Source organism: Zonotrichia leucophrys, chromosome 2, assembly GCF_028769735.1.
Source record: "Zonotrichia leucophrys gambelii isolate GWCS_2022_RI chromosome 2, RI_Zleu_2.0, whole genome shotgun sequence".
In the NCBI taxonomy this organism is placed as follows: Eukaryota; Metazoa; Chordata; class Aves; order Passeriformes; family Passerellidae; genus Zonotrichia; species Zonotrichia leucophrys.
In genome coordinates, this window is record NC_088171.1 from 6,998,486 (window position 1) to 7,257,397 (window position 258,912).

The window sequence follows — 258,912 nt, forward strand, 5'->3', positions numbered from 1 at the left end:
CCCATCCCTTCCTATCCATGTCTCTATCCCTGTCCTGGTGCCTATCCCCGTCCCTATCCCCATCCCAGTTCCGTCGCCGGCCCTGGCCCCGTCCCAATCCCGTCTGCATCCCCATCCCTGTCTCCATCCTTGTTTCCGTCTCCTTCCCCATCCCAGTCCCCATCTCCGTGCCCATCCTCGTTCCTCTTCCCATCCCTATCCCTGTCCCTGTCTCCTTCCCCATCCCCGTGCCCGTTCCTATCCCTGTCTCTATCCCTGTCCTGGTGTCTATCCCCATCTCCTTCCCCATCGCAGTCCCCATCCCCGGGCCCATCCCCGTTCCCATCCCGGGGTCCCCGGGCAGGGGGATTTATCGCTGCCCCTCCCCTGTCCCGCAGGCTCCCGGTGCCGGGAGGGGCCGTTCGGCTGGGCTGCTGAGTTTGAATAAATAAATAAACAAACAAACAAATAAATAGAATTTATCTCAGCGCGTTCCCCGTGCGCGCTGATTGATGGAGAAACGTCGGGTCCCGGCGTCGATAAAGTGCTGGGGATTGCATGGAAGGGAAGGCGGAGTTTGGGAGCCTGGGAATGGTTAACAGCGAGATCCAAGCGCTGGAGAGTTCTCCGCTGTGGAAAGAGAGCTGCGGGTTCTGGTGGTCACTGCAGCACTGGATGGATGCAGAATTTAAGGGAGAAAGACACCAAGACAGGAAAGTCGTATTTCCCCCCTCTACTACAGATTTTGAACACTTTGGGTTAATATCTACCCTTTACACATTTGCTTGAAAAATGAATGTTAGTTAGAATTAATTTTTTAGAATTAATTTTAGAACTAATTCTTTTAGATTTAATTTTTTTGGTGCATCTTGTCTTTTTGGGGAACACTGATACCTAACATGCAATTATGCCAAGGTACAACAACCAATCTAATAAAGGGACATGGATTGGCTTCTCCCTGATCTCACCCATCCACTCCCACATATTCATCCAACCTGGGGAGAGAGCTGGGAACTAAAGCAAAAGAAAGCCATTTGTACACAAAAGTGATTCACTCCTGGAGGAGCAGACAGGCTTTTAGGAGATACCTGCATTTTTGGGGATAGTCTAATTATACCCTTCATCTTCTGGATTATGGAGTTTTACAGGATAAGTGCTGGTAACCTGCTAAACAGCAGGAGTAACAGCTTTCAGTGAATAGGTACATGATGGAAGGATAGTTATTTCCTGAGGAAACACGGGGGTTTTGTACTTTCTCAGTGATGGTTGTGATGATACAACTCTGCAGGCTCATTCTCTGTGTCCAGCCTGTATTTCCCACTCCCTACAGCAGATTCCCACCTCATCACAGCCCTCGAGGGTGGATTGGTGGGATCTGGGGAGCCTGCAAAAAAGCAGCAGCCTGGAAATCCAGTGTTTGTGAGCAGGGATCCTGCTCAAAGCTCCCCAGGAGGTGCAGCCCTGCCTGATGTGCAGCACCAGACTCCTCCTTGTCTCGTGTCTTGTGACAGACACAATTGTTCATGAAGGACATGAGGATTGCAGCAGCCATGATCCTGCAGGGCCAACCCTTGGAGCTGTGCCATCATTGCATTCATTCCCTCTGGAACCATGCCATGGTCCAAAATTTGGGCTTTTTACTGAGCCAGAAGACTGAGAGGACTGAGATAAGAAATACCTTCCAATGCCATACGTGGATTTGGAAAAATAGCTGAAGTTTGTAGTAGTGATGCTTTCCATTTCTATCTCCTTACAGTTCTTATTACTTGCCTGTCATATTTTGGCACTGGGCTTTTTACTCTGTTAAAACCTAAATTGTATTTTCAGGATATATATCCATACTCCTCCACATGGTCAGAGTGGGGAGCATCAGCATTTTTTTCATTTGTGGGAGTTTGTGGTTTTGTTCCCTCCATTTTTTTTATTAGGTCTTTTCCCTTACTCTCTTTTTCTTATCCCATTCTCCTTTTGGAGCAGTGTCTATTTGTTTATCTGCTTTCTGTTCCCTTGCCCCTGGCTCACTCTGTGCTTGTTTAGGAGAGTTCACTACTGCAGGGTTTCTGTTCTTCCCTCTTTATTTGCTTTATTGGCCCAAATTGCAATGGAGTTGTCTCACCTTAGGATGCTTGTCAGCAGCAACACAGAACTCATCCATCCTGGGCGTGGTTTATTTTGAAGAAAAACCTTTAACTTCCTTTTCTTCCACTGTTCCTTTGGAGGGAGTTGCCTAATAATCCTGACCCTAGAAGTGCTTCATTTTGTCTTGGCTGGGGCACTGGGAATACAGGGAATTACAGAGCTTTTATGCAAGTTTGTTGAATTTCCATGCTCTAGGGCAGGGTGCCACTGCTGATGGCCTTTGGCAGCGCTCTGGGGTGCTGCCACTCAAGAGGCAGCAGCTTAAGCATAAGTGAGAGGATCTGGACTGTGGTAAGGTGTTACTGCATTTCTCCTGCCCAGGTGAAATCTCAACACTTGGAGTGCTGTGAGCAGGGGGACAGCACACCTGTGGCTGTGAATGTCCAATCCAGGCACTGTGCATTATCTGAACTCCTGCTGTTTATACATTTAGGGCTAAACAGCCCCACACACCAAGGAGCCCTTTGCTGAAATCCTCTCTCCCTGTAGCAACCCAGGTGTGATGCTCAGGTTGTGTTTTCCCAGGGCAGCATTCCACAGCATCATTGCATGAGGAACTGGGGCTGTGCCTGTGCATTCCCTGCTCCTGCTGCAGCCTCCTCACTGCTGCAGTGTCTGCAAACTGAGCTCCCAAGGAGTTCAGAGGGCTGTGGGACAAGTGACATCCCCTGTGTGCCTCTGCCCTGGCTATGCTCCAGGTCTGACTCCTGCCTCCCTCTGCCAGGCTCTCCCTCAAATCAAACACAGCCTTGGGATCAGCTCAGATGATAAATGACATTAATGACAAATGAGATAACTTATGTCACAGACACATTTTATGAAAAATCCTTTTTTTGGGATTTTTTTCTCCTGAGAATTTGAGAGGCCTCAGGAACAAAATGTAAACAATGGTTATCTGCTGCTGTGGAATGCAACAGGTGCATCTGTGATTGGTCTCATGTGGTTGTTTCTAATTAATGGCCAATCACAGTCAGCTGGCTCGGACTGTCTGTCTGAGCCACAAGCCTTTGTTATTCATTCTTTCTTTTTCTATTCTTAGCTAGCCTTCTGATTAAATCCTTTCTTCTATTCTGTTAGTATAGTTTTAATATAATATATATCATAAAATAATAAATCAAGCCTTCTGAAACATGGAGTCAGATCCTCATCTCTTCCCTCTTCCTTGGACCCCTGTGAACACCATCACAAACACGCTCAAAGAATGCAACACATCAGATGTGGCTCTGAAAGACAAGATACCAAGGGGGAAAAGATCAAAGCAGGGCTGGGTGAGTGTCTGTGGGGAGATCAGGCTGGACAAACAGTGCCTGCCTCTCTTTTGCTGCCTGTACCTACTTTTTCTGATGGAGAAAGAACTACAATAGATTTCATGTAAAGGTAACTCAAGAGCCAAGTATTTTTACAGTGATCCAGCCCATGCAAACCCACAGCCACCCCCTCCCAAATGCAGAACAGCTCTGACTTGTACCTTCAATTCCTGCAGCAGCAATTAGCAGCACAATTACCTGCCCTGTCCTTCAGCAAAGCAGGACCTTCCCAAGGAGTGTTTTGAAGTGTGTCCAGTGTTTGCTCTGGGCGTGCTTCCACAGGCACAGCACAGCCCTTGCTGCTGCAGAGGTTACAAAGTACATCCAGCTCAGCCTTGCACTTGTTTCTGCTCCCTCCTGCCTTCTCACTGGGATTGCAGCTTGAAATATTCACATAGAAACGCTGGAAGAATGTTGGTAGAAGCCAATTAAGGGATTAATCCAGTTCAGAGGGGTGCTGACACCAGGGGTGGGTGCCCTGCAGGTGCTGGTGTGCAGCTGGAAGGGACACAAAGTCCCACAGGGCTGTTCCTGAAGAAATCAGTTTGATGTGTGAGTACAGGTCACCTCCTGCCCATTCACTTCAGCAGGAACAGGTCTGACTGCAACCACCAGAAAACAAATGAGTACCAAGAAAGTGACTTTCAAAACCACATTTAAATGAAGTCCTGAAGAGTAAAGAGCAGTGTCTGCACAACATTCCTTTTGCATAAATGCATTATGTGGCTACAAGGGCAGCATTAAATTATCCGGAATGGCATTTTCCTCTGGAAATTACCCTTAATAAGTGTTCAATGTGGGTGAAAGTTCACAGAAACTTTAGAAGTAAACTGGTTACTCCTAAAGCTGCCTGGAGAGCTCAGTGGGAGCAGCTACAGGGCCTGCTGTGAGACAGGATTAAGCACGTGTGGTTTCACTTCTAGCTGGACCCAAACTGAAAAGCTGCAACTTACCTTGTGCTCCCTCCAAAAATGGCCAGAAGTGTTCTCCATGTCTTGGAACTGCTTCAGTCAGATTCCTCCTGTATGCCATGAGGACAAGAGCTCAGGCCTTGGAAATCAAGGCCTGTTCTTTCTGTTTTACTCCAACATTCATTCCCAGCACAACAGTGTCCCTTAATAAAAGGCCTCAGATACACAAAAACTGATTTCACTTTCTAGCAAACAGCAAATACCAGCTGATCCCAGACCCTCTACCTAAAGGATTCCAGAAGTAAAACAGAAAAATGTTTTTCATCAATGTCAGCAAAGGGGGATTTTTCCTCAGTTCAGAGCATCTGTGAAAAATACCGAGGGCTGAAGTCTACTAAGAAACACTTTCTGACACCTAAGCAGTTAAAAATATCCAGAGTAGGTAAAAGCCCTTCAGAATAATTATCTTCCACAGACATCTCTTGCTGTGCAAGGAAATGCACAGGAAACCAGAGGCATCAATCAGATGTTATTACAGCCCTGCTGGTTAAAATAGAACCCATTTCTTCCCCTGCACTGCTGAACAAGCTTTCAGGAGTCACAGGGGACATTTACTGACCCCTCCATCTGCAGCATGGTCCTGGCTGTGAAAGTAAAGGAGCTTCTGGAGCTGTTGCTGTGGTCTCAGATCTGTAAGTACTGCTTGCTGCCTGTCCAGAGGGGAGAATGCACAAGAACTGGAGTCTAATGACATTTTATTAATTCTTTTTCATGGCTGAGACCTCTAATGAGGCACATGAAGAGCCCCAGAGTGCAGCTTTAGTTACACTATCCCTTTAATCTGGAACATGCTGCAGTGCTGCTGAGTCACCCCTCCTCTCTCCACCCTCATTTACTTACTCCTGTCCCTCCCTTACGCTGGAACAAGCGTTTTTCTAGCTCTGTAGAAAACTGATCTGTACTAAAAACGACAAGATTTCTTTAGCTTTGTTTACTTGGCACTTGTGCCAGCACAAGCAGTGTGTGTTTTGATGGCACCGCTGTTTACTTGTGCTGGTGGGGCAGAACATCTCAGTTCTGCCACTCACAAATGCACACTTCAGGGCTGAATTCCAGAAAGAAAGGGTGGAAATCCTCTAAACACAGTTTTGTGCCACTGGGGAGGCTTTTCTCCCTATTTTTGCTAGTCCTGTGTCCACAGCATGTCAACAGCAGTTGTAATAATGTGAAAATGGGAAGCTTGCATGTGGTTATCTGAAAACTGCAAATTCATTCTGGCTTTCTGCACACTGCAGCACACAGGCAGGCTACAGCATCTGCATGAACAGGGACAGAATTTGTGCTATAAAACAGATATTAAAAAACTGCGAGTGCTTGAACCCTTATCTCTAAAACTACCTTGGCCAGAGGGCTGCAGGATGTGCCCACGCACACGAGTGATAGGGAGATTCCAGGATGCTTTTGGGCACCTCCCTGCCACTCCATCTCCCAGAGGAGGCTGCAGTGCCTGGGCTGGAGCAAACTTTGCTTTCCAAAGCTGTGTCCATGTGGTTTCTGGGGCATTTGCAGGCAGCACTACTGCCCACTGATCAGTTTCCTACCACAGATTCTCACCTCCACACACCCTATGAGGAATGAGAGCCACTGTTTTTAGTTTCAATCACTCTCCCACATGAGGATAATCAGAGCTGGGCTGGTGGCTCTGGTGGCAGCAACCAGCACCAGGCTGTTGCTCTTAGGACAAAGCAGCTGCTCCAGCTCAATATCACCTGGAACTGCAGGGAACAGAGTCAATATTTACCCAGTCAGAAAAGGTGCTGACAGTGTTTTTCACAAGGTAAGAAAGTGGAAGAAAGTCAAAGGGAACAGTTTCCATCATGTACTACAGGAATATTTTTAGTCATGAAAGATACCTGTAAGAAGGAAGTTTTTACACATTTAGTTCAGAATTTACATTCTTGTAGAAAGAAGTTCTGAAGAAAGTTTTTCATTATTATTATATTTTTATTAGGAAACTGTTCACCTTTTACCTCCATATTTATAAATGAAAAAATATTGTATCCCTTTCCTGCATTACTCCAGTGAAGTATTCAGACTGGAAACATAATACAGGATGAAGTCCTACCTCCAGTATTCCATCAGCATGAGCCACCTTTAAATTCAGAGGAAAATAAGAATGCTCCTTGTTTGCACTAATCCCAATGCATGTACATTCATACCTGTGAAAGAACTTGGCACGAATGCTAAAACCAAACTGATGTTGTAGGGTTTAATTTCTTCCATCTACAAGATCTACAATTATAAAAGTCTCATCTTCAAACTTTACAGTACATTTACATTAGCAAATACCCCACAGCTTCCCTCACTCCTCCGCTTCTGTACAAATCATATACAATAAAAAGTTTTGGGTTTTTGTCGTACAAACATCATTTTACACTTTAATACAGGTGAAAATATTGTCCTCTGGCACCTCATCTCCTCCATGGTGCCTGTGTATGACAGGACAGAGCACTTTCAATCCATGCTTCCGAAATCTTCAGCTCAAGTAACAGACTGGTGAACAGGGCACAGCTTCTGCAAGTCCAGAGTTGTAAATAATGAGAAAAATCTCCCACTTGTTTGTATAACAATCAACAGTTTATTAATGGATATGGTGAAATTTTAGCTATCCACCAAAGATGTGTAAAAAATTGTCATGAAAGTAAAAATAAATAAAGCTGTTTTTAAATCAGTCTTGTTTTACATTTCAGTTCAGAATGCAACATTGAACACAAAACTGTCATTGAAGTTTTAAAGAAGTCTACCGATACCCAAATTACAGCTTTTATGACAAATCTAATGAGAACTGAAACTGATTTGGTTTTAGGTTTAAAGACTTTCACATTCAAATACAGTGTCTCGTTTAGCACAACACTTCCTTTGACAGTGATGGGCAACAGTGATGACATATTGCTGTATTTTGACATAAGGCACTATGATATGAATATGCCATACACTTGCCTTATGCCACATATATCCATTGCTGACCAGTGACTTCTGTCAAATACAAAATGAAAAAGTTTCAGAATACAGTGCATTTTAATGAAGGACATCATGTGAAGTCTTCCAGCAAATGTTTTGAAGACATTTTGAAATACGAGCCTACATTTTAACATAAGCTTTTGTCATGCTGCTTTTTTTGCGACATCACTGGGGGGAAGAGACTCATCATCCATCACTAAGTCCCAAAACACATTCTCAACCATCCTGCTCTGTTCCACTGCAGTCACTGCTCTTGAGACAAACGACCCAGAAACTCTGTTCAAGTTCTCCTACAAATGTTTACATTCACAGCAGTCATTCGCTCTCGTTCTCCTTTTGTTTGGCACCTGGAACAGAAGAGGAAAGCAGCTGTCACTTCCTTGGCCACACAACTGGGGCAGCTCATTCCAACTGCTGCAGCTTCCCCTGATCACATTACCAAAATCACACTCCTAAACACAACATTTTCAGAGAATAAACTGCAGGACTGCTCAATGCCAAGAGGCTCGAGACCATCACTGCTTTAATTTCACTGCTAAGTTGAAGAAACCCTTCTGGGAAGTTACTCCAAATGCCTTTGAAGATTCTCCCCAGCACATAAAAAAAATTTGTTTAAAAACTCCCAGCTAAAAACCCACAGCCCAAACCTGTCCCTCAGCTTAGAGCCAAGCCTAATCATCCTAAGAGCCCCCAGAAAACGAGTCCTGCTCGAGCACAAATGATGGAAGAATTTGGTTTAACTACACTTTGTTGATGGAGCCATTTTTCCTGGCTCAGAGGCAGATTTTGCTTACAGCAGGGATCTGGGAGACCTGTCCAGCAGGACTGTGCAGCACCTCACCTCTTCTCCAGATACTCAAACATGCTGGGCAATGACTGAAGCCTGTGGTGAGCTTGGATTCAGCATCCAACTCTACAGAATAAGAATCTCTTGCCAGAAACCTGGAGTTGCTACTTGTAATGTATTATCAAACACTGAAAGATTCATTGAATGTTTTCACATCACAACTGTTAATTTTTTCCTAAACACAGGCTTTCCTGCCAGTCAATAAATTTTCCTTTCCATCTGTGAAGGGAACTGGACAAGTGATTTATCTGGTGTTGTCAGGAGCAAAGTCACACTTCATACTCTACAAATCAGATTTACATGGCAGACATCCTCCCTGCATGAGATGAATTCTAGTCCAAAATTGGGCAGCTGCTTGTGGAAATGCAATCTGATGCTTAACTGCTCCCCAAAAAACCTTCCCTCACTTCCTCTCTTGCAATGGCATAATCCTGCCCTCTCTGTTGCTCTAACCCCTGTACCAGACTGCTCTGTGGGCAGGCTCAGAGTGCCAGGCTGACTGAAATGCAGCTTTTCTGCTGGCTCAGTGAGTTACAGCAGCTCAGGGACCCCAGAGCATGCTGCTGCCCACAGTGGGAGCAGGAACTGCCCTCTGCAATAATTCCAGAGCACTTTTAGCTCAGCTCAGAGTTCCAGGTATCCATGAGACTCCAGTACAACAAAGCTCTTGGCTTGTCAGCACCCAAATTCATCTTTTCTGTCTGAACTTTGCACCATTAGCACTAAAATCTGCTCTGGATCCATCTGCCCTCCAGGCATGGATGAAACTCCCTCCTCTGCCAACACTGCCTGCCTGTCTTTACACCTCCCTCTTCTTTCCCCAGGCAAGGATTCCATTTGCCCCAGACCTCTGGGTGGTTTCTCATCCCTGCTTTCACAGAGAGTTGGGTTCCTTGCTCTGCTCTTGCTCTTCCAGGTCATTAAAAGGAACCAGATGTACTGACACAACACCTCCAGCAGTGAGGCTGATTGCTTCTCTTCAGAACAGAAACATTTTTATTTAAACAAGGTACATTACCTTTTTTTTTTAAAGTCTACAGAGGAAAAAACACTTTTATATAATTATGTTATCTATCAGGGCAGGTAAGAGATTTCAGTTAAGCTCACATATTGACTTTTTTGGATTTATTTGAAGTATGTATCTGCTCTATTTGTCTGATTTTTTTTTTTTTGAGGCAAAATGGTAATAATCCTCAAGACATTTTGCCTTCCTCACAGAGCCAAAACTGGGCTTTGCTTTAGTTCTCGTGACACTGAAGTAATTTATGAGGTCAAAGTGAAGTTACAATTAAAAACATAAAGCAGGCTAAGAAATTGGGCAAAACTTAAAACCAAAACCAAACTAAATCCAGCCAAACCAAACCCTCACAACCAAGATAAAAGTAGCAGAAATAAACCTACTGCTGGATACTTTTGTTAAAAGGAACTTGGTCATGTTCAGATTGATCACTAGAGATCTAACCTGATCACAAGAGAGTTTTATACTGGAAGAGTTCTGGTGGGCTGAGGTTCTATCTCTGACTTAAGCTGTGCCAGCCAAGCACAGCTGGACAACAGCAAGGCTCCAGTGGAAATCACAGCTGTGACCACACTTGGCCAGAGTACAGAAACTCAGAAGGTGCCCTGTTGTAATGCTGTCTATACATTCAGCTTCATCCACTTAAAATATTAATCAAGACTTTTTTTTCCCCCTAGAAATAATACATGGACATTTATGAAGCTTCTGCATGCTCTCCTCATGGAACAGGAGACTGGCAATTAATACTGTTGGCTTTTTGCCTGAAATTACTTGTGCATTTAAGAACTATCATCAGAAAATCAGACATTTACCACTGTGAATAACTGAAACCCAGCAGGGTGTGCCCACCCCCATGGCAAGGGCAGACCCATACCTGCAGGTGTGAGTACCAGAGCTTGCAGGATGTCAGAGAGGGAGATGATCCCCACAATGCTATCAGCTTCATTCACCACCACCAAACGATGAACCTGCCAGCAGGAGAAGAGTCTCAGATATACTGACCTGATTTAAAATAGGCAAAGCAAAGAAAAACAAACAAAGGAACAAACAAAACCCCTAAAGTAAAGTGAAGCATGAAGACAAGAAGGAAAAAACAACCCAAAATGGTTCAAAATGTCAGGAATAGCAATTGTCTCACAGCAACACAGCCATGCTTGCCCTACATAAATGAAAATAGTGCATGGTTAAAAGGAACACAGCTGGCTGACTGAACAGCATCTGATGTGAAGTGACAGGTAAGTCTAGATCTAGGTCTTGAAAATGCTTCTGTTCTCAAAATGTGGCATTCACATCAAAGACTTTTCCCCAAGTTACAGCCTCTGCCCAGCTCAGCCTGTGGTTCCAAAAAATTAGATACAGTAATAAAATGAGGATTCCTTCTGAAAAATACTCCCTAACTTCTTCAGCGGAGAGACACAACACTAAAACTTGTTGTATTTTGACACCTCTGTGTTGTTTTTTACTTAATTTTTCTCACAGGGATACACAATGGAAAGTGAGTGCCAGATTAGTTTTATAACAATTTGTTTTGAACAGACTGTTTAAGACAGAAAAAGGATTCAATTTATCTATGCAAATAAACACAAGGACACAACTGGGAAGAAAGATTTATCAACAGTAAGACCATATTTTCAAACAATGATCTTATCCTTACAAACCTCTCCTATGGAACATTTTACACCACAAAACTTTTGTGCTAAATGCAGGGAAATTAGGTGGATAATCCTCTATCCTCAGGCTTATTGAAAAGCCACTGCAGAACCAGGGAAGTGTCTGTCCTAAATTCAGAGCCTACCACATGTTTACTTTTACCCAGGTGAATTATCTCTCTTCACTATTAAGTTGAGAGAAAATATTTTATTTTTGATAAAACTATGCTGGTGATATTTTAAACAGGTTTATTTGTTTCTGCATATGCACATATTTAATAATTTTATTCCTCTCTCAGTGTAATGAAAATGGACAATGTTTCATTTGTTTAATTGCTTGTAAGATCAAGCAGTTGTCTGGCAGCTAAAAATAGCTGTGTAGTAGTTTTGACTGACTCATTTTTACATGTAAGCTCACTGTGTTTAGACTGAAAGAGAGGGTAGGAGTTGTTCTTAAAACACAAATGTCTAAAGCTTCTGAAGATAGTAATAAAATAATCCAAGTTTGAAATCTGTGTATCAGGAATGCTAAAATTATTCAGTTCAGGAGGAGGCTCAAGCAAATGCTGAAAGTTGCAAGTGGAAATTGCCAAATGAGGTTCTAAGGGCTTCTTAACAAAGTGGAACTTTTCCTCATATCAAGCATATGCCTGGTTACAACCCTAAAAAAATAAATAAATCTTGTAATTGACCAAGTTAAAGCATCTAAATGGAGCTGATCACACTCAGAGAAGACTGAAATTGGGAATATTGATTTTCTCCTGCAGAGAAGCCTTACAAGGGAGGAAGACCTACAAACCCATTCACCTCTGCATGCAAGGAAGTTCCCAGTAGTAACAAACAGGATAAACAGTGACAAAAGAATGGACAGCACAGAGATAAATATTTACAGGAGCAGTCAGTGATGGCTTCTTCACAAGAATTTACTTTATGGCCCTGTTTGACTGCATTTCTATGAGAGCAGTGCAGGATTCCATCATACGTCAAAACAATTTGCACCCAGTAAATTTCCTGAGCCAAGCTATAAACTGGGAGTTTAACAAATGATTTGTTTGCAAAACTTATGACAGGCTTGGAAGAAACGTAGGTATTAATATAATATAATATAATATAATATAATATAATATAATATAATATAATAATATAATAATATAATAATACTATAATATATTATAATATCATAATATATTATTATAATATTAATATTATTAGTATTTATTAACTAAACTGAAAGCTTTGCATTCAGTTTCGTTACTAAAACAGAAATGCAAATAACTGAATATCATTACAGGTGTACTGTGAAATATTTTGCACATCCCTATAAGCATCTAAAACCTGAGTCTGTAGAGCAGACGGAGTTAAATATTAATTATTATAATTATTAATAGGTAATTAGATAATTTAAAAATATTTAACATAATATATATCATATTATTAAAACATAATTGTTAAAAATACTTTCACCAAGCAATCAAAACAACTTAAAGAGCATAAATTTGTACTGTTTATCAGTTTGATAACACAAATTGCAACTTATTATGCAGGGACTCACCTCAGCCTTCACTATTCTATCCACAATGGTCTCCAGTGTTTCCAGCATACTGCACTTTACAACACCTTCAAAATACTGAGAGCGGTGCTGCAGGGCTTGTGTCACTGTGATATCTAAGTTATTATATGTTTTTTCAGCAGCAAGATTCTGCAAAAAAACAAACCCAGGCCCCATCAGACAGCTCAGTACTCAGTAACAAAGCACTCCATAAAGTAAATATTTTGGTATTGAGCAGATAGGCATTTATGGTCTAAGCTGAGTTCATTCCAAGTAACACATTAAACAAAGCAGATGCTCTTCAGATTCTGGGAGCTGTTGAGCACACAGATGATGCTGGACACCATCTGACACCCTGGGTTCATTGATAAAGCTGGGGAAATGCATCAGGCCAGTGAAAACCTTACTCTGTAGCTCATCTTTGGCTTGGTGTCACCCTGTTTTTGCCACGAGCAGCAAATGTAAAGGTGAAGCTCTTCAGCTTTCACACCACACAGAACATACAATTCTTTGTTGTTTGTTTTCCATAGGGCTGGGGAAGGCACCAACTGTTCTGAACACCACCCACAGAGTAATGGCAGTGGCTGAGTGCTAAGTGGAGAGCAAATTCATTCTTCACCTTCCTAATTTGTGGGCTCAAACTCCCTCTCCTGGACTCAGCTGGTGCTGTCATTCAGTGACACTTTGTGTGTCTGGGTGTATTTCAATAAGTACTGTAAGAATAATAACAATGAAAACCCATCCCCAGCACTAAAAGGCAGAGATGAAAAGAATTTGAAAGCTGACATTTTTCACTTTCATTCTAAGAACAGGATCATGCCTGCAGTGAGAGGGCTCTGTCCAGACCTGCAGAAGCTTTCTGTAGGTGAGACCATTGTGGTATTTTACAAGTGCACACCCTGGCCTACTGATTTTGCTGCTGAGGCACTGAAGGGAGAACAAAGGGAGAGCTTTTAAATGAAGGCACTGGACCAAGCAATAAAATTAAATTAAATTTTGGCTAGAAGATACTCGGGTCAAGTGTTTTGATTGAATTACACCAAACGTGACAAGACAGGTTCAAGGTGATCATGAAGATAAAAACAATTTCAGTTAATTAATTTAACCAGGGCCTAATGAAGGATATTGAGAGGACATAAAAAGCCTCTGCAAACTGAAGTCACCCTACACACAATAACTGATGCAATATGATGCTATTCCTACACATAATTCCATTCCCAGGCTTTCCCAATCAAGAACCTAAAAACTAATTCAGAACTCTTAAAATGAAAGAACTCTATGAACTTAGCCAGCTGCACACACAGGCATAGCTTCAACCACCAAGTAGGGACATTAGCCACATGGTTAAAAGTTAAAAAAGTTAAAAATCACTATCCTGGAAATTTTATGTTTATTGGAAGATCAGATCCATACACTTCAGAATACAATTTTTTCCTTCTTTTAAAGCTGAAGATCAGGTTGAAGCAGCCTGATGAAATCTGGAATCTCAGAGGTGATTATCTTTTAAGAATAGAATCTTTTAGATTCTTATCTAGAATTTAGATTTATTTAGAAACCTAATAAGCAAACTAGGACATGTGAGGAAAACTCCAATAATAACCCCAATCAATAGATGCCCTAACTCTTTCCCATGTTACTAGCTGTGTGCAAACAATTATATCCTACAAATTATATCTTTGTGGTGTGGAGTGTTTACCTAATTCCCAATATATATTTTTTCCCAGATAAATGATCCAACATCTCTAAAAATCCAATTTGCTGCCTCATCACTTAAAATGAGAAAAGAAGTGAAAAACATAAGGAACTGTCTTCCTTTTGGTATCTTTTTCCTGCCTCAAAATCTAACATAGTTACAAAATAAACTGAAACACTGAATCCACTAGCTGGGAAATTTCATTGTCTTTGATACATCAGTTCATCCTCTCTACAGCTACTGCCCATTCCCTGATGAGCTTTTGTGCAGAACAGGATCTTACACAGTTGAGAATCCTAAATAATAAAGACAAATGCCTTGAAATGGCAGGCAAGAGCAGTGACTTCAAGAATTTTCAGTATTAAGAACAATGTTTGCAGCCACAGATATTTATAAGCCTGAAGTATTTCCACTTGGGACTGTTCTCCATTTTACTGAATGCCTTCTAGGCAGCGTTGCAAACATCTGGATTCCTCATTAGTGCAGCTGGTTGGTGGCAACCTGGGCAGTGAAACCTCTAGCAAATAATGTAGTTGTCAGATGCTGACATTAGAAAGCAGGTGCACACAGCTTGGAGGGGACAGGGTAAAAAAAAATATATATATTTCAAGTTTCTGAAAGCCATGAGAATGGAAAAGCCCTTTTGTGACGGCGTTCGCAGGGGTCCAAGGATGAGGGAAGAGATGAAGATCTGACTCCATGTTTCAGAAGGCTTGATTTATTATTTTATGATATGTATTATATTAAAACTATACTAAAAGAATAGAAGAAAGGATTTCATCAGAAGGCTGGCTAAGAATAGAAAAAGCAAGAATGAAAAACAAAAGCTTGTGTCTCGGACAGAGAGTTCGGACAGCTGTGATTGGCCATTAATTAGAAACAACCACATGAGACCAATCACAGATGCACCTGTTGCATTCCACAGCAGCAGATAATCATTGTTTACATTTTGTTCCTGAGGCCTCTCAGCTTCTCAGGAGGAAAAATCCTAAGGAAAGGATTTTTCAGAAAATATCATGGCTACACCCTTGCTCTTAGAGGCTGGTAAATCATGGCATGAATCTGAGTATGCAACTGGAATCCTGAGGAAAATCCTGGATTAGATCTAAAGCAGAAGGAACACAGATGCAAGACTCTGGAGTCAGAGACACAAAAGAATGGGCCAAGTAGTTTTTATATCATTGAGGAGGTCAAGCTGTACAAAGTACTCAGACTGCACAGAGATATCTGCATTCTCTCTGAGAGCAGACTGGAGTGGCAGCAGCTGGAAAAAAAAAAGGAAATCCTCACTGAGAAACAGAAACCAACAAGAACAGAAGAGTTCAGCTGTGAGGGACCTGCAGTGATCACCTGGTCCAAGTGCCTGACGCTGCAGGGAAGAAGAAAAGCTGAAAAAACATTTTCTTCAGGGCCCTGCCCAAGCGTCCCTTGAGCACTGACAGCCCTGGGGCATTGCCCACCTCCTCTCTGGGAAGGCTGCTCAGTGTTCAGCCACCTCCTGGCAAAGAAATGCTCCTAAAGCCCCATCTGCACCCTGCAGGGTGGCTCTGGTCCATTCCCACATGTCCTGACACTGGATCCCAGGGAGGAGAGCTCAGCACCTCATTCTCCATTTCTGCTCCTCAGGAAGCCCCAGGAACCCAACACCCCCAGAGCCTCCTTTTCTCCTCCCCAGACAAACCCAGAGTCCTCAGATATTTCTCACAGAACATTCCTTCCCCTCCTCTGGATTATGCCCAGCCACATCTTATTCTGGGTAACATCCAGAACAATAAAACCCTGTGTGCAAACAGCACTACTAAGGATAACTTAAATAAAAATAGTAATAAAAAAAATTATGTGCAGGTTGAATTGGATCTCTTTCATTCAGTTTGTTAATTATAGCCAAAGGAACAAAATAAAACTGTCATATTAACAAATTAATTTGCAAACTTGCTTACTACATGTATTACAAACTTACTACATATATTACATATACTACAAACTTGCAAATATGCTTACTACATATAAAATATTTAAGAGAATTTAAGAGATATACTTACTATTACATCAAATTTGGAATAAATATCTACAACTTTTCCTAAAAAGAAAAGAAAAACAAAAGTTAACAAAAAGAAAAACAAAAGTTCACAAAGTGCTTAAAATACAGTATCAGTTTTCTTGCTTCCTGCTTTCAGCTGTTATAAATACCAGAAAGAAATGATAGGTAAAGAAGACTGAAAAACCCCCCAAACCAAACAACTTATCAAAAAATAAAATTCTTCCAAGCCCATCAACCTTCATTGTGCATAAGTATTTTTTTATATTTATTTTCTTCACCTTTGAAATTATTTTTAAAATTTATTTTAAATATTTAATTAATTCATTATTAAATTATATTTAATTATTTAAATTGCCTTTTAATTTTTATTTTTTTTTACTTTTTCTTGTGTTTTCCCCTCCTTCCCAGCACCAGTCCAGGGCCCAGCAGCATTTCCCTCCCCACTTTTGCACCCACCTGACTCATCCACCACAGGCAAGGCCGATATCCTTCGCTCTACAAATATATTCAAGGCTTTAATGATAGGAGTGTCTGGATGTATGAAGGCAATGTTGTGATAAGTTCCTATTCCAAGTTCATCCAGATTCTTCTTCATAAAGGCAGGCTTTGGCATCTCTGACATCTAGGGGAGTCAGAAGGAATGGATTTACACTGACATTCACCCATCCACCTGCAGACTCCAAGTGATGGTCACAGGTCACTGCAGTTTCCTGATACCACATTAATACAAAACCCAAACAACCCAAGGGGTTTCTGTTCAAAGCAGAAATTAAGAAATTAAATAACTCTGTTCAAAGCTCTAAATTAAGACAATAGAACTAGGATTTTCACTCCATTTTTTCTATAATAACATATCACTAAAAGCTGTAGATCCTAAGCTATGTCATTCCCACTAAAACTGGAGAGAGAAGATAGAAAACATTAATGTGAATATTTATTCTGAACTCCTGTTGCTTTGTTTGGCCCCCTGTTCATTGCTGTGACTAGCATTACTACAGAGCATGAACAATCTGGGAGACAATTCATTTTTCTTTTCATGTAAACAAACTCCTGAACCCGAGGAGATGTTCCAGAAACAACAGCAAATTACACCAATAGACAAGTCCTTGGTGTTTAGGTTTCCTTAAAGGAGTAAAACAAAATAAAGGCAAAATATAGGCCTTATATCAAGCTTTAATTTCCCTGTTACCAATAAAAGATGCACAAAGACACAATGAATTTGGAAATTCATTATGAAACTTCTGCACTAAGACTTTAATTACTTAATTATATCAGATGTCTACTGTGGGGAAAAATCAGTTAATACAGCATAGCTTTAAATACTTACAAAAAGCTGGAGGAACTTGAGGATTCTTTTATGGGTAAGTATATAAAGTGCATTTCCACTGACTGGATCTATAACTGGCAATCTGTGGATTTTGTTTTTGATCAACGAATATACAGCATCAAAAAGGCTGAGGAGAAAAACATTTTGTTTTTTTTAATGAATTCTAGCTAACAGCAAGTAAAGCCAAGTGATACATATGCACACATTTATAAACCCACATGAAGTCTATGTGGTAATTATTTGCATTATCTTTAATGCTATAAAAAACAGAAGTTGAGGGATTTCAAATTAACTTTTGCAGCTTTTTGCTTTGCAACACATGAAAAGCTATATGCTCATGGAAATCTAAATCCATTAAGAAAATGTGATGGAAAGTTCATTTTGTGGTATAAAGTATAGAAAAAAAACTCTTCACAAGTGTAAATTGTTTTTCCAGCAAGTGCTGCGCTTTTATTATCCTTGCACTCAGAATGGGTCTTTCTGTTAATAGACAGAAAAGAAAAATGGAGTTCCTGCACTTAATAAATCCCAATCCCAAATTTCTGTACCATTTTTTACAAAGGGCATTTTTATGGCTACATGCATATATGTAATAACCCCAAACAATTACCTAATAATTTCACTGAATTACCACTGGGGATTAGCAAAAAATTATCCTTAGGAGATCTAAAACATTCCCATGCACTGCAAACTAGCATTTGGCAACACTCAACCTGTGCAAGTCTGCTCTTCTTGCAAGTGACACTTTTATTTTTTCCCTTGGTGCATTAAGACCATGATAAAGCAGCTGACCAACAACTGCAATAAATTAGCAAGTAAAAAAGTTGGTAAAACTCTGCAAAGTTGGTAAAACACCTACTTGCTGAAGCAGGCTCCATCCCATAGATAAGCTGTGAGTTCTGAGTCCATCACAGGGATGGAACAACAATTCCCAGGTGCTGCAGTCTGACTGCCCCACAACCCAAGCCCATCTCTGCATCAGCTCTGAAGCTGACTTGCTGTAACCTTTTATAAAAGTTTTATTGTATCTTCTTTATGGCAAAGTGCTGCACTCTGACTGAAAACAATTATGGCTATTTTATTGCCTTAACAATATTATTTGCAACCTGCCACCATTCAAAATACATCCCCCATGACTGAATTGAATAATTTATTCATGACTAAATGGCAATTCCACTGAGGTACTGCATATCATTATTTCAATGTAATCACTGGAGCTCCCTTCACCAGGGCACAAACAATCCTGGTCCACAAACTGAAAGCAAAAACCAGAATTTCACCCTCCAGTTCAGCAATTCAGTAGTGCTCAGTATTTAACAGATCAACTAAATCTCCCTCTCAAGTTGTTTACTAAATAAGGCATAATGACAGTATAAAAACTATTTCTTTCAACTTCCATCAAGAAGGAAAGGACAGTCATTTATATTTGAAGAGACAGAGCCTTACAGTAGAGCAAAACAAACCACAGAGATATTGTCTTTCCTTTAGTTAAGGAAAGCTATTTCCCTTAAAAAGGGCTTTAAGTTTCTCTGACTGCTGAGAACAAGATAGCTGAAAGGCTCTAAATGTTTTGATTTTCATGAAATAAAGATGACCTGCAGGCTAGTTTGAAGGGTCAAGCTATTGGCTGTTTTGCATTCTAATTTTCACCCATGTCTAGCTCATTTACCAGAACAGTTATACTGATAAACCACAAAAGTTCAATTTAAAATTCCCATCTTAGGATAATCAAAGAAGTCTTCACTCACAATAAAAAAGAAAAAACTCTCACCCCTTCTTGATTAGATTATATTAAAAGATAATCTTTCTTTATTGTACTGTAGTTTACAAAACAAATTGTTTCTTCGTACATATAGAGGCCTTAAATTGAGAGTTGAGACAGAGTTAGTGTATTTCAAGTTAAGCAGAGTGAACAGTGAAATCCTACCTTGCATCTGGGGAGATGTTCACTAAAGGTTTAAAAGTCTCTTGTAAATAAAGCTCTGTGGTTAGAAAATTAATAGACTGTTACCACTTCAAACGAAAACATCAGCTTTTTTATGAAAGCATTTCATGAATTCATTCATACAAAATTAAGTGGCAGACAGCAATTTACAGTTAGTTATTCTACCATTTACGCACAGTGCTCTATATTGACATTAAAAAGACATCAAATTTAAAAGCAGGACTAAGCTTGATACCAGCAGAGGTCACTGCAATTACAACAAACAAACAATCCCTCACTCCTGCTGGCTCTGAGAGTGTGTGCTGCACACAGACACCTCCATGGGTCACTCCATGGGACACACACTGCTCTGCACATGGAGCTGCCTCCCTGCATTCAGCACCTCTGGGCACACCCAGCATTTTGCATGAATTTCTGGCTGCAGGGTGCAGCTCATTCAGGCACAGCTCTGCTCATTCCCACTGCACATGTGCCTCACTCCACTGGCTTCTTTCCTTTCTTAAAGAGCCATGAACGAGGGGCAAAGTGTTGCACAGCCCAGATCACCAGTCCATGGCTGTTTCAGATAGAAAAATAAGGAATAGGAGCCAAAAAAGCTTTTACTATTTCTGTTTTCATTAAAAAATATGTGGAGAGAAGTCTATGATGAATTCAAAATCCATTCTACTGAAAAACATCAGAATCTACAAATTATCAATCAAGTAAATTATCAACCAAGTAGTAAATATTCTTACCCCTCCAGGTTTCTATCTTGTGCTCCTCCAATTCATAAATCTGAACCTACAATGAGTAGATGGAAGTTCAACTTAAAGTAATTTCATTTTAAATCCATCATAAACACTGTAAACATCTGAAAAATTTTATTTCACTGCTGAAAAATCTAACAGAGCAAGAACAGTCCAACACAGCATTTCTTGTAACAAGGAAAAAGGGTGCAATCCTGCCCCTACTGCAGAGTACAATTCTGGATTTTTTATTTCAGGGGACAGGAAAGCCTTTTACTGGTCCAGGTTTGCAGTCCAGGTATTTTCTGGACTCAGAGACATCACCTCAATCATTTTTACCACCCAGGGTAAACCCTTGGGGGATTCCTCACACACCCACACCAGCAAAAAGCTTACCCTGATCACTGGACTTCTTAATGCCAACAGAATAAACTTACCTGATCATTAACAGGCAAGAGCATTTCTTTTAGGGAGAAACTACCTGGATGTTCCTCATCACTCAGTGGTGGATATTATCTAGTACATGAGTAGCAATGTCTTCATACTGAATGTCCTGATGACACTGAAATACTTTAAGAATTATATTTTCTGCATAATTTTCCCTATTAAAACTAGAGCATTCCCTGATGGAACATTCATTTATTTATTTTTCTTACAGAAAACTGCATTGGTCACTTAAGTCAGATATTGTCCCTCCTCAGCTTCTCCTATTTCCTGCTGCCAGTTTAAGCAGAAGCTATGAACAGGACCTTAGACAATGTAAATGAGTGAGAACTCATCAGGGAAAGTCTCATGGAAAATCAGTAATATTGATGCAGAGACACAGAAACAATTTTAAAGAAAGCACTTTTTATTTGTTCCTTCCCCCACTCCTTGTCAATCCCCAAGGAGAAAAAAAGAATTCTTGAACATGAAGGAAGGACAGTGCACCACACTACTGGCATCTGATGAGAATTTCACTATCAATTTTAAAAAGTAACTGAGCTTTGACAAGGCAAATACATCAGCTGTCTGCTCCATCCAACTGTTCTCGATTTTTCAGCTAGTAAAACACAGTACATATGTTTTAATTGGTAGGGGGGGAATTGTGATTTGACAGGAGCAAGAAAGGGATGGAAATGTTTGTATGAACATGCAAGCTAGAGAATTTCATCAACTGACTGCCAATGGGAATTTCAAATTATAGTTAATTGAAGTCAACAGATCTCCAACTGATTGTGCAATTCAGCCATGTAACTAAAATATTTGCATATATTTAACTAGTTTAACTTGTTTATATCATACCATCACTCCAAGAACAGTAATTTTTTACAGCATCCAAGCCTCTGTAAGTTACCATGCAAAGAATTAAATAATAATGACAATCATCATAAACCTTTCAATCTGGTATATCAGTCTCTGATATTGTATGGCAAATGATCAAATTATAGCTTAACATCATACTTACCATAGGAGACTTATAGTATCTATGCAGTATGTTAATGAAATCTGTAATTGTTAACATTCCTGTAACAAGTGATACATAAAAAAAAGGTCTTTAGAAACATACTTAACATAGAGAACTTTCAGCTATTTCCTCTATTTATGTTCACAATATATAACATAATAAAAGTTAAGCCCATGTAAAATACTACTGGTATTGGACTATTTAACAGTGGGATTTCAAAACCATGTCTATTCACTTTCACACTGACACAGGGCTTCAGAATAAAAACACACCTGAAGTAATATTCAATATTATAACCCATGTTCTCCTCACTTTCAATCTGACTCAAAAATCCCCTTGAATTCAGACCACATCCACCCCCAAAGGCATGGAAGGAAAAGAGGGGGTTTAGAACATCTTTCCAAGTTGGAGAACTATTCTTGTCTTTCATTTTCTTTTTGAATAAGACACATTCTCATTATGTACTTGCCAAGTCAGGCAGACTCCTAGACTCAAATGAAGGAACAGTATAATACATTTTTCTTGACTATTACTTATTACAGAACTTCATTCAATCATTTCCATGGTAATCTTCAATGCCTGTATGAAATGTGACTTTTCAAAAGAAAAAAATAGCACATCCATTGTACATATATAAATAAATATATATTTTAAGCACCAACACCAAGCTATGTAATATAATATTGATGATTAGTTTAGTTACCTGAAAATATTAATCTTTTTTGAGCTTTCAAGTTCTAGATTTGAGAAGATGCAATTGCTCCACTGTTTACTACTCCTACATCTAAACTGAAGAAACTAAGAAATGGGGAAGGGAAAAATTAATCTGGAGGTCAGCTTTAAATCAGTAGAGCTTAGTTACAGACAGAACATGAAATTAAATAAAATGAAAATGAAAAAACACAGCACTCCTATGGTGTATTGCAAGACTGCTCCTCCCCACTTGGATTTAAAGTATTTTAACAAATGCTTTATTAAGTATCTACCATTCATTTCCACGAATCCTCAACATTCCAGGTCACAGCAAATACATGTAATTCTATTTGTCACTGCCACTGTGACCCATTTTCTAACTGAAGCAGATCTAGTTTTGGAAGATTATTGTTGTGGTAATTAATGACATGATTTTTTAAAAAGCAGTACACAGATCTAATGTTTTTCACCCAACATGGGACATCTCTGTATCTCCAGGTCTGGTTTTAGAGATCCTCACTGCACTCACTGAGCACAGGCAGAGACACCCTCCTACTGCACTTGTATCAGGATATTGGAATATTAAATTATTCTCTTTATAGCTCCTGTTTTCAAATTTTCCTTTCTGTGACCATTGCCTTTATTTTTAAATACACAGTGAAGTGCAAATATTAGAGACTGAGTTTCAGAAGGTTAGGACCTAAAAGAAGCCTCATGATTCTCAAGGCACAGCAAAGCTGTGAAAGCTGGCACCACTGCACTCCTCACAAGGAGGGAAAAGAAACTCTTTGCCACTATTTCTCTAGGATGTTATGTGATGGCCAGGCTCAGATCACCTTCTGGAACAATAAAGCACCTTGGAAATTCAAGTAATCCTGAAAAATGTCAGAACTACTTACCTACAAAACTCTGTTTTTTACTCTCCCACAGTGGAGCTGCTCTCACACCATTTGCCACCAAGGCAAAAAAGGCTTTCTTTACCTGAAAACAAAAACCAAACCAAAATAAATGTCAAAATTTTGCCTTGATTTAGCATACCAGACACCATCAGAAGGTTTCCCCTTTCACCAGGAAAAAACCCAAAAAGCTGTGTCACAGGTAGCTGGCATTCAAAACAGAACAGAAACCACAATGCCAAACGAAAACCCTTCAACCTTTACCTTTTAAAATGGTTAAAAAGCTGGAAAAAGCTTAGCAAAACCAGATCTGTTTTTCTTTTATTTTGTGAATATTCTAAATTAAAGCTTCTGATATAACCATAAACTAGAGAGGGCCTTACATTTAACACATGAAGACTGTGCTATGTTCTAGTCAATGTTTACTACAGCAAGTTGTTATAAATATGAGATTGAAACAACAGCAGTTCCATGTCCCCTACAGCTTTTAGACACCTGATTTATACAAATTAAAAAGAGTTTGATTATTCTAAATATGACTGAAAGTTAAAAGAATTACCTGCCCTGCTTTGCTGCTAAAGAAATCAACCAATTATTTCAATTTTTTAATGAATGAATCCTCCCCAGAACCAGAGGTTACAGGGTCATGGTGTCATTCTGGAAAGAAACACTTTCTGAACTCTGGCTCTCTGAAAATGACTCAGGCACTGGTGCACCCCAAAATCCTGAGCTGGTGATGTGCTGGAGTGTGACATCCTCCCTGTCCTGCCCACACCCCCAAACAGTCTTCCTATGGAAAACACAACACAGAAGGGATGGTTCTGGCCCAAATCTTGACCTGGCACAAAACCAGGACAACCAATTCTTATTTCTGTATCCATGAAATTTTTCCTTGGTCCAAACAACACAGAATTGCAATTGCTGGATGAATGCAATCTGAACAGATCATGTTTTCACATCAGTATCTGAAAGGTCTACTTTAAATTATGTGCAAGGGGATCCTCTCCACAACAGACTAACAGGAATAAAAGGGCTTCACAGTCATGGAATCAGCAGCCAATAAAGCAGTGGCAAGGAAGGATGTAGAGAACAAGAAGAACTAGAATAAGAATCTGTATTTCTTGCTACATCTATGCAGCCTGACTGCTTCCTCCCTGACCATGAGAAGCAAATCCACCCTCCAGACATCAGCAGATGGCAGATCTCAGAGCTGCCTCCTGACTTTGGGGATCCCATCTCACCAATGAACAGGAATAACCACCAGCCATCATCCCTTAACTGCACTGAAACTGAAGAAGCCACATGAGGAAAAACAACAACAAAACCCCAGGGCCACAGTAAGACTAAATCCACAGGATTTATCTAGAAAATAATTAAAAAGAAAGGTGCCAGAGGTGTTCAGCCACCCTGCTGAGACAAGGAAGAGTCAGCCTAAACAAACATTACCAAATCCACCACAGGAGCATCCTAACTCATGAGGAAGACTGAAACCACAAAGAAACCCTCCTGGCAAGATAAATGAAGTGTTCCCACACAACAGCATCACACTTTGAGTTAGTGCAGCAAAAGCAGGGAGCTGTTTGGGGAACAGACACAGAGTGCACACAGACCAGCTCCAGCTTGGGGCAAAATAAGCTCTAAACATTCTTCATCATAAAAATGGGAAAGGACCTCACACTGCCTGAAACCCTGAGCCATCACACAAGGTCAGGCACTGTCAGCTCATGTCCCCAGTCTCCACAAGAGAGAAAGATGTTCAAGGCTGGATCAGAGCCAGAAGGGAACAGCTAACCTGTTGAGGCCAGGGGGAAATAGCTTTCTCCCAGATAGCAATCATGCAACACAACTCCTCCAGCAAGTGTACAAACCCTGTAATTGATAACCTGGAAGAGAAGCATGCCTCTGGCAGAGAGTGTGTGGAAAGCCAACTACAGCACTTCAGGCAGTCTCCAAATTCCTGCTACTACTTCTTTCCCAGACACAGCAGCAGCAAAGAACACCAGCCAGCACCATGCTCAGATGGGTGAGACAGCAAGGCTGATATTTCAGATTCAGAAAAGACACTTCAAGAGAGAGAGAGTTCCAAAGATATATTACTCAAGATGCTGAGCTTGTAGACAATCCAGAAGGAAAAGAAAGGATTCTTCAAAGGATAAGTTCTTGCCCTGATCCTGCTGTTTGATTTACTTGCAAGTTATTTGCCTCCAAGAATCACAAGAATCTTCAGTTAGGTGCCATCTTGTCTAGCTTTAAAAGACACATTTTGGAAATTCTGAACAGATAAAATCTGCTGAACAGATACAGGTCAGAATTAAATCCTTCATAAAAGACAAGGATTTTAGCTTAAGTACAAGAATATTGAACATTTTATGTAATAAATCACTGAAATTTAGTAAAGAAATACTTAAACTCAACCCCCTGGGCTGTTGTCCTAGACCACAGCTCAAGTGACACTGCTATTGTTGCCTTCAGCTGTACTGTAGAAAGTGTTACATGGTCACGTTTTAAATAAAGTAATAATGCCATCAGTTCTGAATGTTAAAACTTGTCTCTTATTTAAATGAGGTAATTACAAAGTAAAAACCATCTTCATTCTTATTTGCTAAAACTGCTTGCTAGTGCAAACAGATACTCATCCTGCAGTTTCTGTGGCTGACCAATTTCAGTTGCCCAAAGGACAGCTTGGTGGGCAGCCAAGCCCAGGGCTGTGGAGCTGGGCTTCTGTCCAGCACTTTGAGATGTCTCAGTGATGTTCATGCAGACAGTACCCACAAGGACCTTGCTTTCTGATGATATATAGTTAGCAGCCTTTGAAGATCTCCACCATGTCCCATCTCTGGACCTCCAACAGCGTTGTTAATTCTCCAGCCCACAGTGCTGGACTGGCCTGACCTCCACAAACCCATTGTTCAGCAGCCAGAGCCCATGGATTGTTGCTGTTCAACACCATGTACAAACACTCTTTAAACAAAGCACTTTTGTTCTCATTAACCATGTCCTAACACACACACAATGAGCCACTAAAAATGGGATTTATCCTCCCAAACTGAGTGGTTGTTCTGACATTTACCCTGACCTTGCACATCCACCCTGACTTCACAGCCTTCCACAGGGATTAAGCTGCATCCCACAGATGCCATCTCCCCCCCACTAGGATGTCTAGACATTTACAATTAGAAGAGCAATCCTACTTTGTGTGACTGTCTTCTCCAAGATTCTGCCCTTTAAGTGGAAGAGTCACATTTCAGCAAAAACACAGCAATTAAATCCTGGATATATCACAGATCACCTCAACAATAGCTGCTATTCCACTACACTGAGCACAACAGGAACAAGCTTTTCTTACTACAGGAACTCATTACACTGTGAATATGCTGAATAAAAGAACAGACTAATTTAGGTTAGACACAGCCTCTAGAGGTCACTGTTCCTGCACACCATTCAAGCATTTCCACTGCAAGCCTGAAGGAGGACAAAGCCTCTTCCAATACAACAGTCACTACCAAGAAAGCAAGAGACCCAGACATAAGAGTCCTGTTTACCAGGTAGAATGTTTGGAAAACCTTGTCCCTTACAGTCAGTGAGCTCCTAAAATAGCTGGATTACTGGGCAGTGAAACCAGAACAGTGGTAGAAGATTGCACCAGAATGCTGAATATATTTTTCCTCACTGCTGGGAAACACTGCAAGGGACACTCCTCCTTACCAGACACCAGGGATTTTACAAACCCTTGCAGAAATGCTCTCCCCAGTAAACATCTGTGAATGAGGGAACCACCTGAAAGGAAAACTGGGGATGAGCTCGTTTCCAAAAATTCAGGTTTGTTTTACCTAACACTGTGTTGTGGAAACTGTAACTATGTCCATAAGCAATCAGTGGCCTCAGACTTGTCTTCCAGGACTGCCCCATAAGGCAAGGGGGGTGACTGCTGCTGTGGAAATATCTGACTTCATTTGCCTTGCAAAACGATTCCTGTCCTTGACAAATGCTTGTGAGTAAAGAGCTGTCACAGTTCCTGGTGCTAAAGGGTCAGAGCTGAGCAGAGAATCCTACTGAGCTGAAAAACACAACTCAGCACCACTGCCTTGTGACAACATTCACTGAAAAGGCTCAAAGGTGAGAGAAGTAAGAAACAAAGCTATGGAACACCTTCAGAAATGCCAGCACCAAGCCAGAGGATGATGCAGATCATTGTTCAGCAGCACAGACAGCATTCAAAGACCTGCCAGGACTTCTGTGGTGTGGCTGCCATCAAAAGGCAGGATGATAAAAGTTCCTCTGTTTCACTGGGTAAGCCAGGTTCAGCCACTTGCCTGAAAGCCCCTAAGTAACCCCAGGAAATGTCTATTTTATCAGATCACAACAGAAAGGAAGAAGCTCCTTCTTACAATCTTTAGCACAGAGCTCCCATAAAAGCAGCACCAGACTCAGCTGATCCCTGACATTTTTATAATCTTTGATTCCTGATGGATGGATGCTCTTTTCACTGGGTAAATTGACAAATTCCCAGCTTATTTTTATTCCAAACTATTTTTAAGGAGTACAAAACTAGAGAGGACAAATACCTCCAAAAATACACATGCAGACCACAGTATCAAACCCCAATCTTCCAGGCAGTCCCTGAAAAACAGCCACCCCTCCTAACATAACAAGTACAAAGTTTGATATATAGCTGAAAGGAATTTACAAGAAGAAGGCATCCAGTCTTAGCAGGCTTGGTAAGAGTAGCTGAAGAACTAAAGGAGAAGGTTGGATTTCTACACCAATGCACTCACATGGTTTTAAATACCATGGAGGGGCTTCTCAATGGTTTCTCCTTGCAAAGGGGGGAAAAGTTTTATAATTTCAAAGGAAAACAGCATAATGTCTATCTCCACAACATGAGCAATGTGGCAAAGTCACTCCAGACACAGACTTTGTCCTCACTGTTAAGAACACAAAGGTGGAAGAAAAAGTTACTCTGAGAATTCCTTCATAGGAAGCCCAACACTCTCATTTCAATAATTCTTACCAAGCAGGAAGACACACAGGTCTCTGTTGTAACAGGAAAATCATCCGGGCTCTGCTGCAACCTTTGTACAGCATAAAACCTGGGCAACCCACACTTTATTCCCTTGGTTCAAGAGTGTTTATGAGCCAAGACTCCTGAATGAGGCAACAGTTTCCAGCCAAACATAAACAGGCCTGTGCTTCCTTAAGCAGCATGGCAAGTTCTCTGGCTGCCCAAATCTGAGCAAGTCTCCAAGAGAGGAAAAAGAAAAACCTTCTGCAGGTAAAGCTGATGGTCCTGCTCCATCAGACAGGTGTGTAACATCTGCCCTGCTGCTCCCTCACACCACCAGGATTTCAGGCTCTGCACGAGGCTGCCATCTGAACAAAGCCCATGAAATATTCTTTGGGAACATGTTGTTAACATTTTACTAAGTTGAAAATATAACTTTGCCACAGAGCTCTTTGGACAGCCTTCCTCTCCCTTGCTGTTGGCATCACCTTCAAAGAATTTTTTCCTATGAGCTAAGTTGGAACACTCTTGCATTCATCCCTAGATCCCACAATTACCATCCTGATAACACAAAAGCAGTACAAGCTAAATATTCTCCAATTCCATAGGGCAATTTCACTTTGAAGCAATTCTTATTGGGAAGCATATTTAACTTGCAATTCCTTTTTTTTCCCCCCCTTCAAATAAAGTTGTGATGCCCAATCCAGACATCTTACCAAGTCACAGAGAACAACAGTCCTGTAAAGGAGCTACTTTGAAAAGTCAAAAATCTCTCTTCTGGTGCATTTATATAATTCAGTGTTTGTACAAACTGATTTGTCTGGAGAGACTAAACCTGTATGAAGAACACAACCAAGCATCTCAGCATTGTGACTACTGCATTCAAATTCATTTTCCAATGATTTCTTCTTTGGTCTATGAATTTGTTAGGAGCATTTCCTCCTCAAAGGACTATGCTGTGAAACCAAGAGGCTATTTAAGGACAATAAAGACTTTCATCAAGGGACAAGCACTCCTGGACCATATCAAGTAGAATTTCCTCCTTTACCTTACCAAGTAGATTGGAGAAACACTGGACAAACCTGTTATTAACTGGGCAGCTACACTTGCTTCAACATCTGAAAAACCCCCACCAATAAACACTCACAATCAGGTCTTCTAGCTCAAATTCAAATTCCAGGTTGAATTTTGGAAAACTTGTATGAAACCAGATCAAAAATTCATTTATCTTTTGCAGGTGATGGAAAGGAAGCACTCCTGGGTAGATCATGCATTTCTTATCACCACAGCTGAGTAAAATTTAAGATATGATGGTTTAATACCCTTCAGGGCCAAGCCAAACCCCAGAAGTAACAGGTAGGGTCTCATCCTCAAGTTAAAACCATGCACATATTCTGGATTTCTCCCCTGGGAGCAGGTGCCATGCCCACATGCAGAATTCCTCCCAACACCACATGCCCATGGAAAGGTCCCAGTCCAGCCAAAGGCACCAAACCAAATCCTGCACTGATGCTCTGTGTCCAAACTGGAGCTTTCTGCTGCCAGATTTCACACCACAATGGGCCAAAGAGGGAACATCAAACCAAGTCCTGCACTGATGCTCTGTGTCAGTGTGCCCAAACTGGAGATTTCTACTTTCAGATTTCACACCACAATGGGCCAAGAGGGAACATCAGGTAATTGTGACAGGCAGAGCCAGTGGGATCAGCTGCATGGGGAAGGGCACAGAAATTCCTTCACAAATTAAGATCTTATCCAAAAAGTGGTGATGGGGCAGAGAAGGCAGGAAGAATGAATGATATGTAACTTTCACTCAGCCAAGCACAAACACCTCACCTACACCCTGTATAGAGATTTCTGTTTAAGTGACACTATTATTCCCACAAAGAAGCACTTCCTATTGATTTTGAGAGCTGCAGGAATTAAACACCTATGCTTGTATACCAGCAATAGGAGAAGCTCTGAAAAAACACAACAGTCTTCCCATATTATGTTACTGATTCCAGCCTGATCTCAATGAAGGGAGCTTTTATGTGGCTGCTCCAGTGCCTCAGCCCACATGCTGGTTAGCAGCTAAATTAGCTGATTCTCTTACAGTTCTGTGGGCAGGGGAAGCAAGGAGGGGTATTCACACTGCTCAGAAATGCAGACAGCAGCAGCTTCATCAGGGAGAAACCTCAGTGGCAGCAAAGGAACAGACAGGCAGCCCCTTTGTAGAGCTGTGTGACAGCAGAGCCAGAGTCTGCCCTGTGGCTCTGGGAGAAACCATCCTGGAGCATTATTCCTGGAAGCCTGATTTATCTCATTACCCTGGAGAGAGGCAACACCCCAGTCAAGAATGACCTGGAGAGAATCAGAATAATAAATCCATTTACTGAATAGTCAGCCCAAGGAAGAGAAATATCAATCCTCTTCCATTCTTCTAATGTTGAATCCATTGCATGCTCTGTAGAAGTTACAAGGTATTCTTACTGCCAGCTGGTCAAATCACTAAAGAAGTTTCCAGAACATTGTTTAAAATAATTTTTTTTAGTTATGTGGTAGAAAATTATCTGAGCTCTTTACTGGAGTGACAGGTTCTGACAAAAGCCTGCACTGGTGATAACAACATCTGGTCCATTAACAACTTAGGTAATTTCATTAAACAGACAGGTTAAATAATTTAACTGAGTCACGCAAAGATTTCTTCTGCATACAGAAGGAAATAAAAGGAAAGAGTCTTTAGGATTCTGAAAGCTTATACTGATGATTGTTTCCACATAAACATGATTTTTATTAGTTTATGAAGAAGTGGTGGACAAATGCTTTAAAAACAGTTTCAAGGTCATGGCGAGCAAAAGCTAAGTATGTTTTATAACTAAAACCCAAATTTACTTGTAACAGGTAAGAACATGATTTAGTCAAAGATTAGATTGAGCTTTTGACCCAAAGAGAGCATGTACAAACGCCACAACACACAGCCACTGCATTTGCTAGCAGATCATTCCTGGGACTGCAGATTCCTGCTTGATACAAAGCAGGGAATCCCCATCTAACACTCACCTTCCACACTGCTCTGCAAGGGTTAATTGCTCTGTGCTAGAAAACAAGCTAATCCTTCTCATCTTTGTGTAGTCTGGGCAAAGCCACAACAAATTAATGCATTTCTTTCAAGGTCAGACAAAAATCTGGCCTTAAGAAAGCTTTTGGAGTTAAGCTTCAGAGATTGCTATAAGCTAGGTAAGAGGCATTTCCTTAAAAAATGCTAATACAGTTCAGGATGGGGTGGGGAGGGAATGTATTGGCCTCTAAAAAACCAGATGCATGCAGCAACAAGGAAAAACTGAAATCCCATTAGATGATGTTAGACAAAGTAACCTGGCAGACAGAATGTCAACAAAGTGTTGTATTTCATTCATCTTTTAGTTAATACAGGAATTGTTTTGTTTGCCACCAAAGGAAAAGATCAGATTGCTGTGTCACTGTATGTACCTGACACAGGTCAAAACCAACAAAGAGAAAGGAAAGGCAGCCCTGGGTGTCCCCTCCTTCCCCCAGATCATCTACACCCCAAATGACAGTGCTCACATGCTGGGCTGAAGACACAAGCTGCTGACCAATAAATGTGAATTCAGCTCAGTGATTTCCTGAAGTCTATCATAAAGACAAACCAGAGCCATTTACATTAAGCAGAATTAGAATGAAAAACAGTCTTAGAGCAGCCCTTCAAGGGCAACCTCCCTTGAACAACCCCTCCTAGGGGCTGTGAAGGGTTTATCCTCCTGTTTACATCTTGGGAGATGTGTAAAAGATGAGAAAGTTTATCCACTCTGAGCTGTGCACTGTTGCAACTTGCCCAATTTCCCCATCATCCACAGAGTCAAATTTCCAGACTTCACAGGAAAGCTCATAACATCTAATTGTCTCCTGACTCCCTTCCTGGTCAGATCAGACTTTATGAAGTTGCTTTCATGTGTGCCAAGCAAAGACAGTATCTCCCCTGGGAAAAGCCAAAGGCAGAGCTTGTCACAAACAAGGAGCACTCGTGGGTCAGAGGCAGGGAAAGGCACAGCCACGAAGCTCAACATTATTCCATAAATATTTATGAGGAGCAAATAAGTATTAATAAACTGAAAAGGTGAAAGAACAGTCCACTGTCAGCCTAAATCAAGAAAACTGTGCCAGCAAGCATTTTCCCATCTGCCTCTTCCAGGGCTCAGATGGGCCAGGCACCTCCCCAGGCAGGCAGGGCAGAGGCAGATCCTGGTTTGGGGAGGCTCCAGGTGAAACCTCACTGAGGCAGACTGAGCAGGGCTCAGCACACTGCATTTATTCAGTGATGGCCAGCAGAGGTGTGCAGCCACATTTCTCTTCACAGATAAAAGCAAAGCACAATTCTTCCCAAGAATATTTCTGGGTTTCACATTCTCTGAACATCAGAGAAAGAAAACACAATTCTTTTTTGGAATGGAAAGAAAACACAATTTCTTTCAGAAATGAAAACACAGTATCATTTGCTGTGCCTGTGTTTGTGCAAAGGTAGAATGCAATATGGAGATAGTTTACCCAAAGTCATGGTGTTTTGTTTCCTTGGCCTATCAGGGCCAAGAGAGTGTGTGTGTGTGTGAGAACTGTCAGGTGACAGTCACAAAATTCAGTACAGTATATACAGTTGTGTATAGAGTTAAGAACTTAACAGATTCAATTTTAGATGTATAGAATAATATAGTATAATAAAGTAATTAATTAGCCTTTAATACAGTACAATAAAGTAATTAGCCTTTAATATAGTACAATAAAGTAATTAATTAGCCCTCTGATATCAGTGGAGTGCTCCTCATCACTCCTCCTTTGTCAGGCCCTTGCAGCACTGCCATGGAGGTGCAGGAGCCCCAGCCCAGCTGTGACAGCCCCGAGCAGTGACAGAGGACACAGAGGACACAGGGCAGCCTGTGCTCTGCACACTGCAGCACACAAGAGCTGCTGGAACCAAGCCCCCCACACCTTCTGACTGACACACAACAGGGCTGAAGAGGCTCTCAGCCCCTTCCTGCTCTTCATTAGCTGCTATTTCTGCTGTTAAAGCTTTCCTTCTATTTCCAGGGTAAGGGCACCTCACCATCCCCTCTCTAAGGGCTAAAACAAGATTCCCTTTGAAACTTCATCCTAATTCCCTCACAGACACTGAGACTAAATATTTACTTTTATGAATCAGTGTTGCCTCAGTGGTATGACTGGTGCCCTGTTATATAAGGGTAACATCTCCAGTTTTCCCCCAACTAGCAACAGGTTTAGAATACTTTCCAAAATATCTCAGGAATCATTTTCCAGGGTAGGAACATGTGATGTGTGCTGTGATCGCTGACCAGCAGAGGGAGATGGGACACTGCTCCCAAACAAAAATCCAAAAATCTGGAATCTTTCAAAGGATGCCATGAGGACACCACCCAGCTCCATTTTTTTTCTTCCTTCACTGATGATTACTAACTTATATGAAGGGAGGCAAGAACTGAGCTCCTAAATTGTGTGTTTTAGTTCTAATATTAATAAAAACCTGAATTCAAATCACTGGAGAACTTTTTCAAGGCATCAGGTTTTTGGGTTTTTTTGGTGGGTGTTTTGTGTTTGTTTGTTTTTATATTAGGTGAAACACTGATGTGGGTAGGAAAGAAACAGATCCAGGAAAGACAAATATTCATTTGAGAGGATTCATGGACACTGAACGTTTCAGAGCTGTGTTTTCTAAGTATGAACTGATACAAAGTCCTGAACTACTGGACAGTAAGTAACTTATACATTAAAAATTAAAATGCAAGGAACAGTTCAGAAATTTTATTTGACCACCCTTATTGGGTTAATTCTCCACCATGTACTTATTCTGCTATTTTAGACAAATAAAAAATGCTGTTCTATTTCCATATTCCATACATGTTTGTGCACCACTCACACCAATCAAACTGAATGATTGGTGAACATGAACACAGGGTGCCAGGTAAAGAACTAAACAGAAATACTGAACAGAAATATAACAGTGTAGGCTTGGGAAGCATTCAGATCTCCCTTTTTAATGTTTTCTTAAATAGTTCTGCAAAATCTGCTAATAAGCTGGAAGATAGTGCCCATGCTGGAAGAGGACTCCTACTTTACAGTATTACAACTTACTTTACAGTATTGCAACTTTATAAATTAAAAGTAATGCAAGTGTATTGAATGTAATAATGCAAAGTCCAAAAAAAAGCAGTTCAGAGGGGAAAAAAAAACCTCCTCACCAGCAAATACAAACTCGAGATTTAGTCCATATTTATTGTATACTAGAGTCTGAATGAACAACTCCAGACTTCCCTTCTACCACCACTGCTTTCAAATACCTGCAGAAGCAGACTGAGAATATGACTCCATAATCACAGACTTTGTTCTCCTCTTGCTGCAATCCATGACATTTATCAGGGATGCCAAATAAGCCAGGGATTTTGGTGAAGTGCTGGTGGGAGGTTTTCCATCACCATTAAATAACCTGTTCTCCTTTATGGTGAAAACTCCCAAGGCTCACTCACTCAGTTTCCCCAGGTGTTACCTCACACTGGCTCAGCCCCTGGAGAGGAAACTCTCACTTCCTGACATAACCAGCATTTTCTCAGCACAGCTCCAGCAATGGGAACTGGTACCTGGCATGATGTCTTTCACCAAGAGATCTGGAGACTCCAAAAGGAATCAGTGGCCTGCCCCAATGGCCTCAAGATTAACTGGTAAATGGAATAAAGAACATTCATCTCTCCAGCTGCAGCAGTGGCCCAGGGAGCACTGACAGTGCAGGCTGTGGGTCATGCCCACTGCAGACACCAACTCCCAGCATAGTGTGGGGAAAAAAAAATCTTCTGATCTTCTGGAATGAACAGGAGGCCAACAGTCCTTGAGAAGAACTGAAAGAGTGACAGTGAACCCCATAATCCTAAATCTAATTTTTCAGGTTAAAGAGATCTAAATTTTTTACTCAAGAGCTGACAGTCATCCTCTCTTCCAGGCAGAAGCAAGGAAACACTGCAGAACTTTCCCCTCTCTAAGATGGTGAAAAAGTCAATACAGATTTTCCACCTTTCAGATCACAGCCCTCAATCCAGCACTATATACAATTATCTGATACACAAGATGGTTCTGTGAATGTTTTGGGACTAAGTATCTGTTACATGGCTGCCTCTGACTGTAGAAAGCTGAGGTCTGAGTAGCACATTCCAGACCAAAATTACTACATGGGCTTAGTTAAGTCAGAATTTGAGCATCTTTACAAGGAAAAATACACTGAAACAGCAAGAAACCAAAGCAAGCAAAAAAATACCAATTGCAAAATTCAGGAAACAAAGAAAGCCACAGCTTTCTGCCACACTGCAGAACAGATTAGTCTGTTTCTATAGCAGGCAGCTAATGCCTTCTTTTGGCAAACAAACTCTTCAGACAGAGCCAAGAGTCTAGCAGATGATTTACTGATTAAATGCAAAATGAGAAGCCGAAAACAAAAATTTTCTGGAGAATGTAATAATTTGCATAATTAAGCCATCCATTTGAGCCCTAAACTGTCTTATCAGTATAGCAGGAACAGCCTCACAGCACCTGGGTACTCCTCAGCTGTTACATGTCTTTATGAAGAGTCAGGTAACCATGAAGAAGCCAATATAAATTTGGGTTCATCTGAAATTTTTGTTTTTAGATAAAGATTTCAACTGCAAACCAGGTTACATCCCCTCTTTCTGTTCTGCTAGGATGCCTTCCCCCAACTCCTCCTCTGGCACAACATGAAAGACACAGCAGAAACAATATAATTTTGTACAGTCAAAGCACAGCACGATGGCAGTGCTTCTCTTCAAGAGATCAAATTTCATTTAACAATCAGGAAACACTCATTAAAAAAAATAAAAAATGAACTGCAAGCAAAGGCAGACTGAAAGGAGAATACTCACTTGTAGCGTAGTGTCGAAAACAACAAGCTTAGAGCTTGTTGGAACAATGTCGTAACACTTGTGTGACCTCATGAATCGCACATAAATGTCACTTTCCGATTCTTCAAGTGCTGCAAGTAAAAACATTGTGTTGTTTTATTTAAGTAACCTCAAAAAAAAAAAGCAAAAAACCATGCCAAATCAACTGAACGCCATTGTGCAGAAGGACAGCCCTAAAGCGAAAGTCAAATTCACACTTTGAGATCTGGACAGACAGTCACAGGTTTGCACTCTGCATTTCAGACTCATCTTTCCTTTCAGATTAAATACAACAAAATGCATTGTTCTTCTTTGATGAGAAAGGACCTCCACGCTGAGGAGTTACACTCTCAAAAAATCTCTTTTTTTCCCCCCTAACAGCAACCTACAGGAACATGCATCTCAACACTGTTATATACGGAGGAAGACAGTCTGAAATTTGGGCTTCACTAACTCAAGCTCCTTAAATTAATATTTCTTGAATCTTTACCACTACCTGTTTCACTTTTCACATAGCAATTTTCTATTTTCTAAAAAGGCAGCAGGCAAGTTCTGTAATCAGCTCCATTCTCCTCAGGCTACACAGAGCATCACAACTCCAACACTTTGTTTACAAAACCAGGCTCCATGTGGCTGCAATGGCTTTAGTGCTGCATGTCTGTAGCAAGGACAGGCAATCCCATCCATATGACCTTAAATTTCCTTTGCACTTGTTCAGATGCATGTGCATACAAGCCCCATATCTGCCAAGGTACATTAACCTTTTTCTTTTTTAGGCAGTTTGGTTCTCTGTTCTTTCCATCAGGTACCTAAAACTTGGTCAAGAATAATCTCCCCAAGAGATTGTACCCTTTACACCCTGTAATAATTCCACAGTAACCTGGACATATATGACACTTTTGAAGAGCACAATTAAAAAGACAAAAAATAAAAAAAAAAAACCAAAAACCTTTAAATACCTGCTGACCATTAAAGAACTTCATAGTAGGGAGTTAAAAGCCTCAAAATCCTCATTTGCTAGATTTGCTCAAAATCAGTGATCTTGCTCTGGATAAATTATTTGTCATTTCCACCAAATGGCTAGCACAGCCTTTTTAGCCCAAATTTACAGAATCAAAGCTGGATCTCCTCTGCAAGTGGTTGCTCCAGGATCCAGCATCTTCTACACACTGAGCAAGTCATTAATTTCCTACTCCCATGACTCTTAAAATAAATAATTAAATAACTAATCAATAAGCCTGATCTTTAGAAAGTTATGGTTGCTTCTACAATCTTAAGTGCAGTCCCAAGAGCCCTTAAATAACTAAATAAACAATCAGTAAGCCTGGTCTTTAGAAAGTCATGGTTGCTTCTACAATCCCAAGTGCAGTCCCAAGGGCCCTTAAAATAAATAACTAAATAAATAATCAGTAAGTCTGGTCTTTAGAAAGTCATGGTTGATTCTACAATTTTAAGTGCAGTCCCAAGAGCTCTTATTTACTTCAATCTCAAGTTTGTAAACAATTAAGATACTACAGGTAGAAACAAGCATAGGAACACCTCAAATTTCACCAGAATAGTGGAATCACCATCCCTGGACACGTTCAAAATTTGTGTGGATGTGGCACTTGGGGACATGGGATGGTGGACACGGTGTTAACAGTGGGACTTGATGATCTTAAGAGGTTTTTTTCCAACCTAAATGATTCAATGATTCTATAAACCACAAAACAATCAGCTGAAAAAGTGAACCCTCTCAGAGCACATCATGGCTCCACAGAGTCTTGCCAACTCACTAACAATTTTTAAATGCATCAGGATAAGCACAGTAACTGTGAGCCAGAACAATTCCATCAGGGGAGGCTGCTCATGGCAGCCACAGCCAGGAACTCTCACCAGCACAGTGAAGGGGTGCCCATAAACTCTCCTCTCACCTTCCACACATTCCCACCCTCCAAACACAACCTCAGCTGGACCTCAGCAATCCCCACCCAGATGCAAAGGAATGGTAAAATGTTATCTCACCTTGTGCTGCCTTCCAGCTCAGGGGAGACACCACAAAGGGACTGCTTCCCTTTAATTTTAACTGCAAAGTTACAATTAAAAATATTCAGAAGCATGAGATAGCCATCTGTGAGCACTGTTAACACCCCTGTAAATAGCTAGGAAACTCTAGCAGGATCTGGACAAGGATCAAATTGTCCAGCTGGAACTCAGGTTTATTTCTACAGAAGATCCTTATACCATAAGTAAGTACAATGCACCATTTATTTGTTACTAACTGAACATGCAAACATCAGCAGCTCTGATTTAACTCTCATGTCCTACACAACTCCATCAGGTGCCTGTTGGAAAGGGCATTTAAGACCTTCTAACACCTTCAGCTACCTGGGAATGCTCAGCAGCTGCCACAGCCCAATTCTTTGTACAGGTATTGTAGATTATGTGTATATTATGTACATACACAGCTGTTTAATAGAGAAAAAAGTCTCCCAAATCTAAGGCTCAGCACATCTCAGGGATGCACTCACACCCATCTTTTCTGCACAGGGCATAATCCTCTTTAAAGTTTCTCTCACCTTCCAGTGCTTTGGGTTGTATCCAAGCACCACTGTGATGCAAATATAACTAATCAAATTAGAACACCCTCATCTCCATGAGGATATTTCTACTTTATTATCTGCTTAGTCTCTTGTTCCAGTCTTATTTGGAGGGTTGGGGAACCCTGGCAGGGTTTGGTAGCTGCCAGGGGGGTTTGGTGGCCTTCAGGAGGGATTGGTGGTCCCAATGAGGAATTGGTGGCCCCAAGGAGGGTTTGTTGGCCCCCAGGAGGTTTTGCTGACTGCCAAACCCTGCCAGGGCCAACAAACCCTCCTGGCGGCTACCAAACTTCTCCAGGGTCACCAAACCCTCTTAGGGGCCACCAAACTCTTCCAGGGCCACAAAAAATGCCAGGAGGCTACCAAATATATTTTCCCTGCCCATTCATTCTGCAGCCTCTGCAGCACCTGCAAAGCAGTATTTCCTTTGAAGGACATGGACAGATCCCTCCTGGCCTGACTCACAACCTCCTCATCTCTGATCCTCTGCCCAGCATGCAGGAGATGTGGGCACAGAGCTGCCTCCAGCCAAAGCTCAGCTCTCCACTCTCATCTCTGCAGAGCAGATTCCCAGCAGGAGGCATCTGAATCTGGAGCAGATCAGGGAGGAGAAGAACCCACTAATAAGCAGCTGAATGTGTTTCTGTGGGGGTGCACACTCATGCAAGCTGATCTCCTGAAGATTCATCTGCAAGTTATTCTGCAAGTGGACAGTGCCCATTTTTGCCCAGAAGGCAAAAATATCCAAACTCCCAGTGCTGTTTTTTGTGATTTTTAATAGAAAACAACCTGGAGCCAGAACAATTCCATCAGGGGAGGCTGCTCATGGCAGCCACAGCCAGGAACTCTCACCAGCACAGTGAAGGGGTGCCCATAAACTCTCCTCTCACTTTCCACACATTCCCATCCTCCAAACACAACCTCAGCTGGACCTCAGCAATCCCCACCCAGATGTAAAGGAATGGTAGTTGAGCACCTTGTCACACAGGCTTTTACAGAAAATTCTCTGCATTGGCATTTCATTTGCTTCTACTGTTAGAGATCCTTTAAAGAGTAGAAAATCAATCTATTTGTATTTTTACCACTCTGCTCCTCAATCTTATTCACCAAAATGATTTTTACTTTCTCCCCTTCTCCCACCCTTCACTACAAAATGAGACATGCTTTTGTTTTTTATTTCAGCCAGTAGATGTTATTTACAAAAGCATCATAGCTCCTTTTTTTTTTTTTTTGGACAGATTAATTATTCATCAATACTGACTCAGATTGCAGTGGGACTCAGTACAAAGCATAATTCTCTATTCAGAGAGCTCTAAGGTAGCTCTGAACACTCATGAATGACACAGAAACTTCTGCAGCATTGCTGAAGCCATTTCCTCAGATCCACTGAACAGATCCTTCAGCTCCACTCATGCCTTTGCCTGGCTGATTTCCTCTCAGAAATGCAGGATCATTTCCTGCAGGGTGATTTCCTCTCAGAATTTCAAGATCTTTAAAAGCAGGAAAAAAGAAGAGGAAAAAACAAAAAAAAAGAAGTGCCTGCAGATGGAGAACAGGAATTTAACATCAACACTCATGGAAAAGCTTCCAAATACTGCAACATAAAAACCTAAAGTTCCTCACAAGTGTCTATTGCAAGCCACAGGCTGCATTTCTGGGCTGTGTTCCTACTGGGGTGGCCCAATGAGATCCTGGACCAAAAGTGCTTCCTGATCTCAACAATACAACGTCAGGACCTCTCCTACTGCATTTAATGTTTCAGCTGTGTTATGCTCCTGGTATCCAGACATATTTCAAGTTCATTCATTGGTTCCAGGAGTATCTGGCAGAAAGACAAAGGTTCCACAGAGGCTGGGTTTTCTCACCTTCTTCAAAGTGTTAATTCCACCACAGCAGCTCCCCATAGCACCCCTTTCCTTATGGTAAGATTGAGGGCTGGGACCTCTGGCAACTCAATCATTTGAAGAACTCAAACTTAAGAACCTAAACCTTGTTACTAACCTAAACAACTGCTAGTATAACTGACTTCTCAAAGTTTCATATGAAATTAATGGCCAAATTTTAAAGGCCCTTTAAAAAGGAAAACCAGCAGAGAGCAGTATGCAAAATTACACTCAGCTAACTGCCTAGCCTGGTGAACAGCTTGCAGGAAGACAGAAACCACAAATATACACAGTAATTGCACCATTCTGCCTGATTTTTTAATAAGAATTAGTATGGAAACCATACAATTTAAAAAGCTTAAGAATTCTCTTGGAGCAGCAGGAGCTGTGCTGAGCACTCCCAGCTCTACTTTTCACCTTGACTATTGGCATAATCATCTCTCCTCAGCCAGGTCCAACAGATAAAAGGAAATGGGGAAGTAGAAATGTAGTTTTGTGATGTTCTCACTTGTACTAAACAACCTAGTTAGGGGAAAACACATTTTATTTTCTGTTACTGTACACATACGTATCTGCACTTCATGGCACTCAAGCCATACTTCTATTTTACAAGTTGCCTGATATGCTGAATATCAAATTTCAGATGCCAGAGAATGAAAATATTAAAGACCAAAGATTTTTTCATCACAATGTTTACTATGGAACTGATCCAACAGCAATACATTAAGTCAAATTTATCAGTGTAATTATAGTGATAAACTTCATTGAAAGGTGTTATGCCAAAGTACTCTATACTATTCTTATATGTATATATAAATACACACACATATTTATATATCTCCTGCCCTTTCCTCACACTAGAAGCTACCCAGGACAATGACAGCACCCACAGCAAAGATCAGCTTAGCTGTGCCAAGAGCTGCCAGAAGACACCAGGGTGAGCAATCACTTCAATAAGCCAGGACAAGTTACCCTCTCTCCCTCCTGTTACAGATAAACCTTGGCAGAGAATGCAACAGGTAAAAGACATCATTAACCTTGTAAATTGTTCTTCTCACTGTGGTTTTATCTGAAAGCTGTCACCAAAACTGGCTTTAAAGTTTCTGATAACTCCTGGTCTGAATTTACTGAAGGAGTTCCTTAATATCCCTGAAAACCTCCCACACAGTTTTCACAGTGCTGGAGATTGTAGGAGTTCCAGCACAAGTCACTAACACAACACAGATCTGGAAAGGAACATCCCCAGTGGATACAGTGCATCCACTCCAAGAGCAACAGTGACACCACTCAGAAGGAACCATAAACTATTCCTGACCAGCAGGCCCTGGAACACAGCTTTTAAGGGAAATAGGGGCTCCTGAATGATGCAGGGTCTCAAGAATAATGATCTGGTTATCAAATGTCCAGGTAGGATTTGATCAGCATTCCTCAGCAAAGGGACAGACAAAAACAGATTCATCCAGTAATTGCTGTGTACAGGATGCTGCTGTGATCATGAGCAAGAGCTTCACTTCAGCCTACCTCTGCAGGACAAATATTTAGCAGGGTTTCAGCTAGGTTTGAATGCTTCACAAATTAAAATGTACATGGTATATCCAGTGAAAAGCTTGGGAACAGAGGGGCTGGCAGAGTAGTGCAAGAAACTGCAATTTTGTACAGAATAACACAGTAAGGGAGCATGACTGCTCAGTCTGCTGAAGAGCCAAGAACACTGGAAACAGTGGACAAGAAACCAGACACCAGAAGCTGAATCAATGTCAGACTTAGTAGGAAGAGAATACTAACATAATTTAAGAAGGGCAAGCAGGGGAGAAAAGAAGGACTGTTGTGCTGTATCATTTTCTGTATCTGATTTCTGTTTATTCATGAGGAAACTTATCCCAGAAAAAGAAAAAAACATCACCAAACTAACCATCCATGTAGTCAGCCACAGGGTAAGACTGAATGGTAAAAAAAGAGAGAAAGAGCAGGAAGAGATGGTCACAGGAATACCTATTCTATGTGGCAGGAGTTAAATCACAGAACCAGAGAATATCCTTGGAAAGGACCCACAAAGATCAGAGCCCAGCTCTTGGCTCTACACAGGACAACCCCTAAATTTTTAGAACATGCTTAACAAAACTTTGTTGCTGAGATGGCAGCCAAGACTAGCAATGTACTATTTCCAATTATACAGGGGAAAAAACAAACAGGTTTACAGTTCAATATAAAGGAAATAATATGATGATAGTGATAGAAGTTGACAACTCTATCACAAGCTGAAAGGCTTTTGAATGCAAGGAACAGGAAGAAAGGATGTAGAGACAGAAACAAGACTTTATTTGAAAGCTCTCTGCAGTTCTCAGAAAGAAAAATATTCTGGAAGACCACACATTGAAGTTACACAGTAGCATTATTCATGCAGCCACGGGCTATAGGGCACGGATGTTGCAGATTGAACATTTCCCACCCTCATCTAAAGGAATCCCTGAGCTGGCAGATAAAGATTACAGCAAATTTACAGATGGAAGAAACTCTGATACAAAGAAGTGATAGGAAATGTATCTGGAGATCAGTATGAAGAGCTTCTTCAGTGCTCCAACATTAATTCAGTTGTATATTACAGCATGGATATATGATGTGACAGAGGAAAAGGACTTCAAAAAGAAGTGTGAGCACACAGGAACTACAACAGAGTAAGTGAGCTCTCCCCTGCTAACTGCACCTCATCCTGCAAACAGGGAGAGGGTCTAGAGGCACAGAAAATAAGAGAGGAGAACAGGTACAAGAGCAGATAAATAACAGTGAAGAGAGAAGTAAATGTGCTGTGCTGTTGCTCAGGTCTTCAGACAAAGGATAATCCTTCTAGTAACAGTAACAAGCTAAAAGAAACCAGAACACATCTTTAAGAACTATATGCAGAATTGCTTAAGACACTTTAAAACATAACCTTCACTATTGTGTGCACCTACCTTTATTATTTTTTTGCACACATTTTAGTGTTTGCTGAATTCCAGAATCAGTGCAACTGTTCAGTCACTTTGGATCAGCAAGGTAATTGAGATGTTTTCTCCCCTTGTCACAAGGAGTTGCTTCATGCAGAGACAGCAGGTTATTATGTGTGTAAACAGGAGTCAGCCCAGCTAAAAACAACCATTCTTCAACTGCAGCTTAATGAAGGAGAAGATATACTACCAGTCTGCAGGAAAGCCAAACAAATTCAAACCCAGTCAGAATTCTTAGGAGTATTGAAGCAAGTTACTAAAACCAGTGTATTTGTAAGCACATACAAAGGCAGCTCAACAAAAGCAAAGAAAAAAGTCAACACAGCTGTATCAGGAACAGTTCAGACTAAACAGCTTTTACCCAGAATAAAATTATCAACTGGATGAAAAAGAAGGAAGACATAAAATAGAAATAACAGTAAAAAAAATCACAGTATGCTTGAGACACTAATTTTAAAGCAAGCATGGATATCACTGCATGAGGAGAAGACAGAGTAGAATCACCCCATGGCAGCTGCCTAACAAGCAATCCCAGCTGCAGCAAAACTGGAAATATGCTTTTAGTTCAGTGGGTTTGCAAGACTGGATGACAACTGTGTGTGCTCTTGACAAGCCATGGACTCCAGTTCAAACCCTTCCCCAAGCTGGAACATTTGCAAGGCCCACCTCATGCAAATCAGGGAGTGCAGAATGGCAATGCAAGCTCACACTGCAGGACCTGACATTTCTACAACTCACCCTGGAAGTGTTTTTATCAGTAGTTTGATACTTCCCATTACAACAGAGTATCAGGGGATCTAGACTTGATTTTATTCAACATTCTCTTTAGTGATCTTCAAAACAGGAACAGACCACACTTTAAAGAGCTTGCAGTAGAGTTTGAAATGGATGCAAAACTTAAGACTTCACAGTATCTTCAAACTGAATTTAGAAGTAGATTAGAGATAATACGATTTTTCAGGAAATACCAAAAGCTGCAAGAAACACTCAATTGGAAGAGTGCAAATTATGGAGTAACTCAACACCACCACTGCTGAGAGAGAAGTAACTTGTTATTAACTTAATTTGCTACAGAAGTAAAGAAGAAAAGGCAGTTTGCTTAAACAAAACAATAGGCAAACAAAAAAAACACCACAGGTGCTGCAGAGCCATTAATGCATTCCACAAGCTGGTTAGACAGAACAAAGCAACCTTAGGACACTGCACAACCTCCTTCCTTAAACAGGGAATGAGACAAGTGTCTCCACATCCTGCTCAGAACAAAACACTTATTAGTTCTTGACAATACTTCAAAAGATCCACTTTGCTGGTTTTGAGGTTTAGATACCTACATGTCTTCAAATTCCAGCAGTACCTAAGACTTGGAAGAGAAAAGTGATACAAACAATTGTTTGAAGCAATGAGAGATTTGGATTGTGTTGCAGTCTTACATTCACAGCACGCTTCAAAATCCTGCCCTGAATTTTGTTCCTCTTTATTGGTGTTGGTTAAGTCCTGGTAACTGGGCTAAGTTAACACTTCTGCTTTACTGTAGCTCCCCACTGGCAGTGTGGATAAGCAAACCATTATTGTGAGATCTGAGACAGAAAAAAAAAAGTGATGGGCAGCTTAAGAAACTCCACATTCCTGAGCTAATCATAGTAACTCTGAAGTTCCTTGTCCAGGCAGGCAGAGAAACTTATTTGTGTACAAGCAAGAGCTGCCTTGTTTAGGACCTAACTGGTAAACAGCACCATAACCCCAACTGAATCCTTTTGAAAATACTTTTGAAACAGCTCTGTATCTCTTAAATCAACTGTTGGTCAAAGGTCTGTACTTTGAGAAAAGCATCAAAGTGGTTTTGTGAATAATAAAGGTAGCAACTTCAGCCTGCAACCTTAATGCTTCTAGGATTTTCACCACAACAAAGAATAAACTGACCTGAAGAATTTTCTAAACCATGTTCAAGATTTTCCCTTGACAACAGGCACTACCATTTTTCCCTCAGCATCCCAAACAAAGATCTAAATTAAGATGTCGCCTGTCTGGAATGTGGGCCTGCTCCTCGAGATTGCGAGACACGAAAGGCAAGAAACTAAAAATGGCATTAAACTTCTGAATATTAATGTCAGCAGCCACTCTGGGCAGAGCTGGATTCAAGGGAACTTTAAGGTATGTGATTAATGAGAGAATAAAGCAGCCTTATCTCTGCTGCAAGATTAGTCAACAAGTTGAATTTTTGCTGTATCTTTAAAACAAGCCCAAGTCCTACTAGATACACAGTTTGCACAAACTTTTAGAAAAGAAATAGTCATTTAAGTCTTCTAGGAATTAGTTAAAGATCAAACCTAAACATGCAGCTTAATCAAAGCATTAATCACACAACAAGCATTTTCAAGATGAGCACACAGCATCTTCACAACTGCAGCCATATCCCCACTGAACAGGGCAAATATTTAATCTGGAGGCAATCTTCCACTGAAGACTAAACCCAAAGGATCAATGCTTTAAGGGAGAAATACTTCTTTTAAGACTTCAGCCATAAGGACTTTGGACTGTGCTTGCTGGAGAAATAGTTTTGTGAAGTCTAATCAATTGCTGGTCTCAAATCCTAATTACTTACAACATCTAAAGTTGAAGCTTTTAATAATTAGGTATTTACATTTTCATTTCTCTCTAATTTGCCCTGGCAGATTTCTTCTCCTTCCCTCCCTATGCATGCCAACACCTTCTAAACAGCCATTACTGGCATTTCTTATAAAAATGTATGAATCTGTATGCACACTTTAATAGGCTATTGAGTGCTCTGTTCCAATATACCACTTAGGAGATTTACCTACAGCAGGCATAGCTTGAAGCTACACAGAGAAAGAACCAAGAGCTCTGTAACTCAGCCAGGTGACATCCAACACACATTCAATGTGCTCAGAAACAGTTTTCTGGAACCCATTTTACAGGAATTACTGATTTTTTTCTCTATACCTCAGATAAACTGCATCTCTTCCCAAAGCTGAGCTGATGTCTATACAGAGCAGCACTGCAGTTTTGGAGGGTTCTTTTTGCCTGATTTTTTTCCAGGAACTGACTCAAAATTATACTAGAGAAGTTCAAGCAAGGCTGTGGCAGGAGAGATGCATGGAACTGCTTGTGCAGAGCAGAGCATTCACCTTCTGCACTCTGGCATTCAGAGACTTCCATCAAAGGCAGCCACACAAATCCTTGTGTGAGTGATCATCCTCCACCCTGAACTGAGCCAAAGCATTAAATCTATCCCACAACCCACCCACAGTACCTATGCTGGAAGTCAGAATACTGTTTTAAAGCTCTTATAGGAAGAGTTTATATCCATTTATTCTTGTGCCAATGTTGTTCTTAATTTGATTTCCCTCCCCAGTGTTTATCCCCTTCCCATCCCTTCATACACACAGTGTTTTCCCTTCTTGGTTTTCCTTTTACTGAGTTAAATGAGCAAAGCCTGATGCTTTCCTAATAAATGGCCTTTTTCTATGCCCATCTCAGTTTGCTCCCTTCTCCAGCAGCTCAGACAACTTTTTTCTCTGTCTTTACATCAGTAGAAATTCAAAATAAACAGCAGAAAAGAATGTCATAGTGTAAAGGACTGGTAGGAAAAAAAATCCCTTTTTGATTCTGTTTCTTAATGTGCCCAATGTCAGAATGAAATACCCTGTCACAATATAAAGAGAAAAGCAAAATAATACAATAATATTGCAAAAAACCCCAACCAACCAAAAATACCAATACAACTTAAAAGCACCCTAAAATAGGCAAAAAGAAAATCACATCACAAGTAAAACCAGTGGTCTATAACACAGGAAAATTGCTTTTAGACAAAATGTAGGAGTACCATTAACCTCTGCCGCAGTCAAAATTGGTAAAATCACCCAACTGGTTCACTGAAAAAGTAAAATCCATAAAAAATTCAGCAGAGGAGGAAAAGAACCTAAAACCAAGTTAGTTGTATTCCAACAGTATTCAGAAGCTACCCTGAAGACATCCACAACATACTCAAAAACCTTTGAGATGTGGTCCACTCTCAGAAGGACAAGGTAATTTAAGCTTCACAAAGTTCCATCTGGGTGCCAAGCTGGATGTCTAAAAGACAAATCAGGCTTTGCTCTAACATAGTCAGGCTTGTATTAAACTGCTTTGGCTTTATGTTAGTCCCAGCCATTAGTGCAACCCTTCCACAGAAGGATTTTCACCTGAACTGTCAGATTTTCCATTTGTCAGTCTTCTGTACTCATAGAGGAGCTACAGGAAAACCCACCATAACAGGCACCCAAGGCAAACAGTCTCAGCATGGAGAGGAATATTTTGTTTCAAGATACAAGAACTGCTCTGAAAAACAATGCCATCATCCTGTACTTACTCTGGAGATGCATTTCTTCATGTTTCAGACTCAACTAGTTCTCCAAACCCATGCAATGCTAATAGAGTTGTACATTCTGGAAACTAAAAATATTCAAATCAACAAAATACCTGCAGACAGGTCATTGCTACCCAAAGAGCAAGCTCCTAAACAAACAGCAGAACTGGTGTCAGTGTCATGAGCTGAGGCTCCAAACACTGTGATCATGCACCTCCACATTATCAAAACCACAGTGCACTTCACAAAAAGCCCTGTCTTACAGAACACCCACATCTGCTGCAGATGATTAATAAGCAGAAATATTTAGGATTGTTTAGCAACAGTTAGATTGAGCCAACTGATGCAAATATTCTGCTGTCATTCCTGTCACCACTGGCATCACTTCAGCTCAAACCAAGTCACCTCCATGCAGAACTCAGCCATGCCCCAAGGCAGGAGGTTTTCCAAGAGCACTGACTTGAGCAGCCAAATTTAACAGCAGAAAGTGTCAAACCACCAGGACAATTATCCTGTTCCATCTGTACTGTCCTGCCTATGAGTGTGCAAGGCATTAAAAAAATCTGTTGGATAGAATATTGGAGACCATCCCCTAGGAAGTTTCTTGAGAGAAGGATTCTGTACAGACACCTTCCTCCATCAGCAAAGCAGTCACAGACAAAACAGCATTTTGGAGTCACCTACAAGGCCACACTGACACTGTCACATCTTCCAGGCCTATCCTTGCACAAGCACAAGACACTGAACCCAGTAACTCTAAACCAGGAAATTGAGATGATATTGGCCAAAGTCTTCAACCTGCTATCAAGCAGTTGTTTACCAGCCCCACTATCAAACCAAGCAGCTTCTGGACAAGGGAGGTTCTGCAGGGAAGCTCTTCAGAGCTGATGTTGTCCCTCTGGAGCACACAAAAGGGGCAGCACCAGCAGGAGTGGCTGGTAAAGGTGATTAAATCAGTCCTTGTCCATCAGACACTCACACACATGCAATGCCATTCAGGTGTAAGAGAAAACCTCATTGTCCCAATATTTCTCAGGGACAGATGCTGGCCAAGAGTGGCTTTCACTTGGAAGATAAATGTCAGCAAATCATGCAGGTGCACAGCTGGGCAGGACACAATGGGCCCCAACACTTCCTCCCCGCAGCTTTGCCAAAGCAATCACATGGAATTGCTGCCATGGAAAGCAGCATTTTCCAGGAAGTTCCAGCCACTTGTTTCCATAAACAAGTTAGGGAAAAATCATGTTTTCACCACATTAAAATTTTATGAAAGCTTTCTCATCAAGAAGCTCTTGCAACCCTCTAGACCCAAAGCAGAGTTTTGAAGCATGTCCTGTGTATTTTTTGCTATATTAAAACATCACTTCCCAGATGGGTAAAGCTTAAAAATTTTTGCTTCCTGAGAAAGACTGCAAACTTTAGCTGCTAAATGGGTGATTTCCTAGTCAAGACAGAGTAGGGCTTTGCTCACTCTAAGGCTAAATACCATGTTAGGAATAAGACAGTTGTATCCTCTGTAGGAATAAGAAAACAGGACTGTGTGGACACAGTGGGCACTGGGCTGGCATGAACCCCCTGCAATACTTGCACAAGATAAAGACTCAATCACAGGAACAGCCCTCAATGAAGACAACAAAGCTTCCAGCATCTTCTCTTGCACTGCTCAAGGAAGTTTTGTACTTTTAGTTATGTATCACTTTATACTTCATTTTCATCTTTAAAATATGAGAATGGAAGTTTCCTGGGGCAAAAAAAATCATATATGGTGTTTCTATACAACCAACTGGAAGGCAAAGGACAAGGGTGCCCAGGGCAGTGCAGCACTCAATCATGATTTCTTGTATAAACTAATAAAGCTGAACATCCAAATACTCCAGATATGTTGTTCTTTAACAGCTTTGTAAAGTACATCATAGGAAAGATTGTATGAAATCCATTAGTAACAATTAGCATCTCTGCTTAACAACTTCTTACTGTGTACACTCAGGATTCTAAACTATGTAAAATTTAATACAAAACATCCCCTTATCACTGTCACCATGTCCCTTGGTATCTCAAAGCACATCTTGTGGGCAAAATACAGTTTCTATGTGCCAGAGAACATCAGCTTAAACAATCACATAATTAATGTTTATTAGAAATTAATTACAGTTGCAAAACAATGGCTTAACTTTACCACCTCCTAACCCAAGCACTTGATCCTTCAGCCTTAACAAGGAAACAAAACCCAACCTGCCTATTAACATGCATTTTATTACAAGCTTCTTTTAATTATTTCTGGCCCCAGAGTGACATCTGTTTTCATACCTTGATTCAGATATTCACTTGACAGTGGGAGGCTGGCAGGCAGGAAGAGCTCAAGAAATTATTTTTAATAAGGCACAGTAAGGAAACCTGCAGAGCAGGGAAGGAATGACCCCAGACACAAGAGCAGTGAAGATGCAATTACTGGTGGAAGTTATTTCAGGAGACAGCCAGCAAGGGGCAGGTCACAGAAGAGAGTGAGATGAAGGCCAGAGCACTGCTAGGAGAGATTCCTCTCTAGTGCAAACTGTTTCTCCAGTGTCTGAAAGCTGCTTTGTGCAACAACCCAGAGAAGGAGAGAGCCCAGGAGGGAGCACATCGCTCCTATGACGCTGATGCTGCAACTGCTGCACACACTCTGCAGAATTCCCTTTTTCCACACCAGGAACTGAGCACAGACACAGCACAACCCTGCAATTAAATGAACTCGGCAGAAAACACCTCCAAAAGGGGTTTGCAGATGCTACAGAGAAATAGTTAATTCTGCTTTCAGCAGCTACTACTTCATTACTCAAGGTGAGCAGAAGAAGAGAGTAACATGGGTGAGAGGCAGCATTGCAACAAAACTGGTTTCTAAAATAACATTCCAAAGCTATACCCACTGAATCCATACACCTGACAGGCATCCATTTGCTACCCTAACCCAGTTTCTCCTCTCAGAGCACAGGTAGATGTTAGAACACAACCATTTATGGAATTCCAGCTTAACAAAATAAAGCTTGGAAGTGTAAATCATTAACTAGAGTCCTTTTTTATATTAGATCTTCAGAATAATTTCTCCATGTCCTTTTCCAAGCTCAGCATATCATCCATAAAAAAAACCCAGAACCACTCCTGACACTGATCAGAAGTAGAAATAATCTTACTACAGCAACATTGCTGCACATATACTAGAGCTGAAAAAGAGAATCCATAATGTGTGTGAAGATAACCAGTTTTTGATCATTTATTACATCCATGAGAGGCCTCTCAGCACTGTATTTCAGGCTACAATGAAAAACTGCACACCCAACAACAGGTAGCTCACAATTTTTGAGGAAATGCAGGTAGGTCATTCCCATCCAAAGGAATACTGAGCAGGATGAGGTCATTATTCAAAATTTTCTGTTTATTTTTCAGCTGAGCATTCTTCAGTTGAAAAGAGACTCTGGGCTTCTTACATGGGAGTTTTTCCTTTCCTGCTCTCCCTGCTGCTTGGAGGAAGGGAGCCCTAAACAAAATAAATATCCCTGGCCTGTGCAGTCCTTCTCCTCTGTGCACACAGTGAGCATACAGCTGTTCCAGCTGTGGAGCCCTGGTGCTGTTTAACATCACCTCACTGACATTTACACTTACACATCACCACAGCAACATTGTGGAGCCAGTTCCAGACAGAATCAGTGACCCCCAGTAGGAAGTTACACTGATCTTAGAGAGTTCAACCAGATATATGAAGATGTTTTTGGCTAAAAACATGACCAGCACTTGTCTCTGCAACAATAGCATCCTATCTAACACTGTCCATGCTAATTAGGTACAAAATAGCTCATATACATTCTTTTTACATAATGAAAATTAAAATTGCTCTTCACTTGACACCACTGTTTTATTTAGAAGTCACACCATCAGGCCAGACACTGCATATTTCATTACAGTACTACATAAATCATAAATCTTTCCAGCACCATTTTTTTTCAATTCACCCTCCTAATTAAAATCCAAATTAAATGAATGCCTTCTGTGCTTTCACATTCTCATTTGTGTAACCTTTGAGGAGAGGGACTAACAGATCCACTTCACATACTGGATGGCATTCAGCACACACATTGAGCCTCATTTTTCAGCTCTTTTCATTAAGCTCCCTGTTTGAACAGAACTGCTGCATAATTTGATACACAAGATAGTTAGCAACTGTTGATGGATACAGAACTGGAAAGCTCACAAGAGCAAGTACTCCCAAGTAGAGGCAGTCAGGAAAGCAGCTCTAAAACAAGTTTCAGATTTCTCATTCAACCCACAATTTTAAGCCTCAGCAGAGAAACTTCAAGTTTGACAAAAGATCATCAGTTACAGTTTGGCTACAGCCACTTAATGAAACCTTATCAAGACTTCAGAGGTGTTTCTCAATTTCTGAGCACTCACCACCTGCTATCCAACAACAAAGTGAACATTTCAGATGTCTTTTACTCTCCCACCCCCAATATTAGCACAAATACAACAACAAGTGCAAAAATTTAGGTCATAAAACAGGTACTGCCACTGAGCTGCTGCATTTCCAGCTGCATCTCAGCCTTCTGTGATTCTCTTTCCCTGGGGCCTCTCACACAGGGCAGCAGCCTTGGGTCTGACTCTCACACACTCACTTTTACTCACACCCCAGGTTCTGAATACAGCACTCTACCCCCTTTATGCTTGCTTTAAAATTAGGCCTAAAGCCAGGTTCTCATTTAGTTTGAGAGGATAATAAGGTGACTGCTTCGTTTCAAAACCCACACCCCACTTTAAACTTGCTATTAGCCCTGATCTTCTGACAGGCCCCTGAACTCCTCTCACCCTCCCAGCCCGAGCATCCACAAATCCTGAACCTTAGAGCCAAACAAATTAGGAGACAAAGCATAACAGAAGCTTGAAAAACATTTAAAAAATGGTCAAAATACTAAAGTTTCTAAAGAATTTTATTTTTTTTATTGCAGGGTTTTAGAAGACACACATATCTTCACCCTTATCAAGTGTCTCCCCATAACTCCACATTACACCTTTAAAAGTGCAAAGGTATTTCTAAACTGAAAGTTTGTAGTTTCAATTTATTTTTTTAACCTAGAGATCTTTTTCATACACCTACATTTGTAAGATAGTTAAAACAGACTTTTAAATGGCTTAACTATAAATGATTCAGCAGGTATGAGGAACCAGTATCTCACAGCAGCAAGCTTTATGTAAAAATAAACAGGTAAATTGGTAACTTTCTAGCTCTCCATAAGCATAACATGAATGTCTAACTAAAACTAAAAACAGCTAAACAGTGTGAGGAAAAAAAGCCCCTACAAGTCAGCAACAGATCCCCTGCACCAAACACTCATACTTCAGCATGTTCAAGATGCACAAAGGCACAAGCATTTCATTGCAATTCAAACTCTGGACTCAAAAAAAAAAAAAAAAAAAAGGCAGCTCAAAGAATGCAATTGTTAAGAGCTTCCTTTTCTCACACACAGAAAGATTAAAATAAAAGGTGTTACTTTTCCAGACCAGTCCCACAACTGCAGGCAGCATGCTAGTAACCAAGAGGCTGCCTTATTAGCATACCAGCTTAGATATATCTTCTCCCAGAATGACTCAGCCTGCTATTTTCAAAGTTTTCCTTAAATATTTGTCCTACATTTTACAATAGGAGTTACCAACTACAGAAAAACACATCCCATGAAGTCTTAGCCACTTCTCAACGCTGAGCATAGAGATTAAGCCATGCGTCCACATTTGCATCCACTAAGCTAATCCTTTCTGAAAATGAAAGCTCGAGATACTCAGCACGGATCTTTCAGAGGTGAACTGGCTGCTTGGTGCAAGCTGGAGGAAAAAAAAATCCATCCATGCTTTCCCACAGCACGGTTTAGCGCCTGAGAGAGGGAAAAACTTGCCAGGAGTTGCCCTGTGAAAGCAGAGCACACTCAGTGAGAACTGCAGCCCTTCAGAGCACGGCAAAGAACAACCACAGAGCGCAGCCACATAAGGAAAATTCAGTGTACAGCTGCTTTGAGCAGATGTATGCGCTGCCATAAGGAGGGGAAGCTTCACTTGAAAGAGCTTCCCATCGCTGCTCTCAAAGTCTATATTTGGTATCGCAGACGTATTCGAGGAGAACGGGTTTTTTACGGGGAGGAGGAGGGGGTGCCGTGCAGGCTGCGCTCCCTCAGAGCGGGACCCGGCCGGCGGCAGCGGCGGATCGGGCACGGCCCGGCGGCGGCACCGGCACAAGGGCGCCGCAGCGGGATCGGCACCGGCACAAAAGCTCCGCAGCGGCATCGGCACCGGGCTGGCTCCGCGGCCGGCGAGGCACGACCCGCCCCGCAAGGACACGGCCCGGGCACGGCGCATCCCGCGCTCCCCGCCGGGGATCCCCCGCGCCCCCGCCCGGAGCCCGCCGGCCGCGTGGGTGTCCCCGGCCCGCCCCCGGCCCCCGCTGCCGTCGCGGATTTTTACCTTCATCTTCGAGCTCTAGTTTCTCCAGCATCCCTTCGGAGGCGGCCGGGAGCTGCAAGGGAGCCGGAGCCGCTGCCGCCGCCTGCGGGAGGGAAGAGAGGAGAAGGAGATGAGCATCCAGGCGCGGACTCACCGGCCCCGCGGCGGCATCGGCTCGGGAGTGGCGGCACGGAGCGGGCGGAGGGGCGGGAAGGCGGGACGGCGGCAGCTGCCCCTCGGCCTCCGCACACGCTGCTGCTCGCACACACCGCGGGGGGAGGAACAGGGAGGAGGAACCGAGGCTCGCCCTCCCCCAGCCCACGAACCGCCGGGCTCCCCCCGGGCTCGCTCCGGCTCCCCGGCCGTGCCTCCTGCGGGCGCCGCCTCTTCCCCGCTCGGCGGGAGCGGCTCCCCGGGCGCCCGTTCACAGGACGGCGCTTCCCGCCACGCCTCGCCGCTCCCCCCTCTCCCCGGCGGAGCGGTTGGTACGTTCCGTTTTGCTGCAGTCGAGCCCGTTGGCCAGCGGCGGGAGGGGGAGGGAGCTACCACTTCCGCGCGGAAAAGGGAGAGGGAGGAGAGGGAGGTTAGTGCCCTGAGAGCTCTGCTGGGGCAGCCGCCTCTCGCAGCCCGTTCGGCAGCCTCGGTTGTTCTCCGGGCTGCCCTGGATTAGAGCGGTGCGACTGAAGGTGGATTGGGGGAAACCCTTCGCTCCCCCTGCCAGTGGGGCTTAGTACGCTCCCGCGCGTTCACCTGCGAGGCAGCGGCGGGGAAGCGGACGGTTCCACTGCGCCCCGGGGGGTGTCAGGGTGTCGAGGGGGTTTCCCCTGTGTGTGACGGGAGCTCCCGCAGTGCGCCGTGCCGCTATCCCGGCCCCGGGGTGCCCTTTATCTCGGGATACCCGCTCTGTCCTGGGTACCGCCATTCCGCAGTGCCCTCCATCCCGGGATACCCGCTTTATCCGGGGATGTCCTCTGTCGGGATACCCGCTCTGTCTCGGGATGTCTTCTATATCGGGATTCCCCCTCTATTCCCGGGTATCCGCCATGCCGGGGTACCCGCTATCCCGGGGTGTTCCCTATTTCGGGATTCTCTCTCTGTCCTCTCCGCCGGGGTACCCGCTCCATGCCGGGTACCCCTGTGGGCACGGGCGCGCTGGTTTCCATGTCAAACAATCCCAGGTTAAGTTACAATTCAGGATCAGCCCGAATGCCGGCGTCTCCCGGGTGAGCGGCGCGGCTCTGCCCGCCCGGAGCAGCGGCTCAAGGACGGGCTCGCACCGCGGGACGCTGCAGTTTACAGGCAATGGGATTTACTGCATCACAACCCCGAGCCAGGCTACAGCAGAAGCGAGGAAATGAGGAAATATTCGAAATAGATTCGTCATTTACATTTATTTTGGCGGTGAGGTGTGGTAAAGCTTTAGCTGAAATGCGCAGGTCCCCGCTGGCTGCTTAGGAAGCTCAGCGGGAGCGGTTCGGACACGGATGCTGGAGAAGGGGATAAAGGGATTATTGCTTTGGCAATGGCAGCTGACACACATGGATGGAGCTCCAAAGGAGTCACAGGAGTCGTCAAGGAATATTTTAAACCTGCTGGTCCCAAGGGGAAGCTCAGGCTTCAAAAGTTCAGCAAGCCCTTCAAGGAGGGAGGTTGGATAGACCCAGCACAGCACAGCAATGTGCATAGAACGTAGGGAAAGATTAAAGATAATGAGAATAAAACTGTGATGGGGAAGAGAGCCAAAATTTATGGGAAAACAGAAAACCATCTCGTAATTTCTCAAGTCCAGCGAAGCTTCAAGCAAGGAAACAAACTGCTGGTGACAGCTTTTTTCTTTTCCCAAGCTTTTTCCACCTCTTTCTAAGGACACTTTTAAGGATATAGGAGGAAGTGAACAATAGCCAGTTCTTCTTTACTGTAAAGATCCCTTGAAAAGAAAATTCTAAAATATTTCATTCACAGGTGTATTTTTAAGATGCTTCTAGGATTTCAGTAAATGTTCTAACTGACCAGTCACACAAGATAGCAAAGCAGTTCATATTAATTTATAATATTTTCAGCCTACTAATCAAAATGCTTTGGAAGCTTTTAATTACTTCTGGGAGGTAGCTGTAAAAGCTCTAAATTATTTATCTTGCTTATCGTGTACCTTGGTACTGATAAGAGTTTATAACATCTTTTCTTAATCAAAGGCAGAGAAGGAGATGACTTATCTGATTGGAAATAACTGCCATGATTTTGTTTCTTTTCATTTTAATTTACTCCCCATAATTATCTAGTAAGCACCAGCCATGAGGAAATACAACTCCAAGGTTTTTGTAGCTGGAAGTGACACTGAGACTTGAAAGGTGTGCATTGAATTTCAGTGCCACAGAACACGAGATGTTTATAAGAAGTCAGTTAAGCTTATTTCATGCTACAAACCCCAGATCTCACTGCAAGCTCAGGGTTTTACAGTGGCAGAACCTACATCCACACCAAGAGTACGATGAGAAACTCAGGATAATAAAAAGGCAGTAATTTAATATACAACAGAGATTTGTAAAGGAAACATGTACCATCCACACTGCTCAAAAAAGAAACCCAAAGGAAATGGAGAACTAAAGGCTGAAACCCCATCCTTCAATGTGCCTGCAGCCTCAGGATTTGTTTAAACCAATTTTGGAACAAGCTGCTGATCATGGCGTTCCCTTTGCTCCTCGCTTTGCATTCTGGCTCCTCTTGGCTTGTGGGCAACACAGTGAGTCAGAACAGGAAACTGATGCAGCTGAAAACCAAAGGGACTAAAAGAAAAGATTGGGCTTTATCCAGATCAGCTCCTCATCCAAGTCACTGTTTAGTTGTATCAGCACTGGCACAGGAATTGTTGCGGGCAGGAGGGACAGTGGGACCACACCTTCTGGGAACAACCCACTCTTAAGTCAGCCGAAGTCATGGTCAAAACACCATCCTGTTCATTGTGGACAGGATTACACAAATTAAAAGACATTTTTAGCAGTATTGTCTCTCTAAAAACTTCTGTCATTTTACAGCAGGATTACTGGCTAAAGAAAAAAAATTATTGAAGAGGAGCTGTCATTTCCAATAGGGTGATATTAAATTTTGCAACTTTTCCTACCTGTTTTTTGTGACTGTTTGTTTGTTTGTTCTACTGCCACAGAAGGTTTCCCTGAACTATAACCAAGGGATTTATCCAAATTATGCTTCAAAAGTTGCTCTCAGAGTGTGTCAGGTAACCCAATTTAACTGTTTGAGACACCACTGTGACAGAACAGGGCACACTTGTACCCTAAATATTGCCAGGTGACACAAATGCTAGAGAGAAAAGTTTAGAAGAGAAATATGCCCAAACCCAAAGCTGCCTGAGTACATTTCTTTGCCACATTTTTACAGGAATGTTATTTATGCCAAAAATATGGACCTACAACATGACCTTAGTACAGCAGCGGCGTCAATCTTTGTAGACAGAAAGAAAAAATTCAACAGCAAAAGTCACAAAAAGTAGATGTAAACAAAAGAGATTTTAGGATTTCTGGGAAGGCTGGAATGTAAATTTTAATAGGTAACTGCTTACTTTGTCTCTGGCTGTTTTCTTTAGCTTCCTAGGGTAAAGGGAGTGAGGAGTGACTAATACTCTGTGGAAGTAAAATCAGTCCTGTAAATTATAGATGCACTGAGAATGAATACATTAAAGCTTATCTGATAATCTACAATTCTTTTTTTCTGATAATCTGGGAGTCCTTTCAGTCCTGTGTCCTATTGAAGGAATCCCATCCTTTTTGTAAGCACATGCAAAGTATTTAAGTCACAGGGATGGTTCAGGGATGTGAAAAACAATTCACATCAGCAGAAGATAATTTTTTATATACTTTCCTGCCATCTTGCCTTGCACTCTTTGGTGTAAGTTTGGTTTCTGAGATGTGTAAGAGATATTTTAAGCAGATACAGGAAAGCAGGATCAGCAACAATCAAGGTGTGCAACCAAAGCCAAAGCACTCCCAGCCTCTCTAATGATTCACCCAGATTGTCTGGGGGAAACAACTGCTAAAGGTCACCAGAATATTCTCAAGAAGGCACTAAGATTTCTTTATCTCACTGGAAAGGTTTCAGAGAGGTTCCACAGAGGTCTGTGTTCTGTCTGTCATCACTCTGTGTTTCCACTGATGACTCAAGGAAGAAATAATGAATAACCTGACCACATTTTCAAATGACTCAAAGTGACTCAATGGTAAAAGAAGCTGCTGTTTTAGGGACAGCCCTAGAACTTGAAATAATCTTGAGAATTGCTGCAGTGCTTTGAAAAACAGGATGCACTTTGATATGGGTAAGTAGAGTGTGTTATACAATAGTCAAATGCAAAAATAAAATGAGAAAGGATGGACTTCCAGCAGTCAGGCAAGCAAAAACTTGGGAGTGAAGCTAAATGTGAGACTACAATGTCAGTTTCTTGGAAAATAAGAAAAAAAAATCACACTATTTACAAATGTGTTATAGGTAAGACATGGAGCATCTGTGCTACACATTCCCTGGTTAGATGCCAGCTGGGATATTGCATTCAGTTTTAGGGATAAAACTCAAGAATGAACTAAAAGAGTCTAAAAAAAAGTAACAGCAATGATCTACATGTTCAGAAAACATGACCTGTAAAGAAGAACTTGAAAACTTCCCAGTTTCCTCATCTACAAAGGGGAAAAAAACTCAAATAAGAACCCCACAAAAACAACAAATAAACTCTCCCCCTCCCCAAATAAACCAAACTAAAACAAAAAAACCCCACCAAAACCCAAAGAAACAAACAACCCACCCCTAAAAAACCCCAAAAACCCCACAACACCATAAAAAGAAGACTGAAGGAAAATACCTCAACAGTCTCCAGACATGGTGTGTTTTTGCAAGAAGAAAAGTGATTAACTCTTCTGGGTCCACTGGTTATGGGATGAGAAGTTATCTACTTAGCCTTTAAAGAATTCTTAGGTTGGACTTTGGGAGAAGTTTCTGAGTGTAACAGAAGTGAAGCACCAGCACGTTTTGCTAAAAAAACCTCTAAAATCTCCATCACGGGAGGTTTTTAGCAATGGATTTAAAACCTCCCCATTTGTTTATTATTATTTCCATATAGTTGATTGTGTTGGTGGGGGGAAATGAATTTTTAATGTTCCTTCCTTCCAGGCTTGTTTTTTTTTTAGTTTCTATTTTTGTCCAATCTTTAGAAAAATATATACAGTCTTAGTATGGTAATTCAGTGAGAATTCTATGTATGCATGTTATGTACAAAACCCAGTTTACAAACCATCTATACAGATGTAAATTTTCTTTTCCCCCTCCCTTCAAACAAGTAGCCTTATTTATGAAATAGAAATATTCTGAAACAAATATTGTCTGAGTAATGTATAGTATGTGATAAAGATTACATATTAGTTTTTGGTGACTGCGTAGGAATAAAAAGAAATTGTGCTGCAAATCACAAGTCTGCGTGGACCAGACTTACTCAGGCATTGCAACAAAAAATGTTACCTGTGCTTTATTTAAAAATAGGCATTTCCAGGTAAATTCAAGGCTGCCCTTCCTCTTTCCTGATGGCTTTAATGTGGATATGCTGGGGTGGCACCTGCACAGCTCAGCAGTAAAACTGAGTGCCCTTCCCAGCACTTCAGAAAAAAAAAAAGGCCACTTACCTTATAAAACCTAATGGATTGAAGAGCAACAGAAGGAATTCCCATCTAAATGCAAATCAAGGCAAAGCCATTTTGAATGCAAGAGTAAACTAGGAATGGTAATTTTCCCACCATTTGCTACTGCTCCCTACTACAATTACAGTTCTGCACAACTGAAGTAGTTAACAACTCTTCTCCTGATGAGCTGTCAAAGAACAACTTACAGTTTTTCCCAAATGTATGTCATAAATATGTTTATTCTCTTACAATCTGTGTGAAATTAATTTAGAACACTTCCTGCTTATTTTTGCTTTAATTTAGCCTGGTTTGTAAAGTGGAAAAGGACAAGTTACCAGGAAAAAGAAAAAAAAAACAGGTTTTTAATCTGCTGGTTAAACTGTAAATCAAACTGCTACTTGTTTTTTGCTAGAGTGTGGTAACTGATATGGTGGGTTTGGGATGCTGGGATCACTGAGGCTGAGGTCAGGATCCCAGCTTGGATCCCTTGTGGATCTGAAGGTGCCCCCTGTGTGCTGCCAAGGCTGCAGGGTGGCAGGCCCTGAGGGTGTCTGAGGACACGGCTCTGGTCTCACCTCAAACACCTCAAAAACCTCGGGGTGACCAGAGCAGCTGGGCAGCAACTGTAATTTCCACCATTTATTCCCAGGAAACTGCTCCAAGCACCAAACAAACCAGTAAGGAAGGGGATACCCCATGCAAAATACTGGATTAGAGCTTTTATTTCCCACATCCAGAAGGAAAGTGATACAAATTGCTTTAGTCTGAAAAGGCTTTTGAAATACCAAATGCTATGATCACGTCTGTGCCATGTGTTAATGAGGGTGGTGGCAGCTCAGATTTTACCATTTGTTTAGAACAGAATAACCAAGCCCCATAAACCAGCCTGGCACTGACAATGTCCCCCAGTGAGTCCTTACTGGGTTCAGCTGGGTGCTCTGTCCCTAAACTGATAAACTGGGGACACAACTGTCCCACAGCAGGTATGAAAGTGAGGGAGCACTTAATAAATATAAATATAAATATAAATATAAATATAAATATAAATATAAATATAAATATAAATATAAATATAAATATAAATATAAATATAAATATAAATATAAATATAAATATATTTCCTGTATGAAGAAATTCTAATGATTTCATTTCAAAACAGCTCAGACAGAGCTTGCCACTGGATAAGGACTCTACCCTGGAAGGATTTTTTTATTTCATCCCAATCTCATCAGAATACAACTCACCCTGTGGTCCTAAGCAGGAGTCTTGTGGCATGAAATACAGAACAAGTGTATATTGCATTTACATTTTATAACTAGCAACCAGCTTCCTGCAAACCAAACCCAACCAAAACCCCCAAAACCAAACCAAAGGGAAAAAAAGGAAAAAAAAAGAAAAAGAAAAATGGAGTGCATGCTGAACGAGGAAAGATGACAAAATGGACAATCTTCATTTCTACTAAATCCTCACTGCAATACTGAGTGTTGGAATCTGCTTACCCTGGAGATACATGAACCAAAGGTGCAGAGAGATTTCACATTTTTACTGGTGAGCCCTTCCTAAGTATTTCTGTATGGAAATGAACTTGAAGTTTAATCCCAGTGAGTTTTGTTCCTGACTTAATTGCGAAACTGAATAGATTTGCAGCACTTCCTTTGATCTAACAGCAGAAACAAAGAACCTGTGTTGCACACAGTGTCCTCCAGCTCCTCAGTTCAAGGCAAAGAAAAATGGTCCCAGTGAGAGAAGAGTTAAGCACTTCTGAAATATAAACTTCAAAGGAGGTAAAATATGAAGGAATAGACAAGATCCCAAGCTAAACTCGTAGAGAGAAATCAAGGCAGGAGTAGGAAAGAGGCAGGATTTGTTTACATAACCTCTAATCTGTGGCTGTGTCTGATCCTGTATCACTCTGCTACTCAGATAAGGTGGAGTTTAGTCAAGAATATCAGAGGCATTCTCTAGACAAGCCCTTGTGGCCAGCATTCCTTCCTCAGATTACTCATGTTGGGTATAGGTGGAGTCCAAATCACAATTATCAGTGTGACACGTTATTAATCAAACAGCCACACAATTTAAATTCTGTCCTTTTGAAGAACTTTCAAAGAAGTCAAGTACTTGTGAGGAGCTAACCTGAGTTTGTTATGAATACAGATGTTACAAGTGTTCTACCTGACTGCAAACACAGGGATGCCACTTAGTTTTAATCTCTTCCAGAGTTTTTAAGTGTTCTTGTCTTAAATATTTATTATTGTATATGATCAAAAAGACACACTTCAGCTGTTTTTACACATAGGCTGGAGTGCTCCTTGGGTTCTTTGAAATAGAACCAACCTCTCATCACACTCAGGGGCTCAGTTGAGAGCAAGAGGGAATTATTGCTGGAGAGAGCTGCAGCAATCAGGTACTAATCATGATTACAGTAGATATTTTCCTGTGAAAAATATACATTAAAAAAAAAAGCAAACAGAACATTAAGATACTACTAATGGTAGAACACAGGTAAACATTCACTAATTTAAAGTGAATGGGAAAGAAGAAAGTGAGCCCACATGGATGTGTGTCTCCATTTGCTGGCATTGAATACAGGATTATTCATGTTAGTTAAAGTTATGCACTTACTTAAGTACTTTAGCTGGATTGAGGCCAGAGTACTGATGAGTAATCTGCAGAACCGAGGCCATTGAGAATAACAAATGAAAAAAAAAAAACTCAGAGCCAAATCTGATTTAAATAAACACATTTACTATCTACCATTTTGCTTTCTTCAGCTCAGTGTTATATTTCTAAGCTCAGGCATGAGTAGTGACTTCACTGAGTGAACACTTATTACACCAGCTTTCAGTGATACTTTTTAAACTTAAAATTAAACATGTTTTCCCTAAAAAAGCCTGAAATTAGCTGATACTACACTTTAGGCTTGAGTAAACATCACAAAATTCTATAACAGAATTGTAGTCTATTGTAGCCATGATATTTTATGAAAAATCCTTTCCTTAGGATTTCTTTCTCCTGAGAAGCCTCAAGAACAACATGTAAACAATGGTTATCTGTTGCTGTGGAATGCAACAGGTGCATCTGTGATTGGTTTCATGTTTTCTAATTAATGGCCAATCACAGTCAGCTGGCTCAGACTCTCTGTCTGACACACAAGCCTTTGTTATAATTCCTTCTTTTTCTATTCTTAGCCAGCCTTCTGATGAAATCCTTTATTCTATTCTTTTAGTATAGTTTCAATACAATATATATCATAAAATAAATCAGCCTTCTGAAACATGGAGTCAGATCCTTGTCTCTTCCCCCATCCTCAGACCCCTGTGAACACCCTCACAGTCTATCATCAGAATGTAATTTTAGAATCACAGAATGGTTTGGGTCAAAAGGGACCTTAAAGATCATTTAATTCCAACTCCTGCCCTGGTCAGGGACACTTTCCACTAGACCAGCTTGGCTCAGAGCTCCATCCTTTAACACTTCCAGAGATGGGGAATCCACAGCTTCAAGCCCAGTGCCTCACCACTCTTACAGTAAAATATTACTCCTAAAATTTATTCCAAACGTTCCCTCCTTCAGCTCAAGACCATTTCCCCCTGTTCAATCACTACATGCCATTGTGAAGAGTCTCTCTCCAGCTTTCTGTAGCCCCTTAAGGCACTTGAAGGTGCTCTCAGGTCCCTCTGAAGCTCTCTCCTGTCCATCCTGAGCAGCCCCAGCTCTCCCAGCCTGCCATTCCCGCAACCATCAGCACTTCTGAAAGGCTGAAATCAGATCTGTCAAACCAGGGCATCAGATGTAGGGCAGAGTTACAAAGGTGCTTTTCTGAGAAACTCAGACAACCTTCAGCTCAGAGCTGAGTCACCCACAACCTCAATAAACCTTCAGGAAATTGGCAGAGACCTGGGCTGAACAAACACCTCCTGTGTGCCACGAGGTGCAGCAAGTGCAGCTGAACAGAAAAGGAGCAGCTGCTGCAGGTGGCCCCTTTCTGCTGGGCTCAGCACATGAGGATCCCAGGAGGGCTCCACAAGGAGCTTTTGGGAGCTCTGTCAAAGAGGCAGGCAAAGATAACAATGTCTTTTTTTCCCTGCAGCTCTAGGAGGACTTTGAACACTGAGGAGAACTTCCTGGTAGCACCTGGAGTTTGTGTGTTTGCATTAGATTTCAAGCCCACCCCAGAGGTGACAAACTGGAGGCATGGGTGCTACCAGGGGCCCCACTCAGGCTTGTGAGCCTCTTATCTCACAGGAGCTGCTATTAGGCACAAACAAACCAATATATTCATAAACCTCCTTCAGCACAGACACTACAGTTGGCCTGTAATCTCCAAGTAAATTAATTTTTGACTAAAAGCTGTTTTTCAGATGGCACTGAATGTGCATAGCTTGAGGAACCTGACCCTCTTCCTGAATTCATTCCAGATGTACTGTTGATCACTCCAGGCCTTGTTTTTGTGTGCTACTTCTTTTTATTTTATTGTTATACACAAAAAGAAACCTGCAATGACAGCTCACACAATGGATTCCTTCCTTCTGCCATGCTTGTTTTCCCTTTTCACAGCCTCTGAACTGCATCCTTGTCTCACTCCAGGTGCAGTGAAACCAGACTGCACTCAGTGGTTTGACATCCCCTGGAAGCACTGAAACAAGGGCTGTGCTGAGCAAGAAGCCCATCAAGCACATGAGCTCAATGTTTCATGGCTACAAACAGGATAATAAAGGGACATGCAAATAGTGCTGAGGCTTTTCCCTGTATTCCAGGAAGTGGAATTGAAAAAAATAATTGGAATTATTTCCACACTAAGGGATACACCTCCAGCTAGCCAGCCCCATGCTCATCTCCCTGCAGAGCTGCTGGAAATGCAGAGACAAAGGTTCATTCATGGGCACTGGGTGCTTTCAGTGTGGAAATGGCAAATGCTGGGGTCACTGCACCTAACCTGAGATGCAGATTGAGTCTGTAGTGAAATGTCTGAGAAGAGCTGAAATTATTTCTTGACATAATTCTTGACATGCCTCCCTGGGGCTCAGAAGAGCAGCTGACTTCACAGTGATCTTTTGTGTAAATCTTGATGTGCTCTGAACACATGAGAGCTTCCTGGCCACAGTACAGCCTGCAGCATGAAAGCCTGTTGCTACAAACTTTAAACACAACAGATTCTATCTATGCTTAGTTTATCTTAAGCCACTTGCAGCTCCTGTTCAAAAAATATCTGAGTTATGTAGAACTTTTTAATGCATTTATCACTGTAACATTTCTGACTTAGAGCAGTGTAGCCCCATTTTTTATAAATAGGAAACTGAGGCACTGGGAGACCAAGTTACTTAGGGCTGCACAAGTGATCTCTGATGGGGCAGATGGTTGCAGTCAGGGGTCTCTGATCAGCTACTGGCACTATTTTTCTCCTCTTCAAACTCTTGCTTTCCTTAATGACTCTTCAACTAAAACATTCATTCAATTCCATTATTTTTTCCCCTGAAATAGCAACAGCCAAATCCTGGAGGGCATGAGGAAAAAAACCCCATCTATATCTTCAGAGTGTAACCTCTGTACCCATAAAATCTTTGATGATGGATGCAACTGCTTAATGACCAGTTCATATTGTACCACAGCCATGCCCTCATGGGAAAAGGAAAGCAAGTTGGGCACTTTCTGACTTTCTGTGGCAATGATTTTGTACCAAGAATTGTGTGGCAGCAATGAGAGAAATGATTGTCCCTCTGTAGTCAGCCCAGGTGAGGTCACACCTCAGGTGCTGTGTCCAGTTCTGAGCCCCTCACAACAAGAAAGGCATTGAGGGGCTGGAGCACGTCCAGAGAAGGGCAATGGAGCTGGGGAAAGGTCTGGGGAGTGAATTCTGTTTGCAGGAGCTGAGGGAGCTCAGGAGGGCTCAGCCTGGAGAAAAGGAGCTCAGTGAGACCTTCTCACTCCCCACAGCTCCTGCCAGCTGGGGCCAGGCTCTGCTCCTGGGAAACAGTGGCAGGACAAGAGGCCACAGCCTCAAGGGGCATGGGGGGAGGTTCAGTTTAGACATCAGGAGGAATTTCTTCATGGTAATGGTTGTTAAACATTGGAATGGAGGCCCAAGGAGGTGGCAGAGCCACCATTCCTGAACGTGTTCAAGAACTGACTGGATGTGGCACCAGTGATCAGTGAAAGATCAAAGATCTCAGAGGTCTTTTCCAGCCTGAATGATTCCGTGATTCTGTGTTCCTCACAATGAATACAGCTAAGAGGTCAGCTTTGGCAGTGTCCTGTTCCTGTGTGCAGGATGTCTGCTGGGATTTGCTTTTGTTTCTGGCAGGCTCCAGGGAAAGGGTGGGACAGGGCTCAGGTGTCCTCTCTCATAAACCCTGTCTGCATCAGGAGCTGTTCCCATGTGCACAAGGAGCTCCATCCCAAGGTAGGACACACCAATGTTCCCAAGTAAATACAATCCTGACACCCACAGAAATGCCAGACACACAACAGCAGGCAGAGAGCAACCTTCCAGCTGCTGCTCTCCCTGCCACTCACTCAGCAACAATTTCCCATTGTCACTAAGAGCCTCTCCTCTCCTCAACTCCTTTTTTATCCTCTGTCCTTCCGCTTCCTTTTTCATATTCAGTACCTGCTGTTGTCATTTAAAAATATTGTAATAGACCATAAAAATTGCACAAAGACCCTGATCCAGCAAAGTGCCTTGACACACACAGAGAGCTTTAAGTGCTCCAGTACTGTTGACTCCAACAGAGCTACCATTGTGCTTAAATCCAACCACACATTGAAGTGTTTTCCTGGATCAAGGCCATCCCCACACTGACATCAGCCAGAACAAAGCAGCACCTGAAATTCAGCAACATAAAAACACAGCAAGCCCAGCCAAACCCAGTGCTGTAACCTTCAGGTTACCTTTCCTCAGTGCCTTCTGTCACTGCCACCTCTGTTGTGGCTACACATGCACTGCAAGTCGTGTTTGGGAACAACCCTGCTTAAGCCAAGGCTTTCTTACAGTTTTAGAATTTGCCAGGCCTGTTTTGCCAGAGCAGGCTCTTGGACAATAAGGTCCCCAGGGCAAAAAGCATGTTTATTTTTCTGCTTGAATCATATGTGCTCATATACCACAAAATAGCAATTGGTAACTTTCTGTTCAGAGGTACAAGGAAGAAGATTCTCTACATACCACAGGTGACCTGATTTGTGCAGTTGTCAGTGAAAAAGTGTGATAGATCAAAATTTCAAAAGTCCAAGGTATTAACCTTAGCACTGGCATTTTACTGTAACCCTAAACATGCAAAAAGACTAAAGTAATCCCTCCCTTCCTGAATTCTGCTCCCTCCCTTTCTTTTGCTAACCTTCTGCCTCCATTACTTTTTCATTCTCTGTTGATTACTTCACTGGTTTACACTTCAGCTTATGAGTTCCATATGGCTGGAGCCTTGTCCTTTGTTAATCATAAAATAAGATTATGTACACCTTGGGCCCTGTACAAATCATTATTGTCTTCCTATAAATGCCTTCCACATGGCCCCACCCTCGGTTCCAGCTGAGAACTGAGCTGCTGTTGTGAACCAGCTCAAAGAATAAATATTTTGCATTCATTTCACCAGCACAATGGAAACATTTTTCCAGGCTGCTGCCAAGATGGTATCTAGTTCTCCTCTGACTCAGCAGCCCATGCAGCTGACTTTCAAATGGCCAAACTTGCTTGATTGTAATCTTAAAAGAAAAAAAAAAACAAAACCAAACCACAACAACCAGCTGCATTTTTAAAGAGCTGCATTGCTCTCCTCTTGCTCACGCAGGTAGTGACACTATAAAATGTGAAAGATGGGAGAAAGAAGTGGTGAGCCCTTTTTGGGATGTTCCCTTTTATTTCTTCCAACTTCACCAGTTTATTTCATCCAGTCAGAGAAAGGGATTGGGGAATGTTGTGAGGAAGTGAGAAAGGAATTTGATTGCTTTACACAGAAAATTTCCTCCTGGTATCAACCAGCCTTTTACATTCTTTAAAGCTCTGTTGGCCATTAAACACAGTGTATCTAAAAATTTAATTCAGACAAAACTGGGTTAAGAGAGATGAAGATGGCTGGGAATTCTAAGAGTTCCCTTCCATATGTTTTTTTCCTTATTCTTATGTCACTTTCCCTCTAGTCCAGTCCAGAAGCAGGAAAGGTGCAACCAAACAGGTTCAAAGCTGTTTCTCTCTCCTCCATTCTCATGGGAAAGCTTTGCTCTATAATCCCTACTGCTTTGTGAATAAACAGCCCTGATGGTGAATAATTTTAGTGTTCCAAAACTGTCCAGATACAGCTGGGAAGAAACTGTCAGTGATGACCCTGCATGGAACTGCAGCTTTATATTAAATCACAGAGCAGGCATCTGGCTTCTAATCACTGATGGAGGCTACTCCTACCAGAAGTTCTGATATACTAAGCAGAATAACAGGATGCTTATTAAATTAACAAGTCTAAAATTCCAGATAAACCATGCCATGAGAAATCAGTTCAATGGGTAAAATGAGGCTGTCCCTCCAGCACCCTCTTACATCATGGTACTTAACCAAAAGATATCTATTTATACAGACATGGCACTTAACCAAAAGATATCTATTTATACAGACACACCAGGCCAGATCCTTAGGTTTAGCCTTTTTATACCATGCATAGTGCAGGATTTAGGGTGATAAAAGTAATTTAGGGTTAAGCTACTAACTCTGTCTCTTCAGGGTGCTGGGGTCATCATTTCAGTACCAATGAGTATCTTAAAAAAGCCCCCGAGATGCTCTAGTTTTAATTGCCTTAGCTACTTATAGCCTTATGAGAGCTGTCAAAGCAGCTGGGAATTGATTGGACTCAGCATTCTGGCTATTCATCCTTTCCACCTCGCCTTCCTCCTTTTGATCTAGGCCTAGGAGGAACAGGAATTGTAGGATTTCATGTCATTAAAATAAATCCTCCACTGAGTGAACCCATAGATAGATGATTAAATTATTTCTGTAGCTGCAGAAAAAGCCACGAGTTGACATAGACACACGTTTCCTTAGGGCAGAAAAAAATCATCTTTATGCAAAAAATTTTCTCTGCATTGTAAGATTGATTGCACAAATCTGGACACTGCAACCAGAACAGAAATATGTGAGGACATCAGTGTTTCAGAGGGTTGTGGTTGAACATTTTTTCTTTTAAAACCAGTAAATGGCTTTAAAAAAAAAAAAAACCGAAAAATTAACCAATATAAAAAGGATAGCAAGATGCTTTTTGCATATTCTAAATACTAAAATGGGAGAAAAACACCAAATGGGATGCAAAAGATATGACTAATGGGGAGAAAGTGAAGTGAGGAAACAGAATATTAATAAAGGGGAGCTGTGATTAAAAAGTAGTGTGATATAGCTGAAGCTTTCTGTTTTTGTAAAGTTCAGGTTCATTTATTCTGTATGTCCCACTAATCCTCACTATGGACTTTCCAATCATATTAAATAATTCTCCTGTGAACTTATATTTCATTTGATTCAGTGGAGGCACCATCATGCTCTGTCAAAGGAGACTGAAATCAAATCAAGTGGGCTCCAAACATTTTCCCAGCAGTATTTTTGGAATTGTTGTAGGGTTGATCACAGAGTGATTACTTTACTAGGTTTGCAACCAATTAGTTATGTGCCCAATGTTGGAGAAATATTTTAAATTTAAACACATTTTCACATGGATAGCAACAGCTCCCACAGGGAAGAAGGATTAAATAAGGATAGCTGGTTACAGCTCCTGGGATCTCTTATGGAACACAATCACCTCCCAGGAGAGCTGCTATTAATGCATTTAAGAGGAGCCTGGACACACCAGCACTGCCAGAGCTTTGTCCGTGCTAAATGACAGCCTTTGGGGCTCTAATTTTGGTGATCAGTTTACTGTGAGGTGAATCACAGTAATGTCCTGGCACTCTCATACACTGCCTTCAACCACACAAATACTGAAATAAGGAGTTCTGGTACATTGGAAAACTGGATTCCTTTTTTTCCCCAGTCTGTACTTTTTTTTTTTTTTGGTCTTTTTTTTTTTTTTTGTTTGTTTTTAATTTGGTTTTTTGTTGTTGTTGTTATTTTGATCTCCTCAGAACCAAAGAACACTTTTCTGTTCTCATGAGATTTCAATCTCTTGACTCACCCAGCAGATTATGGAGCTCTGCTGGGTGGAATGGCTTCTTTTTGGAGAGAGGCAAACCCAAGGAGCTGCTGCACACACACATCCTGGTTCCCAGGCTCCTTGCCAGCACAGGGAGTGATGTAACAGCCTCTCTCTCTCACTCTGAACAAGTTAACAGCCCTGTTTTGGAGTTTACTACATTTTGGCTAAGAAACAGCATGAATAGCTTTGCAGGGAAGTGCTGCTGTTTAACAAGTGAGTAGCTGCAGGAACAATCTGCTTTCTCCCTTTTATCCAGGGCTGGAAGAGAGTCCCAGCTGTACATTACATCTCTCCTCTCCAAATGCTGGAGCAGCAAGGACTGTGCAAAATGAATAGAGCCCAGACTCCCTTCTGTGTGCTCTGACTGCAGTTTTACCAGGATTCACTCACACAAGTCTCTGACTACCTCCTGGCTGACTTTTCCTCTTGTTAAGAACATTCAGGGAAATTTCTTGGCTTGGAAGTTCTTTGGGGGACAGTGGCTCACTGCACAATCATATGGACAGGACCATTTGTAGGCATGTTCTGCCTTTGTCACTTCTTGTGAGCAGAGGAAGCCCCAGCCTTGTTTTCCACCCAAAGGGACCTCTCCAGTCTGGAGCCAGCACCTCCTGCCCTGGGCTCCTCTCATGCAGGGAAAGGGAAACCAGGAGATGAGGTAGCACAGAAATGCTTGTGTTTGCAGAGTAGTGCTATTTTCACAGTGTCTCGTGCATCAGAGGAAGAAGAAAGGATGAAAGAAAAGGATACAGCCACATAATGCCCAATGTACCACATTCCACTTCAAAATACAGACAAGATGGAAACAGGGCAAACAGGTTTGGTGCTGAATTTACAACCTCTCTGCACTTCTATCATGGTTCCTAATGTCACACTAGAGAAGAGTTATCAAAAATTTACCACTCACTGCTTGAAGGTTACACCATCCAAACAAACACAAGGCCAAAGTACAGAACAGTGAACTGCATTGTGAGAAATCAAATTGCTCCTTTGCCGTTTCGGGCAGCACACAGTAATCTTCAGGCACAGCTTTGATCTCTTATCAGCTGCATCTCTCATTATAACCTTCAAACTCAGGAACACCTCCCCATGCAGGGGAGAGGCTGGCAGAGCTGCTCTGTGGTGTGTGACAGCCCAGCAGCTCCAGCTTTGGGCACCTGATGGTGTCTGGATCAGAAATGCAGCACCTGGAGCCAAATCCTTCCTTCCCAGTGAGGCTCAGAGGCTCCTCAGCCCCCTGGATCTGCACCATCCCCTGCAAACTCCTCTCAATTTCTCAACTCCTCTCCAATTCCTCAAATTCACCCCCTCAAACTCCTCAGACACAAGTGGAGCTACTGCACTCCCAGCTTAAGCAGCTCAGGAAGGTTTCTAAAGTTAGGTGGGATAAATCCAGGCCTTGGTGATTACCACAGACACCCATTTAGCATGAGGTTAATTGCTCAGCTTTGTGTACTGGGTTGAGATGATTTGCTGAAGAAGGATCTCCCTCTCTCAGGAGCTGTCTCCCACTATTTATTCCCCTCCCAGAACTGAAGGTTTAAAAATCACATTAAAATGCCCACTGTTGGGAGTGCTACCAAAACATGAAAGGTTTTGGCTACATCTGCTGGGAAATAAATATTTTTATTCTTCCCTCCATATCTTCTCTCTTACTGAACAGATTTAACCATTCTGCACCCAAGTCTCAGACAGGTCAAAAAAAATTTCAGAACCAGCTTCAAATGCCATTTATTATAAAAATGGGATAAGATTATTTCCAAGTCCTGATGCTACATATCTTCCTAGAGTCATCGGTTCTTCTGGTTTGATTTTTTTAAATTTATTTTAATAATATTTCTAGATCTGGGTCCAGGGGTTCCTCTTTCCTACTGCAATCATGATTCATTTATAATAGTTCTGGGGTCTCACACATTATCATTATCAGTTAAGCAGTGTAATAAGTAAATGAGATTTCAGTTGACAGAAGCCTGTAGATAAGAGTCAGCTTCTCATTTCAGATGTCAGCATAGAAGATTGCATATCATTGAACTGATCACCTAACAGCATGGCCACTATGAAACCATTTATCATAAAATTTATAGTATGTTTCAAAAATAACTGAAATTGTTCTGCCACCAAGTACTGATGTAAGTAAAGAAGAAATTGAGTTTTCCTCTTACAGATTCGTTTATGGCACATGATTGTGAAATGATGTATTTGTTAACACACAGCTGAGAATAAATGAAATGTTTGAAATACAGTACTCAAGAATGTTTGTATAGTGCTGTTGTATTTGCAGAGGAATGTTGGGTCAATAATTTGCAGGGATCAAAATACATGACAGTGCTGAGAGAACACTCATCAGATTCATGTCCTTCTGCAGGAACTGAGCTTTCCTCTCTAACAGTTTCTCCTAGAAGAGAATGGCAAATCTAATCTCTCTTTTCAGTCTCAGTTGAAAATGAAACATGCAGAGCTTTGCTCCTCACTGCTCTGTGGCTGCTGACATTTATTGCCAAATAAACCAAACCCCCAATGATTCACTGGCAGCCCGGCACACTCACTGCTCTCAGACACAAATGAGTACAGAGGGTACCAGACAATCAGGTGCTACACATCCCACACATTTCTGTGTCTTCTGAGCAGGAGGGAACTGAGTCCAGCACTCTGAGTTACTCCCCAGACTCTCTCTTGTACATATATATAACCACAACTGTTCATAAAAACCTGCTGAGAATTCTGTTTCTTTATTCTGGCATCTTCTGCTCAGCTTCATGTTGTCTGAATCAGCAAATAATCAAAAACAAAACAAACTTTTCAGTCTTTCAGTCAGTGGAATGTGCTAAGATTATGCTGTTTCCTCACTTCTATTCTAACAGGTACAAAAGACTCTTCTGTAGCTGCATAGCACAGATGAACACATTCATATGCAAATAACATGACTGATTGACTAAAACCTACCCAAAATATTGTTGTATCCTACAAACCTTTGGGTTTAATAATTTCTGCATCCCAAGAATATACTGACATGGAAAGGCAGTGAGCTGGCTGCAGAAAAGTTACTGCTGGAGTTCCCTAACTATAAATGTAGGACTTATTTTATTTAATACTTTAATTATTTACTTTTGCATAGCAGAAAAAGTCTGTAATTTGTAAGGAGAGTTTGGCTTGCCTGATCTGAAAAAACAAAGGTTGGCTACTGGTACAACAGGATGTAGCAAACAATGAATGAAAAAGGCCATTAATTATAAAAGCAAATATTTATAACCTGTCCATGAAAAAATGATGTTGAAAATCAGAGATTTCCTGGCCTTTACAGAAGGGGCCCCCAAAATAGGGCAGGTGTTTTGTGGGATGTGTGTGAATGACTTGAAAGCAGCAGATGAACTCTGATGCAGAACACAAATGCTTTCAGCACCACAACAGCTGCTGCTGCTGCTGGAGGTACCTCACAAAGCAAAAAGGCTTTGGGGTTGCTGTGTTCAGATCCTGGAGCAGCTTCCCATGGGTGAGTGGGAGGAAACTTCCTGCTTTTAAATAAATTACTGAGAGCTGGAATGAAACAGGACTCATAGCTGTTCAACAGAGCAACCTCATGAACCTGTATGCCCTTTACAGTTCTAGGTTTCTAGATACAAAAAATGTTGAAGATTTTCTATTTTGGAGGGGGAAAAAAGGGAAGAAAAGCTGGGCAAGGCAGATGCAGGGTGGTTTACTCTGGTGACAGATCACAGTCTGCTGGTTCCATGAGTCAGAGGAATGGAAAGATACAGGCAATGCAAAGGACTTAACACAAAAGGAGAAGAGCAAAAAGGCAGAGGAGAAAGAAAAGAGAGTGAAGCCCCTGAGGCTCAGGCTGGCCAAGGGAGAGGGAGGAGGCACAGAGCTGTGCAGTACTGGGGCATCTCAGAGGCTGCAGTTCATGTGCTCCCAGGAACTGCAGAAACCACTCTAATGAAGACACCTTTGCCAGGTGGGAGGCTGGATGAGTGCCCTGGTAGTGCTGCCCTTCCTTTTCTACTCTCTGGGCTGGGGCAGGAGGTGTGATAGCAATGACTGCTATTAGTCACCAGCTGTCCCAGTGATCTCAGACTCCAGAGGCAGCAGGGACTCAGAGCCCCTGCAGCTCAGACTGTGAATTTCTTTTTTATATGCTCTCTTTGGCTGCTAACTCTCTCATCAGCTCTTCTTAAGGGAGATGAAAGGAAATCCTAAATAAAATTTTATCCACCTCTAGGGTGGTGTCTCAGCAGCGTATCCTGGGATCTGAAGCCATTTCAAAACCCCCTTTGAAGGCAGTGCAAAGATTAGTTACTATTTGGGTAAATCAGGAGGAAGCCACCTCCTCTGGATTCCCAGTGCCCTCTCAGCCAAACCCTGAATTAAACTGATGTAAAAATCCTTGTTCTCATTCTGTCCCACAGAATGGACAGCCACACTGCAGCCCAGCAGCTGTAACACAAGACACAGTGCACACATATTTCCCACTGGAAAACTGGACACAAGCTTTACTTACAGGTTTTGAGGTAGCACTGGGAGCTGGTGTCATGATGGGAGGCTTGGCTGCACTTTGTGATGGAGGCAGAGAAAACCTCTGCCCTGTGTCTGGAGGTGAGGAACAGTGAATTCTTGTTTCTGGTCTCTCAGGCTCATGCTTGTAGGATTCCAGAGGGAACGTGGGCTGCTTGGTCACTTGTGTTGGGGTAGATGGAGAAGAGGAGAGGCCAGAGGCTGTGAACAACAAAAATGCCCAAAGATCAGCTCAGGTGAGAAGCAGATGGAGATCTCAGCTTTACAGAAATCCTGTATTTTCCAGCACATTTCCCCAAACTAAAAGTAGGGATCTCACCTCCTTGCTTGTGAAAGGGAATCTGTGCCTTGCCATTAAAAAAACCCTTTTAGGCTGGTTGAACTGTCTGATCCACTCCAGGGAGGCCCAGTGGCAAGATGGGAGTGCTGGAGGTTTGTCTTGTATCACCCTCCTGTCTGGTTGCTTATTTCTAAAATGACACTCAGCATGGGTATTACTTTATTGTTGTCATTTTAATACTCCTGTGAGTCTCAGGATTACCTTTATCTCATGGCACATGGCTCAAAACCTTTAATGGCTGCTTTTTCTACTTCTTCATTATTTTAACAGTATATCTCAGCCAGCAGCAGAAATACAATTAGGAGCAGAGACAAAAAGGAAATGGAGCATATTTCTCCTGAGCCACAGTTTGCTTTCTGTAAAGCTCTTGTACAGCCTTTGTATAAACTAAAATTGTTTTCAGCTGCCTTTGAAGAGAAAGATTGATCATATCTTTTGCCAGAAATCAGTGTCAGCAGCAGATAATAGCCCTTGTGAGCACCCTGTTTTTATTTGACACGTGTATGTACCCCAGCTGTATTTTTGGTTACGTTCCTAGGGCAGCTCTGAATTGTGAACAAACAGATTTAAACTGTGTTTATCACCCATTTAAGAACCAGCAGACATCCACCACCAGTCAGAAAATTCAGGTTCCAACATCTGTGTTTCTTGTTCTATGTACATCAGCAAACCAAGGGTGGTGGTTCCAGCATAAATCAGGACAGAATTAGATACATAAAAACCATGAGGCTGAACTGGGATGTGTATTTTTAAGTGGGCTGTAAGACCTCTGAATTTGGCTCATTTCTTGTGTCCCCATAGATCTGTGTAGATGATCAGTTAATCCAAAGGGGACTCAAGCCCATCAAAATAGAGCAGATTAATGAGTATAAAAGCCCAGGCTACTCAAAGGGAGTGTTTGGGAACACAATGCTGCATTTTCATGGTAAATCTGGCTCCTTGGTGGGAGCTTTCAGGGCTCCACCAGAGATTATTGCACCAGAGGTTTTTTCCTAAATTCCCAGACTTGGAACACTGGACATCCAACAACTCAGGGAGGGATCTATCACTTGAAGAAATTATTACTCCTGACATATCTGGGGAAGAGTTGGCATATTCTGTGTTTAAAGGAATTAACATGCAATATGTGTAACTGTTCTTTACCTATCATTCTTCTTTGAAAACAACTTTTCTTGATGGCTTTTACATAATAAGAGACTTAACTCTACAATAATAGAGTCACTCAGCAGGAAACCTGCAAAATAATTAGGCTCTAATATATTTTACTAATAGTGGGTTTAGTGGTACAGAGTGCTGTATTTATTTCTTTCAAAGAAAACCTTAATTCTCACTGATAAAATTTAGCTTTGCTGGAATGAGAAAGGACCCCCTGCTCAGGCCTATCTTTGGTCCTTTTCCAAGCTTGCAGCTGGACTTCCAGTTAATTTGATTTTTAAGGAGCCCTGCAGCTCTGCCAGCCAAGCAGCAATGCCTCAGAGGGGACTGGGGTTGGGGGCAGGCACAGATGTTGGCAGATATGACATGGCACAGAGTGAGGCAGGAGTCACAACCCTGGCATTCTGAATGTCCTCAAGCCTTGCTCATTTCAGGGGACTCGAGAGTGTGCTCCACTTCCCTAAGGACTCAAAGGACACCTAACGTGCCTGTTCAGGTTTTGCTTGCCGACAAATTTAAATAAGCAGTTCTGGGGAAGATGCTCCTCTGTGCTTTTATGGAACAAATGTTCCCTGAGTGCTCAGACTGGGAGCTGAGATAGCTGCAATCGATGCAAATGGAAAACCACTAAAAGGGAGAAAAACACCATTAGATCTTAAAGTCTTGCTGCTGGGATGGGTTCATTGTGTGCTAATCTATTCTGCAAGTCCACAAGAACCATTTCCAGCTCCGACAGGCTCTGCCAGAAGAGCTTTCACCAGACATACAGAAACCACACACTCAGCAGCCCAGCAAGGCTGCCAAGAGCAGAGGACATCTGTAGGACACAGGGACACGTGGATCAGAGGGGACCATGGAAGCAGCACCTCCTACATCCTGTGAAAACTCCTGTCACCTCATCACAGACGTGTCACAGCCCCAGCAGGACAGACAGCCTGGTTTCCATCTTACAAGAACATTCACTGGTGGTGAATCTCCTCTTGGATGCCAGCCTTGGATGCTTGGCATGAGCTTTTATGGATGAGGAGCATCTGTGACTCCAGCACTCTGAGCCTTAGAACTGTTTGTTTCAACCAGGCACTTCAAACATGAAGTACTTGCTGTGAGGCACACCCTAATACATCTGAGATTCAATTTGTCTGTGACTCAGTTTCTGCACAGGGTTGGAGGGAAAAATATAATTATTTTGCAGGGTACTTGATAAAATTAATGTAATTAAGCTTTTCAATCTTTTATAAGCCTACCTCAGAGTATTATTGGGGTATCTATGTTATTTACATTTGTACAATACTGATATTGAAGTCATAACCACATAGGAAATGCTAAATTTTTTACAAATATTGGAAGAAAATATTTTGGCTGCTGTGATACAGCCTAACACCCTAAACCTTATGAAAACAGCTTTATAAAAGCCTTCCACATCAAAGAATGAAAATCTGTAATATATCTCCAGAGCAAATCAGTTCAGGAGTAACAGAACTTTGTATTGACTTTAGTCCTATTGGCCTGACAACTAAACAGCAGCACTGGTGTAAATATATTATCTGTACCTGCAGTGGGTGCCTGCTCTACTACAGCAGAAAGAATCCAGTGAAGAGACAAGATACAACTCCATCCCATGGCCAAAACCAGTTTATTTGGGAGAATGTACTTAAAACAACTAAGCAGGGAAAACCAGACAACAATTTGGGATTCTTCTATAATGAAGCTGAAACAATTCCATGTGTATGTAGGATTTGGGGGAAGAAACAAACTTTGACATTGGTTACAAACCCTACTACTTCTGGTAACAATATGAACAAAATGTGGTGTTTTCATGTAATGAAAATAAATAGCTGTCCCTTTTTAATAGCAGAAAAGAATTCTAGAAAAAAATTAAAAAGAGAGAAAAGGGTCTAGCAGACTGGTTGTTGTGTCTCTGGCTACAAAAAAGGCCTGTCCTTTGGGGTTGGAACTGGATAATCTTTAAGGTCTCTTCCAACCCAAAACATCTGATGATTCAATGATTCTACATTTCCTATTGATTAACCCTATCCAGTTCTGAAACAGCCTGAGAGTTTTGCTGTGTTCTGACTCATTCTCACATTACCTTTCTCAGGATGAAACAAGAGCAAATAAAGAGGGTAACTCTGTGGTCTCCAAATTGATGAATCATAAGTACTAACATTTGCATAACTGATTATGCATATGAATAAGAATATTCATGAGATTCACAGGAATACGTGGTTCAAAACAACTTTCATATTACAACTTCACATGGGATGTGGATGTGAGATCCCTGCAGAACTAGATGGCAGACTTGGAGCAGAATGGGGCTGTCTCCAGCTGCCCTCCCCCTGTGGCAGGGACAGCACACAGGGATGGCCCAGCACTCAGTTCTGTGCCCCTATTTGAGCAGCTTCAGCTGGGATCAAGCCACACATCATGGGTTGGGTGCAAAAGCCCTAAGGAAGTGCTGCTGGAGTGGCAGTGCCCACACTTTGGCTCAAGTCACACCCAGGGCTGGCTGGTATCGAGCTGGGCACATACAAAACCAATGCTGCTCCTTGCACTTGTTTCTCTAGGTATTTACAACAATTTCTCTTAAATAAAGCCCTTATTTTGCACAGCATTTTATTTTTCAGACACATACTTAGGCACTCTGATCCAAGCCAGCCCTCCAGTGCTACAGAACAGGAAAGGATGAAGTGCTGCCTTGTCATCCGTGTAATCCCAAGGGAAGAAGGGTGGATGCCTCCTACACTTCCTACATTCCCAGGGTGACACCCCAATGAGTTCTGTCACCTGCATTTCATGCCTGACCAGGCAGGATGCATCTGGTGGTTTCTGGGAGGCAGAATGCTCACAGCCCAGTGATTCCTGCCAAAACCTCCCTTTTCATCAGCCCTTTTCCAGAAAGAAAAACAGCTGCTGCCCCCAGGAACCCTTAGAGCCACCTGCCCCCATAGGATGCTGGAAGGGATTTCAGGGATGTGCTAACACTCCTTTACAGAGGTTTGGCTTCAGGGGACAGTGACAGAGCCACACTCCTCATTGAGGGCCCTAAGGATGGAGCCAGCAGCCTGCCCTCAAACTTGTACTTTTACATTTGTGTACTGAAACTGGAGTTCCTGGCCATGAAAATGAAATCACTCTTTTCTCTTTCCCTACAAATCACACTTCAGTATTCTCTCATCCTGTACCTGATCAAAGAAATCATAACACTGCTGATACTCAAAGCTGTGGCTAAAACAGTTTTCCAAGTTTATATATAGGGACATATTCATTTGCCATTTAGAGTGAAACTTCTCAGGAAAAAACAAACAAACGAACAAAAATTCCCAAAAAGCCACAAAAAATCCCCACCAAAAACAAAACAAAAAGCCCCTCCAAAAAAAAAAAAAAACAACAAAACAACCAAAAAACCACAAACCAAAAAAAAAAAAACCCAAACAAAAAAACCCCAAGAAGAAACCCAAAAGGAATTTCCATTTGCAGTGTCTCCATGTGACACTTTTTGTCTTGACTCTTTCCCAGGACAGCACTGTCCTTTCATTTGCATTCTCAGCTGGCAGTGAAACAGAGAAGGCTGCAGGCTGTGGCTGCTGAATTTTAAGTACCCTGCAGCACAAGTGAATCTGAGCTGAGCTGCCGGTTCATTAAGCTGATTCACTCCTCAGACACAATACTATGCTAATTCTGACACATAAGCAAATCAATGCAAATGATGTGAAATGAGGTTTAATGCCACTTAATGGCAGTAAAGCCCTGAACCCATCAGCAGGTAAATGGTTACTGCCTGTTTCCATCCAAACAGTACTGATGACATTGGCACTAAATGTTGTAAAATATCCGTTAGTTTAAAAAAAATAAAAAAAAAAAGTCTGAAGAGTAAATCTGAAGAGCTATTGTACCAAAAAATAGCATGGATGCTGCCCAGGAAATTTCCTATTTTATCTAACATTGTCACTCACACACCAGTTCAAGTGCTTCCCACCATATAATAATTTTCAGGTCCTATTCTGGAACCCTATAGCCTTTATCTGTGATTGACACTGCATCACTCCTACAATGACCAGGCCTTCCAGCCCTTCCAAGCTCCCTGGTTCCAGCTGAGCAGCATCAATCCCAGCTGCATTAGCAAAGGGTTTTGTTTCAATCTTACTGAAACAGCTCCGGGGCCTTCCATGTAGCAGGTACACCACTCAATGGGAAGCTTACTTGTTTCCAAAAAACACATTTCTGATGCTTTCATGAATCAGAGGAAGAGAAAAATACACTTCTTAAGTAATTAAAATATCATATGCTGTCTGAAAGTGTCACAGGAAAATGTATAATTTTATAACTTAAAAAAAAAAATCAAAATTTATAGTAGTTTGAACATAGTAAAGGAAACCATCTCTTAAGTGTTCTCAGCCATAGAAATACATGACCCTGAAAGCCCCAGCTTTTGCTTCAGGTGCTATTTCACTTTATAAAACCAAAGGCAAAACCCCATTGGTATCCAGAATCCAGCCTGTTCTACTCCACTTGTGGTCTATTTATGCGCCAAACCCACACTTGTATCTGTGGAATCTGCAATGTAACCTTTTCCTCATAAAACTGAGAAAAATCAGGAGCCAAAGAGTTTAATTAGCAAAGTTTTGAGAATTGTTCTTCTTTCTGAAGATCACAAGGCCCCTTTATGAGGAAAGGCTGACCAGGAGAAGCTCTTGGCTGTATCCTTTAAAACAGATGATGCTGTACCCTTAAAGGAGTTCCCTGATGATCTCCTGCAATGATGATTAGATAGAGGATCTTCCACCTTGCCCAGAACCACACCTTGGTTATCTTACATTTGTTAAATGTACTTGTCAAATCTGGAGAGACTTGACACATTATGTTGGCTCATAAAGCAATAAACACATGAGATCCAAGATCAGAAATTCTGGTGGGGATCATCCCTCCCAATGGGCTTTTTCTAGTTCTCATTGGCAGCAAGATTCCAGCCTGGCTTCTAACTACAAATTTTCTGCCAATGCTTCTCCTTTGTCTTGCAAATTCTGGAGAAAAGACCATGGCCAAATAATTCAGAGCAAAAAAAGGGAGATCACTCACAAGCTCCATGACAAAGAATGGCTTTTTTTTGAGACGGCCAAATGCACATTCCACTGCTGCTCACAGCCTGACAGGTGATGAATGAAGAGGTCCTGGTAATGGCTGAGGTAGTCACTGAATAAGTGCCTGGGCTGGCACAAATAATTAACTCAGCATGGTAATTACACGGAGAGACTCAGCAGCACCAAGACTTCGCCAGACACCAGATGGCTGTGGCCAAGCCAGAGTCAGAAACACAGACAATGTGTACCTCACCAGCACAAGTGCCAGTGAGAGGAGAAAAGTACTAACAGAGATCCTCAGCAGCTAACAGCCTGATGGGGGAACATCCTCTAGAACCAGGATGTGGAAACCTCCCTCGTGGATCACCCAGATGGGGAGACCTCTAAAAAGTTCTGTGCCAGGAATGAGAGATGGATGGGACTTCTGGTTTTTTTCAGTCTTCAGGTTGTTATTTTTCTCTTATCAGAAGTTCAGCATCCTGTCTACATCTCAGACTCAGCACAGACAGATTCAAGATCTTTTAAAGCTATTTTGTTCAATTAACTCTTAGAAGGTACTTTAGTTCTACCTTTCTACTAATAACTAATTATTTGTCTCTCCATGCAACATCCACATTTCAGCTCTTTCTAACCAATCACTCTGTACCACCAACACTGTAGAAAATGGAGCAGATGAAGAACAAGATCAGACTATACCTGTTGTCATTGTAGTGCAAAAGTTCTATTATCATTATATTGTAAGGGTTCCATATTGCTAGAGTTTGGTACCCCCTTGATGTTTCTTGCAGTCAGCTCCTCTAGGCACTGCCTCTTCCTTATCCTTAGAGTAATCAACCAATCCACTCTTTTATAACACTCTTCTTTATTGGCCACAGCTGTGGCCTGTTAAAATCAGGCCTGTTCCCAATCTCTAATAATTGGCTCAGCTGCAACTCTTTAGGGGGTAAGATTACTTTCTATACTACCTTCATTTACTTATGTTCTATCCCCCTACATACACCAAACATCCTCCATCTTGTCTCCTCTTTACCTCCATACTAAAATCCCAAAACTCTAAGTTTTTCAGCCTGTGATAAACCATACTGCTATCTATTTCACACACTCATAGATTCCAATTCATCCCAAAGTCTTGGAAACTTTCTCCATGGACTAAGCTTAAAAGCAGTGTTCCCCTGGGGATCAGGACTTCCCAGGACAGGCAGAGAAATATTCCCTGTGCCCTGGGTTCCAACACCAGGACAAGGAGGTTTGGGCAGGAATCTCCACAAGGAACACACGCAGGAGCAAAGAATGCTTCACCCTCCTGTGCATCCATCACCCACGGAGCATGGGGTCAAGAAGTTTGCAGATATCAGCTGTCAAAAATAGGTTAGAAACTGTTGTAAAATAGCTGATAATTGTTAAGCATGTACTGTTAAAAAGTTTGGTAATTATGTTATAAAAGGAGTTAAAAGGGTAGTTGTGACAGTGTTAGTAGGGGTGTCAGGATGAGGGAAGAGAGGAGGATCTGACTCCATGTTTCAGAAGGTTTGATTTATTATTTTATTATATATATTATATTAAAACTATACTAAAAGAGTATAAGAAAAGATTTAATCAGAAGGCTAGCTAAGAATAGAAAAGGAATGACTAACAAGGCTTATGTCATGGACAGAGAGTCCGAGCCAGCTGACTGTGATTTGCCATTAATTACAAATAACTACATGAGACCAATCACAGATCTACTTGTTGCATTCCACAGCAGCAGATAATCAAGGTTTACATTTTGTTCTTGAGGCTTCTCAGCTTCTCAGGAGAAAAAATCTTAAGGAAAAGATGTTTCAAAAAATGCGTCTGTGACACATTAGGTAGTTATAAGAAACACGGTACCCCATGTACCGTATTACACCCAAGGAAAGTGCATCCCTCCCCACAAAGAGCCTTAAACCTTCATGCAAATGAAGGATCTCAACAGAAACCAATCCAAAGGAACAAAAAGCAATATAAAAAGGGAGCATCTGACCCAGTGAATCTGTGCCGCTGCACCTGGAACATCGGGAGCATTGCTGCTCAGGATGGGAAGGAGATCCAGTGCCAATTTGAATCTTGCTGCCAATAAGAACTAGAAAAAGCCCATTGGGAGAGATGATCCCCACCAGAATTTCTGATCTTGGATCTCATGTGTTTATTGCTTTATGAGCTAACATAATGTGCCAAGTCTCTCCGGATCCAGCGCTGGCACTGCAGCATCCTCGATTGGAACCCTCCCGCTCAACCCGCAGGCTGCCTGAGCTTTAGGTCTTGTAATAAATGCTGAAATCACTTTAGGACCAGGAAGGTGTTCCCATTTTTAACATCAGCTTTTTACTTTGGTTGGCAGCTCCCCTCGAGGAGCTGAACTCCCCGAAGGGCTCCTGCTGCACACAGAGCTGGGAGTGCTGGTAATGGGATGTGACATCCCGCAGCTGCTGCTGGACTGGAACAAAAGCAGCGCTGTGACACCCATCTGAAAAGTCTCTGAAATGAAAACGAATCGCTCCTCTTCTGTGGGAACCCAGGAAATTCCTCTGGCTGCCCTGGGGGACTTGAGACCCTGCCCAGGGGGCTCAGAGACCTTAGCACAGAGCCCAAGACCTCCGTGCCTTTGATTTGGCCCTTGGAAAAAACAATTACCAACCTTTATATGAAGAATTACAAGCCACAAAAGTTTAAGAAGAATGAGAGTGAATTTATCACGGGGTGAAAAATTGATTTTTGGGCTTTTTGGTATGGGGGTTCAGGAGGCAAGATGGAGGAATTGGGGCATGTCCAGCCTTTCTCCTTCTTCTTCTTCTTGACCTCCATCTTCTGCTATGATGTCGGCACTTTTAGATTGTTTTAGAGTAGAAGCTCACTGTCTAACGTAGGTGATAGGTTTTGGAAAGTGATTGTAAACATTGTACAGGTAGTTTTTAGTATAAAGACATAACACCGCCCCGTGGGCAGGCATAGTGCCTGGAACTGTCCTGCTGGATGGACCTCAGCAGAGCAGGAGAAAGAATTTTATAGATAAGATACAATAAACAACCTTGAGACTGAGAAATTAAGAGCTCTGGCTCCTTCAATCACCAGGCTGGGAAAAGAGACTTTCTAATGTTTCTTGGGGTCACAATGACCAGCTAGGGACTGTTATGAGTAGAATAGCTGCTTATTTTTTTAAAAGGTTGCAGAGTTCACAGGTTGGGCCAGTTGCTGCCAGGGTGGAGTTCTAACTGTTTGTTATTGTAATGGTCGTTTTCATTAACTACCTGTCATTGGTGGTTAAGAATTCCCCCTTTTGTCAGTGACACCCTGCTGCTCCCTGGAGGATGGCACCCAGACGGTGAAGAGGAGGAGACCTCGGAGTTAGCATGCAAATAACCTCAGAACCAGCATGCAATGGGAGCAGCCCCTAACCAAACCTAGCCAAAAACCCCTAAAAACAATGAGCCAACACAAAATGGACAAATCAAAGTGATGTCTAGACATGAGGAACAGAATCTAGTACCTGCTAAGACCCTCTTTACTCTTCACCCTAACCTTAAGGTCGGCTAGAAAGAGGCCCTCAAATAGTAAACCAGAAAAACAGGGCTTCTCCTGATGCTCTTGTGAGGATGGAACTCCCGCTCTCCCCACACACCAGCAGAAACAGCTACACTCTTTGTCGTCCTGCGAGTCACTCCTGGGAGCAGCGGCAGCGTGAGCGCGGACCCACCGGTTCTCCCCGCCTGTAAGAACTCCGTGAATCTCGGGCTGTTGTATGAGTCCGACCCAGCCAGCTCTGGACTCTGGCCCACACAGTCTTACATGAACAAAGTAAAAGATGAGAAGCGCTCTTCTCCTCGTGGGGACCAGTGTCCTGTTTATTGGCTTGGGAGGAGACACTTCCAGGTGAAATCTTCCAGGTGAAAAAGAGAGTGTGACATTCCTGCAGTGGACTTTTATACCTGAGGGGATGGGGGTGGGAAAGAGGACCGCAGCCAGTGGGATACCACTGAAGAGGGGTGAGGGGAGGGGTAACCAGGGAATATAGCAGAGGGGTGCATGAGGGAAAGACCGTGTGATGGGAGAGGGGAAATAACAATCTACATGACATACCATACTCAGCACTAATTTCCAATCACCCAGTTCAAAACAGCAACTAAATGAACTATTTAGTGTAATACAACACCCACCCGAGCTGATCACTTTTAATAAAGGCATTAAAAAGGAGAAAGGTCTGCTGCCCGTGTTTATTTCAGAGACCACGAGACTCTTCATTCAAACCACGCAGCAGACACACGGCATCCGTGCAAGCCCCGCGTTCTGATCCGGATGAGCAATGAGCAAAAGGCGAGCGAGCCACGTGTCGCTGCTGGCCCTTATCGATGTGCTGGGAGCTGCTGAAGCCAAATCCGCGCTGTCCCCAGCACATGGCAGGGCTTCACATGGCCCCGGTGGCGCTGCTGGTTACAGCCGGCTGCTGGGAGGAACAATGCCTACAGCGGGACGCCTTTATTTACTTAATACACCACCTGGCATTTAAACTTTCACTGGGAACTTGGTGTTCAGAGCCCTTAATGAAATAACTTTTGTTTTCTACTCTAGCAAAGAGGCTGGCTGCTCAGGCGGGCATTTAACAGCGCTTTCCACATTAACCTCTATTGTCCTGCCCAGGCTTTCTTCTGTTTTGAGCCAAGCTGAGCTAAATGCTCCCCTGCCATTACGGAAAGCTGCAAGTTGCTCGTCTTTGGAGACTGTGAAAAATGCGTATTTTATGATTAGCTTTTCGCAAATATTAAAATGAATATTATATGTGTTATGTTAGAAACTAATGCTGTATTAATTTTCTTAAGTAGTGTGTTAAATATAGGTTATAAAAATGTTAAAATAGAAACTATGCTATGGAGAATATTTTTTTTAAAGAAAGGACTCACAGCGAGATAGCAGCCACAGGACACCTGAATCTTTCAGAGAAAGAGAATTTATTGCCTTCTTATCAGAAGAAATTAACTTTTTCCTGCCTCGAAGGTGCTGTTAGGATTCAGAGGAAGAGGCTGACACTGACCAGACAGAATCCTGTGTTTGAATGGAATTTATGCATCATGTATGAGGTGTTTGAATATGCAACAGGTTATTGTTTTTAAGGGTTAATCCTTTGTTAACGTGGGTCCTTTTTCGGGCTTGTGCTGCCCAGAAAAGGTACCCGGACGTCCGTAACTCTTTATTTCTATTGTCTCATATTGTCCTAATTCAAATTGTCCCAATTATTATTACTCTAATTGCATTACTATTTTTACAACCATTTTATTACTATTAAACTTTTAAAATTTAAAAACAAGTGATTGGCGTTTTTCACAGGGACACTTTGGTGGCCAGCACTGTCTGTCCCTCCACCACCCTGCCCTCTGCCAGAGGCTGCTAGAACTGCTCTCTGCCTCTCTCCCTGGCCACCATCACCACTGCTCCTGCTCTGCTTCTTCTTTGCTGCGTGCAAAGTTCTTCACGGACAGACTGGGAAACAGAATCCTGCCCTGAAGGGTTTGCATTTTGACAAGCAAAGGAAAAGAGGAGGAAAATTAGGGGGAAAAGGTGGGAGGAGGAATGCTGCATGCACAGTCTATAAAGACAAGTTTGGAAGCAATTACTTGCTGTGATGCTTAATTTCACATTTAGGGATTTCATATTTAATCACTGCAATAACCATCAGCTTTTTGAAGCAGCTGCTTGAGGGGTTGCAGAATGAGGTAGGCTGTTGCTTCACCTATGATTTATGATATGTTCATCCAGTGTAAATTAAAAAAAAAATGAGGTAATTGAGGCAAAGATTTGCTTGCAATAAAACAGCGCCTTAACCACATACCTTATTTCTGTAACACACTAAAGCAGAGCAACACCCCATGGAATTGGAAAAAAGCTCCAAACACTTTACAAATATGTCATTAGAGGGGCAAGCAGACGGAAAGAACAGTCTAAATCAGAGTCTGCAGAGCCCCACTGAAATCCCTGTGGGGGATTTCATCTGCACAGTACATCCACTCACTGTGTAACAGCCAGAGACAGAATATTAATGCACATAAAGACCAGCAGGGCATCTATTTGCAGGGTAGGCATGACAGCTTCAGGGCTGGTGCCAGGGGAATGTGCACTGTACTATGCATGCAGCTAAAGGCTGTGATCACTCTGTGGTGCTTCCCAAGGCTGGGAATAGCAGGATATAAGGCTATCAGGGCAGAGACTTCAGGACTCAGGCCCTGGGACGTGTTCTCTGTTTAATTCATTGGTTTATGTTAGCCTCAGGTTCCCACTCTTGCAATGAATAGGATGGCTCCAGAGGTGCCAGTAATAGCACCAGAGGTACAGCTGGAATGCCAGTCTCGCAGCACAGTTTAATTTTGTTTATTTTCTGCAACGTTTACAAGGGCACCGAGCTGCGAGTAATTAAATATTTGCAAAGTACTCCAAATCCTCAGGAAAGCTGTAGCTAAAGAAAGAAGCCATAATTTGACATTTCTTTGCTTCTGATACTAATTTTTTAAAGCCTTCTTTTCTTCTTTTATTAAAAGGAAAGAAAAATCTCTCCTTCTAGCTCTTTTCAAAATTCAGCAAGAGTCCAAGCACTGCTTCAGCCGGTGGCATTTTCCTCTTCCCACTGTGTCTGAGTCAGACCTGTGCCTCATCATAATTCCTCTCTTGCTAACCTGGGAATTAATCTTTTTGTGCACATATGGCATGGCAGAGACAACTCAGTGATCTCTAGCACACCTACCAAAGCCTTCTGAAGAAATAACTAATGACTCCATGGCTCTTGTTTGATTGAAAATAAATTGCTGTGGGACTGCTCCTGCTCCTTATGCCACTTGCCTGTATAATTTCCATTGCCTTAGCTGGTATGGGATGGTGCTTTTAGCAGAACATCAGTGCAGTAAATGGCTGCTTTCTCTAGACACCAGCTGGCACAGAACTTTCCCTCCCCTTCCCTTGAAATGATCCATGCAGCACCGACTTTCTTCTGCCTTTCACAATCAGATCTCAAGGTGATGTGGATGACAAAGAACCTCAGGCCTCACTCCTTCTGGTTAGCTCTAAACCAGACTGGTTTCCAGTGCAGAACAAACACTCCTCTTGGCACGGGTAGGCAGCAGTGGGAAAGGGGCCAAAGCAAGGCAGAATCACTTTGTACAGTGGCGCTGCTGGTTTTCACCCCTGGAAGTGTACAGTAAATCGTTGCCCAGGTTCTGCTGTGGGACAGAGTCCATCTAGGATCTGCTTGAGGCACAAGGGAGGAAAAAGGAGAGAAGACAGCTGTATATATATTTGCATGCAGCAAACCCACAACTATATCAAAGCCCTGGACTGGGATGTATTTATCAACCACTGGCAAGTCCACGCTGCCCATACATGAAGAATCAGTCACCATCTTATTTTCTTTTCCCATCACAGAAACTGGGTAAGATTAAAAGCAAATTAAGCCCTGTCCTCTGGTGTGACTCTCCACACTCTTACCAACAAAGTGCTGTTATGGTACCCAGCCATGAACTGAGGCTGAGGAGCAGCAATATCACATCTGTACATTTAAACTTCAGGATGGAGCCAGGAAGTACTCCAAGAAGCTACCCAAGGGTTACCAGAAGATATGTCTACAGAATTTTAGAAGCTGGTATTGCCACAGCTGTGAAGCCAAACAGGCTTAGCAAGCATTTGCTACCTGCCCAAGAGAGCCATGAACACTTGGGCCTGTCCTGCTTGAGGAGTTCAGCCAGAAATTAATCCCTACTTTGTTAACATAAGCCTAAAGGGAATTTCAAACTCATACCTGGATAAATATCAGTTACATGGAATGAACAACAGCTCAGCTTGGGATGTTCAATGATCCTATCAAATTAAACTCCATCATCTTATTCTTCTTACCTGCCCATGAATAAAATTTAAACTCAACATTTCAGTGATGTCCATTGCATTGGATCAACCAACAAATGGTATGATTTCATGTCTCTGTTGCCAAATGTTTCTATTGTCCTCAATATTTCTGATATTTCTGCACCAACTACAGGGCACAGGTTGGCCTGTGCCTCCCCAGCCATGTAGGCTTTTTTCATTCCTGATCTGCTTCCTTCTTCTTCAGACCAACCATCTCCTCTCCCCACCATGTTTTGGGCTAAAATGTCATATCTGATCCTCCATTTCAGTACCAGTACAGACTGATGTTAGAGAATAAGTTAGAGGAATTCCTCACACATTTATTTTTTTCTTGCAATTCCACCTTCAACATGCAGGCTGATTCAGACCTATCTCCTCCACTTGCCAAGTCAACAGAGTGCCTGCAAGACCAGCCCCCAGGAGCATGCACAGGGTGGCTTTCTTTGCTTGGCTGCCCAACAGGAGCTGATTCCTCCTCTCAGCACCCAGCCTTGGTGCTGCAAGCCTCTGGCAGGACAGAGCCTGAGAGCCCTTTCGCAGGGCAAGTTTTTCCAAGGGCTGGTCAGGCAGTTTGCATCTCCAGGAAATCCTTCCCTTCCCTGTCATCCAACCCCAGCTTTCCCCCACAGCCCATCCCAGGTCACTACTCCAGCCTCCAGCACATGATAAAGTCACTGTCCTGGCTTCTTCTACTCCCCAGAGCTGTCATGCTGCTAAAAAGCAAATGAAAACACAGGAGCCAAAAGGACTCGGCATGCTGAGAATGGATCCCTCAGCAGCAGGCTTGTTGGAGCACAGGACACCTCCATGCCAGAGATTCCCCTGGCTCAGTGGGAAATGTGATTTATTTCAGCAGATCCAGCCCTGCCCTTTCATTCTGCTCCTCTCCATCACTCCAGTTCTCATCTTTGGAGGTGTCTTCAGAGACTTTGATTCCATTCCTGCACATCAGCATCAGCTCTGGACAGGCAGTTCACACTGGCACACCAACCCAGCCCCATTTCCCACTCAAGTTAGTACTACAAGGTGGGGTGGGGATTTACAGCATCACTTCAGTCTCAGGACTCAGGAAGGCTGAGCCATGCCTGCTCACAGACCCAAAGGACTGGCACACTGGAAGCTGCAGAAGCCAGGCAAAGCCAGCAGCCATAAAAATCACAAAAGGTGATCAGACTGTTCGGTGTTTCCTTTGCATCAGGAGAAAACTTGGCACATCTCCAAGCAGGTACATTTGCAGAGGCTCTTCCTTGAAGTTTGCTGCCTCTCTGACTAGGGACAACACAGTACCCAAAATCTTGGGCAGGAGAGACCCAGACAAAGTCTACAATATAAATGTTAATATACTAAAAGGGGAGCAATTGCAGGAGTAGTTCTGACCTGCCAGAGAAAGGAAGCACGGACAGACAGCTCTTAAGTATCTGCTCCCAGTGTTTTCCACCCAAGATGGATCACTAAGAAGGCCACTCTGATGACCACAAAGCTCTGCATTAGAGGGCAGCCTGTGGGCAGAGCTCTGCCTGCCTGCCCTGCTGTCTCCTGTAACTCTGCAGTGGTCAAGGAGAGGAAATGCACACAAGACTTGTGAGCTCTTCTAGCTAAGGTTTTAATCCTGTGAGAATCCGTGCACACAGCAGAGGGGCTTCAGAGGAGGCTGTGAGGAAGGGACCTGAGGGCAGGGCCAGATCTCCTGGGGAGGGGGTGACTCCTCCAGCCAGGAGCAGATGGAGCACTTGGTGAGGCTGCTGCGACAGCCCTGGCAGAGCCCTCAAATGCTACCCTTCAGCTTGGAGCAGATGATTCCTACCAGCACCACCCTGCCCTCTGAGACAGCTGGAAACAGGCAGGGGTCAGGGCTTCAAAACTGGAGGAAAGTCCATTCAGCCTGAACCCTTGTGAGGAGCAGAAGGTCTCTTCACAGGACGCGAGTGATCCCGGATGCCTCCCTGCCAGCCTGCCCCAGCCTGAGCAGGGGGCTGGTTATGCAAGCTCTGACTCAGATGTCAGGGAGCAGAGCCAACACTGCAAAGGCCACAGGGAACAACTGTCAGATGAGGAAAGATTTCAGTCACTGCTGACTGAAGCTGGATTTAACCTAGCAGGGAAAGGCTTTTTAGCTTTTTGTCTTGTCACCAGCCTGCTGCACTCGTCACCTCCCTCCCGAGCTGCACTGTTTTACCTTCATTCCTGAAAATAAATTATGAGTCGTTTTCTCTTTGGAACAAGTAACTACTGCAGTGGAAAACTGGTTGCTTTCAGTTGTTAACACATGGAAGTGCTGCAACCTGTTCCTCGAAGGCCTGGCAGCTCTGGGAAAAGTGCATTGCTATCTCAGCGCCTGCACACCCCTGAGACACCCAGGGCTCCTGCTCAGGGAGCCAGTTAGATTGAATCTGCCTCCACAAACACGGTGTGAAGTTCTCAGGCACTTCTGCAAGCAGTAAGCATCTATATATCACCCCAGTTTCTAGAACACTGGTGACAATGTATGTGAGGCTGGGAGTTTGCTGCTGCTGCTCAACACAAATGAATCAATCAGGTGGTAAAAGACCAGCTGGTTTTAAAGAGCCACTCAAATGAGAGTTGGTGGCTGACAGCAGAGCAGGTCTTGCAAAAGCTGGTTAGAAACTAGCTGGTTTCTTGTTTCTGGGACTGGTTTCTAGTCCTCCCAGGCCAGACTCAGAGGACATAAGATTAGGAGACTGCACTTGCTAAGGAAAACACATCCTTTGCTCTCCCAAGCCTGCTTTTTCTGAGGTATGTTCTCAATACCTCCAGAAAAATAGATGTACTGCAGAGACAGCATGAAATCCTTAACTCCTGTCAAGTATGAGCTTCCAAATTGACTGCAAAGAGCATCAGGAATTTTTGCAATGTTCTCCTTGTAAGAGAGGGCAGGATAGTGCAGAATAGTGGTCAGGGCTCTCCATAAGTTTCCCTAAGATTTGTCCTTATGGGCTCTTGGAAGAACAAGGGGCTTCAGCAGTTCATTTGCACCACTTGATCCATTACTCTGTAAAGCTGTGGCCAAAAGAAGCCCTTTTATCTCTTAAAAAAAAAAATCTATCGATTGCATTGATTAAACAGGTAGTCTGCTGAAGTTTCACCATTTTAAAAGCAATTCAGTCACTGTTTTGGAGAAGGCAGCTGGTAGTGACACTTTTTCTTGATACAGGATTGAGTATGAAGCATCCCAGAAGTTCTGTAGAACTTGAACAGAATCCAGCTTGGAACAGCTCAGCTGTGTCAGTGGTTGGTACAAGCTGAACACCAGCCCAGGCCAGCTGAGATCTCTGCACTATCACATGGCTGGCCCCTGGCCTTGCAGAGCTTCTGTCCAAGGTATTCACACTATGTGGAGCCAAGTGTGGGATTTGTGAGAGCATTTGACTCAGCCCTGTCCACCTCAGTGATGCCAAGAGTGCTCAGCCCTGCTCCAAACACAGATTGTGTCAACTTCTGCCACCCCACAAAGTCCTGGAGTTTGTATGAGAGTAACTTCCCAGCACAAACCTGAAACTTTGCAACCAGCAAGCAGTTTTTGGAGAAGGCACTGACTTCCATTCATGTGCAGTAGAAGCAGCAGGAGTGGCTGTGGGTTTAAACCAAGACAAGGTGGGAGCCGGGTGTGCTGGTACCAAGCAGGCAGAGCAGGAAGATTGAAATCTCAGGGGCTGGGGGAACAGTTTCCTCAAAATTGCAATTATTTGTGTTACTCTGGGCTCTGACTGCATTACTTCATCTCAGTAAACAAAGGCACAGTGAAAATAAAGGGCTGTGATGGTGAATCAAAACTGTTTAGTGTGAAGGAAAATAATCAGAGCTGGGCAGGGGGCACAGCTGGCCACGGGAGGAGGCAAGAGCTGCAGAAACAAACAGGTATCAGCCAGAGCCTGCCCTGCACTGAAATGGCCAAGGTAAACAAGGCCCAGTCTGTGGGAGGCCCTCAGCAATATGCAAAAGGAAAAAGTGACATAATTATGTAACTCTGTCATTGCTGAGACACAACAGCACCCATCAGTGACCTTGTTCCCCAAGCCCTGTCCCACCAGCTATACCAGGGCTCCCAGCCACTGCCCACCTGTGTACCATGGCAGAGTGCAAGAAATAGGTGGAAATAAATTCATGTAGGAACAACAGAAACACTTTGGTACTGTATTTTTTTAATTCCTTTGGTTGTTGCCTGAAATCAATCAAAATCCAAACAAAAACATCCCAAAGCCTGCACTTAAACATACGTGCATCCCATATTGCTACTTTTCCATTTCTCTCCTGTTGGTGTCCAGAGCTGGAGTTTTAATGACATTTTGCTCTGGCTCTGTTTTCAACACCCCTGATGATAAGTACATGCCAGCAGCTGCTGAAGCAGCAGTTGCTGCAGATCCAGTGTCAGAGTGTGACAGACATGTGGACGGCTTCTAGGTGGGAGGACACACGGACGGGGACCCTGTGATTCCCAGCCACGTGCCACAGTGTGATCAAGGAAAACTGGCTCAGTCCTTTCCCTTCACTGCCTTCCTCTCCTCCTCCTCCTCCCTGTGCTGGTTTCCTCTGTCACACTTGGAGCCCTTTGGTTTGGCTGACACAGGGGATTTATCTCAATTAAATTAAGTAAGAAAGGAGAAATGTGCGATGAACACAGGGAAACTGTCTGCCACCAATATATAGGAAGAGAAAGGTGCAGGAAACACCTCAATATTCACAGTCATCCACAACCACTCCATCCTTCCTTTACTCAGCTCTGGGCTCTCCCAGCAACCTTTCAGGCAGGTCTAAAACATTTAGCCAAGGACTAAAGCACCAGGGGAGCAGGATTCAAGTCAGGACTAAGGCTGGAAATAATCATACAATTGCATGAGCAGAAGATTTGTGGTTTTGATGGCATCACTAATCGTCACAGACGTTTTATGGAAAATCCTTTCCTTAGGATTTTTCCTCCTGAGAAGCTGAGAGGCCTGAGGAACAGAATGTAAACATTGATTATCTGCTGCTGTGGAATGCAACAGGTGCATCTGTGATTGGCCCATGTGGTTGTTTCTAATTAATGACCAATCACAGTCAGCTGGCTCGGACAGAGAGTCCGAGCCACAAACCTTTGTTATCATTCCTTATTATTCTATTCTTAGCTAGCCTTCTGATGAAATCCTTTCCTCTATTCTTTTAGTATAGTTTTAATATAATATATATCATAAAATAATAAATCCAGCCTTCTGAAACATGGAGTCAAATCCTCATCTCTTCCCTCAAACTGAGAGCCTTGTGAACACTGTCACAACTAATCAGATGGGACCTTGCTGGGAGCCAGGTGCTGTCCTTGTGGGATTTCATTTCCTTATGGAGGTTACAGGGATGATTCCTGAAAATGTGGATGTTGCTGTGTCCTTCTGTATTCCCGTGGGGATTACCAGACTCTGTTAACAAATCTCTTCCTTCCCTCCTGCATCCTGGTGCTCATGGTGCTCCTGCTCCCGTGGTTTGCTGAGGAAGAGGAGGCAGGAGCACAATGTGCTCACACCATCACTCTCCCTGGTGGCAGCACCCACCGGTGAGCTGGCCCTGCCGCAGGAGGGGAAGGTCAGATGGCCCAAAGCACAGAGCCAGGTTTCTGCAAATCCCAGGGGAACTGGCATCAAATTCAAACATGTCCACTCAGCTCTGCAACACTGTCATGGTCAGCTACACCATCACAAATCCTGAACACTTTGCAGAGAACAAATAACCAGACAGCCCTCACAATGAGCTCTTCCACAGCAGATTATTAATCACGGTATAGATCCCTTACAGGCTGCAGTTTTCTTCTCTCTGGAGAGTTGTATTTGCCAGTACAACTGCCCTAAACATGCGGCAATGCATGCTTTTTTTCTTAAAAGTGATAATACATTTGCTTAGAACAGACATTTTTAAAGACTAAAGCCAACATTTTGTGGTAGAGACTTTGCTAGAACATGAAGCCATGATTCAGCACAGACAACTTCTGGAAAGTCTTCAGGCTGCAGAACTACTTAAAGTGTCAGTTTAATGCACTGAGGTTGTTTATACCTGTAGCACAACACATATCAATTGATCAAACTGCAACTTCAAAGGGGTCTCAGGTGCTTGGAAGTAGCAGTATGGTTAATTAATCATGTGAAACAAAACCCAACAAAGGCAAGACATCAGCAGTGAAATACACTGGGCTCTGCAGAAATTAGCTTGCATTAGAATTAACCAGAGCAGCATCTCTTACTCCCCTGAGAGCAGAGCTGCAATTTATCCCTTGAGCTACATACTTCTTTTGGAGCCAGACCCATTGTACCATTTACATCAAATATGTGGAGCATTATCCACAAGGAGATGTAGACCAAAATAACAACCTACACATCTCGGTTTACAAACCCAGTATTTATACACTCCCCAGGGTTCAAAGTTGCTCTTTGAACAGAGAACAGAAGCACAAACCAGTGCATTCCCTTCCTTCCTGAGAGGCCCCAGCACATCCCTGTTCCTGGGCAGACACATGCATTAATTCATGGCTTTTCCTGGGCAGCCAGGGCTGGCGGCGTTCCCACCGCTGAGCTGGAATGTGGAGCTGCCATTCCTGGTTCCTGGCAGGCTGCTGGGGTCAGCCCCTGCCATTGACTCAGCTGCCCCTGCTGCTCCTGGGCTGCTGAGCTGATCCCTCCAACCCCATGGAGATCCCTCCAACCCCATAGAGATCCCTCCTGGGCTGCTGATCCGACCCCTCCAACCCCATGGAGATCCCTCCAACCCCATGGAGATCCCTCCTGAGCTGATCCCTCCAACCCCATGGAGATCCCTCCTGAGCTGATCCCTCCAACCCCATGGAGATCCCTCCTGAGTTGATCCCTCCAACCCCATGGAGATCCCTCCTGGGCTGATCTCTCCAACCCCATGGAGATGACTCCTGCTGAAACATTTGGCTTTGTGAGAGGCCTGCTTGCAGATAATGTGCAAAATGGAGCATGTCACAGGAATTCCTGGGAAAAATTCCTGCTTATCATGATGGTAACACACAGGATGATTCTGGTCTGAAATGTGGCTAGTCATGCCTAATCATGGATGTGTTTATTTGGTTTTTCCTGAAAACAAGCTGTCTTGCTTTAGGGATCTTTCAGATCTCATCTGCTTTCCAATTTCTATACATTTCATCCCACTTGGATAATGAAACAGATTCTCATTGGACCTTTCTTCAAGGGGCACTTGGGCTTCCCAGTTGTCCCCACCAGTGCAAGGCTGCAAGGCACATGTCTGTGCTGCAGACAGAAACAGGGGAATTTCACTGAAATGACATCAAACCTTCTTTCTTACAAACCCATTTCAATAACATGTGCTATTTTCCATTCCCTGTGCTCCAGCCCTACTCCCTGTGCTCCAGTCCTCCTGCCAGGGGATCTTCATGCTCTGTCTCCAATATGGACCTTTCCCTTTCTGGCTGAGGAGGCCAGGTTCACCCTCACTCCTGTGAACAGGCCTGAAAGCCTCCCAAGCCATTCTGCTGAAGTTGAGGGTGGGTTTTTCTGTGATTTCCAAACTGAGTTGCTGATCTCATCAAACAGTTCTTCAAAAAAATTACCTCTTGGATTCTCAGGGGTAATTTACTCATGAATGTAACCAATCTAGGCTTGGGTTCTTAGGGTGTTTATCTGCTCCCTGCATAAGGGAAGGCTGTCATTTCTGAGAGCTGTGGCTTCTGCTGCCCATAACAGCAGAGCATGGCCAAGCTGAACGTGCTCCCAAACACCTTGTTCTGCCCAGGTTGTTTCAGATCCCCTGGCACAAATGCTGGATCTCACACCCTGAGTTGGGTACAGCAACAGCAACAAACCATTCCCCTCTTGAATGTAAATATAACCCAGCATTTTAATAGCTGTGTTGTTGTAAGTGGACTTGATATGGCCACAGCAGAGCTACCAAAACACTGGATTAGACGTAGATGTCTCTTAAGCCAATTTTAACTCATTCATTGATTGGCATCACAGGCAGCTCAGCCACCTTTGAGCATTGCACAACCCAGACCAAGAGCCAAAATTATCAAAGAACTCTGCCCAAAGCTGTGCATGTGAAGCCTGGGTAATGCAGCCCTGAGGATGAAGCCAGCTTCTGGTTTTCCATGGACATGTCCCAGGATTAAACAAACAACAGTCCTACACAGCCATTTTAATGCAAATGGTCCTACTGCATTCATCACTAAGACTGATTTCAAATGCCTCAAAAAATAACCTGCTCAACCCTGAAAGTGTCATGGTATTTAAACCTATAAATGTCAGGATTCCTATGTTTTCTTCTTTTGAAACATTAAGTCTTTCCAATATTTTTCTCCACTCTAAGGGGCTATAAATTCCAGGGTGGCAAAAAAAAGCTTTTGTTTTTGTTTCAGGTTTTTTAAAAGAAAGAAAATTAAAGCTTTTATAAAGTAATGTGATTCCAGAAGCCAGGGACATTAAGAGACTACAGATTCAATAAGCTGCAATAAATTTAGACTGGTAATTCTGCTTCATAAATTACTTTTGATTTCTTTTCTCATTTATATACACATATGAAAAATGAATACCTCAACTAACTCCTGATTTGTATCTATTTATGAAGCAACAATCAACTTCCATTGTACATAATACAATAATAAACCCAGCAATTATTCATGAGTTATGATTACAAAAAATCATAAATGCTCAACTGAAATAATGGCATAGGATATAAAACCAAAAGAAATTAAAGAACACTCCAGCTCCACAATTTTATTTGCCTCTGATTCTGCTCCCCTTTCTGTGAATCCTAGGGACATTTCCTACCTACCACACAGCAGCGATTTATGACTTGCTCTATCATACTATGAATATCTAACATACCTCTTAAACTTTGTACAAAAAGTATTGGTAAAATGTAAAATAGAATTCTACACTATCTTAGCAATACTGAAATGTGTGCTCCACTTCTACAAAACTGATGGAACAAGCCACAATGAGCTGATTTGTTAGTTATTGTTGTTATCTAGTGATGCTGTAGTTTGGAAGAGAGGAAATGAAATGGTTTGTGATTGATTCCATCTCTCATTTCACTCTCAAGCAAAAGTCTTGATCAAAATCCCAATAAAAATCAATAGAGAGACTTCCAGTGAACATTACCTGGACTCCAAGAGAATTAACAATTCACTCTACATATTTGCTCATGCACCTTCTGCCTCAGAGAAACTTCTAGAGCAAACAGTTCATATCTGACTTGCACAGTCTCTGCCACTTTTATTCCCCAATATTTTAAAATTCAAAAGAACTTAAACTACTTTATTCTGAGTTGGGGGTTTTTGTATTTAAGTCTAGCTGGCCTTTGCTGGGCATGCATTAGTTTCTATAGAAATGTGTGTTATAACTTCAGTCATGGCCAGGGACTGTATTGTGATTTGGCTGTGACATTTGATTTGCTACCAGATTTACAGGTTACCAACTTCCAGCTCCCTGTACCTGTAACTATACACATGTAAATAAGCAGATTAAAAGACAATAAAATCATAACTCAGGTTTTTAGAACAAACATTCCATGTAAAAGTCCAGACTGGACATCTTTCAGATTTCCTATGTGTAAAACTACACTAGAGAATTTGGGGGACTTTAGAATAAAGCCATGTCTAAGAAAATAGGAGAAAAACAAGCCATTCTTTCTGAGGTCCCATAAGGTGTGGTAAAGAAACTGAAACAGAAAGACCTATGATATAAAAAAATAAAAAAAAAAAAATTTCCTTGCTAGTGGAAATAGAGGCATTTATAGACAAATAACGTGGAGAATGAGAAGACACAATCACAATCCCACCAGCCAGCATGAAGGGCATTGCGTGTGTCAGTGGAAGGACTGTGGAACCCAGATCCATCAGAAATCCCCAAGAGGAATCCCACAGACTGTGGAAATACTTTTAAATTAATGCAGTATTTGTCTAATTGATTGCCACTACAGAAAATTACACTTCTCTAAATCCTGAGCACCAAATGCACAATAGAACAGGGCAGCAAAGGTCCCCCCTCATTTCACAGCTGTGCTGAGATGCCTTTCCATGACTCCTTTATATCCAATTTTACATTCTTACACAACTCCCAAACTTGTCCTGATGCCATTTAATTAATTGAAATCGCTCCTGCAGCCTGAGCCTGAACACAGAATGTTGTAATCCCTCTTGTTTCAATCAAGATTCTTTCAAATGTGGGCAAACATGCTGCCTGGTAGGTGTGCCTCTCTAAACATGTCAAAGAATAATCTGCCTGCATGCCTGATTGCCAAGCCACGTGGCCTGGCAGCCTTGCTGCAGTGGGATAAATATTATACCACTCAAGCCAGAGACACCTGGGCTTGGGGCATGCCTGGCTGACACACCCTGAGGTTCAACCCCCTGATTTTACATTCCTTGCTCTGTGCTGAGAATTTAGCACATACTTTCTTGCCACGGCCAAACCTGCCAGACACAGAGGTGAAAGGTCTCTGTAAAACCAGACAAATGCAGTTTGGGAAGGGCAGGGCATGGGGAGGCTCAGCCAGAGACATCTTGATGTAGCAAGGATGGGGCAGAGATGGGCCAAACCAGCCAAAGCATGGCTGAGTACAGAGGGATGAGCTCAAACCTTCCCCAGCAAGGTCTTTGTGTTCATATTCTCAGCATAAGGAGCAGCTTTGCCTTGGCAAGTCATTTTTTGCCTTCCACAACTTTATGTCTGCGCTGGATCCAAGCTGAGGAAGGGCTAAGGATGCTCTCAAAAAGGGACAGAGGCAACCACAGCCACCAAACCACAGCCCTGGATCCTCTCTGCTGCGCCACAGCCCACAGAGGAGATTCTCCCCTTTGCTGCCTCCACAGTGCCTGGCTACACCCTGGTTTACAAGTTCTGGGGATCTGGATGGAGACTGATAATGTATTCTTAGATCTAAGTGGCTGCCAAAAAAACCCTCATGGAAATCAAGCAAAGCTGCCTGTGAGAGCAGTTGAAGACAAGCAAGTGTTTGTCAGACAGCCACAGATAACTGCCAGGCTCCAATACTCAAAACAGTACCAGGAATTTAGTCATAGAAAATCCTGAAACCCAGCCTGCCTGACTGCCAAACCCTGTGTTTTTAACAAGGGTTGAAAAACAGTCTAAAGTAACTCTGCTGGTTCTGCAGAAGGAGCAGTTTGATGCTTTTTAAACAGGAAGTAAAATTCACCTCCTATTACATCTTCTAAGAAGAAAAAAATTGTAACAGCAATCCCAGGTAAATATGATCCTGAGGTAAGAAATATTCATACATTTCTGTCCTGAATCCCCTCTGCTGCTTGCACCTCAGACTCATCCACCCCCATGCCTATGTTTCAATATCATCTCCTAGAAAAAGTTGAATTCCATAATGTTAGTGGGACAGATGCTCCCTGTCCTGCCTGTATGGCAAGGTTTATGCAAAATAAAATAGAAATCCTTAGGGCTGGGAGAAGCAGTTATTGCTATGAATAGGCCCTCCGTGAGTTATTCACATAAGGAAGCTTTTATAGTGTTGAAAAGCTAAACCCAGAAATTCTGCTGTGATTTTTAATGCCATGAAAACCTACATTTACTTACAGCATTAAAAACCACATGGACAGAGAATAACTCACTGAAAAGCACAATGGGCTGTGTCATTAAATGATCTGTCACCAGTTACTTGTGCACAGCCACACTGCTTTAGAATCTTGTGTGTTCTTCCCTCTACACAACTAAAATTCTGTGCCTAACGTGGCACAATATTTGGGTTGAAACCATGTGGCAACAGGAAAGCCTAGTCACATATATTTTATATATAAAATAAAATCACAGGAGAGTGGAAGTTCGTGATCCATAGCTCATGTATTTCAGGTTCAAGCATCACATGAGCTTGATTCACACTGAGTCTGCTTTTGGAAGAGTCATGCTCAGCATGTGCCCAGGAAGGCAGGACAGGAAACCTACCCAGGGGCCCCACCTGCAAACTTCTTCTATCATGAGATGAAAGGCTGAAATGAAGGAGGCTCTATGTCAGCTAATGAGCACTGACAGGAGCAGCTGAGATTTTTATAGGTGGATTAGATTCCAAGAACTCACCCACGTACCTTCAACAGCCCATTAAATCATTAGAATGAGACACAGGCAGTTAGAAAGCAAAAAGCCAAACAACTTTCACAGTTTCTGCTCCTTCCTTTCCACTTCTGGGAGTTTGACACTTCCACCTCCTTTTCAGAAATCTCACAGAAACCTGTTTTCTGGGGAAGAAAACCTGTTCCTTGCTGCTTGGCGACACATGGCATTACTACTTGTGCTACCAACACCTCCCTCCCAGAAGCATCAGCATGCCTTTGGCTTTTAGACTCTTAGCTCTCTATTCCCTCACTGACTGCACTGGTAAAATAAAGTCCATGGGCTCCAGCACAGCTGCCTCTCCCTACAGAAATACCCACTGTAGAGGACACTGCAGTTCCAGACTCATTCCCAGAATTGCAGGATGATTCAAATCTTACTGGGAACACAGCAAAGGGACAGCAAATATCAGCTCCTTCTCCAAAAACCTCACAAGGCATCAACCATCATTTCCTATTTGCCTCAGATCAGTGACTCTTCAAATCTCCATGCTATATTCATGTGCCTCAGATGCTGATAGTTCAGCTAAATTAAATTAGGGAAGATTGGTGATGGTGGTGAATGTGGTGAGATTGTTGCCAAATGAGGCTCTCCCTCTACATTCAGCACTCTCATGAAATGCAGCCTCACAATAGGGAGCTCCCTCTTCCACGTTTTTCACCAGCTGGGTAAACAGAGAGCTTAAGGCAAGAACTGTAAACTTGATCTGACACCCAAATCCATGGAAATTATTTAAACAACTGCCCAAGAGCCTTAGCTAAGGCAAAGGGCACTCACTGGATTCAGAGATTCTGCTGCTGAAGCCTGTTCTGGCACTGTGCCACAGGGTTTTAGGAAATGAGCTGCAAGCACCTGAATGAGAAAATTGTTATCTGATTGATCCAAAATCACTCAGCAAGCTCTGATCAACAAAATCTAAACCTTTCATTTAGCCTCTCTCTTTTCTAAGCAGTACATGCATCAACAGCCCAATCTGAAATGGCAATCCCAGCCATCTGGAACTCAGCAGAATACTTCCCTGAGCATCCTTTTAAACTTCACAATACAAAAAAATCTGAGCAGACAACATGCTGACTGCAATAAAGAGCGTGTCTGCACCACAACCAAGAGATGTGAATATGCAACCATGCACTCACCAGAGCTGCCAACACCTCAGGATATTTATGCAGCGGGTTTCCTGCCAAAGGATTACCTGATTTAACTAAATTAAAGCCTACTCAGTACACCTGCAAGGTGGCTGTATATTATCACAGCATGTCAGAGGCAGACACACTCATACAGGCCTTCAGATTTCCTCCAAGAGAGCCAAAAAGTTGCATTAAAATATACTGGTCTCCTCTCTGTGTGCTCAGCAATGTCTGTCATAATTGCAAAATTAAGGATTATTCCATGTGTCTCTTTGGTTTTTCCAAACATTGAAACATAATCTCACCTTGAAAGGGACACTACCTACAAAAATCTCATTCTGCCTGAGATTCTCTGCTTGCTCTTACTCACTAATAACTAAATCACTGTTTGTTCTTCTACCCTCCACAAAACTATTTCTGTTGGAAAAATTAACAAAGATCTCTGCAAATGCACCTGCCCATGGGAAGCACATACTGATGGGAGACCTGAGGACAGGGTATTTGGATGAAATAACTGAGCACAAAACACTGTCATTGATATGAGGATGGAAACAGGCACGGATACAAGTGAAGGCATCCTGAGCAAACCAGGCCCTGAGTTACCTGTTTTGTAACCCAAGGAGGAGATGTGGTTTGTCTGGTCTACTCTCCAAAGTCTTCTCAAGCAACAAGCAGGAGTGAATGAGTGATATGACACAAAAAAGCCCAAGAAAAATGAGTTCAGGAATGCTAATTTAAATAGAAGCACCTGTTACACACAAACTAGGTGAGCCAGCCAGCAGAAAAGGTCCCCTTTGTGTGAGAAGTGCAATTTGAAATGGAAAAATTTAAAATTTAGGTCTGGTTTTGATACTGAATCCCCCCTGACAGAATTCCATCATCTTTCTGTGGCTGAGGTCTGTAAAAACAGGGAATGAAGACTGAAACTGCCATTACTACCCAAGACCATGACACAGTGTTCCAGAGAGCAAATAAATCATACTCTTTGGAACTGCCACAATAAGACTCCTGAAAAGAAATATTTAGGCAAAATGTATTTTGAGTATGTAACTAGAAACTTTGCATGTATAAACAATTAGTCTTTGTCAAATTCTCCAATTATGGACACCACCCTCCTACAGTCCCTCACAACTGTTTATGCTCCTTGGCCTCTCCTGTAGGAGCTGCCTGCCACTGTTAGCCAGGATTTACTGTATTTGATTTCTTCCCTGTGAGTGAGAGAAAATGAAATAAAAGCCCTGCTGTCATGAGCAGTGTCAGCAGGGACAGCAGCCCCTCTGCAATTCAGCTGCCCCCTCCCTGCTCCAGTCTGAGTGTCAGCACACAGTTTGCCCCTCTGAGCAAAGCAGCTCAGCCTCAGAGCATCCCTAATCAAAGTCAGGACCTCCTGCATGTGAGTAGGAGTCAGCTGGGGTGAAGCTCGAGCTGCCAGTGCAGTGAACACAACTCTGATTTTCATCTGCTACATTAATGCCTCTTCTTATGACAACACCTTTTCCTGAACGACTTCACCTAAGGGAATTTAAAATGGAGTGGGTCAGATTTCTTTCATCAGGTCTTTTCTCAAGGCTGAAAAGAGCTGTGGGAGACTGAGAGCAGGAGGGGAATTGATCTGCATCCTCCTATCACTTTCCTGCAAAATATTGCATTTGAATACAACTCAGCTATTTTGTTCTCTCATCCTTCCCATTCCTGAGTAAGCAACACAGAGCTGAGATTTGCTACTTTTCAATGTATAACTACATTTGTCAGCTCATATTTCTGTTTAACCAGAAAGACATGTCAGTCTCTTTGAAGAAGAATATTATTGAGAGGAATGTAATCAGCTTCTTCTGTCCTGAAATGCTCCCTTTGCCACTAGACCATGGAATAAATCCAAGAACTCCTGTGAGTTCCTGTTTCCAACCATTGGTGCACAGTGTCTTAGCTATGAGCTCTTCAGACAGTCTCCTACATTGCAGACCTCAAGTTCCCTTCACATTTCCTGTTCTTCCAGATGCCAGAGGAGCTGGGATGAGCTCTGGCACCTGCCACTAAACACAGCATCAGTGTGAGCAGGGAGCAGGTTCAGCCTGGGATAATGAGCCTGGATTTCAGAAACCAATAAATGGATACAGACCTGTCCCATTATGCCCTTAGAAGTGCAGAAAGGGAGTTTGTTCTGTTTCCCTCTCTCAGATTGGACCTTTGAGAATTTGAATATCCAGCTCTTCATGGCAGGGGGTGATTGTGTTGGGTCATGTAACCCAACAAGGGACACCAGTCTGCCCTGATGCAGGGTGAGCTGACACCTCATCCATCCTTTAGTTATCCAAACCATTAAAACATGCAAAAACTCATTTAGCTGATTAGAAGCTTTTGGGAGGAGAATGTTCTTTATATATAGAGCAATGTCAAATTCTGCATTTTATAAATATGCGTAAATACTTTCCAGGAATTGTTCAAAAGTACACACATTAAAGAATAATTTGATAAGCAATGGGGTATATGTCAGGACAGGTCTTTAAAATGCAAAAACTCTTAATTTCAAGTCTCACCTTTTTCTGTCTCTTTTTCTTGCCATGGCAGCAGGGGCACTGGGCACAGGCAGGGCTGAGCACAGGCACAGAACAGCAACACTCCAGAGGTTCACCCACAATTTTCTCCTCCTGCACCCAGGAAATGTGGGGTAGCTGTGCAGAGCTGCTATTGAATTTAGGATCAGACTTTGCTGAACTTGTCCTACTCATCACTTCTAACCTTGCTTTTACCTGCTCAGCACTTCATACCTTCTTCCCTCTGCAACATCAGCCTTGTGCTTACAGTATCTGCTTATTCCCTGATAACCCTGTAACAGTGATGTGAACCCAAATATGGGAAGAAAGGAGCCAAGGAGGACAGGGACAGAAGATCCTGAGGCTGAAGAATAACCAGGTAACTGGCAGATTGCTCACATCAGGATCTGTAACAATTTAGGATACTGAGGCACCATGAAGATCACAGAGTGAGGCTTCTTTTCTAATTCTTACCTACTTTCAGAGCATCTTGATTGGATGGATTAATATTATCAGAATTGTACAGATGGGAAAATAGATTTTCTGATCCTAATTGTGGTGTCCTCATGATGAAACCAAGGGCTCACCTATACATCAGAATTTTTCCATGGCACACACATCTCTGTGCCTCTATCTGCCACATCACCTCTCATATGAGTAACAGCACAGCTCTCCCCACCAGGCTGGAACAGGTCTGACCAGGCATGGAGGCACCCAGTGAGAGCTGGCCTGCTGTCAGGGAAGTGCTGCTTCAGGAGAAATTTGGTTATAACATACCAGGAAGGAAAAAACCCCAACAACTCATTTGCACCTCTGAGGTTTTTCTCCTCAGCCAGAGGAATGCAAATACCAGGCAGCTTTTACATTGCCTCCAACGGTTTGGCTGATTATCACATTTCTAATTCCAGTTCACACAATCCACACAGCACTTTCTTATTATGGATGTGCTGCTGACATGTACAAAGACTGATTAGATAGTCAGACACAAGCCAAGGAAATAATAAATAGACAACTCCACTTTTCAGAAAATTATTTTACTATGGGCACGGTTGTGTGCAGAATTGAATTTGTCTTCAAGGCAGTGTGATCTGCTTTTTCTTTGCAAAAAGTTTCTCAGCTATTGAGTCAAATCTTCCAGATAGATAAAATCACATAATAACACTTTTTGGGTTTATCATTTTCCCATCTGCTAGACAGGGAACTATTTTTGACTACCCTTATTACAGGTCTTACAAAGCTACTTTCATAATCCCATCAGTGAGCTTAGAAATGCTTTTCCCCTTACATGTCCCACCTTGCAAATGTACCCATTTCTTGTTCATCAGTGTAAGAGAAAAAATAATGGATAATATAATAAAATACATCACAAAGGCCAAGCACTCTCCTTTTCAGGTAAGCTGTGCCTTGGGTGGCCAAGGGTTGCATACCAGAGTGGACAATCCACAGAGGTAAATGGATGGGCTGCAGAACAAAAAAACCCTTTTGTGTCAAGCTCTATGGGTCAGGCCCAAGGGTGGCATCAGGGGTGGCCTTCTCCTGTCACTTATGGGCTGTGCTCAAAGGCAGCTCCAAGACACAGAGGGGCAGAGTGAGCTGCAGTTACACATTGCAATAGATGACCTTGGGTTTCTACTGAGCAAGCTCAAAGAGGACTCACTAAAGAAAGAAAACGCAGAAAAGCCTGATAAGGTTGATTGAAGGTCCAGAGTGACTCTTCAGTTTAGGAAAATAAGATCGCAAGGAAAGTATTCTTTGACAGAAGGCTGTAAAATCAGCAATGGGATGGAGATGGTAAACAGGGAAGGACATCAGATGAAATTAGCAGGTTGCTCAAAGAAAATACAAATAAATACTTCTGATATATCACATTCTTAAACAGCAGAACAGGTGCTGTTGTAGTTGCTAGAAGTTTGGGTTTGAAATGAAATTGGACAAGATCCTGGAAAGAAACTATTTAAAGCCTAGCAAACATCAGCTTTAGCTTAGGATGTGAGCCACAAAGTGCTGGAGGCTGGGAGAGTACAAGGGGAATGTGTCCCTTATGTTCCTGTCCTGTTCTTACACTACCTGTGTCAGAGCAATTGGCACAAAAAGAGACTGGCCTGGATGGATAATTGGCCTGACCTGGTACAGTTGCTCTTGTGCTTTAACTGAAAGTGAGTTTCAAAGCAGTAAAAATAGGAATGTAACCTTACACCCAAACAGGACATGCCATCCTAGTGCCATCCACACAATGATAATGATAAAACACTCTATTTTCTACAGCCTAAACTTTACCATTTCTGAAATGATACTAATGGTGCCCATCTTTTAGACATACTCTATGATCTACAACTGAACAAATAACACTATGAGGAGTTGCTCATGTTATTAGCCAAAACCTTCCAGCCACCTAAATGTGTTTATATGTGCTGGTCCAGTTAGTCAAGGGTCTGTGAAAAGATCCTAAAAGAAGGAGTAATAACACATCAGGCATTAAATTTGATTTTAAGAAGCATCAACTGTTGCACAGTATTCAATGCCTTTTGAGGTCAAATCCTCCTTTTTGTGTTTATTTTGGATTCCAGGATGAGGGGCCCAGGCTGCTGTTGTCAGAAGTGAGAAGAGCCAAGTCCAAGCTTACGTGGCCTGTTCATGGTTACAAGGTGTTGCAGCATCACTGAGAGGATCAGACCTGGTGGATTCCTGGCTCCTATTAGGAAAGAAGCTGGGGAGGGAAAAGCAAACTGGAATTGTCCTGCCTGCAGTGCAGAGAGGAGGGATCCAAGCCCCCTTTAAACACAGCACCAGGATAATGTAGTGTCAGCACAGCTGAGGGGCTGGCAGGTGAAGAAAGGTGAATTAATAACTCCATGATGGGGCAGTTGGGAAGCTGCTGCTCTCCTTTAAATTGGCAATCAGCTAATTTAAAGTTGGCTTCTGTGGGGTAATTCTGCACTGCAGGGCTGCAGCAGAGGCACCCTCAAGTCTGTGTGTTCACCCAAGGATGAGGGAGGGACACAAACCCACCCTGGCAGCTGCAGGGAGACTGAGGCTATTCCCTATCCCCACATGGAGGGGAAAACTTCCACTAGAATGATTCCTAATTCTTTTCTAGTTTAGGCTGGCTTTCCCCTTCATGTAGGAGCCTCACAGATCTCATTTTTGGCTGAGAGCCAGCACCAGGTGTATCATTCCCGGTCCTGACCACTCACCAGCTCCACCCAACAGAGAAGCAGCATCTCTTGATCTCCCAGAGAGTTTTGTAATTAAATATTAAAGAGTGCTGCTCATTCTTTGTTTTCCAGGCTTTCATTTCAGCTGGCACTTCAAACCCATAATATCATCATTTATCTACAAGTCTCAGTTAGGATTAGTTCTGTCAGTCTTGAGTATTTTACATTTTTTCTGTGTTAGTCTCCTACATCTCAAGGTTACTTTATGCTGCTGGGATTTCTTGTATGGATGTGTTGCTGCTTTGCTTTATGCTCTAAATCAGACTGGTATTATTTTGAGAAAAAAAAGTAATAATTTACAATAAAACCCTTGTTTACAGCCCTTAAAGCTCAAACAGACTTCACATAGTCTCTCTAGTTTTCCTATTGCCGCTGCCCGGAAGGATCTCCATGAAGTTTTAAACAAAGACCTGGCTGACAGAAAGGAAAATCTGGTATCCTATTATAGGATAAAGGGAAAAAACAGGGAAGAAAATAAACCCAATCTGACAGCAGGAGAGAGCTGTCACCTGCTCTGGGGTTTGAAGGGGAGTTTTACTGCATCTCAGTGGAAGCAGCTTCTTTAGAGGCAGAAGAAGCACTTCTAGTAATCTTTCCAGTTAGGTGAGGTAAGGAACAGTTTGCTGTCATGAAAAGTTCATGTAAGGAGAATACTGGTTCTGGGTGCCCTGCTCTTTCCTACAGCAAATTTTGGAACTGTGCCAAATCTGCTGCCAGGCTGGAGCTGGGAATAAAGGCACTGGCAGGGAATTTACTGGCACTAACTCCTGCAGTTTGGGGGAATTTCTGCCTTTTGGCAAATACAGCACTGGCACCTTGAGTGATGGCAACCAGCCTCTCCAGAAGACTTGTGACTACCCCGTACAAGTCTTTGAATGACATGTACAGTTCATTTGCTCTCATCTCCTCCTCATTAATGTCTCTGTGTTAGAGACATTCATCCAAATGTTGATTAAGTTTTTGCTCCCCAAAATGCAGTGACAGAGGGCTGCAGTCATGCCTGGGGTGGGCTTAGCATCACAGGACCTTTTCAATGAAGGATTTTCTTCTGTTTCCAAAACTTACATTTATATTTTCACACCTCCATGCCTGCTGTTTGGGAGCACACTTAGGATATCTAATAACTTTGCAGGGCAGTTCTTTCACAGCTCCAAAGCCGATTAAAAAGATCATCTGGTGAAGAGAGAGGTGAGGAATATGGCCCTGGTCCCCAGATAGTGTAAAAGCAGTGGATCTCAAGTGAGGTCAAAAAATGTACTAAGAACCAATTCCATATTTTGCAATAATATCCTTGAGAAGGATGGAAGGAACTGGGGACTGGTGCCACCTCTCACCCTCCCCTGTTGCACAGGTGCATGCCAGCATTGAAAGCTGCTTGTCTTAGTTCTTGGAAGATGAACTAAATGTAAAAGACACAATTTATAATACTAAATAAAACAAGAATCAGAATATACAGGGCAGGGCAGCTCTGCACCTACACATTTAATATCAGCTGTGTCTGCAAACTGTCAGCCCTAAAAGGTCATTAAAATAATCTGGCCTTTTATCAAGAGCAAACTCTTGCTGACTGATAATGCTGAATACCTGATGCTAATTCCAGTCTTCTCTACAAGATAAATTAACCCTTTCCTGAGCATCATCTGTGCTCCCTGTGATATATGAGCTGTCTTTATGCAAATTATGTTATTTAGTTATTTCCCCATCAAAGGTATTTTCAGTTAATTCTGTAGATCTTTAACAAACTTTTAATCTTTTGCTGTTTTACCTTCACTGCCCGGTCTTCATGAGGATAAGATGTAAGCACTAGCTGGGTTTGGAGGAAAAACAGGATCAAGTATCATTAACACATCCCTTACAGAGGCCCTGTCCCTATCAGGTGCCAAACCACTCAGCTCCCTTCACTGCAGCGTGAGATAGCAGCAACTTCACCAACAGCATTTGGCTTTGTTCAGGTCTGGGTCCCTCACAGGCTCCTGCCAACACCAGCAACAATTTCATAAACCAGCAGGGATTTTGATAACTTATACACAAGAGCACAGGAGGCTATCAGCTCTAGGGACAGAGCTGCAGATCTGCTTTTTGGGAAGATAAGATCCCTTACATGTCCTAATCAGCCAAACAACATCCCACAGGGTTTCACATCCCATGTGCTGGGTGATAGCTGCAGACACATCCCTCTGATAAAAAGTCATGTCCTTTGCTAAAGCCTCAAACCCAGTGACACAGGGGAGGTTTCTGGATAAATAGATTCCCCTGAAATATTAGTTTTATGTGACAGATTATTGCTAAGAGGTTTCAAATGCTCCAGACTTGAGTCAATACCTGACTCCACAGCTGTTGCTATCACTGCCCCTTTTGATTTCCTTTGGTTTTCTTTCCTTGAGATCAAGGTGATCTATTTTTAGTGCAGGGGCTGGTTCAGTGAGGAGTTGCTATAGTGACAGATAGCTGACACAAACTGAGTCCCACTGCAGTTCCTGGGGCTGGGAAAGGAGCCCTCCCCAAAGTGGGGCAGCACCTGGGGGTGCCCAGACCCTGCTCAGCTCAGGGGGCATTAAAAACTGCCCAGGACCCTCAGGGTGGTGCTCAATGCACATCAAACAGCCAGAAGGCAGCCTGGGTACCTGTGGTGGGAATCACACACTTCTTGCTGCTCCTGTTGGCCCAGTAAACATGCTGGTGCTGGTTTTCAGCTTTGCAGTGGTCCCCTTCTCCAAATCAGCTGCACAATCCACCAAGAAATCACTCTGTTCTTGAATGTTCATCAGAACAAGAATGATTTTGTGCCTGCATTGAGAATTGGGTGGGAAAAAGCCACAATATTTGCAGCTTCAGCTTTCCTTGCAACTGAACTGCTGAGCATCACAGAAATGTTGGTTGGAAAGGATGTCTGGAGGCTCCTTCTTCTATGTCCCACTCAAAACAGGTCTGGTATCAACCAAGACCAGGTCAACCATGGCTTTGATTAGAAGACTCTTGAAAATCTCATAGAATGGAGGCCACAGCCTCTCCAGGTTACCTGTGCCAGTACCACACCAACCTCTTGAGGGAGTTTTTGCTGAGCCTCATCCTCCTCAGACACAAATTCCTGCCTTGTCCTCCTTCTTTCACCATCTGTGACTACTAAGAAGAGTTTGGCTCTGTCACCTTTGAAACTGCCCTTCAGAGAGCTGCAAGCTGCTATTAAAATGCACCTTAATCTTCTCTTTGCTGGACAAAACCAAAAAAACCCTGCCAGTTTCCCCAGCCTCTCCTTGCAGATCCCATCCCAAAAAACATTTGATGTAGGTCACAAAACATTTTGACAGCCCTTCAGGAAAACCCTCTTCAGTTTCTCAGCCTCCTTCTGTCCTTCTGTTGGGGGGAACCAGAAATTGGACACCTTGTGCAGCCCAGCAGGCCAAGGTGGAGGGGGATAATAACCCCGAGAGGGGATTGCTCCATTCCTCCTGATGTAACCCAGTGTGGGGTTCACCTGCTGGTAATGCCAGCACATTTCTGGATCATTTTCCAGATTATATCTGGTAGTGCCAGCACATTTCTGGATCATTTTCCAGATTATATCCACCACAACCCCAAGTCCTGACTCAGTGGGATTCAGGACCAGCATGTCCTGCTGCAGGCTCACCTCACCCCCCAGGTCCCTGATGAACATCACCAGTCCCCTGATCCCTGGATATAACTATCTCTAAATTCAGTAATACAAGGTTGCTTGGGAAATGCCAACATTATTCCAGCTTCTCATCCTTTCAGTTCAGTCCTCCTCTCAAGGAGTCTGGTGCCAGCCTCACCTCTGAACACCCACCCAACTTTTGTAGTCACTCCTGCAGCTTCCATTGCAAGCTTTCCATCTCCTTCATGTCTTGGTTTGACTTGCCATCTCATTTCTGCCTGATCTGTATTTCCTAAATTGATTTATTGCCCCGTTCTTGCTTATTATCCTAATGATACTCTACACAAGGAGTGAAAATGTCAAAAATCATCTGTTCCTCCAGGATTGTCCCAGGGATCCTGGGCTCACTATCATCATTCCTGCTCTGACTGAAATAAAGCCAGGGCCCAGATGGGCAGGATCTGTGAAACAATCCAGTGACTGTAGCTCTGGGTGAGTCAAAAGGGTCCTTGTTGCCCCACAGGGAACAGAGCCCTGGGAAGCAGCTGTTTTCCAAGGACTGGAAAAAAACCTAAACAAACAACAGGATGCTATTAATTAATGCCAGCTAATCCCACCCCTCCTCCTCCAGCTAAATTGCCCCAACTTTATCAAAGGAGAAGGACAGAATGGGAACTCTGGTGCAAGCACTGGGTCTGTCCTTATACCAAGTGAGGCTGTGTGACCTTTCCAGCAGGGAGAATCTAGCTGAGCCAAGCCTGCCAGCTGCACCCTGATATCTCACAGAGCAGCCCTTCATCTCCCCAGAGCAGAGCCTTCACGTGTCACTGTGACTCTGGATGACAATCAAATGCTGAAACAATTTCAAGGCCTTCCATCTCACCATTATGAGCACTTTTAAGTCCTTGAATTGCTTTTAGGTTGGACAAAAATAGAGGTGAAAGTAGAAAACAGCTGAATCTTGGTAATTCCTGGGATTTGCTGATCCACTAAACCTGAAAAACAAACTGCTTTAACAACATCTTTGAAATTGCACTCTTGGGCAATTCACTCAAACTTTGAGCAAGGAGTCAATAGTCCAAAACATTGATTTCTAATTAAACTAAAGTACCCACCTACCTAAATGCTACTGTCAAGTGCAATTTTAGGCTGTAAAAACAGACCTGGGCTTGAAATTTGCTTTTAAAGTCTGACAAGAGGATTTGTAATATAGTTGCATGGGAGTATAAATAAATTGTGGTCTAGCTTAGCACATTCAAATAAGTAGAAAGTCAGTCTAGGATAACAGCTTCTCATGCAGATATTCCTTTGAAGTGAGAACCCTTGGAAAGTAAAGGGAAAGCAGGGAAAAAATGTCTCTATGCTACTCCCAACTGGTGTAATAAGGGTGAGAGAGGATGCATGGAAATCAGCAATCCCAGTGATTTTTAGTATGTGGGCTGTGACCCTCCAGCATCCATCAGGAAGGCACTCCAGGCTGTGCTCATTAAACTGAGGTGCCACATATGAAAGTCTTATCTACATTATTTTATTTCAGCCCTAAAAATGAATCAGATACTTATTTATATCAGTAGTAACAGAGATAGTGTTCAGAAATCAGAATGACTTGTTACCTGAAGATAACAGAAGCAGAGGATGGAAAAAGGAAATATGATAAATACATAAATATTGCTGTCAGAAAAAGGCAGGGTCTGCACCCTCTTTAACTCACAGTCAATATTCAGCTTCCTTCTGTTTCAGTTTCTCCTTTTCCACTTCAATGAACTCCTGCCCATACTTGCATTTCACATCTTTGCTCACATTCAATCCCAAGACTTTAATTTCTTTCTCTCAGCAATAACATTTATCCCACTTTTCAAATAACACTATATGAATAATTGCAGAATTACTGGAAAGTTTCCTTCAGAGAGTTAAAAATGAAGTTTTTCTGCCATTGCTGTGTCTGGGGGACAAACGTGCACCCACGAGTAGCAACAAGGACCAGAACCACAGGGACTCCTCCCAGATGGATTTCCCTGCCCAAAAACCTGCCCAGTTTGTAAAGCAGCCCATCAAAAGGGAGGCTTGGCCCTGCTGCTCCCACCACGTTGTTGACAACAGCACGTCAGTGCTGAGTAATCCAGTCATTTATAGTAATATAGATATTTTTGACCAAATTTTGTGATGAGACACACAGAGCTGCCTGGAGCAGGACTGGGAAGAAGAGTCAGTGGGCAGATTCATTTGCAGCAATGAGCTGGAAATCTGTGCCTCGAGAACACACTGTATTTTTACATGTCTAACCTGCCCTTCAGGCAAAAATAACTTCTTTGAAAATAAATTACTCAGAGAATTTGCATTCTTGGACAACTCATCATGAGGGCAGAGTCTACATCTTCTTTAAGCCTGCAAAGGGCTGCAGAGGCAGGATGCTGCACTCTGCTCAATCCACCTCCATTTCAGTTTCCACCAAAGCAGTGGAGGCCTTATGGGGTTTATTACTACCTGAATTTACAGGTGCCTGCTTGAAAACACCTTGCTGTTTCTACTGCTTCATGGCCAGAGTCCTTTCCTCCCATTCAGAATGCCTCAAAGCTGTGCACAAAGCCAGGATGTGCCAGAAAGCACCAACACAGTGACTATGAGGAAGCAGAAAATGGCAAATTAAAAAGCCTCAGACATTTAATCAGGCTTGTCACTGCTTTTCTCCTTCCCAACAACCAACTATAGAAATTTCACAGCTTCCAGGTCTTGGTGCTCTCTGTAGTACAAGATTAATCAGTACTGATCAGCTGGGGCTGCACATCCTCTAAAATCACTGTCAGCTCAACAGAGCATGAAAACCAGTAGAGAAAATCATTAACAAACCAAAGCTGTCTCAGTTTCTCATGCCCTGTGTCTGGTGATGGTGGTTTTAAGCTGCTTTACTGGAGCAACAGGATTTTGCTCTTCTCAGTTCATTTATGGCAGTGCTGGAACATGCAGCAATTCTTTCACTCTCATTTATTTCTCCAGAAATTTTTTCACTATGATTTCTCCTGCACTGCCTCATAACAAAAACATCCCACCAGAATGAGAAAAATAAATATCTCTGATCCTCCCACAAGCAGCACCACCCACTTTGAGGTGAAGCACTGGGTGAGCTGCAGCTCTCCAGGCTGGAAGAGAAGGAGATAAAGTCTTGTTTCCTTTTAGCAATTGCTACTCCATCATGTTTTCTTTTTGCAATTGCTACTCCATCATGTTTTCTGTGCTTCATGTTTCCACCCTGCACTTCTCCTGTGTTTTCTGCCCCTGTTCTCAGGCTTGTGCCAGTGAATGGTGATGAGAGCCAGGCTGAGTTATCCCCTGGGTTTTCATCTGCACTTGGAGAAGCTGTGAAGCTCTTTGGTTTGGTTTAAGTCCCTGCCCATAGACAGCTGTAAGAGTTGGTCACCTGCACGTGGTGATCATGGATGCAGTCACCACATCCCCATTATTGGGAGGGAAAAACACAATTTCTCAGCTCAACACACGATCCACACTCACACCCAACCCCTGGGGCCTGGGAATGACCATGACAAGAGATGGAAGAAGCCCCTTGAGTTTTTGACTGAGAGGAGAAGACATTTCCCTTTAGGCTGAGTATTTAAGGACACGCCACAGCACCTCCCAGATGCACTCTAGAGCCTCAGCAGCCCTCCATTCCATTCCATTCCATTCCATTCCATTCCATTCCATTCCATTCCATTCCATTCCATTCCATTCCATTCCATTCCATTCCATTCCATCCCTTCCATGGTGGTTCCACAGCCATGAGATAAAAGTTGCACTTACAGGTTATGGAACAACTCTGGGACTGCCTGATTCATGTGGGGCTGAAATATTTTTGCACTTGTGTTTTTTGGGGTCTGAGACACCCAGCAGGCTCACTCCTAGTTTAGTCCTAATATGCACCAAATAATAACACCTTCCAGGGAAATTATCCTCAAGAGTGCCATTGAGGTGGGACAGGACAGGGGCTGAGGGGCAGCACCAAGGTTTGCTTGGACTTGGCTTGTTCGGGCTCAGCTTTGGCATCTGATGCTTAAAACCCAACTGATTAAAGTAACAAAACCCAAGAAGAGCAGCATGGGCATTGAAGAGAAGCTCCTGGGCATTTCCATGCAGCTAAAAGACTCCAAAACAAGTGTTTTGATGCATCTAATATGCACTAATTATAAAAACTGCCAGGGAAATTATCCTCAAGAGTGCCTTGAGGTGGGACAGGACAGAGGGTGAGAACCAAGGTTTGTGTGGAGCCCCTTGGACGTGGCTTGTTGGGACTCAGCTTTGGCATCTGATGATTAAAAGCCACCTGATTTAAGTAAGAAACCCCAAGAAAAGCAGCATGGGCATTGAAGAGAAGCTCCTGGGCATTTCCATGCAGATAAAAGATGCCGAACCAAGTGTTTTGAGGCTAAATGCCCAGCACAAGGCAGCCCTGGTGCAGCCTCACAGAAACCACACATGCTGCAGAGAGGTACCTTTTCTGGGCACTCATGCCTTGGGTAGGGAAAGAACACTTTAAATATTACTCCTCTGCATATATCACTCAGTCCTTTGTGGAATACATGGTGTTCTTTAAAGGGCAGAGCAATTAGCCTCTCTGAGGTCAAAAATCTTTCCCCTTCAGAAATGCCACAGGGCCTATCCATTTACAACACATCGGGCTGCAGTGAGAGCTGCCAGGAGGAGAAACTGCCAGAACCCTGCACAGCAGCTGCAAGAGGAAGGAGGAAACTATGCAGTGGTGACCTAGAGGCTGGAGACATTTTGGGTAATCCCTGTTCTCAGCCCTGCCAAAATCCTATTGCATAAATCAGCTTCCCTGCTGTTTGGTGAAGCTTTGAGGTCTCTCTGTTGGCTGCAATTCTCCCAGAGCAAACTGTGGGATCTCTGCCTTCACTCCTGCTCTCGTTTGCTCCTGTTCATACATGTTTTTCTCCTTTCTCTCTCTTGTTCTCTGCATCTGTCTGCATTCAGGTCTCCCCTTGCTGTTCACTTGGGATAAAAGGACTGTAAGGCTCCAAACCTAGGGAATTACAGAGCTGACCATCCTTGGCAATGCCACTCTTTTATTTCTCCACCAGGATGCAACCTCTGCCCAGTGCAGAGGAGGGAAGGGGTTTAGCTCAGTGATACACAGAAGAATGGTTCTACTTGATTATTTTATTTGCAGTGGCCTGATGGCATCTAGCCCTGGGAAGCCAAGAAGCTGCATTGGCCCAATCCTGTTTACAAAAACTGGAGGATTCTTCCTAAAAACACTTATGTGGAAGTGGCCAAGAAAAATCAAAACTTACAAATTCAACCAGTCTGGGTGTCAGATTACCCTTTTTGGGTAAATATCGGGGAATATTTTCCTCTTTTTTCCTTTTCTACTCCTCTTCTGAAAGCCATTCAAGCTCATTTAGCATCAGGGAGGCTGCTGCCATTCATTTCTCACCCCTGATGGTAGATGACAATCAAATGGGATGTGCTGGTGTGTGATTAACCCTGAGGAGCCCCCAAGCCTGACTGCTACCAGCACTACTGCACACATTAATACTGGCCATAAAATCTGCTGAGTGCCAGCAGTTCCCTTGAAAGCTGCTCAGAAAGTGTTTATTGAGGCCTAACAGCTACAAGATACAGATTAAATGTAGCAAATAGTGCAAAGCTTTTGTTTTGACACTTCCCTGCCATTAATTAAGGCCATTGGGGTGAGGAGCATGAGGGGAAGGCACTTGCAAGTGTGTTAACCTGTTCCCTGAAGGGAACCCAGACTGTTGGGATGGCAGAGGCAATCCCCACAGCAGGGCATCCAAGGAAAGCAGCAACTCAGACAAATCCCATCTGATTTTCCCCACCCTTGTGACTCAGTAGTTCTCTGTTGATGATGGAAGTGCAGGGAGCTGACCTGGTCACACTCTTACAAGAATGGCATCTGCAAAATCTGTGGAATAAAAACTGTGCTGAAAACTCTGCCTGGTGATCACTGTCTATCACTGGAGTGGGCTACAAAGCTGGAATAAGTATTTTAGCACCGCTGGCATTATATTTCCAATTTTTTTATATAACTCTGTCACCAACAGAACAGTTCATATAATCAGGCTTTTGGTGCAGAACAAATTATTTTTTCCATGGAGGGAGTTGAGGACAGGGTTTAGACTTGGACTCAGAGGAAGCAGACATGCAAACTATGTTTAGTGCTTGCAGCAGTGAATCCTTTTGCAGATACTGGCTATTCTCCTCTGCTGATGAAACCACAATTAGACAGTGAATTAGTGGTCCAAAGTGCCATTCAACAGTCAATCAACAAATTGCACACATTTTTCTTTTCATTCTACATGAGAATTTAGGATGTTTAAGCAGAAATTTGGGAAGGAATTTTATTACTTTAAGATAAATAACATTTATATATTTAAGATAAATAAATATTCCCGATCTTGTTGCATAAACCCTGTGACCTGTCTTTGTGCATGTTGCTGACACTGTGAAATTCCAAAGACCTGGGTCATTTCTCATTCACATCACCTTGACCTTCCTACCACTCCCACTGAAACCCTCAGGTGGGTTTAGGGAAATGCAGAACAGGACACAGTAAACAATTTTAGATTTAAAATCACTTAACTGTACACAACAGGAAAAAAAGGAGAAGTGTTTGCAAAGATTACAACTTAAAAATTACACAACCAGCCACTAAATAAATTGGAAAACATTAAATAGAAAACCAAGCCTTCTGGGCAGCTGTAACCAACCCATCACCAGCTGTAATTCCCCATCACTAAATGTACATGTATGCCTCCACATTGTGCATTTGGTTCAAAACTGCTCCTGCTTCCATAATTCTGCTGGATGTGACACAGTGATTCCAGATCAATAGAGAGTAAAAGAACCTTTCTTACCCTTTGTTCATGTCAGCCTTTCTAAACAGAGCCTTTTCCAGCTGATTCAGTGTAACATCAGTTTTAACCCTCTTAGTCACAGAACAGAATTGCTCAGTAACACTCATGGTCTTCAGAGAAACAGCTACCATAAGCATTAGGAAATGCATTAAAATTGGTATTTCTGCATTATTAAGACAACGGCCAGATCCTGTTGAAAAATCCTTTTTCTCCTGACCAGCTGATCCCTGTGTGACACACAGATACTCTCTGACACACACACCTCTTTCAAAAATTAAACCTATATGAGTAATGAGAGTATTATCATTTTAATTCCTATTTATTTACCAATAATAGCCATTTCTTGAGTTTAGTTTCCAATCTTCCAACAGCCACATTAGCCAATAAGTACAACTTCACTATATTCATTGTTTATTTACATACAGGAAAGAAAGAGCAAGAGAAAAGTAATCTTTTTAAAAAATAGCAGACTGGAGCAATGGACAAAGTAATCTTTTAAAAATAGCAGATTAGAGCAATGGACAATAAACTCAGCACCTGTACTGGAGCTAATACTCAGTGACCAGAAAAAGCTTTTGATTAAGAGAGAACAGTCCCTAATTGCAAATCAAACACAATTGTACTGAGAACTGCAGTATCAGGATGATGGTTTTAAATTCATTAGTTAAGAGATTGATAAGAATTTTTGCTCTACTTAAAATTCATGTTTCAATAGATACTAAAATTAAACTATTAAAACCTCTGTGCTAACAGACACCAACAGAAATACTGCTCCAAGCCACGTATTCCTTTAAACCAGGTAGGTTGTTTCCAGTCATAATAAAATACTTTCATGGCAGAAGAGGGGAAGAAGAAACACTGAAATGGGACTGAGTATGGCATTAATAGACTTTGCTTTTATTCTAAGCTCTGCTACCAGACAACTGCACAGCCAGGAAAAACCCACATCATCTCTGGGAGAGCTTCAGATGAAAATCTGCTTTCAGATGTTACTGCACTGCAAGAGTCTCATGTTTAGACTAATCCCTTTTCTACTCCTATTAACCAGAAGGTTAATTAAAAATCTTAAAGAAAATGAAGACCCACAGCAGAAGTAGATTTTTATGGCGACCACAGGTTTCTGGCTTTCCTCCCTGTTTATTGCTGTGTATATCCATTACAAACCTATGTGTTCATAGGCAAACAGCAAAAATTCCTGTGTCTTGAGGAATTGCTCAGAGAGGGATAAGTGCAGGGTGCAAAGCCTGAACCCTCAACCCAAGTTATTAGGCCTAACTTAGAACTTAGTTAATATTGTTCATTTAAAGTGACATCAGGCAGCAGCCCCTTCTGAATGCCATAGGATTTACAGCAAAGCTTCCTGTACCACCCCTCTTTTCCTAAAGGTTATGGCTGATGTGTGTTACAGGTATCAGCTCAGAATTTCATCTCTGGTGCAGACCAACAGCAAAATAACCTCAACACAACAAATGCATGATTTAGGCAGTGAAACTGGGGAATACAACATTGTTGCTCAATTATTCACAATCCCCCCTTCCCAAAGAGCAGTGTCCCTCCTTGCTGGATGTAGGGGCTCCTTACCAGCCAGGCCCTGGGGGTCGGAGTGGCGCCTTTCCAAGATTTTGCATCGCTCCTTTCTCTTCTTGCTCCCTCTGAAGCTGCCAAAACGCTTCATGAGCTGCAGCATGCACTCGCGTGGCCGCAGCTGGCGCTCATGCCCAGGGCTGGAGGAAAAGAGCAGCACGAGGAGCAAGGCGAGGTGTCGCTCACACCAAAAGCCCAGGTGTGAGAAAAGAGCTCTCCAGAAAGACAGTGTGGCTGCAGCAGAAGTCCAGCTGTTCAGCAGCTCAGCTCTGAGGGGCCTGGCTGTGGTCTCTGTGCAGAGCTGTCCTGCAGCAGGCTGCCGACCCTTGCCCGCCAGGCGCTTCCAGCCTTAATTCCGGCATACAGTGACTGCCCTGGACACCGGGAGAAGTTCAAAGTCTGCCCAGCTTGCACACAGAGCTCTTATACATCAGCTGTCAGAAGCCTTGGAGACCAAAACATTTCCCAGCGGATCAGCTCGTGTGGAAAAGGTCAGGAGGCGCCTGATAAGCTCCCTTGTTCAGGAACTCCTGACGGAGAGAAGGAGCCACCAGCGCTCTTGAGGGGAACCGTCACGTGCGGCTGGGCATGACCACTCTTCCAGCAGGCTGTAAAAGGAAACCACCCCTGGATAGACAATTCCTGGCAGCAGTGTCCCAGGCACACTGGCACCACGATGTGACATCACCCAACTATTTTGATTCACGTGTGCTGGGTCCTGGGAGGGACAGGAGAGCCCAGCTGACTGTCCATGAGCTCTGGAATGCCCAGCCCTCCACAGCTAATGACTGATGGATTCATGGCATCCAGCTCCTGCCAATTCATAAAAAGAAGGCTGATACTTTCTGGAAACTGTAGCTGGAGCTTCTCTGTGATGTGCCCTCCCCGTGCTGCACATATCCCTGTGCTCAGTGCAGATTGCTCTGTCCAAATTCGCTCTCTGCAAAGCAACAGGCACCAGCACAGCTGTTTGTAACCCAGCTAAATCCACCTCGTGGTCCCTTCAATGAGACAAACATGCACGAGGCTGTTGCTCATCCCAATCAGCCAGGCTGTGTGATGATGTTTGGCTCTGAGTCTGTGCATTTAGAGCTTTTTATTTTAGGAAAGGGTTGATCATCGTGGGCTGGATCTTGAGCAGCTGGAGAGGGGAGTAAGTGTGATCCAAGGCACAGTCAAACCATTGTAGTCAACCTTCCTAAGATCATAGTAAATGCTCTGTTAAATCAAAAGCTTTTTTTAAAGTTACAGAGCATCAGCCTTTCCTCTATACACCATCAGATTTTGAGGCACAGCTCTTTCAAAAATCAAACCCTATATGAGTAAGGAGAGTCTTATCTTTTTAATTCCTAGGAAGAATTGAAGGTTATATCACCTTTTCCCTCTACAAAGAAAGATGATTTCTTCCTTGTGCCCATCATTGCTTCTGGGACTTAATATCATTGGGAATGAAAACAAAGCCTAGCCTTGAATGCTGCAGAAAAGGCCTTTATCAACACAGATTCCTTGCAAGCTCTGTTTTTTCAGAAATATGCATTTATGCAAGGATGTTTTGAGCCTTCAGGGCCCCCAAGAATATGTTCAGAGGTGACAGCAGGTTCCTCTGTCATCCTCAGCTACCAGAGGCTCCCCCAAGTCTACCCTGTGAAGAACATGGAATAAGACAGTATAGAAGACACCATTGTTCTTTCACCTAGCAACCAAAACAATCAAATTATTACCAAGACACTTAATTATGTTCCACACAAGGCTCTGAACTGATATCCAAGTGAGGCACGATGATAATTAATGTGAAGCTGTTCTCAGACTTTCCCCTTCTGTCTAGTCCTCCCACTTGCCTTACTCTCATCTCTGTGCCCTGTTTCAGCTCTGCAAGTGAACATCCTGCTGCTTTTAACCAAATAACAATCCTTGGCATAAAATCTCCTGTCAGCACAGTGCCTTTACAAAGCCCCCTCTCCAGCCCCTCCCTTGAGGCTCACTGTTCACAGAGGAGAAGCAAATGGAGCAATGAGCTGAGGAATTAGCAGGGGAAAGTGTCTGTGTTACTTAAATAGTTGGTTTAATGTAGCTGTAAGAAGCCTTAAGCTCTGCACACCCCTGTGCCCTCCATCTTGCTTCCACCCACAACATACTAAAAATCCCAAAATCTGGCTTTGTGTGACTGTGGGGTATCTGTCACTGATTCCCCGACTTCTGGGACTCTGGCTGGGCCCTCCCAAGGGGCTCCCCTGTTGGGGGAGACCCTCCTGGAGTGGTCTTGTGTCAGGACAGAGAGACACACTGGATCTTTTTGGTCTTCAGGTTGTTTATTGTTATCTTATCTAGAGTTTTGCACACTGTCCACACCAGGCTCAGGGCACTGGAAAAACACTGCAAAAATGGCCAACAATCTCTTGTTCCAAGGTATTTTAAAATTAATTATCTAATTAAGAACTGACACCTGGATTATTTCCCTTTTAACCCAATAACTGATCCCACAGAGCTGCAATGGGGACTTTTCTGCCCAATTATAAAATGCCACCCAAATCCATGGAGAAGGAGGAAGAAGCAGCATGAAGAAGAAACCCAGGACAACACCCTGTGCCCTCCATCTTGCTTCCATCCACAACACACTAAAAATCCCAAAACCTAAATTTCTCACCTAAGAGATACACCTACACTGCTCTGTACAATCTACTTCACACCTTAGTGGATTCTGGTCTATTCTGGAGTTTAGAAAATTTTCTCCATGAATGAGGGTCAAAGTCAGTGCTCCCCTGGGGGCCAGGGCACCCCAGAGCAGACAGGGAAATATTCCCAGTGCCCTGGGTTTCCACATGTGACCACCACATTTACCTCTGCAACTTCATCTGCACTGTCCCCTCCCTTCCCTCTGCCATGACCATGGCACCAGCACTGAGGCAGCAGCTGCCCTGAGACACGCTCTGGCTCTCCCCTCAAGAACATTTCAAGTGCTGGTTCTCAACCCACTTCCATAAGCACTTCCCATTTTAAAACCAGCTCCCCCAAACCAAATTTGGATTCTCCTTGCTGCAAACTAAGCCTAGTCATCCTTCTCTCACCATGCACAGGGAGAACAGTGCTCCTTTCTGATCCAGAGTCACCCCTGGCATATTTGACAACAGTTATTTAATTCCCTGTCCATTCTTTAATTGGCCAAAACCACAGGAAGTGCTGCCTACACCCCCAGTGCAGGCTGAACCTCAGGCTCCCTCTATTGCAGAAAAGCATTCCTCACTCTTCAGTGGCCAAAGGATTGCTAGGAATGACTTAATGTTATCAGAAAGCAAAAAAATTAATCCCTTTTTAATGAGATAAGAATTGCTATGGCTTCAGCATGGAAACAGCCCCCTTTTTGATGGAAACCAAGGATAAATGGTCACTGCTGACCTTTTCAAGCAGGGCCATTGCACCAGGAGGGCTCATTTCCCCTTATTAAGGGAAGCAGCAAGACTCTAATGTTTCTACACAGAGCTACTAGAAAATGAAACAACACTGTTTAACAACTGACTTTCACAGTAATTTGTTAAAAAAGCACTAAGTGTTTTGGGTATAATCAGTCTGTCTCCCACAGCTAATGGTCTAGCAGATACTTGCACATTTACATCAGGTACTACATCTTCTTAATGATTCCAGTGCAAGGATCTTGTAAAACTAATAATAAAAAGCTGTGCTTCAAAGTGTTCCTTTGGGGCCATCTATGTTCTGGAGATTGAAAACACAAATCCCTTCCATCCCCTCCAAGCAACCATGAAATGTACTCCTGTCAAGCCACATTAATTAGTTATCCCATATTATGATTTTTTACCTGCATAAGGATAATACAGCGCCCCTACAAAAATCCTACATGAACTCAGTCTGAGCAATCCCAAGCCATGGGCAGCATAATAAAATTATTTTTGGTGAAGAAGAAGCAAACAAACACCGGTATATGTGAATGAAACACTTCCCTAATCCCATTATATCTGCAAAGTTCACCAGACCTCAGCCCAAAAACCTCCATTCCTGGCTGGTCTCCCTCTTTTTGATGCTTTTTGCTTTTAAGTTCTCCATCTCTCAGGATAAAAGAACCTGCCCCCAGTGATTTACCATGACTCCTCAGGCACAAACATAACAAAAATCTTTTTTTCTCTGGATGTGATGTGAAGGTTTGCTCTATGCGGTAGAATTGAGCGTTCAGACTTGGTCACCAGGCAGAAAATATGGAAGATGCCATCACACCAAACAAGTGCAGACATCAGAGCTTTGAAACACAAACTGATTCATCCACTTCACAGAGGTGTAAATTTTGTGCCATGGGGAAAATACTTTAAAACCTGGTATTTCAAACAATTTCCTCAGTTTCCTGTTTAACAGGAGCTTGAACCTGGTATACAAACACAGCAGCAGAACACAGGGCAGGCAGTGGGGGCCAGTTAATGCTATCTAATTTATTTTCATGTGAAAATGGAAAAAACAATGTTTTCCTCCTCAAAATTTAAGAGCTCATTTAGCTCAAAACAGGAAGGCTGAGAGGAATATGTATCCCCTTAGTGACAATTACTGTTTGAACTGGCTGCTGACTGCAAATCAGCAAAACCAAGTATTTCCCTTTCCTCATTGCTGAGAATTTCCTCGTTTAAAATGCCCTCTGTTTTTGTCATTGCTAAGAGAAATAAAGTTCAGATCCATGCTCAGAAGGGTAAAGCATGCTTGCATTTCTACATGGATCATGTTTCTCTGCCATGCTGTCCTAAAAGTTTCCCCTAAATTGGATTTGTTTTTTCTAATTTTCATTTTTTAAACTCTACATAATGATGTTGGCAAAATTGAACATTTTCTAATACCGTCAGTGGTGCTGGCACATGCTTATACATCTTACAACACCAGACTGATCTTAACTGCAACCATACTTCACATAAATAGAAAATGTGGAAAATATTTCAAAATAATATGCAAATAAATATGTAAAAGAGATCTTTGCTCTAAAAGAAACCCCACAGTAACAAAAAGCCTGTTTAGCCTGAACACCATTTGCAGGCTGATTGGACAGAACATATAGCCCATGTTTTCAAAGAGAAACACAAACTACCACTTTCTCCATCTGCTCCAAGCCCAGCTCACACCCCATAAAAGAATTGCAAGTTTATGACTCCAAGCTGGGCTCAATTACTTCCCATAATCATAACCAAGTGTTTCTCTGTAACGAGCTTTCATCCCCCTTTTTTAATACTACTTCATGCTGCTTTCACTATACATTAAGAAAGATTTCAATCTCTAAAAAATCTGTTAGAAAAATTGAAAAGTTTCATTTCACTTTTTTCAGCAGTCCCCTAAGGTGCACACTGTATTCCCCAGAACTCTTGGTAAATTACTTATAAATTACATCCTGGGATCTTTGTGATGTTTTCCTATCCTACCTTTCCAGAGCTTGTAACACAAACCAGCAGGAATGGGAGTAAAAGCAATGGTAGTGTTGGCATAATTGTGATTTCTAGTAAGAAAAACACTTTTTCAGACCCAGAGTGTCTATCCCAGAAGAGCAATAAGCTGGGACTGATGGCTGTGATCCCATCCAAATGATAATTTTATCATTTCCCCACATCCTTCTAATAAACTTGGTGCATATGTTTCCAGCACTCACTTCAACAATTTCACATCTATTCTGAAAAACTGAGCTGTTTTTAAATGCATCACAATCTGGCTGTGCTCAAAACACCAAAACAGTATTCCAGGAAGTACAAGATGTCTGATGACAACACCACTTCTAAAATTTTGTAAGTTCTCAGCTAAAGAAAAACATCTCAGCAGTAACTTCTACAAAAGGAAAAAAAAAAAGAAACAGCAGAGATAATAAATTTCTTAGAAGCATTTTCCACTTGGGCTTTTCTCATCTCTTCTTGCTTCTCTGAAGTCTTTCAAATATATTGATCCACAAAACCTTGAGAAAGAGATAGAATTCACTGGAACATCACAAATCTCCTTTTTGTCCTCTTCTTGTCCTCCTTTCTTTACTGCTTCTTCACTTCTCATGCAGAATTGGAACGGATTAAATGATGCTAAAGTTAAAATGGGCATTGTAGGGCCTTCAGTTTAAATTAAAGTCTTAAAACCAGCATTGAATGCATCACAAAGAGAATATCAGCAAATGAAATAAGACAGAGATTGCTCAAAAGAAGTAATATGTTAGGGATGGCCAGGAAAGTTTTGGGAAAGTTGTATAAATTTCACCTGAATAGTGAAATTTATACAACTTTCCCAAAACTGAAAGTGTATAAGAGACTAAAAAATCAGAGCATCACAACTCTACAGAAATACAGGCCTGCACTGATTCAGTCTTTGGAAATTAGAAGGAAGAAGAAGGAGAGAGAGGAAGAGAAAGAGAAGAGAAGAGAAGAAGAGAAGAGAAAGAGAGAAGAGAAAGGAGAGAGAGAAGAGAAGAGAGAGAAGAGAAGAGAAGAAGAGAGAAGAGAAGAGAAGAGAAGAGAAGAGAAGAGAAGAGAAGAGAAGAGAAGAAGAGAAGAGAAGAGAAGAGAAGAGAAGAGAAGGAGAAGAGAAGAGAGAAGAGAAGAGAAGAGAGAGAGAAGAGAGAGAAGAGAGAGAGAGAGAGAGAGAAGAGAAGAGAGAGAAGAGAAGAGAGAGAGAAGAGAAGAGAAGAGAAGAGAGAAGAGAAGAGAAGAGAGAAGAGAGAGAAGAGAAGAGAGAGAGAGAGAGAAGAGAAGAGAAGAGAAGAGAAGAGAAGAGAGAGAGAAGAGAAGAGAAGAGAAGAGAAGAGAGAGAAGAGAAGAGAAGAGAAGAGAAGAGAAGAGAAGAGAAGAGAAGAGAAGAGAAGAGAAGAGAAGAGAAGAGAAGAGAAGAGAAGAGAAGAGAAGAGAAGAGAAGAGAGGAGAAGAGAAGAGAAGAGAGAGAGAGGAGAGGAGAGGAGAGGAGAGGAGAGGAGAGGAGAGGGGAGGAGAGGAGAGGAGAGGAGAGGAGAGGAGAGGAGAGGAGAGGAGAGGAGAGGAGAGGAGAGGAGAGGAGAGGAGAGGAGAGGAGAGGAGAGGAGAGGAGAGGAGAGGAGAGGAGAGGAGAGGAGAGGAGAGGAGAGGAGAGGAGAGAAGGAGAGGAGAGGAGAGGAGAGAAGAGAAGAGAAGAGAAGAGAAGAGAAGAGAAGAGAAGAGAAGAGAGAAGAGAGAAGACTCACTGAGTTAGCAACAGTTGTCACCAGCACTCAGCTATCCTTGCATGCCAACCCTACACAAACCTGTCACCCCAAAATGACCCATTGCTATGTCACAGTGGGTGAAATAAAGACATAAATATGCTATATTTATATTACATACATAAAATCAGAGACAGTAGCCAGCAGCATCCTATTAGACCTGTGAGACAGCACAGAAATGCTGACTGAAGAGAAAATTGAACCACACCTTGAAAAGCTAAATGCTTGGATAATGATTGAGAAGCCTTTCCCATTCCTCACTCCAGCACTTTCACCAATGACTCTTCACTGATTAAAAATCTCATGGTTCAGCTGCAAGGGAGCAGCAACTCCCAGAGGAATGAAACATTCCCCACCAATCCCAAGGGCAAAGGCGGATTTGTGTGCCCCTCTTGCTCTTTGATGCTCTGATGGTGCAGAAGAACCTGAAACCTACATTGAGGTCACCTATAGGTGTTTACATAAATGTTATTTTGGCAGTGAGAGGGGGATCTTGTAGCAGTGAGCTGAATTGCTCATTAACTCAAGCTCAAAGCTCACAAAATCCCAAGGACTAGCCAGGGTATCCATGGGAAGGACTTCAACAATGATACAGCCACTGCCAGTCTGGTTACACCAATGGCCAAGGACACTGCACAGGACTCCATCCTGATGAACTGAACACAGGAGTGATGCCAAGAGGGAAAATTCCTACAGGATCACCCAACTCTGCATTCTTAACACAAGTGGGATTGCTCCAGCCAGGGGAATGCAATAGAAAGGGAGGAATCCTCTATGTAGAGGGGACTGCACTGAAATCCACCCCCCTGCACAGTCTTTTTGAATTGCAGCCAATCCCTTCATCTGTTTGTTCAAGATTTAGTAAAATACAGTAGACCTTTTCTTAAAAAAAATACAAGTGATTAAAAAAAAAACCCCAAACCTGCACCAAAAAAACCAGAAAAAACCAGAAAAAAACCAAAAGCAAACCAACCCCCTCAAAAAACACCAAAAATCAAAACTGACCAAAAAAACCCCAAAAAGACCCAAACAACACAAAACCCAAAAGAAAAAACCCAAAACAAAAAAACCCCAAGCAAACAAATAGAAAAACCAAACCACTAAACAAAAAACCCCCCAAACCAAACCAAAATACTACAGAAAATAAATCCAGAAAACCCCCTCAAGATCTGTCTTCATTTTCTACTTTTACTTTTCCAAGAAATGAATGATTCAGAAGCATCATTAGTTCTAAGCAAAGCAATAAGGCCAAGTGCTTTGCATGCTTTAATGCCATAATAACTGAACAACTGGCAAACCAGCTCTTCAAGATATCTTGAAGCGATATCTTGAAGAATCTTCAAGATAAATATCTCAGGAACCACCACCACCTTATATATAGAAAATATATAGATAGATAGATGATATAGATGATATAGACATAGATATAAATATATAGAGAGAAGAAGTTTACTAGGATTAGTTTTCCAAATATGCCAGAAGAGATGGGAATATAGAGGAGAAAATATACATTGTCACACACATGAGGTCTGGAAGAGAAAATCTTTCTGGTTTGTTTTTCCAGGTTTTGTTGTTTTTGTTGTTTGTTTTAATGGGGTTTGTTTTACATTTTTGCACCCATATCACACTGAGCAATTTTGATAGCAAAAGAAACTTTACTGATTTTAAAGAGAGATGAAAGCACTGTGAGAAACACAGACACTGCAGCTTTTTGAGGTGGTACAGAGGCACCTTAACAATCTCCAAAGGTACAGAAGGGACAAAGAAAGAGACAGTGGACATGTATGGGAAAACTGGATTGTTTTACTCTTGACAATGATCTAGAAACCACCCAAATATTTCCCAATTATTGATTATTCTACCAATTTAACTGGCAAATTGGGAAAAAAGGATCCCCAGGATCCAGCTAAAAAGCTGCTGTGACTATGGGAGCCACAATCTTACAATTCAAAGGATAGTGTGGAACAGCTTGGGTGGTGAAAAGTTCCCTGTTCATTCATTGTATGAGTGAAAACCAAGCACTGTAAAGTTCAGAGTTGTTATTTTTAGGATTGTGTGAAAATTCTCAGTGGGTTGGCTGGGACCAACACAGACATGAACTAGAGAAAGCTTTGAGTCTTTATTCCTCGAGATGACAGAAGGGCTGGAAACCTGGGAGCTACAAGGCAGCAAGAAAATATTCCTGGAAAAGCCAAGGCTGCCAGTCTGCACACACAATACCTGGCAGGAGAAAAAACAGTCTGAAACTTTTCACAGCAGCTAATGATAAAGGAAGAGACTGGAAAGGCTGTCAGCTGTGTCCCAGGGGATCTGCATGAAAGCCAGAGTGGGAAAGGGATAACACCACTGCCACTCCTTACAGTGTTTCCTTGGTCATTTATGTTTCAGGATCCCCTTATGAATCAGAGGATCAGTGCTCAGGCACATCCCAGCTGACACTTCATTTGCAGCCAGCATCTTTCCCTGTTCACATCCTCAAAACACATTGAGCCTCAAATTGAGAGACTTCTGGAATCATGGAATCTCTTTAGTGTGACTTAGCTTAGCAATACATTGGGCCAATCACAATACTGTTTGTACCTTGTCAAGTAAATTGAAAATTATCTAAAATAGTACCACAATTTACCTGAATTTATTGCAGAGAGCCATCAGGACCCCAGATATTGTCAAGGTTCATGCAGTGCTTAAAGTAGAAAGCACTCTACCCAGTAGCTCTCATGTCACTAATCCTTAAAATCCACATCAAGAAACAAAGCAGAAACTCAGCGTTATGGTCACAGAGCTCTGGATATATCCAGCAGCAGAGACTCTTGAATTTCTTGGTTTGCCCCAAAAGACTCCTGCATCCTTAGTCCCTCCCTCAGGGGCACATTTCCAACACAGGCCCAGGAGCTTTCTCCCACCTGGTGTAATTCTGGCTCTCAGAGTCAAGGTTGCCTAAAACAGCCTGTAAAACCTACCCATGTTCCAGACTGAACATTTTTGTTATTATTACATATTTGTGGAAAGAACCCACTCCATCATCACCTGGCAGCTGGCAATAAAGGCTGGCAAATCTGACCCTCAGCTTATTTGCAAGCACGTCACTGGAGCAAAAAAATAATATTAAAACCCTGTGCTAACAGACACAAACAGAAATTACTGCTCCAAGCCACGTATTCCTTTAAACCAGGTAGGTTGTTTCCAGTCATAATAAAATACTTTCAGGGCAGAGGAGGGGAAGAAGAAACACTGAAATGGGACTGAGTATGGCATTAATAGACTTTGCTTTTATTCTAAGCTCTGCTACCAGACAACTGCACAGCCAGGAAAAACCCACATCATCTCTGGGAGAGCTTCAGATGAAAATCTGCTTTCAGATGTTACTGCCCTGCAAGTCTCATGCTTAGACTAATCCCTTTTCTACTCTTATTAACCAGAAAGTTAATTAAAAATCTTAAAGAAAATAAAGACCCACAGCAGAAGTAGATTTTTACAGTGACCACAGGTTTCTGGCTTTCCTCCCTGTTTATTTGCTGTCTATATCTATTACAAACCTATGTGTTCATAGGCAAACAGCAAAAATTCCTGTGTCTTGAGGAATTGCTCAGAGAGGGATAAGTGCAAGGTGAAAGCACCAACCCTCAATCCAAGGGAACAAACTTCCACTGGCCTCAGTAGCAAAACCCAGGCTCATTGCCAGCAAAACTGAGCTTCTCAAGATGTCTTTAAATTAATTTCTGAGAGGTTTTTTTTTCCTGCACGTGTTAAAAGATGTGACACAAGCTCTTGTGCCAAGCACAGCACTGACTAGGAAGGTCCTGCTCATCTTTGAATCAGAGCCCTCAACACCACCAGCCTAAACCAGCCCTTCAAATTCCCCCTGCACCCTTCAGTCCCTATTTACAGTCACATGCTACAAAATTCAGACTTTTAAACTACATTAATTAAAGAAACTTCACAAAAACATGGAGAGGATCCACTCAATTTACTGGATAAAGCTTTGGGGAAACTCCCTGAGCTGGTCCACAGTGAAGAATGAAGCTCTTCAAGAGTTTTAACTGCTCAGCTCCAAGAAAATTTCCACTGTGTCAACAACACCAGCACAAAACCACTTGCATTTCTCTAAGGACATGGCAAACCAGTGTCCTTTCTTTACAGCACTGAGCCCACCAGGCTGCACCCACCAGTCCCCCCTCACCCCTTTAAGGGTGCAAATCCAGGGGTTCTCCCCCTCCTACAATAGCATTGTTAGTGTATTAATTAAGTTCTTAACCTCATTTACCTCCTTGGCTTTTGCACCATGCAAAAAGAACAAGGAAAGAAGAGCTGGAGGCTTCCTTAGGACAGCAAAGGCTCCTTTAATCCTGCAGCCTTCAGTGAAGGAGCAGAAATTGCTTATAAATAGTTTAGTTGAACACGATTCCTTCCCCAATGCACAGCAAATATCTGTGTCCAAGGCAGAGGATAAGAAACTTTGGGGAAACAATGTGCCAGCAAAAGTGCCAGGTTTAGAGAGAAACACAAGTTCCCAGCCATGAACTCATCACAGGATTTTTCCCTTGGAATTTTTGCAAAATGGGCATGTTCTGTGTGCTGCTGAGCTTTGCATGTGCTGGATGGACAAGAAAGTAATTTCTAAGAATTTCAGTGATGTCAGGCATTTTCTTTTTTTAATGTGACCATAAAGTGGCAAAAGCTGTCAGTGGCACTGGCAGTAGCTTAACAAGAAATGTTGACGTTGCCTGGATACTGAGTCCTGCTCCAGCCTGGATTTGCCTGCATGTCTGCACTTGACAGGAGTAACTCCTTGGGATTTTAGGTTTTCTTTAACATTTTGAGATCTGTGCAAATATCTCTCCTTATTCAGATCCTTCCTTCTCTTTCCTCCCCCACTTTCTGGCTTTGTAAAATGCAAACTAATTCCTCATAGTAAAGCAATAAATAAGAAGCCGTAAAAATTTTTTCCTTGCCTTTTTTTTTTTTCCTCCAAGTTAATCCTTTCAGTTATATAAACACTTTATAAAATAGCATGGCAAAAGTATATGGGAATCTTTTTATGTGATTAAGACTAAGACTTTCTCCTTCTTTCCCAGTGACAGCATTTCATGCCTTGCATTTGCCACTGCTGAGATTTGCTCAGCTGTCTCTCCGTGACCTCCAAAGCAGAAGGCAGCAGGATTTAACATTGCTCCTCATGGAGAGCTTACAGTAAATCACTGCTGGTGGGTATCCATGGAGTCTTGGGGTAAAAGAGCATTATTAAATACCTGCTAATTTTTTGTTACAGTGGATGGATTCCAGGTTTTCAGGGATGGCATAAATCCAGCTACTCCAAAGGGAAGCGAATTTTTCCCAGTATTTCCCTTTATTACTGCTCTGCTCTCAATCTGATTTGTTTTTTAGTGTTTGGAGAAAAGAGTTCTGGATGTCATTTAACGAAGTATTGTAGTGTTTTATTATCCTTTATGGTAAAGAATTTGGAAGGACTTTGGAGAGCTTCATGCAGAAACAGGACCTCAGTGCATATACAAAATACAGCTCTAAACTCCTCTTCCTGGCAGCTAGATGACAGAGAAGTGAAAAACATCCACTGCAGACAATTTTTCCAGTCTGGTCCCTGACATGGTTCCCAAGTGAGGAATGATGCAGTTATCCTGCTGCCCCACAGCAGCAGATTTCAGCACCCTGCAGGGTTATTTTCCAAAGGAAATGATGTGCTGTTCAGATACTTTCTTTAGTGCCACTTTTAAATTTTATCTAATTATGTCACAGGATTTCAATAAGCAAGCAGGTCTTCCAACAATGCCACCCCAAACATCAAGTCCCCATTCCTGCAGAGCCTTTCTGCACTGGGGAGTGATTCAGTTTAGCCATGCTGGAGCAAAGGGTATGCTCTCCTTCCTCTTCCAATTCTTCATTTAAAAAATCCATATATTTTAGCACAAAACATCATGTCTGCATCATCTCAAAAGGGTAAATAAAACTTGAATGCAACAAAAACAGGTACCACAATCTAATAACTCTTCCCAGCTGATGCCAAGCACAAAGCAGTGTGAACATGCGAAGTTCATCTATTCAATGTAATCCTGCTTTCCCTCTCATTACAGTGTGAGATTTTGGGCACTGGTGACTTTAACAGCTCTGTGGGGAGGAGAAGACACTTTCCTGTTGTAGCTCTCCAAATATTAAAATGTAAGCACTGGCAAAAAATTTACTCAGAAAAACTTGACATTAACAACAACAACAACAAAAAAAAAAAAAAAAAACCAAAAACAAAACAAGAAAAAAAAAACAAAAAAAAAAAACCAAAAAAAACCCAAAAAAAACCTGATGGAAACTTTGAAGCAGAAACAAGCCCTGAAAAATATCTCTTCTTCTCAGCTTTAAAACTGGAATGGACAAAATGATAAGCAGAGGAAAGAAAGGTGAGATGACTCAATAGGTTCGTTTTGTGGAGATGCCTTTTGCTGTTGTTGCCTTCCCCAGTCTGATGATGCTGAAATCATCAGAGCACTTGGATTGTTTGAAGATGCAAAAGTCAGTGCATGGAGGCAGTGCCAGGAGGCTCCCACTGAACTTGGGCACAAGAAAAGCCTTCTCCCACTGCACACTTCTTAAATACAGAATGCAATAAAGGAGTGAAAATGATGTTATGAGTGCTGATAATCATGCGCTCCAATTCTCGTTTCCAAGCACAGCTGAGGCTCCCAGCCCAGCTGGATCCTCTCTGGTGTCTCCTGGCTAAACCTGAGCCAAGCATGGCAAAGCCCTGGCACCACTGCTGTAGCTCTGTACTCTGTTGGGATCTCTCTTTCCTGAGTTTGTAGCTGGGCTCTCCAGGGAAGCAGCTGCAGGCACTGGATAGAAGTTTCCCATTCTGCAGCACTGATTTTTTACCTATTCTGCTTTGTGAGCTCCTCCACTGACAACGTTCATTGTCTCCATTTCCCAGCTTTCCAAACAGAGGGGCTGTAGGGATTTCCTGTGATAGCCACTGTGGCTTCCAGCTGCTTCCAACAAAGCTCCAGACACTGCCTCAAAGCTCATCCCAAAATGATGGGTGACTTTAACAGCAGCATGACTCCTGGCCACCCCTCAGCAGCATTGACTCAAATGCCATTTAATTGTGGTGACATGTCTTTAATAACAAAACCCAGGCCAAGAAACTGTGGTTGGAACAAAAGCTGACCTAAGGCCAGGCTCCAAAGGGTTTTGGATCCCCTCTTCTCTCACTTGTGGCTTCCTGGGTGCTGCACAACCTCTCATGGGTCACTGAGGGGCTGCAGCCACCACAGCTGCTCCAGCTGCCAGCACAGCCACACAAAGTGAGGAGCCTTGTCCCAAATGTCACCTCTGGAAAAGCCAGAGCTGCTCCTCCAGCACCACTCTCTGAGGCTGGGGACAATCCCAAGGTAGCCACCATCCTTGGGTGTCTGATGGGCTTCATCCCTTAAAATCTGAGATTTCAACTCTCTTCATCACCCCTAAACTCTGTGGTTAAATGAAAAAGCAGCACATCAGCATGGGGCAGAACCCCTCTGATGACACCTCCCTTGCACAGAAGCTCCACACAGCCCCCACACCACCCAAAAATCAGGAGAGCTTTATCTTTCAGGATTTATCTGACAGCAGGGATATGTGACTATTGCTACACGGAGATGTTCCATATAACACACAGAAATAAGACATGCTAATCTTCTTATTTGCATTCTCACATTCTAGTATTTTTTACACATTCTTCACTCCAATGGTCTGGATAATACCAAAGCATAAATCCTCTTTGCTTAAACAAACTTCAAGGGACTGTGGCCCATCGCAAAGGAATCTCAAAGGAATGGCAATTTATAATATACATCAATGAAATTGAGAAAAATGTTAAATCTCAGCTTCTTTTGTGGTCTTTGTTTCTACAATAAACAGAGAAAAAGAAAAATGTTCTTAACATCTGCAACAAAGCCCAAATCTGTCACTCCACAGCCCTGGCTTTGACCATTCCTCTAAATTTAGAACATCTCTCCCTACCTGTCTTCCCTTCCCACTAGTAAGAATTTGCTGATAATCCACCTATTTTTCTGCCGACTGGGCTTCTGATCCAACAAAATCTAGACAGATATACAAGTGGGTTTGCATTAATCCCCAGCATTTGTTTGAAAGATTTCTGTGAACACCAGCAAACATACAAGATGTCAGATCAGCAATTCTCCTCATTACTTACACTTTATGCCTTGGATTGCATAGAAGGGTTTTCCTCTGGGTTTTAAGGACAAAACTCAACACTTAGATCTCCATGTAGGAAACTATTGCTTATTGTTCACCACCTTCCCAGAGGGGATGAGCAAATATTGCTGAAATTAGCCAAAGTATTTATGGTTTTTTGGTTTGGTCTGGTGGGTTTGGGTTTTTTGTTGGGTTTTTGTTTTGTTTTGGATTTTGTTTGTTTGTTTTTGTTTTGAGGTTGTTTTGATTTGTTTTGTTTTAAGGAGGTCTTCGTTTTTTCTTCAGATCATCTGACTTAGGTGGCTCAGCAAGGATTTACTATTCGTTTCAGGCACCCAATTCTGGAAATTGTTCCACTGGTTCAGAGCCCAGTGATAAAATCTTCCCCTGTGTCACTGTGAAAAAGTCAGATGTAGTAAATCCAATGTCTTTAAACGCACATAACAGAGCTAAATTTGATTTTCATGGAGGTAGAAACACATTTTAACCACCTTTGCTGCAAGAGGCAATACTTTCTTCTAAAAGATGAAAAACTCAGCTAACCACACATTCATTTTTGAGGTTCACTCTCCTGAACAAGTTTGGGCTGGTGCTGCCTTGCTGAGGGCTCCTTTGCCAAAAGCCCATTTCTGTCAGCTGGCTGCTTGTTTCAGCTGCCACTGGTGCTTCTTGTCTCTCAGAAATCCTTCAAGGTGCTCTAAAACTTGGCCAAACTCACCCTTCTCTACCACACACAAAGGAGGCAGCACTAATATAGGTGCTAAACACAGAATAAATCCCACAGGCACTCTTTGCCACCTGTAGCTGCTCTTGCTCCTGTATTGAGCATTATCTTACATGAAATTCTTTCACCTTCCCTCCAGAAAGTCTTTACTTTTGTGGAGTTTAGATGTGCACCTCTCTTTTCATGGATGAAAGGCAGTTTTGGCCTCTGGATGCTCAGTGCTCTGGGTTATGTCAGTGTGAAAGAGGAATTGAAGCAAAAGCTTCAGTGCAAACAGCTTCATGCTGCTGGAGCTACAGCTCAGGTTGCCAAGTGCAGTTCTCTCACCATTAAACAGTTTCATGGAAAGGCTGTGAACATGAAGAGCTGTGGAAACCTTATCCTGAGGTTAAGCAAACAAATCTGACACCAGACCTTCTGCCCAGCTCAGGCAGGCAGTGAAGCAGATACATTCACACTGACCCTGAAATGAAATGCTCTGTGCTCCCAAAGAACTGTTGATGAAGAATATTTGATTCAGGGCTTACCTCCACACGTGTTCCCAGCCAAAATTTAATTGCATGCATTTATCGACACAATTAAATGTCTGCCTTGATATGGAGTGTCATATCCTGACCTGAGGGCAATGTCAAACTCTCCTGGGATGAGGAGAGGAGAAGCTGATTTCCTGAACAACTGCTGAAATTCCAGTTTGGAGGGAGGGATGCTTTTGGTCCCTGATGTTTTAATTGGTTTAGAAGGAAAAAAAAAAAAAAAAGAAAAGAAAAACAGAAAGAACAGTCAAGGGTTCTTAGCTCAAAACCTAAGCCAAAGGATTTCCAGGCAGGCAGGGCAATGCCAGGCTCTCCACACAAGCAGGAGAAGCAGTGGGATGCCCACAGGAGGGCACCTGGGCTGGCACAGTGTGGCACAGCTGCTCCCATGCTCCTGTGTCACACACCCACACAGGGCTCCCAACCCTGCACTCACCCACATTTGGGGCTCAGAGAGCTGTAAACAGCAGGAGATGCTGCAAGAAGCAAAACACAACGAAACCCACCACAGCTGCCAACAGATAAAGCGTGCTTACAGGAAACCCCAGGCAAGCTTCAAAATAACTTAACTAAAGAACTGAGATGCTTTGATGGTTGATCATCAAAGGCTCTGAGCACTTGTTTCACATATCAGCTACACACATTAATATTTTCATCATCTAAGACAAGAGGGTATTTTTAAGATACAGAAGAATGTTCAAATATTCTGTGAACTGCAAAAGAAAAGGGCATATCAGAAAGTTTACATGGAAAAAAAAAATCAAAAAATCCAAAACAACAACAAATCAAAACCAAACAAGCCACAACCCTTTTTTTTGTTTTGTTTTCAAAATAAATAAGAAAATTTGGATTTCATTAACATTTGGTGCCCTTTCTAGAACCAGCTTTCCTTGGTGGGAAGGTGGTTGAGTCTGATCCATCTTAGAGATTCCAGGCACAGGGACCTTTGTAAGCCCTCTGCTGGCTTTAGGTTTGTCATTTAGCAGTCACCACTGCTGGTTTTAGGACTGTCATAAATCAGTTAATTTCTGCCATTTGGCTCTTTCAGCAATGCCCTGTTTAGCTGTTCAGCTGGATACCAAATTCTAATACCCAAGCAGAGCCAAAGGGCAGCACTGTGTGAGAACACCAATTACAGATTATTGCCACAGATGGATAATCAGGGATTACTGACTAAAATCTTCCCTTTGGAAAGTTTTCTATTCAGGGCATTGCTCTCAAAATCACATTCACTACAACAGTTTTGCTTACTCCAGCTTCACACTGAACCCCCACAAATCCTCCTCTCCCTGCCCCATCCTTTGCACTTTTTTTGTGGAGCATCCCCACACACCCACTCAGCAGCACAAACCATTTCATACAACACTGCTGCAGCACAGAGAGGGCAAATCACAAAATGGTGCAAAATTTGGGGAGCATGGACCTCTGGCTAGCATGCGAGTGCCTGTGAGTAACAAAATGCTTTTATAAACCTGAATTGGGTCCTTTGAACAGTGTTGTCCTTCATTCAGTATGTCCCACACTGTGCCAGGGAAGCTTGTCAGAAGTTTTGATGGATTATCAATCAAATTTATTGAAAAGTTCAGATGGATGGAAACTGTTCATAGATCACTGTCCAAAAATTAGACCCAAGACCTGTTCTCTGACATCAGTAGAAGAATTTGTCATTTTAAACTAAGAGCACGACTTCTAGCCTTCTCCAGCTGATGTGTTTATTATTCTGCTCACAATAAACCTCAAATCAATTAACTCACAGGGCTAGAAAATCCTGAACTAATTAATTTTAAAAAGTGGCATCTCTGTTGTACTCGGCTTTGACAAAGGAAACATGAGCTGACTTTGCTCAAAGAGAAAGCAGCATGGAAAGGTTCAGCTGCACTACACAGGTTCAGGAGAACTGGAATTAGATCAGTGACATAGGTTGGAATTACGCCATTTCCACAGCAGTTTCAAACTACAAGGACAAAAGAATTCTTCCTATATCTCCTAATTCACACCGATATTTATTTGACTTACTGTGGCAAAGGGGAAAAAATCCTCAACCTGGCACCACACAGAGAGCTTTATACTTTTTACTCTGCTTTTGCACATTTCCTTCTCCCAGTTCCAACCAACCTGCTCCTAAATTTGCTGTACAGATCAAATGGGCTAATGCCAACTGCACTGTCAGATGATCACTACACAGCCTGAAGGTGCTCCAGCCCCCAAGTGAATCCAAATCCATGATCCAGGTTCTCCTTGACCCAGTTCATGACTCTGCCAGTGACTGCTGGAAGTGAGGAGTGGCCAAAGCAGCTGCTGGAAGCTCCTGTAATGGTTTATAGCAGCTCAGCTGGGACACTGCCCATTTTATTTCCCATACAAATGGGGATGTTGCCTTCAGCTGGCTTTATGGTCAATGGGAAAATGTACATGTGGAAGCAGGAAACAAAACTAGAAAACCTTACAAGTAGCAGAGTCTGTGTGAAGTCTATAAAACTTCCTCAGTCAGATCACTGGTTATCAGCAGAGCTCTCCTTCAAGATGTTTCACAGCCCCAAAGGCTGAAAAAGCAAAGGCTCATATCCACAAAGCCCATAAACTGAGACATGATAGTGATCAGCTCCTTGTCCTATTGACTCTCACAATGCACAGCAACTCACCATCATTTTTATGGGGCTTATTTTATTTTTAAAATCACACCAAGCTCAATCATAACTCACAGTGACTCAAAAGGGCTACACAAGAGCTGGTCTGAGCCTGAGATTTAACTGTATTTTACCACTCTACAACACATACTGTATTCCAATCCATGCATTTTTCTGCCTTGTGATCAGATTCTTTCATTACAGATTTTTCAGATCAGAAAGCTGAGTCAACATTTATCATGTTTATTCAGCCCATTTTTGAGGCATTTTCCAAGCACTTTATCTAAGAAGCTGATAACCCATGATATCTGTAAAACTTGGATCTGATACCTTAAGTCATTATTACTCCTCCAGACTCCAAACACATAAAAAATCTTGGATGCACAATGCATTTTCAGTGGAATTAGGACAAGCATTCACTTAGAATCAGGAAAAGCAATGTATTCCTAAATGTGTGAAAAAACCTACTTAAATAAAGGATTTCTCCAGCACTTAAAAACAAATATTTGCTTAAGGACCAAATTCTGAGATAATTGATCAAAATAGAAAATGGACTCATAAATATAATTGAAGGTCTGCTCCTACATATATTCTGAGATTTGTAAAACACATTTAGATAGCTAAATATAAACATCCTATGACCACAAACATTTCCCCCACAATTTATTTCCAAATAATTTCCTGTGATTAGACAGCTTAAGAGAGCAAAGCACTCTCTTTAGATTTACTATTGCTTGCTTACATTGCTGCCTGTGTGGAAAAATCACCTGCACATCAGCAATGTCCTTCAGACAACTTTTATCAGAAGACACAAAGAGGAGCAGCAGTTCATCAGCCTTTGGAGATGCTCAAATTGCAGTTTCTATTTCCCCTTATGCCAGCAGCAGTCTCTAAGACAGCAAATATAAAACTAAGGGTCTTGTCCATACAGCACAAGAAACAATACTTTGGTTATTATTAAAAAGTTTGATTATTTACAGTATGGGTCACAGCTGAAACCCCAGGAAAGAGATAAAAAATGGGAATGAATGCAGACACAGGAAGTTAAGGACTGAATCTTTTTCTTTTTTTAATGACTGCATATAAATCATTAGAAATTTGAAAACAATTTGAAAAATCCTTCTTGCCTGGACAGAAAGGGAAGGAATATAGAAGCATACTGGATGTATTCCCCCTATGTAGACAAGACTGACCATGAGAAAATGAGGTGAAAAGGGAAGGACATGGAAAGATACCTCCAAATAAACTAAGAACAATCTCCATAGGCACGTTTCAGCCAGACAAATCATCTGCTGCTGACAGCAGACATCAGTAACTGGCAGCAGGAATGGTGCTGAACGTGGCTGCTCTTTGGCCATGTGTGCAGCACCAGCCTTGCTGCAGCAGTGCTGACACATTTTGTCTGCAAAAAGTCATTTTTCTGGCGCAGATGAGACCAAAATGAACATTGCTGGTCCCCTTGTCTGCCTCTGAGAGCAAAGCAAGCTTGAAAATGGATGATCAGATGTCTTTGTACACCAGTACTGGAGAATAAAGCCAGACAAGCAGCTTTTCTCCTTTTCCAGGTTTTATGGGCTGACTGTGGAAGAGTCTACATCACCCTTAAGGTGGACCTGGACCAAGCAGCCCTGTGCTTGTCCTCCTTGTCCTGCAGAGTGGTTACAGCCACAAATCAAAGCTGCCTCATGCTCTTTCTCTCTGCATCCCACCTGCCTGCCCATTCAGAAGTTTGGGGCACTGTGAAAACAGGAGAACTGGAAATGGCCTCAGTGTTCAGGGTCCTGGTGCAGGCTGAAATTAATGGATCTCTGCAGTTGTGGTCCAAAGGCTGGGAGGCTCCTAGACCATGGGAGGAATGCATTGATTTAGGAAAAAAAAAAAAAAAATTCCAAATGCAGATTGCAGCAGCTGGCATGAGGAAGGACACCCCATTGCATGGTGCCATTCTGCAGGAAAATATTCCTGAAGAGTAATGGTGGGAAATAGCTTGAGGAAAGGGAAGGTGAAATGTCTGTGCCCAGCAGCCAACCCTCCACAACAGCCTGTCCTGGGCTAAGCTCACTTCTCTGCAAGCTGCCACCTAAATACCACAAATGTGTCACAGACATCTCTTATGAAAAATCCTTTCCTTAGGATTTTTCCTCCTGAGAAGCTGAGAGGCCTCAGGAACAAAATGTAAACAGTGATTATCTGCTGCTGTGGAATGCAACAGGTGCATCTGTGATTGGTCTCATGTGGTTGTTTCTAATTAATGGCCAATCACAGTCAGCTGGCTCGGACAGAGTCCAAGCCATGAGCTTTTGTTTTTCATTCTTTCTTATTCTATTCTTAGCTAGCTTTTTGAAGAAATTCTTTCTATTCTTTTAGTATAGTTTCCACAGAATCACAGAAATTCTAGGTTGGAAGAGACCTTTAAGATCATCGAGTCCAACCCATGTTCTAACACCTCAACTAGATCATGGCACCAAGTGCCACATCCAGTCTTTTTTTAAACTCTTCGAGGGATGGTGACTCTACCGCCTCCCTGGGTAGATGATTCCAGTATTTGACCACTCTTTCTGTAAAACACTTCCTCCTTAATTCTAGCCTGTATCTCCCTTGGCGCAGCTTGAGACTGTGTCCTCTTGTTCTGTCTGTTGTTGCCCAGAGAAAGAGACCAACCCCCAGCTCACCACAGCCACCCTTCAGGAAGTTGAAGAGAGTGATAAGGTCACCCCTGAGTGTCCTTTTCTCCAGGCTGAACAACCCCAGCTCCCTCAGTCGTTCCTCATATGGCTTCTGTTCCAAGCCCTTCACCAGCCTCATTGCTCTCCTTTGGATACGCTCAAGCATCTCAACGTCCCTCCTAAAGTGAGGGGCCCAGAACTGGATGCAATACTCCAGGTGAGGCCTCGCCAGTGCTGAGTACAGGGGCAGAATGACCTCCCTGCTCCTGCTGGCCACACCGTTCCTGATACTGGCCAGGATGCCATTGGCCTTCTTGGCCACCTGGGCACACTGCTGGCTCATGTTCAGCTGACTGTCAACCAGCATCCTCAGGGCTCTTTCCACCTGAGCACTGTCCAGCCACACCGTTCCTAGCTTGTATCGTTGCAGGGGGTTATTGTGGGGCCAAAGTGCAGGACTCAGTACTTGGACTTATTGAACTTCATCCCATTAGATTCTGCCCATCCATCCAACCGTTCCAAGGCCCTCTGCAAAGCCCTCTGTCCCTCTAACAGATCAACACACATTCCCAGCTTAGTGTCATCTGCAAATTTGCTAATAAAGGACTCTAAGCCCTCATCCATGTCATCAATAAAAATATTAAACAGAACTGGCCCCAGCACAGATCCCTGAGGGACACCACTGATGACTGGTCGCCAGCTGGATGCAGCACCATTCACCACCACTCTCTGGGCCCAGCCATGCAGCCAGTTCTGAATGTAATTTTAATTTAATTTTAATGTAATATAGATGATAAAATAATAAATCAAGCCTTCTAAAACAAGGAGTCAAATCCTTGTCTCTTCCCTCCACCTGAGACCCCTGTGAACACAGTCACAAACATGGAGTAAAATCTTGGGAGGGAATGAACTTCAGTCCAATGCTTGAAGAAAAATTTAGCAGAGATCAGCTTCAGTACTAAGGCCTTTGAGGCATCAGAGCACACTCTGGCAGTGTGGCAGGGTTTCCCCAAATCCTTCCCCCGGTTACTGCAAATGAGAGCTACTTGCACCATCTATGGGTAAAAATTAGTACAGCCATGGGCTTTTCTCACAGAGGGCATCCTCTAACCACTAGGTGTTCTACAACAAAATAAATTATTAGAATGAATAAGGTAAATGACAACCATTCTGTCTTGCTTCTCATAGTCTTTTGAACAAAATACCATCTGGACCATTATTATGGGAGCACCAGGAGTCCTCCTTATGGATTGCTTCAGGCACCACAGTTAATTGTATTGAATACCAGAAGGAGAAAAAAGTATTAAGAGGAAGCAGAACACTAAAACTTTATATTGAAAAACATTTCCTTTCTCAAGTGCAGTGAAAATTCACGGTGATCCAAATCTGACCACCAGCATAAAGATGTTTCAAAGCTGTGTAATTTTCAATTTCAAGTTCCATAAGGAATTTTTAATTCTGAGCTAAATTTATCTTTTGATCCCATGCACCTCAACACAAAGCTTTAGGTCACTGGAAACCTTTTAATTGATGTCCTTTACTGGTAAAACTGACAGCATCATTAATGTGTGATGAGCATTGCTGTTTGTTACTTGGACCAATTGTTTCATAAGGGGAAGCAGCACTGGAAAAAGCTCTGATGTCCTTCAAATGAGGCACTCAGACCCATCAAAAAAGGTACATTTTAATGAACTAAATTTCATACAACCATCTACTTCTAATAAAATATTCAGGGTACTTGATTTTAGCCTATCTGCAGGAGTAGCTCCCTGATTTCCACTCAGTGAAATAAAGCTGTTCTCATTTATTTGTTCATGTTTTGGCTGTGCAGGGAGAGCTCATGCAAGAAAAGTGACATCTGCATTGTGCTTCTTCCCAGGTCATGCTCCTGTGTTTACTTTGGATCACCTCAGTTTGCTTTACTGAGATGTGTCACTGCTTTCTCTTGGCATTGCACCTCACAAAAGTGACACACATGGGAAGTGTCTGCCCACTGCAGCCAGGACTGAGCCATGTCCTGGAGCAGCAGGTCCCAACTTGTGCCCCACGAGAGCAGTTCCTGCAGTTTTGAGCTAAAACAAACTGGGAAGCAGTCGCACAATGACAATTTTAAAATCAGTTTTCACAGCCCCTCAAACTTCAACTTGCACTCTTCACTCACCCTTTGCTCCTGTTGTTGCTGAAGAAAATCTGTGAAATCAGTGTCAGCTCTGTAGAAGCTCCCTGCAAGCTGCAGGTCACACTAATGCACTCACACCAATTAAAATGTAATTATTTTAATGTTCCATGGCTGCTCATGTGCCCACACTGCTGCTGCTGGTACTGAGCTGTACATCCTCAATTGTGCAGGATATTTTCCCATTTTTAAATGTTATTCCAGAGGTGCTACCACTACTGCTGAGGGGCTCAGCCTGGTCCAGCAGTGGGTCCTTCTCAGAGCCATCTGGCACTGGCTCTGTTGGACGTGGGAGAAGCTTCCAGAAGCCACTCCTGTAGTTCCAAAATCCTGGCCACACAAATCCAGTGCAGTTACCAACATTATTTTCATACAGAATCCAAACCACAGCACTGTACCAGCCACTAGAAGGAAAATGAACTCTATCCCAGCCAAAATCAGGGTGGTATCCATCTCTTATTCTCTGCTTTGATGTCACACCCAGCTCCGACATTTTCCACTGCATCCCAATAAATTCCAACCACCTTTCCTGTCCTTTGATGTGCACACACAGTGCTGGATTGTTGCAGGCTGAAGCCAGCTCTGGGTCCAGCTGCTGGGGCCAATCTCCACTTGCAGAAATCACCTGGCTCTGGGAGGTGCAAGGTGAGCAGCACTGAGGGAATGCATTTACCAAGCATCACAGTGCAGGGAACAGCTCTAGACAGTCCTCTACACCCCTCAAAGCTTAATTCACCCCCAATCCATCTTCAGTGTCACCCCATAGCCTCATATTCATATTCACCTCAAAGCCAGGCTAAATTCACCCCCAATCCATATTCAGTTTTCATCTGTTAGTCTAACAGTGCTGGTGCAAAGAAATTCTCAAACAAAAAAGAAATTAAAAATTAAAATAATTTGATGATTACAATTTCAGAGCACTTGTACACAAACTCAGCACACAAAGAGCTGTCTTGGATTTTTCTGCAGTGAACTTCTCAAAGTGAAGGGGCTGCACCAGTGGCCATGAACACAGCTCACCCAAAAATATCACTGCAGAGCCTCTGCAGGGGCCTGAGGTGGATTTTTTGCAGAGGTGGGAGGCTCAATGTGAAGCCCCAAGCAGCAGTTTGCTGCTGTTATTTATGAACTACCTGAAGTGGCTGCCAGCCAAGTACATGTTGTGGGAAGGTATTTTTTTCTTTCAAGGCAAATCTTTTGTCAGATCAGATCTGTGAGGTTATGACCAGATGGGGTAACCAAAGGGAAGAGGCACAAAGATGAGTTATTGGATAGTGCTGAAACCTATGATAAAACACTGAAGATGAGCAAAATCTTTAAACTCCCAGCCTGAAGTGGAAAATATTTTAAGTTTCACATCTACAAATCACTTTCTGTTTTACCACTGTCCTACCCTAGCCCTTCCTAAACTGTGTATATTCAAAAAGGCAAAATAACTTAGCTGGGAAAAGAGCAACTACATGGGAAAGCAAGTGCTGCAAATACCACACATAGTCTTTAAAATGAAAACAAGCTAGGAAGAAGCTGCTTCCAAGAAAAACAAGGAATATGCAGAGTAACAGGTTAGTCTATGTTTTGAACAATGTGTGGGAGGAGGAAGTGGAGGGAAGATGGGCTATGTTATTTAAAACAAGGACTGCACCTACTTTCCCCCACACACTGATGATGACAGGAAAGGAGTGCAGCACAGACTCCTTTCAAATAAAGTGGGGGACAAAACAAACCCCAGGTCCCTGTGAACTTTTATCTGCCTTTTTTTTTTTTTTTTAATTGCTGATTGCCTGGATAAAACACAGATTTGCAGTAAACCCAAAGGGAAGACTCCAGTACAGTTTCCCAGAAGAGCCACAGCTGGGAGGGACATCTGCAGATCTCTGCTCTGATCCCTGCTCAAAGCAACTTTAAACTGGGCTGCTCAGAGCCTAGTCCAGTCAATTTATTAAAATCTGTCAGGGCAGCAATTCCACAGCCCCTCTGAAGCCCTGCTGCCACACCAGCCCCTCCAAGAACATTTTCCCTACATGTTCCTGGCACTTCCCTCCTCACTCCTACACTTTCTCTGGGCATCCCTGAAGGGGCTGGCACTGTTTTGTCCTAACCCCATTAGGAAACTGAAGACAGCACAAAATTCTTCTCCTCCTTTTCCTTCCTCCCCCTCCACCACTGTGGGGCTGCAGCCCCAGTGCCAAGGCCTTTGCTGGACCAGTATGTCCCCACCCTGTACTGGGGAGCCACAGCTGGACCCAGCACTGCTGATGTGTCTCACTGGTGCCAAGCAGAGGGGGAGGATGACCTCCCTTGACCTGTTGGTGATCCTCAGAGTGCAATCTGTTAATTTTCATTTTAGTGCAATTAATCCAGAACCAGCAGGGATGTAAAGGCAGCAAACACAGCTGATCTCAATGCACTCACAGTCTGAGAACTGATAAAACAACTTGAGCCTCATTCACTTTGAACACAGGCATCCCAAACTGTTTGAGAAAATGGGATTTTAATCACATAGGTTGTGACAATTTTGAGCAGTGGAGCATTTAAGCACCTTTAGAAATGTGGAGTCACGTGCTGGTTCAGCTTTTCTCAGAGCCCTTCAGCACAGCACCTCTCCAAAAGGCTGAGGTATCTGGTCTGAGGAGTGCCTGAGAAGTCTTGTATCTCAGGAAATGCTGTTCAAGCCACAGAGACCTTGTTTTGAGTAGCACACAACCAATTAACTTACTCTTTTGTAGCACATGGGGTTAGTCTATTTGCAAAGTAGCAGAATGCAGAAGTGTTGCTTGCAAAAATACAATACAGCAGGAATGATAACCTGTACTTCTCCAGAAGTCCTGAAAGGGTTTTGCTGTATAAAATCTTATCAAAGTTAATTAAATATAGTAAACTCTAAGTGTGTAATTCATTGCTGCCCCCTATTTAGCACATTCTGGATAAAATCCACTTTAATGTGGCAGTGAAGGGGAGGTGTCTGCATTAGACTCACTGTAAGAGAGCTAAATGCTGTGAAAGGACAATAAATGTCCTGTTTTGCAAAAAGAAGAGTTATCAATTTAAACACCAATTAAAATCAGCACACCCTTTCCAAGGGGCTTTTTCTTTTGTCTTAAGAACAAAACACCACGAGCACCCAGTGCAATTCCTGCAGGGCTCCCAGAGCAGCAGGGTCATGGATATTTTCTGTTGGCTCAAATATAGCATGGCCCCATTCCAAGCCAGCTCCTGAGGCACTGATGTGACCTTATCAAAAGGATTTTGCTGACTCCTGGAAGATTCCTTTATTTAATATTCTGTTGTACCTAGCTAGGACTTAAATAGTGCTGGCTGCTTAGATAAGTTGATTACAAGGTCCCAGGATGGCTTTTTTGCTCTGCAGTCTAAATTGCTGCTATTCATGCAGCAGAGATCCCTTCTCTGCTCTCTCCATCAGCAGAACACTGCCAAAATGGAAAGGCCATATTTGAACCGATGTGGACTAGCAAGAAGAGCTTAAATGGATTTTAAATACTGTGAAGTTTTAATAAGAGGGGAGCATAAAAAGCGTACTTGAACTTCAAGCAGGGATGAACAAATGTCCTTGAATAGATGTTTAGAGCTTTCTCTGAGTCCTTCAGAAACACTGGCTCCTACTTTCAGTCTCCTGGTGGTGTTTTAGAGAGAAGCAAGGAGTGGAAAAGATACCATTTCAATTAACCTTCAGCAACACTTCTGCTAAACAAAGAGAAAAATCGTGCATGGCTTTGTATTGCTGTGTTCTTGGGGACAAATCATTGTGGAATAACTTGTTCTGCTTAAAGCCAATGATTTTAAGATAAATTCTCAAAGAAAAATGAGAAACTCTCTCTACGATTTAAAATCACTGAAAATTATCAATACATTGCAGGAAACACATAGCCCAACACAGGTATATGAATTATCAATTCTGAAACTACATTGTCACAGAAGATTTGCCAACAATTTTTCATTATTTCTTCTGTTTACAGACTGAAAACTCTGATCTTAGAATCCAGCAAGACATTACTCCTCTCTTTCCCCTATAACTCTGCTCCTTTCCCACAGCCACTAAACCCTCATGCAGACCAGGTTTGGTTTGTTACCATCCCTGGGAAACTTTGTTCAGTAAGAAAGTTTTGAAATTGAAGCACATTCTCAATCCTGCTCATTTCTGAGTTCTAGCAGTGTGTTAATAGCACCCAGGCTGCTGGAGAGCTAAAATCTTTGCCCAGTATAAAGCTGTATACAGCAAGTGTTCTGAGCCAAGGAGGTTTGCTATGCCTTTCATATTCCTGCACAGGAGCTCAAATATCCCCTTAATGGTCATTTGATTGAAACAAATTAAATTTATTCCCATCCAGCAAAGGTTGGATGGAAATAAATTTGTCCTTGCTACAATTGGACAAATAAATACCAATTAAAGAACACAGCTGGAATTTCCTTTGGGGTCTACAGAACCTGTAACTCCTGAGTGACATCATCAGTGCCCACCTCCACCACACATCCCATGAATGTTTCCAGCTGTTCTCAAGTCTTAGCACTGGCATTGCTGAAACTACCCAGAAAACTCCCACTAATGGGGACAAAAGATTTCTAAACAAAGCACAGGAGTGTGATTTCCAACCTCAGTCCTGTGGAGGTGCCCATGGCCCTGCAGAAGTCAAACCTAAAGGCCAGCACTTCAGAAACCCACAAGACACGGTCAGAGAAAGAGATAATGAACAATTAGCACATGCCTCATCTGCACTTACTTCACTACCGCAGGTAAAGCATGGGCCAAGCCCAGAGGTACTGTGTATCTTCCTGAAATAACATGAGCAATTTCTTACTTTTTCTTGATCTGGAGAAAAACTTGATGCCCCCAGGAGAGGTAGACGGGTTAGAATTGGGGGAAGACTCTTTGGAGGAGGACCTGAAGATGCCACTGAAGCTCATTCGGCGTGGGGAGCGAGGGGGAGACTCCTGGTAGGGGAAGGGGAACACTGTTTTGGGTGAGCCAGGACTGTGCTTGGATCTCACAGGGGCAGAAACGGGGCTGGAAGGTCGGTTCTGGAGCCCCTTGGAGAAAAGGCCTTTGGAAGGGCTGCCAGCTGAGTAGCTTTCATCCACCTGAGGAGGAGAGAAGAAGGAAGAAAAAAAGAAAAATTTCCATTAATTCAGTGCAGTTCAGGCCTCCAGGATCTCTGATCTCTTCTCAACAGAGCCGACTTCTGCTTGTTGGGATGATGGATTAGCCAGAGGTCACCATCCCCTGTGTTGTCATTATAGTGCAAGAGTTCTATTGTCATTACATTGCAAAGGTTCCATATTGCCAGAGTTTCACACCTCCTTGATGTTTCTTGTAAGCAGCTCCTCTAGGCACTGACTCTTCCTCATCCTCACAGCAGCCAACTGACTCCAGTTCCCAACAATCCACTCTTTTATAACACTGTTCTTATTGGCTACAGCTGTGGCCTGTTAGCATCAGGCCTGCTCCTAATCTTTAGTAATTGGTTCAGCTGCAACTCTTTAGGGGATAAGATTACATTCTACACCACCTTCATTTACCCACACTGTATCCCCCTACACCCCAGCACCTGCCTCCACTGACACCCAGGTGTGTGTGTGCCACCTCTCTGGCCTTGTGCTGCCCCTTGCTCCTAAAAACACCCTGAATTTCACAAAACAATTTCAAAGTGTGCATACATTTTATTATCACACATATAATACAGGAATTTGCCTACTGCTTTTATTGTCACAGACATCTTTTATGATAAATTCTTTCTTTAGGATTTTTTCTCCTAAGAAGCTGTGAGGCCTCAGGAACAAAATGTAAACATTGATTATCTGCTGCTGTGGAATGCAACAGGTGCAGCTGTGATTGGTCTCATGTGGTTGTTTCTAGTTAATGGCCAATCACAGTCAGCTGGCTCAGACAGAGTCCAAGCCACAAACCTTTTTTATCATTCTTTCTTATTCTATTCTTAGCTAGCCTTCTGATGAAATCCTTTCTTCTATTCTTTTAGTATAGTTTTAATGTAATATATATAATAAAATAATAAATCAAGCCTTCTGAAACATGGAGTCAGATCCTCGTCTCTTTCTTCATCCTAAGACCCCTGTGAACACGCTCACACTTTTATCTGTCACAAACCCCTTTTCAAATGAAAGATGCCTGGCAATGAATTTATTTAAGGCAATGAATGATTGTGGTTAAGGAAACACAGTGCCCCAAAGTCTTCCCCATGAATTTAAGCACCCACCTACAGCTCTTAAATCTCCATCCCATGATGTGACTCAGCACAGCATACAAGTCCCCAAGTGCCTGAGAGGCCTCCATGCTGCTGGCCACAGCCATAACTGTGGGATTGCAAATGCTATCCCAAAAATAGAGGAGCCATTTTAGAGTGATGATGTTCCTGCTAATTACCTGAGCTGGGAAATGACCTTTCTAACAGCTGGATCCCTTTTGGGACCTGTGCTGCCTTTCCAGCAGTGTAAATATCTGTGCACAGCACAGCTCTGCACTGTGCAGGCTCACCCAGTGAGGGGGGGAAAAGAACCCAGAAAAACAAACAACAAAAAAAAGGGACTAAGATTAAATTCACCTCCCCATACAATTAACAGAAGCTGACCCAAAACCTCTGTGGGATTTCCACGTGCCTGGGCTATATGGAGAGTTTATTTCCTTCTGGAAGCACAAAGCAGTTCTGTGGGTATGAGGCTGCTGTTTTAGCTGGGGGCATTTCCCATGAATGAAGGGCTCTGTTCCTGGCAGGAGGCAGCAGTGGGTTCCAGGCCACCAGGGATTGCTTAGGCCAAGGCCAAGGTGGATGTGCCCCCAGCATGCCTGCTCCCCTCTGCCCAATCACTCAACACAAACCAGGAGGGATGGGGCAGGACTGTGAAGATGCCTCCTGATGTCTGTCAGTCCAGTTAGGTAAAGGCATTGCTGCCATGGGAGTCATTTTAGGGAAAAATGGCATCTTTCATTAGGATGACTGAGATGAAAGGAAACCTCATAGGCACATATGCTCTGCTTTGGGCCAGTGAAGGGCTTGTGTGTATGAACCCAACTAAAAATGGTCAGCAACGTTTAAAACACATGCAAATAACTCTCTTTTCAAAATAATGTTTATTCACAGCTCCAAAACAGGTGTAGAGAAATATGCACAAGCAGCATAATGGCCAAATAGCTGCTCCCTCCATAACCCAGGGTCCCCCTTCTTGCAGACCTTTCTGTGTCCTGCACACACACTTTGGACCAGCTCCTCTTTCCACTTGGGATGGGACAGAGCTGGAGCTGGTCCTGATGTGTGGAACTGCAGAAAGGCCTGCAGAGATTGCAATCTCCCTTTTGGGAAGGTTTCTAACCCCAAGGGCAAGTGGCACCTTGTCTGGGAGATGGATCCAAATAGTGTGGGTCATGAGAGGGGCACAGACTTGTGCCAGCACAGCCCTGGTTAGATGATGAATTCTGCTCTATGTTCCCCTGCACAGCACAGAGATGTCTGACAAGAGACAGAACAACTTTTTTTATAACTGCATTCCTGTTTTTGACAGTCTGGGCAAAAATGTCTCAAACATATACCTGTCCTTTTACAGATGAATTAGGGGAGCAGTTGCCCTCAAGGGGAAGTTTTCGAAAAAGATAAATCAATTCTAACTGAAGCAATAGCAACTACCAAAAGCAACAACAGACTCTGGACAGTCTCCACCTGAGAGGAAAAAAGCAGTGTTTCATGCTTAATGCAGTTGCCTGAGACTCAGGTTTGCCTCCTAGCTCTGTCATGGATTCTATGTGCAATCTTGAAGACTCATTCTAAATTATAAATCTATTCTGCCATGAGGACTGTATCTCCTTTATTCCCACTCTAAGTCTTCCAGCACTCAGACTGTCTCCCAGAGAGTATTTATCAAGAACAATAGGGCACAGTCCCTCAACTGAGACCAGGAATAATAACCATGCTATAGGAAATTAATAAACAAATTGCACGTTTGTCATGGGTAAAACAGTCCCAAAGTGATAGCTTTCTCATAAAAGCTCATTACCTTTACTAAAATATCATCTGTAAATCATCTGAGACTACTTATGCCTTGTTCTCTTCACAACTACACAGTTCAGAAGCAACCAAGTAGCACAATGGCACCTCCTTCTGCATTGCAATTTAAATAGGTCTGCTGCCAAATCTACTGCCTGAAAGTCAGGAGTAAGAACACTTTCTAGCTTATTTTAGTCATGATACAAATCTGCCACTGCTGCTGTAGTTTAGGTATGTTTTCAGGATGGCAAGCTCATTATATTTTTACCTGAAGTGAGAAGCCATGACATTTGTAAAGCCAAGGACCTCATTCTGGCACTACCCTTAATGCTTCCTGTTAACTTTTTTTTTGCATGCTTGTTTGGTTAAACTGACACACTGATAGGAAACACTTCGAAACAACTGCTGTGTCCTTACACACTAAAGCAATTGTAGAGATGCAGAATGTCAAACAGCAATTTGTAAAAAAGGTCAGTATTGCCTTGTACGTGCAAGCCAGACACAAAAACAAATTGTTCTCAAATTCTGAGCAGAAGCAGCAGGGTGTTTTTATTTACTGCAATCACAACCGGTTGCTTTCTCTCCATCGTGCCAGACAGATGAATTAATTAATTGTCAGAGCACCAGGGGCACACTGCTAAATACACATGTGCACACTACCAAATTAAAGGAAATTACTGCATTGAATTCCTCCCCAGCCTGTTAATTACACACAGGTTACACCCACAATCACGGTGGGCAAACACTTGTGATTGTGCTTGGGGAATTACAACAGGATTGCTTGCTTAGAATATCATTTGTGGCTAATGGATTGCAAGTTTTAAAAGATTGTTAGGTACTTCTGCAAGTAAAATCAGCAGCAACAGTTATCACAGCATATCCAAAAGTCATAAGGCAATGCTCATTTTCACACTTCAGCTGGGAATGCAGAATAATCTTTGGTGTGGAATAAACCTCATCAGCCCATGCAGACTTGGTGTGACAACTCTAGCAGCGATGCTAGAGGCAGGTTACACAGCTAGATCATTCACCAGCCTGTTTTGAATGTTTTTGGACCCATTCCCTAAAGCTATGATAGCCAGGTGGGCTGAAAACTCCCACATGTGCTTTGGAAAGATAACTATTCCCCCAGCTGAGCTTTAGCAGCAAAATAAAAGTATTACACCCTAGTTTCTCACATTAGTAAACACTGTGAATCACTTTGTGTTGGTCCAGGAGAAGCTGTAAAGAGAGAATGGGCAGAAATATGGAACACACCTAAAAACAGTAAAAATGCACACGGGGCTATGGTTTATGTTATCTCAAACAGAAAATTTGCCTCTTGGAGATAAGGAATCCAAACACACAATGCAAGTACAATACTAATCAATGCACAAATAACATCTAATAAAAAATTGAAAAATTCTTTTAAGTACTAAGACTGTTCAGCTACTAAAAAAACTCAACAAAAGCAAACAAACAAAAACCAAAGCCTTCCCCCAAAAACCCAACAAAAAAAAACCCAAAAAAAAACAAAAAGACAAAACAAAAACCAACAACAAAACATTTCTTGTGTGGGTTTTGTGCAAAGCCTAAATGGGACCTTTGAGCTCTCTGCCCAACACTGGACTCCTTAAATCTTAGAACTGGTCATGCTGGAGAGAAATGTCAGCCCCTGACCATATGCCTGCAGAGGAGCTGGAGCAGGGCTAAATTAGCAGCTTGGTGCCAGTGCCAGTGTAACCCTACCCTAGAGCAATGTGCTCCCCAAGGGAGGTGAAGCAACACAGCAGAGCCCTGTTCTACCTCAGATGTGCTGGTTCTAGGGACCAACTGCACTTGTTCAAGGCTAAACTGGTTATCTCACACAGCACTGACAAAAAAAACATCTCCTGAAATGCTCTAAGTTGTTATCAGTTTTCATGCTTTGCAGCACAAGATGATCCCCAGCTGGGGACCAGGGAGAGATTTTGCCCAGTTTTACACACTAAGTGATCACAGGCATGAAAATACATCTAGAACTAGCCACTGTTGAAAACAAAGCAACAAAATGAGACATGTCTTACAGTGTTTGGCATCTAGCAGACTTAGCATTCCATTTCTTGAGAATTTTAAGAACCATAAAGTCAAGCAGCTCTGGAAGATTTCACTACAAGGAATAAGACTATGAAAAGTGCCCCTGTCATTTCATCTGGATGATGGAATATTTCTCTCTTCCTAATTTCTTCCTTTCTCCTAGCCTAGAGTTTGGCTCTGCAACAGGATTGTGCCCAAACCTCTCATCTTCAGACCAAGAGAACATTCCTTGACCTGCTTTACTTATTGCTCTGGTTAACACACATCACGTGAACAACTTTGTATCTTGTGCTGTTAAGAAATATCCACCCTGAAGATTATCCAGGTCTTCCTGTATAAGATCCCTCCCTATGATTAAAAAAAAAGAACAATTTCCTTTGCATCCGCAACAAATTCGGTGGCTCTGCTATTTTTTTGCTTCAGTTTTACTGGCAAAGTCCCAGGATTGATATTGGGGAAACCCCAGCAGTTCTGTCCCTTCTTCCAGCACTCATCCTTTCAATACCAATCTTTTCCTTCACCTATTTTCTTACCTGGCTTGCAATTCTTCATCTCATTTCACAAGAAATATTGAAGTGCACTACACTTACTACCATATGATAATCCCCAGTGCAATGGGCTAAGATAGCAAACGATTCATATTTCACCACAAACTGGTCTCTTGTCATCCTCACACCACCCACCTCAGCCCTGCCACAGGCAAAATTTTTCCCAACACTGTTATTTTTGTTCCTTTGCTTTATATTGAAATCTGATCATTCTCTTTTTTTGCCTGATAAAGTCCTCTCTAAGAAGAAATTTTTGGTCCCAACACAAAATTTAAGGAGCACTGAACTTCAGGGGAGAGAAGTGTCCTGCCAGAGTTGCATGCCCAGAAAAATCAGTGAGCTCTGCTGAGAACACCCTGACCATGGCCAGGTAGAGGCTGTGTTGTGTTGCCATTATATTGCAAGAGTTCTATTATATTACATTGCAAGGGTTCCATATTGCCAGAGTTTCACACCTCCTTGATGTTTCTTGTAGGCAGCTCCTCCAGGCACTGACTCTTCCTTGTTCTCACAGCAGCCAGCTGACTCCAGTCCCCCTCAACCACCCAATCCACTCTTTTATAACACTCTTGTTATTGGCTACAGTTGTGGCCTGTCAACATCAGGCCTGCTCCTAATCCTTAATAATTGCCTCAGCTGCAACTCTTTAGGGGGTAAGATTACATTCTATACCACCTTCATTTACTTATGTTCTATCCACCCACAGTGTTAGAAATCCAGGCACTGCTTGTGCCCAGCACCTCTTCACAGCCATCCCCTCTGCTCTCCTTGACTGAGCACAAAGCCTTCCCCAGAGGATGCTCTCTCTGAAAAACCTCTGGTTGAGGTTCAGTTTGGGGTGAATTTACTTTCATTTCTCAAAACAAGCTGAAAAAAATATTCTGTCTAATACAAATGGGCTCAATCTAAACAGCCTTTCAAAATGCTTTTGAATTTAAGTGAAAATTATAAAATGCTCCTGAGCTCTGTTCTGTTTTTCTTCAACGCTGAACAGTGAGGAAATTTATGGAGCACTATGGAGTTCTGTTTGATTTTACAACAGTGAGTTATTTGACCTTTATTATGCCTCTTCACTTAAAAATTTTTTGAAAGGCAAAGAACAGAAAAGGAATTACCTCCCACCATCCTTGACAGGGATAGTAAACACAATTAGAGACAATACAGCAGATAGATGTCTGCACTTGTTTCCTGCCCTTCCACTGAATCCCAACAAAAAAAGCCTTTGATAAAGTTAATTGGATGATTCTCTCATTCTGCTGGAATAAAAGAGCTCACAGAGACACAAGAGCTGACTTCATTAGACTGAAAGGTAATGAAGGACTTGCTCTCCCAGTGTCACATTCAGCACCACTGGTCCCCTTCCTTCTGCATGAGCTGTACCAATTGAGATGGCACCGTGTTTTACAGGGTCACAGATGTCACTTCCCAAAACTAAAGCACAATGACACTTTCCCAGATTAAAATACAATGGGATGGGGCTGGCTGCTCTGCAGGCTCTGAGAGCTCTGCCCTGCTGCACACATGGCCAGGGGAAGGTTTCCAGCACTGAGCAGGGCTGCTCAAAGACAGAAAGCAGGCATTAGGAAAGGGAAGAGCAGGGCTGGTCCCTGTCCAATTCCTAATCCCTAAGTACATTTATGTCAAAGCAGAGGATGGGGAGGAGCTGTGCACATCACAGTGCAGTGGTTGTTGCACGTGCCCTTGCCCTGAAGTTCCCTGCATTCCCTGCAGGTGCCCTATGCCAACGCTGTGGCACTCTCCAGGACTTTCTCCCCATCTTCACTGCTCATAAAAATGGACAATTAAAAGTAAATCCAAAGGAGATTTGCTTGCCAGGGAATGAGGAAGGAGGGGTTGAATTTTTTTCTTCCTCTCTGTTATCCAGGGGTTGCTCATGCCATTCCCATGAGTCACTGAACAAAACAAAAAGAATTCTGGGACCATAGCAGGACAAAACACTCCTTGGAATCCTTCAATGTTGGAGTCACTCCTGCAATAGTCTGATTCTAGTCCACCACCATTTCCCTGCATTGCTGATAGCAGAACAGTGAGTTAGTGACGCACCGTCAAAACAAACCTCTACTTTTACTCTATTCCTTCATTTGCACATTGTACATTTGTTCACTGAACCCAAACTAATCCTTTATTCACTGAGTCACATCCAGAACCCACAAACAGCTGATTACCTACAGCTATTCTCAAAATCTAACTCAGGCTTTGTGAAAGACTTCCCAAAAAGTCTGCATTAGGTGCTCCTAGATACAACTGATCACAAGTTGGCCAAATGGAGGTGGGCTGTTTGTTTGCAAAATGTGTTTTAAGTGACTCATGTCATTCTGCATTAAAGACTCTTGCTCAGAATTTACCCCTCTCTCCCCTCTCATTTTTCTGTGAACCACAAATTGTACCAGTAATGAGTCTGTCTATCCTTCAAAACACTGATAAGGTATGATATAGTACAGCAGCAGAATGTTTTGTCTGCCTAGAAACAAAACTTTCCACTGGTGAGTCTCCATTTATTTTAGCAGCCAGGTTTTTATTCATTTACCAGGCTCCATGTTTATTCAGTCTCATTCCAGTTTCTTAAATAAAAATGACTTGTGATACTTTTTTATATACATGACACCAACGCTATGACATTTCTCAACCCAATTTATAGCTCATTTAAACCCCCACATTTGTTCAATAAGAGCCATTTACAATTAATTTCAATCCAAGTGAGTCTATTATAACAGCATCATTTACTAGCCAACATTAGCTATTTCATTGTTTTGCTCAGGACTAATGTTTGACAAACCTGTACATTATCCTAATTGCAAACATCATAAATATTAACACAGTAATTGCCTTTTTTGCAGTCTTTTGAAACTTCATCTCTGCTCCATGATTTATTCACAATCAACACTTGGCAGAGAAAGCTCTGCCACTTCATTCAAGAGTGTTTCATCAGGGTTGTTTGGATTTAATTTTAAAATATCTTACTTTAACAGCTTGTGCTTTAAAGATACTTAAGCTATTAATAGGATAGAGCCACCTTTGTAATCTAAGATAAACATCTCCCCAGCTTTGTCCTCACACAGAGAAAAGAATTTTAATGCACACTTCTTTTCAAAGCTTTTGTCTATATTTTTGTGACAATTCCATTATTGCCATAAAGAAATGGATCAATATTATTCTTCAAACATCTTTTCTCCCACCTCCTCCCTCCTCCATCTATAATTTGCTAGCTGAGTTCTCATAAAAAAGTTTCCTGTGTCATTTTTTTTCTTTTTGATCATTCACAACCCTGGGCTTTAAGCTAAAAGTAATGGCTGTCAGTTTCCTACAATCTCCACACCTTATCCCTTAACCTCCATTTGAGATGAAAGATCTATAAACATTCAAGGTGTGAAGACCTCTAAAATTGAAAGAGCCATTTGGGTGCAGAGGGGCACTCATCCCTGACTGCTGCCCTGCCACACTGTACCAGAACTATTTTCTGAATGATGCCACAATCACTCATCATTTTCCAGGTCTCTAAACTTCCCCTCTTCCACTGTCTTTTCCCAGGCTGAGGAAATGCAGTAACTCTGATTGCTTTTCAGCTCTCAGTTGTCCTTGTCCATATTTCTGTCTTTAATGATCCTCTGTGCAGGAAGGATTTAAGCCATTTCTGGAGAGCCCCAGAAATGGTGCATGGCAATACCAGTTGCTTTAGACAAAGCCACCCACACAAGTGTTAAGGCATTTTTTCTGGCAATAAGAAGGACAAAAATATCTGTCCCAGGCACCTTTCTCCACCACACCAGGCCAAACATTTCTCCTTCCTTCACAGTATTATATTCTCCATCTTCAAAACAAGAGAGTGAAAACTAGCCCTATCCTCTTCATGCCATTAGTCATAAAGGAAAGAAGAATACATCATTTATAATAGTAGACATATTAATGAGAAGTGATTAAGGCTGAACTTTAGGAAATGTGTGTCACTTTACCACTGCTGCCAAAAAAATTTCTATGTGAAGCTGAACAAATAATTCTAGACTTGAATTTCCTAGCTGTGTAATGAGGATTGTTGTCACAGGATAATGATTGAGAGACACTTGCATGGTAAACTGCTGAGAGTTTCTGTGAAAAACGTTAATTCAGTTTCTAAAAGCCCTTCAAAAAGAACAGAGAATTAAATTAATGGCAGATTGGAAAAATGGGTTGTGAACTACTCTTGATCTATAGCCCAGGTGACAGAAAAGTTAAGTGCAGGAAGAGAGACATCTCTGATGAATTGCCTGTCTCCAGCATGATGAGTGAATGGAAAAAGCCAAACTACTGATGAAATACTGACTTTTAATAGAAAAAAGTGACACACCATGCAGTGGTTTCAAACTTGAACTAAGAAAAACCTTCCTCCTTGAAGAGTAACTTGGGGACATTTTTTATGTATCAGCAGTAGGGACTGGCAACGTTTTAGTTAGAATTAAATAAATTAGCAGTGTGATGTCGCAGACATCTTTTTTATGAAAAATCCTTTCCTTAGGATTTTTCCTCCTGAGAAGCTGAGAGGCCTCAGGAACAAAATGTAAACAATGATTATCTGCTGCTGTGGAATGCAACAGGTGCATCTGTGATTGGTCTCATGGGGTTGTTTCTAATTAATGGCCAATCACAGCACAGCTGGCTCAGACTCTCTGTCCAAGCCACAAACCTTTGTATTCATTCCTTTCTATTCTTAGCTTAGCTAGCCCTCTGATGAAACCTTTCCTTCTATTCTTTTAGTATCGTTTTAATGTATCATAATCGTTTTAATATATCATAAAATAATAAATCAAGCCTTCTGAAACATGGAGTCAGATCTTTGTCTCTTCCCTCGTCCAAGAACCCCTGTGAACACCATCAGAGTGTGATGCTACTCCTCATTCACTACCAGCAAAAATCCCATCCTTCTCATTGAGGAAAATGACACATTGGATGTCAATCCATTGTGTAGCAATGGATTTTAAAATATTATCTCTTTTTCTTTATCTGAAGTGGGGCACTGCCAGTTCCCTTCTTACCATTTTGTTGCATGTGTTGAACAGAGCTCAAGTATAATAGTAAAAAACACTAGGTCTTACACACTCAGTCAAAAAGGTCAGTTAGAAATAGAACTTCAGAGATTAAGCCCCAGCTCTGTGGTTATTGAAGTCAGTTGCATTTCCATAAGCAGAACTTGCCCCAGCATTTAGCAATGCTACAAAAAAAGAGGCAACTATTGAAATGTCCTTCCAGTTCTCCCAAGACAGGAACTCACCAAAGGCCAGGTGGTGATCTAAATCTGGACTCAATAATCTCAGAGGTCTTTCCCAACCTCAGTTTGTGCTTTTGTAAAAAAATAGTCCTGAGACCAGTTGGAAGAAAATGACAGGATTTAGGAACACTAGAGTGGAAGTCATTAAATGATTTCATGCAATTCTGCACACCAGGCCAATGAGCCTTGGCACATTATTTCCTCATGACTGAGATTCATGCATCTTTCTCACCTTTCTTTGTGGAAAGAAGGTGATAAATGGAAAAATCAAGTTTTAGCCAGAAACCCCTGCCTTCTTCCAGCATGACTATCCCTTCCAAAAACATCACATTGTTCCCTTTATTCAAACCCTCCAAACAGGCACCTTTTGGTAGCACTGTATATTTTAGCTTCCCTGGCATCTACAAGGGTCCCCCAGCATCAGCATCTCCTACCTCAGTCTAAAAGGTCCAACACAGAAAAGAACAAGGAAAATGTTATAAACTTATTCAATTGCTGATGAATTGCAGAAATTCTTAAAACATCTGTCCTTAGCTGTGAATTGCAAAGGAATGGAAACTCATGCTGTCAACAGAGCTAAGTTATTATTGTGCTAGATGCAGATCAGCTTCACTAAGGAGTGTTTATTATGTTGTCTGCCCTGCAGACTCTGCCACATGGCTTGTAGCAGGTTTAATGGTCATGGAGGTCCACAGCCTTGTAAATACTGTGACCAGTGAAACTGGTCTGAGGAGTAGCTGAAGATCAGCTTTTGGGGGTGCCTGTGGATTGGAGGAGAATGCCTCTTTGCCAAGCCCAGAACGTGGCTGGTAGGAGGCTTCCATTTAGCAGACCAGCTTGTACTTCAGTGCCTTGTGAAAATGAGGAGGCCAGGACCTGAAGATGACAGATTCCACCATTTTTATTGCTCTTAAGATTGCACAGGCACATTCCCAATGTCATCCATTGAATGTGCTGCCCTGATCCTTTTTAAAGCAGGCCAGCTCTGTGACTACACTGGCTTAATTTAACAGCATCAGAAAAACAAATCAATGCCTCCAGAAAGATAACCTTGAGTTAATCCCACACTGAGGAGGAAATTTTCTATTCTGTTCATAGGAAGGCTCTACCACTATGGCTACAGCAAATGAAGGCAATTCATTTTTCCAGTGCCAAGGACAGAGTGGTCAAGGACAGTGAATAATTAAAACCCCCATAGACAGAGAGCAGCCAGCAGGAGGCAATTCCAAGAAAACCTTCCAACAGCCACAGATCCCTCCTTGAGCAGTGTATATTTCTGCAGCAACACCTCAGATCTCTAAGGTAAAGATATTCCTGAGAATACAGCTATGCAACATCACCTCACTGATTTACAGCTGTGTTACACACAACATTGCAGTGTTTACAGCACCAGCAGCTTGCATCCTTCACAGGTTATACTGCTCAGGCACTACCATGGGTAAGGTCTGCAAAAGCCACTGGGTTTGCCTTAGTGCCCCACTCTCAACAGGTTAATGTATGGCAGGGAATATGCAAACCCCAGGCTTTTTTAAGCCTAACAAATTGTGTGCACCACAAGGGATCGAAGCCCTGCAGAGAAGGGGAAGCTGGGATAAATCCTACCTTGCGAGAAGCATTTTTGTCCGTGCTCTCCACATCACCGTCCAGGAATGGCATGGCAAATGAGCTGAGATCCTGCAAGGACAGAGAAGAAAAGGGGATGTATTTTAGTAATGCCTTCTTCCTTCCATCAGAGAACCCCATGACTGAAGCCCACAGGTCTATTTTCAGAGTGCCCACTGCTTCACCCACAGCAATTGCTAGCAAGCAATACACAGACTCTGCTGGTTCTCCTGGGCTGGGAAAAAATGTCAGATATAAGTCACAAGTGAACAGGGAACCCTCAGCAGCACTTGCACCACATCACCATCAAAAACCACCTGCACAGCCAAAGTCAAAAGTCCTGTGTTAAACTTTCAAGGGGAGGTCCTGAAATCCCATAGAAAAATTGGTATTATAGTTTATTATAAATTATAATAAACTTATAAATTTAAATTGTAAGTAAATTATAGTTTAAACACATCCACTTGCTCAGCAAATGCCTATCTTGCCTTTAGTGGGTTGCATGATCTTAAAGCATATTTGTGGCAATAAACACAACCTGAATGAAAGCATGTCAACATTCTGAGAAATACATGACTTCTAAAAAAAGACAGAGAAAACTGACATGGTGCTCAGGGAGGAAATAACCTGCACAAATGGGAGGGGAGCTCCCAATTCTGCAGGACTGAAGACAATAAAGGCATAAGAAAAGCACACATGCTCATTTTTAACTAACAAAAACAAACTGCAATTATATTCCACCTCCTGCCGTCTGTTCTGTTTATGATACTTCATGTTCCAGCCACAGGGTTTTTAGAGCTCCTTTCTACATGCATAAGGAAATTATGTTAGTGTCAAGTTTAGCATCTGTTTGAACAGAAAAGTACATAATGAGCAATTCTGTGACCAGAAGCATGAGATTGCCTAATACTGTGCGCTGAAGAGCTGAGACTTGGGTCTTAAATTGTGTTCTAAATGTCAGGAACACCTCTCCAAAACAGAACCTCCCAGATGAGAGGCATCACCCTTTCCATGCAATGATTCAGTGCTTCTCAACCACCACATCTGCATCCATTTAAAAGAGTTCCAAATATAAATAAATAACAATTTCACGTAAACCTAATTTGTGATCAAACAGAGCTTAATTAAAAATTAGCACCATCCATGAAGTCTGCAGGGCTTGCTTGTCTTCAGAATTCAGAGCAGCCACAGGTCTAATCACATTGCTTTGTGTAATCATACTAAAGTCAAAATATGCTCAAAAATTGTGTATAACTCAGGCATAATTCTTAGCAGTGTTTGAAAATACGCTGGTTACATAACAAGCAACAAAAATAAGGAACAAAATATTGAATTACTGGAACTGAAACACATGGGAATAATTCATGCCAAGTTGAAAAGGGAAAAAAAAAAAAAAGAAAAGCAGCAGCCAGGCTTGGCCAAGCTGGCCCCAAATCATTGGGCCCCAAACAAATGTATTCCTGACAAACTCTGTCTGCTCCCAACCCTATCTATGCACCTTCAATGGGAACTATCTACAAAGCTCAGCTATGTAACATCTCCCTCTTGCCTGGGCATCTGTATTTCACATCATCTTTGTTTGCAAATAAAACATAAGGAAACATCTCAAAACCAAAGGAAGAGATTAAAATTAAGATTAAAATTACTTACTCCATATAAAAATTATTTCGCCATAAATGGCATTTATAAACACCATCAATATACAGATTATCATCACCATTATTATTATTGCTTCACATGCTACTGCAGGACTTAATTGAAGAATCTCTGTGAAATTATTTAAGAGCCTAATGAAAGTTATACAAAACCATATCCCCTTGTGTTTAATTTAGCCAAAGGATTTACCAACATTTTCCTCTACCCATCTTCAGTAGGGCAGAAGCTGGAATCTGATGTGTGCTAAGTAATTTTCCATGGAATAAATCAAGAAAATAACCTCTTTTGAGCTCCACATATTAGTAGCTCTATATTACTCCCTGGTGTAACTTCCAGGAAGGAAAGCAGCTATTTAGGAAGGCTGGAGACTGGATGGCAGATACTGGGTTGAAGAGGACACATATCTACTAATCAGGGTTGAAAAACCTGTTCAGAAATCTAGAACTGCCAGGAATGAAAGCAAAATACCTTATTTGAGCAGAAACATTCAAAACCTGGAGAGGGTAGGTAGATACAACTATTTTTCTAGGAACTAAATTTCAGTTCTCATTTAAATTTTTTTTTTCCAAATTTAAAGCCACATATATATTAAAGTCTGGAGTCTAACAGTATCATGAAACCCAGATGATGACTCTGTTCTGATTTGTATCTCTCAGATACCATGGAGGTATTGTGACTTCATCTATCTTTACATCCACAACAAATCTCTACCTGTAAGCCAAAATAACTGAAGCTGGAGCCCTCTGGGCAGTATGAGACCTTTTTATTTTGTTAATACAGCACTGCTGAACATTTCAAAAAGGGTAATAATTGTACTTTTAGTCCTGTGAAAAAGTCTGTAATTGAAACTGTTACCTAACAATTTTTCAGTCTTTCATGGGATTTTATATATGAAGGCATCCATTCACAGAAGGGAAAAAATACACATATTAAATACCAGGCTACAAATGCTGCTCTCTCAATTCCAATCTGTTGGTTAAGCAAGGAAACGTTAGGTGGTTATTTCCCCTTCATGAATATTTCTGCAGACTACAGATAAATAACAATTTCTTTCTTGTGTTCCTCTTTAACCAGAAACACATGTGATGATGCAGTTGATGATACAGTAACTCTTTAAAAAACCACCAAACAGAAACAAAAAACCAAACTGCTCCAAAAGTGTTGCAAAATACCACAGAACTCTTGACAGAGCAATGGTGCAGCCCCTGCCCTTGTCACAGTTGTGACTCTCTGATCTGATGCCAACAGATACACACAGGAGGCTCGCTCTGCCAGGGACTGGGGACTGGAGCTGTTCTTAGACAGCTTTGCTGCTCTCCAGCTCTGCTTTGCTCCACTTGGAAACAGCTCCCTGGACAGCCACACAGCTCTGCAGTGACATTTAAAACTCCATCAAAGGCACACAGTGATGTCCTGCTAGGAGGAAGAGTCCTTCAGACTGCAGAGCCCTGGCTGCAGAATGGCATCGAGCCCTGTGTCCATCAGTCCTGCACTGAATCCTTGGACAGACAACTTCTGCAGAGACCTCAGCCTGTGATCACCCCTGTACAGAGCAAAAGCAGGTCCTGGTGCTGCTAACCTGGAATTAAGAGTATGAAAAGCCTGGTTTGGAAGTTTCATTGGCTTTCCTGTCATGCTTGTCCTCCTTAGCCAATCTTTCCATCACTCTGCTCCATCTGACAGGCAGACATCACTCCTGCCATCCTATTAGAAAAAAGGACCTCTTGACCACTTGAGATCTACTTTACAGCCACAAAGCTGCCCCAGATTTATTTTGTTTTCAATCCACTTTTATTTACAGAGGTTGTCATGGCAGCTCCTGTTACATTCACTGAGGAGCACAGCCCCAGGGGCAGCAGAGCTTTTCCTGGAGGAAAGCAGAGCTGTGACACAGCAGAGCCATGGCTCAGTGCTCCTGTCAGCAGTCAGGCTCCCTCCTGGCGAGGGAAATCCCCCAAAACCCAACAGGTGAGTGTACAGTGCAAGCCAGGATTATTTTGCTGCATTTACATTTATTTTCTCTACCACTTCTTTCCCTATTTCCTCTGGGCTAACAACAGATATCTGGAAGGTCACAGATTCTCCATGCGAATTTCTCCTCCAAAGGTGAGACTAACTCTAGCACGATTCTGACCTGGGTTACCCCTACATCTAGAGGATGATCCTTCTAAATTCCAGCCCCTTTTCCTCTGACATCTCTTATATCAGAATATTTGGGATTATGTGAAAAGAAGTAAGAATAAAATTAACGTTCTTTGTTATCCTGGGTAAACAAAGAAACTTTTTTCAGAATTGGTTTGGAGAATAGGAAAGAAAACTACATTTGAGTTTTGGCTGGCATACATAGGAGCAAGATCTGGTTAGCCAAACCATTTTTCACCTTTTCCAGCCAGTTTCACTGTTTCTTTCTTTGCTGGGGAGAGTTCCTGCCAAAAAAGCTTGCCCAGACACACTGGTCTGGAGGTTGCTGCAGCTGGAGACCTTGGTGTAAGAAATGGGCTTCCAGCGATTCTGCTGCAGAGGCTGCATACTTAAATAACACACCACTAAAGCCTTGAATCCAGTAAACAACACAGAATAAACAGGATTCTTGTTTTATTATTGTTTAGCTTCAAGGCTACTTTGGCAGCCAGGCTGATAAAGCTTCTCTGCAAGGGCTGAAGCTAAAGAGCCAGCAAGGGCTGGGGCTGACAGGCCAGAGACCAATTTCCAATGTATTTTGGGTGGAAGTTGGACCTTTTTATGGCCTCACTTGACAGTGGCCCAGAATTTCAGGGCTGGGTATCAAAAGTGTTTTTCACAAACAACTCCCTGCTGGCATCTTTTGCAACTGTCTATTGAAACATGAGGAATGTGAGCAACAAAGGGGTGTAAAATCTGTGCCCACAGTGGTGGGTCCCCATGAGAATGGTCAACTCCTTGGCCACATTTCAGAGGTGACACAGGTCAGAAAAGCTTCATGGCAGCCCCATAACCAAGCTCTGCTGAAAGTCTGGGTTCCTCAGCTGTTAACAAATTCAGAGTCGTGGTGTGGGTAGCATCACGCAGTCCTGACTAGGGATGGTGTCACCTCTGAGGCATTATTTTTCTGCCTCACTGAGTTCTATATATGTGCTAGGATTGCACCAAATTTAAGGATGTGAAATGCCTGCCAGACATTACAGTTTCTTTTTACAACATAACTCAAGCAGAAGGTGACACTTTACTAAGGCAGTTTTCAATATGGGGAGACAGCTCCTTTAATAAAATAAACAAAGAAAACAACATACAGTGGAATTAAGCTGTGTGTTGACAAGAGCTCTGATCTCACAAAAGATTGATAAAAGCTGCACTCCTCAGCATCACACCTTAACAAAATCTCCTCTCTGCTGATATTACTGAGCTTTGAGCACTTCAAGTACCTTAGCAAGGACAAAGAAGGTCAGGATTTTTATTAACATCAGCTGTGAACAGTTTCTTTCATTGCATTCTGCACACCAGCAGATTTTTTTAGATCAACCTTGAATTTGTACCTATTACAAGCCTATGTAAAATTCTGAACAGCAAATATGCTGCATATGCTAATAGCCTGTGAGCAGAATCCACAGTCTGATCTCTGTGGAATAGAGGGCATAGCTTGGTAGCTCTGCTTGAATAGAAAATTCTCTTTTTCTGAGAACAATCCTATCTAGAAGCCTTTGGGGATTTATAACAAATCAGCCCATTATTGCACAAGGAAAGACTCAAAACTGACATACCCAGGCATTTCTGTCCTTTTGTTATTGTTGTTTTGATGTACCAGCTATAGTAAAGTATAATAAGACTTGCTACATTCCTTTATTCCTTTAGGAGTAGGTTGCTCATTGCTTTGCTTTTCTCACTCCCCCATGCCATCTAGACTGTAGCATGTGTTTTGGAGAGAAATATATAAGTTGTACTGTGAGACTGAGAATGCTGGTGACTAAGTCTCAGTATGACTCAATGGGAGTGGGCAGGAACAGATGTACAAAGCTGGTTGGATTTGTGCAAGACAGCTTTGTACTGCACAAGGCCATTACAATTTATCTGTTTGCTATTACTTTTAAGGCTATTTGTACTAAAAAAAAAAAAAACAAAAAAAAAAAACAAACCCCCCCCCCAAAAAAAACAAAACAAAAAACCCCCAAAAAACCAAAACAAAAAACCCCATATGTGTAGGTCTGGAGAGTTTGAGAGGATAGAAATAAGATATAGAGACTTGATTGGTGAGGCTGTACCTTGAATCCTGTGCTCAGTTCTGAGCCCCTCACTACAAGACAGATATTGAGGGGCTGGGGAGTGTCCAGAAAAGGGCAAGAGGATGGTGAAGGGTCTGGAGTACAAGTCCTATAAGGAGCAGCTGAGGGAGATGGGGAAGTTCAGCCTGGAGAAAAAGAGGCTCAGAGGACACCTTATCCCCCTCCACAACTCCTGAAAGGAGGTATAACCAGGAGGGGGTTGGTCTCTCCTCTCAAAAAAAGCAAGAGAACAAGAAGAAATTATGAAGATGGCAGGTTTGCAGTGAACTCTTTGATCTTGGAGACCTTTTCCCCCCTTAATGATTCTATGATTGTGTCTACAGTATGAAGATTCCAGAGGCAGCACAGCCCAGGGATTATTGTGTGACTGTGCAGGACCAGCTGTGTGCACTTCAAGGTGGACACAGCATCACACTTGAAATAACAGAAGTCTCCCTAAATGACATGCCTGGAACAAATGGAAAATATTCAGTCCCAAAGTGGCACTATCTAAGATGTTAGGGAGTAATGGCTGACTGAAATCTAACCCAGACCTCAGTGTGTGAAAATCCCCATCCATCAGGTGATTATTCAATGTTCTGTGCAAAAAAACCCCTCACATACGAAAGCTTGGCAGAAGAAAACCAGGCTGTGTGCAATTCAAAGGCATTTCTTTCAGCTGCAACAAGAAGTGGACGTGGTCTACTCAAGGAGCTACTGAAGCCACTGTTCTCACCACATGTCCTCCAGCTTGGATTGCCACCACTTGGGCAGAAAAAGCTGCTAAAAGTATGAGTTTTACAGGGAAGAGATTAAAGAACCATGAAACCATTAAGTCCTTGATATTTCCCCAAAAATAGCTAAATAGCTGTCTTCCAAGCTCTTCTTCCTGAGTGATCCTGATCATGAGATACTGGCAGCATCCAGAACACCCTTTTTAATTTCTGAAATTCTTAACTGATCCTGACAGGAATTAATCTCCAGCAGTCTACAGCAAATTCACTTTTTTTGTTGTTGTTGTTTCTGGGGCTGTAGACAAGATCCATCAAAAAAACTTACAAGAGAGCATGGATTGTTTTTTGTGTTGTCCTCAATCTCAGACTTAAATCACTAGAACACATTCCTATGCTGTTTACAGAAAAAAAATTGAAAGTTTCTTTCAAGCCTTGTGCTCTGCTGCCAGGAAACCCCAGTGTATCTCATCAGTGATTCAGTCTTTGCAGATGAGCTGGGCACAGACAGCCTGGGGTGGGATGGAATCCCTCCTGCCTGCAGCCCCATCCTGTTTAAAAGGTGCAGAGAGCTCAGGGCTGTGTGGAAATGCTGTGGTGGAGGGTGCTGCTCCCCACCTCATCAGGTGACAAAGCCTGACTAGGATCCCCAAGCACACAGCAGCTTGGTGTCACTGTCATATTTCCTGAGAAATCTCTTTGCTCCTGGGAAGCTGAGAAGCCTCAGAGAAAAATGAAAGCAATAATCTGATTTGCTTCTCCTGTGTTTTGCTGCTTTGGAATGTGTTTGTACATTGTTTACCAACAGGTGGTTATTTCATGTGAATTGTTTTGACTGAATGACCAATCATGGTCAGGCTGTGTCAGACTCTGGAAGGAGTTACAGGTTTTCTTATTACCTTTTAGCCTTCTGTCTGTATCCTTTCTGTATTCTTTAGTATAGTTTAGTGTAGCATTCTTTAATATAATATAGATCATAAAATAATAAATTAGCCTTCTGAGAACATGGAGTCAGATCCACCATTCCTCCCTTTGATGGGGGACCCAGAAAATGCCACAGCCTGGTTTTTCAGCTCCTTCACACCACAAACCACACAGCAGTGACTGGCAGAGTGTTTATTACAACAGCAGATGGACAACCTAGCAAACGTGCAAATAATGAAATGTCACTTAAAAAAAAAGGAGAGACAGAGAGAGAAAGTGAGAGAACAGCAGAGAAAGCATGCCAGGGAGGAAACCAAAATTCCCAATAGTCTCTGTGACACCACCATGATGCACACACAAACCCACTATTAAGTGCTATTCCTGGGTGCTCAGCCAAAGACAAGCTTTCTCTGGCGAGACATTTCATTTAAGAAGCACCCAAAGTTTAGGAACACAAGGTAAAAGCAGAAGATAACACACCTCAGTCCTGGAAAATGTGGTTAGGTGAGTGATGAGGGAATTAAGAAACCAAGAGACACGACTCTAAGGAAGGACTGCAGGAGACTGGAAATGTTACCCTTCAGATGGCTCATACTCAGTGCCAATAAAAGTGCTGTCCAATACTTATGAGTTTGTCTTACATAAATGAGACACTGGATCCCAGTGCATTTGCAGAGAAAAGCCAGCATTTGCTACCAAACACAACTTCAGCCACAGTGAAATAGCAGAACTGCAGGAAACAAAAGATGATTTTGCCATAATGTAATGAAAACACTTGAGCCACTGCAGCACAGGAGCAAACAATCTGAAGGGGATTCAACACAAGGATCACACTGAGGATTACTAACTCATCTCCACACTTCAGCTACTTTGAGTCACTGTGTTTTGCATTTTTTTGTTTTTCCCCACTTTTTATTGGCCAAATCTCTTAAAAAACCATGTCCACAAGCAAGAATAAAACAAAACAGAATCAGAACTGAAAACCCCCAGCTGATGGCCTTATCTGAAATGGACTTTCAGGGTTCTCCCTTGCATGTATATGACTAAAAAAAGGTGACATTGACACCAGGGAAAAGATCTCTGCCATAAATACTTGAACTGCAACTATTTTTTCCAGTTCACTGCATTTAGGAAGACAGCTGCCTGTTGCCTCCTCTTTCCATTCTTGTCAGGCACTAACCGTGAATAATCTTGACAATTAGAAGAAAGGGACCTGCTCTGATCTCCTGGTCCCTTAACTAAAGAGAAAAAAAAAAAAAAGGGAAAAAATGCAGAAGCAAAGAGGAAATTAGGGAAGGAAAGGAAGAACAAGATGGTTCTGTGCTTTATGTGCTGAAGAGCAGAATGGGAGGTCAAGGGTAGCAGCACATGGTGTTCATGATGAGGAAAGATTCCCCTCTTGCTGCTTTCCTGATGCATTTTCCTCCATCACTCTGCAGCTGCAGAGAGCAATTTCACCTCTATGAAGTTTACAGTCACTTTGCTACAGCTTATCTTATACCTTTAGCACCACATGTAAAAAGAGACCGATAAATTTAATTTGCTTTATTTCGTAAGCTAAACTAGTTTTTTCTTTTCCCAAAAGAATGGATGTCTTCATTCATCACACTCTGAACTCTTTGTTTAAAGGTGCATTTTGCTGAAGCCACAACATAAAATGCCCTTAGGGAGAGAAGAAAGCTCAGATTGTCAGAGACAACCTAGAAGACTTTATCACACTCCTAGTACAGTATCCTGCCCAAACACAGCTTTTATGCCCTTTGTGTCCCACCCCTGAGCTAAGACACAGTGAGATTTTGTGCCACTCCTAGATTTTCAGTTAGCAGTGACATCCACTGCTAATAAATTACAATCCATCATTCATGCTGTGGGAATCCAAAGGGTTTTACAAGCTACAGATCCAGAACAGCTTCATGAGAGCACTTCAGTGATGAGATTTTCACCGCCTGCTCTGGCTTTCTGGATGAGCTCTGGGAAGGCATTCTGGTATCTGTCACTGCTCACGTTCCCCACACTTTGTGCCCAGCCTAGAGGGAAGGGGAAAGCCAGCAGCTCCACCAGGCAATGTGCTCCCATTTCCCTGGCATGGCAGAGGCTGGACAATGTGCTTAAACTCTGGAGTTTCTATATCATTGAATTTCGCATATTCAGTGAATTAATTATAATGTAGCCTTTTCTTTGAGGCATAACCAATTCCTTTTCATTTGTAATCCAACTAAGAATAACAGTTTCACCTTTATATGAACTAAATGAACCTGCTTTGGCAAATAAACAGTCAAGAAGATAAATGGTCTCTTCTTTTCCAGGGTTTTGTTATCCTTGCAACATATGGAGATTGCATATTTCTAATTTCCTACTTCCTGCAAAAAATTTTGTTGCAAACAGATTTAACTCTGAATAGACCCTAAATTTTGTGCCCTTTTAAATGTATGAATAAGCCAATGCAGAAAGCAAACAGTGGCTTTGACAGAAGCTTACTTTCAAAAGCAGCCTGACAAGCATGACCATCTTGTGTGGTAGGTCTGAAATGAAAAGCACTATTATTAGGAGAAAAGTTCTGTTCTGTACTATTCCCATTGCCCAGAATTAAAAAAAAAAAAAAAATATACATATATATATATATATATATATATATATATATATACATATATATATATACATATACATATATATATATATATATATATATATATATATATATAAATGAACGCTGCATCTCACCTCTCCTGCATCTCATCTCTCTGCTGCATCTCTCTCTCTGTACTGGCTATCAAATGGGAATAAAGTAGGGTATTTTTTTTCTTTTCCCCCTCTAGAAAGCTGTCCAAACACGGGGCTTTCACTACGGTGTGCACGGCACTCGGAGCGTGGTTTACTCCAGCTCCTTCCCCAGCTCCAGCGGTACCAGCGTAGCCATGACAACGCCGGCATGGGGAGGCTCCATCCCCGCAGGAGGCTGGGCCGGGGCTCGGGCAGCGCAGGGAGCTCCCAGCTCCGTGTTTGGGCTGCAGGACCCAGCCAGGATCATTTCAGCCCGATTTCAATCCCTTCCCAGGTCCGTGTTTGGGCTGCAGGATCATTTCAGCCTCGTTTCAATCCCCTCCCAGCTCCGTGCCAGGGCTGCAGGACCATTTCAACCCAGTTTCCATCCCATCCTGCCTCCGTGTTTGGGCTGCAGGACCATTTCAGCCCAGTTTCCATCCCATCCCATCTCCGTGTTTGGGCTGCAGGACCATTTCAACCTGGTTTCAATCCCCTCCCAGCTCCGTGCCAGGGCTGCAGGACCCAGCCAGCACCATTTCAGCCCAGGTTCAATCCCAGTTTTGCTCGCTGGTGAGACACACTCCGGGCATCCCTGCACTGGGAGCACTTCCAAGCGTCACCAAGATGAGATTTCCTTTGCACAGCCTTCTGTATAGAAAGCAGGGTTAACTCTCTGAGTGCCCAGTGGAGTGAGATGAAGGAACCTCCCTGTCCAAGTGAAAAATCCCAGAATTTAAATTTTAAGAATATAAAGCTTCTGAGGAAAAGCATGTTTGTTAAGAGAACTGCCAATGTCCAAGGGATCATAAATCTCACATTTCCAGGCTCACACACACCAAGCCCTGGTCACTTGTTAAAGTCTGTCTCAAGGGATGTGCTTCAAAGAGCATCACAGTTCTGCTTGGGAGAAGGTGTTACAAGACACCAGTGACTATCTCTGGAAGAAATATGGATAAAATAATTGCCCATCTGGAAAATCTTGTGAACAATGAAGCAAGCAGAAGAACACAACAAAGAGATTACTCACTCACACTAGAAATAGCCACCACTGAAAATAAATCTTTGCAGTGGGTCCAGTTTGGAAATAATCCTCACATAGAAAGGGAAGGGAAGAAATGACACATACCCAGGGGTTTTTTCCTAATTGTTGTACATGCAGTACTAAAATTCTGAGGAAGATATTTCCCCAGGTAAACTTCAGGCTTCTTTCAAGGACTATGACTTCATCATTTCTTATTTTTTTTTAATAGTCCCTAGTTTAGATCCAGTGCAGGGAAGAAAACCTTACAAACAAGCCATATAAAATTCTGATTCCTTTAGAAGGTGTCTTCTGATTTTCGCCATCTTATCCTTTCTGAGTCCATTTAAGCACCACAATTACAATGGACCAATCTGAACATGCTGTGGAGAAGGGACAAGCAAACACACACTCAGGGAAGCCCAACTGAAAACTTAAGCTCATTATCCACGTACACCAAAAGTAATTTCTGTCCTCTGCAATGCTTTGAAACCCAGCAGGCACTGGTGAGCTGAAACAGGCAAAGCTGCATCTGATTTGCCTGACAGTTTGTGCATCAAAATGTGTTGAGAAGAATTTGATCCTGCTTGGAGAGTGTGGGAAACATTTCCAACTTAGCAGGACACCCTGGACACGGTGACAGATGGGCAGAGTATGAGCCTGGCATGGGAGAGGCCATTTCAGAACTGGCTGTTGCTCCAAGCCATGTGGCAGACAGTCCAAACTCATTTGTCACAAAAAAATAAAGCTGACACTGGAATTACCAAAAACCAAGGCTCAGGGAGAGCCCTGCCTGCAGCTCAGCCTGGCAGGGACACCCACCCTGCCAAGGAGCATCACTGGAAACCTCCCATGAAATTAATGAGCACCCAAGAAGAAAACAAAACAAAGCAAAAAAAGGCAAAGCTATTTTTTTTACTCAAGATAAATTAAATCCACAAGCAGGAAATTTTGATTCAGAATAACAATTTTGTTTTTTCATTACTACCAAAAATTAGGTTCACACCAGTAATGCGGCCATAAAAAATATTGGGTATTTTTTTCCATCAGGAACATAATGTTCCATCAGGAACATTAATTTCTATCTATAAGTACTGAACAGCTGTACAATTATTAGTATATATATTTACATCCAAGTTTTATTAACACTTACTTTGAGGTCTATTAGAAATGGAAATTGGGCTTAGAATCACAATCAGGCACTAGAAATCATCAAATACCTATAAGGAAAGTGTCTGTTACATCAGCACAGAAAGGCAAATTTTGATAACTTTATCAAAATATACATCAGTTCTAAAAGCACCTACACTGAGGAGCAGAAACAAACTGCCCTGGTGACTATTTCCTCCCAGATGTAGGTGTGACAGAGTTCAACTCACTGGGCATCACTATTTTTACACACATATGAAACAGTTTCATGTAGGGCAATGGATATGGGAAACACATATATTCATATGTGCATACAGACATGGTAACAACATGGTAACATTTTTAACTGCCATTTATTTTAAATTTAGGATGATTAAATATTTACTGTCTTCAAATCAGCTTGTCTGCCCCTACTTGGGTGGCCAAAGAGGCTGAAATGACAGAAGGATTTTCTCCTGCTGATGGAAACCCGATGGCTCTTGGCTGCCTGAAGCAAACTCTGGTTACAGGTGATTTCCATCAACTCTGTGTTTTGCTTTTAAAGATTTGCAACAATATTGCATTTAATTCTCCTAGTTTCTTCTTGATGAATGTCAGACATCCTTGTGCATTCAGATTGATGGGGTGGGTTTGAGGGGTGGCCGAGTCTTTTTGTTTATTGCAAACTGGAGCATTTAAAAAATAAATACATTTGTATTCCACTCTCAGTAATAAAAATGTACTAAATTGAAGTACAACCAAGTCTTCTTTTGCTGGGTTTCCCACTGGCTCCCTTAGAATTGAGGGCTGGCCCCTTGTCAGCAGGATCCCTTTCATCCTGCTGCCCATCATTCCCTCTCCATCAGATAATCCTGCCCCCCCGGCTCCCAGCTGCAGCAGCTCCAGCCTGCTCACACCTCCCAGGGCTGCTCAGAGTCAGCACAGCCTCTGCTCTCCAGCCTCTCCTGCACCCACCACAGAGGGGACACGGCTGAGGGGGAAATGCCTTCCCCAAAGGCTGACACTCTCATTTCTCCCGTGGCCCAAACCACAGAACAACAAACAAAACACACAAGATGCTGGCAAAATACCCTGCATCTTATACTGGATTAAATTTCATTTGCTGTTCACCATCACCCCACTGACAGAAGATTCTGAAACCCTTCAGGCTCTGATCCCAGGATGGAGCTGCCTCATCCGTTTTGGCTGTTCATTATCTCACAGATCCATTAATTGCAGTGCAAATTGCATGTGTTCAGCACTAATTCTTGTAAAAAGGGAAAAATGCAAGGGGGAACGCATGAAGCCAGTAATACAGCTCTTTATCCGAACAAACCTCATCAAATATCAAATTAAAATCATTAAGCAAAGCAGCACTTCCTGCAAACCTGTGATTTGGGGTTGCAGTGACTAGCCATGGCAAATTAGTTGCTCAGCAGTTCAGGAGGCTCTGAGATGAGCAGTAGGAGAAACCAAGCATTGCAGGATGCAGAGACCAGATGGTTTTAGGCTGAAAATAAATGAATACCCTCCAAATGATAATGTCTCTTTCCAAAACATTAGCGAAAAGTTATGCAAGGTGGAAAGAAAAGCAACCAACAAACCAACCCCAAACCCAAGCTACATTCTTTAACTAGATAAAAGAACATTTTGTTCAGCATTGAAGTATCTATTGTAATTAAATGCTCTAAAAACAGGACAACAGCCCCGTGCCGGTCATGCATACGAGAGACAAAACACGACAAAAAACCCAAAATACCCAAGAATGATGCATTTCTTACAGAGCCTGAAGAATTCCTGCCTCTCGGCAGACTCCTGCAGTGCACTCGGGCATCCACCTAAATGAATGCAAAACCCATTTTCCCCTGCTAAGATAAATCAATTTAATAATAAAAATAATCAAATCCAGAGAAACCCAGGGACAGCCGAACCCCGGCTCTGACTTACAGCTCTGAAAAATCCTGCAGTCTGGCTGGAAACGTCCATCGAAGAACTGCATTGAAAGCTTTTCCCTAAAGGCAAGCGCATTTAAACATCTCGGGCTCTGCTACTGGAGCCGATGCTGCAACAGATGGGGCTCGGGGCTGGGTGTGTTGGTGCCTCCCATCGCGGCAGGCGCGGGGATGGCAGCGCCGGCGGAGCCACCGCAGCGCGGGGAGGGCGGGCGGGCTCTGCCCCTGCGGGCTCCGCGCCAGCACCGGCCAGGTTCGCTTCCCTGTCTGCGGAACCGGACATGGGCTCGGGCATCACGGCCAGCCCTGTCCGCGGAGCCGGACATGGGGTCGGGCATCACGGCCAGGTTCGCTTCCCTGTCTGCGGAACCGGACACGGGCTCGGGCATCACGGCCAGGTTTGTTTCCCCGCCTGCAGAACCGGCCATGGGCTCGGGCATCACGGCCAGGTTCGCTTCCCTGTCTGCAGAACCGGCCGTGGGCTTGGATATCACTGCCAGGTTCGGCTCCCCGCCTGCAGAACCTGCCATGGACACGGGCAGAACCCCGGGCATCACGGTCAGGGTCGCTTCCCCGCCTGCAGAACCGGCCGTGGGCTCAGCCAGGGCGGGAGGGTCATTTAGCAGCGTTTTTGGGTGCGGGATGCTCAGGGGGGCACAGGGGAAGTCAGAGGGTTCAAATAACCACAGGCGGTTTTAATGCGATCTGAAGGGGGGGAAGAAAAAAGATCCCGTTTTCAATAGCAGAAGTTTCAGATGACTGAGGCTGCGTCTGCATCAGTGTCGAATACCTTGGGGAAGGCAGCACAGAGCAGCAAATGCATTTTCAAGGCTGGAGTCTCTGCTGCTCCATAACAGCCCCATTCCCCACTTAACCACAGCCCCACTTTGTAGCTGCACAAAAGTCACTTCATTTCTCTGGGCTTAAGTTTCCCTATCTGCAGCGTGAACAGGGGATGACTTGGCTAACTTTTTAATTTATTATAAAGACCTCACTGGGAAAATAAAGTGCCTGAGCACAAAGTATAACCATCAGAAGTATCACCATCCAAAAAAAGATAATAGTTATTTTGAAAGGGCACCACATGAGCAAGTGCTTAGCAGAGCAATGCAAACTCTCCCAGTAGGAGCTGAGGGATGGTGGGGATTTGAATTTCCTTCTTCATCAAGCTAAATTCCTCCTTTATAACCCCATTCAGCTTTGATTACTCCACCAACCAGTCTCACAGTGCCCGGCACTGGCAGTGAAATTGTTCCCCAGACCATGGGGACACATCCTTGGCCAAGATGCTGTCGAAGGCTGGCTCAGATGAGGACACCTCTGCTAGAACAAAGCAAAAGAAAGCAAAAGGCAGAAAGATCATTCCTGCAGCTTCCAATACTTGAACAGAAGCACCAAAACACCACGCAATGAGCTGACCCCTCCCTGGAGAAACAAGTGGCCAGATCTTGAGCCACGGAGCATTGCCAGTCCTTTCTTGGTCATCTCAAAATACCATTTGTGAAGATCTGTTGAAAAACTCCTTAAGAGGGAGGATTTACTTTCATTAATGACTCCAGGTAACTAAACCACCAGATCAGTGGAGTGGACTTGGCTTACGCATCACTCTCAGTCTATTCATCCCATTCATTGCACCCTTTTGCAAGAGGATGCAGCCAACACCACCCTTAATTCTGCTGCATCAAATAATAAACCCCACTGAGGCTGGGCAGTACTTCAGCAGCAAAAGGATGAGGTCCAGGTGACACCCCTCGTGTGCCAGGCAGAGAGCACACCCTAGGAACCATCCACTGCTCTCTCCTCCTTCAGTGAGCTAAAAGTGCCTCTGATAACACAACCCCTTGGGAGCAAAAAAGCTGAAAATGGTACAGAGTGTTCACTCACAAATGGCAGCTATTACTTGAATCCTCTCATGACAAGATCACTGGCAGCACTTTTTAACAGAAACATGCACAAATATTTGGTGTTTAGAAGATTTGTCCCCAGCTAAATTAATATTTTATGCATGCAGAATGTACAAATAGTTTAGGAAAATAAACAAGCTTCCTCTTAAATGCTGTTTAAGGGGTATAAGAGAAACCAGTCACCCAGCTGGAGCAAGCAAAGCACATTTTGTCTTTCCTCCTTGAGCTGTAGGAAAAAGGAAGGAATCTGTGGCTGACCTAGAGAGGGTAAAAGGGAAGATTGGATTCATAGTGGAATAAAAAGGGCTCTCCTGCAAAGCACAGTTCAGATCAAATGCTTCTCTGTATAGGTAACTTCTAAGGATTATTCAGATTAGCAATCAGATCAAATAAGAAGGGGCATTAACAGCCAGGGAAATGTCCCACATCCCTAAATCATCCCCTTTAAATCACTCACAGGCTCAGTTCCATGTACCCAAAGCCAAGAATCATCCAGACCTATAAAGCATTTAAAGAAAAAAATATCTTAAAATGGTTTTTGGTCTCAAAGTCTGATTGGCACAAGTTCCACCTCAAAAACATGCCTTTTCCTCCCCCACCTTTGGATAAGGAGTGTGAAACAGATTGCACAACTACATCTCAGATAGGCAGAACAGTTAATGGTTTAGATACCATTTCATAAATATTTGCTGAACTAGTTTTTGGATTCTGTCCAGTTTCTGACAACCATTAAAAACATTGAATAATTTGCCATTTTCCTTCACCCTTCTGGGGTGAAAAATAGGCAGAGAGATTTTATTGCTATAATTTCTTACCATTATTTAATGACTACTTGTATTTATGTTGATGTCTCCTGCCAAAGAAGCCCAAGTGATTCTTGAATCTACAGGCCTGAGTTTTCCAAATCACATTTATGTAAATATTTATATATTTTTAATTAAATATTCCCATACTGAATACCTGGGCTCATATGTGGCTGAGTAAGCAGTGGTGAAGATCTGAGAGAAACCAACCAATTTCTGAATAGTTTCACATTGGGATTTCAAGTGCCTGTGCTCTGTCAGAGATGCTGAGGCTCAGTGAGTAAGAGCAGCAGTGACTTACAGCACATCATCTAGCACAGAATGGTGCAATATGGGAAATCACACAAATCAAGTCATTTGATGATGTTTCCAACCACACTTTACTGACAAGTTCTAGGAGTCTCTGTGAACAGGGATCCAAAGCTTCAGCCATTTCCTTGCTTCCTTTCATATTAAGAATAATTCAGGTGGTTCCAGAAAATGCTTTATATAATCAATTTTCCATGACAATAAGTTTTTCAGATATTTTCAATTTTTTCCTCCCAATATTCAAGTCCTTATATCTCAAGCTCAGCAGTCTTTATTCATTTTATGTTTCTTAAAAAAAAAGTTCCTTTTAGAGCCCTTCTAGATCACTCACATATTTGGACTGACTGTAGGATTCTCACACTTTATCAGGCAGTAAGGCTGGAGGGAAAACAAATCACCAAAACCTGCTTATGCCTTGGACTGTGAATTATACACTCACCTATGGCCCAAAGACCAAACTCTGAGCAAAGCAGATTTATGACTGTCTCATTTTCACCAGAATAAAGCTGCAGAATTCCCTGTCCAACTGAAACAGGCATTGTTGTACTGGTTTATTTTTCCATTTGAAGAGTTTCGTTTTTAAAAATTCAGAGCCAGACTCCTCAACCATCCTCAGATTTGACTGCACATAATTCCTGCACAATTTCCTTGGACTGTTCCAAAACACCAACTCAATTTCATCCTTTTAGTCCAAGTAAAAGCCTAAAGTATCATAAATTTCTATCTGGCAGTACAGCAACCTTCCACAATTTCCCAGAGACAGAAAATGTCTGGCTATTGGTTGTTGTTATTTATATTACATAATTTTCCACAAAGATATGGTGGGTTTGTAAGTACTACATAAATTAGATGAGTTCATGGGGCCAGCTTCCATTATAGTTTCCTTTTTCTTATGAGGCAAACAGTGCCTTGAAATCAATGGAGCTTCTGTCTGTGAAGATATCGCTTCAGAACTCAGCAGATACAGCAATTATTGAAGTGCATGGTGAGCCAGAGCTCTGCATGCCAGGGCAGGGCTTCTGTCCACTGTGTAATTAAGAAAGATTTTTCATATTTTACAGCCAACACAACCATCATATTCATGGTTGCCCTATCCCCACTCCTACTGAGCACAAGCAGCAACCCAAAGCAACGTGCAACACAGATGTGGAGCCTCCAGCCAAGAAGCCAAAGCACCTGGGCAATGCTCAGATGAGAAAAGCAAGTCCTTGAAGGGCAGGGAAAGCCACAGCAGCAGCTGGGACACCAAGGGGAAGATGAAATGGGAAGAAAAATATCCTAAACTGCGCCATAAAACACACCAGCTCTTAGTAGAACAGCCAAAGTAGCCTCTCAAGAGTTGATGTTGGGCAAAGGGCAGCTGGGATCTACAGGAGCTGGAGAAAGGAGTACAAGATAAAACCAAAGCATTTAGCCCCAAGAGTAAGAGGCAGGGATGAACTGCCCACCCCACCCAAATCGGGCAAAACTGCAATGCAGGGTGATGGAGATGGTACAAAATGGAAAGAGAGAGGAGCAGAGAAAAATATCCCATGACAAACAAAATCCACAGTTTACTCCTATTTTCATCTCAAACAGCCACGATTTTTTCCTTGCAATTTTTCAGCATGATCTACCAAGCAATGAATCAAGGAGCTGGGATTCCTGACTCACTGCTGACAAGCCAGAAGGAGAACATCCATGTGAGAAACACCAAACCCCAGTGAGAAATCGCCCATCTCTCCTGGGGGAGGGAGCACCCTGCCAGCCTGCAGTGGGGATGGATCACACTGCACCAGGATGGATCACACTGCACCAGCGATGCCTCAGCCAGCTTGGGTACCAAAAGCTGATAGCTGCATTCTCAAATCTACTTCTTTAGCAGAGAGGTTTTTCTTTACAGAGAATTTTTTTTCTTTACAGAGGGGGTTTTCCCTCTTTATTTGCATATATAGCCAGATGCAAATGGCATTGAAAGGATGAGGTGTTCATACAAAGGCAATACTTGTGCCTGCTCCACATGGACCCCACTGCCCTTCCCACCTGTCTGAATCTCACAGGTGGAGGGATGGAGCCTCTTTCTTGCATCATGGTGGGCAGGAAGGGGTGGAGACACTTTTGGAGAGGTGCCAGGGCAGAGCTGGGCTGTGTCTGGAGTCAGTGGAGGTCTCTGGGTGCTTGGGGAGAATTACAAAGTCTAAGCTAGGACACAATGTTCAATAACTCAGGGAGTGAAGGACCAACACTTTGAACTATAATCAGGTGAAACCCTTCAGAAATGTCCTGGTCTAAGAGGATGAATAAACCAGAGAGCAAAATTACTGTCAGGAACTTGGTGGTGCCTCTGTGGTGCCTCATTCAGCTTTCCTTGAGGCATCTTGGGGGCGCTGCCACTCTGGTATCAGTGATGATCTGGGAGGTTTTGAATCAGTAGCAATTGGTGATTCAGGATGAGCAGATTTAAACACTGTGGACTGGCTGAGAGCCCCCATTGCCCTTGTTCTCTACAAAGGCATTGCATTTTAAAAGTTCTGAAGGACACAGAATGGGTCTTACCTTGCTTCTACTGTGTCCCTTAAAAGCTTGGATGAGAAACACCCTTTGTGGGCCAGAAACAGTCCCACAAGACAATAGAAGAATGATATTGCAGCATTTAGAAACGGGTAAGAACTCCAACCAGGGGCTTCAGCATAAAATCCTTTTATATCAGTATGCAAAGGCTATTGGGATCTATAAAAATGTGAATTCTGCAATATGGCTTTCAGCTTCACTGGTCCCAGAGTGTGATCTCTGAGGAGCAGCACTTCCATGAGGACACAGCAGTGGCCACATGGATCAGTGGAGATGTCCCAGCTCTGCCTCCTTGACCTCTCTGCCTTGGGCTGCTCTGTGCTCCCAGCCTTGGCAACACACACACTGCTCCTGGGGCTGTGGCAGCAACAGGGATAGGGCTGTCAGTGCCAAAAATCCAGGGGAACAGGGGGAAAAATGAGGCAGGAAGGAGAAAAAGGTGATGGTAATTAGCTGCACATAAACCCAGGCACACCTGAGCAGTCTGTAACATTTTAAGAACGGCTTAGAGAGTGTGGTGGAGAACATACAATGCTACAGCACATCTGCAGCTCTCAGGGGAGCACTAATTATTTACCCAAAAGAAAACATCCCACTGCAATAACATCACAGGACACCCATCCAGGAATTAAGATGCTCTTGCACGTACACAGCAAGTTTTATTTTCTTTGAACCCCATGGCTTAGGTTTGACTGTTGTGATGGATGTTGAATTATTTCATTGAAGTTGTCCCCGTGCCTGCAGGGCCCAGGTGAGCTACCCACGTCCTCACATCTTTGTACAGCCTGGCTAGGGACAATTTGTTCTTCAGGTCAGGGATTCTGGGCTTTCTAAGGCACTCTGTGCACGTAGCAGCTTTGCTCTATGAAGGTTTTACCTTTTGTAGGTGTGCAATAAATAGTAACCATTAACTCTGAATTGAAGCAAGGACCCACCTAGAAAAGGATAAAGTGGCTGCCTACATACAGGAATGAACAGTTAAAATATCATCAAAGGTTTAGAAGCTGAAGTACAAAGATCTCTGCTTGTATCAACTGGCTGTTAGAGAAAAAAAAAAGGAGGTAAGAGCACCTTGCAGCATTTAAAGTAGGTCAGCACTGCCAGAAAAGCAATACTTTTAAATACATTGTGATGCAGAAACCTGACACAGAGTTACAAATTCACCAGAAAGAACTTGTCAGCTTAACCAAAATAGAAATAAATGAGTTTATCCACTCAATTTAATGTAGAGACATGCAGCAGTTGGGGCTGATGAAATGGGTACAAGCCACATCAACACTTGCAGACTGGCATGAACACCCTAGGAATAATTACATCCACAGTATTATGCTGGATCCCATTGGAATGAGCAGTGAGACTTTCAGCCTGTAACTAGAGATGATCTCAGGGATTTCTGGAATACAGATGGATCTGGAATAGAGATTTCCCTGAGAGCTGCTTCATCCACTCACTCCCACAGCACCAGGGGCTGCCCAGATCTCAGGAAGGTGCTCCTCAAGGCTGGGGGCAGAGCACACACAGGGATGGGGTCACAGCACACACAGCACACAGGGCTGGGGCAGAGCACACACAGCACACAGGGCTGCTGGTACTGCAGCTCAGGGACCCTCCCAGCAGAGCCACATCCCTTCCCAAAAAGATGCAGAATGCCCCCCTGCTCCTTTGTGGCACCCACCAGCACAGTGGAGCCCTGTGGTGATGAGCTCTGAAATAGATGCCATCCATTATAAAAGTCCAGTGTTTATTTAACTGCCAGAGGCAGTTCTGGATATAGGATGCACCCAGTGAGAGTGAAGTTATTTTAAGATCAAATATTTGATTACCACCACAGGGACTTATTTACAAAAAAAACCCCAAAAACAAAACCAAAAGCAAAAACAAAATACCAACCAACCAACCAACCAAAAAGCCCCATGTAAGAGCATATTTAGGTTTTACTTCCCAATTTGGTCATGTAAATAATAATTTAAAATAATCTACCCACACCGGAAAGAGAAGTGTGCTCTCAAAGTCTCTCACCACAGACAACAGCACTTTAAAGACATCCTGGACACAAAATTTGCCTAAAGAAAAGTGAATTCAATTTGATTTTAAAGAACCCAACTAATAAAGAGCCAACAAAATTTTTAAAAACCAAATATGAAGTACAAATGATCACATTAGAAGAAACGTGTCATATTCTTCAGTATTCTGGTTTTAATTTGGTTTTTTTGTTTTCTTGGAATGGGTTTTTTAAAGGTAAGACAAGTTGCACACAAAGCAATCACTAAGGCATGTATATAAAACAGACTTTTTTCACTTAAGAAGTTCATGAAATCATTTAAAAGGGGAAGTCTTTTAAAGGCTGTAACCTTTATACCTCACCAAAAAAAGGGTGTAAACTGTCACTAAATTAATTTTACTCATACTGTGACTCTGGTTAATAAGAGTACTAATGTGTGTGAATATATGTACATCTATCTGAGAAAATACACACACACAGAGATATATAAATACAAACACAGGCATAAAAACCACTGTTGCAGGTGAATATTTTTAGTTCTTCCCCCACTCCATGGCCTCCCTGTTACATCCACAATTTAAATGATGAAGGATGACTTTGTGGCTGAGGTTGGCAGGGTACCCACATTCTATTCCCAGCAGATAAATTCCAGCAAGCCCTGAAGGCTGATGGGTCTTTTCTCTCAGTCATAGATTGACTAGATTTGTTTAGGAAAAGTTTGGGTTTTTTTTTTTTTTTTTAATGCTTCCAGCATTTTGTAGAACTGGAAGAAAAAACAATGATTATTTTTAAACTTAGTACATTTGACACAATATTGACTTAAACACACAAATAAAATGGCAGCAACAACTACAACCTACACACAAAGCATCACTTGTTTGGTTCCTCACACTGAAGCTGTCCTCCACAGACATTTGGGCTTCCAAACCTGCCCCAAACACCCCAGATTACACTGGAGGTGGAAGCCCCAAACCTTCTTTTGGGGAGATTCTATGAATTATGCTGAAAAAACAGTGAAGATTGCAATCAGAAGATTGCAATTAATTATGTCATATCGATTTAAAAGTTCAACCAATTCTCTCCAAGGCACAGAATAGCCCAAGTTGGAAAAGACCTCAAAAGATCATCCAGACCAACCTTTCATGGAAAGGGAGCCCAGATGAGATTATCTAGCACCCTGCCCAGTCACATCTTGAAAACCTCCTGGAAAGAGCAATTCCATAGCTCAAATACCACATTTATACAGTGTTTGTTTTGACCACTATGTTATAGTGCTGCACTGGGTAACAAAAGCCCAAAGGTTTTTGAGCTGCCAGAAATCCCCCTGTGAGTGCCCAGCCACCCCTCCTGCTGTCAGCACCAGAGCAGCTCCTGAGCAGGAACACATCCCATAAACAGCAGGATCATCTGTTTTGAGGGTTGCAGACTGAAATCTTGTTTCTTGGCAACATTCAGTAATTCAAAGCACATTCTTAAGTGTTTCATAAAATGCCTTTTTCTTCCTTTTGTAGTGCTTTTGAGCCTCTACACATTTTCTAGTGAGAGCAGGGCTGGTAGACATGGTCCCAGTCCCAATCTCTGAGTTGACTCCCACATGGACCTGGGCAAAATTGTGCTAATTGATTAGCACAATTTTATCTATTATCTATTAATACTTCCACTGATTTATCAGCAAGAACCAATCTTCCACACCAGGCTGTGCAGCCACATTTGCAAAATGCAGCAGTATCAGTTTAGAACAAGCAGGTACAACCACAACTCTTTATTTATCATGAAAAGGAAAAAGCATTAATGGCTGTTCCAAAAACTTCACTGTTTTCATTTCTCCCCTCCTGGCTGTTCTTTGTTGTTTTTTTTTTTAGATTACATGTATTCAGAGGTGCCACCTTTTAACAGAACACACAGGAACAAGTATTGTTCAGTGAAATAAAGATAAAAATATGGCATTAAATAAGGAAGCATGAAGAAACCTGAGAAATCATTTGGCTACAACACCAGCATTAAGTGTGACAAACAGCAGCTTTGGATCTTGATCAACAAACAGCCAGGGGTTGAGGGCTTTGCAAACAACTCCAGGAAGGCTTTCAACCTTGCCCTTGTTGTTGGATACCTCTGTAGAGCTCCTGCCAAAGATAATCCTCCCCTACAGCCCAGTAATATATTCCAAAAAGAGAATTTTATTTACTTTAGGATATGTTAATTACTATTTGTGTGTGTTATTAGCAGCAATTTCTTAAGAATGCATAAGTTGTCAGCTATTTTGAAAGGAAAAAAAGGAGGAAATGCAGCTACAAAATACTCTTGTGTTTACCCTCTCCTAGAACTTGAATTAAAATATTATGAGTGTGGCATAATATACCAGCTACAATGCCCTAAAATAGAATAAACATTTCCATCCACGTACAGCTCAAGATATTTGTTTCTCCAGGACCACTGCCTCTCTTGATTGCAAAGCAGCTTTTGAAAACAGATTTCCCAGTCCCTCAGCTTTCCACTTGAATGCTTCAGAAATATGCCCATTTAACAAGTTGCAGGAGGACCTGGGGGACCTCCTGCTGAAACTCTGACAGCACACAGACATTGTAATAAACTGGCTTCCACCTCAGCTAAAGCTTTTTTACAAAAGGATTTTCCATACAGAATTCATTCCTTGGTGTTCAGAGTCTGATTACCTCTCTTCAGAGCATCAGTAGAGATTTCCACTGAAAGCTTATCAGCAGAGACTGTTTCTGGGAAAGGAGCAAGAGAAATTATCTAACTTGAACTTTGCAGTGCAGCCTTTCACTGCCTTTGGAAGCTACACTGTGAAGTCAGATTTTTGTTTGATACACTGACAACATCTCCAGCATCAGCAGAAAAGGAGCTAATTTGGTTTATTTGCTTTAGGGCAGGAAGAAGGGAAGCAGAAAGCATCTGGAAGAAGAAAATGAAACACTTACAACTGCCTGGAAAACACAATTTCAAATGCTAGATTTCAAGGTCAGGGAAGGAAGTGACCACTGACTGGACTATATTTAAATGCACTGTGAAGCTCCATACTGTGCTTATTTTTAGGTAAGAATAATAACTATTCCCCTTTCTTCTGTACAAACTTATTCCTAACAGGCATCCTGTCCAAAGAGTCATCCAGGACAACTCCTTACACTGACAGGAGCACAGGATGGGGCTATGTGGCTGCCTACAGGAACAATTCTTTTTCCTACCACCAAAGAGATATCAGCAGTGCATTTCCAGGATGGAGTTTCCTTCCCCAGGTCCAAGTCCAACATCTGCTCCAGTCAGTGATGATCCAGGTGTTGTGTCAGACTCCAGATTACATCCCAGCTGAAAGGAAGTCCAGCCAGAATCCTTCAAAATGTCTTCCAAGGCAAAGCTTGCCCAGCACCAGCACCATCCACTAGCTAATGGTTAATCTTTCTGAATCCATTCCTCACTTTGGTTTTACAAAAATTAAGAGGTTTATCTAACTTAGTGCTAGAGTTTGAGCTTCATGTACTGAAAGGACAAGCATAATGTTCTTGCATGAACTGATTATTGGATCACTGGGAGAAGAAAAGATGATTCACATGCTCGAGGTTAAAACAAATGGAGGTGTTCAGGACAGAAAGGATTTCCTTTCCTTTCCTTTTTCTTTTCCTTTCCTTTCCCTTTTCCCCCTTTCCTTCCTTTTCCCCCTTTCCTTTCCTTTCCTTTCCTTTCCTTTCCTTTCCTTTCCTTTCCTTTCCTTTCCTTTCCTTTCCTTTCCTTTCCTTTCCTTTCCTTTCCTTTCCTTTCCTTTCCTTTCCTTTCCTTTCCTTTCCTTTCCTTTCCTTTCCTTTCCTTTCCTTTCCTTTCCTTTCCTTTCCTTTCCTTTCGCCACTTCCTTCCGCCACTTCCTTCCTTCCCTCCCTCCCTCCCTCCTTCCCTCCTTCCTTCCCTCCTTCCTTCCCTCCTTCCTTCCCTCCTTCCCTCCTTCCTTCCCTGTTTTGTGTGGGTGGCTTCCATCTTTTTTATGTGTGGTTCCATTTCCAGGCCACTTCAGAAGATTACCTAACAAACCCTTCTTGCCAAGAAAGTAAACTTCAGAATAACAAGCTGGTAGCAGTCTTGATGACTCCAGCCCCTTTCCTGCAGCACATCATGGTGGTGGATTTTGGTTTCAGTGACCCTCTGCTGAAGCTGTGCTGTGCCCTGGACTGTAGTGGGTCCCTGCCTATGGGGTGTAATGAATGTTCTGCAGATCCTTGTAGCATGAAACCTTTGGAGGTGGCAACTGCCAACGCTGACAGAGGAGCACCTCTTGGAAAGAACTGGCATCTGCCATGGAACAAAAAGCAAACACAGCACTTCATGGATGTATGTCCAAGTTTCTGTCTCTCACAAACATCCCTGCACACACCCCACCAACATGCTCATGGCAGCCAGTGCCACTGCACACAGAATTTTTCAGACATTGATTTTGTTGTCCTAAGCAACCACCAGATCAGCTTGTTCCTCCAGATGTAACCACAAACATCCAGCAGATTAAGCTAAGCTCTCTGGCCAATTTCATGTCTTTTTTTTTTTTTTCATTGTGGAAATGAGGTAACAGGACAATGCAGAGCAGTCCATATTGATCTTATCCCACCACTAAATTTCTTCAATTTATGAAAATCACTAAGAGGTATTTTCTGTGTCAGCTACTCAGAAAGCTGTGCAGCAAGTCAGTGCCTCTAATACATTACAAAACTAGTTGTAAAGTCAGATGCTTGATGTATGGTTCAGCTACAGCCACATGCTCAAAACAAGGATTGCATCTGAATCTAGTATTTTGCAACTGCTATTTTAACAACCTGTTTTAAGTTGCCTTCAAGTCTTGCCAAACTGTAATGAGAAAGAGCAGAAATTTTCCAAAGCTGCGTCTGCCCAAAGAGGAACTATCTGAGAAAACTTCAGCCAAAATATTTAAGCCATTCCTAAAATGGCTGCAGAGAAATTTCTGGTTGCAGAGAATATTTCTATATAAGAAATAATTTTCTGGTGAATTTCAGAAGGAGATTTCTAGCTCTTCCTTGGGTTGGGTTTAAGAGTTATGGCTTGGCAGGACAGACTGCATAAGGCAAATATTTCTGTTCTCTATACAAAAATGTACCTAAATTAAACTATTTTATACAGGGATGCTTACATTGGACAAGCACGGGAAGCAGTGGGACTGAAAAACTGAGCCCCTTCAAATGAGGGGAGTGAAAATGTGGGAGATAATGTGGCCAGACTAACAAGTAAGCAGCTGTGGTACCTGAGAATATCTCAAAAGGAGCAAGGGACTGAGAGGTCAAGGACAGAATCTAATACTTGCTGGAACAAGGAGACTGAAACTGAGTTTAGACATCCACAGAATGGAAGTTGGGATTAAGAAGCAGACATGAGGCAGGGACAGAGCAAAGTGGCTGAAGGCAGAGGGTGTGAGTGAGACAGCTTTACTGGGAATGGGCAAAAGAGACTTCACTTCCTGTCCACCTGCAGAAGATGAAACAGAATCAATTCCTCCTGAAGAAAGCAACAGGACTGGGTAAACTGACATTATGAGCAGGAGCCAACTAAGACTGAGACACCTAAATTCAGATATCTCACCACAAATGCCTCCATATAACCCAGTGTTTGAATTCCCAGGATAGAAGATAGATGTGGAGGGGGCATTCAGTGGCTGAAAGAGAGATCCTTATTGCCATCTGAGACAACATGGGTGAGGGCACAAGGCTGACATCTGCCACAGCATCTACATGGGGCCTGCACTCCATGGGAAAACACCAATTTGCCTGGAGTCCTTTGGCAGAAAATATGTCACTGTTTGTGTCTGATATATCCCCTCCAGAGAGGGGACAGCAGCAGTATCCCAGGGTCAATGAGGAAAGCTGAAGGTCTGGCAGGGTACCTTAGCACAGCTCCAGTGGTAACTTACAGGCTGATAAATGGGCATCCTGATGGATCTGCAGAAAAGAACTGAATTGAAATCGGACAAGCTACTTGTGTCCAAATGTTTCTCAGCTTTTGAGGCACTGACTTTGTAATCTTACCAATATTCTTTCAACTTTCCTTGCATATTTTTATAAAAAGGCCTTATATATGAATTTGGATGGGGGTAGCCAGAAGCATCTGATGAAATTCAAACAAGTCTTTGATTTGTGATAGTCCATAAAACAGCACTAGGCATACATAATGCACAGCATGTTCTCTACAGATAGGTACCTTTGCCAACTAAAGCAACCCCAGAGATGGTTTTCCTAACCACTAAAGACAAATATGCTTAAACAAATGGTTTATGAAATCCAATAGCAAGGCACTGAGAGCAAGGCCAGTCCAGTTTGATTTCTCTGCCTCCTGTTTATCTCTCCTTGAGGAATTCAAACTGAGAAGTCCTTGTGTAACTTGTGAAAACCAAAGAGGAAGCTGAAAGCTCTGTGAAAAGGTTAGTGAAGACAACAACTGGAAACAGAGCCATGCTTTGCACTGTGTTAATCATGAACAGTTTGTGTTTGAAATCTCAAACACGAGCTCGAGCAGTTCAGGCCCCAAACCTGATGCGGATATTTGGCAATCACCAACCTGTGTGCAAAAGAATAAAGAAAACCCTGCTCTTTGTCCTGCTGTTAGAGCTGTTTACTTTCTGGCGTGAGTTTGCAGTTCCTGAGATCTTAGAAAAAGTTCTGTAACCACAGAGCTGCAAAAGTTTGAGAACTGTACCAGACCTTGGGCCAGTAGTTCAACAAACAACTACAAAAGAAGAGTTCAGATCTTCAAAGAGAAAGAGGAAGGAAATCAGCTGTCAGCTAACTTAAAAAAAAAAAAAAGGAAAAAAGATGCAGATGATTTATTGCTTACCAGTTTACCTAAGAAAAAATCCCAACCACCACGAGCCCGTGAGACACTGAACACATAATGTTTAAATTTCTCATTAAAAAAAAATGGCCACAGACAGAAAACTGTAAGTACAAATAAACTTCCTTGGGAAAGCAGCATCAGCGTGGGCAGTAAAGAAGTTGTTGAAGTGGAACAATGTGGCAAACATGACATTGATTGGATTTAAGGCTCTAATCACTTTCCCTTGCACACGAGTCTCATATCTGTTGTTAACTTTAATGAGACTTATGTGCCAAGCCTGCAAGGAAAGTTGGTCCTTAACTCTCCTTGCTGCCAAACTGTTTCATTAGGAAGTATTTCCACGTCTTCCTGTTGAAGTTTCAGTCGGCAGTGAGACACAGACGCAGAGCTGGTGACCAGGAATTCTCTCAGGTCTGGGAGCTGCAGTAAAAGAAGGGCTTGGGCAGATCCAACACTTGTGCCAACAAGTCTGACTAAAGATCTAAAGCTTGTTACCTCCTGCTTGCCCCTGCAGTGACTCTAGAGGAATGACTTTCTCTGCTTTTCTTTCCTTAGTTTCTAAAAAGGGGAAGCATTTGTTGCTATCTCCGTGGTGGAGCTATTTGGAATTGGGACGTGTTTGTAGAACTCTGGGCACGAGAAGCTTTATTTGAATGTTACTCCTTATTAAACCCACCAGCATTTCTCTGAATTCTGATGGCAATCTTTGGCCTACAAATATTGTATGTCATTCCATAGAAATGAATGCCAGGTGAGCAGCTTCACCAAGTTTTGCAGTGGCTTAACGAGTCTGTTTATAGTAATGATCTAATAAACCCAGAGTAATTGAACAACAAGCCACAAATCAGTTGCAGCCTGGAAAATCCTAATTTGAGGCCACTTTCTCCCTCCATCTGCATAATATTTTCAATTTGTTGCTTTTCATTTTAATGCTAATTTACCCAGCGTGTGTCAAAGACCACTTCAGCCTGCTGGCAGCTCAGGAATGGGAGCAGACCTGCAGCTCCTTGGCAGCAGGTGAATGCCTTGGCCCTTGAAGAGCTGTCCAGATTCACATTTCCCCAGCAGCTGGCAGCTCAGCCAGGCCTCTTTGCTGCAGAGCTTTCCTGGGGGAAATTCCTAGCTTACTTTCAAACTTCTGAAGAGCATTTTGGCTTCAGAGTTTCCTTCTGCTCCCAGCACCCTGAGGGTTTGTCTGCTGGGCTGCCTTGGCTTCAGAATTCAGATCTTTTTGGCTTGAAGGTGGCATTATTTAGGAATTACTCAAAAACCTTTTAACCACGTAGGATAAACAAAGAGACCTAAATTACCATTTTAAGTTGTTGAGGTACTACAGGCAGGTAAGATGTTTTTCCAGGAGTTGTCCTTAGTTGCTATAGTTGATACAAATATTCCTTCAGTTTTATGTAACACTATTTGTGGTCAAAAATATTCATGAATATCATTAGGGAAACATGACCTGTGGAGTTTGCTGTTGTTGGCAATGCAATACAGATTCTGGGTTGCTATTGATATTAATATATTATATTGGTTAGCAAACAGTATTTGTGCTTTGGGTCATTTTGGGCTTTCTTGGCTCCTTCACTAGCAAAGCTCAATGTCATTTGGGATAACATTAAACTGAATTCTCTAAATTAAATCCGCACTCTTTCAAACTGAAAATGTAATTCCTGTGAGTTGAGCTGGTGACAGCTCCTCAGCAAAAACATGTATTTTGTTTTTCACTAATTACAATGCTCTAAGATCTCCTAAGTGAAGCATATTGAGTTATATGTGTGCTGTCAATCATGTTTGCCTTTGCTCATGCTGCATTCCTACATAGAAAAATAAGCTAAATTATAGATTGTCACTTCCTTCAGTAGCTCTTACAAGAAATGTGCACATCTCAGTTGCTCAACCTCTGGCCAGTAATGATGCCTATAAAGCTTTACATGGGTGTCTGATGTGTTTTTCTCAGGTTGTTTTTGGGGATGTGAATGGTAACTTTGGAATTTTGCCTTGTTTTTCTCACATCCAACTTCACTGGAGTGTTTGGCTTACTTGAGCCCCTGAAGAACTAAAATTTATCTCATAGGCTTGGTCTACATGGCAACAACACTCACACTGAGATGTAATCATGCTGGAATATGTGCATTTTAGGATGTGTTTGGGGTAAATTGTACCCTGTATGTGAAACTAGAGTGTGAGCCTAAGAGATGGGGAAGAGATATCTAATGAGGATGATGGCTAATGGGGAAAAGATTTCTGATGAAGATGAAGGTTAAAGATTGTATTTTATGCGTGTGTTAGTTGGCCAAGCAAAATTATGAAAAGGCAGAAATAAGAGGAAGCAAAAAAAAGCAGCAACTAGAAATGCAGGTAAATGAGTTATTACCAAAAATTAACAGCTGAATTGACTGCAGTGTATCAATAGTTCAGCTAAATAAAATTAAGTACTCCCAAAAGTTACACAGTTTAATAAACTGCAGAGCATCATAACCAGATGAAGCTGGTTTTTACATACCCACTGCTGGTTAAGGCAAGAATGGCATTGCTGAGATAACTTTGTTTCATATCTGAAAAAATTCCTGTACAATGCTGCTTGGAGACATCTGCTTTTCACTGGGGGTAAAACTATGTGCTTGCAAATGGAGTAACCTAGAAGAGATGTTCCCAAAGTAACAATACAATGCATTAAACAACTGGAAAATAATGCTAAAGAAATTAATTTGAAAAATTAAAGAATTATTCGGCACTATTCCTTTTATGAGTTTGTAAGAACCATGATAGATTTATAAACAATGGAAATCTGGAAGGGGGGGGAAAAAAAAGGAGAGAAGAAAATCAAAGGAAATTTCTTCCTGTTTTATCTTGGGATCTCATACTTCACTCTTCTGTTGCCTGCTTTTCTTATCTCATTTTGTTACTTCAGTGAAAGCAACAAATCAAAAAGTTTTGGTTAAAGAAAATAGCAACGGAATATTGGAGTCAGTTGAAATACATTAGATGTTAGTAGTTTTGGGATGACACAGTGGCATTATCCTAGTGGCATTATCCAAGGGATATTGTGGAATATTTTTCCCCAAGGGAGTCTGTGCATTCCCACTTAGGGGATCTGGTGTGGAGCTGTGAACATCTTTTAAAATGTTGTACAGCTACAAAGCTGGGCCTAAAAAGCTGAGGTTGCTGAGATGGCTGTGATTTAACCTTTCTGTGTGTATGACAGCAATCACTTCCCTGAGTGTGGGGAAGGTCATTTCAGTGCTCACTGTGAGAGCTTGGGCTGTGTCTGACTCCTGGAGAAGCACCTGGAGCTGCTCAGTGTGCTGGGCTGAGGGACAGGGACTGGGACAGGCTGCCCTTTAGGGCCTCTGTGAAGGTCCACACATCCCATCCCTGCTGAAAAAAACCTGTGTCTCCTTGAAGGGGAAAATTTCAACTTCAACAGGTTAGAGAAAGAAGGAGACAACACCTAAATATGAAGGAGGGAGCAGCTGCCATTAGCCAGGCTGCTAAAATGAAGTACTCCAGGATGAGTCAGTGACATGAAACTGCAAAAAACCCCAAGTGTATCCAATGGGTACATTAGGAGAGCTGTCAGACAGGCAATTTAGACAATTTTCCCACACCATAAGACTTCTGTGAGTCTAATTTTAGATCTTGTTTGTCCAGAGCATCTTGAAAACACAGTGCTCCAAAATGGAGCAGTGCAGAGAACCAGAGGAGGATTATCACATGTGGTCTATGTGCTGATGGAACTGGGGTTTCCACACTAGGAAAGAGAAGACAAGAAAAAAACATGTATGTGGTTGGTAAAATAATCCCCATGGTCAGTAAGGCAAGAACAAAGACAAATTAACCAAATTTGCAGGAAGTAAGATTTAGGTTGGACAGCAGGGATCATTTCCTGTCAATAAGACCACAAAGTTCAAGAGACAGCCAAGGGATGCTGAAGGACCTGCTGCTCTGGGAGGTGGTAGATCTCTCTAGTAAAAGCTTCTATCAAAGAGCTTAGCCAGAGATGGTCTGATAGTTTTGGAAGCTGTATCTCAGTTTTGTGCATTCCCACACGTTCCACTTTCATGGAAAGGGTTGTCCTGGATAAGGAAAATTGCAGCATTATCTCCTCTTCCCATCTGGATTCAGCAGAGGCAGAGCTTCACCTGAACACCTGTGTGTGCAGGGCCAGGGTGGGACAGTTGGTTGTGGAAGCACCAGCTGCTGCTTCAGCAGCCATTCCCTCTTTTCATTGATCCTGTGGATTTTTGTGACCCATCTGCCATCCATGGCCTCAGTCCAGCCCAGCTGCACCAATCCTGCTTTAGTGCCAGAGCCTGGGCTGAGGGATCTCCTAGGATCCAGAATGGGAAGCCACCTTCCAGAGGGTGTGTCACAACAATGGGGCTGGAGACCTTCACTTTGATTTCATAAAGGCTGAATCCATTTCAGTTGTTTTCTCCCACAACAGACAGTCATGAGCTATTTGATGATTCCCAGCAGGAATGAAATATAGTTCTGTAATATCAGATCTGGTTCCCTTCACCCCACATAACATAAATGGAAAGAAAAATATATATTTGAATAGTCCTGATTTTAAGTGCCCCATGAGCCCTCTCACATGCTGCAATCTTCAATATATTCTTACAACAACAAAATTTGTAATAGCTGGTTTTGCCTTTCATTCTGTGCTTAGGTGTTCAATTTGTGGTACCAAACAACATTCCACAAACAGGACTCTATGCAAAGCCTACAGTTTTCAACAAATCATATAATTAACAAAGTAAATAACCCCTGAAGCAGATGAGCAAACACATACATACTGACAGCCATTCCTGTTCCTGCAATCAAAGGAAATCCACTTTCCCTCAGATGAGACTGGTGGACAGAAGGGGTTGGGCCATCCTCTGCTCCCACAGTGAATGAGCAAGGTGCTGCCAACCTCTGTGTCTCAAGTCCTCTTGTTTGGCACCAGAAATGTGGCATTATTTTAGCAGAAACTGTACCTTCCCTCCAGCAAGACCCAGGGGTCACCTGAAGCAAAGAGAGCTCCAGAAAAAGTGCAAAGTTCAAGTCACAAACAGGTCAAGTAGATTTTCTGATCAGATCTCTTTTTTATGCTACGTTTTCACAGCAAAATGCTCCAAGCAGGCTAAGATCCCACCCAGGCTCTTCATCAAACACTTCAGCCACCTCTAAGCATTCTTGCAAAACCCAAGAGGCACTTTCCATTTTGTTTGGTAAGAACACAGCACAAAGAGTGTCCATAAAGTCAATCCCAGGCTCAAGAGCTAAAAGCTTCCTGACTCATAAATGTTCCTCAGCCAACACACCCTCCTCAATCTTCTCATGGCTTGTGGAACTGGCTGCAGAGTGCAGCTGGAGAGGTGACCTGGCTTTGGCTGCACTGCAACACCCAGCCCAGCACTGCCCTTGGCTGCTTTGCTGCTCATGGATTTTCCTTCACACACCCTCTGGGTGACACTGAGGGAAGCCCTGTTCCACCACAGCGGGCTTGCTGTGAAAATATTTATATAACAAAGAAATTCTGAGAGTGCAAGGGTGAAATATGACCCTGGCATAGTATGACATTTAATAATTAAGCAAGTTTTGGAGTTTCGAGATACAGAAATGCTGCCCTGATTACAATCAAAGTAGTAAACAGAGTCTTCAAAAGGGTTTTGTTACAAATGTAGAAGTGAGGAAAGAGAATTCAAAGGAGCCAAAAATGGAAAGCTTTCATTTCAACACAATTCTTTATTCCTTTTGTTTTAGCTGGAGAAACACAGGCATGGTACAATGCCCAAGCAGCCATGCAGCAACCTGTCCCATTTATAGCAGTGCTTGGAAATTTAAGATTTTCCTTCAGGTGCTGACAGTAAAAGAAAAGCCACATGACTGATTACAGCCTGCATTCTCTCAAAAGACAAATTAAAAGAGAAATGGAGAAAAAATTTCCCTGTTTGGCTGTCATTTGGGAGTGAGACAGAGAGATTATATTGTTCTATGTCCATCTTTCTGTCCCTGATGGAAGCATTCCTCAGGATGACAATAAGGAAAGGCCTTGGTGGTGACAGGTCAGGACTGGGAGTCAGGACAGCAGGACATGCTTCCTTTGGCCCCCAACTCCCAAATATCAATGCAGATTTTAACTCTCAGGTTACCAATGGTGGATCCCAGAAGTGGTACTGAGCCCATGGTCATCTCATTTAGAAATGCAGCCTTATTTCAACCAAACAAATTTTGATTCACTGATTTCTAATTCTGGTCATCTCTTGATTAGCAATTCTTTTCTTAAATTAGTTCTTGTGTACTTCATAAAACCTAATGCATTCTTTTGCTCTCAATTATATTGACTTCTATAGAAAAAACACATTACTTCAGAAAAGTTAGAAAACTGGGTAAAGCCTTCTGTCCATTTTTGGGAGGAGGAGAACAAAAACCTGGTCTGAAACATTCTGTACCAAATTTTAAATTTTACAACATGGCTCAAATTTACAGTGTAAGAAGCTTAATTACTCTTTAAAAACACAATCTGTTTTCCTACAGTTATCCTATACTGCATTATACAAGTAACCAGCCCAATTGTACAAGGGATGCTGAGAAAAAGAGAACAAATTTCCACCACAGCCACAGAGACTGACAACGGCTGCAGGCAGGTTACCAGATGCAGCTGACAAATTATTTCACCTGCTATTGCAAATCCTGCATTCCTAAGTAGTTTAGACAAACCTCTTAATCCACCACTTGAAACAATTCCCAGGCTGAGGCATTCAAATCAAAGTAATATAAAGTTAACCCTCAACAAAGAGAACTCATGGCTTTACAAAGATGTGCTCTGCAGCAAATTTAGCTTGAGTCAGATATTTGCAAACTCATTCAAACCTGACTGAACTGCAAAGCCACAGGTTTTTCTTTTAAGGAAAGAACTAAAAGGAAACACACAGTTAAAAAAAATATCAAGATAAAAATCACACAAATTAAGAAGCCACAAAGAAACAGAAACTGTCAGTCAGTTATTTTTAACAAAACCCAAACCACCAAGGTATTGCTATAAGGTAAAAAAGGTAACTCATTAAACTGACAATAAAAATAGATTAATACAGCCAGAAAATTTTCATAACTGTTTTAAAATTAAAATATGTGTATATAAACCAGGTCAATAGCAATTCTACTTGTGAATTAAGATACTGTTGTGAATTATAAAGTCTTGCCCAGATGTAGGTTACAATTCCTCAGGCCTGGAAGACTCTATTATCAGGCCATCAGGTCAGGAATTGAGAATTGCCTCTGTCACTGATATACCTTCTCACTTTTATTAAAGCAAAGCAAAATTGCTTTCCCTAAATGCAGAATTTAAAGCCAAAATGCACTGGAAAGACAACCTGTGTACTGTCACCTGATAATTTATAGTCTGTGTTTGACAAGGATTCACTAATGCTCATTTAAGCAGATCTGTGCATGGTTCAAGATCATAAAACAATTCAAAGGGGAAGGAATTTCCAAGTCTTTAGACCCAGCTCCTACTGAAAGTAAGGTCAACAGGGAACTTCAACCAGGGTGCACAGGGCTTTGGCCAGCCTTGTCTTGAAAACCTCCAGATATTCATCACCTTTAAGATCTGAAAGAAAAAACTCCTTTCAAAATTACGCAGGAGTTCTTGTCTGGTTTTGTGTGATACTCCTCTAATTGTCTCTGACATGGAAGCATTTCATTACTGTACTGATATTTTTATATCACCTTCTCTCTTTTAGTTCAGCAGGCTCAAGACACACCTGCAGTCTCAAAAATCCCTGATGTTGCATTGATGATAGAGTGAAATTCTGGGGTTATTTAAGCTGGAAATGGAATTTCCTCAGGTTTCAGTAGAGCTGGTTACTGGCTAATGGACCCCAAATACTCAGACAAAAAAACCCAAATTCAAATTCTTACAAGGAATTATTAGGATTGATAATTTTATTCATTTTAATGGGACAAACTGTGTTTTCAGCAGTTTATCAGTTTCTTAATCAGCAGATGAGCCTAAAAGACATTTCTGTAAGATCTAAAGCAGGACTGTGAGATCAGAGATCAGGTTGGAAGGAAAGAACATAAATCTTTGTCCCAAACATCAGGCTTCAAACGTGGTTAGCTATAAGGTCAGACAAGGGATTTAACAGAAGACTACACCCATAGCTTCAAAGTGACTCTATAAACACCAAATATTTTGGAAAAATGGGGAGAAAAAAGATTTCTAATTCAATCTCATCTCAGGTTTTGGAAAACTTGATTTGGAACATTTAGTTTTGGTTACAAAGGAAAACAGACATTATGGGGTGGATAGTGAATTGTTTTGGTGTTATATAAGACATTGGTTAAAAATCCATGTGACTTCAAAGGGAGATTACACAAGATTATAGACCTAGGGTGAAATTCTGGCTCTGATTAAAATCACTGGCAAGAATCCCACTGGCTTGACCACTGCCAGGATCTGCCTCTAACATGCCTTTGTTTTACCAGGCAAAGCCACACATGCAGACCCAGATGTACCTTACAATGCATCTCTCTGCAACAATTAAACTTGGAAAACTTCTTTTAATCTCCTCCAAAGCTGTGTGGGAATTTTTCTTATTTTTAAGATATTCTCTCCTCCACTGTAGATTTTTTTTCTATACAAACTAGGAAGATTTGATGTAAACAAAACCAATGGAACTGTCTGGAGAAAAAAAGCTGTGAAATTGATTTTTCTGTTGTTTTTGAAGCTGTGGCTTTAGAAGTAGCATAGAATACAGCAACCTTCCTCCCACTTCACTGCCTTTCCCACTGCTGGTGAAGCTGGAGTGACCATGGACCAACTCCAGTAGTTACCAATGGTGGATCCCAGAAGTGGTACTGAGCCCATGGTCATCTCATTTAGAAATGCAGCCTTATTTCAACCAAACAAATTTTGATTCACTGATTTCTAATTCTGGTCATCTCTTGATTAGCAATTCTTTTCTTAAATTAGTTCTTGTGTACTTCATAAAACCTAATGCATTCTTTTGCTCTCAATTATATTGACTTCTATAGAAAAAACACATTACTTCAGAAAAGTTAGAAAACTGGGTAAAGCCTTCTGTCCATTTTTGGGAGGAGGAGAACAAAAACCTGGTCTGAAACATTCTGTACCAAATTTTAAATTTTACAACATGGCTCAAATTTGCAGTGTAAGGAGCTTAATTACTCTTTAAAAACACAATCTGTTTTCCTACAGTTATCCTATACTGCATTATACAAGCAACCAGCCCAATTGTACAAGGGATGCTGAGAAAAAGAGAACAAATTTCCACCACAGCCACAGAGACTGACAACGGCTGCAGGCAGGTTACCAGATGCAGCTGACATGGCATAGGGGTGGCATCCTGCCACACAGGAGCTTGCAGAGCATCCTTTAGAAAAGTACCTGAGGCAGGGCAGACCTGATCCAGAAATCCATGAGGTGAGAATATTGCTTATACTGGCTCTGGATATTCACATTCTCTCTTTAAACATCCACCTGCCTTTACCACAGGGATGCTGCCAGGGGAACAACTCCATGAGTGAAAAAATCCACAACAGTCTAAAAGCAGCCACTGGAGTGTTCCATGTGCCACAGATGTTTCACATGGAGACTGGCAGCCCAAAGGCAGGCAGATTAGAAGAAAATTCATTATTTTTATAGGGTTTCCTCATTCCCTGTCCTGGGGTGACGTTATGATGCTTGTATATCCCCATTCATCTGTTCTGTGCCTTTAAGACCGGCTCTGAAGAGTGGAAGTTTTGTTTGGGTTTCTCTTATCAGGAACACAGAGGAAAGCGGTACATAAGGCTGTTTTCTCACTTCCAGCTTCAGCTTGCTGCTTTTGCTTGCTCTCTTTTTCTGCTCTTGCTTCTGCTCTGCTTTCTGCCTCTGCTTATTAGCTAGTTCTAGCTAAACAGTCCACATTGCTTCCTGGACTGTTTCTCCTCTCCTGTTCCTGTGACCACCTCAAACCTGCTCCGGACTGGGACCCGGGAACACCGAAGGTTCGGCTGCAGCGGCTGGCCCAGCGCTGGAGGGACTGAGAACAGAACAACCACCCCCCCCGAAAGAGACTTTCTGATTTTGCCATCTTTCTCAAAGCGGTGTCATCGGTATTGTTCATTTTGTGTGCTGGGGGGTGCGGGGGCAGTCAAACAAACAGGTTCTTTCCACCTCTCTCCGAGGAATTTTTTCCCGAACCGGTTGGGGGGAGGGGCCGTGTGGATTTCGCTTTCTGGAGGGGCCCTCCTTTGCAGATTCTTTAACAAATTTGCCCTAAACCAGGACATTCCCCCAGACAAATCCTGCCTGTCTGTTCCAGCGGGCCCTGCACCAGCAAATTACTGAGCACGAGGGAACACCTCTGCAAGTGATGAGCACAGCAGCAGAGAACAGCCAGGCACCTTCACTGCTACCTGACAGGAAAGCACCTGCAGCTGGCAGTGCACAGCTGCAAACACACATGGCACAGCCCTCCTGGATGCTGTGGGGAGGTGCCTGCCCTTCCCAGCAGGTGCAATGTATTCTCCTATATTCTCCCTTGCCAGGTAAAGCCAAGGCATCCTGCCTTATTCTGGAATCCATCCCAACACCACCATTTGTTTCACTAATGCTTTCAACACAGCCCTGCTCTTCAGCAAAAGGTTTCCCACATAAAAATGAGCCTCATGCTCATTTACAGCAGAAATGTTGTGGCAGTTAACTGAGTAATGCTGAAAATATCAATCACTATAGTGTAGAATTAACCTTGATTATTATTGCTTATGCATTGCTTTGGGTTAGGGCTCACAAAGGAAAGAGCAGAGTAATTATAACTTGTCCCAAAAGTAAAATAGGAGGACATGGAACTCCCTCAGTTTTGCTCTTGTGCAAAACCACGGTCACTTAGAGCAGCCTGAAGATGCTGAGATCACTGAGCTCACCAGGCAGTGGCCAAGGGTGCTGCAGTCAGCACCGAGCACTCAGCCACAAGACAGGAATCAGCCAGGTCCTGCCTCCCAGCAGCACATGGACCAGCTTCACAAAAGTATCAAATGCTCCTTCTCAGACTGGCCCAGTGACAACCCTGAACATGTACACAACTGAAAAGCATCAATTGGGAAAGAACCTCTTCCCAAAACCACAACCCTGCATTTTGTCCTAAAGTTTGCTTTTTGTCATCTGCTTCTGTCAGGAACTTAACCCCAGAATTTAAACTGCTGTTGCTGTGTTAAGAGAAAGTATCAGAGTCTTCAGAGCAAGTTTGAAATGCAAGCAGGGAGCCCTTCTGTGCCCAGTGAAAACACTGCTCAGCTGCTGCCCTGCTGGGCTCTGGAAGGAGCAGGAGAGGCTGCTGTGGCTGCAGGGCAGTGGGTGCTGTACTGTGTGTGCTCTGGACTGATATGGAAAATCCAAATTCTTTGGGAAATTACACCCCTTGTAATACTGGATATGTATAGAGCACAGTATATGAAATACAAGCAGCTCTGGTGGTGCTTTTAGAGAAGATAACAGTCTGGTTTCTCCAAAAGGCCTGTAGGATCCACAGGTTGCTTTTCCTTCCTAAAACATAGGAAGGATCAATCAAATCCTAGACTTAAATCTGTCACAGGCACCTTGAACTATGAACACTGCTCTCCAAAAGTACATCCCTGCACATGGCATTGCCCAAACAGCTGGAAGAGCTAAACAACAAGAAAAATTAACCCACTGCTGGCACCAAAGTCAGTGATTTTTTTACCTTGATCATATCTCCCTAAGGAAGGCAGCACTGCACTTTAGAGGACCTCAATACAAAGATTATCAGATGCCTCTGCAAGTGAGACTGTGGCTCCTGGAGAAGCAGAATAAGGTAATTCCTTCAGAGTATGGGGGGATTGGCTTAGACCTCTTTGGTTGAACACACTGTGTGTGCTAGTCAGAATTAACATGCTTGATTCAACCACTATTTCTTTATTTGGATCCAAATGTTCACAAAAACAGCAGGGATTTTTTTTTTTTTAATCTTGCTGCAGATGGAAATTTCCATACTACAGTTCTGCAATGACTGTAAACAAGAGGTTTCAACACCATGAGATCTTAACCTTTTATAAGAAGAGTGGCTGAATAATCTGTAGGGAAGGAGATCAGGGCACTCCAACAAGGGCTTTGTGCAAAAAGGAGGAACTGAGACTGAAAGCTACAATTCTGCTGCTCCCCATTTTTAAACTCCAAAGAAGACAAAGCAAAAGGCAGGCGGGAGGGGATGAAAAGAAAATAAAAATATAAAAGGTCACTGACTTTGAAGAACTTAAAACTTTATTGTTAAAGTCTGCATCTACTCCTTAATACAATATTATGTATTAGTTTTCATTTGAGAGAGTAAACAAGTCATAGGAGAAAAGCCTCTACAAATGGTACAGGATTCCTCCCTCTCCCACAGCTCCTACTTCAAGACACTTCAAATTCACTTTCCAGCACTGGTTGACTTCGATTTTGAGCCATGACATCCAAAGCATGACATATTTGGTGTTTTTTCATTAACCTGAGGAATGAACAGGGACAGAGTTTCCTTCCTAGGATAAAACCTTTCTCAACCACATTTCTAGGCTGCTGTGAAGGAGAAGCAGCAGACAGTGCTGAGCTTCCACATCCATGCTCCCTATCCCTCCAATTTGCTGCACATCCTGGAGATGCAGTGGCTCTGCTTCTGTCACACCTTTAACAGATCAACTTTTCACATGTACACAGGAAAACACAGGGTTTCTGCATTCCCAACCCTTGTGCTCTGCACAGCAGTTGATTTTTAAGCTACTTCACAATTTGCATCAATCTTCAGACATCAATAGAGGGATTGAATGCTTCAAGGGTGTATTTATATAAGCAGGCCTAAGTTATCTAAGGAACAAATTGTCCCTGCCACACCTCTCCATGACAGCAGCCAGACAGATCAGCTTTGTTTTCCCTCCAAGAAAGAATAAAGTAAAATAATAATAAAATAACAGTTTTTTAAACCCCAATACCTGAACCCCTAACAAATTTCATGGTGATTTGGGGTTAAATCCCAAATTCTAGGTCTTCCTTAAGGCTTAAATTATAAATCAAGTGCAAAACTGCCAAAACCTTGCGTCATATCTAGCAAACACAGACACATATTTCAAGTGCAGAAAGAACATTTCAAACCCTTGAAACACAACCAAATTGTTTAACAAACCCACACTCTCCAAGCAGAGATGTTCTGGTTCATGACTTCTGAACTTTGTACAGAGGAGTGACCCAGCCTTGTGCAAAGTTGTCTCCACTGGAGAGGACTTCCCCCAAAGTCTCATTTGGCCATTCCCACCTTTCATAAGACTCACCAGACTCATTTACTGACTTGTTTATCAGGCTGTTTTCACAAAATACTCCATGCTGTTACATTAGTATGAACAAAACCAAATGTTTCAACTTCCTCCCATCCCATTTTGGCCAACAAGGGTTTATCATTTGCTCCCTGTAGTTTCCTATCCACTAATTCCTAAACCTCATCTGCATTGCAACCATGCAAACCCAATCAACCACTTATCACACTTGTGAACTGAACTCTATGATCACAGCACCAATAAAACCAGATTTTACACTGTCCTTTCAAAATTAGATTAATCTTCTTCCTTTCAGTTGTTTTTGGGTTTTGGTGATGTTTTCTTTTGTTGTTTTTGTTGGGTTTTTTTGTTTGTTTGTTTCATTGTTTTGGGGTTTTTTTTGTTTCTTTGTTTGGTTTGGTTTTTGGTGTTTTTTTGTTTGGTTGGTTTTTTGTTTGTTTCTTTGTTTGTTTTGGGGGGTTTTTATTGGTGGTTGGTTGGTTTTTCTCCTTAAACCTAACAGGAAGGATCTAGAAGGCCTGGTTCTTTATGAGTGCCAGTCCCTTGAATTCCTTGTTCAAGACTGCACCCTATGTATAGTTTTAAATTAATATCTACTTGACCACTGTGACTTCCTTTTGAGTTCTGCATATCATACTGGGCTTGGTTTTACTAACCTGGCAGCAATACCTGTAAGTTAAATTTTGTAATTTTTTTTAGCATTAGCAGGGATACCTTTGGAGACTCTATTTTTGTTTTTGAAAAACCAACAAAAACAGTGCTACACAGAAAAATGGCTACTTTCATAGACTATGGTTTGCTGCTGAATTATTGCATAGATTGGAAAACACAGCTCCAAGAAAAGATCTGTAATTGTTCAGTGGTTGGGCTGCTGGCAGAATTCCCTGCCTGGGGCTGTTTTTATAAATAGGCCTGAGGACAAACAAACAAGCTACTAATAACAACTCCACTATTATGTTTTGAAGCAGCCCTGCTTTGTGTTGTCCAGCACACAAGAAGCTCAGATGGCAAATATAGCAAAATCCATGGCAAGGAGTAAGGATAGATCATGCCCATGTCAAAATTTCAGCCTGCTAAAATAAACTTAATCTGGGGGAAATACCAAAATACACAAGGCTGTGTAGGGCTGTGCTGTGTCAGATCTCCATTTCCAGCATTACTGGGTATCATTAGGGAATGAGGTAAAATGGCTCAGTAACAGCCATCACCTACTCCAGAAATCCTGGTGAACTCTTCAAGTCAGCTGGTCTTGCTTTTTCCACGAGTTTTTTCCATCATGTCTTACTCAGAACAACATCAATGGTCAGGACATTATTCAGAATATCCTGTTTGACTCTGAAAAAGTTCTCAGGTTTATCAGAAATGCAAAGGTATCTTATCACAGCCTTTACTGGAAGCTTCTCATTCCATGGATAATCTGGTGTCTACTCATCCAAGACCAAAGGTCAGATTTTCTGCCACCTCTACGTTAGGCCGTTCATCTAATCTCATCACACTGCAAAATTTTTTTCTTTATTTCAATGTTTTCTGAAGGTAATTTAGGATTCCCAGCTGAGCACTCAAACTCATTTACTGGTTCTGCACTACCTTTCCTTGAGAAGACATTCTGCCTTGGATACATTCTCTGCTTTTTCATATACTTCTTTCTCTTTCAGGAAATAATTACATCAGTAGAAGATATTTTTTACCTTTGGTGTTGGAAGCTTATTTGTTACCCATCAAATGCAAGCCAGGGGAGTTTATATGGGAACAAGACATGCAACTCTCCCAAAGAGGGCAGCTAAAGTAAAATAGCTGGGAGGAAGGTGAGGAAAATCAGGGCCCTTACCTTTAACATTTCTCTCCTGCTGCTTATGGATCTCATCTCTGTTATGTGGAGGATGATCTTCACCAGCCTCTATCAGCCCTGGCTTCCTTCACACAGACATCACAACTTTCCTCACCGCTGCCCATCTTCTCTGCTAAGCTTCCTCTCGGAGTGCCTCACTTTTTCTTTCCAGAGCTGTTTTGATTTTCCTTTCTTTTGTCTTTTGTCTCCTCCTTGGAGAGCGCACTTTGTCCCCAGGACCCTCCTCAAAGGCTTAGCAGCTCTCTTATCTCTTTCCTGATGTCACTCAGCATTAGCAGCTTAGCCTTCGAAAACAAATCCTCTTTCTCTGCTGATAAGAGGAGCCGCTTACGCTCTTCCTTCCCCTTTGTTTTCTCTCTTTGGAGGGAAGATCTCTCCAGTTCTAACACCATGTGGTGACACAGGCAAGGCCATGAAGCCCAGTGGCCCATGTGGAATTGCTACTGAGGTGAGCACTTTGCTGCTAACACCCAGAAACCACGGAGTCAGCAGGGATTAAGGAAACAACGAAGGGCTCAGCATTTCTGGCAGCACTGACGCATTTCAGGGTGCTGCAGCCCCGGGGGAAGCAGCAGCAACATCACCAGGACAGATGAAAGGACTCTAGGTAGTGCTAAAAACAAAACCAAGCCAAACCAATGTGTTTTCACAGAAGAAAATTTTTTTTTTCCAGAAGAAGAGCTTATCTCGCTGGTAGAATATTGGACCTAATAGAAGCAGAGCAGAAAGGGGAGCTGGTAGGAATAACAGCAGCTGGTTTCTCTCCAGAATCACCAGCCACACAGACACAGCTCCCTTGGCACAGCAAATGCCCTCCCTGACAGTGCCCTCATGAATCAGCTTCACTGCCACCAGATGAATTTGTACTTGGCTGAATTTTGTATGGTCCAGAGTCTGCAACACAAAACTATCACAGCTTTCAGCCAAGCTGAATTTCTCCCACCTCCACAGGATGGTGGTGGGGTGGACAGACAGATTGCCTCTCCAGGGAATCTTGGCAGCAGAGCCAAAGGAAATGCCAGGCCAGGACTGGCAGCACCTGCTCCCTGGATAAATGGAGCACTACAGGGATGTCCATCCAGCAAATTCAGTGCCACAAGCACTAAGTCCATAAGAAAAGAAAATAAACCCCAAACTTTACTAAAGCTTAAGTATTACCAAATCAATTACCTAAACATTTCACTATCTGAGTATACATACATGCAAACAGCTTTGTTCCTGAAATCCTGCTGTTCCTCAGCAGGCATTTAACAGCACAAGAAAACCTTCAGAGCACCTACTTACACAAGAGGGGACGAAAATTACATTCTTTTTCAGCTTTAACAAATCCAGTTGTTTCTGCAAGTTTCTGCTGCCCTGCTGTACCACAGCTGTTCCAGCCCCACTTCAGCTTTAGCCAATTGTAAGTCATCAGTTTTCAGCACACAATGCAGCTGAAAGCCAATTCTGCTGGTAGCACTGTTGGAAATGAATCATTATTTGCCCAGATCTTGTATTAACCTTTTATTTCCCTTGAATATCACCACTTAAAAAGGACAGCTCATACCCTTCAAAGAGATCTGAGAAAAGAGATAGCAAAAATAAAATTAAAATAAAAGGAGATAGGTCAGGGAAACAAGGAATATGAAATATAAAGTGTAGCATTAAAAAAAAAAGGAAACAAAACTTTAAAAATTATTCCAAGCATTATCAACCTCTCAAGACAGCTGAAGAGGACCCTGAAAGAGAATTCCAGCAACTTCTACTTTACATGAGCTCAGTTTCTTTCAAAAAGTATGCACCCCATCAATAAAAAAATGTGGAAAGCAGGTTATCCTGAACAGAGGGAGAAAAAGAGTAAGCAGGTTTAGCTCCAAAGATCACATTGTTTTAGTCAAACCACCCAACATCAACTCCCTCCACTTGCTCTAGTCACTCCCTCTACTGTAAATTTAAACCTCTAGACAGCTACTACTGCTGCAAGGAGGACAGATGTAGTCCTAAGTAAACAAGCAAACTTGCTAAATACCATCTTAACAACTTGGTCAGATAATTATTTTGCCTTCCTGCACAAAACTGATCTGTTTTCATTCAGTTCTGCAACAAGAGGTTGCTATAAAACCTGTAGCTACACAAATTCTTAGAAAACAACTCCCGTCTTAGCAGGCTGTAATTCAACAAAAATGACAGGTGTTCCCTTATGGTATAAATTTTTTCAAGTTAAGTTCTAGCTAAAATTAAGATTAAAAAGGAAAATTTAGAAAAAAAATATTTATAAAATATTTATTTACTAAAATATTATTTGTCAAATAAAAAAATATAATATGGAATCGCAAAGAACTGTCACTATGACCATGAAATCTGGTGGGATCTCCTGGCCTGTCTTAGGCCATCTCTGTGAGACTCTGCCCAACTTTGGCCTAGCAATAAACCAGACAGCTGTGGGAGGCATCTCAATTTCTTACTAAACTCTGCCAAGATTTAGTTTGCACCCAGAAAACCTTTGCTACCCCCTTTTCTTCCTCTTGCTGTTTTTCTTTGCCACTCAAGTGCCAACTAACATTGCTGAGGAAAAGGGAAGTCTCTTGTGCTCTCTCCTGCTGGCATCCTGGGCATCTTGGAGGACAACAAGGAATTTCAAGTCCCCAGTGCAAAGAGAAGCAATAATCCTTCCATGAAACAACTTCCTGAAACCTGGGTAAACAGCAGCAGCGTGTTAAGCTAAGCAGGCACCTGGGTGATGATCCCAAGATACTGGGCTCACTCCCTAAGAGAAACAGGAGGATCTCTCTTGAAAAGCACTGGATAATCTGAGCAAGTGGAGGAATAGAAATCAGATTCATTTAATCAATTTAATTTAATTAGTTTAGTCCTTAACCCCTCATTTATGTATTCAAGGACTATAATTTTGTCTAAAACTTGAGCACTCAACAGCTGGATAGAGACAAACTGAAGTGCCCCTGTCAAAAGGTTACCTGGGAGCTGTCATGGTAATGTTGCCATGGATAAAGCACAGATCAGAACAGATAAAAAGCTTTAATCCCATATTGATATATATAAGCAGTGTGAAAGCTCATCTGGAATAATGTGTACAGCTCTGGTCATCTGCTCAGGGAAGGCTCATTCAGCTGGCAACAGGTGCATTAGCAGAATGTTCTGGTGGGGAGAGGAGCAGGGATTGTCCCTCATGGGACGTGACTGAAGGAGTTTGGCTCTCTGGGTTCTGCAGCTGACAGCTGACAGTGAGTGTGATCCTTCTCCTCAGTTACATCAGGTGTATAAACAGCAACAAGGGAGAAGAGATAAAGGACACTTTGTGGGCGCAATTAGAAAATGGAAAGTTATTGTGCATAAATTGAGGTTGGAAATTAGGAAGGGAAAAAGAGTGATGTTCTGGAGGAAAGCTCTAATGAGAGTAAGAAACATCTCCACTTTGCAAATTGTTGGAGTTTATTGTAGGGAAGATAGGATGGCACTGCCTAAAGGGTTTTCCTACAGGAGGTAGGAAATAAATGGCAACTCAAAGAAGGCTCCTTCTTGCTTTATGCAACCACCAAATCAAGAAGGGAAATAAAGAATAATTATTTCCAGCATTTGTTTCTAGGCTCAAGAAACTCTGATCCTCCTGTTGAGACCCAATAACTGACTGATCTCCAGAAGAAAATCAGCTCTGATGTGTAAAGACTGAAAGATGAGGAAGGGCTACACACATGGGAAAGGAGTCATTCTAGGTATAATGTGAGGTCAACATAAAAATATATGATGATTCAGAAAGGTTAATTCTGAACTGTTTTCCAAATCTAGAAAGAGTCTGGTACACAACCTGTGGCTACATTCTATGTCAGAATGTGAACTTTTCCATGTTCAGAGTGTGATAATCTTCTTTGGCTACACCTGCATCAAAACATACCAGATGTGTCAGAAGAAATCCTTGCTCCCTGATGCCATGGCTCTGGTCCTTCTCAAAAGCCTCAGATCAGATGTGCCCCAAGGATTATATGCAAAAAATACACATGGAAATATGGGTGTGTGCAGGCACACCCACCTACACACAGACATAACATGCTCATAAAAATGTACCATCTGCTTATTTAAGAGTTTCAAATGTCCCAAGTTTTGATGAAGAGCTGTGTAATGACTCCAAATGGGAAACAAGAGTATCCTATGTAAACTAACCAACAAGCAGAAATTATCTTTGTAGCCTACTGAACAGCCTGGAAAAACAAACAAGCAAGCAAACACCGTTTCTGTGAATCTGAAAGAAATTTCTTAACAGATTTGAAAGAGAAGCCCAGAAAGAGGAAGGAAGAGCTTTAAAAGTGAAATTACAAGTAAACAAGGACAGAGAAAGAAAAGAAAAAAAACAACTTCCTGCAAATGGATGGGAAAGGCCACCTAGAAATGCACAGCACTGAAATTTCCAGCATTTGACCAGCCACCACCACAGTCCCAGCTTTTACCTGTCTGAGCCACATGGCTGATTTCTTTTATCACAATCAGAAAAATCAGGCCCTCATCGGGGAGTTCTGAATGGATCTGTCCCCATCCCTGCAGGTTCCAAGCCAGTTCCCACGGTGAGCTCCCCTGGCAGAGGCTCCTCCCCAGCGCTCCCCAGGGCTCAGGGAACACGCGGCTCTCCAGGGGCTCCAGCTGCTGCAGCTCTGGGACTCTGCTGACCTGCCTTCTCAAAGAGTGGGAGTCACTTCCTCTGCTGCCCCAGCAGTGCTTTCAGGAGCCCAGAGCATGCCAAAACACTGCCTGCCCTTGCATATAACTGGAGTAACAAAAGTGCAGCTGTACTCACTTTAAGGCAGGGCGATGCTTTCCCACCCTTATTTAACGCTGGCTCATTTCCATCAGCCCTAACAACCATGAATGGCAGGGAAGGGAGGTTTTATAGGCAGCCATAGGCTCATGGTCCTCTTTGATTTTGCTTCAAGTGAGTCAAATTGGCTTCACCCACAACTGAAGGCAGTAAATGTACTGACACAGAAGTCTGGCAACAGATCTCATCCCAGGTAAACTCCTGCGGCCAAAGGGAGCCATATCTATATATCTATATATCTATATATCTATATATCTATGTATCTATATATCTATATATCTATATATCTATGTATCTATGTATCTATGTATCTATATATCTATAACCATTTATGTATGGTCACAGATGATTTTATATAGGGAAAGCTCCACACAGTGCAGAATCAGGAGTGGAGTGGGCCAAGCCATCTGCAGTGCTGAATTACCTGCAGTATCCTGGCTTTAAGCATGATGGGTTTTTAGCTTACATGTAAGACTAGGAAACCACTGAGCTCTACTTTCCAGCAAGCTACAGTCTTGGGCAAATTACTTCTTAAATTTTTTCTTTCCAAGCTTCACATCAGAAATAATGATCCTTCCAGGGTGACATTAAATCAACCATTTCTCCTAAACATTTAGAAATTTGCAGAAGGAAGGATGTGGAGGGGGGCAGTGCATTAGGGTTATTATGTTGGCTCTTCCCCAGGCTTTCTTTCGAGGAGAGTTTTAAAAGAAATGCTTGGATCAAATACCTGTTCAATAAAAACCTGGATATCCTCCAAGAGTCCACTTCTTTGGTGAGAGCAAATAAAGCAGGTCTCCCAGTGTCTGAGGTGTAAGTGAAACCTTGAGTGCACAGGGGGTTGATATTAGAAGGCACACTTGTCTGGTAAGAGCTGCAAGAGGATAAACTGAATACCACATGGATAACAAGATGAGACTGGGGGAAACCAGGATTTGCATGTGTCCAAGAATTGACAGTTCAATGACTGGTGATTCCTTACATTCCTGATCCAGATTAGTTAGGGCACTGATGTTCCTGGGCTCACCAGGAAACAAGCCAGGGCCAGTGCAGGCAGGCAAAGTGCTACAGAGGAAATTGAGTTTACATGGAATGAACAAAACCATGTTTTCTCCAGACCAACAGAAGTAACCTTCTTTTGTTCATTCAGGACTCACAACAGTTTTCTTTAGAAAACAAACTTTTACTCTAAACTCTGTTCCACCCTTGGCATTTTTGGCAAAGTCCTCCCTATCATGTAGCCCAGGTGAAGCAACTTCCTTGAATTCCAGCATAAATGTTCCTAGCACTGCTAAACACCAGCAAAGCATTTAGTGATCACTGCCCCAGATATCTAAGATAGCCATCTATATGTCAGTCATGTATGACAAAACATAACTCCTAAAGCACTTCAGGGCTTTTCATATGCAAAGGTTTGTACCAGCTCCAGAGTTCACCCCACACACTCTGCTCCCAGCCAAGTAAGGAACCACCCAAAGGTCAGTGCACTGAGAGCTTGGCTTGGGCCACACACTCCCCTCAGGATGAAGAACAAAGCCATCAGGGTGTCAGGTCAAGGCTGCCATGGTCACACTTCAGGGATGTCCCTTCCTCCTCAGCCCTGCCACACGGAAGGAGGAGCACAGCTGGATCCAAGGTAAAGCAAGTTTGTGGTTAGGAGGTTGTGCTGCTGCTCAGTCTGGCTAAACCTGGTTTAACCACCAAATTGACTGTGTATTTTTGGACTGGTGAGGAAATGAGATGTTCATGACCTGATTCACAAACTAAAGCTTTGGAGAAAGTTTTAGATGAATCTGTTAATGAATTACCAGCAATAGCTGAGCTTATGTTTGACTGAATTTCTATGGTCAGCTTAATGAATACATGTACTTGGAAAAGACTTAGCTGAGATAAACATTGAGCCTCACTCTGCTTTGAAGTTATACATGAAATACAGAAATATGTTGCACCAGTTGCAGTTGCTTTACATGTAATTTCCCAACAAAAAAAAGAGCAAGAAAATGTTAAAGCTTATGCCAGAACATATAATAAAATTTCCTTCCCAAAGCTATAAACTTGCTGTGAAGCCCAGCCAATGTGCCAGACCAAGAACTCCAGCTCCAGCCATCAGGGCAAGTCCTGTCCCTCCACTGGAGTCACAGAGCTTTTCTGTGACCACAGAGCAGCTCTGTAAAGTGACACAGCATCAGACTCACAGACAGCCAGGCTGAAAGGCCTGAGAAACAGAATATCCTAGAAAAGAAAATAGGAAATTTTAAGGCCTATTTTTAATTAATTGCCAGATGGAAATAACCAGATGGAAATAAACCTTTCTTGGAACTTCTGGAAGCTTCTCAGAAAAGTCAACCTTTCCCTCAAACTGGCCTTGTGTACAAATTAGCACAGATCACAGATAAAAGAAGGGTTTTTTCCTATTAATAAAATCGTGATAAATTCTGAGATGATGCTTAGAAAAGAAAACAACATTAACTAAATCACCCTGATCATTCCAACAACAAAAACATCTAGGCAAATCTATGTACTGCACATAAAACCCCCCATATATTATGGAAACATGCATAAAACAGTTTGAATTTACAAATTCTCAGCCTGAGAACAAGGCATACTTTATTTAAATGGCTGTTATAAATCCATATAAAGTACAGGACTTAGCTTGATGACTGTCTCTTCATCTCATACAGTTACCAAGCCTCTATATAAACAAAATATGGTCTGTCAGATTTCTGTTTGGCCTTTTTGTATTTTGTCTCTACAATGGGGATGTGAAAGAGAAAGGCTGAATGTATTTATTCTGGTCTGGGCAACTGGCCAAAAGTAAAAGAGATATTTTAGGTTTCCTGGCTCACAGTGAGTGCAGCCTCTTACCTGCCTCCCCATTTGAGAGCACAGCCACAGAATTAAAGCTGGAACACAGTCAGAATAGCAGAGAGGGTGCATCACAGCATTAGCCATAAATATTACCTCTGTACCCTGGTTTCACTCCCCCATCTCCATCACAGCTCTCTTCTAGCACACACTTTGCACAATCCTCTCACATGTGGTAACACTTGTGGTAAGCAGAGCTGTAAAATTTGTCTGCAAGGAGAGAAAGCTCTCAGCAGAACAACTAGAAGAAACCTGGTTGTTTGTCCAATGGAATTATTGCAAAATCAAACCTAAAGATACTGATATTTTGGTATCCATTCATGAGCTATTTCTGGTACACCATATTTTGCTCATTTATACTTTATACACTCACAAGCTTTAAGTGGCTCCTTCTCCTATCTCTCTAACTGCACAAAGCCATAATGAAATCCTAAACTTCCATCCCGTGCAGAAAGATCTTCTCCAGTTCCAGCCCCAGTGTCCACAGCAGCTCCAGTGACAGGGAAAATTCTCCTGCTAAGGCAAAGTCACACCAGAATGGCACTCAGCAGATCTAGTGGTGAGCACCTCAGAAAGCTGCTCAGAAATCTTCCTCCAGCAGAGGAAGATGCTCTGTGCTCTGCACTGAACAGGTTACCTAAGCCATATAAAATAATTTTTAAATCCCCTAAAATGCTAATGTGGGAATCCTCCATGAAATAGCAGGAACTTTGTGGCACAAATTAGCATTAAGTACCCCAGCAGTGAGCAAAGTCACCAAAATTCTGAAAAACAAGATATTCACCCCTAAAGCTTGCCCATGTATCAGGAATGTAAACAAATCTAAAAATCTTTTCCATAAAGACTCAATATGTAATTCTGTGAGCCTGATTTTTGTTCTTCATATTTTGTGGTAGGTTTTGGAAACTCTAGAGATAGCAGCTACTGCTTTTGGCTCAGGGGATGCAGCTCAGGGAATATTCACAGGTCAGGTTGGAAGGTACCACAGAGGGACATCTGCTCCAGCCCCCTGCTCAAGCAGGGTCGTCCCAGAACAAATGGCACAGAATTATGTCCAGACCATTCTAGAATATCTCCAGCAAGGGAGACTCCACATCCTCTCTGGACAATCTGTCCCAATGTGTCATCACCTGCACAACAAAGTTTAAATAAACAATTATTACTTGTGTGGAGGCTACAGTGGCTGCTGGAAATCACAGGATTACAAAAATAGGAACACATAATAAAGACAAATCTGAGTAAAAACCAGAAGATTGGGAAGAAGGTGGAGAAGCTGAGATTTTTTGGCAACCTGCTCAGAATCAGCCTTAGTCAGCAAAGATGTTCAGGAGATTACTGTGAAATGAAGTTCCCAGCCCCGTGCCAGGAAGTCAGATTTCCACACTGCAATGGTAAATATTTGCAATGGGAATTGCTGGGAGGCCAATCCTGCCTGTCAAAATAGAAGTGCCACAATGGACTGTTGTGATGAATGTCATGGAATGAACTCAATTTTCACTCTGACCCATCATCAGTCTTTACAGCTGTCCTTGTGATAACTTTCACAGCACTGAGTTTATTTTTAACTAAAAAGGGATCAATCTAACTGCTTGGATAAAACCATGTTATCTTTCTGCTTTGTCACTTTTCTGCAATGCTATCAGCAATCATATTTCTACTGTTAAATAGTTTTCCATCTCCCTCTTTCCATTTAAAGCACACTTTGGCATAATCAGAGTGCTTTTCAATCAGTCCTGGTAAGAACAAGTATCTGTCTTGGAAAAAAAGCAATTGCATTGGCACGATCAAGTTACTAATGACAGATCCATTATATAATCAACAAATTGGTGTTTTTGATGGCCATTCCCTTTCCTCTTGCCTCCATAATGGTTCTCAGCTCAGTCAGACATTTGCAATTCATTTAGGAAATGGACAAAGTAAGCATTTGGATTTTCCCCAGTTGTGTTGCATTGTGCTGATTGCCAATTGCAGCTGTTGCATCTCACTGCAGAAATTTCTGCTTTCTGCACAGGTAGGATGGTGCTTCAGGCACAGGTGAACATGCAAGTGCCCTGAGCATCACTTGTGTTTTCTGCTCCCTTGATGTAAAAATCTTTCCATCTTGAGGGAAGGAAGAAGCCCAGCATGGGTTGGTAGCTTACCTGTGTACAAAAATTTCCACTCTGTAGTGAAACATAAATCTACTAATTTTACTTTATGAATCTCACCAAATTTATTAACTTCATTTTGAGCTAATTCCATATAGCTCCCATTTTATAGGGTAAATATGCCATTTTCAGGCTCATCCTACCAAATGGTCATGCCTTCATCACTGTCTTTACCTGTTGTGTTTCTGAGTTTAAGGAAATTACATTACAGATATTTCTGCATGACAGTTCTGAAGAGGAAATTCTATTTTGCCATTATGGATAATGCTCCCCCACCCAAATCCAAATATGTCATTTTATTTTACTTATTTTATACATTTATACATCTGGAAATCACTCCACCCTGTATGTGGAGTACACAGTATGGAAGAGAGATACTTAGATATTTAACTCCACCAGGATATATTTTGAAACACCACTTCCATGTTACATTAATAATTAGGTAATTAAAGTTTTCCATTTCCAATATTTAGGCAATATCAAATAACCAGAAACAAAAAGTAACAGATAATTTAAAGCTATCTCAGCAGTAAAGTGCAATTACCTGTTACAATTTAAGGTTGCTGAAGTGCACAACCCCCAATAGCCAAAAAAGTCTCTAGAGGTACATAAATAAAAAAAGAAACCTTCTAAAATTATCTGGCAGGGGCAGACCAAAGCAGAAGATTCCTGTTGTGGGAGTTCTCCTGTGCTGCATTTACATTCCCAAAAAGCAAGTCCAGGCATATTTGTTTTTACACAGTTGTTTCCACACCAAGACACATTTCCATTCCCCCCTCCCTTCTTCTGCTTTGTGTTCCATCGTCCACATCAACAATTAGTGGAAATGCCTGGCTGTGCCTGCTCACATTGTTCCCAGACTTTTCTCTCCCCCAGTGAGCTCTGAAGACCATGCATTATTTGACATGACATGACTTGGAGGCCTCCTACAGCAAGGGCTGTATGCAGGGAAGCAGACAGAAGCAAGGGAGAAGTTAGTCCTGGTTACATCTGGCACAGTAGGATGCCAGTCACTATGTGTTAATCCCTTAGCACAACAGCCCAGGTGATTGAACTTTAAATTACTTAAGTCTTGTAAACCAAAAACCACCAGAAATCAAAATAGCCTAAAGGTCAGGCTCGTTGCTCTGTTTGTTTTGTGACATGAAAACACAGGATATTCATAACGTGGGGTTTTCCCCTGAAATAATTAAACATCTATTGTATTTTCCATCACAGCTCATTTCTCTGCAACATGAGCAATTTGCCAACTTGTCTATACACACTGAATGTATTCAGCTCAGAGCAAACAGCTGCACACAGGGCAGCTCCCCTCCACACACACCAGGCTCTGCTCATCACACAATCACAAAATATGCTGAGTTGGAAGGGACCCACAAGGGTCAGCAAGCCCAACTCCTGGCCCTGTGCAGGACCAGCCCCAAGAGTCACATCATGTGAACATGAGTGTCCAAACACTTCTTGAATTCTGTTCAGTGCCCAACCACCCTGTGAGTGAAGAACCTTTTTCTAAATCCAACCTAAACCCCCCCCCGACACAACTTGAGGCCATTCCCTCAGGTTCTGTCACTGTCACACAGAGCAGAGATCAGTGCCTGCCCCTCCTCTCCCCCTCACAAGGAATTTGTAACTGCAGTGAGGCCTCCCCTCAGTCTCCTCCAGGCTGAACAGACCAAGTGCCCTCAGCCACTCCTCACATGGCTTCTCCTCAAGGCCCCTTCATCATCTTCATTGCCTTCCTTTGGATGGTCTCTGATGGTTTAATGTCTTTGTTGCCATGTGGCTCCCAAAAGTGCCCCCAGGACTGGAGGTGAGGCTGCCCCAGCCCAGAGCAGAGCAGGACAATCCCTCCCTGTCCCTCCCTGCCCAGCTGGCCATGCTGGGCCTGATGCCCCCGTGATCTGTTGCCCTCCTGGTTCCAGGCACTGCTGATCATACTCAGCTTGCCATTGAGCAGGAGCCCCTGGTCCCTTTCTGTGGCACTGCCTTCCATCCTCTCATCCTGCACATGCAAGGCTGCCCTGTCCAAGGGGCAGAATCCAGAACTTTCTCCTATTGAACTCCACATGGTCAGTAAGGACTTAATGGTCCTTAATCTGTTTTTTAAATTAACCTAGTCAGATACATAGAACATTCAAAACCATAAAACACAAATAAAGGAACCTATTGGCCTCTGGAAATGAACTTTCAGAAATATATAGAGTGCATGAGTTAATATCTTCTCTCACTTTGTTGCTCAAGTAGAGAACTTTGATTTTACCATTCCTCCAAGAGAAGGTGATTGATCCCCAGACACACCCCCAGATTTCAGCCTGTGTGTCCCAACTCTCATCCATTAAAGTGCATATAGTGATCAATGCTATTGATCTTACATCCTTTGCTTTTCCATGTGTGCCTCTTCCTTGGTTACTTCAACCCAAATCTGCTTCATAAATGCGCTGACAAAAAGGTTTATGTGGATTATGGCAGTGAAATATATTTTTTTTAATTTTTAAACATTTATATTTGAAAGCAAATTTGAAATAACTACCCACAGAGAGTCTGAACACATGTCTACAGTAGCTCACAAAACCTTTGAAGTTTACCCAGGTAAAAAATATATAAACAAAAAAATCCTCTGACAATTTTAAATTATCACAGCCTTTTCTCAAGTTACATTGAAAAGAAATTTCTTTCTGAAGACTTTATCACATGTAATACTTGGTCCCTCTCAATCAAACAAAAGACAAACATACACTGACTTTATTATGTGCCACAACAGATTGCAATGCACCAAGCATCAGTATTAGTTTCAGTCTTTATCATCAGGAGAGCAGCTGCTATTTATCCCTTCCCAAATTACTTCCTAGAATTACTTTCAATCTTGGTTCCATTGAACTAAAAGCCAATTTCTGATTTGTCTGGGGTTTTTTGGTGTTTTGTTGTATTTTTGTCTGTTTGTTTTTTTCCATTTTAGCTATCAGGCACAAGAGAGTGTTACTGGAAGTGGAAAAGTAGGAAAGTGGCTTGCAGGTATAAATAGCAAAGAGGGAAAAATGGCATCTTGAAAGTTTAGAAGATGTAAAGCTTAATTTTCCAATGTAATTAAAGATATCCTGATGCAAATGGACTGGCAGGATCTTCAAATACTGTAGAAGAACCTAAGATGCCTAAATTCCTTTGAAAATCCCATCTCTTTGAGCTACTAGCCTTCTTAGCACCTTTTTTCTTTTCTCAAGGCTTAATCCTGTAAGTGGCATTTTAAGTAAACTTGAGTCATCTGTTTGCAGATTTTTGGATCTGAGATTACAGACAGATGGGCATCAAAGTGAATGAGTTACCAAGGCTGACCAAGTTACCATTCATTTGATCTGACCATGAAAATGAAACAGGTTAAGAAGGAAGGTATTGTAAGGCAACAATTTTGTTCAGCATTGCAGGAGGATGCACAGAGTCTGTTGGGAAACCCAGCTGGGGAACAGCAGCTTCCCTTGCCTTGGTGAATGCTTGAGTACAACTGAGCAATACTGGGTGAAGAACAGTTTTGTCTGACTAAGTAATGGGATGAGCCCAATCCTGTGCATGGTTAAATAAGACATTTCCTCTTTTACTGACTCCAGTGTTTTACAGCTGAAAATCAGAAGAGTTGCATTAACAGCAACTTTTACATGCCAGTTGATGACATGGCCACAGATCTGCAGCAGTGAAAAGAGCCAGAACTCTTAGTACAGCACAGAAAAAAAGGAATTGCACTTTTTGAATTACTGGATTTACTTTATAAAGAAAAATGCTGGCATGTACTTTCCTGCCTCTGCACAGCTTAAAGCATGTAGAGTCATTCTAAAGCATATACAAACATAAAGAAAATGTGTAATTAATCATTCCCCAACTAAGTCTCTTAAATTAGTATTTACCTTGAATATTGACTCACTAAATAAAGAGCAAAGAGAACAGCTGAATATCATCTTCTACCTCCCATTCTTTTCAGGCTTCAAATTTTATGTTTACAAATAATGTTGGCTCAACTTTTCAAGTGACAGAATTTGCCCATTTTCCCATAAAAATGTAGAGTTGATCTAAGACTAGTGGAAGGAGTATCAAAGGATGGTGTTGAGACCATGCTGGTAATTCTCCTTCCTGCTCTAGCTGGCGGCAGCACTAGAGAATGCCCAGCTCCAGCAACTGGAAGGACAAGCCAGTGGAATTCAGGAAAGGAGACAGAATGCCTGCAAACTCTTTGGAGACTGCTGGAGATTGAACATGGCTGGTAAAGAGCTGTTTTATAGGTACCCAAATTCCATTTTCTTGACAATGTAGATGACTACATGTGAAAATCCTGTAGATGCCTTGTTTCAAGAATTCTACGACTGATGTGCCACCAGCTATACAGAAAATAAAAGAGTAACATTGCACAGCTTTCATCAACCACATGAACCACATGGAGGATGTGATAATTAGGCACACTCATCGGGACCACTTTTGATGCTGGAAATTTAAAATAGTCTCCTCTAATTTATCTAATATCCTCAAATCCTTGGTCTTCCTGATCAGGCTGCCAAGAGTCCTAATAGTGTTATTTTAAGACCTGGCATGACTGTCTGTAGACATTAGACTGGAATCCTTTCACTTCACACATATTTTCAAAAAGCAAAAGGAAAAATACTTCCCATGACTGCTGCCTTAGGTTAATGTTATACATGGATATGACTTAGGCTGAGCCTGTACATGGATTCTTATGGAACAAATACCAGAGAAAGAAGGTTTGGCTTATGGTTAGGGTAAGGAAATTGGGTCTGAAAACTTCAGGAGTCCAACTGTCACATTCCTGCACAACATGGGAAAAGTTGCTTTAACTCCAGCCATCTCCTTGAATATCAGCACTGCAGGGATGAAGTTGTCTCTTCACACCTCCTCCAGCCAATCCAGTCTGTCAAGGCTTTAAATTCTTCAGAGAGTTTTGTCTTTGCTAACACATGTACAGACATCTAACAGCATTCAGTCATGGATGGAAAGGAGATCCCACAAGCTGTTTTGGTGTTTCAGTGTGGCACACTGACACTTTAAAAGTTCATTTTTTGTGGACCTCGAGCCTCAGCCATTCATCAATGCACAGCTTGCACCTCCTCTGCCCTCAGGCCATACAGCAGATAGACTCAGATTGCTGAGGATTTATCCTTGAACTGTCTTTCCTCATGCTTCTTGGTTTAGATCACCCTTCCAACACATGATTAATACTCAGCAACAGCAAATCCCCCTCTAATGAATGTATGCAAAAGGAATGACAACACATGATGAAAACCACATTCCAGAAGATGCAATGATCTACTGAGAAGCTGGCAAACACACCCACAGCATGGTAGCACTGACTAAGCACCTTTTTTACCTCTTCCTTACTCTTCCTTCCTCTGTCAAGTCTTGTTGAGCCTATTGTGCTTCCAGTTTTGATATCATCTCAGAGAATCCTTTTCCCAGAAGTCTCTGCACTCCTTCTAGCCAAATTCAATTTCACTCCTCAGACTGGCTCTATGCTTTTGGAACAAGATCCTACCAACTGTGGAGTTCAATTCCATGTGCCTGTGGAGTGGCTGAACAATAGACTATTTCCAGGAACTTTCACTTGTTCTGTCAGAGCAGTGAAACTGGGGAGTTTTCATCCCTGGGGAAATTCAAAATCTGATGGGGCAGAGTCCTGAGCAAACTGCTCTAGTTGACCACAGGGCCAGAAATAACACCTGGACTAGACAACTTCCAGATCTCTCTCTCCCAACCTTAACAGTTCTGTGATTCTTTACAACACTTGTTTGCACTTACACCTTTTAAAGGCTGCATGGCCAAAAGCAAAGCAGCACAGGCCTAGCAAACACATTAAATGCAGACCTATTTAAAGGCATAGAACAGCCCTGTGTCAGAGGAAATTTGTCAAGGATTAGGGCTAGGTACCCTTAATAGAGTCACTGTGACACACTTGAGCAATCTCTACACAATTCATATTTTCAGATTTCATTGTAGAGTCCATTCAAAATAAGTGGCAAGCAGATAACAATCCATTTCTCCCACTGGACAGGCAACAGGCAATGCTTATGGCACCTGTTCAGCCCACTGCATTCCTAAAACCATCCCATTTCTATGGAGAGCTTGTCTTCACCAAAAAGTTTCTTCATGTTTGGACTCAGATTTTACCCCTAATCTAGCTCACCAAGTACTGATTTCTCCAATTCCATGGAAAACACTTTTCCAACCTCTTCTAAAGGAATCAACATGCATGTACCTTCCACAAACCAGACCCAAACTTCAGTCATTCATAAAAAACTCGTGGTAAGTCCACAACTGAGCAGGAAAGTCCTGTGTTTTGTCATGTTGTCAAGAATCACTCTGACCACTCAGAGAGGTTTGCTCTCTTCAGCTTGCAGAAGCAGAGTATTTTCTTATTTTCATTGTTCCAGCAGCATTCCTGACATGGAAAGTTGACTGAAAATTGCAGAGTGGCTGTTGGACATAAATGATGATAAAGGCTTCATAACATGGCAGACAATGCTTATAATGCACACAATTCCTCCTGATGAATCCCCAGATGTGTGAGCATGTTCTCCAGCAGCTTAAAAAAGGCATCTAGCTCTCTCACCCTGGTCACACAAATAGATTAAGTCTTCAGCTTATGACATGAGTTCTGTTTTTGGAGCAGAAGGTCACAGGCACCCTTTGCAATAATGACCATAAGGTCTGAGGAGTCACGGTGTGGGAAATAAATGACAGCCATGAAACTCACACTGCAATGCATTTGCTCTGCATCCCACTGGGTCACGCCTCCATAATGTAATTTACTGTCAAGCTGAATTTTATGAAAATTTGAAGGATGTTATAAACCATTCTATGAATCCTCAATGTCAAAAACTGGAGCATGGTGTTATATTTCAGTTCTCAACTGTGTAAATAATGCCTTCATGCTTTAAAGGTTTCACATGCAAGGAACTTAAGAGAGACAGTATTACAGAAGCAAACACTACACTGAAGCATTATACTGCAGTTTCTACAACTGCATAAACACAAAAATCATTCTGCATATCTAACACACATTGGTGTTTTAGCTCACTGCTGGTATGAGAAATAGTTCAGCAGCAGTACAGCACTGAACCACCACATCAACAATAATATTTTATATTTATTGATGGTATCGTGTATTCATGTGTGTACATGAGTTTTCCTCCTCAGGAGAAAAGCCACACTGCATTCAAGATTGAAATCTTTTCTTTTTAGCCTTTCAGACATACAAAGATCTCCCTGTTTGTGAGACTGTAACACTTTCTCCAGTGTATCTACAGTGCAAACAGTACAAAATTGACACAGCAGCCCCCTGCAAGCAGATCAGCCCCTGGAGCCAATTCCCAGAGCCTGGTGATCAGTCTGGGGCAAACAGCCCACACTGGGACATTCCTTGGCTGCTGGTGATGTCTTCCCTGATGCTTCATTTCTCCTGTAACCAGCTCTGCTCTTGCATTATTCCCTGTGCATGGGATGCATTTTGGCAGAAATTCAGCTTTTCTTCAAAGGGATGAGAATTGCATGTGTTACTTCACTCAGCATAAATGTCCACAATTTGGGCAACCAATCCTGACTCAGTTTTGCCTCCTTTCTCCTCCCATTAGCTCTGCCAAGGCAGCACCTGGGCACACCAACCTACTTCCATGCCTGTCCATACACCATCAGCAAAATGAGGGGTAAATTCTGGTTTCAGTCACATCTGAGTAGCTCCCTTGAATTTAACGTGGTAAAGTTGAGATTAAGCTGAACTTTGTGGGTTGTGAACAGGAGCTGGACCCTCCTAGGTGGAGATCACTGCCCCCCATTTCACTCCTGATCCCTCTGGAGCATGACTTTTCTTCTGTTCCACTAATTCCCAATACAAGCACAGTGTAAACTTTCCTGAGCCCAAAAGTCTCACCATCCACATTTCTGTGGGATCCTTCTACATTTATTACTTATTCCTCCAAGGAAATTCACATTCCTCTGAGCACACAGTTCTCAGGTATAAATAAAGGAGGTTGGGTGAGGCCCTGTAGGAGCTGAATCTCAAACCAGGAAAAGTAATATTTAGTAAGATACAGCACATTTCTATATACTGATGGTCTGTTTCTGTTATGCTTTAGAACCAAAAGGACTAATGCTTCCTTCATTGCAGTGGCAGCTATTATGATTGTAAACATGAATCCTTTCTTTTATCCTTCAGATAATTTAAAGTACCATCTCAACACTCCTGAGCAAATACCCCTTGCCCTTTCCTGTATTAATATATCAGCTCTTGAGGGAGGAATCCAAATTTAAACTTCAAGGCCACAGAGGCTCAGGACAACTCCGAGCCTGCCCTGGGAGAGCAAGAGGGAGAACAGTTGTGATTTAATTTTAGGCAAACATTTGTCTCTCCTCTGTTTCTCTCTCCCTTCACCTCCTCTCCCCAAGAAAACAAACATTTCTTTCATTCCTAGATCACACTAGAAGCTGATTTCTTTTCACCTTTGAAAGAACTCACTAGATTATTCCCCATCTGCAGCTTCCTAAAGCGACTCCTAGACTGAAGTGCTGTTCTTATCAGCCCACCCTGCAATTACCGGGAGACAAGAAGCATCCTGCAAAAACTATGACAGAACAAAATCATTTCACAGAGATTTATTAGGCATGCAGCCACTAATGACTTTGCAAGTGTGGAAAGAGAGATGGAGGGGCAGAGCCTGAGCCAAGAGCAGCTGTCAGAACATCACTGTCATCTATCGGGTTAGAAATGTTTAACCCATCTGATGCTCAGCCTGGCATCCCCCATAACACCAAGCCTGGAAACAGCAACAAATTTTGACATTGAGGAGTCTCTTCAAAAATCACAGAGGCTGACAAAGAAAAGGGGGAAACTGTGCAGAGATGTTTCTTTGTGTGGCACAGAAAATAAAGAACCCTGCTCTCCAAGCACATCCTTCTAGTGCCCAACTCTGCTCTCAGGGCTGAAGTACCAGAGGTAAGAGGCACCTCACTGAACTGACAGCTGCTCTGCTATTCATTCACAGATGTTATATTTGTGCTTATTGTGAAAAAAACTTCTTTGTTCTTTTGAATAAAAAGTCACCTTGCGATGTATTTGGGAAAAATCCAAGGAAGTGCCAAGCTGCTGCAATTCCCACCTGCTGGGAGCAGCAGGGGCCTGGCACCTGGCATCGTGAAGCTCTTGAGAGAGGTCCTGCCCTCAGCTGTGCTCATGGAAATACAACACAACTTTGCTAGCACTGACTGAACCAGCCCAGATGAAATCAAAAGTAAACAAGAGCAGAATATTTTTTTGTCAGCACCAGGGGCCTACAATGGTAATGTTAACATTAGAACAGATCAATTTTGCAAGATGACAAAAGAACATTCTGATCTCACTGCTGGGAGCTCCTACTCAGCAGACAATTGCATCCCATCTCAGAATAGAGTTTTTAAAATGTTCAAAGCAATGTGCAAGCATTAACTTCTAATGGCTTAAAAAGGAATTTTATAATGCTAATGTCTTCATATTACAGCTATGATGCATCTAGAGAGCAAAGGTTTCTATTTAAATCTGTAGCAGCTTTCAGAGATATTTGGACCAGAAATTTCCATTTAGGCATCTCTAATTTCAAGACTTCTGAGTGTGCTGCTGGGACAGACAGAGGTTGATATGACCTTTACAAAGGCTCCTGCAATTATATTCTGGTCCATCTAAATTACTAGTTTAAGTCAGTTGTGTATCTACAAAGAAAACAACAACCAAACAAGAAGATGTTCCATCATCCCAGCCATCCAGCAAACACTCCCCTGCCATGCTACAGAATTCAGTGGCCCCTGCTTTGCTCTTGGCTACTGAACACAAGCTGAGAGCAGTGGGGAAAGCCAGCCTGCAGAATTTAGTGATGCACCATCACCCCCAGAAGTACAGGCAGGGCACCATTTACCTGTGCTGAGGGAGGCTGAGCACAGACAGAAGGTGAAAATAGAGTGTTTCCAGATTTTTTTTATCATGTCTTGTCCTTCCTTGAGAAAGGTGTACCTGAGAAATGCCCTGGAGTGTTGCAAGCCACAAACCTGCTTTATTCAATTCATCTGGTTTTTCCCCACTGTCACAGACAAACCCAAAGCAATAAAACTATGTGGGGGAGGGAAGAAATGCATACAACTTTATTTTCAGAAATCCCCATTATCCAGAGTCCTCTAAGCTAATTGTAGTGTATTTTGCACCCTTCCTTTTTTATTTTCCCACAATATATATTATTTTTTCAATCAGCATTTCTGCATGACCAATAAATGTGTTTTAGGTCAGGCTGCATCACAGCAGTACCTCTGTGCCCCACTGCTTTCTCTTTCAGAATGGACTCCTCTCTCCCCTCCTACTCAGACCTTGTTAGCTCTTCTCTTGTTCCTAATTTGAAGATCCAAATGAGCATGAATTACGTGTCTCAGCAATAAACATGATCTCACAGAAACACAAAGAAGAGGATGAACAAAATAAAAATTACAGTCTGCTGAAAGCTCCCTTGACAACTACAGCTACACTGACAGGCGCCACTGAAATAATAGGAATGATGCTTCAAAACAACAGCCAAGACAACGTTATGAAAGAGGGAAAAAAACAGTCTAAACAGAACTTTTCAAATGCAGATTCCTCTGTCAAGTAAGGAAAATGTGAAAAAATGTTCTGTTTTATAGCACAGCCATGTTCAAACTCTGCCAGATTACAGAAAACCACTAAAAATCTGAGTACAACCATGGGCTCCATAGTCCATCTGAGGAATGTTAGAGTGATGCAGAATGAAAGAGAAGGGTCATATTTTGGGGATGGAGAGGAAGGATGGAAGGTGTTATCTCATTACAACTGGCTGAACAACAAAACTTCTGTTGACTTCAGTGCAACATCAGGCATTTGCAAGCTTGTGTATCTGAGTCCCTACCATTACCCAGGTGAAATCTGCATACCAAAAAGCCAAGAGATGATGAACATGAAAAATTATGACCCACTACTAAAAATGTTCCATCCAAGACAGAATTAAGGCAAAACTCATGAAGAAAGGTTGTCTATGGATTAGGGAGGAAATTAGGAAAAAAGCATTAGCATTCCTCTGTCAATAATGATTTAGTGCTAATGAGGTCCTCAAGTACTTTTTTTCATGTTAGCTTCACACCATAAAAGGAGGAAATTTGTTCTAAGTTCTGGTGTGATCAGAGATATCTCTGATCAGCAGGTATTTCAAAAATACCAGATGGATGCTGTAAAATCCTGCAACAATCACAGGAAAATCCAAAACTACCTATGGCTCCTCAGCAGGCAGAAAATCAGCTCTGAGAGCAGCAGTGGGGATCCAACTGCACAAGAGTTTCTGGCCAGACTGAGTCAGAGGTGGGGGGGCAGTGGAAAGAGATGGCACAGAAAATATTGCAGGCAGGGTGGGAAGGAATAATGAGCACAGGGGGAGTGGCGCTTTGGTGTGGTACATTTTATTTGCTGGTATTTTACATCCCTATTGTGAAGTACTACTGGCAACATGGTAAAGTTTATTGCCCAAAATCTTCTGTCACAAATACATAGGCAACACCCATTTCTGTTAGCAGAAACAGACCCTTTTCTTCTAGCACTGAATGCACTCTGAGCTCCAGAAGTTTGGCTTGGGCTCTTGGGCTTGCATTCCTCCCCAGAGAAAAATAAAATCTGCAGAAGAGTCATGTACTTTTCCTCCATTTTATTCCACACACTCGAGACACCTAATAAATTTGCTTTGACTTCTTATTCTTTCCTAAAACAAAGGAAAATCTTAGAACCACAAATATCCTTTTGCTCCTTGGTGGCCTGGCAGAGATACGGGCAGAACTGTTTCCCACTTTTATATAATGAGATTTAAAACAAACTAATAAACAAAACAAAACAACAAAAAAAGAAACCAAACACCAATAAGCAATAAAACAACAGAGGGCACAAAGAAGATACAAGGACTTTGCTATTTCTTGCCAGAAGCACTGAAACCAAAAGTACATCAGGACTGAGAATAGAAAACGAATAGCTACATGGATCACAAGAACATCCTAATAGTGAAAAAATCTAGTAATTTAAGTTTTGAAAGGCATGTAGTTCTGAAGATGGAGCCAGTTAGCCTTTCAGTACTCACTGGAAATAGAAACTTTTGATCTGTGGTTATTCTGTATCTGTATCTAGAATTTCTTACATGTTACTTTATAGTGGAATATACAGAACAGAGCTGGTGAACAGGCTGCACAGCTCACTAGTTTTCTCCACTGTGAATCCAGCTGCCCTGCTCTTTCAGCAGTGACCAGACTGCTCGGATCCAAATCTGAGCCAGCTCTGGGTTCCCCAGCCCTGGGAAATTCAGAAGTGGATTAGTCTCGAGAGGGAAGAACCAGATTAAACGCTGGTTCAGCCACAGGCAGGGACAGTTCCCGGAGTCAAAGCTGGGAAAGCTGAGACCAGCGTTTGGGGGTGAGCAGACCTTCAGCCACACCGCGCTGCGAGTCTGACACGGAACTGGGTGAGACAAACCGAGCCAAACCCACAGCCCAGGGCACTCGTACAGCAGGGAGTAAGAGTCACTCCTGATACTGGGATAGGGGAATACACCATGCCACGGATACCACATCCTGCACGGGGCCAAGACCCCGCTGTTCAGCCCACCCCAGGTGTGCAGGACCCGCCTGTTGCAGGGCGCACCCCCAGCCCAGCACGCCCCAAAGTGCAGAGCTGGGCAGGAAACACAACAAACACGCCACCTCTCCCTGCCTTTCGCTGCGCTCCATGGCAGAGAAAAACATGCCTAAGCCACGCCAGCTGCCGAACGGGAGGGAGAGCGAGGAGCCACTTACGGGGATGTGCACTCGCAACATGAGTTTCTTGTGGCCGGAGCTTTTCCTGCTGCTGCTGCTGCTGCTGCTGCTGGAGGCATCTTTCTTCTTGTCCATGGCAGTGCTTCCCATGCCTTCACCCAAGCGTGGTGCTGAGCGATGGATCTGGAGAGGGAGCCTCCTCTTCCACCTCTCCCCACCGTCCCACGGGCCGCAGTTACTCCAGGCTCCTTATTTTCTTTTTTCTTTTCTCTCTTTTTTTTTCCCCCCTTCCTAATGGCCTTAGGATATTTGGGGGGGTGGGGGTGGGGGGAAGCAAGAGGAGGGGGGAGAAAGAGAAGCCGAGGGAAGGGGAGGAGTTTCTCCAGCTCCGCTCTTTAATCCCAGCAGCGAGGTGTCAGGGGGGACCTTCGCAAGAGCATGAGATGCCCTCACAGACGCTGCTCCCTTTCTCACTCTTCCGCCCTTTCAAAAATATCCGGAGCATCCTGGGGGAGGGGGGGAGAAAGTTTCCTTCCCCTCGCCCAGCTCGGCCGCACTCTCACCGAAAGAGAGAGAGAGAAAAAAAATAATAATAAAAAACAACCCCCCAAACACTCAAAGGCCAGAAAACTCGAAAAGGGGAAGCGCTCGGGCGACGCTTCTGGCAGACTGGGGAGTCCCGCGGGAAGGGAAGGAGGGAGGGAAGGGGGGCAGGAGGATGGGAGGAGGTGCCCGGGCGCTCCCAGAGCCCCGGCGGGTCCCCAGGAGCTGCCAAACGGGCACCACGCAACTTTCCCGCAGTCCGGCCGCTCCCCCCGGCTGCCGCTCGTCCGGGCCGCCCCGCCGGCCCCTCAGCGCGGGGAGAGCGGCTGGAGCCGTGCCTGCATTCCCGGAGCACGGAGGTGGGCGAAAAGGCTGCGTTTCACCTTGCCAAAAACGCCCCAAGGCGGCGCGGCTCATCTCCCTCCCGACCTCCCAGGCTGTTTCCTCGCCTCCCTCCCCTCAGGGTTTCTCTCGGCCGTGCCCTAAGCCAGGGGTGTTTCTGTCCCCTCAGGCCCCGCTTCCAGCTGCGCTCCCCTCAGGGTTTCTCCCGGCCGTGCCCTAAGCCAGGGGTGTTTCTGTCCCCTCAGGCACGGCTTCCAGCCGCGCTCCCCTCAGGGTTTCTCCCGGCCGTGCCCTAAGCCTGGGGGATTCCTTTCCCCTCAGGCACGGCTTCCAGCCGCGCTCCCCTCAGGGTTTCTCCCGGCCGTGCCCTAAGCCAGGGGTGTTTCTGTCCCCTCAGGCACGGCTTCCCAGCCGCGCTCCCCATAGCCCAGCAAGGAACGGGCCCCGGCAGGCTCCATTCCCTCTGGGCAAAACCCCAGGCTGCCCTGCCTCTGCCGGGCTGACAGGGGACGTGTGCCAAGCCCAGGAGGGCCGCAGTCCACTCCTGAACGGAGATTTTTCCGCTCCCTCTCACTCCAAAAAGCCTTCATCGCTCTTGCAGATTCAGCCGAGCGAAAGAAGCGGCTCAGCCCCCGCGGGCGAATGGATTTGGCGTCACCGGGTCCCAGGGAAGGAAAAGCTTCCAACATCCCTTCACCTGTGGCTGTGCTGCTGCCCAGAGCCTGCCCACGGCAGTGCCACCCTGCTGCCAGGCTGCCACCAGGGCTGAGAGCCTGGGACAGCAAGGACAGAGAGGCGTCTTTTCTTTAGGACAGCAGGTGGTTTAAGCAAGCATACATGCTGCATCAAAATACGAGAGGTTGTTTCAGAAATGCCTCTGCTTCCCTTGACAATCCCTTGCTGAGAGCCTGGGACAGCAAGGACAGAGAGGTGTCTTTTCTTTAGGATGGCAGGTGGTTTAAACAAGCATACATGCTGCATCAAAATATGGGGGTTTGTTTCTTCTTCCCTTGAGGATCTCTGCATCTTTTTACAGTGCCTGAATTTGAGGATAAGGCCAAGCACGTTATAGGCACAGACCTTTTATCACAGCTCTCAAACTCACATTTTCCCTGGTTCAAAGATGTGTGGGTATGCATTCACAAAGCCAACACTGTAATCACTCCCAACAAATCTTAGGGGATTCTATTAAACAATTATTGAGGAGAGAAGGGAGAAGAGTTTTCCTCAAAAATCTTATCTTCTGAAAAAATACAGGGTTATGTGGTTATCACCAAAAATACAAGAATTCAGATTTATTTCACTCCTTATGAAAGTCTCAGTATTAAACAGGTGCAAAGCTTGGTTGGGTGTAAATCCTGTAGCCACGTCTCTAAAACCATACAGAATTAAATAAAAGTATCACCCCTTTAATGAAATAGACAACTGTTCTATAGGCTCCTACAGAATGTCAGGGAAGGAAACAGACCTGGAAATGAAACCGGGGTTGAGATCACTGACACCAGCTCAGGAAGGGATATGGACGGGTCTGTAACATCTGCTTTTCTCCCAATATTTATATAAACTCTGCCAACAAAGTGCTGTTGCCAAGGGATATGGGAATGACTGGAATAAAGAAATGAAAAAATTACTAAGAAGCATGCCTATGAAAAAACTCACAAGGTTTTTCTAGCTACTGTGGTCTTGAAAGTTAAAAAATCAGGGAAGAAAAGGTAGAATTTCCTTAGAAGTATTTTAGCAATTGGTACTGCAAGCACACAGATCTCCTGGCCATTCTTCATTAAATTAACTAAATTATCTAAATTAAATTCATTAATTAATTCAAGGTGAAATAAAATCTACCATATAAATACTCCTTTCCCTTGATTATGCAAAATTGTTTCCCACAATATTATAATTTATTTTCTACATTTAGTATTTTAAATCTAAATTATTCTTCTTCTTTTAGATTAATTGTATGAATAATTGTGGTTATTGTAAAAGAAGTTTCAGAAAGTGACATAAAGGCAGCATAACCAAACTCCTAAACCTAAAAAAAATCCACAAATCAACTTCCCCCCATCATGATTGCCTTAAGCATGTTTATCACTTTCAGAATACCACAATAAGGAGTTATCCTTATTTTTTTTCCTTTGACCCTCTAAGGTCTCAAATATGACCTTTGATTCTCCAGTCATATTTTTAAACTTTTCATTGCAGCTCTGAGGATTAGAGACATGTTAAAACAAACAAACAAACAAAAAAGAAAACAAACTTCAAAAAATACAACAAACAGCAAAACAAAGCCTAAATCCTTCTACAGCTGCTAGACTTCAGGAGCTTGACTCCTTGTAAAATCAAGTGTTAATAAGACCCTGCTATAAAATAATCACCAATTATTTCAGACATTAGGGCACCATGTTTTTATCCCTCTTTGTTTCTTATCCTTCATGCATAAACGTAGCCAGCATATGAACAAACAACACTGTAAATATTTCTAATGAGATCTGAAGTTATTTTGATTATTTGACTACCAGCAACCAGGTTTTCAGATGTATGTAAGCATCTAAATTACTAATTTCACAGACAAATGGGTAATAAAACACTTTGGAGAATACCATAGAATCACAGAATGGTTTGGGTAGGAAGAGACCTTAAAGATTATCCAGTTCCAACCCTGTTCCCATGGACAAAGACACCTTCCACTAGACCAGGATGCTCAGAGCTCCATCCAACCTGGCTGTGAACATTTCCAGGGATGGGGCATCACATTTATCACCCAAATACTTCCAGGTTTCATGATCCTTCAGGGGTGCAAAGCAGAACAGCATTTCAAACACACCAACCACAATTTGCCTCTCCCCAGCACCACCTGAATGCTCCCCATTTTAACTCAGCCCTACCTCAGCAGAAGCAGCACATTTTGGGCTACACCCTGGCACAGGATAAACCCTATTTAATCCTTAAATACAGGTTGAGTCAATTTTTCCGTAATAAATTTCCCTGAGTACATTGCTACATTTCTAAAACAGCCATAAAACTTTGCTTTGAGCCTTGGTTGTACCAATTATAGTTGCTGTAAGGAAAATAATAATGGCACCAGCAAACTTTTGTGCTGAGGTTTCAAATGCAATATGTAGAGATTTTCTAAAAACTTTAATTTTCACTGAGAAAGCATATTTTTAAAAAAGTGATGCATGGGGAAACCTATGTGAGTTGGTTTTGGGTTTTAAATCTTTATTAAAACCAGCATTTTTTTGGTAATGCTTTATAGTTTGTTGTTGGTAATACCATATATATTGCATTAGAGAAAAAAGTATCTGTGAAGAAAACCCCTATTATTCTTTCTCTGCAGAAGATATATTAATTAGACTGTGAAGATTCAATATAGATTTTTCACACATGCAATCTGTAGGTATATTTTAGGCACAAACTCCTGCAGAAGTCTCATTTGGGTGACTACATTTCCTATCCATAAATAATGTGTGTATTCCATACCAGGGTTAATATTGTAATTTCTCAGGTCAGCCACATTATTTCTTATGTATACATATATACATATATATGTATATTCTTATTTGGGACTTTCAAACCTTTTTAAAATGTTTCCAGGATTTAGAGACAAGTTCTTAAAAATCAAGATATTTTGAAATCTGGAAACTCAAGATCTTGTCTGGCTGTTATTGGTATTCAGTATCCCAGCATTAACTACGCTTAATTATAGCTATTTTTCTCTTTATTCTCTTCTTATGTTAATAATTGTCCATGTTGGTTTCTGCACTTCCTCCTCTGGCTGTCCCTTTCTTTTCACATTTCACCTCTCATTCTCATCCTTCTGATTTTTTTCTCCATCTTTCTCTCTTCTCCAGTTCACCACTCAGTTCTTTGAGCATGCTTGAAGTGGATTGCTTGGTTTCTGTTCAACACATTTATTAGATTGAATTCGACCCTGCTGCATAAGGCTACTTAACTTAATTACCAGTACAATCTAATTAACCTGATGCAGTATTGGGATGCAGTAGTCCCTGCACAAGTCTTCTGTAGGGGCCAGAGAGGACACAGCCCTGACATCTGTCTGCCCACACCCACACTCACCTGCTGACACTCAGCACAGTGCAGGGTGCAAATTTCAAGTCAAGTAGAATATAGGATCTACATCAGGAAATTCCTGTAGACAGCTAAATTGCATTGCTCGCAGCAAAACTGCAATTAAAATTGCCTTCCATGGGGAAATTTGCCTTCCATCTGCCAGGAAGGCATGAGTGGCTGAAGCAGGGTGAGGTAATGAGGTTAATGAGAGAAGCTTCTTGTCCCCAGAAGGTCACCAGGTGACATTAGTGCAATACAACAGGAACATGAGAGCAGCAAAGAGTGACAAATATTTATGCTGAAAGAAAGGTTGTGTGGCCAGGTGACTGTGCTTGCTCTCCAGGCTGTCAGACACCTTCTGGCAGGTAAGTGCATTCTCATGTCACCTGAAGCCCAGCAGCTCCCTCCCCACTGTCACCAGAATCCCTGTCAGAATTTCTGCTGGGTGCTGGGCACTCCCCCAGAGCTGCTGCACTGCTCATCCACTGAGTCCCTGCGATGTCTTCTCACCCAGACCACAGCACAGAGGAGGGGAAGTGAGAGAGAAGCAGGTTCACAGGACCTTTCTAGGCTGTTTCTCTCATTTAATCTGACTGCTAATTTCTCTCAAACTGCCAAGGGAAGGGGCAGCTTTTTGAGTTTATTTCCTTTTTCACTCACAGATCTTGTCCATCTTGACAACTGATCCTGGGTATCAAAAAGTTTCAGAAGTCTTCATTCAGAATGAGCAGGCCCATGGAATGGGTTCATTTGGCTCACAGAAGGCTGCGGCATGGGCACTGGAGCAAGGATTGGCAGGAGGCTCCCTGTTTGGCAGCCCCAGTGTCTCACTGTGTCCCATCCTCACGGCTCCAGAACCACAATGCCCACGAGGCTGCCCTCAGGCTGCACAGCACTGACCCCCAGGAAATGCAGGCACAGGAAATCAGATGGTGCGTGGTGCTGTGACCTGAACCCCACTGTGGGCTGCCATTAGTGCCAGCACTGTTCTATAGATGGTCAACAGGTAAGTTCTGTTTCTTATTTGCATTACTACAATATTCTTATTTTACTCTTACATCTGTAAGAGTGAAATAAAAATAATGCTCTCTGTCATCTCTGCTAGAAAGCATCTGGGAGACCTGACTAGGTACAAACATGGAAAACACATTTTCTTGTTCAAACCAGAACACCTTGATAAAAGACCTTGAGGCTGATTTTCAAAGTTCGCACAACCTCTGTTGGTCCTGAGAGCCTTCTAAAGATCAAAGTGCCTTATGAGACAATATCTTTTTATATTGGTTTCTATATAAAAAAAAATTTCCATTATCAACTGGAATGATGCTGTTCAGCCTCAAGTTTCCTTAGTACTTAAGAGTCATGAAGAAGAAATGACAAAGACTTTTTAAAGTAGCTAATTTCCTCCTTAGTGATACAGGAAAATTTCTTTTGTGTTTTCTACTGATTGTGAGTCAGAATTTCTGGCTGTTAGCCAAACACAATACTTGGAACCTTTGATTTGCATATGTAGGCCTACAAGTTAGACAGATAACCTCAATCAAAATTTAATATAAGAGATTATATGCAAAGCCAGTGAGAAAGGATTCATTTCCCATATTGAGTGACTTTTGTCAGTTGTGCAAATTAACACAGAGAATTACAGATAGAATTCAAGAGGAGTCTGCTTTTCATTTTCTTTTCCAATAATATGCATAATGCAGTACATTAGCTAAAAGAACATTTAAAGGAGGCAGAGACATGGTTCTACCAGGTCTGTGTGGGCATAAGAATAAAAAGTGTTTTCAGCAGCACAAATCTGAAAGTACTTCCATGTTCTTCCCAGTTCAGTGGGAAGAATTCAGAGAGCTGAAGCATTACAAACACACTTTCTGTGAGCCTTCTCTGTGTGATAATATCAGAATTTATTCCTTGGCATGAGTGTGCTTGGCTTCAGACAGGACAGTGGGCAGGAACAGCATTTTCCTTCTGGAGTGGAGGGGGTGAGACTGCCCCAAAACATCAGTCTGTCACTGCTTGGGGGTGCAGATGCAAAAAGAGGTGAGGTTTCCAAAGCAATCATTAGCAGTTGATTCCAGGATGGTCTGTAAGATCTCAAAGAAATTAAATTCTGCATGTTTACCTTCAAATTTGTTATGCTGCAAGGCACTGGTGGCACAGTGTCCCAGGACACACCTGCAGCAGTGTTCTACACTTGACCTCCAGCCAAGGCCAGTGGCAAGGTTCCCTTTAGGGAGGGCAAAACTGCAACAATTATAAAACAACCCAAACATGTTCTCCCATCTGGTAGTAACTAATAACAGGAGAGGCCCAGAACTCCCATTATGTGTGAAGAATCAGTGAGAAGGTGATAGTTTATGGATGAGACAGAGGACTGAATAAAAACAGGAAGAAAGAGCAGAATGATATGAAACCTCCTCTACACAATGGCTTCCAAAGGGTCAGAATGCTCCAAAACTCTGCTTGGCTCCACACCTTGGTATCCAGGACCTGTGGATATCACAATGTGTGCAACATCTGAAAAGCATGAGAGGGGAATGGCAACTCCTCCTTGTTTTCATAAATAAATTGTTTTTCTCTTGTACTGAGAGCACAGTCTTTCCTAACTAGGCTTGTTTGCAACAATGCCAATATCTTTTTTTGATCCTAGGTATCTACTCCATGTCATTGAGGTGCTGCAGGATTTGTTTTTCTGCTTCTCCATGTGTGACGGGCACAGGCAAGCATGATGAGCAGGTGTTTAGTGTGAATTCGTGCAGATCCAAGATGACAAAAGGTGAATGTAGGAAAGGTGGCTCAGAACTGTCATCTCCACCAGCAAACCAGAGCAGCAGAGCACAGGCCTGAGCAGTGTCCTGGAGCTGTCCTGCTTGTTAAACTGTTCACAGACCCTGCAGAGCTTTGGCTCAGGCTCTCTGCAGCTCCCCAAGACCCTGCCAAGGCAAGGCTCAGGAATTAACAGCAGCCAGGGAGCATTGCCAGGAGGCAGCCTGGTCATGGCTGCTCTGTCTGAGAGGTGAGAGTTTTCCTAAAAGCCTTGTACCATCTGAGATCTGCAGCTCTGACCTGTGCCAAGAGGATGGAAATGTTGGATCCTGGCTTCCCTGCATGCCTGGGCTCTCTGAAAACTAAACTACACTTGTTCCTCAGTCTTTTCAATGCCTGTCAGCCCAACACTTCCATAGGAGGAGGCCAACACAGTTCCCACTGTACTGCTCCTGTTTGGGCAGAAAATGAGCTGTTCAAGGAGGAGTCTCAGATGTGCAATGATGAAGGTACCAAGGTCATGATTATTGGCAAATCATTCTGACACATGAATGGTGAGGGATATATCCAGTTAAAGACTGCAGATTGTACACTACCATAATATGTATTCATGCTGTAATTACAAAATAAGTATATATATAAGATAGCAAGGGCAGATTTAACAAATTTCATGCAGTCAGATTCTAAAGCCAGGAGAATCTGACTAACAGTGTTAGAAAATGGTGAAAATGTCCGTAATGAAATGTTTATAATATCAAAATTTCATGTCAGGAAGAACTTTGGTTTCAAAATATCTCAAAATAATTTTATTTTTATTGTTTTTCTTAAGAAGAGGGTCTAAAATCTTATCAAAGATCTTTAGAAGAAACAAATATCTAGAAATTACCCTAGAATATAAAAGTGGTCCCCACAATGAATCCAAAGAGTTCCCAAAAATAGTTAATGTAATTCAGTGTAGCTTCATTAAGATTATTATTTTATTCTCAACTGAAATTTCAATTATGTCTTATTATGCAAAGGGCCTGGACTTTAGAGTCTTTAAATGACAATTTACAAAGTAACATTAGAGAGATGTGCAAGCTCAGTAGATACATTGAAGGTAAAAAGTGAGTTAAATGAAAGGGAATGGCTCAAGGAGAATTTCCAGGTGTTGAAGACAGACAACAAAACAAACAAACAAGATTATTAACTGATTGTCTTCTGTTACTGAGGAAGAGGTTATAGTTTTAATATTCCTAGATAGGTATGAATTAACTTCTGAAGGCACAAGGCAGTTAACATGAATCCTCAAAATTATGCTGGCCATGCATGTAGAGTATTTTCTATTGAATATTCTCTATAAAATATAAATAAAGTAGCTCTTACCTTTTAATTAGTAACTGATAGGTCCCCATTTTGGGCCAACTTAGTAACTTGCAGCAGAAAGCATCCTCTCAGTTCTCTGGGCTCTCAACTCTGCAGGGAGAGCACAGAGAACAGTTTGAATTTAGGTTATTTGAAGCCAAATTAACTTCCCTGTACATGGTCTTTACTCCTTCTTCATCAATCAGCTTAGAGAGCCAAACAAATACAAGCAAGGACCAGGAATATCTCTTGTTTTAGTGAATGAGGACACATTCAGAAGCTCACACAAAGTGCTGGGAAAGTGAGCATCAATACAGGGCCATTGCCTGCTGGAATCATGAGAACTGGGATACAAAGACCTGCTTGGAAAGAACAGGTGTGAGGATCATATCCACTTCTACAGTCCAAGGAAGTCTGCCACAAAGTGTGGAAAAGTGCTACTGCTGGATGAATAAAATCAGGAATCATGTGCAGGAAGGGCACAAAATTTATTTACTGAAGGAGGGTGAAGAGCAGGGGGATGATTGAAAAAATTGTAAAGTCCTATATCAGGTGAGATGTAATTGATTTCTGTTTCTGCAAGCATCTCTGTCACAGATGACAGGAAGGGTGCAATCTTGACTTCATGGTCTTTGAACTAAATATAAATGTATTTTATTTTCTGGTATACATAAAAATGTGGGTGGGAAATGTGAGAGGCTCTCTTAAGCTGAGTGAAATGTGTTCTTTATGCCCAGCATTACTGTGGTCCCATTTTCACTGGGGGTGACCATGAGCTGAGAGGTCCCAAGAGCCAGTGCTGAACTCCATGGGCCTTGGTAAGAAGCTTTGGGACCACAACAGCTTGGGGGAAAGGAGGGGGAGAGCAGCCATCCTCCTGTCAAATCTCCTCATGCCCATCCACACTGCTCCTGATGGCACAAGGCTGATCATGGGGAAGATATTTTTATTGGACAGCAGTAAGCTCTACTGAGCATTATTCAACTATCTGAACTGATAAAATTATCAGTTATTCTGAATTATCAGAATGATGAATATCTGAACTGGTATTTAATATCTAGAAGATTATAAAGACAAGCATTCTGTGTCTGGGAACTTCAAATCAGGACTGTAACACATTTGTATTTTGACTGCATATACTAGAAGAGTAATTAAATTATGTATAACTAATTAGGAATATAGGAGGACCACCCATATGTAAAACCCACCATAAACATATAATAATTTTATACCATATTAAATATACAGAATTGTTGATATGCAGACATAAACATATGTGGCATGTATATCTCAAACCCGTCTCAAGCATTCCATATGAAATTTGCTGGAAGCAGGCCACTAATTACTAAAGCTGAGGCTAATCCTGCAATCTTATCATAACAGAAGTTTTGTTTTCATCAGGCCTTGAGGATCCATATTCAACAAATATTATTTCACTGCCAAAATAAAATACAAAATACTTGGTACAATGTGGTTGACTTAAGGAATTTTCAGATGCCACTCTTGGGCTGTTAATACTCAGAATTTACTTTTTGGTGTTTGGAAAACATTTATGCTATTCTTCAGCTCTGTGAGGTTTGCTGTCATTCAGCTCATCACCAGGACTTCCACTCCTGGGAGTGGAAACTCAGTTTATTTTAAGGTTTTTGGAGATAAAGGAACAACTTTTGCCATTCATGTCTGCAGAATCTGACAGTAATCCCACAGCAAAAGGCTTAGTCCCGCCAGAGCACTGATGTCTCATAAAATTAGGGCAAGTTCAGGAAAAATATTTTTAGTGCATTCTGCTCATTAACACTAAAAGAGAAGCTGAGGGAATCCCAATACCCAAACAAGTACACATCAAAGGTCACACAAATATTTATCGCCAAATCACACAAAAAATTACAGCTTCAATGGTGAATTGAGTGGATGATACAATTTTCTTATCCATAAAAAATTATGTCCCTCATTAATTCTTTTCACAGTAAAGCTGCTTCATTATTTATCCTCTGGGTAAGCAATTAGGAGCAATGTTGCTCCTGGGTAGTATGTGCTGAATTTCTCTTTAATATCTGCTATGAGAGACCACATATTTCAGGCTGCAAAAGCAAAATTAAAAGAAACTCCCAAAACTGAAGAGTTGCTCTAAGCAAATAAATAGCTTTTGGTATCAAAGGAGTGCTGGGCAGGAGGAAACATGTACTTTCTCCTTGAAGAAAACTGGAGAGCGCTGGAATTACAGATTTATAAGCTCTTTCAAAAAATATCAGCCTGACTCTGAGAGTGTTCTCTGCCAAAGCAATTAAGCTAAAATTTAAAGTTGCTGTAAGAAAAAAATAATTTAAAAAACTTCTGCAATGAAAACATTTAGAATTGGAAGAAGTTTCTTATGTATAAGAGCAAGTAAGTTCTCGAATAGATTTTCAATAAGAAACAGGGGCAAAAAAGATAATGGCAATAAATTAATGAAAGGGATTATATTCAATATGATAACAGGGTTAATAACAGGTGATTAGAATATGTTCCCACCCAGAATGGAAATGTTAATCTGAGAATTAGGCCAAATGAGGTATGACTACCAAAAGATTAGTGTCCAATTCTCAGCTGGATACCAGGGCTGGCTCTGCCCTGTCATTACATTGTTTAAATACAATACTCAAGTTAACTCAGTCACAGAAAAAAAAAGTAACCCTTAAATCTTGGTGCTCTCAAGCTAAAAAGCTGGAATTGAAAGCTCCACAGATTAGCTCAACTCTCATGGTCATTGTGAGTTATAAATTGAATTAAAGGATGTACTCATTTGGGTGAAAGACCATTATTCCCCTACAACAATGTGAATACAAGTCAACTATTCAAATGCTCCAAGTTCTCTGATTTTTTCCAAGAATATATATCCTTGCCCAGAAAGAAAGGTGAGTTCTCCCAAAAATTACTGAGAAAGGGCAAGAGTGACTCATTTTGACCTCAGTCCTACAGACTGTGAGACAGTTCTGAACACTGTGAGACTTTTCCAGAGGTTCTGGAAGTACAGTGAAGCTAAGGAAGGTGTGGCACCACCAGGAGCATAGAAACCCAAATTATTCTCAAAATTATACCAATTAGACTGGAAAAGAGAAGACTTTGAGGTCACCTAATTGCAGCCATCCAGCACATGAAGGGACCCCACAAGAAAACCTATTTTTCATGCACTACTATGAACCTATAAAATCTGAATTTTCTCTTTTGTTAAAAGAGTTTTGCAGCCTTGGTGATATAAACTGATTATCATTGCTCAACATTTAAAATGTGCCCATTTAAACTTGGTGTGGGGGCTCTGCAGGTTTTTTCTCGTGTCCCTGTGAAGGGTTTGCATGCTTTCTGCAAAGAAAATAAATAGAACAAATAGTATGGCACCACAAGTTGGTCAATTATTAGCTTTTGCATACTCAAATCATGGCCTTTCTTTACAAGGACATGTGTTAATATATAATAGAAGTGGATTTCAGTTCTTTTTAAATTGATTTTTCAGACACACAGTGCAATCTTATAAGGTCAGCTGGAAAGTAAATGGCCAAAGAGAGGCCTTTCAGAAGAAATGAGCCACTAGTCACACATCATGAGAAATAAAGCTGGAACTAAACATAGGAAAATGATTTTTATTTTGTAGTAGTCCCTGGCTGGCATTTGACATGCACACACCAGCCTCACTTAAGTCTGGACAAACTGTCAGTAATGGTCTGAAACTGTGATTTGAGCATTTCTCAGATCTAAGAGAGGGAATAAATGTCATGGGCCAAGTTTACAACCCACTGCTTCAGGCTACTGGTGCTGACCAGAGCTCTGACTGTCCCTGTGAAGTTGCAATTGCTAATTAATATCCAATTATCATTTTGAGGATGTAGAAGTTGTAAGTGGGAACAGCAAACAAGTTTAAAATGATTTTGTGCATAGAAAATGAATTGGCAGGAAACTCAAAATCAGGGTCAGGGTAAGTAATCAAACACAGCAATCAAAACTTTTGTGGCTACATTCAGAGACAGAACTAGGAAAATGTGAGAGAGAAATGTTTTATTCTAAGATGGATTAAGGCAAGTCAGAGTTTTGTGAACCAAAATATTCCTAACATATAGTTACAGATAAAAAAATGACCAGAGAAAAAATAGGCAGATAATTAGAAAACAGTAGGCAGAGAACTGCAAACTGATTTTTGCAGCCTGAAGACAGAGACTGAGACCAAGAACCAGTCTGGACTCACCAGCTCATTGGGGGACTTTTGATAAGATAAAGAAAATTATATCAGAACAGTCATTCAACAAGCTGCCTGAACTTTGTACTGTTGTGTCTGGTAGAGGCAATTTTAGTGCAATGACTGTGTTACAGGGCTTCACACCATGCTGGGAACTGTTCATTCTGTACCAAGTTCAAAGTCACACCAAGTAAAAACACCTGAGGAAGGTGATGGCAGAGCTGCAAAGGTCTGAGGGCTCTGCACCCCATACACAATCTTGCACACAAAACCAAAGAGCACTTGGGTGTTGTGTTTAACACATCTGCTGGCTAAACTCTCCCATCTCTGCTAACCAGGGGCTAAGGAGGAAAAAAGCACTTGAAATTAAGAGTTCCTAGAAACCTGAAACTTCCGAATATTTAATTCCCATTTTTGCCATCCATTTATCTTCATTAAATTTTTAAAAAACTAATTGCATTGAATTCCTAAAAATGAGCAAATTTCAGCTGTATTTTGAAATGGAATTATAATAATAATTTATAATTTATGAATTGCACATTATATATTTATAAGCTATGATTTGCAAAAATTATTACCCTGTCTGAAGGGACCTGTAAAGGAAAAAAAAACCAACCAAACCAAAACAAAATCAAAACTGAAACCAAGAATGTGTTCTAATCAAACTGTTCAACAGGAAAATAAGGCTTTTACAGAGTACAGTAATGACCTTATCTCCTTCATTAGTTCGAGTGCCCTATTGAAAGAGATAAGGGAAAGTGTTATCAGGGGTAGGTGACAAGATATTCTGCTTCAGGCTGGAACAGCTATTCCAGACTCTCAGTAACCTCTTTATCTCTAGGACAGGAAAAAGGCAGCTCTCAAGTTTTCTAGGTGAGCCAAATCTGATGTGGACAGCAGAAACAAGTCAGCATGTCAGCCTCCTACTGCATGAGGTGTTGGAACAGCTGTGAAAGGGCTTTATTGACAAACATAATACTGACCCATCCTGTATATTTTTGTAATTTTTTCCATTATTGAAAATCTTGTGGATTTAAGTATTTTTTTCCCCCAGATCTTCTCTAGTGATAAAACAGGTTCTGCACAGGTGGCATATGAATTCAGCACTCCTTTCAGCACTGTGGATCTGTTCCTTGTGGGGTAAATGGCAAACTCCTGGACTATTTATTGCACACCAGCTGTGGGACTTGCTCAAGGCTCAAGGGAAATCTGCCACTGAGTTGCAAGGCCCAAGTCACTGGCAGACAGCAAAAATTCCTGGGGTGAAAAGCTACACTTGCTCAGCAAGTTTTAGTCCAAGCACTGGCAAACAGTGAAGTAATGGAGAGATGTTGGAGACTGAGAGTCACCACTACAATGACAGTTTTTACACTGGCAATATAAATTACATCTCAGCTTATACTGGTGAGATTCTCTGGTGTTATATATGTAATTTAATACATTAGTGAGATATCAGTGATCTAAGTATATCCAGAAACTTGACAGGAAAAGCCAAAAGTTCCAGTTTGGAACTGCCTGGGTGAATCTAGGATAGAAACCTGAACGTAGCAAACACTTTTCTGTTTACACTGTCTTGGGGTTTAAAGTGTGTTCACCTGCAATTTGGGATGGCTCCACATGCTGTATGGGTTTGTTTTTCATTTTGTTGCATCAGAAAAAATCTATATATAAACCTGGAAACCTGAGACCCGAGTTTCTTTCAGCTGTGTGGACTTTAACCTAGCTGTACAACATATGTACACATGCCATTAAAGTTTCTATGTCTTAACAGCTGTGAGGAAAACCCCAAAGATTTGATCAGTACAGACAGACAGGTGTGCAAGGAAGCTGGAATAAGAATTCTGAGACCACTCTATTAGCCTAAATGCTTCCTAATGGCAGTCTGAAGGCCAACAGTGTTAAGAAAGTTATTCATTAACTTATATTAATATGTTTATCAATTTTTGTCATTACTGCATAAGAAAACAAAACCAGGTCAAGACTTACATACAAGGAGCAAAATCCTTGTAGTTTTCTTACAAGCAGTTAGAGGGTGCCTCCTCCAAAGCACTTAAGGTTCCCCTTTCCAGAGTACTGTGTGCTCACAGTTTTTATTGAAATCTGGGGGATCAGGTTTGGTTATATTTCCCTGGCCCCTGTCTCCAGCATGGACACAATCCCACGTGCTTCATTCACATCCCTGACAGGAGTGGTCTGAGCCAAGGACAAAGAAGGCAATGGGCTCTTCCCATGTGGGAATTTTGCCCAAGAGAAATCTCACAGGGGTTGAGTGCTGTGCTACTGTTTTCTCATTTGTAAACCAGGACTTACAGGCCTTCCCTATTTCAAAGGGCTGTGGAATGATAAAGGGTTTAACACAGATAGACTGCAGTAATAACATAATATGCTACATATCCATGGAACATTCTCTGGGAGCCTAACAGATTCAGACAAAAATGTTTTAAAAAGCCAGAGCTGGAAAAGCAAAGCTGGCTTTTCCTTCTGTTCCGAGGCAGCTTTGGCAGGAAGAGCTGTACTGCAGAGAGCACACAATAATTTTTCTAATTTAAAATGTGAAAAAATTAAGGACTGTGTTACAGGAGCATGGCACTATAAAAGGATGAACTAAGAAAGCCCACTGCATGAGGTTTACACAAATATCACTGAGCCCACAGTGTCTCCTGCCTCTGTTCAAGCTGCCTCCTGACAGGAGGACACCCATTATCTACCATCTGCAAACAGATAAGCATTTAATTCTAGGGGAATACTTTTGTGTCACTGAAGTCAGCAGAGCTCCCTGTGTACACATAAGGATGGTAATTTTAGTCCAGTTAGATTTCTGGATTCTGACTTTCAGAACTTCAATATGTTCAGCATATTAATGGCTCCAGCACTGAGGTGTAACAGCCAGGGACAGGCTGAAAGTGAATTTTATAATCAGGCCCTTAGCACCATATTGGACTGACCCTTCTGGTTTAAACTTTCCATGGCAGGGCAGCATGCATGAGCACTGCTTTGAGGGAATTTCTTCTGTCTGCTTTTGCCAATAATTTTGGCTAGTGAAAGTTGTTGTGTTAAAAAAAAAAAAAAAAATCCCAGTTTACCCTCTCACTTCCAAGACTTCATCCCTAGAACACACAGATTTAAAGGAACCTTTTGTGCAATACACAAAATAAAACAGCTGGCTGCCCACAAGGCCTCACCCAAGACAAAACAGTAACAGTCCTTCAGTTAATCTGTCTTCCTGGCTCAGGCAGGCGCCAAGGAAGCCACAGCCTCCCAGACTGCTGGGAAGCAAGTAAATATCAGAAAATGCCATAGGTCAAACCATCAAATGCTGCTTTGCTGGCCCTGATCTGTAGCTGTTGGGGAGCTGCTCACAGCTCCTGCTGATTCTCTGGTGGCAGCACTAGCTGGCAGGATGCTGCTGCTGCTAGGAGTCTGCCGTTCCTCTTACCACAGGAAAAATTCAATCACCTCCCACGTTACATTCCAGAAAAGGCCAGGTAGCTGCAATTGCCCCTTTGTGGAAAAGGGTGGGAGAATAAAAAAAGGCAAATATGAATGTGTGCGTGTCCTTGGTGGAGGTTCTTTTCCTTCTTTTTTTTTTTTTTCCCCATTTAGATGAATGTTTTTGGTGTGTTAGAAGTAGAAAAACAGCCTTGGGCTAATATGTGCAGATTAAAAGGTGAAGTTGATCACTATCAAAAATACTTTGTGACCTAAAATGAAGCTCTGAGTCATCATCACAATTGGCTAAAAGGAAATTGAAGAATTAAACCTCTTGAAAGCACACAGTCATAGCACGGTTTGGGTTGGAGGGGACCTTTAAAGTTTATCTATCCCCAGCAACAAGCAGGGACATTTTCAACCAGACCAGGTTGTTCAGAGCCCTGTCCAAGCTGACCTTGGATGTTTCCAGGGATGGAGCATCCACCACCTCTCTGGGCAACCTGTGCCAGTACCTCACCACCCTCACTGTAAAACATTTCTTCCTTATACCTTTCACCATCACAGTGACTTTGTCAGACAGAGTACCCAAAACTGAAGTTCACTTATCTCTGATAGCTTAAATAGTTTTAACTTTGCATGGTCTGGCTTTCTCCATGGGGTGGAACACGATTTGATGGCAGGGTGCCAGCAAGACTCTCCACTTTTCTTTGTTGTTGGTAGCAAAGACTCTTAGCATTTCAGCCCTGTGTTTCAGTTATGTATATGGATCTCTACTACTAGAAAATGAGAAAATCTCACGAACTCCTTATCCCATCAGTCTTTATTTCCATTTCCTGTCAATAAAGAACATCTTCTTATTCCCACTGAAGAGCTGAGGAATGGAGGTACAGTGAAATGATTTGTATATGACAGTCAGTGGTCTAAGAAGAAACTGAGCATAAATCTACAGAAATCATGGTTGGAGGCCAAGCCAGATGACCACATTTGAATCAAATTGAACTAAATTAAATAAAAGCTTTCTGTAGCACTCAGCAGGATGTTATTTATGCCTTGAAACAGCATATCTCCTTCCAGATCTTCCTGTCCAATTTAAAGACTTGGTCCAAAAGAGATAACATAGAGAATCTGACTGTCAAAAGATCTGCTGCCAGCTGCAGTCACCTGCAGGGACTGGGAAGAAAGACATGACTGATGATAGCATCAAGACTTTGGCTGAGATTGTTGAGCTTCATAAAGCTGTCATTGTTTGACAAGTGATGTCTGTTCTGTCTGCATCATGATGGAACCAGCAATGATCCATCCCTTGGATTCCACCCAAGGAAAGGCCAAAGAGAAACACTGAAAACAAAGGAAATGGGCAGACCACTGTTGCCTGCCTCTGCCCCCAGCCACAGCCCACATGAGCTCAGTTTGTTGTTTTGGCAGGAGAGCAGGCACCGAATAAGCAAGAAGAGCTGAAACTGGCAGAACAGTCAGAAAAGTATTTAGAGTTGTTTATGTATGAATGATTGCAGGGTGGGAAGGGCAGACTTATTTGGATAGATCAGGTAAAGCCCTGGGGGCAGCGCTGAAAACAGAGCCCGTTGCAATCAGATGAGTAACATGATCCTGCACTGCTTTCTCCTTTCCCTCTGTGCACACTCCAAGTTGCAGTCAAGCTTTGCCTTGGAGTCCTTTTAGACATTTCATTCACAGGTATTTGTTTAATCCTGCTGTAGCCCAGAGGATGCCTACCACTTTAATACTCCATTAACAACTCAGATTTTTGGTGGTGGAGCCAAAGTTCGCTTGCTGACTCTCAGTTCAAGAGACCTTGGAATATTTGGATGGTGTATTTACCTTCCCCTGATTTCATTACAAGAGTGATACTTGGCACTTCTCTACTCCTCTAAAGGAGGCACAAGTCCATCACTGGTAGCATAAGTGTGACACCACCAGCCATGCTTAATGGCATTTAAACTCAGAGGAGTAAACGCAGAACCGTGCAAATGCAATGTCTGTTTTGCAGAGTTAGAACTTGACTGAGAAACTATTACTATTGTTAAGAATAAGAAGCTTGACTAGGCTAATATTCAAGCAGCAATCAATTTATTATTTCATATGGTAAAGTATGAGCAATACAGCACTGGGTACAGTGGGGGAAGTTTTCCCTCCAACTGCACACCGATAGTTGATGGTTACAGTTATTTATAGGGGTACCCATCAGTTTTTTTCAGCAGTTTCTATTTCCAATCTTTTACTCATCAGCAATTTTTATTCCAAATTATTACATCACAATTCTATACACTATTGTGATTTTAATTTCTCAGGATGTATCTCAAAGGAGTATCCCCAGATGGTGACGGTCCAGTTTCCGAAAGAAGAAAGACGAATCCCATCTGGTGGGGTCCAGCTCCCCAGATGTGTGTCCACCTTTTAATTGCAGAGACTCTAAATCTCATAACAGTGATGTCCAGCTCCCCTTTGGTCGAAACCATAAACCCTTGAGGTGATGTTCATCTTCCTTTCTCAAGCTGTTTTTCTCTGCTTCAATAAGGCGTGAGATAAGCATATTTCCTTTATATATATTCCAAAGCTACAGTTTCGAGGATACAAGTAATATTCTAAAATTATACTTCAAAAGGTTATTATTGCAGAGCTTTTTATGGATTAAATGCAAGCAAAAAGCAACATCTTTAACACCTTAATTCCAATGCTCCTAAATCAACCAGGGTTAATTGCAAACAAAAGATAGGTTCAAAGGCCTTGTTCCATGCTTTATTTTCCTCAGTTATTACTAGAATTCACAGCTCTCCCATTGTCAGGGTCCACACATTTCGCATTCACAAATACACACGTCGCCTCTTTGTACCTGACACGAAACACAGCTTTGCATCTCACACTATTTGAAGTGTCCACCGTTGCCTTTGTTGTGGGGATTATTCCTTCTGTAAACACAGCCACTGCGGGGCAGCAAGACACAAGCATTAATGGAGTGTGCTTTGCCTCTCCCCAGGAGGCTGTAAGTGCTGTTACCCTCTGCCTGCAGGCAAGTGGGACGATGCAAATGTTAACACCCTTTGCTGTAAGCACATTTCCCCGCTCAGGCTGACCTGGTGACTCGGGAATCATGATAGGTTTTGAAGGCAATGTTGAGATAAGGTAGCACCAAAACTTCTTTAAGTAGTTTATATGTCAATTCTGAGAGAAGATGTCAACAACTCATAGCTCGAGGACGTTTGAACTCCGCTTGCACACGGTGCCAAATGCTGTGTTCTCAGGAGCTCACGCCTACACGCACACAGACAAGTTGCTATTTGCTTTTGCCATTTTCCCAGAGGAAGTGATGGTGCCAGACAAGTGTGAGCAGACCAAGCCCATACAGTGTGTCTGGCTGTGTGGTTTGTAGCTCTGCAAGTGGAATGGTGAGCGCTCCCACCACACTCTGCTCATTGCCCAGGGACACAGAAGGGTGACTCTAATCCAGGAGAACATGAGATCCCCCTATGTACACCAAGTCTCCAGACTCAGACACACAAGCTCTTTCCAAATCTGAATCAGGCTTTCATTGGAATTCTCACTGCTCTTCATTGCCCTGGATTCCTAGAACATTTGCACTCAGCCTAAATGAAGATTTGGACCCCAGCTGAAGAAGGGTAATTGTAACTAATGCAACTTTGATAATAGGGAGATAACGACTGGAGCTCATAACTATCATTTAGAGACATAAATCAACTAAAATAGTACAGAAATTATTTTTTTTCCAAGTTGGGTTTTGCCATCAAAATGAGGGGAAGGAGACTATTGAAACTGATTTGGATAAAACACAGAAGGTTCTATCTACCTACTTGCTGAAAACAGGGAATCAGATGTTATAGTCACTCCTGAGGATGAATTTTGAGCCACATCTCTGACATAAAGTACCACCATGTTTATGTATCCTGTGACAGCCTCTCTCATCTTCCATTTGAAAAAACAAGATTCTGTGACTTTAAATATAGTCAATAATGATTATGAGTTTTATTTAATGCAAGTTGGTTACTGAGCAAGAAAACAATCAATTTTAATTTTCAGTTTATCTCTCTAATACTTAATGTAAGAATTTTCTGAACTTTTCTTTGCCCTTTAAACATAAATGACAAGGAATAAAACCTTTAGTTCAATCAAAATTCGTGCTTCTTGATAGACTTCCACATGAATTGTGTAATCATGTCAAACAAGCAGATTAAATAGATCACTTAGTGAACCAGGACATGAGGGGGAAAAGGAGGAAGAAAAAAAATTCCAAACCTCACAATAATGGAAATTGTCTGCTTTGATTTTTTTTCTGTAGGTGTCAAGATATGAGAAGTGGACACTGAAGTTATCCTTAGATAAGACTCCTAGAGTAAGAATTGACCATTCTAAGTTAAACCAGTGTTACATACTACATGATAAAGAGCCATGGGTTTAAGTGTACAAGTCTGAAACAAGTGTACAAACAGCCTGGACATGACAGAGCTCTCTGCAGGTTAAAGGATCTTCTCTCTTTGCAAAATCTGAGGCAGTAAAGAAATCACTTGCCTCCTCAGTCAGAGCACCATGGATGTTAAAAATATTGTTATAATTCTTTTCCCCTTTTCTTCTCTATGGGGCATTATCAGGTACAGAGGTCTGAAGCTTTGTGTTGAGTTTTGTTTTGGCCAGGTCTAGGGGATAAATACTTTTCTATGTTAAATATACACATATAAAACACTTGGAAAAAATTTTTGAAGACTGTAGCTAAAAAGTCTTTCTTCTAACACTAGTCAATTGAAGCCAGATTGATTTTTGCCTTTTTTGCTTTTATATATTCTCTATATTCTTTACACATATATTTGTAGCTCTGTAGCCTATTACTGTATTTGTAGCTAGCAGCAATACTTTTCCCTACATCTTCCCTACCCTGACAGGCAGAAAGACAAAACACATTCCAGAGGCTCCAAACCCTGTGGGTTCAAGGCCCCTATCCTATTTTGGTTCTCTGGGAGCCAAGGCTGAAACCAGCTATTTGAGACATATTTTCATTTTAAAAGTTCAGCTCCTATTTAAAGGGGGGCTGCAGAAGTTGTGGAACCAAAAAGGGGGAGTTACTTCATTACTTATGCTTCTAATTGGTGATTCTTGTCAATTATGCTAATTTGCTAAAGAACTGCATTCACACTGTGTGGGGTGAGCACTCTACCCCTTGGAGGCCTCCAATAAAGACCAGCCTTTATAATACCTCCTATACTAATATTGTCTTGCAAGTGGCTTGCTTTATTTCTAGATCTTTAAGGCATCATGTTAATACTTCACACACATGGAAAGGATTTTTTGTTTGTTTTTCACTAGTATAAAAAGTATCAAAGCATTAAAAATTATTACATTTGGGAAAGGAAGGATATATGTAATGCTGCTAATCACCAGCTTTTCCTCACCTTTTGAAAGGTAAAATAATTACAAAAATTGATGGGACTGAACCTAACTGGCTATCACAAAGCCTACACTAGTTTTAAATTCAATTTGAAATAGGTAAGTTTGAGATGCAATAGTCCTAGGAAGAAGCAGCCCCTTTATGACAACTTCCCAACACACTGATCTCCAGATTGTACATCAGACTTGGGCTGTAGTGAACTTCTGCCAAAGGAAGTGAAAATAAAGCTGACTGGGAGATAAAGTTACCTCAGTGTGTTCAGCCTGTTCACAATTTGCTTTCCCAGTGCACTGTTGTGGGGACCCACCTAGTGAAACCATGAAGAACTGCACCAGTCCAGAACATGAAAGAAAGGGAATATTGAGCCAAGGAGACAAATAACTGAACAATATAATTTAGTATATTGCAAGTGGTGAAACATGTGGCAAGAGGAGAGAGACCACAAATTCCAGCCAACCTACAGTCACCATCTGGTATTGCTTTGTAACTCTCAGATAACTTGGTTTCAAAATCTGCTGCAGCAGAAGCTTGCATTTAGGAGAATGGATAATATATTTTAGTTTAACTCAAGCTGGTGCACTGCCAGACAACATATTTGGGACTTATGCTCAGCATTACCAGCCTGAGCATTAACAAAACCTGGAACTGGTTTTTGTAAAATCAGAACGGCTTTGTTAAAAAATACTAGAAGTTATTTCCCTTTGTCTCTTCACTTACTTTTTATTTTTAATTTGAATCTGTAGGATGAGCCATCATTTCATGTATTTGTCAAATCTTTAAGGCTTTATTCCTGTGATCACAAGAACTGGAGGCCTTCATTACAATGAAAGCTGAAATTTTTATTTTCTTTCTTTTGGCAACAAAGGCTGTTAGAACACCACCAGAATTGTTTGGTTTACAACAGATTTTTATGCAATAAAGTGCTGAAATGAAATTTTGTTACAGGCAGTATCAATCTGTTCAAAGGGATTTTGCCTTCATTTCCTCAATTCTCAGCCCTCACTTATTTAATCCACAAGAGAAACAAAGCTTTCATTAGTAAAAAAATCTCCAAAATATGTAGACATATTTTGTGGCTAGCTCAACCATTGGCATTTTCTCTTAATGATACAAAATTACATAGGGGTTTTTTTTCCATCATAAGGGCAAACAAAAAGGATTGAGATTTGGAATAATTTAATTATGAAAATAGTTTATAATACTCCTTTTCTTCTTGAATGAGGCAACAAATGCATTTTGTTTTGTCATCCTCCAAAAGAGAGTTGCAAATACTAAATTCCAGTTATAAATGGGTAATTTATAGTGCAGGAGCTCCTCCTCAAAATCTTAGAATCACTTGCTTTTGATTCTGCTCTTGTCTACACATATTTAGGTCCTTATGGTTTATGTGACTTTATTTCTTGAAAAGTTCTGGATAATCAACACCACAGAACAACTTCCTAGCATCTAGAACTGCCACTTAAGTTTGGAGAAGAGCCATCCATACCAATTTAGAGGCAACAGAATTCTAATTTGTCTTATCCCAGTCACAGTTTTCTTCTCTCTCCCTTGACAACACTATTCCAACAAAATCCTGACTTTTCTAAGTCCTCTGCATGCCAACCAGCCTAATCTCAGACCTTGAAACATTTCCACTTCTTTCTCTTCTTATCCTATTCAAGATACCACTGCTGCTTACTAGAATTTCTGTAACAAATGACACTTAACTTAAAATTGTACCTGAAATCCAGGGCTGCTGTAAGAGCCTGTCCCAGTAGTCACTGCACCCCTCCCTGGGACACAGGGACTCTGCTCAGGGTTCTGGGTTACACACAAACATCAAGGCACACAGGCCATACTTGATTTCTACCTTTTCAGTCACTGCTGTCCCTGAAAGGAACTGTCAGAGCATTGAGAGCATTGATTTTTGATTGCAGTAATAGAATAGAAATCCTTGCTCTCTAAAGGTTTCCTCTTGGGCTTCTATTCCTCCCTTCTCCTCTGCTGAAATGATTCCTTTTCTCCCGTCCCTTCCCAGCTTCTTCCTCTCCTTAGCAGCCCCAAACAAGTAGAATTTTCTAGGAAAGAAGAAAAAGGAAGAAGGCAGAGTATATTGGATTGGTGGTGAGAGGAATTCAGCCACATGGCACAGGCAAGTTTGGGGATCCCCATAACCCTCACATTGCTCTCTATCAAGAGACATCACAGTGAGGAATGGAACTCCTTTCTCTGGGGCTCATCAAAGCCTCTCCAACCTCCCTTCCATCTACAGCATCCAGAAAATGCTGCTGACCCCTTCCCCAGCTGGATCCCCATCGCCACACAGAATCCTCTAACCCCTACTGGTGAAAACGTTACCTAAATCTGCTTTTACAGCTAAATACAGCTAATATTTCTTATTGTACATGGCAGATGCTAAATGGCATTGCTACCAATCCCTCCTCTGCAGCTTTGTGTCCTTATGGAGCTTCCTGTGCCTTTTACACTTCCTTATCCTCCATCAATTCTTCAGGTGTTCTGTCCTGGTGTTTTCTCCCTCTCTGACCATGTACAAAGTCTCAGCAGAAATACACCAGGGGGCACCTCACAGCTCACACAGAATTCTCCTGCTATCAACATGCTATTCCCTAGAATAGCACAATGTCTATTCAGGATAAATCTCTGTGGTATTTATCTTCCAATTTCACCATTTTCCTCAGGCAGTTCACTTGGCATTTTCAAATAGTGAAATAATGGTTTCCTCCAGTCATTCATTTAATTTAATAGGCCCCAAAATTGCCTTGAGGGTTTTAATCATACCAATCTTGTTCATACTAAAATAAGGAGTAAATGTACATGTAACTGCACAGCTCTTGGGTACTGTACAGACCAATTAGAATACTTATTTTTGTTTTCATCATTTATTGAAATCAAGTCTATGACACTTCTAAAACTTGAATTTTAGAAATACTGGTTTTTACAGCCTATACTAACATATTTCTCTGGTAAACCACAAGTTAGTGGTGCAACAAAGAGTACCTTGCTGTTGGGGATTTTTTTTTGTTTGTTTTGCTTTCAATTTGCCTGGGAATTCTGAGAGAGGTCAGGTATCCCTGCTTGCAGTGATATTTAATTTCCCAACAAGAAACTCTGTTTGGCTGCAAGTGGTTCTAATCTAACCAGATAAAGTAGGCACAGGTTGTGGGAGTAAGAATTTTATCAACATACTGTATAGAACAAATGAAGACATCAAGCAATAAATCCAGATTTTTGGGGAGAGTGCCTCAAGGGACTGTCATGTCTGTAATCCTTGTCCTCCTAGCTATAAGAATATAATTTCCTCTGCAGTTTCTCACATGTGCATAAGGTAGTAAACACAACTACTCCTGAATTTCACATATTCTTTGAAAAAACAATACAAAGATGATGTTTACTGCAAACATGACAGGCCTCTGAAAAAGAAGAATGATTTAAGTACAAGTTTTCACTGTCTGATTGCTCATGAGAGTTGTGAAGTTCTAAAAATTTTTTTAGGATGTGTTATTGAAACACACTAAAAAAGACAGATTGGAGGGGGGAATAGAAGAAAAAGAAGAAGGGTACCGTTGTGATTAAAGTTGCTACAGAGTAGCAGGAACTACACCCAGTTGGTGAGAATCAGAATAATTTTATAAATTTTATAAAACCAATGGGAAAAACAGATCTAAAACGGATTTATGAATATTACTGGATAACCACCCTTTCCTTGTTACACATACATATTTATGCATTTCTCAGTTCTAGGAAAGTGAAAGCCAATTCCTGAGAATGCAGGAAAAACCCTGCAGTATGAAAAAGCAAAAAGGCTCAGCATCCTGTTGTACCACAGATTTGGGGCAACAGGCTGAGATATATTTTGATGAAAGATTCTACCTGCTATGAGAAAAAGTTACCAAAAAAACCCCTGTACAATAGAAATGCCACAATTCAGGCTTGGAGTCCTAGTGTCAGTCTGAACTCTATCTAACCTCATTTTATGTGACATAACTAAATATTTTGTCAGACTGTTCAGCAAGTCTGAATATTTCTCAGATACTTACCTATGAAAATGACATTTTAGAAGTTTTCATCAAAACAGGAAGACAGAGTGATGCAACAGAAAAAGCACTGAAGGACTCACTTCTATTTTTTCTGTCTGCCACTGCTTTGTTGGATGATCTGGAACAAACAGCTTCATCTTTCTGTGCTTAACTTCCACATCTGTAAAAAGAAGATAATGAGACTGAACTCCTCTGCAAATAAACTTTTTTCCTTTTCTTATCAGGGAGTTGAAACAACGACGGAAGGAAACTCTTGGTAGAGTTGTAATAGAGTTCACTGGTAAAAAGCCAATTCAATTATGAGGTTTCTTGGGTTTATGGGATTGTTTTCATTCTCCAACTTTGCAAAACAGTCCAAAGTGGAAACGAAATCAGCCCAGGCTGGCCCAGACTCCAGAGCCTGTGAAGTGCTCTGAGCACAGTTGAGCAACACTGGACAGAATGTTTAGCCAATTACCTCCCTGTACATATTCCAAGGAAAGTTTTATTTCAGTAAAAAGGAATTCTAGAAAATGTAGCATCTCACTCAAAGATCTTAAGAGTGAGAACTTCTGAACATGAAAACCAGATGGAATTTAGTCAGCAACACCTCAAAGATAAAACACAAGTTTTCCACAGTTCTGGAGAGACTCTACAGAAGAACTTTAAAAATGTTAAGAAGTGCAGAAAAATAACACAGCCTGGGCTGGAAAATGAAGGACAAAAATTTGGAGGGAATTGAAGAGAGCATGACAATATTACTCTGCATACTCAGTACTGCAATCCTTGCTAAGACAAAACAACTCTTAGCAAGATCCTCAGACCTGTGAATTCTCCCAAGCACTGTATGTCACACAACTGGCTCCTTCCTCATATTCCTGCAGATTTCAGGGCCACATCACACATGCTCATCACTCCAGCTTACTACTTGTTTCCTGCTTCATTAGGATGGGTTAATATATTTAGCTGGTTGTAGATCTTATCTGTCTTGTGTATGGGAAAAGGGAGAGAACCTGTTTATTGTAATGTATTAGGTTTGCTCTCATCTCTGTCTGAGCAGGATATTTTAGAGTACAATGTTCTCCTGACACCAGCAATGCTAGAAGGAAGTATTTATTATTTATTTATTACGATTATTGTACTATCAAAGCATCCTGTCAATAATTAGTAAACATGCAGGAGCACAGCTGGTGCCCAATGAAGTTTGAGAAAAGCTTCATAGCTTGTTGAAGGATGTCCAAAAAAGAAACTCTTGAGCTTGCTGACTTGTTTTGTTAGAACTTTCACCAGCCCCAGAGGACAACAGTAGTGCTAAAAGTTTTGTACTTCCAACAAGGAAATGTAAATAATTTGAAGCATGAGAGACTGAGGAAAAAACTGATTCAGCATTCCAAAACTCATTTAATTATCATCTGGCTTTTCTAGTTATCCTTCTTTTTGATTTCTTTGCCCTGAATCTTAGCCTAAATTCTTCTAAGACAAGTTGTGCTACTCTAACAAGACCTAACTGGTCTGATTCACAGATGACAGCATGCAAAGCCTGTCATCAACCAAATTCATTTTGATTTCCCTTTGTGGAAGAAAAAAAATAAAATCCCTTTCAGCTACAGGATTGAATGGCTTAAGAACTGGCCATTCTGGGTGTCAGCAGCACTGCCTGTGGCTGCCCCAGAACTCTTGGCCATTGGGTGTCCTCCAGGCTGAGGGAGTCATGTAGCTGTGTTCCAAGTTCACTCCATATCCATGCACTGTCGCAGACATTTTTTCATAGAAATCCTTTCTTTGGGATTTGTCCATCTTCTGGGAAGCAGAGCCCCAGAAGAAGAATGTAAACAATTGTTATCAGCTGCTGTGAAATGTAGCAGGTGCCCCTGTGATTGGCTCATCTTCCATGTTTCCAATTGGGGGCCAATCACAGGAGCAGCTCAGGGACAGATTCCCTGGGCACAGAACTTTGTTATTCATTCTTTCTATTCTATTCTTAGCTTAGCAAGCCTCTGCAACTTCTCTCCTTATTCTTTTTAGTATAGTTATAATGTATTATATATCATATATCAATAAATCCAGCCTTCTGATCAAGAAACAAGATTCTCGTCCTTCTCTCACCCCAGTGACCTCCTCAGGTCGCTGTAATAATGCACCATGATACAACACACTGTCACTAATCCTTCACACAAGCCTCATTACCAACAGATCTGAGTATTTTAGGATGGCTTTTCATACAGAATCTCTTGGATTCTTCCCCTAAATCAATACTTGCTGAATCAACTCTGGTCTGACTAGCTAAGGAAACTTCAGGAAACAGCATGAAAAGCTAAGCAATATTCCCTCTGTACAGCCTGGCAGAATCTACAATTTCTGACACCTAGATTGAAGTCTCCCCATGCCAATGTCTTCATCTGCATGCAAATTCCTCCTCCAGTTGATGCAGAACTACTGAGTAGAGCTGATGGAGCAAGGAGCCATTGAGCTGTGCAGAATACACTGATCTATCTGCCTTGAGGTGCTCTGAACATGCTGTGCCTCCATGAGCAGGGTTCAGCTTGCCAACCATCTGTGCTCAGTGACAACTGTGCTGGACTGAGATATCAACAACTTCCACGTGAGATTTCAGCCAGAACAGCTTTTTTAGGATCTCTGCTGCTTCTTGGAGCAGGAGGCCAGGTAGAAAACTCCTCAGTACCTAAACTGGCACTCGGTGCTTGCATTTATGTAACTAAATCCCACATTAATTCTCTGCTGAGTGTAAGGGAGCTTAGGCATCTGGTTCACATGGAGACACCTACACATGGAAAACCAAATTTAGGTGCCTTAATCTGCTGGCTGAATCCACCCCTTTACTTGGAGATTTCCTCAGCTGGCAGCTGCATTAGCATTATGCTTAAGAGGCTTCAGTGGACATTTTTCTCATTTCCATTTCTAATCCACTCATGAGAACATTTATACTTTTGGCCTCTCCGCTACACTTGCAGCAATTTACAACTGTAACTCTAGAGAAAACATACTTTCTTTTATTTATTTTAAATTTATTGCCTGGAAATTCCACTCAAGACATCTAAATCTTATGCTACAAGAAACACAGAATTCACTTTTTCTATTACAACAGATTTTTTGACTATCACATTCACATTCCTTCATGGTCTTTTTCCAAATGAAACCATTCAAGTGTATTCAAACACTTTTTTTCTTTTTTAAGGAAGCAATTCCAATCAGTACATTGCTGTTCAAGGTACAGAGGTATATTTTTTGGTGCTTTAGGGAGAATTCCACACAATATTCAAGATGTGCAAGCATTTTTGATGTTACAAATCTTCCCATCTTGTTCTATATTCTGGTTTTAATGTATTGAACATCCTTTTTGCCTTCACAGCTGCTCCAAAGCACAGAATTGATGCCTTCAATAGATGAGCCACAAGAGCTCCATAGATTCTTTCCTGAGAGCTCCTAATAAATTTAAGGGTATGTGGGATGGCTTTGTTCTACAGGCTTGGTGGTGGATAACAGTCTCTCCTATTCAGACACCTGTTTTTGCAAAGCTATTGAGAATATAATCCCTTTGAGATCTCCACCCTCTGTCAAATTTGATACATATAGCCCAAGATTTCAGAAGTTCTTGAGAAGAGACAGCAGAACAGATAAACTCATATACATGTTCTGGGTTGTCATTTGACCTTATTCCCTTGAAAAAGCAGGCAAAAACCCCATGTCAAGTGGTCTTCAGCAAAAGTAACAATGGGAAAGAAGAGGTTGGAGAGCAACCAGACAAATGTCCTCCTTCCTCAAACACTCCAAATAAACTCTCCAGCACTTGCAAGGGCTTTTCTATGCCTACTCAAAAGTAGAATCACTTAGAAACTCTACCAGGGGATGTGCAGACTGCCTTCAGTCACAGACAGCCCATAGGCAAATAATTGTAACAGGAAACCACTGAAACAAATGCAAGTGCTCCCAGTTATTGAAAAAATACTTGGAGTTTCCTACAGTCTTCTCTATCACAGCTGGTCAACAAGCACGACACATCAGCTGGAGAAATTTGCTCTGAACAATTTGGATTTGGAAAGACAATACACATTAATCCTGCTTGATTCTGGGGACATTTGCCTCCTTTTTCATGAAATAGATGGGTCAATCTAAAAAAGAGACAGGATTTAAAGAATATCTTTTGTAGCTGACTGTCCTTTTCTCTTGTGTAATTTCTGTGTCCAAGACATGCCAACAACAGAAATGAAATTTCAGTGCTTGAGTACATATGGAACCCAAATTTTGATCCCAACCCACATTGATACAGGATTACTTTGGGTTATGGCTTCTTGCCAGGACTGTTATAGGAGTT

At 42.3% G+C, this 258,912-nt stretch overlaps 1 protein-coding gene across 8 annotated transcripts; it reads right to left on the reverse strand.

The window, feature by feature from the left end:
* Positions 1–6,591: 6,591 nt before the first annotated feature.
* PRKAG2 (protein kinase AMP-activated non-catalytic subunit gamma 2) lies at positions 6,592–229,108 on the reverse strand. Of its 8 annotated transcripts, none has more exons than XM_064703863.1 (16): positions 228,491–229,108; positions 161,857–161,928; positions 149,200–149,479; positions 74,740–74,954; positions 54,431–54,512; positions 36,121–36,230; positions 23,191–23,272; positions 21,599–21,657; positions 20,161–20,206; positions 19,409–19,463; positions 17,482–17,608; positions 16,611–16,776; positions 16,156–16,193; positions 12,424–12,570; positions 10,097–10,190; positions 6,592–7,704 (listed from the first exon to the last, which is right to left on the reverse strand). In XM_064703863.1, exons 1-16 carry the CDS (start codon positions 228,599–228,601, stop codon positions 7,673–7,675), a joined length of 1,716 nt encoding a protein of 571 aa, XP_064559933.1. In that variant the 5' UTR covers positions 228,602–229,108; the 3' UTR covers positions 6,592–7,672. The 8 variants fall into 8 exon arrangements, with proteins under 8 accessions (XP_064559933.1, XP_064559935.1, XP_064559934.1 ...); XM_064703865.1 differs by lacking the exon at positions 228,491–229,108 and adding an exon at positions 210,271–210,402; XM_064703864.1 differs by lacking the exon at positions 228,491–229,108 and adding an exon at positions 176,259–176,425.
* Positions 229,109–258,912: the final 29,804 nt, after the last annotated feature.

What these genes read in the sequence shown, in the direction of transcription:
- PRKAG2 (XM_064703863.1), bottom strand. Translation starts at nt 228,601, where the DNA reads ATGGGAAGCACTGCCATGGACAAGAAGAAAGATGCCTCCAGCAGCAGC. An exon ending in ACAAAAATGCTTCTCGCAAG is followed by an intron (nt 149,480 to 161,856) that starts GTAGGATTTATC and finishes TCTCCTCCTCAG; the next exon opens with GTGGATGAAAGCTACTCAGC. An exon ending in ATAGAATAGTGAAGGCTGAG is followed by an intron (nt 10,191 to 12,423) that starts GTGAGTCCCTGC and finishes TCCTGCTGGCAG; the next exon opens with GTTCATCGTTTGGTGGTGGT.